The sequence below is a fragment of the Equus przewalskii genome, chromosome 1 (genome assembly GCF_037783145.1).
Source record: "Equus przewalskii isolate Varuska chromosome 1, EquPr2, whole genome shotgun sequence".
In the NCBI taxonomy this organism is placed as follows: Eukaryota; Metazoa; Chordata; class Mammalia; order Perissodactyla; family Equidae; genus Equus; species Equus przewalskii.
This window is the reverse complement of record NC_091831.1, coordinates 56888585-57153229: the sequence shown is the minus strand read 5'-3', so window position 1 is coordinate 57153229 and position 264645 is coordinate 56888585. Positions and strand designations below refer to the sequence as shown.

At 38.0% G+C, this 264645-nt stretch overlaps 3 protein-coding genes, 1 long non-coding RNA gene and 1 other non-coding gene across 10 annotated transcripts; 2 read left to right on the top strand and 3 right to left on the bottom strand.

The window, feature by feature from the left end:
- Positions 1 to 22057: 22057 nt before the first annotated feature.
- Positions 22058 to 146132, bottom strand: TET1 (tet methylcytosine dioxygenase 1). 6 transcript variants are annotated; one of them, XM_070564283.1, is made up of 13 exons: positions 145632 to 146132; positions 136758 to 138787; positions 112647 to 112700; positions 72754 to 75091; positions 66033 to 66123; positions 65409 to 65502; positions 44609 to 44820; positions 40479 to 40629; positions 40057 to 40143; positions 36024 to 36113; positions 34109 to 34246; positions 31189 to 31537; positions 22058 to 25759 (listed from the first exon to the last, which is right to left on the bottom strand). In XM_070564283.1, exons 2-13 carry the CDS (start codon positions 138663 to 138665, stop codon positions 24747 to 24749), a joined length of 6525 nt encoding a protein of 2174 aa, XP_070420384.1. In that variant the 5' UTR covers positions 138666 to 138787; positions 145632 to 146132; the 3' UTR covers positions 22058 to 24746. The 6 variants fall into 6 exon arrangements, with proteins under 6 accessions (XP_070420384.1, XP_070420394.1, XP_070420416.1 ...); XM_070564293.1 differs by lacking the exon at positions 40057 to 40143; XM_070564315.1 differs by lacking the exons at positions 136758 to 138787; positions 145632 to 146132 and adding an exon at positions 113233 to 113497.
- Positions 50762 to 50891, bottom strand: LOC139078515 (small nucleolar RNA SNORA11). The gene has a single exon (XR_011531509.1). It is a non-coding gene; the product is annotated as a small nucleolar RNA SNORA11 (small nucleolar RNA).
- A 14614-nt stretch (positions 146133 to 160746) lies between the features above and the next one.
- Positions 160747 to 200392, top strand: SLC25A16 (solute carrier family 25 member 16). Its single transcript, XM_070564270.1, has 9 exons — positions 160747 to 160980; positions 166466 to 166558; positions 172681 to 172814; positions 174027 to 174090; positions 189263 to 189384; positions 189625 to 189691; positions 194292 to 194454; positions 197580 to 197648; positions 198737 to 200392. The coding sequence occupies exons 1-9, from the start codon at positions 160851 to 160853 to the stop codon at positions 198891 to 198893; spliced, it is 999 nt and encodes a 332-aa protein (XP_070420371.1). The 5' UTR covers positions 160747 to 160850; the 3' UTR covers positions 198894 to 200392.
- On the bottom strand, positions 185257 to 204597 carry LOC139074379 (uncharacterized). Its single transcript, XR_011523939.1, has 3 exons — positions 204420 to 204597; positions 200526 to 200686; positions 185257 to 185375 (listed from the first exon to the last, which is right to left on the bottom strand). It is a non-coding gene; the product is annotated as an uncharacterized lncRNA (long non-coding RNA).
- Positions 204598 to 217545: 12948 nt separating this feature from the next.
- DNA2 (DNA replication helicase/nuclease 2) lies at positions 217546 to 264286 on the top strand. Its single transcript, XM_070563938.1, has 21 exons — positions 217546 to 217740; positions 219458 to 219640; positions 220564 to 220747; positions 222366 to 222511; positions 228796 to 228927; positions 239202 to 239421; positions 241717 to 241834; positions 242369 to 242534; positions 243778 to 243972; positions 245687 to 245917; positions 249435 to 249551; positions 249630 to 249739; positions 250055 to 250164; positions 250816 to 251040; positions 256794 to 256987; positions 257080 to 257169; positions 257254 to 257458; positions 259203 to 259292; positions 259861 to 260043; positions 261822 to 261968; positions 262900 to 264286. Exons 1-21 carry the CDS (start codon positions 217667 to 217669, stop codon positions 262966 to 262968), a joined length of 3189 nt encoding a protein of 1062 aa, XP_070420039.1. The 5' UTR covers positions 217546 to 217666; the 3' UTR covers positions 262969 to 264286.
- The last annotated feature ends 359 nt before the right edge of the window (positions 264287 to 264645 follow it).

The following is a 264645-nucleotide window of genomic DNA, read 5'->3' as shown; positions in this document are numbered from 1 at the left end:
CCCTAATGATTAACAATATTGAGAATCTTATTGCCCATTTGTATATTTTCCTTGGAGAAATGTCTACTTAAGTCTTTTGATCCCCCCTACCCCCTTTTTGGCAATTTTTTCTGTGTAGTAAAATATATATAACATAAAATTTATTATTTTAACCATTTTTAAAAGTGTACGATTCAGTGGCATTAAGTACATTCACAGTGCTGTACAACTATCACCTTGGGCCAGTTTTAGATTTGTTTGTCTTTTTTGTTGTTGAGTTTTAAGAGTTCTAATTCTGCATACTAGATCCATATCAGAGATATGGTTTGCAAACATTTTCTCCCATTTTGTGGGTTATATTTTCACTTTCTTAATAGTGTCTTTTCATGCACAAAACTTACTATTTTTTCTTGAAGTTGAGCTTACCTATTTTTTTCTTTTGTTGCTTGTGCTTTTGTTGTCATACCTAAGAACCTATTGCCAAATCCAAGATCATAAAGATTTACTTCTATGTTTTCTTCTAAGAGTTTTGTAGTTTTGCTTTTACATTTAGGTCATTGATCCATTTTAAATTAATTTTTTCATATGATGTGAGTAAAGACACCAACTTCATTCCTTTGAACATGGACGTTCAGTCATCCCAGAGTCATTTGTTGAAGAATCTATTGTTTCCCCCTTGAATGGTCTCAGCATGTTTGTTGAAAATTGGTTGACCATATATGAATAGATTTATTTCTGGACTCTGAATTCTATTCCATTGATCTATATGTCTGTCCTTATTCCACTACCACACTCTTTTAATTACTCTAGCTTTGAAGAAAGTTTTGGAAAGTGTGAGTCTTCTAACTTTGTTCTTCTTTTTCAAGATTGTTTCGGCTTTTCAGGGTCTCTTGCAATTCCATATGAATTTTAGGATCAAACTGTCCAGTTTTGCAAAAAATTGGTGGTTGAAATTTTGATAGAGATTACATTGAATATATAGATCAATTTGGAGAGTATTGCCATCTTAACAATATTAAATATCCACTCCATGAATGTGAGATATCTTTCCATTTATTTAGGTCTTCTTTAATTTCTTTCAACATGTTTTATAGATTTCAGAGTTCAATTCTTGCACCTCCTTTGTTAAATTTATTCCCCAAGAAAATATTCTTTTTGATGTTATTGTAAATGTACCTGATTTCTTAATTTCATTTCTAGATTGTTTATTACTAGTGTATAGAAATATGGTTGATTTCAGTATGTTGATCTTGTGTTTTGCAACTTTGTTGTATTAGTTTATTAGCTCTCATAGTTTTTTTTGGTGTATGTAGATTCTTTAGAATTTTCTTTTTTTTTTAAAGATTTTATTTTTCCGTTTTCTCCCCAAAGCTCCCCAGTACATAGTTGTGTATTTTTAATTGTGCGTCCTTCTAGTTGTGGCATGTGGGATGCTGCTTCAGCATGGCCTGATGAGTGGTACCATGTCTGCACCCAGGATTCGAACCGGCAAAACCCTGTGCCACCAAAGCAGAGTGCATGAACCTAAACACTCGGCCGTGGGGCCGGCCCCTCTTTAGGATTTTCTATATTTATGATCATGTTTTCTGTGAGTTGGGATCATTTTACTTCTTCCTTCCCAATTTGAATGCTTTTTATTCCTTTGTTTAGCCTAATTGCCCTGGCTAGAACTTCCAGTACAATGTTAAATAGAAGTGATGAGATCAGACATCCTCATCTTGTTCCTGATTTTAGAGAGAAATCTTCAGTCTGTTACCACTAAGTACAAGTTTTTGTTTTTTGAGGAAGATTAGCCCTGAGCTAACATCTGCTGCCAATCCTCCTCTTTTTGCTGAGGAAGACTGGCCCTGACCTAACATCCGTGCCCATCTTCCTCTACTTTATATGTGGGATGCCTACCACAGCATGGCTTGCCAAGCGGTGCCACTTCCACACCCAGGACCCAAACTGGTGCACCCCGGGCCACTGAAGCAGAACCTGAGAACTTAACTGCTGCAGCACTGGGCCAGCCCCACCACTAAGTACAATTTTAGCTGTGGGTTTTTCACAGATTCCCTTTATCAAGTTGAGAAGATTCTCTTCTATTCCTAGTTTATTGACTGTTTTCATCATGAAAGGGCTTGTATGTTATCAAATCATTTTTCTCCATCAACTGAGATGATCATGTGGCTTTTTCCTTCATGGTATTAATATGGTGTATTACATTGATTTTTGTATGTTTATCCATCCTTGCATTCCTGGGATAATCCCACTTGGTTATGGTATATAATCTTTTTAATATGCTGCTGGATTTGGTTTGCTAATATTTTGTTTAGAACTTTTGTATATATATTGATCTGTGGTTTTCTGGTGATGTCTTCGACTGGCTTTGGTATCAGAGTAATACTTGACTCATAGAATGCGTTAGGAACTATTCCCTCTTTCTCTTTTTAGAAGTATTTGAGAAGAATTGGTGTTAATTCTTCTTTAAATGTTTGATAGCATTCACCAGTGCAGCTATCTTGTCCTGGACTTTTTTTTCCTTGGTGGATAGTATTTTGATTACTGATTCAAAATTTTACTTGTTATAGCTGTATTCAGATTGTCTGTTCTTGAGTCAGTTTTGGTAGTTTATGTGTTTTAGGAACTTGACCTTTTCATCTAGGTTATCTCATTGGCAGGGATACAAAGGTCAATAGTATTCTCTTATAATTCTTTTTATTTCTGTAGGGTCAGTAGTAATGCCCCACTTTTGTTTCTGATTTTAGCAATTTGAGTTTTCTACCTTTTTTTCTTTTTGAGTGAGATTAGCCCTGAGCTAACTACTGCCAATCCTCCTCTTTTTGCTGAGGAAGACTGGCCCTGAGCTAACAGCCATGCCCATCTTCCTCCAGTTCATACGGGGGACGCCTACCACAGCATAGCCTGTCAAGCGGTGCCATGTCCGCACCCAGGATCCGAACCGGCGAACCCTGGGCTGCTAAGAAGCAGAACGTGTGAACTTAACCACTGCACCACTGGGCCAGCCCCTGAGTTTTCTATGTTTTTTTTCATGTGCGTTTAGGTAAAGTTTTGTCAAATTTGTTGATCTTTTCATAGAGCCAACTTTTTGTTTTATTGATTCTCTCTATTTTTTTTATCCTGTATTTCATTTATCTCTACTCTAATCTGTATTATTTCCTTTCTTCCCACTTATTGGGTTTATTTTGCTCTTCTTTTTCCAGTTCATTGAAGTGAAATGGTCTCACTATGAGAATGTATCTCACAGTTGATGGTATGATACAAGTGACAGCAATTTTTCCGTTGTGGTATATAAAATACGTCGTAGAGGGGGCTGACCCTGTGGCCGAGTGTTTAAGTTCGCAAGCTCTGCTTCGGCAGCCCAGTGTTTCGTTGGTTTGAAAAAAATGTCTGCACACTCCACTTCAGTGGCCCAGGGTTTCACCAGTTCGAATCCTGGGCACAGACATGGCAGCACTCATCAGGCCATGCTGAGCCGGCATCCCACATGCCACAACCAGAAGGACACACAAGTAAAAATACACAACTATGTACTGAGGGGCTTTGGGGAGAAAAAGGAAAAATAAAAAATCTTTGGAAAAAATACATCTTAGAGTAAAGTGAATATGGTAAATATTCTTTTCTCTCCATTTCTTACACAAATTCTGTATCTTGCATTTTAGATAATATATCTTGAAAATTGTTCCAAATCAGAATATAAAGTGCTTCCCCATTCTTTTTGCCAGCCAGGTAATATTCTTTTGTATGAATTATGATAATGTTTATTCAATCCCCAGTTGTTGAGTATTTAGGCCATTTTTATTTTTTCCGCTGATAAGCAGTGCTGCAATAAACAGGCTCATACTTAGGTCATTTTACTCTTATAAAATTATATCAGTGGAATATGTTCTTAGAAGTAGGATTGCTTGGTCACAGATTTTGTAAATTTAAATTTAAATAGATATTGCCAACTTGACTTCCATAAGAGTTTTACCAATTTACACTCCCACCAGCAGTGTATGAGAGCCCTCTTTTCCCACACTTTCACCAAATAGTATATTTTCACAATTTAGCCTGGTAATAAGTGAATAACACTGTTTGTGTTATCTATTTCTGTATAAAAAACCACTGTAAAATGTAGTGGCTTAAAATAACAACCTCTTAATATCTGTTGGCTCTTTGGGATGACTGAGCTCAGCTGGATAGTTATTGCTCAAGGTCTCTAATTTGCTTGCAGTCAGATGGCAGCTGAGTCTGGAGTCATCTGATTCCAGCGTGTCCGTGTTTTGACTCACATATCTAGCACTAGAGTGCTCCTTTGCTCTCACCCTCTCCAGCAAAGCAGCCAGGCCTTCTTTCATAACAGCACAGGGCTCCAAAGTAAGGAAGACACTGTCAGTTCATATTCAAGGAGGTGGAAAAATAGATGCCACCTCTCAATGGGGGAATGACAAGCACAAATAGGAAAGAAAATGTTGGCTATCTTTGATATCTTAATGTAGTTTTGGTTAGCATTTCTCTTACTACAAATGAGGCTGTCTTTTTATACATGTAGGAGACATTTATATTTTCTTTTCTGTTAACTAATTGTCCATATCCTTTGTTCTTTTTCCATTTGGACAGTAATTCTTTTCTTACTACATTTTGGGAGCTTACTTAGTCCTTTGTCATATGACCTGCAAATATTTTATGTTAATTTTTGTTTTGAGTTTTTTTTACCTTGATTTTGGAGATTTTTGCTGTGCATAAGTTTTTATTTTTATGTGGTAAAATTTATAAATTTTTTCTTTTATGGCCCCTGAATTTTGTGACATGCTTTAAAAAGTCTTTCTTATTCTGAGATTATGAAAAATAATTCTACAATTTTTTCTTCTAGAAGTTTTATGGTTTTTAAGTTGAAGTTGTCAATCCATTTAGAACTTATTCTAGGGTAAGGAGTTAGGTAAGAATCCAGCTTTCTTTATTCTAGATGGCTACCAAATTGTTCTAACTATTCATTGAATAATCCTTTATTTCCCCACTGATTTGAAATGTCACCCTTAAAATATAGGAACTCTCCATATCTATTTAGGTTTACTTTTGGATTTCCTATCTGTTCTGCTGATCTATTATTGATCACACTCTAACCATATTCTTTCAATTATTGTAGCTTTATAAAATATTTTAATTTTAATATTGAGTAAAACTAGTATTCCTTCATCACTCTCTTTCCCTACCCCCTGGACTTTCTTGGCTATTCTTGCTTATTCTATATGAACTTTAAAATAAGCTTGTTTTGTTCCTCCCAAAATATCCTGTAGGTGGTACTTTTATCAGGATTTCTCTAAACACGTAGCTTAAATTAGTAATAATTAATTGTTAGCTATGAATCCAGATAGAAATTTTATCTCATTTTTACTTCAAGCTGGCAAAACGGGACTTAGTGACAATGTTTAAGTTAACATTGTGATGTAGTGTGCTATGAAGGTGAAACGGTACTATAAGAACAATGGGGACACCTTTCTTAGTCAAGAGTGTCCGAATGTGTGGAAGTACCTGAGTAAGAAGCATTTAACTAAAACCTGAAGAATGAGGAGGATTTGGCCAGACTAAGAGCAAGGGGAAATCACTGTGACCTTAGCAAGTACAGTTACTACATTGGAAGTCTCGCCCTATCATGTAAACATTTTTAAATGCACTCTAATTTGTAAAATATACATATAGATGTAAAATGTTTAATATGCACTTTAAAAGGATTTCTATATTTTTGCTTTTGAAATTATTTTGCCACAAGTAACTCTTTTAGTTTATGATTGATTAACATTTCTCTTCAATCTTTATGCATCTCTGGGAATTCTTAAGAAGTGAGAAAAATCCAACCTACACATTGTTTTCAGGGAAACAGAATTTTTATGAATACTAAATGTGAAAATGAATGAAGAAGTTGACATGATTTTTTCACTTTGCTTAGAAAATAATTAAATGCAAGTTTGATTTGTGTAGTTTTCCTTTCGTATTATATTGAGCTAACATCTTTTAACAGGATTTTAATATTTCCATAGATTCTTGGAAAGCTCGTAAATTCTAGGTGCTTAGATATGGTCCCAGACGTAAGAAAATGGAAGGATCTTATATAAGTTACCATTTTACAGAATTGCCATGATTGGAGAAAGAGAAATGGTGGCACCAACAGAGGGATGTGGGGTTGAAGGGCAGTTTCTTGTTTGTTTTATGATGCCAGAGACTGGAATTCTTTAAATACTGATACAGAGGCTCCAGTATTGAGACTGAAGTTACAGGAGGAAGAAGACATGATTCTCTGCTGAAGAAGTGGATTCCCTGAGAAGACTAGACGAGACAGAAGCCAGAGCGCACATGGAGGGATTGGCCTTTGACTGGAGGAAGAACCATTCCTTCATTGTAAGAGGAAGCAGAAGATGGGACAGGTGGAGGGAGATTTATAAGCTATAGAACTGAAAAAGAGAGGATTTTCAGTGTGTGGTTTCTCTGTCTTCTCTGAGGAAAGAGGCTGTCAACATTTGAGAACAAAGGGGGTTCAAAGGTGTACACAGACTGAATGGATTCGAGAAGTAGTGTTACAGGCCCAGTTGACACTGGTAACTGGGACTATGTGACTATGAGAGTTAGGATTCTGCCAGCATGCCAGAGGACCTTTGGATAATCCAGCCTTAGAAGGTAGAAAGGCTTCTAGGCCATACACCATGTGACTGCCCTTTCTTCACCTATGAACATGGAATCAAGAACCTGTCTCTAGGGGCTGTCCCGGTGACACAGTGGTTAAGTGGACATGTTTCGCTTCTGTGGCCCGGGGTTCACCGGTTCAGATACCGAGTGCGGACATGGCACTGTCCCACATATAAAGTAGAGGAAGATGGAGATGGATGTTAGCTCAGGGCCAGTCTTCCTCAGCAAAAAGAGGAGGATTGGCAGAATATGTTAGCTCGGGGCTAATCTTCCTCAAAAAAAAAAAAAAAAAAGAACCTGTCTCCAGGTGAGCAAGGCCTATGCTATTCTATTTTCATAAATTAATTTATATGCAAAAAAACAATGAGAACAAAACATTTTCCTCAGACTTTATATTATGCATTGTCATATTTTGGCATGCTCACTACTTTGTAGTTCTGTGTTAAAGAACAGAGAAATTCCACCCTTCAGTGGTCCAAATAAGAAAGGAAAGTTATGTATTATTATCAGTCCTAGACATAAAAGAGGGACACTATCACAAAATGGAGAGATAGTGACCAAGTCATCTCACAGAGTAGCTCCTTTGCTCTGCAACACTTGAGATGGGGCAGGGATGGGTGGACGGAAGTAGAGGGGAAGAGCATGGACTGCGGAGTAGACTGCCTAGGTCCAAATCCTGCCTCCTCCTCTTCATAGCTATGGTAATGCTGGGCATGCTACTTAACTTTTCTGTGCCTATTTCCTAATTGAGGATTACATGACTATTAAACATGTAATGGTTTACAGGGAGGCACTTAGAACAGTGTTGGCAAATAGTAAGCTATTATAATCTTTATTCCATTTCTGCTCAGCTACATGAAACAGTTCAGGGAGAGCAACTTTGTCACTAGAGGGCTGGGAAACTAGTGTGGATAACGCCTGATTGTTATTTTAGATTACCTTTAGTAGAAAATAAAGAGTCTTAACATGGACAAGTCTCAAAAGCATTATGCTAGATGAATTAAGCTAGCCATTCTAGTTTTATTACAATATTTTTAATGATTGGCACCTGAGCTAACATCTATTGCCAATCTTCCTTTTTTTTCCTTCTTCTTCTTCTCTCCAAAGCCCCTCAGTACATAATTGTATATTCTAGTTGTCACCACCTCTGGTTGTGCTACGTGGGATGCCGCCTCAGCATGGCCTGGATGAGTGGTGGCATGTTCACGTGTGGGATCCGAACCTGTGAAACCCCAGGCCGCCAAAGCAGAGCATGCGGACAACCTCTCAGCCACGGGGCCAGTCCCTCGTTACATTCTGAGAAAGGCGAAAAACTAAACAAAACAGGGACTGGCCCCTCGGCCGAGTGGTTAAGGTCGAGCGCTCTGCTTCGGTGGCCTGGGGTTCACCAATTTGGATCCTGGGTGCGGACATACACACTGCTCATCAAGCCATGCTGTGGCAGCATCCCATATGGAAGAACTAGAGAGACATGCAGCTAGGATATACAACTATGTGCTGGGGTTTTGGGGAGAGGAAAAAAGAAAACTAGACAAAAGTAATGAGATCAGTCATTGCCAGAGGCAGCCATGTGGAGAGGCAATTGACTACAAAAGACACCAGGAAACTTTTAGGGGCTGATGGAAATCTCATGTAACCTGAGCCATCCACTACAGCAGGCACTAACCACATGTGACTGTTGAACACTTGAAACGTGACTAGTGCAACCAAGGAACTGAACTTTTAATTTTATTTAATTTTAATTCATCAAAATTTAAACTTAAACCTGACAATTGATTCAGTTATTGGAAAACTTTTAAGTATGTTTGGAATAACTTGGGTATGTGCATTTACTTTTTCAAGTGTAAATTTGATGAAACAGATCAAGTATTTCATATGAAAGTTTAACATCTGAATTGAAATGTACTGTAAATATAAAATACACACTAAATTTCAAAGATAGTACAAAAAAAGAAAAAGTGTCTCATCAATTCATTACATATTAAAATAATACCATTTTGGATATACTGAGCTAAATAAAATATACTATTAAAATTAATTTCTCTTTGTTTTTTTTACTTTTTAAATGTGGCTATATTAGAAAGTTTTTAATTACAAATGTAACTCTCATGAGATTTCTATAGGACAGTGCTGTTCTATCTCTTGATTGTCATGGTGACTACATGGCTATGTACATTTGTTAAAACTCATACAAATCACGTAAAGGGTGAATTTTACTGTATGCAAATTATGCCTTAGTAAACATGACTATTTTTTTCTTGTCATCATATTTTATTTTTCAATTTGTCTTGAAAAGGTCAAAACTACATATATACATAAGGGAGACAATGTGAAAGAAAAATATGTACTTGGAAAAAGATTAAAAACTCAATCAAATGACACTTTTGCCATAGGAACAAATTTCAGTAAAACTCCTAACTTATATTTCTATCTCGTGTTTTATTTAGAAGCAACATGCCTCTTCTTCCATTGTAAGAAGAGATCTTCACAATGATGTTAAATTTGAAGATTTGGTGATTTTTGTTTTTTTTTAATTGTGATAAGATTGATTTATAACCTTATATAAATTTCAGGTGTACATCATTATATATTTTGTTTTCTGTGTGGATTACATTATGTTCACCACTTAAAGACCAATTACAATCCATCACCCCACACGTGTGCCTAATCATCTCTTTCTCCCTCCTGCATCCCCCTTCCCCTCTGGTAACCACCAATCCAATCTCTGTTTCTCTGTTTGTTTGTCGTTGTTTTTATCTTCTACATATGACTGAGATCAGACGGTATTTGACTTTCTCCCTCTGACTTATTTCACTTAGCATAATACCCTCAAGGTCCATCCATGTTGTCACAAATGGCCGGATTTCATCATTTCTTATGGCTGAGTAATATTCCATTGTGTATATATACCACGTCTTCTTTATCCATTCATCCCTTGCTGGGCATCTAGGATGCTTCCAAGTCTTGGCTGTTGTGAATAATGCTGCGATGAACATAGGAGTGCATGTATCTTTATGAACTTGTGTTTTCATGTTCTTTGGATAAATAACCAGCAGTGGAATAGCCGGATCATACGGTATATCTATTCTTAATTTTTTTGAGAATCTCCATACAGTTTTCCATAGTGGCTGCACCAGTTTGCACTCCCACCAGGAGCGTATGAGGGTTCCCTTCTCTCCACATCCTCTCCAACACTTATTGTTTCCTCTCTTGTTAATTATAGCTGTGCTGACGGGAGTGGGGTGATATCTCATTGTAGTTTTGATTTGCATTTCCCTGATAGTTAATGATGTTGAACATCTTTTCATGTGCCTGTTGGCTATCTGTATATCTTCTTTGGAGAAATGTCTGTTCAGATCTTTTGCCCATTTTTTAATTGAATTATTAATTTTTTTCTTGTTGAGATGTATGATTTCTTTGTCTATTTTGGATATTAACCCCTTATCAGATAGATGGTTTGCAAATATCTTCTCCCAATTGTTAGGTTGTCTTTTCTTTTTGTTGATGGTTTCCTTTGCTCTGCAGAAGCTTTTTAGTTTGATGTCATGCCATTTGTTTATTTTTTCTATTGTTTCCCTTGCCCGGTCAGACACAGTACTTGAAAATATGCTGCTAAGACTGATGTCAAAGAATGTACTGCCTATGTTTTCTTCTAGAAGTTCAATGGTTCCAGGTCTTACATTCAAGTCTTTAGTCCATTTCGAGTTAATTTTTGTGCATGATGTAAGATAATGGTCTACTTTCATTCTTTTGCATGTGGCTGTCCAGGTTTCCCAACACCATTTATTGAAGAGACTCTACTTTCTCCATTGTATCTTCTTGGCTCCCTTGTTGCATATTAGCTGTCCATAGATGTGTGGGTTTATTTCTGGGCTCTCAATTCTGTTCCATTGATCTGTGTGTCTGTTTTTGTGCCAGTACTATGCTGTTTTGGTTACTATAGTTTTGTAGTATATTTTGAAATCAGGGAGTGTGATACCTCCAGCTTTCTTCTTTTTTCTCAGGATTCCTCTGGCTTTTTGGGGTCTTTTGTTGTTGCATATAAATTTTAGGATTCTTTGTTCTATTTCTGTGAAAAATGTCGTTGGGACTTTGATAGGGATTGCATAGAATCTGTAGATTGCATTAGGAAGTATGAACATTTTAACCATGTTATTTCTTCCAATCCAAGAGCACAGAATAGCTTTCCATTTCTGTGTCTCCTTCAATTTCTTTCAACAATTTTTTTTTTTTTTTGAGGAAGATTAGCCCTGAGCTAACATCTGCTGCCAATCCTCCTCTTTTTGCTGAGGAAGACTGGCCCTGAGCTAACATCTGTGCCCTTCTTCCTCTACTTTATATGTAGGACACCTGCCACAGCATGGCTTAGTAAGCGGTGTATAGGTCTGCACCCGGGATCCAAACCGGCAAACCCCGGGCCACCAAAGAGGAATGTGTGAACTTAACTGCTGTACCACCAGGCTAGCCCCTCAACAATGTTTATAGTTTTCAGTGTGCAGATCTTTCACCTCTTTGGTTAAGCTTATTGCTAGATATTTTATTCTTTTTGTTGAAATTGTAAATGGAATTGTATTTGTACTTTCCCCTTTGCTACTTTGCTGTTAGTGTGTAGAAACACAACTGATTTTTGTATGTTGATTTTGTATCCTGCAACTTGACCATTCATTTATTATTTCTAAAAGCTTTTTAGTGGATTCTTTAGGGTTTTCTCTCTATAAAATCATGTCATCTGCAAATAGTGACAGTTTCACTTCTTCCTTTCCAATTTGGATCCCTTTCATTTCATTTTCTTGCCTGATTGCTCTGGGTAAGACTTCCAACACTATGTTAAATAAGAGTGGTGACAGTGGGCATCCTTGTCTAGTTCCTGTTCTTAGAAGGATAGCTTTCAGTTTTTCTCCATTGAGAATGATATTCATTGTGGGTTTGTCATATACAGCCTTCATTATTTTGAGGTAATTTCCTTCTATTCCTATTTCATTTAGAGTTTTTATCATAAATGGATGCTGTGTCTTGTCAAATGATTTCTCTGCATCTATTGAAATGATCATATGATTTTTATTCTTCATTTTGTTAATGTGATGTATCATGTTGATTGATTTGTGGATGTTGAACTATCTCTGCAACCCTGGAATAAATCCCACTTGATCATGGTGTATGATATTTTTAATGTATTGTTGTATTCTAAACATATCTTTAAAAAAGTATTTCTAGGGCTGGCCCCATGGCCTAGTGGTTAAGTTTGCATACTCCGCTTCAGTAGCCCAGACCTGGTTCCCAGGCATGGACCTACACTGTTCATTGGCAACCATGCTGTTGCAGTGACCCATATACAAAATAGAGAAAGACTGGCACAGATGTTAGCTCAAGGTGAATCTTCCTCAGCAAAGAAAAAAAAAGTTTTTAAGAAAATAAAAGGTCTTTGTTGAAAAATGCTTCTGAATAATGTCTGTCTTTTAAAGTTCTGGACTTTTTATTCATGGCTTTATAAAATAACCTAGTAATAAATTTGATGACTGGCAAAGAGAAGGGATTTTCCTTGATCTGTGGCCAAATATTCCTCCTTAAACAGCCAGAAAGCTGATTAGAATGAGAATGTAAATTGTTGAAATAAGGAAAAGCCATATAGAGAGGGAAAGATTGGAATATAGGAAGAAAGGATTAATGGAGGTTCCAATGAGGTAGAAAAAATGTCATGGAGGCATCTGACAGGACAAACAGGACAGATAGGAGGTTGAGGGCATAACGTGAGATGTTTGAAGTAATGCTTTTGGAAGTGATGATATATTCCTTTCCGAGACTGTGGGAGTAGGAGGCTCTGGTAAAGTGGGAGAGAAGGTGACCAGATAAGATCACGGAACTGAGAAGGTGTTGGATAAGATATCCTCTTGTTCAATTAAATTATTCAGAATAATAGCAAGAACTAGGGCAAGGAGGAATAATATGTGCCAAGACTTTGCCCTTTGATGAGTGTTTAGAAAGGTGATAGAGAAGGGGAGGCATGGTAGAGCTAGCTGGTGTGAATTTTAAAGGGAGAGCACATGGGGACAAGGAGAACATCCCCTCCCCGCTCCCCCCAGTCCAGAGCGGGGCTGCAATGTCAGAGATAAGCTTCCCTACTTGTGAGGCTCCAGGCATAACGATACCCTTGGGGGGAAACCAGATTTCATTTTATACAAGGTGATACAGCATATGTTTAAAGAAAAGATCAGGTCAAAGTCACAGGGTGATTGCTGACCACACAGTGGGAATTCCAGAGGACTCCTTGGAAGGATGGGAAGGAGGATGGGAGACTAAATGGTTGGGTCAGCAGAGATAGTACAGAGCAATATGGGGACCATTCAGGAGGTGATGGTTGACCAGAGGGGCTTACACTTTGAGTGATGACCAAAACAAAGTAGAATGTGATGCATGTTGCATTTAGTTCTGAGAGGTACTTGTAGGAGACTTGGCCATCTAGCAGTACAGATTAAACTGTGGTTGGAAGTGATGCCCAGCTGGTGGGGCTGCGATCTGTAGTTTCCTGTGGTTAGTTGGTGTTGAGAGCTGCAGGGAGAGTAGCTGTGAAACGTAGTCAGTCTTGCTTTTTCCGGCATTGGTTGGGGTCTCTTGAGGGAAATGTATATATAGTTTGTGTTTTCATGGGACTATACACCATTTACCATATTTAAAAAACAACTATACTGTCCCACTGCTGATGGGCTAGCCATATAGTACCATCCTTCCAGAGGACAATTTGGCAATTTTTATCATAAACATTTAGAAATATACATTCAAAAGACTGGGAAAACTTAAATGTCCATCAACAAGGAACTGGTTAAATAAGATTCGATATGCCAATACAGGTGTTAAAAATACGAAGGCAGTTCTATATGCATTGATCTGAACTGTTAGATTTAAAAAAGAAAAACACATGTTTGCATGTGCGTATCTTGGTGGATACACAAGAAATAGCTAATTATGGTGGCCTCTGGGAAGAGGAAGCCTGAGGCTAGGCTCCACAGACGGATTTGTTGCTTACCCAGCAGCCATTCACCGCCACATTTTGTTCAGAGTGACCTTAGGAGAAGCAGATCTCTTTAGCTCCAGGAGGTCAGCATTGATTGATGTAAGTCTATCATGGTAATTAACTCTCCTTGGTAGTGATTGGTTTAGGCATAGCTATGTGACAAAATCTTGGCCAATGAAGCATAAGGAGAAATACATTTAAACATATTAAATATATATCTAATCCCTGATTAGAAAGAGACTCGAAGAGAAATTGCTCTTCAGGACTTTTAGGTAAAGCTAGGAAAGGTCACGATTCTTTGAGTGGTGACAGTCATCTTGAGACCATGAGGGAAATCTGAGAGAATTGCAGAGAAACAGATCTGGAACTCTGATACCATTGAATTGCTGAATTTACTAACCAGGAATCCCTTATCTCTGGATCTCTCATTTTGTCAGAAAATGCATTGTTTATTGTTTAAACCCCTTTTAGTTGTAGCCAAGAGCATCCTAAGTACAAACATTGGGCGTCAGAGGTAGGAAGGTCATTACTTGTTTTTCCTGTAACGTCTTTTGTGTTTTTTGAATTTTGTACCAATAGCATGTCTAAACTATTAAAAATTTTTTTAAAGTAAATGTGCATTCCCTTTAATCCAGCATTTTAGCATTTATCTTAGTAAAAAGATTGGAAATAATCAAAATGTTTGATTATAGGAAGTGATACAATTATGGTACATTAATATGCTTGAACACTGTATAGATATTAAAGATGGTATAACATTTGAGCTGATAAAAGAACTACAGGAAGGAGCTATCCATATGAGGATCTGAGGCAGAACCGGGCAGCAGGTACAAAGGCTTTGAATGAGAGAAGAGTTTGGCCTGCTCAGGGAACTACAGGAGCTCAGGGTGGCTGGAGTGTGGTAAAGGAGAGACAGATTAGCAGGAACCAGGCCTCCCAGAGCTTTGCAGACCAGGTAAGGAGTTTGATTTCATGCTAAGTGCAACAGTAAGCCAGGGGAGTGTTTCATGCAGGGGAATGTCATGATTGGAGATCTGTTTTTAAAAGATTACTCAGACTGCTGCCTAGTGAGCATTAAGAAGATAAAGGATCTCGGGGCCGGCCCTGTGGCCAAGTTTGCCCGCTCTGCTTCGGCAGCCCAGGGTTTCGCCGGTTCGGATCCTGGGCGAGGACATGGCACTGCTCCTCAGGCCATGCTGGGGCGGTATCCCACGTGCCACAACTAGAAGGACCCACAACTAACAATACACAACTATGTACCGGCGGGGGGGCGGGGGAGGGGGAGAAAAAGGAAAAATAAAATCTTTGGAAAAAAAAGAAGATAAAGGATATAGAATGCATGTTACCAGAGGAACCTTGAAGGAACTGTATATTTGGCCTGGAGAAGATTTAAAAGACAGAATTGTCTTACGGGGTGGATGCTTAGTTAGGATATTGTTTGAACTATTTAACAGAGAGCAAATTAAGGGGAAAAATACTTATTTTTTTCTCATGTAAAAGATCCAGTTGATAGATGGGTTAGGGGAGTAGGTCATCCAGGGAGCAAGTTCCTTCCATTTTGCTCTTCTGCCATCCCCTAGGGTGTTCCCCATATCTGTATGGTCAGCCTAACTCACATCTCTCCCTTTTAACCAGTCGGGAAGGAAGGAGACGGAAAATGTAGTCTCTAGCAGCTCAGCTCAACCTGGGGAGGAAATTGTGTCGGGGGATGGGGCTGTTCCTTTAACAGAAGGAAGAAGAGGACTACTAGGAGGCTAGAGTAGAGGAGTTAGGTTTCAAACTAGATGAATATGGCCAGCCCAGTGCATAGCAGTTAAGTTCACATGTTCCACTTCAGTGGCCCGAGGTTCGCCAGCTCCCATCCGGGTGTAGACCTACGGCACCACTTGGCACGCCATGCTGTGGCAGGCGTCCCACATATAAAGTAGAGGAAGATGGGCACGGATGTTCGCTCAGGGCCAGTCTTCCTCAGCAAAAAGAGGATTGGCAGATGCTAGCTCAGGGCTAATCTTCCTCAAAAAATAAAATAAAGTCAACTTATTATTCTGGGATAGTTGCTGTAATCACACTAAAAGGCTATTGTCAATATATTTTTTCACTTCAGGTTTTACTAAATACTTTAGGATGTCAACTTTAAAATACTGTTCGCATGCTGTGTTCAGGATTAAGTTTATTAAAATAACGATAAACCCAAGGGAGGGCATGAGTCAGTCTAGACCCAATGTGATTCACACCTTTGCCAATTACTAGGGATGTGAACTTAACCAGTTTAAGCTTCAGAATTCATCTGTAAAATGGGGTTGGTAAGAGTCGGTACATAATAGTATCACTGTGGGAATTAAATAGTTTACATAAAATGCAAGGTTTCTGGCACATAAGGATTCCATAAATGCAGCCATCTTGATTTTGTATTGTACACAATCCATATATTTGGTGATCTCCAAATATTAAATCTTATAATCCTTTCTAGTTAAAATTGTGCGAATGTTATCAGATATTAAATTTAAAAAAATACTATTTTGAAAGGAAAGAAAAATTAAACTATCAGGTGCAAAATATAAGTATAAAATTTATTTAAAACCACCCACAAAGTTCTGTGTAATCAGGAATGATACAATTTGCAATAGTTTTTTTAAAAACTCATGACAAAGATTTAAAATATAATTTCAATTACAGTATTCATTTAGCCTTATTCAGTTAGAACAATTAAAAAAAAGAAACTTTATGCTCTAAATAAATGAGACACACAAAGAAAATATCAGACAATTTCCACGACTATCTTTACATGTATGTTTCAATACTAGTACATTTCAATGCATTTTGCTACATAAACATGAAATCATGTACAACTGCTGTGCACCAAAATTTAGCTTAATTAGGTCTTTCAAGTAACATGCAATTCCAACTCACGAGTCTTCAAGTACTGCTAGTAAGTGTTCCCTTTTTGCAGAGCGCTACATGTTGATCCTGAATTGAAATCATCACAATTAAGATTCTCTCTTTCCCTTCTACATGGTGAAGTGCTTTTTCTTTAAACTTTTCCCCGATATGTTAAGAATCAAAAACGAATATTTGTGGAGTTTTAAAATCTTTTCCTTACTAACTTATTCATTGTATGGGATATTCAATACAGTAGGACGGCATTAGGTAAAAATAAATCTCCTAAAGCAAAAAAATCAAAGGTACAAAATAAATAGTAAATACACTCCAAAGAAAGAAAAAGTCAGCTAGAGACAGGAATATTAACTTGTGAAATTGATATTTCTCTATTGGGAAGTTAGCACTACTCTATTCCACCATGGTAAAGAACTTGTGAATATTTTACTCCCACTAATGATGAGCACTCAGTCTTCTCCTTTGAACACGTATTGATATGCATCATTGTACGTACAGATGGATATGATTGGTTGGTAGGTCACTATATAGCATAAGAGAAAATGAAGAAACTAGAAATTAATGCTTTTCTTTCTGCCAAGCAGTTTTATGGGTTTCTTTTTAGGGAACATTTCATGATTTCGTAGTAACCCAAAGATTACCATCCACCCATTTGTCATAATGCAAAAGCTGCCCTTTATTTTTCACTATAAGACCATTTCTGGAAAAATATTTCTTTTAAAGCACCTATCATAATGTTAAGTTAAAAAAAAAAATGACGGTACATAGTGATAAAAAATATTTAATCTTTGTTTTTTTTAAAAGAGCTGTTTTTGTAAAGTCCTGTCATCAGCCATTTTATGTCACAAACAGGCATTAGTGAGGACAGGCAGTTACTGAACTCAATCACCAAAAGTGGAATTTATTTGACTATTTAGGGCAGTTTGGCCTGGGTTTCTCATTAGTAACCCATAATTTACTGATGGAATAGCCAAAATATTCTAACTCCTTAAATTTACAAAGAGCTTACTAAAAACTTTACAAATACATGTCATTATTTTTCTTAATTCTCTGGGCAAAGGTATGTTCAACCTTTGACTCAGAGATTTTACGTGGCTGGAAACAAAGTGGAACAAAAACAAAACAAAAATTCAAACAAGTGGGAGATAGTACTATCTCTAAAAGATGCCAACAATTTTGTTTTTACCATGAATGCCTGGGAACTAAAATAGTTTACCCATCACATTCCCTTCAAGAAACCTGCATCTCAACATAACAAATACATTGAACTTTGGTTATTAGTTGCTGAACTCAGTCTTTTTAAAAATAATATTTTTTAAGCAAATCTTAATTAGGACATTTTCCTCTCTTTTAGTAGTCCAGAGACATTTTTATAAAAAAATTTTCTTACAGGGGTTAAAAATAAAACTTCACTAGTCTCAGCCCTAATGCAGAAGTCCTGGGAATTAGGGGAGACCCCCCAAAGTATGCACAAGAAAATAGCTGGCTAAATAATAGTGGAAACAAAGAAATTCAGAAGCATGTTTTGCATACAATAAGTAGCTTTTATATTATTCTTAGATCAAATCTGACAGAATTTCTACTTGGTAAAACTCTCTAAGTATAGTATATGGTGCAGAGATGCATCTAGCCGTCTGCAGATGTTAGATGTTCTGGTTTCAGACGGGCTGACTTGCTGTGTGACTTGGAGCAAGCCCTTTGCTGTTCTTGCTAATCTGCAGGTTCTTCCCCAGTAAGATATGTTCTCGGTCCAACCCTCAGTGCTGGGGAGATAAAAACAGCTCAAAGTAAAGCAGCTTGATAACCGAAAACACTATGAAGTACAAGGATTATAATTTTTCTTACTATTGTATTTGCTTTCAAAATGATTCTTCATTTTGAGCTGCTATTTTTCAGATAAAACTGGTATGCAGTGCGGAGAAGAAATATTATAAGTATTTCTCGGTGTTGAGCTGGCAGAGCGAACCTGCAGATTGCTGAGAGGAACACAATTCTCCCTCCTTTCTGCCCTTTAACTTCCCCCTATTGCATTCAAAAGAACTTCTGATGACTGAATTACCCAATCTTTAAGAACGCTTCTAATTACTTTCAGTTAGTTTTTTTAACCTTTCTCATCCAGATTATAAATAGTTCCTATTATTGCCAACAACCCAATTCCAAAAAGGTAAATTTACATTAGAAAATAGATATCACTCACAAAATTGGGCCAGGAGATATGGAGGGAAACATGCAAAAAAATGCTGTCTATTCTATAGATCAGACCCGTTACTAACTCAAAGTCACTGGTCAGATAATTTATAATTAGTATGATGCGTTGTTCAGAAATAGCAAAGTTGTATAGAAATAGTGATAGAATATTTACCTTCTTACATAATGTTTTGTAAAACGTTCAAACACTAGTAAATGAGTTGAGACTCAAACATTGTTGGGATTGGTAGAGAGCACTCGATGTAACCTGCGGTCTTATGACCACTATTGGTTCCTAAAAACTGAATTCGCCTCTAACTGAAAAGGGCTGAATACAAGCTCTTGATTCGTTTTGGTTTCATTCCAAAAAGGATTTGTGAGACATGATTTTAAAAGACAAGAAGACAACTTGACCAAGATCACTGCTATTCTTAAAATGAAGCATGTGTATTTGAGTGGGAGACACAGGGAATGCAGGCAGAACAAGAGAGAGGGGAAACAATAGAGTTTTAATTTAAGCAAAGTCAGAGGAAAGGATAAAAATGGTAAAAAGAATGAAAATATACTTAATGACACTGTAGCTTCAGTAAAATGAGAAAAGAAAAATAATAAGCTGAGTTTCTGGTCAAAGATTCTAAGTTTATAACCACTTAAATGGAGAAGAAACCAAATTACTTTCCAATATTGTTTCTCCAAAAATGAAAATGTTTCTGACAGCTGCAAGATTTTTTTCTGATGAACAAGACAAGAAAGAATGCCTTTCATAACAGCTGCTAGAAAAACTAGCTTTATACTGTTAACCAAGGTTTTTCAAAGTTGCACTCAAACATAAATGGGTTAAATCAGCAAATATGTTTAACATCTGAAAATAACATTCCTAGCTTAGACTAAGTTTTCCTTTAATTTAGAGAACATCTACAGCTGAACAAACTAGAGGAAAATGTGTGACCCAGGCAGGATCATGGACGTCACAGAAGGGATGGGAAAGGAGCACAGCCAACAAAGAAAAGATTAGTAGTGGACTCTTAAAGCTAGAAATATCAAATACCGCATACTGCCCAAGGAGGAACACACTGTGGGGCCCTAAAGAAGTGAAAACTAAGAGTGGCAAAATAAGAAATACCTTTGGGTTACTTGAAGGAATAAAATACATGCCTTTTGAAGCAAACCGTGGTATTTGATTGGATGCCCAGAAGAAACAGGGATTGAAAAAAAGTCACCCAGATACTGGAATGCAGAGAATTAAAGTTTGTAGAGTTCAGTGTGGACAGAGTGATGGCTTCTTCCACTGTCTTCAAAATTAACATAGGAACTTAGTCTCTATCTTACATACAAGTGAAAAGCAAAAAGATGCCAATGAAACGCAATACATTCTACGAAAATACTCAAATTCAGTTTCTGATAAATGATGTAGATTCTTTCTGAATTGCATTCCAGAGCCATGGATGGCATCATTTTCTAACCTTGTTAGAAGGAGGCTCAACATGGAGCACAATTTGATTTGGATAAATTCAGACTCCTTCAGGAATCAGGGCACTGATCATATCTATCACTTGGTTAAGTGTGTCATACTACTGACATCAGAGTTACGAGTTCAATAAACTCAGGGGCAGGTTTAGGAGCTGTGCACAATAAAACAATATTCTAATTCATGTAAACAGCCACATCAAAATAAACTACGCTGGGACTTGACTGTGAGGCCAACTAGGTAGTAGGTGTGAAAAGACTGTACAATCATACCCATGTAGTAATATATACAATGGAAATATACTTTCCCCAATTATTTCAAACATTCAATCTTTTATAACTCCTTATATATGCCTAACCCTTGTTCCAGGGGAAATAAAAGCCTGTACTGTATAAGTACTTGATATTTGTTTATTGGAAAAGTAAAGAAGACTATTGCCACATTTTGTAGGATGAGTTAACAGGACAGTTTCATAGGTAAAAGTCAGTTAGATTTCCCACACAAGGCCCACGAAACTGCAGGCCGGGGAATCTTGATCCAATTTCATTTATCTTCTTTCCCTGAACCTCTCAGGAAAAAACCTAAAGCCATTTTATTTTTGGCTTGTACCAAAAAGGTTATTTCCCATGATAAAATACCATCTGGGTGAGCAAATCAAGTTTGTTTTCCTACAGTCCTCCTAACCACAAAGTGGCCTTCATTCGACTGTTTAAATTCTTCTTACAAACATAATTACACACCTACATTGACATTCTGCTCTCTGGGCCCGTTATTGAACTATATGACTTCTAAGGTGTCTTCCAGTTCTGTGAGAGGCCACTACCATATTACCTTATTTCACAATTCCCATTGTAAATTTCTACAAAAGATCAAAACTCAGTGTTGTACTAACTCTAGACAAAGAAAAAACGATTTCCATGCATCAAGAAGTTGTGAAACAGAAGGTAGATATATATTATTAAAGGTCACATACAGCTACTCACTTACTTGGCACATTTAAAGGAAATGCTGTGCCCAGTATTGGTGGAAGTTGTCATGCAATGTCAAAACTTTGTCCCAGATCAAAGATCTTAATATAATTTGTTTTAAAAAGACTAAACTTAAATAGTTTGGGATTATTTTCATACATGCTATTGTGAAATAAATGATAATCAGTAGGAGTCCACTGAAGTAATAACATTAGAAAGCAGGTTACTTCATATGAATTAAGTCACTATCTCATTTACACAAGGGTATGCATTCAGTTAAGTATGTATTGGGGTTATGTCTTAAGTAAAGCGTGTATGGATCTCCTCTGGTTGAAACATCATATTTAACAAATTAAATTATTTCATCCACATGCAGATTGCATAATAAAGATGTTAGAAGGTTATTTAAGATGCAAAACTTTTGCTAACATGTTGCAAAAATTTACCTACCGCTATACATTTTTGGCTAGCCTCACTTTCCAATTATTATATATTTCAATTAGGCTTGTGACATGACGTATTTGGTACTTTGTGGATACATTGGAAAGAAGATGTAGGTGAGGCTGACAAGCACAAGAAACAAAGTTTTTCAACAATAGCCTAAGAGCCATTAGAAATGAGATTTTGAAGGGCACCATATTTTGTTGGATTCTACAATAGGCAGGAGTTATTCTTTCATTATAGTTGGTAAGTTTGTATTATGAAGAGGTTGGACTAACCTGGGGGTCATATATCAATGAATTCAATTATCATACCATGAACAAAGGCAGAAGATTGAAAACCCAATTTGAGTGCTATAAAAGAGGTAAAACAAAAGGTGATCATTACAGTAAAACATAACAGAGGTGCAGAAATAATGTTAGATGACCAGTCTTCTGAGTGAAAATATCATTTCAAACAAATTTATTTCTTGCTTCATGAGAAAGTGTTCTAAAAGCAGTGTAGCCCGCATACAATCACAATGCTACAGAACATTGAGTAAGCATAAGCTTTTAAAAAAGTCACAGGGCAGACAATGGGATGGTTAACTGGTAAACTTTTGCAACAGAGCCCAACAAAGTAGGAATCCTGTGTGGTTCCAACCATGGGGTTATCAGTTGAGGCAGGCCATTCATGGTGTTAATTATAATAAAGGAATGGAAACATTTTAGTTGAGACTGGATATTTTCATGTACTTGTTTTGGTAAACTAACTTCGCAAATCCCAATGTTCCTCTAAGTCAACATTGGTGCTTCAAGTTTAGATTGTTAAGGAACTTATTTACAGTTAGTGACTGATTTGAATTGCTGCAGATATATCACAATGGATTGTTGTGAAGGAAATTTGCTATTTCTTTGAAAAATATGTGTAAGAGTTTCTTTTAGAACTTTAATTCTTCAAGTTTATTATGTCATGGGTAGCGATTCAAAGAAAAACAAAAACTAATACTTAAATTTTGCAGACATTCAATGAGTATTGAATGGAAGAATGGACAGATGGGTGGATGGATAAAGGGTCTTAAAACTTTTTCCAGTAAATCTGGTGAGGAAATAATTTCTAGTGGGAGCTAAGGCCTAAAATCTAAAACGAAATATCACAAGGGTATATTCCTGATAGTCTAATACTAGTAAATATCTCATTGAAGCAGCTGAAACAATAAACAATCACTTATTTATATACTTATATGTATAAGAAACCTTAGGCTCACAAAAATATACACGTTTTAAAACAGAAATCTAAGGCACACAAAATACTAAAACAAGTCAATGAATTACCCTATTTTACATATTCAAGAAGCAGAAATCTACTTGTACAGAATGATGGTCTACCAACGGGCATTTTGTTATTTACAATCCCTTCATATTCCTTTACTTGGATTAGTCAAAAGCTTGAAACTGATCCTTTGCACCATATATTATTTTAATATAAGTTACAGCGAGATTTTCTTTAGAGAGTTTGTTGGAACTGTTTGCTTTTGCACCAGAATTGTGAGTGTTAGCGGTTGTGGGCTTCCTATGGCATTTCCAAGGGAGAAGCACCATTAGGTTTTCCATACTCCCAAGGAATCTGACACTTTGAATGTTATAGCACCTCTGCATTTTAACAGAATCAAGTATTTCATTGAAATTTCTTCTTGTTCTAAACATTTTGTTTGGGCAATTCCATTTGTTTTGCTATGAGTCAATAAAGTAACGGGAAAAAATAATGGGAGGTTAAAATAAATGGAATGCCTATTTTCCTGTTACCTAGAACATAGGCAATTATCAGAGAAGATGAGTTATTACATTCCCAAAACTAATATGCCTAGATAAACTACTTTGGATTAGCTCTTAATGGACAAAACCAGACTTATAATACCATTCCTACTGTTTTTCTAGGGTGTGGGTGTGTGTGATGATGATAGGGAATTTGTTTTCAAAAGATTTCTACAGGCATTTTATTCTTATTCTGTACCACAATAACTTTCAGAACAAATAAGGCAATTTGGGATGGGTAGGGTTCTTGCTGCTTGATTTTTGTATTTTATAATCCTAAAACTTTAGAAGCATTTGACTCTTCTGAATACTATTACCTATGTCCCATCTCCTCTTGGAAACACCTTTCATGGATCATACTGAGAAAGCTGGAGTGAACGTAAATTGGGGCCACTGTTGCTCAATAAGTCAGAAGATACCACTCTTATTTAGTTCCAAAGAAAACAGTAATCAATTTTGGTGATATACTTCCTAATTCCAATTTTAGAGATAATTAACAATTTTTGCATGATCTAACTATTTTATATAAGTAGCTAATATTTGAAGGAGAAAGGACACATTAAAAAAACACAAACCATATACATGATTAGAATACATATTGCAGCTAACAAGATGGAACCCTACACAGCAAGAATAAATGATTTCTCTTGTATGCAAATATGCACAAACAATAGACAATAGGATTCTTATACTATACTATTTCAAGTTACTTTTAAAAATAGAAAGTGCTTTTAAAATATATATTTACAATTTATGAACAGCCTCCAACCATTACTAACAATAACGAATTATTTTATACAGGAGAGATATTTTAAGAGAGAAAACATTTCATTGGTTTATTTCAAAGGAATATGCCAATTTTCTAGCAATGATTGGAAGATGTTGGAACAATGGCACCATGAAATAATAACTCAGCTTATTCTTTAACTGTGTCGATGTGGTTAAGCACCAGGAGCTGTGTAGAGTTAACACTGTGTGTCTTGATTTTACATCATAGCACAGGAACCTGTTAAAATCCTCTAAAAATGACTCTTGTTTCATAGTAAACAGACTTAATTTAAAGCACCAAACTGAGTGATTCTATCAAGGTTAACACCTAACCAAAACATTTCTTTATGTATTTAAAACTATAAAACTTTTATTTTTGCTTAAAATGTGCACCTTCTACCAATTGTCAAAATATAGTCACAGTTAAGAAATACCCACCCCATTTTTTTTTTTTTTACCTCAGCCTTCAAATGGGTGAGATGAAGATATAGTAAACGACAACATGACTTTCTTTTAACAGCACCTTGAAAAAATACACAGCACTAGCAAAGGCATTAAGAAGGGGAGAAAAGCCTTCAGACCCAATGGTTATAGGGCCCCGCAACATGTGTGAGAGCATAAGGGGACACGGTGACAACGTTGTCATGGGTTAATGTTAATGCTTTATGAGAAGGAATTTGGTTCAATTCATTAACTTCAGGGCACAGTTCAGGACCCTCATTAGCTGCCTGGTCTTTCTGCTCTGAGGCTTTAATTTTCTTATTCTTAGCTTCTTTAGCCTCGAACTTAATCTTGTTTAGTTCAAAACCGTGTTGGGGCTTATTCAGGTTTTTGTGCTGGTAGAAGACGAGGGAGAGGCGTGTTGGATGATTCCGGTTTGGGTTTTCAACGGGAGTCGTAGCATGAAGCTCTCGCCGGGCACACTCAATCAGAACAGAGCCGTGAGCAGGTGCTATTGCCACCCCACCAATGTTGGCATCCAAGAAGATGTGCTCACTGTCTGACCAATACTCATCAATATGGGGCAACTTCTCCTCAGCAGGTGACAGGGCGTCATCTGAGAGGGGGTCATCTGATAGAGGCTCATCTACTTCAGAATGCTGCTCATCTTCTTCCACCAGAGAGGAAGCAAGTTCATGAGGAGAGGTGATGAATGGGGGCTGCTGGTTTGGCTGATTAGAAGTTAGCTGCTCAGATGGACCAGTAGGAGGCTCAGAATAAACCAGGGAATCTGTCACAGGAGTAGACAAGGTGGGAAGAGGAACCACTTCACCAGGCTGTGCACTTCCAGTGCATTCCCCAGCAGCTGCATTAGCACCACTGTGTCTTGCAGAAGGCATTGTGCAGTGGGGATTGCTACCTCTTTCTGAAAACCCGTACGGATCTGATGCGCCGTCCTTAAAAGGAACTGTTGTGGCTGAAGCAGTGTTACAGGACCAGGGGAAGCCTGGAGATAAGTTTGCCTCTTTCACTGGGTGAGGAATGGATGGGGTCAGTGAGTAGGTTTTAGTGTTGTCCAAATCTTTGACGATAAAATGGGGTTCAGTTTCACTTTTTATTTCAGGTTGCAAGGTCTCGGTTTTACTCCCTAAACAGAGAAAAGGACACCAAATTTGAAGATGAGTACAAACTACTTTGGTAGTTGTCTTTAAAAACATTTTTAAGAAGAAGTACAAAGAATAACATAAGAAAACATTGATGATGGCAATGTTGGTCAGTTTTAGTTTATTTACTTTAAGTCAAACACACAGGCATGCATTAAAAAATGTATGTAGTTTGGGATGCTTTTTCAACTGACAATTTTCCTTAAAGAATTCTTCCCTTTGGAAATAATCATAAATAAACGGACAGATCTAGCCAGAAGGATGTCCACTGTTTAAAATAGTAAGATATTTGGGGCTGGCACCACGGCCAGGTGGTTAAGTTCATGCACTCCGCTTCGGCAGCCCAGGGGTTCGCCGGTTCGGATCCTGGGCGTGGACGTGACACCACTCGTCAGGCCATGCTGAGGCGGCATCCCACATAACACAACAAGAAGGACCCACAACTGAAAATACACAACTATGTACTGGGGGGCTTTGGGGAGAACAAGGAAAAATAAAATCTTTAAAATAGTAAGATATTAGAAATAACCTAATTGCCTATGAAGTAAATATTAAAACCATACATTGGAATACAATGCAGCTGATGATATGACGACATGGAGCAATATTTAACTACTCAAAGAGATGTTTAGATACTTCAAGTATTGCATGATCTCATTTTTTGGGAAAAAGTAAAAATGAGTAAGTTTATCAGTATTTCTGGGTAATGAAAGTATCATAACCCGCAAAGTTAAATCTGAGGCAAAGTCACAGAAAAAATTTTAGTTGAAAAAAAGTCACTTGTAACCCTCCAAAACAAGCACATTTAAGTTTTGTTTCTTTCTCACTAAGTAGGTAGATCATTATTATCACATTGGCCAATGCGGGTAATGTGCTCAGACATACCCACATAAATCTCACATCAAATAGAAACATTTTTCTTGAGGACATTCTCCCTGTTTTGAAGCTCTAAAAAAACTTTTGGAAGTGCCAAAGCAGCAGATTTTAGGAACAAGAAACAGAAAAAGTAAAGTGGCCATGTTTTAAAATAATTAACAATGTAATAGCAGACACTGATCCAGTTGAGAAGATCTGCAATTCTTCCCTCAGACAGTATAACCTAGAGACACGATAGTTCTCATCTCTAAAGAGAACTTATACATAGGACCCAAGGAGTGGGACAGTGAGAAACCTGTGCTACTCTCGGTGGCTGCGTCTACTACTGTGGAGTAGAAGTTGTCAACAGAATATAAATCATGGGAAGGAAGGAGTAAAAACAGTGATGAGTCTTTTATTGAGTTGGATAAACCTGTAAAAAAAAAAAGTTCTTATGCAAAAGATTAGAAAAGGACAAGAGGTTAGGGGCCAAATATTGTGCATACAGCTACTAAGGGGCTATTTATTTAAAAAAAAAAAACTGCACGCTAAGATGCTATTAGGGAATGACACAAAGATGAAAATGATAATTGCTGTTTACAAGCAGCATGGAACCAGATATATGAATCCTAAAATAAACATAAATTAAATATCTCTATAATAAAATGGAGCTAAAATAAAAAGGAATGATAATTCTTCCTGCCCTGCCTCTTCAGTATCTCTTTATTGAATCTTTCTCAGCATTATATAAATGCCTACATTGTTATCTCTCATCTTAGAAAAACAAACAAACTCTCTTACAAATATAAAAGCCAAAGCAGTTAAGGAATACCCTGTAAATCTAATTTTGAATATCACTATAAATTCATGGTGTATTTTTTTCTTTAGGATCCTTGGAGAACTGGCTGACTTTAGAGATGGAGCAGGATTATATAAGATGAGCCTGGAACATCTTGTTGGAACAGAGGCTAAGGAAGCTATCAAAGATGACTGGGGTCCTGACGAAAGAATTCAGAAGCCAGCTTGATGGGTTTCTACTGATCAAAGATGGAACGATTGAGGATTTTTAAAGCATTTTCAAATTTAGTTGAAAAAAAAACCTACTCAATATGCATTAAGATATAAGCTATGTTAAAAAAACCGTGAGATGAAAATGAAATTAAATTTTTAAAAACATGACCATGCTGGAAGATACTTGGGAACTAACTTGTATTCTGAAAACTGGTGGAAAAGGGCAAACAGTCAAGCACATATTTATTCTGATTTCCCCACATGAACCATACCTCAGAATTAACAATTTATTGATAAGGACAATATTTCTTTTTTTAAAAAGATCAACAAATGATAGACTTTGTTAATCCTAATGAAATAAAGAATACAGAATAGGATAAGTGTTTCTAAAATCATGAGGTAAAAAGATGAAGCATAATCAGTGAATCGGGTTGACAGCACTTGACTCGTGGATCAGTCTTTTTTCTTTTTTCTGCTTTTTCTCCCCAAGTCCCCCCATTACATAGTTGTATATTTCAGTTGTACGTCCTTCTAGTTGTGGCATGTGGGACCTGCCTCAGCATGGCCTGACGAGTGGTGCCATATCAGCGCCCAGGATCCGAACCAGTGAAACCCTGGGCCACTGAAGCAGAGCAACACAAACTTAACCACCCAGCCATGGGGCCGGCCCCATGGATCAGTCTTAACATCACAAAAAGAGACATCATCATACACTATGTACCTCTTAATGTGAATAAACAGAAGTGTACAAATCACAGATAGTCTTCTTGCTAGACTAATTCTTTCTAAAAACCCTGAAGCTGAATTTGTCTCTACAGCACAATGGTTTGTGCTATAATGAGAAAAGAAAAAAAAGAGAGAAAAAGAGGAAAAGTAATCTTTAAACTAAAAGAAGAATAGGAGACATATCAACTAAACATGTGTGACCTTGTTTGGATACTGATTTAAATCAAATGTAAAAAACAAAAAATCAATTAGGAGAGGGGCTGGCCCCGTGGCCGAGCGGTTAAGTTCGCGTGCTCCGCTGCAGGCGGCCCAGTGCTTCGTTGGTTCGAATCCTGGGCGCGGACATGGCACTGCTCATCAGACCACGCTGAGGCGGCGTCCCACGTGCCACAACTAGAAGGACCCACAACGAAGAATACACAACTATGTACCGGGGGGCTTTGGGGAGAAAAAGGAAATAATAAAAATCTTAAAAAAAAAAAAAATCAATTAGGAGACAAATGGAGTAATCTGAACACTGATGGGTTTTAAGGTATTATTTAATTTTTTTGTTTGTTTTAGGTATTATGATTATAAAGATTCCTTATCTTTTAGTGACGGATACTGATGAATAAATGGATAATGTGACTTCTGCAATTTATTACAAAAAAATGAAAGAGATGAGGCCTGGGTAAGGGTATAGATGAAATAAGAATGGCTATGTATTGAAAATTTTTAAAACTGGGAGCATATGAGGGAAGTGGGATTCATTATATAACTCACACATTTTGTACATTTTTTTTTTTTTTTGAGGAAAATTAGCCCTGAGCTAACATCTGCTGCCAATCCTCCTCTTTTTGCTGAGGAAAACTGGTCCTGAGCTAACATCTGTGCCCATCTTCCTCTACTTTATATGTGGGATGCCTGCCACAGCATGGCTTGCCAAGGATCCGAACTGGCAAAGCCTGGGCCACCGAAGTGGAACATGCAAACTTAACCATTCCTCCACTGGGCCGGCCCCATACACTTTGTACATTTTTAAAAATTTCCATTTAAGAAAAAACCTCCAAACCCTATAACCTTCGCTGTAGTCAAGTAATCCCCTTTATAGCCAACCTCCTATTTCTTTCCCACTTCCCCATAAATCCACTTCATTTGTTCTCACCACCACTCCACTGAATCTGCTCTAGCCTTCAAATTTAATGGTGGAATCTCAGTCTTCATCTCACTTGACAGAGAAGCAGCATTTGACATGTTGATCACTCCATCCTTGAAACACTATACTCTCGTGGTTTCACTCCCACCTCACCAGACTTTCCAACTGTCTTTTGCTGGTTCTTCTTTATCTCTGAAACCTCTACAAATTGGGAATTCCCAGGATTTGTCCTTGATCAAATTTCTATCTCCTTCAGTTTCCCTGTGATTTCATGGCTTTAAATATTACTGCTATGCAGTTGACTTCCTAAATTATATCGCCAGCCTGAACTTGTCTGAACTATACTGATATTCAGCGCTTACCTGACATCTAGACTCAAATGTCTGACAGGTGTCTAAAACTTGACACGTCCAAAAGTGAGCTTCTGATCTCCCTCTATACCCTTGCAAATCTCTTCTTCTCTCCCCGTTCCTCACGACAGTCGGTGGCTTCTCCAGCCTTCCACTTTCTTCAGGCCAATAACATCAAGGTAAACCCTGAAACTCCATTCTGTCCACATTCCAGATTTAATCTATCAGAAATTCTGTTGACTCTACCATCAAAACATATCCAGAATCACACATTTCTTATGTCCTCCTCATTAGCCCTCTGGTCCAAGCTCCATCACCTCTCTCTTGAGTTGTTAGGATAGCCAATTTACGATCACCCTACTTTTCTATTCTCTGCCCCACTTTACTCCAGGTTCAACTCAGCAACCAGAATGTTAGGTTTGAGTCAAATCAGAGCCCTTCTCTTCTGACATCTCCAGTAAGCTTCATCCCACTCACAAGAAAGGCCAAAGTCTTTACAGCAGTCTATAAAGTCTGAGATGAATTGCTCAGACGCCTCCTTACCTCTCTGATCTCGTCTCCTACTATTCCCCATGTTCCACACTCTGCTCCAGCCACACTGGCCTCCTTGCTTGCAACAAAGAGTCAAGGTAAATTCCTGCCTCCTGACCTTTGCACTTGGCCATTTCCTCTGCTTGGAATGCTATTTCTCCAAATAAAAACATTGCTGATTCTTATTTCTTTTAGGTCTTTACTGAAATGCCTCACTCTCAGTGAATCCTTCTTTGACAACCCTATTTAAATGGAATTCTTTCAGAGCACTGTCTCCTCTCTTTTTGACTGCTACATTTCCAATACCTAGAAAGCAGTGCTCGGTAATATTTGTCAACTGGATTACTTAAATTGATGCTAAAGGTGATCTAGGAAGACTTCAAGGAAGTCATTGTCACCTCATGTATGCCAAGAAGAAGGAGTAGAGCTTCAAAATAGATGGGGCACAAATGACAAGAACATTATTTTTTTTTTTTTTGAAAAAAGTATGAGTAGAAAAAAATACCAAGAAATTCTGATGGGTCACTTTTTCATTGCCTTTTAGTTTTGGCAAGCATGTAGAAATACATTCAACGTCTTACTTTGAACTCTAAGCAAACTATATCATAAACAATAAGATTTAGGAACAACTAACTAAGTTAATTGATTAAGTGATGTCTGATCTAAACTTTTTCTTTTCATAATGCCTCATTCCTGACAGAATAGCAAAGATAAAGGAGAAGAAAAATAAGATGCAAAGGAAAGTCCAAACTCTTCTGCCAATGAAAGTTGTGCACAGAAAATTGGTGGTGTCCATTGGCCTCACCTAAAAGTGGCAGCGAGGAAGTCTTACTGCTGTTTGTCATTGAGTTATTCTTCCGCTTGATCCGAGGAATGAATTTCTTCTCCACTGCCCTGATCTTATGAGCAAGAACCTCTGTCATCATTGCTGCTCTCTTCTTTCCCGAACGAGGAACTGGCTGAGTAAAACGTGTTCTTTTTTTGCGGCGGGGTGTGAGCACCTCGATGGCTCCAGATTTGATTTTGGCTTCCATTCCTTCCCTTGAGCCAAACTCATCTGTGTCTGAAAGTTTATACAGGGGCAGCACATGAAGCTGCTCATCTTGAGGAATAACACCCAATGAACGGTTATCTTCTCGAGTTAAAGTACAAACCTAATAGGAAGAAAACATGAGATGGAAAATATAGGTCCTGCATATTGGTCAAGTTATTCCTAGCTTCTTACTGTTGCCATTGTGAAAGGGACCTGCATTTCCATTTTGTTTTCAATTGCTTACTGCTGGTATATTAATTTTGGATAAATATTGTATATATCAAGCCACCCAACACTATTCAATTCTAGTAAGTTAACAATTGTTTGTAAGCAGACCAGTATAATTTTGAGTTGATTTTATAAGTAAATGATATTATACATGTTTATGTATTTTGTAATATTTTAAATATTCTTTTTGTTACATAGCATCTTATTTCATTGCTTAAGTTAAGGAATGGTTAGTGAATTGCTCACTGCCTTCATATTAACTATTAAGAATGGTATTATTTTAGCCTATACATCACCCTACTTCTTAATATTCAAATAATTTCACATTCCTTGGGTAGAGAGGAATTAATTATCATGAATTTTCTAATTTGCTATGTTGTCATCTAGGATTTTTCACTTCTGCCTGTAAGTGGAATTTATCTATAGATTCTTTTTGCCCTTTTTGTCAGGGTGATTTTAATTTTATTCACTAAATAAACTGATGATATTAATGAAGAAAAGAAGAAGCACAAGAGATTTCTCTCTCTAGCAGGACTTATATTCTAATAGTTTAAAAAAATTAACAAAAACATTTTATCTGGATAAATTTTCTCTTTCTCCTCCATTTTGCTTCTATGCTAGTTAGGAGCATATCAATCAGTTTGCCTGTCTTTCTTTTGGATGGGAAATAGGACATCTTAAGAAAATTCTGTCTCGACTATAACCTATCTCAGCCCTTCTCCTTACTTTAACAGTTATTTTTATGCATTGTAGAGAAATGAAAATACAGAAGTATATACAGGAAATTTCTGATCTTTGATACCTAATATTAGTATGCTTCTTCATAAATTAATATTTTAATGATAATTACTTTTCAAATGTCATTAAAGATTCATCAAAAATATATCAGTTTCATTATTTTTTTATTAAACACATTTCTCCTACAGCTAAGAGCTCTTTCTAAGACAGTAGAGATGTTATAAGAGTGAAAATAAATGAAATTGCCAGATTTGACTTTCAAGGTTGATAGAACTTGGTGGATACAGAAGGTCAAAAAACTTAACTAAAAGGTTTTAAATCACACTATTTTCTCAATATCTATGGTCCTGTTTACCAGCAAGGCTTGACATATTGAAATCTCTTGGGTGTTATTTGTTAAGTTTTAAATAATCATGTTAAAAATTAGAATCTTCCACCAATAAATATTTACTTAAATCAATTTATTTGCCCACAAGGAGACTAAGAAGGGGACAAGAACTAGACATAGGAGCACAACTAGAAAGACTGGGGAAACAGACAGGGTGAAAGGAGAGTTGGCAGTGAAATTTCAAGAGCGTGGGTGTTCAGAGACGGGGAAATCTGGAGCTATGCCAAGTTCTAGGTACAAGCCTCCTTGCATAAGGAACAAGAGCAGTGGAGAAGAACGAGTGCTGAATGATACACAAGAGAAGCAGAACTAAAATTTAATTTGACTCTGATCCTAATCCAGCCTGAACATAGATATTCTATAATGAGGCAATTCAGGTCCAATGTACTAGCCAACCAACGATGATGAATTACTCTCTGGCTAAGACTCATCTGGATGGATTTACACAATTTCAACATTTGGAAGTAACGTTGGTCTCAAAGACTACAGTCAACATCAGTGGAGAGGAGTGATATGCAAAAAAGTTATTTTGGCTCCTTAATCTATCACTGATAGACTTCACAAACAAGGAAGAAAGGCTGACTTCTGATGGATCAGACAGTGCACTTCCAATCACACTGTAAGAGCCTATAGCTGTGTCTTATATGGGGCCAACCAAACAAAGTGGTGTAGTACAGAAATAGAGGCAATCACTCGCTATTAATCTCTGTTGTACTAGGTGAGAAGAAGATCATTACATGAAGCAAACTCATTTCCCTTACAAAAGGACTATTGCATGATTTTTCCTGGGGTCTTCTACCTAATTTAAGTATCTTTTGATTGACTCCATGCTAAGGGTATGTGAGTCTTTTCATGGCTATAAACATAGTATACATATCTAAATGCAAATATTTCTGATAATTTTGGAATATTAATGTAACTTTATACATACTGGCATTAAGAAACAATACGAAAAAAAAGGACAATAAATTTGGCACAGTTCCCCTCACAAAAACCCCAAGGAAAAGATGGCAAAAAGAAACATTAAGTTGCTTCACTTGCTACCTACCAATTTGATAGCACAAAATTGTTTCCCTGAATAATCATGGACTCCTAACTCCCAGCAAACATACCATAATTAAATATATAATTTATGACTTTCAACAAAAATATTTGTTTAAGGTTGGTGCTATAAATTTTTGGAAGTACTTCAATAATTACTTAAATAAATACTATTGATACATATACTACGAGGAACAGAACATAAAACATGCTTCGTCACGACAATCATATTTAAGGACCTCAGCCTAAGCATATACTGATCGAGCTTTCAGGATCAAAAGCCAGCCAGGCACATACCACAGTGCTTCCATTATTCATGTTGTGAATGTCCCTGTGGGGATGAGCACAGAAGTCTAGGCAAGCAGTGACCCCAGAGAAAGGACGACCTTCTTTGCTGCCAAGACGACATTCTCGGGCAACATGTTCATATTCCACCTAAGGAAGAAAACATGACACACAGTTTCAAGAGACAGAAAGATCATCTGCACTAAACAGCAACAAATCAATTCCCAACAAAGTTCTTAAATTAATTACACTTTGCAATTTCAGAGACTTCTGACACTACCGTGTATTACTGTAGTGAATACGGAGCTCAGTAACATTTAGGATAAAGAGTTTGAGAATACATGGAGTAAAATGACAATCACTGCCTATGACTTAGGGCAGGGAGAGGACACTAATACCTGCTGGTGGTGGATAAACAAGTCGAGTAGCCTAAATTATTCCATTAGGAAGAAAGACTAATACAGTGTATTAATCACATAGGCAGAGTGTTCAGTGTCTAAAAAAAGTAGATACATAAATACATATTCATGAACCAGTATAGAAGGTGAATTTATGACTCTGCTTAAAATGGAAAGTTGGAATTTAACAAAGAACATGTCATTCATGATAATACAAGTAAGCTAAAGATTTGGAAAATATGGACCTCTGGTTATGTTTAAAATTAAAAAATATTCCCATATTTTCTACTTTGTCTGATATATGATTTGCAAATCTTTTCTCCCATTCTGTGATTGCCTTTTTCTTTTCTTTTTTAAAAAATGTGTCCCCCCACCAGCTTTATTGAGATATTACCGATATATAACATGTAAGTTGAAGGCATGCAATGTGATTAGATACGTGAATGTATTGCAAAATGATTACAACAATAAGGTTAGTTACTATCTCAATCCCTTCACCCAACTACAGTTATTTTGTCTATGTAGTGAAAACATTTAAAACATTTAAAAAACTTTTGAGTATATAACACAGTATTAATTATAGTCACCATCTTGTGTATTAGATCTCCAGAAATTATTTATCTTATAGCTGGGAGTTTGTACTTCTTAACCAATCTCCCTATTTCCCCCAGCCCTCACTTACATTCTTGATGATGTCCTTTGAAAGACAAAATTCTTAATTTTGACAATCTACTTTTTCTTCATTTCATTTTTTGATTGTCTACTGTTAGTGTATAGAAATACAATGATTTTTGCATACTGATCTTGTATCCTGAAACCTTGCTGAACTTGATTAGCTCTAGTAGTTTGTGTGTGTTTGTGTGCGCACACGTGTATGAACTCCTTGCTATTTTCTACATACAGGATCATAACATTGGCTAGCAGAGACAGTTTTATCTCTTATTTTTTAGTCTGGATTTCTTTTACTTGCCTAATTGCCCTGACTAGAACCTCCAGAAAAATATTTAATAGAAGTGGCACGAGTAGACATTCTTTTCTTGTTCCAGAATTAGACAAAAAGCTTGTAGTCTTTTATTATTAATTTTGATGTTAGCCGTGGGTTTTTCACAGATGTCCTTTATCAGGCTGAAGCAATTCCCTTCTATTGCTAGTTTGCTGAGTGTTTTTATCATGAAAGAGTTTTGAATTTTGTCAAATGACTTTCTGCATCTATAGAGATATCACGTGGTTTTTGTCCTTTGTTCTATTAATATGGTATATTACATTGATTCATCATGAGTTGAATCATGTATTTCTGCTTTTATAAGTTGTATTTCTAGAAATAACCATAATTCTGTCACTCTGGAGTTTTAATTCAATTGCCAAAACAGAAGACTTTTTAAAAAAAGACTAGATAATTTTTAAAGCTGTCTAATAAAAATGGAGATACATTAAAGATCAAATTTGAAAGGGTGTCTATTAACAATGATTTTGTTTATATAGAAATTTCAGCCATTTTTAAGAGCATTGTATATGGTCCCAAAACATACCTGGTTTTGATACGCAACTGGAGCATACTGCTTATAAATTGGAGCTAATCGTGTAGCCAAACTCTGCAAATTATCTTCAAGGTTTTTTTCCTACAGGAAAAGACAGTCCATAAAAGTTGTTTCATAATGACATGAGTTTAAAGCATGAAAATGAATCATAAATCATTGCTGATGTGTGGTCGAGGCGTACAATTCATACTTACCCCAATAAAAGAGCTACCATAGAAAATAACATGGAGTTTGTTTTGAGGAAGATTAGCCCTGAGCTAACTGCTGCCAATCCTCCTCTTTTTGCTGAGAAAGCCTAGCCTTGAGCTAACATTCATGATCATTTTCCTCTACTTCATATGTGGGACGCCTACCACAGCATGGCTTGCCAAGTGGTGCCATGTCCGCACCTGGGATCCGAAATGGCGGACCCCAGGCCACCGAAGCAGAACGTGCACACCTAACTGCTGCGCGATCAAGCCAGCCCCCGGATTTTTTTTAAAAATCTAAAGTATTAGTCATTGTTATGCTTTAATTAAGTCTTTTGAAATTAAAACTCTATGTTATCTAATGGTATTAGGGGTAAGTTGTAAAACTGCTTATGTTGTTAAAAATGAGAACCATATTTTATACTTATTCAATAGTACTGAGCACTTGGAAGTAAATCAAGACAAGGTTCCTGCTGGCCAGGAATTTTGACACAGAGCAACAAGCTTCTATAACAGAAATGGGAGGGCAACACACACAAGGCACCTACTATGCACCAAGTCCTGTGCTAAGAGCTTCAGAGGTAATAAGTGGGCAACAGGTTGTTTAAAACCAGTGTTTTCTTTTCTGCAACATAATGGCTACACCTTGAAGAAGACTGGGTAGGACTGTGACAAGGATTAACACCATATTAAGAATCTGGATTGCTACTGATAGTAGTAGAAACATGTAAGACTTCTTCAAAGGATAACTGTCATGATAAGAGTCCCTATTAGAAATGTCACTGATGACAGTACGAAGTATGAAGCAGAGAAGGGAGACTTTTAAACAATAGTTGAAAGACCGCTATGATATTTTAGAGATGATTATGTCATAAATCAACTCACAGAGTTGATAAATGATGAGTCACATCAAAGAAAGACAATTGAAGGGGAACTGAAAGCAAGGATGGAGGGACTTAAGGTTTGAGATTTCTGCCTCATTGAGATTTGGTAGATGCCAAGAACACAGAAAGAAGAGCTTCGTGTGGATCAGTTCACCTCTGGTGTGTATCAGATTACAAAAGCCAAACCCACATAGCAATGCAGACATAAGAAAGTTAATTCTTGAGTGCTTTCAACAAGCCTCAATCTTGGCAACTGTAAAGCATCAGTGATTTTTGGTTTCCTACTGATTTATGTTGATGCTTTCATCGAAAAAGAAATTCACGCATAAAGGGTCTATATCTAGATTACTCTATTCCATTCATCTGTCCACTTAGGTTTCTGTTACTTAATTTAACTTACTAAGTATAGTCAGGAAAGTCAGGACTCTACTTTAAAAACACTTCCTGGCTATACGCACACATTAATTGTTCCATTTATTTCAGGAAAACTTTAGAATTATGATTTAAATACCTGTTTAAATGATTTTTATTATGTTTTCTAACACTTGAAATATTGGGTGGGATGGGTAATTGTGTTTTATTGCTAGTAGAATATTATGAACCATCCAGTGTCACAAGTCAGATTGAGTAATTTGACATCTTATGAAATGTCTCATTCATTGTGTGGAAATGTTGAAATAAAGTAGGCAAATAGAAACAAATAAAATAAAACTTGATTAGCTGACTATTGGTATCATTTTACAAACGTAAGGCTCATATTCACATTGTAAAAATCCTGACTTTCTAATTGTTTCATTAGAATGAATGTGTGTGTCAGATATAGAGGTTTCTTATTATCGGATCTTTACTTACTGGGGCTCAAGCATACATCTCTCTGCTCTTCTCAACCTATTCTTGATCTCTAGGACCATCATATCCACAGGCATGGCTATAATTACCACCTGGACGACAGATCACCCCTTGAGCTTCACATTCTTATTATTGTTGAGTTAACATCACAACTTGGATTTCCTTTAGGAATCTCCAACCCAATGTGTCCAAACTGAATTCATAATCTGCCCTCTACAAACCTGGTCCTATTTCAGTGTACCCTACATCAAGGAATAGCACCAATAATTTTTAAAATCTTCCCAGACCACCCAATGCTCAGCATTTAATCTATCACAACCATAATCCAAGTCACTATTATCCCTTCCCTGAACTATTTTCATAACTAGCTTATCTTGCTAAACCCACTCTTGGCCAACTCCAATTCATTATTCAAAGAGCAGCCAAAGGAATTTATTTTTTTATTAGGCTTGAGCTAACATCTGCTGCCAATCCTCCTCTTTTTGCTGAGGAAGACTGGCCCTGAGCTAACATCTGTGCTCATCTTCCTCTATTTTATATGCGGGACGCCTGCCACAGCATGGCTTGATAAGCAGTGTGTGGGTTGGCGCGTGTGATCCAAACTGGCGAACCCCGGGCTGCCAAAATGGAGTGTGCACACTTAATTGCTGCACCACTGGGCCAGGCCCCAGAAAGATTTCTTTAAAAGGCAAGTGTAATTATATCACTCTCTTCCTTAAAACTCTTAATGATCTTCCAAAATTCTTGACATAGCTTACAAGGCCGCAGCATGTGCCTCACTCTCCCTTGCCTGCTGAGCTTCATACTGGCCTTCTGTCAGTTCCTGGAATGAGCAATGCTTCTCCCTGTATTATAAGCACTATATAAACGTTACTGATTATTAATAATAACCATAAGCAAAAAGTGATTTCACATTCATTAATTATATAATAGTATTATTGTTATAGGATAAGAATTTAACAGTAATGTCAATATTGCTAATATATTTATATAGTGACAGTTTCATCATATAATATTTGGAAAGAAAACTTAACTGGTTAATTTTAAGGAAGAAACTGACACATCATCAAGAGTTCTGATCTTTGAACATGGTACCTTTCCATTTTCAAGTATTTTATATGTCCTTTATTAAATTTTTATGTTTTCCCTAAAGGTCTAATAAACTTCCTGTTAGACTGCTTCAAAGGTACTTTATCTGCAAATCATAGTTCTCTCTCTCAAGTAATTTCTTTGTTTTATTGCAGTATATGGGAACTCTAGAAAATACTAAATAACTTTGATTACCTCTTTCAAGGGACCATTATTAATTCTAAGCTTCTTTGAAAGATGTTATAGTCACTATATTCAGATACAGTTGGATTAATTTCTGCTGTTTCATTTTTTATTTTCTATTTATCCTATACTCTAATGATTTTTTAAATTCCCTTTGTTGACTTATGGATTGTTTTCTTGGTAAAGAGTTTTTCCCACAAGTAGTTCAAAAGCTATAAATTCTATTTGTATTCACCTAAAAAAATTTTAAACATATACCTTCTCAAATATATGTTTTTCTGACAAAATCTAGAGCAGTGTCTTCCAAGCTGTGGGTCATGACTCATTAGTGGGCCATGAAATCAGTTTAGTAGGTCACAATTAGCATTTAAAAAAGAAATGAAATTTTATAAAAAACATTATACTATATCACAGTGATCCTTAGCAATAAGTATATTGCATATTAACTTGTTAATATTTTAATATTATCTTTGTTATGTATAATAAAGCTAAGTATTACTTTCTGATAGTTTTGTTTTAATTAGTTACTTGTATACATCTATCCGTTTAGTGGTTTGTAATATAAAATGTTTCTTACTTTTGGTCACAGTTCAAAGTTTGAAAAACACTGATCTTAGAGATAATCAGTATCTAAATTCTCCCCACTCCAAACAAAGCATAAAACATCACCACACTTAGTTCCTGTAGGTGCCCCACCTCCTCCCATTGCCTACCCACCCCTGAGTTGATAAGAGTAAGGAATTATACTTATAGGTTGTTATTTTAATTAAAAAATGTAAGTACTCAACTTATTTAAACTTAACAGTAAGGTTGACTAATTTCTTTGCTCACCATGGCCTCGTGTCCCGGACAGATTGGTTCCGGTTTCATATATCTTCTTTCTGGATTACGTCCTTTAGTAATTCTTTCATAGTAGTTCTGTGGGTAGTAAACTTTCTGAGTCTTTGAAATGTTGGCAAATTCGTTTATTTATTCTTCCTACTTTGGCTGGGTATAAAATTCTAGTTTCCTTTAACAATGATTCTCTCTGGGGTTAGGGGAGGAGGAGGAAGGAGCCAGGGACAATCGGAATTTGGGTTGATAGTTGAAGACTTTACCTAATTTATTTAGAATTTTAAACTATTTACTTATATATATAGTTTTACTATTTTGTCACTACTTTTTAATATTTAATGTTTTTTACTATTTAAAAAATTTTAAAGGAATGTACTTATATACTTATTGTGTAATTCAAAAGTAAAAAGGACACTTACGTGTAAGGGAGAGCTCGGATCAATTCTAAATCTTCTAGGGCTTGGGCTTCTACCAAATTTGCAGCCATTGAAATACATACTCCATGAACAGCCAAAAGAGAATGAAGCTCCACAAGTCTCTGGATCAATTCCTTGACATGTACAGGTACGACTGTAAGATGGTAATTGCAAGGAATGAACTGATAAAGCAGACAATACCTCAGACAGAACATTTCAGGAACTGATTTTAACATATCTATCTTATTACTTATATTATCTAAAGTAGTGTTATGTTAACACAAGGCTCACTGTACTTGAATATAACTAAATTTTTAACTAAAATGTTTGTTCACAACTGTAAATCCAAATAAATGGCAATAAACTATACAGATCTGAAATCTCCATGACCTTGTTGGATTTGGAGATGTCCAAGGAGGGGAAAAAAAGGGTCTGGATTTTAAATCCTGGATCTGTTCCCTATTAGCAAGAAAAATTAGAGCACCTCATTACCTCTTTGGACTTCAGCTGCTTCATCAGTAAAATGACATTGATACAATCTTCTGAGAATTGATAAAGGATAATATATATTGCATGAGATAGGTCAACTTTTTCGTGACTTTTGTGTGTGTGTGTGAGGAAGACTGGCACTAAGCTAACATCTGTGCCAATCTTCCTCTATTTTTTTTTAATGTGGGATGCTGCCATAGCGTGGCTTGACAAGCAGAGCAGGGTCTGCACCCAGGATCTAAACCTGCAAACCCTGGGCTGCCAAAACAGAGCACATGAACTCAATCACTATGCCACTGGGCCAGTCCCTCACTTTGTCAATTTTAAAGAAAGTCTTTATGAACGTCACAAGAGAAAAAATTGATCAGAAAACCTGTTTCAATCGGTAACTTGATAATTTTATCACTTGGGGGGCATTTCTGAGGCCCTAAATAGACTCTAAGTGAAGATGATGATGATTAGAATATATACACAAAGATATGAAACCAAGGAAATAAGTCTGCTCTTCTGGTGACTACATTAATGCTCAAAATTTCTAATTCTATGTATGAAGTACTTATGTAATGACTTAAAAATATGAATAAAATCTCACATTTTAAAAAAATAGTAAATGAAAAGAACAGAAATTTAGAGATCAAAACTATTAGTTTTTTTTAATTGTGAAAGTCTGGAAAATGCTTGATATGTAAGATAACATTGAATACAAAAGGATCATTCAAGATACTATGAAGGAAGAAAAAGGGAGGAGGGATAGTTCAAATATTCTAACTCCCTATAAATCTTCTGAAAAAGATGGAATATATGTTTTAAAGGGCAAAATATTACAATAAGTTGATGGAGAAGAAAAATGGGATGCAAATGGGATCAAAGGAGTTAAATTTGAAATTGCAGAAGGAAATTAAAGTTGTCAAAGAAATAGAAAAATTAGTAATTTATTTATGTCGTTGAAATAATACATGGGAAAGCGAAAAATGTAGTTTAACTATGGACAGTTATTTAAAAAATTAAACACATAGGAAAGGAGAAAAATTGTGAGAACTAAAAGACCTCCCGCAGAGTATCTTAAACTGTTAATATCACTGATAATGGGACAAATGGACCTAAAACATGTCCTAATGCCATGGACTCAGTGTAGTGTTCCTGCCAATAATTGCTAGAACTGAGTGGAATCAGGAAAAAACAATCAGACAAACCAAAATTGAGTTACAATCTCCAAAATTATCCTGTTCCCTTCAGAAATGTCAATGCCATGAAAGACAAAGATTGAGATAAAAGGATTAGGAGAACAAAAGGACAAAACAACACAACCCATCGAATCCTGGGTGGAGGAAAATTACTATAAAGTATAGTATTAGGAAATAGATGATATCTGAATATGAATTATAGATTAGATAATAGCACTTTATCAAAGTTAAATTTCTTGACTTTGATCATTGTACTGGAGTTATGTAATAGAATGTCCTGATTCTTAGAAAATACCATCTGAAGTAGTATTTAGGGGAAAAAGACAAAGTCTGCAACTATCTCACAAATAATCCAGAAAGAAAAAAATAAAAACGCAATAATATGTAAGTTTGTATGTATGTGTGACTATGTCTAGAAATGCAAACGTAACAGTGTTAACAACTGTGGAATCTAGGTAACGTGTATATAAGAGTTCACTGAAGTATTCTTGCATCTTTTCTGTAGATAGGAACTTTAAAAAAAAGCCTATGCTAGATCTACCTTGATGAAACATTAAAACAAGTTATTAGATTCTTGGGAAGATTAAATAAGATAATATATGGATATCCTGTAATGTCTTCATACAAGAGGTATTATTATTATTGTGCATCCACATAAAATAATTAGCAGACTTTAAAAATGATGTATACACACTTTCTGGCATTGGAAAGATAAGAAAAATACAATGAAATGGTATTCTAAGCATAAAGGAATGCTCTGGAAGGTATACAAATTAATCTTATGTGCAGACTAGAGAGGAGATGAAATATATTTTTGTTATATTTTGTATAACGACATTTCTTGAAAAAAAGAGAAACCTATATGAGGAAAACTACACTTGAACAAATAGAAAAAAGACATGTTATGGGATAGAAAGACCCAATATCTTAAAGACACCAGGTCATTATAAGATAATTTAATGCAATCCCATTAAAAATATCATTAGGTTTATCTTAAAACTAGATAAATTGATTATAAAGTTTATTTGGAAGCATGAACAAAAAAGAATAACAAAGAAAGACTTGGAAAAAAACAAGAATGGCCAGTTAGCCTCACCAAATATTAAAATAAATTATAAAGCCCCTTTAATTGAAAAAATGAGGTTCTAGTGCCTGAAAAGCCAGGAAGATGATACAGAATTCAAATATAAGAGAGGAATCACTTACATATATAATTTTTGTGAACAGTTAAGTAGTATTCCAGATTAAGAGGAAAAGAAGTACTCTTTACCAAGCAGTGTTGGAATAAATGGAAGAAAGGATAGAAATGGATCTCCTCTTCCCACTATTGACCAGCATAAATTCTTTTGGTGTTTTTTTGAGGAAGATTAGCCCTGAACTAACTACTGTCAATCCTCCTCTTTTTGCTGAGGAAGACTGGCCCTGAGCTAACATTCATGCCAATCTTCCTCTACTTTATATGTGGGACGCCTAGCAAAGCATGGCAAAAGCCATGCAGTGCCATGTCCGCACCCAGGATCCGAACCCACAAACCCCAGGCCACCGACAAGTGGAACGTGCGAACTTAACCGATGTGTCACCAGCCGTCACCAGGCCGGCCCCTGACAAGCATAAATTTTAAATACATCAGAGATTTCTGTTTTCAAAAATTTACAATTTCAACAAGTACTAAAAGAAAACACAGGTGAATTACTCTATAACTTGCAGGAGAGAAAATGTTCTTAAATACTACTCAAAACCCAGACACAAATAAGTGGGAAGATAGATATAATTAATTACATTAAAAAAGAAAACTTTTGCAAAGATGACATAGCAAAAGTAAAAAGATAAATATCAAACTGTCAAAAGCATTTAGAAATTATATCACAAAGGGTTAACAGCCCCAATATGTAAGGTAAAAAAAGGTGAACAATCTTTTAAAAATATGGGCTAGAATAATTAACAGATGGCTGACGAAAAACCAAAAAAGAATAGCAAATGGCTCATAAGCATATGAAAAAATACTCTCACTCTTAATATGAAAAATGCAAATCAAAAGTAAAATGATGCCATTTATCGCTAATTAGGCAAAAGCTCAAGTTTGACAACATATTCACTGGCAAAACCACAGAAAAACAGATATTCTCTTACATTGCTAGATGAATGCAAAATGCTACAATTCCCTGTGTAGGAGCTTTTCCCTTACAGAAAAATCCCTTTGCTCTAGACTCTAGGGGTGAGTGGGATCAAGCATCAAACAAGCAAAAAACGAACATCCTAAAGGAAAATATGCTAGGATGGTCCTAACTCACCATGAAGCCAAATCTCTCTTTAAAGAAATGTTCATGCTTTTTAGTTGCACAATACCTAAAATCCTGTTCACCATGTACTATATGTAGTTGTTGGCAGTTAAAAATCAACAATTTAATATTATATAATAGAAGTTGGAACAGCAAAGCAGTACAAAACAGATCTGATTACTTTTCATTGAGAGTGCATCTTCGGTCTGTGGGATGACCATTGTATGACTTTAGATTTTCAGTAAGCTCCGTGTACAATCTGTCAGCCATCGGGAGAGGAATGCCATCCCATACCATGATGAGCACCACCATCACGGCAGTGGGACAGTGGTGACCTGTACGCTGCCGAACCAGACAAAGAACTTTCTCCTCATCACTGCTTCTTCTTAAAACCTGCAAAAGCAGAATGCATTCATTTATGGAAAACAAGAAACCTAAAGTCAAATGCAATGGATATTGCTTTTAAAGCTCTGTATCATTCCATTTTACTTTTTAAAAAATTATTATTTCTCAAAGGGTTGAAGCCTATAGGACCTTCATATGTCAGACTAGCTGCCTTCACACAACTCATCACAGAGTATCCCATTTTACTTGACCAAGAAACAACAGGCTGAACAGAAATCTGTGGTATGTGCTTATTATTTGTAAAAGTAGTCTGTGTTTAATTTCACTGTTGAGACAGCATTGCAAAATAGACAACAGAGGATCTCGTGGAAAAGAGCCTAGCTAACTGCTCTGCCCTTCAACAAATGTCACAATAGGACAAATCCAGCTACATGGAAATAACCAAGGACTCCCAACATTCAAAATAAACTTGAGCACTGAAATTTAGCATCTGAGGAAAGTTATGGATCTTTTCCTTGGGCAAATGGTTTTACTACAGAGAATAATTAATATATAAAGCAATATTCCTGCAATTCCTGTGATTTTTCCATGCTATCACACGATTTCTCATACCCACTTTATCCTAAGATTAAGGTGGTCCAGCTGACATGGTGAATGCAAAACACAACAATTAATTTTGAATATTTATCCATTTATCTTATACTGAATCATACGGATAGAGTGCTAAAAAGTCTTCAAAAGTATTTAAAATATTGCACAGTGGTCCTGGTATTTATTTTAAAAATTACATAAAACCGTTGATACCACATAAAACTATCCAACTCTGTTTAAAACTCCTTCCATGTATCACAAATTTACAAAGCAGAGAGCCTGACCACATTAATCAGTACATAATTAGTAAATTATAAAACTGCCCACCCTGTGACCAAAATGGAGCAACCAATAGCATAATTAATGTTCCATTTTTGATGCTACAATAATTACATAAACTTGAGACGAAACTTCTTAAGATGTTAGTTACCCAATATCACTTTCTTCAGTCACTCCAGATGGTTAACACTCATTGCTACCCAGGCATCCCTTGAGTAGAGTTGGCTTTAGGACCTTCCCCCTAAACACAATTATTTATATTAAAATCTTTTTCTATATTTATATGTCCTTTTACAGCCAAATAAGAATACATTTTGCTTTCAAATAAGCTCAAATACAAAATGATATATATTGTATCAAGTAAAGTTATGCAAGATAATGTCCAAGTTGTCAAACCAACAACAGAGTTGTATTGATCCAGTTTTTGTACGGGAAATGTTAAAATGCTGTTTATTCATAGTATTTGTTTTTCCAGATTTTCCAAATTTCCTTCAGTGAACAATAGAAAATTAAGCATGACGAGTCTCTAAATTCAGTTCCAGGTTCAAAAAGCTGCTTAAGCATTGCTAAGACATGGATATTTGTGTCCACCCAAAATTCATAGATTAAATTCTAAATCCCAATGCGATGGTATTAGCAGGTGGGGCCTTTGGGAGATGATTCGTTCACAATGGGGAAGTACAATTGATTTGGATTAATGTTTTTATAAGAGACCCCATAGAGCTTGCTAGTCTCTTCTACCAAGTGAAGACACAAGAAAACAGGGCCCCCACCTGAGCATGCTGGCACCCTGATCTCAGATTTCCAAACTTCAGAACTGGGAGAAAAAAATTTCTTTTGTTAATAAGTCAGCGAGTCTGGTATTTTCTCACAGCAGTCTAAATGCAGTAAGACAAGTATTAAACCCGTGCAAGACCTCTGAAAACCATAAAAACATTATTGACAGAAATTAAAGAAGACCTAAATAAATGGAGAAAGATATCATGTTCACAGAATAGTCATTATTATAATGATGTCAATTTTCCCAATTGATTTCTAGATTTGATGCAATCCCAATCAAAATCCTAGCAGAGTTTGTGTTCTTTTAGGTGGAAATTGACAGACTTGAACCAAAGTTTATATGGAAACACAAAGGAACAAGAAGAGGCAAGAAAAGGAATAAAGACAGAGAAAGTGATTTACCAGATATCAAGATCTATTGGAAAGCTATAGTGATTAAGAATAGTCTAGTATTGGTGCAATAATAAAGAGATCAATGAGGGGGCTGGCCCGGTGGTGCAGCAGTTAAGGGCGCACGTTTCACTTTGGCGGCCTGGGGTTTGCCGGTTCGGATCCCGGGTACAGACATGGCACTGCTTGGTATGCTATGCTGTGGTAGGCATCCCACGTATAAAGGGGAGGAGGATGGGCACGGATCTTAGCTCAGGGCCAGTCTTCCTCGGAAAAAAAGAGGAGGATTGGCAGCAGTTAGCTCAGGGCTAATCTTTCTCAAAAAACAACAACAACAACAACAAAAAAGAGATCAATGAAATAGAATAGACAGTGCAGATCCATATGAATATGGTCACCTGACTTGTGACAAAGTTGACATTGCAGTGCAATGCAAAAAGTAGTCTTTTCAATAAATGGTACTGTGTAGATATCCATATGGAAAAAAAATGAATCCTGATTCCTACTTCATACAAGTAATTTGAGTTGTATTGTAGATATAAATACGAAAGATAAAATAATAAGTTTTCAGAAGAAAACATCTTCATGACCTCAGAGCTGGTAATACTCTTTAAAGTAGATTACCAAGTTTAATAATTATAAGGGAAAAAGTTAAGTTGGATTATATTAAAATTAAGAACTCTATTCATCAAAAACGTTAACCAGCAAAACATTAAGAAAGTACTTAAAGGCAAGAATACAGTGGGAGAAATATTTGCAATACATAGAATTGGCAAAATATTCTTACCCAAAATATATAAAGAACTTCTGCAAATAAGTAATAAAAACACAACAGAAAGTTGGCCAAAAAAACGTGAATAGGCTCAACACAAGGGAGTATCTAAACAGATGATGAGCATATGAAAATATGCTCAACATTATTAGTCATCTAGCAAAGTAAAAAATAATTTTAAACACTACAAATGTTGGTGGGGTTATAAAATGGTGCAACTGCTATGGAAAATAGTACACAAGTTCCTCAAAACATTAAAAATAGAGCTACCATATGATCCAGCAATCTCAATTCTGAATACATACTTATGCAAAAGAATTGAAAGCAGGATCTTGAACAGATATTTGCAGATCCACATTCACAGCATCACTATTCACAATAGCCAAGATGTGGAAGCAATCCAAATGTCCACTGACATATGAATGGATAAACAAAATGTGACAAATACACACAAGGGAATATTATGCAGCCTTAAAAAGGAAGGAAATCTTGCCATATGCTACAACATGGATGAACCTTGAGGACACATGCTAAGTAAAATAGGCTAATCTCAAAAAGAGAATGATTCCACTTATACAACGTGCCTAAAGTAGTCAAATTCTAGAAACTTAAGTAGAATGCTAGTTACCAGGGGCTGGGGAGATGGGAAAATGAGGAGATATTTAATGGGTATAGAGTTAAAGATGTGCAAGAAAAAAAAGTTCTAGAGATCTGTTTCACAGCAATGTGAAAATACGTAACATTATTGAACTGTACACTTAAAAGGGTTAAGATGGGGGGGCCAGCCCAGTGGCACAGCAGTTAAGTGTGCACGTTCCGCTTCGGTGGCCCATGGTTCGCTGGTTGGGATCTTGGGTACGGACATGTCACCACTTGGCATGCCATGCTGTGGTAGGCATCCCACATAGAAAGTAGAGGAAGATGGGCACAGATGTTAGCTCAGGGCCAGTCTTCCTCAGCGAAAAGAGGGTTGGCAGCAGTTAGCTCAGGGCTAATCTTCCTCAAAAAAAAAAAAAAAAAAGGTTAACACAGTAAACTTTATATTACTGTTATTTTAAAGTGAAAAAAAAAAACAGGAAAAGGTCTTAAAAAAAGCACTACACATCCAGTAGGATGTCTAAAATGAAAAAGAAAATAAAAGAATATATACTGTAAGACTGCATTTATATAAATTTCAAATCAGGCAAGATTAGTCTGTAATGTTACAAGGCAGGAGAGCAGTTACTTTTGGGGGTAGCTAGTGACTGAAAGGGGGTAAGAAGAGTGCGACCGGGCCAGCCTCACAGCACAGTGGTTAGGTCCAGCATGCTCTGCTTTGGCAGCCAGGGTTTGTGGCCCGGATCTGGGGTGTGGACCTATACCACCTTTCAAGGCATGCTGTGGCAGTGACCCACATACGAAATAGAGGAATACTGGCACAGATGTTAGATCAAGGCTAATCCTCCTCACCAAAAAAAAAAAAACAAGGGTGATACTGAGGTGCTACTAATATTGGATGCTGGTTACGAGTGTGTTCCCTATAGAAAAATTTTGCCAGCTTAGGATTTCTGTAGTCTTCTGCACATATGTTATAGTTAAACAAAAAGTACACCTTAATCTATACCAAGAACAAAAAATAGAAATTGGTTAGTCATTTACTGGCTCAGGACATTTTAGCAAGTTTCTTAACCTTTCTATAGTAGCACAGAGCAAGGATCTAAGTTTAGCCACTATATTATGTCTCTTGCTTTATTACTGCAAACTTGGCTCCTGAGCACAGAACTCAGTTCATGGGAGGTTCTCATCAAATATTTGTTGAATGAATGGTTGAAAACCACAAAAACCCAATGTGGTTGCATTTTATGAACATTTCACAAACTACAAGTTACACTATTAATAAGAGGTAAAATCCTATTTCAGAAACAGATTTTAAATGGTACAAATATTCCAAATTTTAAAACTTGTGTCAAGAATCACATTATTTTGTAACTGGAAGGATGCATTAATTTGTAAGCTGTTGAACCTGGGGCCACATGGCAGTCACTTTAGATGGTAAATGGTGTACCCAAACTTGTGTGAGTAATATTCATGACTAATGTCCTGTCGTTTTTAAATATTATTCTAATAATTTATATTACATATTATGAGGTTGTTATATCCTATGAAAAATCATACAGACATTCTTTTAGTATCTGTGCTAAAAACATACCCCAAATTGAATAATGCTGGAATGAAAAACAAATGGTTTTCACAAATACAATGCTTTTGTCTTTTGATATCAGCTTTACTGAAATAGAATTTAAATATCATAAAATTCATTCTTTTAACATACGCAATTCAGTGGTTATTAGCATAGTCACAGATATGGCCTACCATTACCACTGTATGATTTTAAAATATTTTCATTGCCCAAAAGAAAATCCTATTATTAGCCGTCATGCCACATTTCTCCTTCTTCTCAGCTCCCATCACTCACTAACCCACCTTTCTATCTTTTATGTATTTTGTATTTTATATATTTCCACCTCTCATGTATTTTGCTTATTTGGGACATTTCATACAAATGGAATCCTATAACATGCGGCCTTTTGTGTCTGGCTTCTTTTACTCAGCATAATGTTAATTTATATTTGTAGCACTTATCAGTAACTTCATTCCATTTTATTGCCAAATAAAATTCCAGTGCGTGGACATACCACTGTATGTTTAGCCTTTCTTTGGTTGATTACCATTGGGATTGTTTCCACTTTTGCTATGATTGATGCTGCTATGAACATTCATGTAACAAGTTTCTGGTAGACATGTTTTCATTTCTCTTAGGTATATACCTAGGAGTGGAATTGCTTTGTTGTATGATAACTATGTTTATCCTTTTAGGGAACTACCAGACTGTCTTCCAAAGCAGAGGAAACATTTTACATTCCCTCTAGGAATGTACAGGATTCTAATTTCTCTACATCCTTGTCAATACTTGCTATTGTCTATCCTTTTGGTTTTAGCCATCCTAGTGTAAAGTGGTATCTCACTCTGATTTTGATTTGCGTTTTCCTAATGACTAATAATGTTGCACATAATTTCATGTGCTTATTGGTCATCTGTATATCTTGTCTGGAAAAGGTCTATTCAAATACACTGTCAATTTTCAGTTTGGATTGTCCTTTTATTATTAAAATAGAGGAGTTCTTTTTTTTTTTTTCTATGTGTAGGGCATTTGTTCATAGGGAGGCCACAAGATTTGTGACCCTTGTCACAATGAACCCAGATTCCTGTTGGGTGTGTTTTAAACAGAGGAGTCATTTCTTCAGGCCCCCTGCTCTGAGCACACCCCTATGAGTTCTTTTTATATTCCACATATAAGCCCCTTAACAGATATTTGATTAGCAAGTATTTTCTCCCTTTCTTGGCTTTCTCTAATCTTTCTTCTTTAAAGATTTTTTTTTTCCTTTTTCTCCCCAAAGTCCCCCGGTACATAGTTGTATATTCTTAGTTGTGGGTCCATCTAGTTGTGGCATGTTGGATGCTGCCTCAGCGTGGCCTGATGAGCGGTGCCATGTCTGCACCCAGGATCTGAACCGGCAAAACCCTGGGCCACCGCAGTGGAATGCATGAACTTAACCACTCGGCCATGAGGCCAGCCCCTCTCTAACCTTTCTTGATAGAGCCTTTTGAAGCAAAAGTTTTAAATTTTGATGAACTCCAATTTATCTTTTTTTCTTTTGTGCTTGTGTTTTATCTAAGAAAAAAAATGTGTAATCCAAACTCACGAAGATTTACAGCTATGTTTTTGTCTAAAAATTTCATAGTTTTAACTCTGATATTTGGATCAATGATCCATTTTGAATTAATTTTTGTATGTGGTAGGGGTCCAGTTTCACTCTTTTGTATGTTGCTACCCAGTTGTCCCAGCACCTTTTGCTGAATAGACTATTCTTTCCCCAAGGAATAGTCTTAGAATTCTTGTTGAAAATCAATTGACCACACATAAGTGTGAGGGCTTATTTCTTGACACACAGTTCTATTCCAATGATCTGTATATCTAGTCTTATGCAAGAGCTACACTTTCTTGATTACTGTAGCTTTGTAGTACATTTTAATTTAATTTAATTTTTGTAAAGATTGGCACCTGAGCTAACATCTGTTGCAAATCCTTTTTTTTTCTTCTTCTCCCCAAAGACCCCAGTACATAGTTGTATATTCTGGTTGTGAGTGCCTCTGGTTGTGCCATGTGGGATGCCGCCTCAGCATGGCCTGATGAGTGTTGCCATGTCCACGCCCAGGATCTGCACTGGTGAAACCCTGGCCCGCTGAAGCAGAGCGCTTGAACTTAACCACTCGGCCATGGGGCCGGCCCACTGTAATACATTTTAAAATTGAGCAGTGTGAGTCCTCCAACTTTATTCTTTTTTCTCAAGATTGTTTTGGCTATTCCAACATATCCATGTACTGTTAACTGAAGACAGGACACTCATAAATTTAGAGATGATGCTGAGAAACTACTTAATATTTATTCCTGTGTCCACTACACTCTAATACTCCAAATCACAGAGAAAATGAGGCTGGATTTCAACAACAGAAGATAAGTCATTGTCATTAATTAAGGTTTTAGATATAACTGTTCTGATTAAAATCTCTACTCCAAAAAAATTTTTAAGTCCATTGTATCGCTATCATTCTTAATATTTCTACATTTCTTGCAACATTTAAATACTGCTTTCTGCTATTTTCACTCAATCTATCATTAAAATTATTTGAACAGAAGAGTTCTGGGTAGATATTAAGGTGATATCTAGTCATATCTCCCTCCTATAATTTCTAGAGAAATAAACAACAAGCAAATATGAGGGGAAAAAAATACGGCTGCAACCAAATTCAGAGAAATGAAGATCTTATTCTTTCAAGTTTGAAAGTAGCTGATAATTAATGAGCAAAAAGTGTCAAAAGAGCCTGGTTTCAGCACCAATTTGAGGAGAAGCAGCAAATCTGTTTGTAGAAAAGTCTTCTATTTTGTGCAGAAGTAAGACAACACTTCAAAATTCATGGGTAATAATTGTCCCATGGGGATGGAATAAAACAATCAGGTGATGAGTTCCAGTGAAACTTAACATGAGATATTTAACAAATATACGGAAAGCAGAGCCCAAGAACCATCAGCGTTAGCCAATGACACCCTTATTTGTCAAAACTGATCCAACTGTGTACTTGCTAACGGTATATTTCATTCCATGTTAATTATAACTCGCTAATTTAAAAAAAATAAAGGGCGAAAGAAAACATGATTGACTAAAACTTGGCCAAGTTTTGGGACACAATGTATTTTATTCTCAGTGCAAGCTTGGGACTCAAGTGCTCACGGCCCTCAGTAATGGAAGCCTCACTGGATCGGTGGGGTCACAGCTCAGGAGACCAGCTCCAGGCAGATCTCTGGATGGAAAGTACCAACTCCAGAGATTTAAGAAACAGGCCACTGTCAGAAACAATGTAAGAAGAGCAAAGAGTAAGTCCTTGCATAACCTGAGGAATGAACAATGGGGAAATTTTAAAAAGAAAAAGTCTCTCTCTTCAGTTAAACTCAATCTGTAGGACAACAAATATTCAGTGTATATTAAGGCTTAGCTAACATCTGAAATGAATTAATGTACATTAATAAGAATTGAATTTTGATAAAGTAATTAGTAGCCAAGCCCAAAATACTGTCAAGTTGGCAAAGAGACATTTTTTCTAATTATGATATGCCACAAATTGTTTGTAATCCCCTGGGAAGCTGATTAAGTAATACTCTAAGTGAAATGACACAAACACTAAATTGAATGTACAGTAATGGGGAAAATATTAGCAATGCATTTTTCTATTGTAATTTTGTTGGGGGAAATATAAGAAATTTGGGATGGGTTTGTATGAATAAGGGTACAAAGTAGGGCCAGACTCCTTGTTTGGAGAGAGTGGGAAGGCTTCACAGAGGAGACCCTTCTTAAGGGACTGAAACAAGAGTTTGCCACCAGAGAACAGACAGTACAAAGGTAATTCTGAGGTTTTTGGAAAATAAGCTTCATGAAGCAAGGATGCTACTTAAGGAAGAATTTCGGCCAATTGTATGAACAGTTGACAAGATGGCTTCTGTGATTATAAAATTCTATTTCTTTAATTATTATACACAGGTGGTTCTATTTCTGGGATCTCTGACATAAAGATAATGCTTGCTCTGTTTTTAAGATGTAGCTCAAAGGTCAAGATCTCCCCAGAGCCCCTCCCGGATCCTCACATCTCCAAACGTTATTCTTGTTTTCCTCCATGCTCCCTCTGTGTGCCATTCTCAAGCAGGCAAATGGTAGGGTTTCACAGTAGCTAGCACATTGGTGACTGCTCAAGGTGTGACCATGAATAAGCTCACCTAGGAAGGCATATTACAGACAGGCTAACTGAAGAGCTGAGGAGTGATGGGGGAAAGTTGCGTTACAGAAGCCAAGGAAAAAATGGACTTTCCAGAAGAGGTAGCGTAACCAATAATTTCAACTGCTGAGGAAAGGGTATCAGGACCTAAACTTCTCTTTGGCAGTTGCGATATTGGTGACTGTTAGAATAGGACTTTCAGAGAAAAATTGAAGATAGAAGACAGATCAATCTGATGATCATTAGGAAAAGATTTTCTAGCAATTCTGTGACAGTCTCCTTATCCTGGGTTATAAATTATTCTCCTTCAACAGCCTGTTTATGAATAGTTCTGAAAAGTAAATTCTAAACTATTTCTGATAACCTGGTCTGGATGGAATAACCTATTGAAATTCCCCATGGGGAGTTCTTAAGGCAAGTGAGACCAGGATCAAGAGTGATAACTTGGGATATTCCAAATAACCTCTGGCAGTCTAGAGTGCTTTAAGGCCACTCATTACTAAGCATATAAAAACTGGTGGAGAGAGAAGAGAAGATTGTTCTGAGAAACAAAGTTACTAATGCAATTTATAAGGAGGCAACTGTGGGTAATAGTATTTTTATATTCTTAGGGCATGGAAAGAAAAAACTCAAAGACCAAGAGAGGTTTCTACTACATCAGGCAAATTTGGCTTCTAGTTATATTATATTTATGTAGGCAATAGAAAAATGAAGTATTTAAACAGCGTTCGAATACCCCCACTTCCAAAAATCAGAGGAGAATCTTAGATGTATATACATTCTTGTTTTGTTTGTTCAAAACAAACGATTCATAGTGCCAATGAATACTACACTGGCATTTCATTATTTTTCCACTGTAATCACTAATTTCCCCTGCTAGTATATAGACTTTCTAATTGTTCCTTTGGAAACACAGCATTTTGTTTGTTGGATCAGAATTACTACTTTGATGTTTGCTGGTACCTGCAGATATACGAACCATGGAAAGGCTAATCAAACTATTGTTTTTGAATACTAGGAGGAAAGGTGAGAATTTAGATCCAAAAGACAATGTGATTAAAAAATAAACAAGTGGTATTAAAATTGGAAGACACAACTAATTTTTAAAGACATAATAGTTTCTCTAGAAAATTCAAGAGAATCAAAGAAAGATCGACTAAATTTTTAAAGAGAGTAAAACAGGTGGTTCCTTATAAATATCGAAGACTCAACAGCTTTAATATATACCAGCAATAACTAAATAGAAATTTGGTTTAAAGCTTGAATTTAAACATAGCAGTAAGGATTATCTTAAGGAAAGTGCATGTAACTAACATCTCAACAAAGCTGTTAAAAAAAGAAAGATGTAAAACACACAATAAAACTATAAAAAATATGAAAAGAAAGATATAGAAGAAAGCACAGTTGGAGGAACATAATAGTGTTCCTAGATGAAAGGCTAGACATGTTTAAAAGATATTGATTCTAGCCAGCAGCATATACCCCATTCTACATATTTAGCTTGTTTCTGAGGTTCATATTGAAGAGCAAACGAATATCAAATCAAGAAAAAGATTTTTTTCAACAATCTAAAGTAACATATGTACCCCTATGTTCATTGCAGCACTATTCACAATAGTCAAGACATGGAAACAATCCAAGTGCCCATCATGTGATGATTGGATAAAGAAGATGTGGTATATATACACAATGGAATACTAGTCAGCCATAAAAAAAGACAAAATCATCCCATTTGCAACCACATGGATGGAGCTGGAGGGAATTACGCTAAGTAACAATAAGCCAGACTGAGAAAGACAAACACCAGATGATTTCACTCATATGTGGAATATAAACAAACACATGGACAAAGAAAAGAGTTCAGGGGCCGGCCCCATGGCTGAGTGGTTAAGTTCACATCCTCTGCTTCAGCGGCCCAGGGTTTTGCTGGTTCGGATCCTGGGCCTGGACATGGCACCACTCATCAAGCCATGCTGAGGCAGCGTCCCACATGCCACAACTAGAAGGATCCATAATTAAAATATATAACTATGTATTGGGGGGATTTGGGGAGAAAAAGCAGGAAAAGAAAAAAAGGAAGATTGGCAACAGTTGTTAGCTCAGGTGTCAATCTTTAAAAAAAGAAAAGAAAAGAAAAGAGTTCAATGGTTACCAAGGGAAGGGGGGTGGGGCTTGGGCACAGGGGGTGAAGGAGCACTTCTGTGGTGACAGACAAGGAATACGTACAACTGAAATTTCACAATGATGTAGACTATCATGAACTCAATAAAAAAAAAAAGGAAAATATGTTTTAAACAAACAAGAGGGAATTGTCGTTCTAAATTTAAAATTTTTTCCTTAGGGGCCAGCCTGGTGGCGCATCGGTTAAGTGCTCACGTTCTGATTTGGTGGCCCGGGGCTCGTTGGTTCGGATCCCGGGCGCGGACATGGCACCGCTTGACAAAAGCCATGCTGTGGTAGGTGTCCTGCATATAAAGTAGAGGAAGATGGGCATGGATGTTAGCTTAGGGCCAGTCTTCCTCAGCAAAAAGAGGAGGATTGGCAGCAGATGTTAGCTCAGGGCTAGTCTTCCTCAAAAAAATTAATTAATTAATTAATTAATAATAAAATTTTTCTTTAAAGCTACAGCAAAAAAATGTAGTTCTAGCCTAGCAACATTCTACTCTAATGGGTTAATGAACAATTTCAACAAAAATGGACATGTGGAAAATGGAGTGGAATTTTAAATCAATGAAAAATATTTCAAATTAACTACTGGATTTATACCTAAAATTATAAAAACTTGGGGAAACACTATTTTTATAATATTAGGATGGGAAAGCCTTCCTTATTAGGATGAAAAACCTCTGAAGAAATATAGGAAGTGACATAGATTTAACCTGCTAAGAATTTCAAGCTTCTGTACAAAGATAACAGACAAGCACAAAGGTCAAAAGAAAATCCAGTATTAGACAAAGGCAGACTATATGATGGAAGTCTTCTTTACAAAAGTAAAAGCTAACCTAAACAAAAAAATGGTTATGAAGAGTGAATTCATGGAAGAAATACAAATGGTTAATAAATATACAAAGAAAACCAACTTTACTCATTAAAAGGAAGTTCAATCAAGATATCAATTTTTACTTATTAGGTTTACAATAACAAAATAGATTTCACCATAAGATTATTTAAATTTTAGGGGCTGCCTCCGTGGCCGAGTGGTTAAGTTCCCCCGCTCCGCTGCAGCAGCCCAGGGTTCGGATCCTGGGCGCGGACATGGCACTGCTCATCAGGCCACGTTGAGGCAGCGTCCCACATCCCACAACTAGCAGGACCTGCAACTAAGATATACAACTGTGTACAGGGCGGGGTTGGGGAGCTAAAGCAGAAAAGAAAAAAAAAAAAAGATTGCCAACAGTTGTTAGCCCAGGTGTCAATCCTTAAAAAAAAAAAAAGAGGAAGATTGGCAACAGTTGTTAGTCCAGGTGCCAATCTTTAAAAAAAAAATTTTAACAACAATGAAAAGATTTGTTAACCCAAGTATTATAAATTAAGAATTTGCAAGAATTTATCTTTGTTCAGCCTTTTTACATTAAGCAAGTTCTTGGATGCCTTCTGTATACTTTCTAATGTTGGGTCCAAACCACCTACGAAGAATGGCACTATCTATTCCATTTCAGTCTGCCAGGAGGAGCAAACGCTCTTGAGCAGATTCTGCTCCAAAACAGTCGAAAGTTTATTTAATCAAACTTTCTTGAAATTTAGTAATTTGTAGAATAATTAGTTTTTACCACAAAAAATATTGACCTCGTCACTCTTCTACTTAACATGCTTCCGTGGTTGTCCATCACTTTTGATTGAAAGTTCTAACACGCTAACTCTTGGTTTGGGTATACCTAAAACTGCTAAACATCATTACCTCAGAGGGTAAAATTAAGATAGATTTTGTAAATTTGAAAGTAACAGGTATTTAACATTTAATTTTGATTTAATATAGGGCTTTAACTTTCAGCTTGGATACTTCAGTTTGATTTAATTTTTAATTTAATTTTAACTCAAGTTAAATTAAAATTTAGATTTAATAATTATATAAACATTACAGAACTATATTATTAAAAAAAAAAAAGTCCTTGTAATACAACCTTAGTTGTAATGATGCCATAGTTACCAGGGTCCTATATCAGCTCCACAAGATGTGGACCAGACAGAATCACAACCAGAAGCAACATTCAGACCAAGTGTGCGGCATATAACCAAAGAGAGATTACTTTTGAGTTTATCAATCATCATGGGAGAGACAAAGCAGAGTTAAATTTTCAACAGAAAATGATGGTGGCCAACCAAAACAAAAAGTCACCCATCAATTAAGATCATTTAAAGCTACCTATGTATTATAACAAAACGAATTTCCACCTTTGGAGGGAGGTAAAGACTTGGTACATAAGTGGCGGGGGATGTTCTGGAGTGTTGGTAAGAATTTATTTTTTGATCTGGGTGGTGGTTACATGGGTGTGTTCACTTTCTAAGACCTCACTGGGCTGTCCACTTATGACTTGCCTACTTTTCTTTGTGTATATTATAGTTGAATAAAAAATTCCCGTAAAAAATGAACTCTTTAAGTGCATAAACGAACAAAAACTAATTTTGATCCCTGAAGCATAGAATGGTTTCTCACATTAGCAAGATACTGCAGACACCAGTCAAGCTGCCCAGGGCCCCACCCACTCCCATTAGTAGGTGGACATGGTAATATACAAGAGGTGCCTAACTTAGGCACAGAAATAACCAGCACCAGGACACAGCCCAAAGACAACCAAGGCAAATATTAGGCAGAACTGTGGAACAAAGGAACCAAAAAAGTAAAGTTTTTGAAGATTATATAAATCCAGGCGAGATGGTTTGAAAACTTTTGGATACTTCAGCTTAGTTGACACCTCATTCCAAAATTCTGGTCACATCAGACCATAGGAGGCAATAAAACATTCACTTGTATCTATTCACTGCCACACCTATCCTACTGATTAATAAACTGTCCTACAGAGAGGAACCCAGGAACTGGTGTCTGGTATGAATTGGTCAGGCACTGGAGCTATCCAGGCAACCTGGTTTTTCTCTTTTTCTAGTGAGGAAGACTGGCCCTGAAGTAACATCTGTTGCCAATCTTCCTCATTGTGCTTGAGGAAGATTGTCACTGAGCTAATATCTGTGCCAATCTCCCTCTGTTTTGTATGTGGGACGCAGCCAAAGCACGGCTTGATGAACGGTGTGTAGGTCCATGCCCAGGATCTGAAAACGCCAACCCCCAGCCGCTGAAGCAGAGCACATGAACTTAACCACTATGTCACCAGGCCAGCCCCTCCGCAGCCTGTTGTTTAAATCCTTCTCCCTCCTCCCACCATCACGCCAAAGACATAATGGGGCACGGGGAGGGCAGTAGTATAGGGGGTTACTAGAGCCTAGCGCATCTGAGAAACTCCATCCCCCTTTCCACCAAAATTGACGGAAGAACAAGACAACCAGTCCCTGACAGGATCCAAAGTGACAGCAGAGAAGAGTCAGAAACACCTGCCAAAGGCTAACAATTATTGGGGGGGGGGGGTGCTAATGACCACCTGGCCAAGAAACATTTCAAGACAATAATAGAACGGCTCAGAAAGTGGTGCTGCCCAGTCAGAATTTGCTGTTAAGCTTTTTTGTGTGTGACCATTAAAAACAGCAGCAATAAACTTCTCGTTCAAGAAAAGGAGGCCAGTGCAGCACAATGAAAATAGGATAGAATTCAACCACTATTAACAAACATAAGACTGCACACAGAGAGAAAAAATGTACATAAAATCACACAATGTTTGATCTAGATTTATGTTTAATATTAAATACATGACAAATTTTCACCATGCAAGATGAAAAGTAAATTTGGAGCAATGCACTCCACTGGCTGAATGTTTATTAGATTCCTTGGTTAAAATGAATGGTCTCCATTTCCTCCCCCGCCCTTCTTTTACTTCATTCCTGCATAAAGCATCCATATATAAGACTTAATTGCCCTAGTGTCATTCAAAATAATCTGCTTGTGAGGTCCTAAAAACTATGTAGACTATAGACAGACCTAATCCTTTCACTCTTCATTTAATCTCTATCGAAAGTTCAAGTTTGGGTTGGACAACTTTAGCAGACTATTAGTTCTAATACTCAAAGTTTCCCATGTCTGAGAAAAGAGCGAACAATGAATACCACAGCAATACTTTTGCAAGACACCAGTTCAAACTCAAAATATTCACTATTCTAAAATAGTCTTATTTAAGCTCCATGTGCATTCACTCAAGAAAAATTTATTGAGTGCTGACTATATGCTGGGCATTGCTCCAGGCACTAATGAACAACATTACTATTTTAAATAAGGTAACTTGGAAAGTTTGCAAGAATAAACTTTAGCATGATTTTTTAAATATATATAATCATTTATGAGACTGATATCTTTTTTACAGATATAAAGGATCAATTCTTGGTTTTGTTATTGAGATTACACTTTCTTTTTTTTTTAATTCTTCTCCCCAAAGCTCCCCAGTACATAGTTGTAGATTCTAGTTATGAGTGTCTCTGGTTGTGACATGTGGGACGCCACCTCAGTGTGGCCTGACGAGCGGTGCCATGTCCGCGCCCAGGATCCAAACCGGCAAAACCCTGGGCGGCCGAAGCACAGCGTGTGAACTTAACCACTCAGCCCAGGGGTCCGGCCCCTAGATTACGCTTCTTAATTGTCATTAGTAGATATCAAAATTTTTGTTAAGTTGCTTAGCAACTGTGCTTTATTTCATTCCTTATCTCTGGATTGTTTTTGTATTTGTGAAAAATGTCAGCTATATATCACTATATATTGAAATGTTCTATTTATTCTGAAAGAAATATTGCAAAAGGGAAAATAAAAAAGTAATTTTGCTACAGCTGCTTCATGGAAAATGTTAAATACTCTTCTTTGTATCTAAGAACACTTAAAGAAGACTTAAACCAATAATAGGACTTTAACAGAAAGTTGCTACTGAAATCCTTAAGTTGCAGACTTCATATTTGTCTTCATAAAAAAATAGAAGTATATACCAAAATTTTATCAGTGTAATTATTATTATTACGTGAGGGAAAGTTTGAAAGGCAGGAAGGAAGAATTATCAAAAATCCCACCATTTAACCCAGCAACCTTGCTCTTTTTTGGATCACCCACTCTAGGGAAGCCAGCGGCCATGTTCATGCCCCCTCCTACAATGAATAGGGCTCACTTGTAGCAACTTCCAAGGTTAATATATCATAAAAGACATTGTAGCTTCCTCCTGGTTTTCTTTTGATTGACTCACTCTGGGGGAAACCAACGTACCATGACATGAGAAAACACTTAAGAATTCCTATGACAAGGAAGCGAGGCCTCCAGCAAACAGCCATGGAGGAACTAAAACCTCCTACATATGCCCTGCGAAGTGGACCCTCCAGCCCCACCCTACTGTTCCCAGTCAAGTCTTCAGATGACTGCAACCTCATGAGAGACCCTCTTCCAGAAGCACCCTACGAAGCAACTGTCAGATTCCAGACCCACGAAAACTCTATGAGATAATAAATGTTTGTTTTTCAAAGCTACTAAATTTTGGAGTAACTTTTTAAGTAACAACAGGTAACTAATACAGATTTTATCATTTAATTCCTCAGAATGCTCTTTATAAAACATAAACAAGATAGATAACACATCCCTAATTAAAATACTTCAAAGGCTTCATGTTGTTCATGGAGTAAACCCAAACTCCTCACCATGGCCTACAAAGACACACACGCTCTGGTTTCTGCCTACCTTTTTACACGGTTCCACCCTCTACTTCCTCAACTTCACTGGACTCCTCTATGTTTTCTTTTGAGGAAGATTAGCCCTCAGCTAACTGCCAGTCCTCCTCTTTTTTGCTGAGGAAGACTGGCCCTGAGCGAATTTCCGTGCCCATCTTCCTCTACTTTATATGTGGGCCGCCTACCACAGCATGGCTTGCCAAGTGGTGCCATGTCCCCACCCGCGATCCGAACCGGTGAACCCCGGGCCGCCGAGAAGCGGAACATGCGAACTTAACTGTTGTGCCACAGGGCCGGCCCCTGAACTCCTCTTAGATCATTAAAGTATATACTCTCTTCCTTGAACTTTGTACTTGCTGTTTTCTCTGCTTAGGAAGGCTCTTCCCTGCATTCTTGGGGCTATTCTTGGCATACTCGGCTCCTTTTGGTCACCCTGTTGTTAGCCTAAATGTTCCCTTTCCAGAGAGGCCTTCCCTGATGACCCATTCATAATGAGAAAACCCTGGAAGGTTCTCACTAAAGAGAAACAAGATAAGGTGGCCATACTGAAAGCAGTATAAAATTGGGGTTTGTCTGTTAGACTAACTGTAGTAAATGAAAGGAAGGAATTAATAGCATAAAATTTGGAAAAGAGAATATGAATTCATCACTACAGATTACATGACTGTACATCTGATATATACAAGAAAACTATACTGGAAAACAAGAAACATGTAAACTCCATGGGAAGAAAATTTTAAGCACCCCTGTGGGACAAAAGAAGTCTTAGCAAACAGAAAGGTATAGAAAGCAGGATAGGAAGACTAACATCAAAAATACATAAATTCTCCAAATTCTCTGTGTAATATGATTCCAATAAAAATACCAACAGGACTTTATTCTTCAATTAGACAAGGTGATCATAAACTCATATGGAAACATAAACAAGGCAAGAGTAGTCAGGAAATTTCTGAAAAACTAAAAGGAGGAGGAATTAGCTCTATCAGATATTAAAACATATTATAAAACCTAAATAGAGTAATTTGATGCTGATAGAGGAGAGATGTAACACTGACATAACAGATTAGAAAATCTACTAGTATGAACTAACATAAATCAGTAGGGAAAAGATGAACAATTAAGTAAGTGGTATTGGATCACTTGGTCGTCATCTGGAGAAATATGTTGTCACTAAGATTTTACACACAAAATGGTCAAACTCAGGAAAAATGAAATCATTAAAATGCTACCAAAAGAAAAATGGGAAAATTACTTATAAGGTGAAGCTGTAAATATTTTTCTAATTAAGATACAATACACTAAAGCCATAAAAGATGAAGACATTTTCCATATTTTCAATTTTTTAAGAAATTTAAAATTTCATTTAAAAACTATGAACATCACAAATAATGACAAACTGAGGAAATATATTTGCAACTTTTATCACAAATGGTCAATTTTCTAAAGGAGCTCCTACAAGATCAATAGAAGACTAATAATCTAATAGAAAAATGGGTGGTCCTTATATAATTTCCTACTTGAAAAAGTTTTGAATCAACTATTACTTTTTCAAAAGAGTAAATAAAATATTAATATAAATATAAAGATCACTCTGGCTACTGTTTAAAACGTATCTTCACCAAAACTCTTACACATGGAGATTGACTTGTACAAGTGAGTGTTTTGCGGCAATGGAGGAAAGTATGCAACTTTCACAGCTGAGTTGGCAGTGTGAAAATCAGCGCATAGCAGGACAAGAAGGTGATCCAGGAAGTGACAAAACAACCGTTCACAACCACCATGCCCCAACTGCCCCAATAATTCACACAATAGAAATTTTAGGGAAAGTTTTAGAGGTCTATGGGAGCATTTTAGGAAGTTTTCTTTAGTTCTTGGGAGGCAAGGTGACCCCAGCAAACGTTAGCGATACTAGAGGACGAAGTGAACTGTAGCCAGGAAGCCTAGTCTCAAATGTGTCTGAGATGGCTAATGTGACTCTGGGCCTGTTTCTTCCCATTCACAAAATGAAATGATTGGCGATCGTAATCCATGTTTGTATCCTCAGGATGCAGCCCAGGGCCTGGCACTGGAAAGTACCTCAATAAGCATGAGTTCCTTCACTTACCTTTCTCATTCTGAAATAGTTTGTTTTCCATCCCAAATTCACCCACATCGTAAAAAAGTGAAGACAGGTATCTTAGTTGGGACTTGATTCTACTACACATAACAGAAAACCCCAGTAATAGGTTTTAAACAAATAAAAAAAGAATTGTCTCTCATGTTAAAAAATTCCAGATCTGGGCCAGCCTTGGTGACCTAGTGGTCAAGTTTGGCACACTCTGCTGTGGCGGCCTGGGTTCAGTTCCCAGGTGTGGACCTATCCCACTCATCAGCAGCCATGCTGTGGCAGAGGCTCACACACCAAAAGAGGAAGATCGGCAACAGATGTTAGCTCAGGGGGAGTCTTCCTCAGCAAAACCAAAACCAAACAAAAAAACCCAGATTGTGATCCTTCCCTACCCTTCAGCTCTCCCTCTCAATCTAAAAAATAAAAAAATAAAAAAAAGAGATCCAGATATAAGAAGACCTGGGTTGGCATGACAACTCCATTGGAATAATCAGGACTCAGGTTCCTATCTTTCTTCCCACCAACCTAGTACACATCTTCCACTATCAAGTCAATTTGTGGTTCCAGATGGTTGTTGGCACTTCAGCCATTAAATCCATGTTCTATAAATGCAGGGCAAAAGGAGATAGGTGGAAAAGTAACCAAGACATCTAGTCTACTACAGTAGCCAAGGGTCTGGCAATTGTCTTACTTTAGGAGTACCTGTGTTCAAGCCCTATCTCCATTTTGCATTTAATGCTTTTAATTTCTTGGAAAGGGGTATGAAAATAATGACTTTTACCTTTTCCAGAATCATAATAGAGTCCTTCTGTGAGGATTTATGAGCCAATGTATGTCAAGTTCTTAACATAGTGCTTGATATATAACAGAAGGCAATTGTTATTCTTATTATTTTATTATTATTATGACCATCATAATTATTAATAAATAATATCACAGGGATCTCAAGAATTCCAAATAAACTGTGGGTGTGAATATCCTAGTGAAAATATACATTTGGCTATTAATCTGTTTTTCAGTTGAGAACTTCCTGAGGAAGCCAAATCCAGTTCTCTCTTCTTATACCTCTGCATTTTTAGAAAATTCAAAGTAGTTACAGGAACAATTTTGGGAATATGTGGTAAAAAATTTGGTTTTGCTTTCAATATTACTTGATCCTCATTAAGCCAGACCTACGCATACTAAATTAGAAAGAACTTCAAAATACAGTAACTGATAAAAGTAAGATATCAAAGCTGTATGTTAGTACCATTTATTTATGCTATCTAACTATAAAATGTATCGAATGATCTCTAAAAGTACCCAAGAAACTGGTAAAAGAGATGACCTTGGGAAGACGAAGAAGATGACTGGGTAACAACTGGAAAGGGCTATACCCTTTTGTTCATTTAACATAGAAAGCCCAGGCTAAGACAGATAGCTTCCTTATTATTCCCCTGGGATAATAAGAGTGGGTATTTTTTTAGTTCACATTTTCATGGGAAAAAAATTTATTTATTTTATAGGTAGAATAAATCCCTTTTGAAAAATGTATAAATACGAAATACTTACCCACTTAGCAATTGGACACCCATGAGAGCTCTTTCCTTCTTTTCCAGTATACACTACTATTTCTATCCTTACTGCGTTTCCTTTTTGACCATACCTGAGTAGAAAACACAGTGAATGGAAAATAATTGCAACATACACTTTTAACATCTTAATGTGCATATGACATAGATTTATAGAAGTACAAAAATCAAATACTCCTCATAATTTACTTTTGTTAAAAATTTATTTTGCGTGGCAGTTATTTTTATTTGTTATCCAGTTCTGTTTACTTATCTTTAAGATCACTGTTAAAAAAATGGCCTGGCTCCAAAACAAGCAAAAGGAATGTGAATGCGGTGTTGACAAAGATAATTCGAACTATTCTACTACATACAACAATATTAAAATAAGTATTTCTGAATTTAACAAAGACAGCCTTACTTTGTGTCTTGTTGAGTGCCCAATGGCTCACGTGATGGGTGACTCAGCAGGGGCACCAGGACACTAAGCTTTTCCTGGGCCCTAAGAAACATCCAACTCATACTCCTGAAGGCCATTCATCTCATGTTTGTTCCAGAGACAATTCTCTGCATTGAGTCAGATCCGCAATCATGAATGATTTAACAGGGAAGCACATCTCCTCACCTATTCTCCATGATTTCCCTGACAGCAGCAACACTTGGTCCTGCCCCAAGGTGTGTATAATATGGGCCTTTGTCTTTTTGTATAACTCGATCTGTGGAAGGAATAAGATTATTAGACCCAAAGCCTTACAGAATTGCAGAGGGGCAAGGAGGAGCTATTTTTAATAATTTGATTTTTTTTTTTCAATTCAGAACAATGAATCTTGACAAGGTTTTGGTAAGCTTTAATGATTAAAGTCTAGGACAATAGGCCCTGGAATTTAATTTGTTCCTTTCTTTCTGATCCTAACTAATTCATTCTTCCTCTAAGAATCAGAGGAGGAAAAAGATATTTTAAGATGTGGGTCATATTTATTCTCCTATCTCCTGCTTTAAAAAAAAAAACCATAATAATTGAGGTGCAAAATTAGAATTTATCCAAGAGCAATACATCTTAAAAGCTTGGCCTCAGAATCGTATAAAAATTGAGCCCAGCAACTGCACTGCTAAGAATTTATTCTACTATACACTCGCACAATTACGTATTTATAATGCAAATACACAGAAAAATGTTCCTTGTTACATTTATTTGTAATATCAAAAGAAAAAAGAGAGAGAGAAACACCCTTAATATCTGCCAAGAAGTAGTAAGTTTAATTAGGGGATGTTTATATAGTGGAATACAATAAAGGTATAAAAACAATGATATTTACAAACACTGGGAAAAATCTAAGATTTCACCCATTAAGTTAAAAAAGCAAGTTGCAAAAATAGTATGTTTTAAAAGACCTAAACTTTGTAAATTGGAAAGAAAATTACAATCAGCAATAATGTCAATTCATATAGAAAAACTGTAACAGAGGTTTAAATTTAGAGAAGGGGACTGTAAGAAGAGGTTTGCATCATATTTCTGTACCATTTGAATTTTTTGAGTGTGAATTCTATATTTCTTAGAAAACAGTATTTTTAACTTGGCCTATTAGAATCATGTCTATGCAGCAAAAGCAGTCCTAAGAGGGAAATTCATCGTAATACAGGCTCACCTCACTAAACAAGAAAAAGCTCACGTAAGCAACCTCAAACGACACCTAACAGAACTAGAAAAAGAAGAACAAACAAAGCCCAGAGTCAGTAGAAGGAGGGAAATAATAAAAATAAGAGCAGAAATAAACGATATTGAAACAAAAAAGACAATAGAAAGGATCAATGAAACAAAGAGTTGGTTCTTCGAAAGAATTAACAAAATTGACAAACCCCTAGCCAGACTCACCAAGAAAAGAAGAGAGAAATCGCAAATTAATAAAATCAGGAATGACAGAGGAGAAATCACAACAGATACCAATGAAATACAAGAGATCATAAGAGAATACTATGAAAAACTATATGCCAACAAATTGAACAACCTGGAAGAAATGGACAAATTCCTAGACTCCTACAATCTCCCCAAACTGAATCAGGAAGAAATGGAGAATCCAAATAGACCAATCACAAGTAAGGAAATAGAAACGGTAATCAAAAACCTCCCCAAAAACAAGAGTCCAGGACCAGACGGCTTCTCTGGAGAATTCTACCAAACATTCAAAGAAGACTTAATACCTATTCTCCTCAAACTGTTCCAGAAAATTGAGAAAGATGGAGAACTCCCTAACACATTCTATGAAGCCAACATCACTCTGATCCCCAAACCTGACAAGGACAACACAAAGAAGGAGAACTACAGGCCGATATCACTGATGAACATAGATGCAAAAATCCTCAACAAAATTTTGGCAAACCAATTACAGCAATACATCAAAAAGATTATACACCATGATCAAGTGGGATTTATACCAGGGACACAGGGATGGTTCAACATCCGCAAGTCAATCAATGTGATACACTACATCAACAAAATGAAAAACAAAAACCACATGATCATCTCAATAGATGCAGAGAAAGCATTTGACAAGATCCAACACCCATTTATGATAAAAACCCTCAGTAAAATGGGTATAGAAGGAAAGTACCTCAACATAATAAAGGCCATATATGACAGACCCACAGCCAACATCATACTCAATGGGCAAAAACTGAAAGCCATCCCTCTGAGGACAGGAACAAGACAAGGGTGCCCACTTTCACCACTCCTATTCAACATAGTACTGGAGGTGCTGGCCAGAGCAATTCGGCAGGAAAAAGAAATAAAAGGAATCCAAATAGGTAACGAAGAAGTAAAACTCTCGTTGTTTGCAGACGACATGATCTTATACATAGAAAACCCCAAAGAATCCACAGAAAAACTATTAGAAATAATCAACAACTACAGCAAAGTAGCAGGGTATAAAATTAACGTGCATAAATCAGTAGCATTTCTATACACTAACAATAAACTAACAGAAAAAGAACTCAAGAACTCTATCCCATTCACAATCGCAACGAAAAGAATAAAATACCTTGGGATAAACTTAACCAAGGAAGTGAAGGATCTATACAATGAAAACTACAAGACTTTCTTGAAAGAAATAGGTGATGACATAAAGAGATGGAAAAACATTCCTTGTACATGGATTGGAAGAATAAACATAGTTAAAATGTCCATACTACCTAAAGCAATATACAGATTCAATGCTATCCCAATCAGAATCCCAAGAACATTCTTCACAGAAATTGAACAAACAATCCTAAAATTCATATGGGGGAACAAAAGACCGCGAATTGCTAAAGCAATCCTGAGCAAGAAAAACAAAGCCGGCGGAATCACAATCCCCGATTTCAAAACATACTACAAAGCTACAGTGATCAAAACAGCATGGTACTGGTACAAAAACAGGTCCACAGATCAATGGAACAGAATTGAAAGCCCAGAGATAAAACCACACATCTATGGACAGCTAATCTTCGACAAAGGAGCAGAGGGCCTACAATGGAGAAAAGAAAGTCTCTTCAACAAATGGTGCTGGGAAAACTGGACAGCCACATGCAAAAGATTGAAAATTGACCATTCTTTTTCACCACACACCAAAATAAACTCAAAATGGATCAAAGACCTAAAGATTAGGCCTGAGACAATAAGTCTTTTGGAAGAGAATATAGGCAGTACACTCTTTGACATCAGTTTCAAAAGAATCTTTTCGGACACTGTAACTCCTCAGTTGAGGGAAACAATAGAAAGAATAAACAAATGGGACTTCATCAGACTAAAGAGCTTCTTCAAGGTAAGGGAAAACAGAATTGAAACAAAAAAACAGCTCACTAATTGGGAAAAAATATTTACAAGCCACTTATCCGACAAAGGGTTAATCTCCATAATATACAAAGAACTCACACTGCTTAACAACAAAAAAACAAACAACCCGATCAAAAAATGGGCAGAGGACATGAACAGACATTTCTCAAAAGAAGATATGAATATGGCCAATAGACACATGAAAAGATGTTCATCATCGCTAATCATCAGGGAAATGCAAATCAAAACTACACTAAGATATCACCTTACCCCCGTTAGATTGGCAAAAACATCCAAAACCAAGAACGACAAATGTTGGAGAGGTTGTGGAGAAAGAGGAACCCTCATACACTGTTGGTGGGAATGCAAACTGGTACAGCCACTATGGAAAACAGTATGGAGATTTCTCAAAAAGTTAAAAATAGAAATACCCTATGACCCAGCCATCCCATTACTGGGTCTCTATCCTAAGAACCTGATAACAGATATCTCAAGAGTCCGTTGCACCCCTATGTTCATCGCAGCATTATTTACAATAGCCAAGACGTGGAACCAGCCTACATGCCCAGAAACTGATGATTGGATAAAGAAGATGTGGTATATATACACAATGGAATACTACTCAGCCATAAAAAAAGACAAAATTGGCCCATTCACAACAACGTGGATGGACCTCGAGGGCATTATGTTAAGCGAAATAAGTCAGTCAGAGAAAGACGAACTCTATATGACTCCACTCATAGGTGGAAATTAGTATATTGAGAAGGAGATCTGATCGGTGGTTACCAGGGAAAAGGGGGGGTGGGGGGAGGGTACGGAGGGGGAAGTGGTGTACCCACAACATGACTAACAAAAATGTACAACTGAAATCTCACAAGCTTGTAATCTATCATAACATTAGTAAAAATAAATAAATAAATAAATAAATAAATAAAAAGCAATAAAAAAAAAAAAAGAATCATGTCTAACTGGAATCACTGGGGAATGCATTTCTGGCCATTGTATATCTTACACCAAAAGGTCATTATTTAAGTATTATGATTGGACATCAAATATAACACAGGATTACTTCTGTGGCTTCTTAAGCAAGACATATTTTAACTTATTTTTGATCATCTAGAGCAGTGGTTCTTAACCAGGGGCAATTATTCCTAAGGGGACATTTGGCAACATTTTTGGTTGTAACAACTAGGCAGACGGTGTGTGTGTGTGTGTGTGTGTGTGTGTTACTGATATCTAGTGGGTAGAGGCCAGGGATGCCACTAAACAGCCTACAATGCATAAGACAATCCCCCTACAACAATTATTCCACCTAAAATGCCAATAGTGCTAAATTTGAGGAACCCTGATCTAGAAGTTAATTACTCTTCTTTTGCTAGAACATAATAACCTCCGTGGAAATCCTTTACCCTTAGATATGATGCTCCCACTTGGGATGATTTCTGAGTGAAATCTGCTTTTTTGTTTCTCTTCTTTATGTTCCCACTTCTACAAAATGAGCACAATAACCTCACACGTAATGATCATAGGAAAACACGTAAGTGACAGTATATAAAGGAGCTCCAGGTCCACTGCAGATATTCAATAAACTTTGAAAGCATGACTGTCTCAACTCCTATGCTGTGACTAGTTAGTATGTACAAAGAAAGGGTCTTAAAACTAGACCATCATCCCCTTGAAACTATGCACGCAGGGAAATTAGGCTAGCTCAGGTGCATACATTTTAATGGTATTTTTAATTAGAGATATTTTTTCCACTTGTAATGACATTCAGAAAAATACTGTCCCTTTTTTACTTAAGATGTTTAAAGCAACAGAGGATGGAAGTTATAAACATAGGCTCTGATGTTAAGTCTCCCAGTCTCTGAATTCCAGTTTAGTCACTTACTAGCTGTGTACTTCTGTGACTCAGTTTCCCCAGTTGTAAAATAGGGATAATAAGCCTCCCCTTTGTAGGCTTGTTGTGAATATAGCAACTCAAGAGCATGGCAGAGTATCAGGTTTGCAGTAAAAGATCTGGAATAGGAGACATTATCATTATTATACTCTTCTGTCTGGGGCCCAAGAACCTCTCATTCTCCCAATTCAACCCCATTCAGACAGCATTGTCACCCTTTCCAGATGTGAGATCCTTCTCAGAAAAGCCCATCCTTGTGCCTGGCACATGGTTGGCTGTCAAAATTGTGTGTTGAATGGTGAGTGGAGAAATGGAAGAATTCATTTCAGAATTTCAAATGTACTTTGGATAATCAAGAACTAAGTCATTGCTATATTTCACTAATTTTTCTACTGTGGTTAAAAAAATCAGAATATACTTCATCCTTCTGAACAATCCTTAAACTGCCCATTCTGGAAGAATCACCTGCTTTTAGTAAAAGGATTGCCTTTGCTCAACGTAAATCTGGAGTCTTTGTGATTTGGGGCCATATTTTAAGTAAGACTGTTTTAATAACTAAACTTATCTGGAGTCAAAACAGGTTATTTCACAAATTCTGTCCTGTCCTAAGTTATATGAAAGCTGAAATATGGGGCTTCAAGAAGCTTCACAGACTTTAATGACACAATCTATTTAATCTCTCTACTTTTCACAGCTATATTAGAGAAACAAATATCTTCTTATATTTGAGAACTTAGGTGAAATTTGACCACAGACAGTGACTAATCAGTACAGGATTCAAATTAAACTTCCACAAGTTTCAAATATTGAGCAAATTTCAGATAAGGCCTGCCTGAGAATCTTTACTCCAGCAAGATTTTCTCAGGGCTTTTGACATACTATAAAACTTCTAATTGTTAGTTTCTGAATGTTCTCTTTCAATGACTCCTAAGCACAAAATACATAAATACATGAGTAAGAAACCAGTCCATGACTCAGCTATTTGCACAAACCTAGTGGGTTTTTTTTTTGAAAGAGGAAATCAATATTTATTCAATATCTTAAAACTCCAAATAATTTGCAAATTCTTCAAGTGGCCAAGATTAAGGAATTTTTGCATGTATGAGCACACCGTTTATATGAGAGCATGGAAGCACCAGGACTAAGAAATAAACCAACTGCAGTTCTTCACTGGGGTAGCAATTATACGATCCCTTTAGTTATTGGTTAAGTTGTACGTATATCTTACATTCTCTGTATGCATGCTATACCTCACAAGAAAAAAAAATTTTTTTAAACAAAATGCTGACAAGTTGACATTCTTTTGAATATAGGAAGAATAAAGTGTAATAAAGTATTAAGGGAACTCATTCTTATGATATGCACAATAAACAACTTGACAGACTTTTGGCCCTGAGAGAAATCAGCAACTTTCCCAATTGAGAAAATTTCCAAATTATGACCTGAACTTTCCATTTATCTGAGCAAAATCAATACAAGTCCCACAGAAAAAAAGAGTATAGAATTATTTACTCAATCCAAGCTCAAATACGAATGGGGCAAAAATGCCAGATATATAAGACACACCATAACTTGACTTGATCATGACTTGAGGCAATTAATGCAAATAAATGAAGAAGAAATGCACACGCAGACACTTACCAAGACAGTTGCAGGTTGGCAATTCGGAATCTTTCGTTGTGGACACCAGGTTTTTTGTAGAATTAGTAAAGAAGGTCATGGCGTAATCATTAAAACTTTTCTGTGCACTGTCTACTGGGGAAAATTCTGATACTCCAACACTAGATGAACAGACATCCTCTTCACTTTTGGTAGAAACCACTGTAATTCCACCTGAACATACCACATTTACATTCCTGAGAATTTGTGCTGGGTCCGGTAATGGGGGCTCATGAGAGATACCAGGCAATGTTGGCAGTCTCTGATGCATCAGTTGGTCTTTAACATCCTGCTGGAACTGTGTTTGGTCATCGCCAGCCATCGCATTAGCACACTGGTTAGCTGGAGAGGAGGGCTGGAGTACAGGGTAAGCTTTCTGATCGACATTCACTGTTGGCTGTACCTGAGAATTATAAACTTTTTCTGTAAACGCCTGCCCATTGGATTCTGTTTTTAACTGGGATATGGGGAGAGAATCCAATGGTTCAACCTTCATTATTTTTTCCTGTGCTAATTCAGGATATCGCTCAAATTTTATCTGAGCAAGTGGAGGAAATAATTTTTTGTGTTCTAATGCTGAACTCGTTTGGGTCAGTGGTTTCCATACTTTGGTTAGGGGAGGAATTTTTCCCAAGAGAATAGGAAAATCATGTGGACCAAATTGACCAAATCTTTGAAATTTAGAGGCTATCCAAATGTCATGTAACTTGCTATACTGATATGACAACTGTTCCTGCTTTTTCTGGTCATTTTCTTGACAGCTTATAACTGCAGGCTTCTTTTTCCGCCGATCTCTTGATGGGGTAGATTTTGTCTTTTTCTGGGTTGTGTTCTTTTGCTTTGTTAGTGATAAGCCATGATTATTTTGTATACTGGACGGTGGTTTCTGTTGTATTGTGCCCTTCTCCTGACTATACTTTTGCTGTACATGCTGGACATTATATGCAACATGGCTTGTTGGTGTACTTTCAACTTTTTTGTCCTCTGGTTTTCTATAATTGAATTTAATTATTGATGCAAGCTGTGTTAACTGTGTTGCAACATCTTCCTCTATTTTACTGTGAACTGTATCTTGACATGATGGATCATCCTTTGAGTCCAATTTTTTACTGCTGTCCAGTGACTGGTTACAATACCCCAATTTATTACTTGTTGGTGGCAACTGATGCAAATTCTTGGAACAATTGTCAGGAGTAATTTTATCACAAGCAACATTCTTATTGGTGTCAATTTTAGATGAATTTGAATTTGGTATAAAAAGAGATATTGAATTTGTGATTTTTGAACATTCCGGTGACTTTGTGGATGCTTGGTTAGGAGACAAGCTATTGTGTGACTTTGAAATGATGTTTTGGCCATTGAACACCACTGTGTTGCATGAACTTTGCTTTTCCAAAGATGGACAATGATGAAGGCTTTGTGGCTCCCCTTGTAAGTTTGTATCTTGGAGGTCTTTTCTTACAGAATAGAGGATAGCTTTACAACTGTTAAGCAAACTAGCTGTTCTCTGCTCTGTTTCTTCATCCTTTTCTGACTTCGATGGTGAGGAATTTTCTGAAGGGGCTTCTGATAGTTGAGTCAGAGCTTCTATGGCTACCACTTGTTCCAGAGTTAATCTCCTGTCTTTCATTAGGGATAGAAGACTTGGTTGAACTGGAGATCCATCTTTTGGTTCTTTACTTGGTATATTTTCTAGAGATTTTGGTTGCTCACTTCCGTTAGTTGTACTGGCATGACTATTTAAGTTGAAGTTTGCAGAATCTGAAAAAGACTTGCAGTTAAAGCCAGGCTTCTGGAAGACTAAAACATTACTTCTCCCTTTAAGATGATCACAGCTCGCACTAGTAGCAATGGAGCTCATGGCATTGTTATGATTTGCAGTGTCTTTCAGGAATTTATAGGAATTGTTTTCAAATGCCTTGCCAAATTCTTCAATATTGAATTTTTTAAAAGACACATTTGTTTCAGTTGATAAATAGTGTACATTTTTAATGCCATTTCTTACAGTTTGTGCAAACAATTTTTGAGGTTCAAGGAGGTCAGTAAGTAGGACTTTTTTCCTGTCACCATCAGAGTTTTTCAGTTTTTCAGCTTCTGTCACAATTGCCTTAAACTCTCCTTTTACATGATCAGTTAAATGTGATTTCTTGTTTTGCGTCCACTTCTCCACTTCAACACCTGTCATGCTTTCTTCATTTTTAGTTACATTTTCAAGGGGATGTGGGTTCAACTCCAATCTTTGTTCTTCCCCATGACCACATCTGCTGTATTCCATGGATTCTGACTTGGGGCCATTTACTGGTTTGTTGTCAAAATCTGCCTGTAAAATAAACAATGAAAGTATTCATATTATCTACTTAAATAGCTGAATAAGAGCTCTAGGAATTTTAAAATTTAACAGCATCTATAAAGAAATCCCTGAAAAAATACTTCTACTTTTCACATGTTCAGAGAAGTCACATAATACCAATAAGTAGTGTATAGGAAGAAAACAAAAAAGAGAAGTAGAAACCACCATAATCCCATGCCTGCTAATTTTTTTTTTTTTTTTTTTGAGGAAGATTAGCCCGGAGCTAACATCTGCTGCCAATCCTCCTCTTTTTGCTGAGGAAGACTGGCCCTGAGCTAACATCCATGCCCATCTTCCTCTACTTTCTATGTGGGACGCCTGCCACAGAATGGCTTGCTAAGCGGTGCCATGTCCGCACCCAGGATCCGGACCAGTGAACCTCGGGCTGCCAAAGGGGAACGTGTGAATTTAACCATTGTGCCGGCCCCATGCCTGTTAATATTCTGATATATTCATTTGTTTTTACAAATAAATTTTACAAGCATTTTTACAATGGTACCATTCAATGGGCAATATCGATTATTGTAATGCAAACTACTGAAGTAGAACATAAACACAGAAAAACGTACAAATCATAAGTATCTAGCTTGTTGAATTTTCACAAAATGAACACTTGTGTACTCAGATCCTATCCAAGAAACTCCTGTTTAGTGATCACTTCACCAAACGGTAACCATTGCTCTGACGTCTATCATAGATGTCTTTTGCTTATTTGCAAACTTTACATAACTCACTTCCTTTTCTCAGAATTATATTTGTGAGATTCATCCATGTTGCTAAGTATACTTGTAATCTATTGATTGAATATATTACAATGTATTTATCTATTTTACTATAGATGGACATTTGAGTTATTTTTAGTTTTTGGCTATTACAAGTACACTGCTATAACCTATTAACTGTTCTCTTTTGGTGAACATATAAACACATTGGGTGGAGTGGAAGTGCTGGGTCAAAGGAAGTGTGTGTATCCATATATACCTTCAGCTTTAGTAGACAGGCCAAAGAATTTTCTAAAGTGATTATCAATATACACTCCCACCCGTAATTATTTGAGCTCCAATTGTTCTTATTATTAACCTTCTTATTAACAGTGAGTATTTTCTGCCTTTTCACTTTACCCATTCTAGTGAGTGGGGAATGATAGAATCTTTTAAAAAATTTTTGAGATGAAATTCCCATAAAACAAAACTAACCATTTTACCATTTAAAATTGTACAATTCAGTGGCTTTTAGTATACTCACGATGGTGTGCAACAACCACCTCTATCTAAGTCCCGAACATTTTCATCACCCCTAAGAGAAACTGTGTACCCCTTAAGCAATCACACCCTATTCTGCCCCTAATCTCTATTTTTCAAAACCTTGAAACAGCTCACCCAAAATTCTATCACAGGAATTGAGACAGTAGGGGCATTTCCACTGATGTCAGGAGCAAAGAGAAAGATAATACTGTACTACTAATATTTAACATGGCTCCAGAGGCTCTAGTCAGCATCTCAAGGAGAGAGAAACATAGATACCAAAAACTAGGAGACTTCTTGCTGAATGAAGATGATACAACTGTTGTTGAATTTTCTCAAAAATTTTCCATAGAAAAATCAGGAGTATTGTCTAAAAAAGTGAGTCAGAGTTCAGGAGGGCAATAGTTACATTCAGAATATAAAATATGTAAACATCACCCAACTGTATAATTAAACAATTTTAGTCGAAATAAACTATATCTAATTTCTTGATCAGGATACAGGTTACACAGTTTATGTTCAATTTGTTAAAATTCATCAAAATATACAATTATTGTATATATGTTTTTTCTGTACATTATATTTCAGCAATAACTTTTAAAAAGCAAATCTGAAATAATAGCCAATATTTTTAAAAAAGCAATAGTATAAAAAAATTGTAATATTAAAAAGCAAAATTTTTTAACATACAGGGTAAATAAATGAATTAGACTGAACTCAAGAATATTTAATAATTTATTATTAAAGTGTTGGCATTTCTAAGCAGCGGAGAAAGTATCAATTTCTTAATGACACAAGAGGGAAATTTGATCATAACATGCAACAAAAATTCTAGATATATTAATAATTTAAATACAAAAAAGATGTAAGAATAAGAAAATTTAGAGGGGCTGGCCCCATGGCCGAGTGGTTAAGTTTGCGCTCCGCTGCAAGCAGCCCAGTGTTTCGCTGGTTCGGGTCCTGGGTGCGGACATGGCACTGCTCATTGAGCCACGCTGAGGCAGCGTCCCACATGCCACAACTAGAAGGACCCACAACGAAGAATACACAACTATGTACCGCGGGGCTTTGGGGAGGAAAAAAAAAGGGAAAAAAAATAAAATCTTTAAAAACAAAAAAGAAAAGAAAAGAAAATTTAGAAAGTAGGAATCTTCCAAAGCAAAAGTAAAAGGTGAGGCCTCATAAAGGACAAGATAGACTTCTCTGATTACATATAATATTAAAAATTTTAAAAGCAAAAACACCATAATATAGTGCTTTTCAAATTGCTGATCATAATCCATGAGTCCCAATACCAGTTTAGTGCTTTGCGACAAGTGGGTTTTTTTAATGGAATAGTAAAGAAAAATAAGAGTACACTACATTTAGTAAAGATAAGTATTACTGTGTAAATTTTTCTTTTCTTTTCTTTTTTTGAGGAAGATTGGCTCTCAACTAACATCTGTGCCCATCTTCCTCTACTCTATATGTGGGATGCCAGCCACAGCATGGTTTGATAAGCGATGCTAGGTCTGTGCCTGGGATCTGAGCCCACACACTCTGGACCGCCAAAGCGGAGAGCAAGAACTTAACCGCAGCGCCACTAGGTCGGCCTCACGATGCAAATCTTCTATGTATGCGTTTGTATGTGTCTGTCACCGAATCACAACAGAAAATGTATTTATTTCTTGATATGTGTAGCTGTCAAAAAGGTAGAAGAAATAATGCCATAAATAAATTCAAAAGTCAAATGATAGACTGGGAAAATATTTGCAATACATGTAAAGAGTTACTACTCAATGTAAAGAACTCCCACAGGAAAGGAAAAGGAAAATGACTCAATAGAATAGTCAGGAAAGGACAGGAATACGCAATATCAATTAAGTGGAAACCAAAAGTTGTTACCAGAAGACAAACAAATGAAAATAAATGTAACTTTTTCATCCATCCAAATGGCAAAAATAAAAAAGCAGAAATGTATGTAAGTGAATTATAATAGAACATAACATTTATACTAGAGAAGTATGAATTAAACTCCCATATGTGCTTACTGTGAAATAACATGAAGCCATTACTCTATGTATCAATCGAGTGATTGTATGCCAAGATATCCATAATCTATCATTAACCCAAATAAGCTGTAGATGAGATGTTATCCCTTTTCATTTAAAACACAGAAGCGGGCGGCCCAGAGGTGCAGCGGTTAAGTGCACACATTTCCCTTCGGCGGCCCGGGGTTCACTAGTTCGGATCCCTGGTGCAGACATGGCACCGCTTGGCACGCCATGCTGTAGTAGGCATCCCACATATAAACTAGAGGAAGATGGGCACGGATGTTAGCTCAGGGCCAGTCTTCCTCAGCAAAAAGAGGAGGATTGGCGGCAGATGTTAGCACAGGGTTAATCTTCCTCAAAAAAAAAAAAACCAAAAATACTAAAAAAATAAAACAGAAGCATTTGTTTAGCACACACAAAAAGCTGGTAGCATAAACACAAAATGTGAATAGCAGTTGCCGACGGAAAATAGAAGTGAGGAAAACGGGAGTCTTTTTTTTTTTTTTACTTGATGCTTTAAATTTTATAGGTGTGCATATCCGATACACTGGGACCTCAGTGTCTACATTCCTCTACAGAGAAGATCTTGAGATCCTTTAAAGATTTATGTGTCAAAAGCATAAGACATTCTCATTAACTAACGAGCTTGATTAAAAATTGACCTTTATTATTCAGTTATATCTCATCTGGCTTTTTTAAAAACACTAGGTATCACAAGTCTATAAATACACAAAAACATGCTCTACACACTGCCAACTACTAAATCTAGACTTTAAGAAAACAATTTAATGGATGAGATCTCAGCAGGGGATAGTAAGATTTTTTTTTCTGTTCTGTAACCTCAGAAATGACTCCTGAACTCTTGCAAACACATTCTACTAAATGTAATATTGGGTGTGGGTGTACATGCACATCCGCTAATGGTTACTCTTGTTCAGCTACTTGTTGCTCTTGGTGAAATTGAGAGTGGGCAGAGCAAACAGATTTACCACTACTGGGCAAAAAAAAACAAGTGCAGGCCTTGTCAAAAGTCAATCAGCAAAACAGATGAATTGTATGGTACATGAACTGTATCTTAATAAAGCTGTCACACACACACACACACACACGCACAAAGTGAAACAGCATGGATTAGAGAAAAAGCAATTTTAAAAATATACAGCATTGTCTTATTTTTAAAAAGATACATCTAAATAATGTACAAAACTAATTGTTTTTAAATAGAGGTGTTGAAAAGAAACCAATCTAATTGCCATTAGTGGTTAATCTTGAACACTAAGACGGAGGGAAAGAGAGCAATCCTTGGTAATCGTGTGACCCAAGAGATGCCACCTAGCCTGAACTTCAGGTCAGAGATAATATGACTGAAGTCATTAGCACCATCTATCACAAAGAGAGAGCACTAACAATTTCATTATAATATAATTCATATATAATTCAATATAATACATTATAATTTAAAGAATGTTAGTTGTGTAATACATTCCTTACTTGCAATTACTCATTTAATCCTCACTACAGTGTTGAGGTAGACACTGAGAAAAGGTATTCAACTTTAAGACAAATGCAAACCAAAATGACATAGATAACATTTTTCATATATCAGAATAGCAAACATCAAAAAGTTTGACCACCTAGGCCCTTGGGGAAGCCTGTGGGGATATACACTCTCACATAATGCTGACGGGAGTGCAAAATGGTGCAACCCCTCTGGAGGGCAATTTGGTAATAATTATCAAAATTACAAATGAAACATCCTTTGATACAGCAATTTCACTTTTGGGAATTTATCCTAGTTATACCTGTACATAATTACATATGTTTTAACAGCTTTGTACATTTTAAGAAATAACTGAAAATACTCAAACGTCCATCTGAAGCAGACTAACTCGATTGTGGTATCTACATAACATCTAGGAGCTATAAAAAAGAATAAAAAAAATTCCATTGCTAACAGGCAAAGATGTCCAGGTTATATTATGTCTAAAAAAAAAAAAGAGGATATAGAATCTGTATATGGAATATTTCTTTTTGTATAAAAAGTATGGGGAAATAATATATATATTCATATTTGCATAAAGAAATTCTGGAAGAATACAAAAGAAAGTAATACAAGTGGCAAGTAGGAAGAGGTTAGGAGCAACACTTAACAATGAGAAAACAGAAGGGGCTTGTGAACTATTAGACCTAGATTTGATTAAGTACTGTTTTGATTTTTAATATATTTCCTTTCAAATTAAACCAAAATTCATGAAGGTCTCTAACAGAAAGATTTCTAGGAAACAGTAAGTGAGAAAAGCTAAATGCAGACTAGTTTACATAGTATCAAATTACAAACAAATGAGAGCATGAGGAGAAGGGGAAGAGTATGTATGCATTTGTTGATACTCGTTTAAAACATTTCAGGAAGGTTACCCACAACTGCCAATATTTGTCTGCTAAAAACCGCACCCAGTAGTATGCTGATGAACATTTAACGATCAGCTTGGACAGTAAAAGGGAGGAAGCCCTGTTTTGTAGCATAGGCCAATTTTTGTGGTATAAATACATCCACCATGGTGGATTGGAAACTATTGATGTGACCACCTGAACAAGATTTGGGAAGAAACGTCCACAAGCAGCGAGCTGGAAGGAGCTGACTGCATCGGATCACTGAGGGCACTACTCCAAACTACTGCTTGAAATAGGCTCCACTAGCTACATTATGAATTTTTCTTTTTTAATGAAGATTTTCTTGGCATTCAATCTGCTCAGCTATAGTATACAGAGAACATCCATCTTGAATGCCAAAATATTTGTTAACATCATCTCTAAAGAGAAGCCGATACTCTGAAGGAAGTAAGGTGTTTCAAGAAATTTGGAATGTAACTTCAAGTTACATGCGCAACCTGGGGACACTAAACTCATGTCACCTGTCCACCTGAGTCTGTTCTCCTGCACCAGCCCCAACTTCTTCCCACTCCCTTCCTCTACTACTCTAAAAGGGCCCAAGGGTATCGTTTAAAAGACAGGAAGAGATTCAAAGTCCCCTAGTTCTTCGCCTTCCACTGTAAAGTCATCCCAAGACTATAGGTTGCTCTGGGCCATGCTCCTACCTACTCTGAACCAACAAGAATGCTGAACTCCTTAGATCAGATCTGGGTCCAACAGCTCCCAAGCCCCGTCCATTTCCTCATTTCTCCACATTCCAATCTTCACGATATTCTTACATCCACTCTTGCAGGAGCTCAAATGACATTGAGCAAAGTGATATTTTATTCTGAAATAACTACGCCCCTTGGACAGAATTTGATTGTAGCCCCTCCCAATACACACTTGCATTCCATACATGTTGGATTTCCTGTGTCAAGAAACAGGTGCTCTGATCACACAGGAAAAATAAAGCCTTTCGAAACCTGTTCAGACACATGGACCAACAAGAATATGACCTTCACTACAGATAGATCAGTGTTTCTCAACGCACTCTTCAGTGTTTGTTCACCCCCTACCCCAGGAGTCTTTTTAAACAGTTTTTCCCTAATAGCCCTAACCATGAAATTTTAATACCACAGATATAGTTGTGTATCTGTTATGTACTGTGGCCCCATTGTAACATCTAAGGTCTCCTCCCGCCCCCAAACCAATTTTCACCCCCTTGGAGGAAAAAGCAATGTAAAACACTAACAGGGAGAACGCGAGGAGCGGTCCACAAAGTACACCTAATCAGGAGTGACACTCTCAGGACCTATGCTGTCAACCTGAAAATGGAGTGTTTGGAGAAAAAATTCAGGGAGAACTACCGGTGCCTCCCTTAATGTTGACTTTAAGATGATGCAATCGTGCCCAATACCGCATTTTACCACCCACATTTCCTAAGAAGCAGCATGGAGATCAGCCCCTGCTCACAGGCACCACCGCACAATGCTCACACGTGTGCTTGCTAACAAAACCAAAGATCCACCAACGGAGACTCTGCAATAAACATTTAGCACACATACACACAAAAATCCTGCTTCAAAGGGGCCCTGCAAATCAGCTACCTTATTTTCCTAAAGCAGTGAAATTGTTTACTCCAGAATTCCAGCCATTAAGTTCTTTTTCCTTTTCTAGGCATAAAAAGAGAACGCCTACCCTACCAAACTCTGTAGCCCTAACATTCTTTGAGCTCTGCCTCTGATCTCTGTGTCTGCAGTTTGCCTACAGCCACCCAGTGAGGCCACTGAGGCAGGGCCGGGTCAGACAGCAGAGGCGGGGGCTAGGGGACTGGGGCTGCACTGTCCCACACCTGCCCTACCTTGATGCCGTAAGGCTTGATGGCTCTTCCACATCTGGGCCTTTCAGGAACCATTGCAGAGACTTCAGAAGTTTCCCAATTCTCTCCACCGGGTCCAGATCACTTTTCTATTCTAATTTTTTTTACTACTATCCCCAACAAAAACTCCACCTTCCTTTGGCCACAGGGTCTTAGAATCTTAAAGTAAATTCTTTCACTTGAGGGTGGGGAAAAGGAGGAGGGGAACTGGAGGGAGGGACAACTTCTATTTAATCAAAATACAGGTAAATTGAAGCCTGGTTCCAAATGCATACTACAAAACATGATTGACCTAAGAGTTAAACCTCCCTAGTCACAGGTGTCCTTGTCCTTGACCTCTTCTTCTGAAGCTGTGAGCCAGCAGAATTTATTCCCAGTCCAAAAACCTTTCAGATCCCAAATCTGCCTCAAACTATCCTACCAAAACCCCTCCACACTCAAATATCTTAAGTGGCTACCCTCAAGGTTGTAAGTGAGTTCTTAACCGTCAAATTCAATACCATAGACTTACCCTGCTCTTTGTAGACCTCCAAGGAAATTCTCAACAAAACTGGAAAATCAAGTCTCCCCTAGAGGGTCACTCTCACAGGTCTCTGTCCCTCAGCTGCAAGCATATCCCCCTGAGCCTGCTCCTTAGAGGATTCTAAAGCAAAACCCACTTAATTTTCATTCTTCACGCTTTCCATGAACAATCCTATCCACGCATAAAGTTAATAACCAACTCTAGTGTTCAGTGTTTTATTCTTTCTATTTTTTGTGTACTTTGTTTCACATAGTTTTAAGAATATGGGCTTTACTGGAATCAGACAAACTGGCTACTCTCCCAGCTCCACTGCTTGCCAACCATGCAGCCGAGAGGGAGTCCTTGATCCGTGAAGCCTCTTGGAATTCAGTTTCCTTAGGATAAATCAGGCCCAGGTTTATTGTGAGGATTAAAGGAAACAATGTATTTATATATATTGTTGGACCTTAATATGTGTGGAAATGAACTGACTGTTTAAGGGAAAAATACATATTAGGTAGTTTTTCCTACATGTCCTTAAACAAAAAAACCTGATAATTCCAGTCTCATGTCCACAATTAAGCAAATAATATTTATTAATAGCTGTTATTTATGTATTGAGCATTTATTACTTGCCAGGCATCATCATGAGCACTTTATAGGAATTATCTCACTTGAATTTCCTACTAAGTGTATTAATATGTCTATTCTTTTGATTAGGAAGTCTCTGAGAAGGTTCAGAAAGGTTAAGTAACTAACCAAAGTCAGATCAATACTCAGAGCCAGGACTCAAACCAGAGGTCTCTCTAACAAGGTCCTGGTGTCTAACGCCAAGACACTGTTGTACGAGTAATAATTTCAGCAGCAAGTGAGGATTAGCATTTATAATGAATTCCTTCAGTTACCAATATTTACCAGTGTTTACTGAACTAAGATTACCATAGATGCTTAGAACTTCAAAGAAAAACTATTCCCATGGTAATTTCTTTTCTTAGATTACGGGAATTATTATTTTTCTGTATCGACTGGCCAACTTTTATTCATCTGTTTGTGAGTTATCGCAGTGTAATATTCGGAATATTATCACTTATGTCCAAATTCAGTATGTGCACACTGGGTTCACTCCAAGTTATTAAGGAAAGTGGGTGAAATTAGAATCCAGTTTGTTTCTGAGGACGTGGTCAGAGGTCACTGTCTTTTCCCTCCAAATGTTCCTCGGCCTATAACCTTCCTTATTTCTGGATAACCTTAACATGGTTTACCTTTTTGCCTAGCTTTTTCCTCAAAATTTTCAGTTTCATATAGTTAGGAGAGTAAGATTCAGTGAAAACTTATTGGTATTAAATAATACCCTAATATGAATTGCCAAATTAATACAAAAAAAATTAAAAGAACACACAAATTGCAGGTTATTTAATCCAATCAAACAAGATTCAATCACACCAGCTTTACAAAAGCAGTTTATACTCACTCATACAGTCAAGGCTCATAATAGAAGGTAGGTTCCAAATCCCTTGCTTTTTTTTAAATGGCACTTAAATGCTCGTTAAGATGTCAGGAGATCTGTCCTATGGCAAATCCTGTTTCCCACCAGGGTTAGAGGCTAAACCTCTGTCAAGTCACCCTGCTTGGAATGCTCCCTCATGATCAAAGATAATACTCAAGGACCTTGCGTCACCTAACTCCATCCAGGAGGCCATCAGATATCTACTTGACTCATGATCCTTCAAGGCATCACTAAAGGTTTCAACTTTAAGTTCTTTCCACATTGCCCATGTGGCCTTGAGTCTCTAGTTTGTTCCTCCAATGTTTCTCCTTGAAGAAAAAAATAATGTCTATTTCTGTCTAGGCTTTCTAAGAACATAAGCTCCAAGAATACTGAGTATTTATTTAGCACTTAGCTGGTAATGATATGCACACATTCCTAACAGAAAAATGAGAGAGCATTCTGGAGCCAAAGTTTCAAGATCAGTAAATCTTTCCCTTCTAGGTCCTTCCCCACAGGCTATAATAAACTCAAGTCTTTTCTATTTTAAGAAAACGAAAGCTTCCACAAGTATTTAGCTCCCACCCTATCTCACTGCACCATTTTACAAAGAATGTCCAAATAATTGTCTGCAATCACCGTCTGTTACATACTCTTCCACCCATTATATTTAGGCTCCTACTCCTACCACCTCACTGAAACTGCCCATGATTCACCGATGTAGGCCAATAGCCAAATTCAGTGGACTTCCAGAATCTTTTGATACTACTGCTCACTTGTTTAAGATCCTCCCTTCAATTCTCCGCCCACCATTTCAGTCTCCCTTGCTGGCTTCTCTGCCCACTTATAAATGAGAAAGTCCCCGTTGCCTTCTCTCCAGTCTCCCCATATATCCACACACTTGCCTTCAGCCTACACTTATTTGCTGATGACTCCCGCACCAAGACAAGCTCTCTCCCCTGAACTTCAAATTTAGTCATCCACCAAGTGGACATCATCATTGGCAATTAAAACTCAACCATGTCTAAAAGTTAATGAGTTATCTCTCCTCCAAGCCTGCTTCAACCCCCAAACCCACTTAATAACTTACGAGTTTTCTCAAAAGTCTCCTATGTTCAAGATCCAAATTCAACCAAGTTCAGCAGAGTCTGTCTACTTAAAACCCCTTCCATTCATCCTGTGTTCTCTGTTCTTACTGTTTTGCCTCAGTGCAACCATTCAACAAATATTTATATAGAGTACCCATGACATGCTCTGGGCATGGTAACAGGAGACAAAAGGTACCAGCTTTTATGGAGTTCACATTCTAATGGTTGTCAGGCAACAAACATTTTAGGACCTAATCTTTCATCTCATACGCTTAGTAGATCAACCTCAGAATTGGGATTGGCTTCTAGTACACAGCACTCCCAAACCTTCATATAGTTATCAGGGAGCACTGTCCAATGAAAATACAACGTGGGCTACCGAAATAATTTTAAGGTTTTTTAGGAGGTATATATATATTTCAAAGTAGAAAGAAGCAGGTGGAATAAATTTTAATATATTTCTATTTAAGCCACCATATCAAAAATATTATTTCAACACGTAATTAGTATAAAAAATTATCAGAGTTTTTATATAAAGTCTACGCAATTCAGTGTATATTTTACACATAATGAGTGTCAATTCAATGCTAAATGTTCAATAGTTAAAGTAAAATGCAGTGTTACCAAAATAAAGTTGTATTTATTGGAAAAAATATTTCATTTTGCTTCAGTGTTAAAATTTAAGTGAATTAAAATCATAGAGTCAGTTTCTTAGTTGCAGTACCCAAATTTCAAGTGTTAGACAATGCAGTTATTTAAGGGGTTCATTTTAAATGCAAATCCCTTTGCTTTAGGCTGTATTCCACACTGCACCTGGCTAAACATCAACTTCCCCCTAGGGGTTTTAGAAAACCACAGAGTCTAAACTAGCCCCTGCATGGTTCCCTTAGGTCTGAAGGTAAAAACCCTATATAGATTCAAAGAGCAGCTCAGTAAGGGAAGCTGGGACCCACTAATCCCCAGAGCAAAATTCACATTTTTCACTCCAGCAAGCTAGGCCTCTAGTTCCTAGCCTTGGCCAAATTTTACTGAATGTCTCTTGCAACAACAGTCTCTCCCCCCCTCCCACCCGCAGCCTTGCTTCCTCTTGGCTATTTTAAGCGGCCCTGTCTTTTCTCAAGTAGCAACTTCAATGTAGAATGCCCCTTGGTCATTCAACCCTCCCCCATCCAATTTGCCCAAAAAACATCTATTCATCTCTGTGAAGTAGAAGAAAGGTGATCTGCAGAATCAAGTATTTAACAATCAGTCCCTCAGCTGGTGGAATCAAGTATTTCTTATCCTCCAGGCTCACAGATAAGATTGAACCCTCCTTCTTTTACTATCTCTGCACAGCTATTTATCATATCAATTGATTATGCTTTCTTACTTATTTGCAATGTCTCCTCATGCCGGACTTTAGTTCTCAGAGGACTAATCTTGGTGGTTGTCCTCTAGGCTCAAAAATGTGTGGTTTTATTCAGGGGACAAATGGGGAAATATAAGTATAGACTAGATATTAAATAATATTAGGGAATTGTAATAATGGTATGATGGCGTAGAATGCTCTTATTAAGAGATTAACCTTAAAGATGATACCTACAACTTTCCAATGGTTCAGACACATTCAAAAAGACAATTATTGAATTGAGATAATGGGTATTGCGGTGTTCATTGCATTATTCTCTGAACTTATTTTATGCCCCAAATTTTTCATTAAAAAATCTGGATATTTGGGGCCAAGCAAGTGGTATAGTGGTTAAGTTCATGTGCTCCGCTTCAGCGTGCCGGGGTTCACAGGTTCGGATCCCAGGCGCAGACCGAGCGCCACTCGTCAAGCCATAGTGGCAGCATCCCACATAAAATAGAGGAAGACTGGTACAGATGTTAGCTCGGCGGCAAGTTTATCTTACAGAATAAAAAAATGAATAAACATACAAAAGAATTTAAAAGAAAAAAGAAACACAGGTCTTGTATGTTGGCTTAATCTAGGGAGATTTTTCAACTCTGCTTGTATTCATTTGTAAATATTATTTTAAGAATAAAGGAATAGGGGCTGGCCCCGTGGCCAAGTGGTTAAGTTCTTGCGCTCCGATGCAGGCGGCCCAGTGTTTCGTTGGTTCAAATCCTGGGTGCGGACATGGCACTGCTCGTCAAACCACGCTGAGGCGGCTTCCCACATGCCACAACTAGAAGGACCCACAACTAAGAATATACAACTATGTACCAGGGGACTTTGGGGAGAAAAAGGAAAAAATTAAATCTTAAAACAAAAAAAGAATAAAGGAATAGACTCCTCTCCTTTCTAAATCCAATTTTTACAATACTTATTTTCAGAATGTGGCTCTTCTGGAACCAGATACTTTAAATGGCAAGTGTCCTTTTTGGTTAGGAAATTTTAGATGTACTTGTTGTTCTAGTCTTTTCTTGCCTCTTGAAAAAACAGTCTCCAGGACCTAACATCACTAGACTGACTCCTTTGTCACACACCACCCCTCAGTCTGTATACAACACTTCCCCCCTTAACCAGAGCTCTGGTCTTTTTCTGTCTAACTCCTCTTTTAATGCATGACTCAGTCTTAGCAAGTCAGGAAGAGAAACCAAGATAAGCAATTACAGGCAAAGTCATGAGGCTAAGAGGTACTACAAACCAATACAAATTCCCAAATTCCCATGGGTTTATTCTTTTTTTCCTCTTTTATTTCCAAAGATAACTACAGTGATGGAAATTTTTCCTTATCCTTCCTTGTTTATTAAAAGTAATAATTTTAAAATATTTCTGGATTTAGATTATTATTTAATGAGAAATTCACAAAAATGTTTATGGAAGGCTTGTTTGTACTGCATTGCAACAGCAAATATTTCAAAACAATACAGGACCGGGTGAATATAGGATGGTATGACATGTCTGTACAGTAGCATTCTAGGTACCCATTAAAATATCATGTATTGAAATGGCAAAAGATCCAAAACGTATGAAAAGAGCAATTAAAAAAGAACAAATGATACAGTCTTCTGTGTGTGTATGTAGGGAGGGTTGAGGAGAGGTATCTGTCTAAGCGTAGCTTTAAAATATCTGAAAAGATACACAACAACCTAACCCTGAGGTTAAACAAAACAAAACAAATCTAAATGCACAAGAAATTGAAATAAAATTCAGAAAACTACACCCACCAAATTCTAGTATTAATAAACTTTTTATGAAAAGATGTTTCATCCCACTAATAATAAAGAAATAAAAATTAAGGACCTAAATAGACATTCTCCCAAAGAAGACAAACAATACAAATGGCCAATGGGTACATGAAAAGATGCTAATCAATGTTAATCATGAGAAAAATGCAAATCCAAACCACAATAAGGGATCCTCTCAATGAGGTAGCAGCATTATTCACAATAGCAAAGGTAAGGAAACAACCTAAGTGGCTATCCATTGATCAATAGGTAATGGGTAAACAAAATATGATATGTACGTGTGTGCACAATGGACTATTCTACAGCCTTAAAAAGAAAAAAACCACTGTCATTTGTAACAACATGGATGAATCTGCAGGGCATTATGGTAAGTGAATGTTGTGTATTGGTTTGATGTGATTTCAAATCCACTTGTTTATGACTTAAGTAAAGTTGTTTTTATCTACCTGTTTATAACAAAGGCAAAAAAAAAGTTGTTTTCATATAAGAATAAAGTAAGTTGTGTCAGGATGTCATCACCTCGTCTGTTGTTGTTGATAAGAACTCAGTTGCCCAGCTGCTGAGGGGCCCTGATGGATGCTGATCCATAAGAACACATGAAGAGGAAACTATGACAAGGCAACATTTAGACCATAAATACTGAGAGTTTGTGAGAATTGTTTGAGTTTCAGTCTGGGCAGGGCAAATTAGGCTGATCTAAATAACTCTCCAAAGACCTGGGGCATTCATTAGCTCCTACTGTGGTCAGGGCAACGCCCTTATCAGTAGTGCTGACAAACCATACAATGCAGCCCTATGAAGGATGTCAGCCAGCCTCCCAACACCTGTGCCATCGTTCTCTAGCAACAGGGCACTTTCCACTTTCGTTTTGTGGTTTATGCTGACAGCTGGATGTCAGCTCTTGGTTGGTCTAGTCATCTCTCCTGAGTGTCTCCTCATACAAAAAGGTACACCTCGAACTAAATTTGGACTTTATTCCCTTCATCTCCCCTTGCCAAGAACATTAGTACATTTAATTCATCATTGTTTTGGAGTATGTTATATTATTTCTTTATCGACTTCTTAACAGATATCATCCTGTATATTATTGGCTTGTGAAACCAGTCAATAGCTTACAAATTTATTTGTCAATTATACCTCAACAAATCTTTTCAGCTTTTCAGGTATTAAGCTCAGTAATAATTTAAAAATTAAAATAACAGAATCACTTAAAAAAAATGTCAGATTGACACAGAACAATGACTAATAACATCTAGAGGTGATAAACTTGTTGCTCTTGGTTCAAGATTATTTTATTTTTTATTATTTATTTATTTTTTGAGGAAGATTAGCCCTGAGCTAACATCTGCTGCCAATCCTCCTCTTTTTGCTGAGGAAGACAGGCCCTGAGCTAACATCCATGCCCATCTTCCTCTACTTTATATGTGGGACGTCTACCACAGCATGGCTTGCCAAGCGGTGCCATGTCCACACCCGGAATCCGAACTGGTGAACCCCCAGCTGCCGAGAAGTGGAACGTGCGCACTTAAACGCTGAGCCACCAGGCCAGCCCCTTGGTTCAAGTTTAAATTTACAGAGGGCAATAACTATCAAAATGTAAAATGTATACCTAGAAGTACATTTCATTTTTGTTTACATTTCTCTGGAATGTTTTTGCCCATCTTTCAAGTTTCAATTCCTTCGCTGTAGGAGCGTCTTGTGGACAATATGTTATTTAATTTAGATTTTGTTTTATTTATACAATCTGAGGCATTTCTTTTAGATGGTGACCATATTTCATAGATACATATCCTAATAATAAATGTTTGATGCTGGCAGGTTTTTTGCTAAATGGGTTCTTTCTCTTTTTTATTCTCTTTTCCTCTATTAATTTAAAAGACATACACACTATTTTAGTTTTACTACTGATTCCCTTTGTCTTTAAATAGTAATCTTAAATCCATATTTCTCAATTTATTGAAATCACAATGGAGATCTACTTACACTGACCCAAAAAGGAGTACATAATTAATTAATATGAAAAGAACCAAGCTGCAAAGAAGTAATACATCATAATCTAATTTTTATAAAATAACAGATGTTAGTATATGTAGTTATAGGAACATAAACCAAATGAATGTTATTTGGTATGGGGTTAGCTACCAGGGATTTTCATTTTCTACATCATACATTTCTGTGATGTCTTACTTAATTGGTATAAACCCCCAAATAATTTTACAATAAACATTATTTTTGTAATCAGAAAAAAAAGATAAAGTTTTTATGACAAAAAAAATTGTTAACTACATGCTCATCACTGGGAATCTCCCGTCAAGGAAATTATCTTGTAGAAATTTATCCTTAAGAACTATATCATCAAGGAAGCATACAGAAATGGTAAACCTTTATATAGAAGAGCAAGGAAATGGTTATCCTAAGGGTGGGAAAGAAATTTCCTCTTGGGAGTTGGGAGGACACTGAGATGGTAGAGGGACATACACAGATAGTTACAGAACTGGCAACGTTCAATTTCTTAACCATTTGACTGGTGATTGAGTGTTCTCAGGGCCAGCCCCATGCCCGAGTGGTTAAGTTTGCGCACTCCGCTTTGGCGGCCCAAGGTTTCCCCAGTTCACATCCTGGGTGCCGACATGGCACCGCTCATCAGGCCATGCTGAGGCGGCGTCCCACATAGCACAACCAGAGGCTCTCACAACTAGAATATACAACTACGTACTGGGGGGCTTTGGGCAGAAGAAGGGGGAAAAGAAAGAAGATTGGCAACACATGTTAGTTCAGGTGCCAATCTTAAAAAAAAAAAAAAAGAAAAGCAATATACTTAAAGGGAAAAAAGTGCTCTCCTTGTAAAAATTCTGAACTATACAAACATCTCATCTCCTATACACTCTTGTATGTATATTTCAGAATTTAAAAAATTTTTAAAAGCATATGGCGAAACAGTATTATAGAATGATACCATTTTGTCTATGTACTTATATATACAACAAAAAAGGTCTGAAAGAATATAAAATAACTGTTAATACTAGATCCATTTGGCTGAGTTGGGGGAGGTGAATTGTCCACAATAAATAAATTTACAATTTTCAAAAAAGAAAATAAATAACTTCTAGAATGTCATCTGCTTGGACTCGTACTATTTGAAATAAAACACCAGCATGTGTGTTGCCATTGTATTTCATGTATTTTGTAGTGCAAACAAAATGTCACAGATAAAAGTGAAGGCATTACAAAAAAATTATTAAAGTAATAAGTCATTACAAACATACAGAAGACGGCACTGCCTTTCCCTCGTTCCTCTTAAGTATTTCTTTGACAGTTATAAAAGGACAAACTCCAATCTAGGACTATATTACTTTTTAATTCCTCATAAACATCATGGAATAAAATCCAATAGTGAAAAAGGAAGACAAGAATAAAAACATAAATCAGAAAGAAAGGACAAGATTCTGAATTCCACAGTTCCCCAAAAATTGGTGTTATACATTAAAATAGAAAATCACCTAATTTTACTATCATACAACTAAGGATGGTTGTAAAAAATGACATAGCTCAGTGTAAGGCTTTTAGTAAAAATAAACAAAAATAACACCACAAAATGGTTTCCTAGTCTGTGAACAGGGAAGGCTTTCTGTTGCTGCTGGATTTCTCTCATCTCTCTTTTATGAATTACAAAGTTACAACCTGATTCTAAAATACCCCTGTTCGGCACCTCTCTGGAAAGCTGCCAGGCAGACTTTTGTGGTCTGTTCATAAACCATTTTGATGCTTGCTAACAAATGAGATGACAGCCGACGAAACTAACAAGCGTTTTGAGAACACAAGGCTCCAGGCATGAAGGAGCCTGAGCAGATGTTATACATTTGGACCTTAATAATAAAGCAATTCCTACAAGGCGTCTTGCTATTTTACTTGCAAAACGGATTCAAACAAATCAGCTTGAGAAAGAGCACTCAGAGGGACTAAAAGCTGGATTAAATATGGTAAACAAAGGACCCTTGCCAGGGGTGATCAGTACTTGCCTAGTAGAGATTCAAACAGCATCGAAGACGCTCTAACTCTAACAATTAATTGAAAAACACAGAAAAGAGCAAATTTGGGGCCTGTAATAAATGAGACCAACACTACAAGCTACTAAAAGGGAAGGAAATTTCAGTGACATTCTAAGAGAACATAAAAATGTGGTAATTGTTTCACAGTGTATACATAACAAGACTGTGTTGTACACCTTAAACTTACAGTGTTATATCCCAATTATATCTTAATAAAGCTGGGGGAAAATAAATTCAAAAAAGTTCATAAATAAAAATAAAGTTTTATATTTCCTGTACAGCAAAATAAATAAATAAATAAAAGAACATGAAATAAGAAAAAATGTTTGTCAAAATTATTATATTAGCTTCATGGAAATATTTCAGAAATCATGGAAATAAAGACAAGTATAGATTTCATTTAAAAAATTGGAAATGTCTAGGGGGAAGTAAATCAAGGCTGAAATTCTAAAGAAGTGCCGAAAAAGAATGTGAAGTAGCAGGAGGCAGGCAACAAGTCAAAGCAATGGACTTGGTACTAGATAACATGACAGTCATTCCAGCAAACGCAATAATCTCCTTTATACATCCCAAGAAAAAGTCACCTTGAGCTAAACTTACACATCATTATGTTCAGTTCTAAGAAATGAGAATCCAGCCACATGAAAGTGGTAGAATCTGTCAGGTCTGGCATTTTTAGATTATTTACTTCGAAGTTCCATACACCTCACCCTTTGCCTGGGGTGCCGGCTGGGTTTTGCTAATTATGTGACAGATACATCAGAGGCTAGACATGCACTGATATAAAACTCTTACTACACAAGCTTAGTAGCTAAGTAAGTTATGAAGTGGCCATCTGTGTTTTCTGCTTAAGCTGCTGAGAGGATCTCGAGGTTAGGAGAGACCTTCAAGGGCATGGAGTCCACCTACTGACGCCAAGCATGAACTATCTCTGCATCACCTCTATGAAGGGACTCATGAAACTGCTTAAATACCCAAAGTACCAAGAAACTGTCCAGTATGCTGGTTCTTCCTACCCCGTCACCCATCCACTTCTACCCTTGGAACCCAACATGGAAGTCTTCCTTAACCCTTCAACGATCTATCAGTGATGGATTATAATCCATAGAATAAAATGAATAGCTGTGAGTCCATACTGATATAATAAATAATTGAGTGAATAAATAAGCAGGAGCAGAGGGACAGTACTCCCTTCCAGTAGAACTCCCATTAATAGATGAAGAGGAATGGTAGGAATAGGAAATGACTACTTGGTAAACACCATATTAATAAGCATTGGAGATAAGAACTATCTATGGATCCTAAAATTAGTGGGTAAAAACGTGATGGAAAGCAGGGTATCTGTCCAAGTATCTCCCCACAAGACACTTGCTAATTACAAAGGGAAACAGTAATTTTACAAAGAAGAATCCTGGCAGACACTTAAGCCAAGTGATCAAAGGTAACTCAGATACGATACACTGAGAAGGGCAGATGGCTCTGTGGATTCTTGCCAAAATGCATATCCTAAATTCAATCATGAGGGAGCACCAAACAAACCCAACTTGAGGGACATTCTACAAAATAACTGACCAGGATTCTTCAAAAGGGCCAATGTCACGAAAGATTTCAAAGCACTGAGGAACGACTGCAGTTTAGAGAAAAAGGAGACATGACAACTAAGTGTGATGAGGGGTCCCAGATTGAAGCCTGCACCAAAAAAGCAAATTAGTGGGAAAATGGGCCAAATTTGAATCAGGTCTTTAGAATATTAAATGGTACTGAGTCAATGTTAATGTCCTCGGGGGGCTCTGTGTGTGAGAGAGGAAGATTGGCCCTGAGCTAACATCTGTTGTCAATCTTCTTTTTTTTATTTCCCAAAAGCCCCCCAGTTCATAGTTGTATATCCTGGTTATAGGTTCTCCTAGGTCCACTATGTGGGAGGCTGCCCCAGCATGGCTTGATGAGCGGTGCTAGGTCCACGCCCAGAATCCCAACCAGTGAACCCCAGGCCGCTAAAGCGGAGTACGTGAGCTTAACCACTCGGCCAGGGGGCTGGTACCCTAATGTCCTGGTTTTGATCATGGTACTATGGTTATGTAAGATGTTAACATTTGGGGATGCTGGGTAAAAAGTATAAGGAAATTCTTTGTACTATTTTTGCAATATTTTTGTAAATTAAAAATCATATCCAAATACAAAGTCAAAAAACACATACCTATCATAGCCTGGAGCCCATCTCCTTTCCCCAAGGCCCTTTACCTGCTGTAAGGGTTCACTGGAACTTTCACACAGAGCGAACGCTTTCCACAACGTTCAGTGTGCTGATCACTCTGCTCTTTAATCATAATGTTAGTTCGTGTTTTTTTCTTTAATCAGAAATTTCTTTAATTTTATTATACTCTTATTACAGGCGGAAAAAAACCCCAGCAGATAGAGATAAGGAAAACCAGAGGAAAGACTCTAAATCATCTAATCAGGGAAAACTAGTACATAGTCTGCCAGATTCCTTTTTGTGTATAACAATATATTATATTTGATGCACTGTATTTTTAAAACAAAAATGAGATCTGTACCATGTCATTTTGTAACAGTTTTTTTCCCTTTAAAAATAAAACGTTAAATCTCTCTTCCTTTCTTTAGACTGAAGCAGGCACCTATACTTTCAAAACTCCACCCAAACTGCTCTCCAGAAAGATAGATCCGATTTCCTTTCTCAGTGCCAAGATTGTCCTATTTTTAACTCAAATTTCCCATATTTACTAACATTGTTCTTTAACTTTCCCAAATTCATATGGCAAAAAAAAGAGGGGGACTTTAATAATGTATGTTTTTCAAATTATTATGCAGGCTGACCATTTATTTATTTTATTTATTTATTTTTTTGAGGAAGATTAGCCCTGAGCTAACGTCTGCTGCCAATCTCCTCTTTTTGCTGAGGAAGACTGGCCCTGAGCTCACATCCATGCCCATCTTCCTCTGCTTTATATGTGGGATGCCTACCACAGCATGGGTTGCCAAGCAGCGCCATGTCCGCACCTGGGATCTGAACCGGCAAACCCCAGGCCACCAAAGCAGAACGTGCACACTTAACCGCTGTGCCACTGGGCCAGCCCTGAGGCCGACCATTTAAAAATTATTTCTTGGACATTTACATTTCTTCTTCTGTGAAGTTGACCACTTAGTAAGTTTTTTACTTTATATTAAACTTCCAGGCACCTCTTTCATTCTCCATGTCTTCATAAACATCACTGATGGTATTTAGGTGCTCTTATTTCCAAGTACTGTCAAAATTATGGGATGTCATTTATCTGAATTGGAAAGTTGAACTCTTTTCAGACCAACTACGTGCTTTTGTACACTATCATTAAACATTCTGAACTTCAAGTCTTCTTCTCCATGTTCTATCTATTCTTTAATCTTTAGATCAAATGGCAAAACTCAGATAGGTCCTGTTTCCTCTATACAATTACCAAAATTCACCACCAACCCTTAGAAGAATAATTAAAAAAACTCACCTCACCTCACTTAACTTTATTGTTCTTCGTGCTGTTGTTACTTCTCAATATGATAGGACATGTGCATAGATTATATAATATCTTTTAAAAATCTGAGTTCAGTCAAGTATGTTTACTTTAATAATAATTATAATAATGAAAAACTAGAAGCCAATTAATTCTTCTGGACAAGAGCTTTTCCAAAAATGTTACTGTAACTTAGTAACGTTATTATTTTTAGTTAGTAAATAGAGTATTATTCAAAAATAAAACAGTTATTACAGAGCTATATGATGGGTAACTATTAATAAGAATGTGGCTATCACTAGAATGACTAAATGAAAAAATTGTCAAACCCAATGTTGGAGAAGATGTGGAGCAACTGAAATTCTTATAATTGTAGTGGAAGTCTAAAAGGGTACAATCACTTTAGCAAATTGTTTAGCAGATTCTTTTTTTAGGAGTTTTTATTTTTTTTTCCTTTTTCTCCCCAAAGCCCCTCCGGAACATAGTTGTATATTCTTCGCTGTGGGTCCCTCTAGTGGCATGTGAGACGCTGCCTCAGTGTGGTTTGGTGAGCAGTGCCATGTTCGCGCCCAGGATTTGAACCAACAAAACACTGGGCCACCTGCAGCAGAACATGGGAACTTAACCACTCGGCCACGGGGCCAGCCCCTAGCAGATTCTTAAACTATTAAACGTACACCTATCCTATGACTCAGCAATTCAACTCCTATTTATCCAACAGAAATGAAAACATATGTCCACACACAAAAACCCTTGTATAAAAATGTTCACAGCAGCTTTATTCATAATAGCCAGAAACTAGAAACAATCCAAACGTCCATCAGTGAGAGAATGGATAAACAAAATGGTATAGTCTTACAAAGGAATACCACTCAGCAACAAAAAGGAACAAATGACTGATAGACACAACACGAATGAAACTCAAAACTGTGATGAGTTCCAAGACAATTCAATAGGGAAGGAATAGTCTTTTGAGCCAATGGTGTTAGGCCAACTGGATATCCACATGCAAAAGAATGAAGTTGGATTCTTCATCACACCATATATAAAAATTAACTTAAAATAGATCAAGACTTTAATGTAAAAGCTAAATCCTAAGTCTCTTTGAAGAAAATACAGGTGTAAATCTTTGTAAACAAGGATTAGGAAATCGTTTCTTAGATATAAAAAACCAAAAGCACAAGCAATCAAAGAAAAAAATAGATAAACTGAACATCATCAAAATTTAAAAATTTTGTCTTTCAAAAGACCCATCAGGAAAGTGACAAGATAATCCACAGAATGAGAGAAACTATTTTCAAATCATACAACTAATAAGAGACTTGTATGTAGAATACATAAAGTACCATTTACAAGTCAATAATAAAATGTCAACTAACCCAATTAGAAAATAAATAGACAGTTTTCTAAAGGTATACAAATGGTCAACAGGCACATAAAGAGATTCTTACTATATTGTTAACCATCTGAGATACCACTTCACCCACCCACTAGGAGGGCTAAAATAAAAAAGATAGACAATAACAGGTATTGAATAGAATGTAGAAAAATTGGATCTGTCATGTACTGCTAGTAAGAATGTAAAATAGTGCAGCTGCTTTAGAAAAGTTTGGCAATTCTTCTAAACGTTAAACACAGAGTTAACATATGATCTAGCAATTCCACTTCTAGGTACGTACCTAAGAGAAATGAAAACATATGTCATATATGAATGACCATAGCAGAGTTATTCATAATAGCCAAAAAGTGGAAACAACCCAAATGGCCAACAAATGGCGACTGGACAAATAAAATGTGCTATATACATACAATGGAATATTCAGGAAGGAAGGTAAAAAGGAATTAAGTACTGATACATGCTACAACATGGACGAACCTTGAAAACATTATGCCAAATGAAAGAAACCAGTCACAAAGTACCATGTATTATATGACTGTACGATTGTATTTATATGAAATGTCTAAAATAGGGAAACACACAGGGATAGAAAGTAAATTATTAGTTGCCTAGGGCTGGAGTGGATGGAGGGGTTGAGGGGTGACAGCTAAGGAGAATGGGGTTCCTTTTGGGGTAATGGAAATTTTCCAAAATTGACTGTGGTGATCCATGTACAACTGTGAGAATACTAAAGGCCATTGAATTGTACATTGTTAATAAGTGAATTGTGTAGTATATGAATTATATCTCAATAAAATTTTTGTTTAAAACTAAGGACGTTCAGATGTATCTATTTATCTTTCTAGTCCTGATTGAAAGAAGCCAGATACACACAAAATATATTCTATATAATTCCATACATAAAAATTTATAGAAAAGGCAAAACTAACCTATGGTGATATAGATCAGATTAATAGTTGCTTGGAGGGGGAGCAGATTGACTAGGAAGAGGCACAAGGAAGCTTGCTGGGGTGACAGAAATGATTAGTGTTTTTCTATGCATTCACCAAAACTGGTTGAATAATATATTTAACATTTGAGTATTTCACGATATATAAAAAGTATTTCAAAAAATAATGCCACTATTAAAAAAGAATGAGTTGAGGGGCTGGCCCCGTGGCCGAGTGGTTAAGTTCTCGCGCTCCGCTGCAGGCGGACCAGTGTTTCGTCAGTTCGAATCCTGGGCGCGGACATGGCACTGCTCATCAAACCACGCTGAGGCAGCGTCCCACATACCACAACTAGAAGGACCCACAACGAAGAATGTACAACTATGTGCCGAGGGGCTTTGGGGAGAAAAAGGAAAAAAATAAAATGTAAAAAAAAAAAAAAAAAAAAAGAATGAGTTGATACATCTGTATATATACAAAACATATATATAACTATGGATATACTTGTATGTATATAGACTATATCTGGAAGAACACCCATAAAACTATTAAGAGTATGTACCTTTCAGATGTGAGAGAGTAAGGAGTTTGAACAAAACGAGGGACAATGAGTATATAGAACTTTGACCTTTCCTTCATATATTTCTGTTTGAATTTCTTTCAAGATAGTTCTCTTTTTTTTTTGTAATTATAGCTATTTCTAAAATGAGTTCATTGGATTTCCTTTTAAATCATACTGATGTTTTCATTTTCTTCCTTAATAAAATTAATTTTGACTGCACGTGATGTTCCCCTTGGGGCATTAGCTGTACATAGGACTGAAGTCTACTTTTGCTGCTATTATAACCTATGAACTTCACCCAGACGTAATTTTGAGAGTTCTGTTTCTTGATTATATCCTGGAGGAAGTTTAACGTAATTTGTTTCCTATCTGGTTCATAAACAAATCTTTTTTCTTTCCTTCAAAGCTACTTGGTCCTAAATTGGGGGAGTGCGGTTGTTACTGATTGACTGGTTATCTTCATTTTACTGTATTTGTCTCCATTGAGTTTCTCTGAGTTGGAATTCTTTCTTTTGTATTAAGTTCATGGCAAGATAGGGTAGTGTGGAAGATAAGAGAGGAAAGAAAAAGATAAAGACGGAATGAAGTCTATGTCACATTCCTTTGGAATTCAATGCCTGGTTCACCTTGTCATCCTAATATCTGCTTTTTTTCAACATCTCAGATACTACACCCTCATTTTACCTTATAGTAACCTGAGTCCTACTTTCTCAACCAAAATTAACCATTTGGCTACAGTACAATAGGACATTAAATAGAGCCACAGGTATTTTTTGTTATTACTTAAAAGTTTTATTAATTTAATCTTTCAAACTTAAGACATCCCATTTCTATGCCCCCCCAAAAGTTAAGACGCCTTAAAGGTAACAAAATACAAAATAGAATGTTTAGGTTAAAATAGAGTCCATCATAATTAATATTTCATTCAGGCAAGAATCCTGAATGAATGCTAAAAACCAATGAGAAGCAACAGGATACTTACGTAGTCTTAAAGTAGCTCCACAGAAAAATACTTCAGTACAAAAGGAAAGAGAGTTACAGTACTGGAGAAACCTGGAAGATACCGCCTTAACCAAGAGGTCAATGTTATGATCATAGTACATAATAGAACAAATTGACATCATGTGCCTCCAGATATGATTCACTGAGAACACAAACTCACTTCTTCGGCATTCTTGTTAAAAAAGCATAAACCTGAATCTAATCATGAGCAAATGTCGAATAAACCCAAACTAAGGGACATTCTACAAAAATAACTGACCTGTACTCTTTGAAAATATCAAATTGACAAGACTAGAGACAGAACAACTGAATGCAACGCATGATCTGAGATTATCTTTTGATACACAATACATTTTTAAGGACAATTGGTGAAATCTGATCAATAGATTAAATAATAGTATTGTATCTATGTTAATTCCCTGATTTTGATCATTGTACTACAGTTATGTAAGAAGAGGTCCTTGTTTGTAAGAAATGCATACTTTAGTATTTAGGGGTAAAGAGGCATCATGTCTGAAACTTACTCTCAAAGAATTCTCTCTATCTATGTATGTAGACAGAGAAAGCAAATGAGATAAAATGCTAACATTTGGGTAAACTGGGTGAGGGGTATATGGAAATACTTTATACTACTCTTACAGCTTTTTTGTTGTTTGAAATTATGTCCAAAAAAATATTTAATTTTAATGAAGTCCACAAGAAAGAAGTGCTTTCCTATTTCACAGTTGAGCACATTACAATGCTTGCCCAATGAATCTGACCAGCTTTTCTGACTGAAAAGTCAAAACAGGAAAACACATTTTTTATATTGTCTTTTTTTCTGACCATGGGCAGCACATAAACTATTCTTCACAGACAATTTTTAACTAGAAGTTACATTGAGCGGAAGTTAGCCTGTCAGGCCATCTATTACTGTATCATGTATCATAACGCATACTATCTTAGGAAATGCGGTCCAGGTAACTCAGCTTTCTGATGGTCTTAACTTGTTTTAGTGAAGTGATCAAATATCAGAGGCTTTAAATAAACCCTGGACAGCTGGATTAAATTTCTGATGGAATGTTCTAACCTGCAGTGCAGCTATTTCACACATCCACTAAGTGAGGGCATAAACTAGATTTCATGGATAGAGTGATGAAATTAACATTTTGAAATAGCTTCTACTTATTTTAATCAGCAAACAACCTTCAGATTTTCATATGGGTCATCAAATCCTTACTTCAAGCCAATAATACCTTTGCAAGTGCTTCACCATGGCCCTATAAATACCACTACTTCATTTTCTTTCATTTCTTTTTCCAGTGAGTCAATAATTAAGGCATTCCTTTCCTTCCATTCTCTGATACCACCTGGTATAGATGCGGCAGATCAATTTAATCTCTGAGTTTACCCAACTACATTTATTTTTTTCAATCTGCTAATCTCCTCCAATTAGGAATTCAGGATCCAATCCAGGAAGCACTGGACAATCCAACAAAGAGCTCAATGGCTAAATGTGGACTGGGCAACCTATCTGAAACCTGAAATTTACTGTCAGTTACCCATATTTCTTGATCTTCAAATCAAAAGATTTTATAAAACGGTAATAGGGGCTGGCCCCGTCCCAAGGTGGTTAAAGTTCCACATGCTTCACTTCGGCAGCCCCAGTTTGTGGGTTTCAGATCCCGGGTATGTACCTGCTCTGTTCATCAGCCATGCTGTGGAGGTTTCCCACATACAAAGTAGAGGAAGACTGGAACAGATATTAGCTTAGGGCTGATGTTCTGCAAGCAAAAAAAGAGGCGGGGCCAGCCCCATGGCTGAGTGAATAAGTTCGTGCACTCCGCTGCGGGGGTCCAGGGTTTCACCAGTTTGAATCCTGGGTAGGGACATGGCACCACTCATCAGGCCATGCTGAGGTGGCACCCCACATGCCACAACTAGAAAGACCCACAACTAAGAATATATAACTATGTACTGGGGCGCTTTGGGGAGAAAAAGGAAAACAATAAAATCTTTAAAAAAAAGGAGGATTGGCAACAAACGTTAGCTCAAGGTGAATCTTTCTCACACACGTGAAAAAAGCACTAAGTGTTCAAAATCATCAGTCAAGAAAGACACACACACACACATACACACAATGGTGGGAAGACGAGATAAAAGGAGACCAAAGAGACATGACAATCAAATGCAACACATGATGTAAGATTGGATGCTAGATCAGGATGAAAACAGCTAGAAAGGATTTTTCTGAAAGGGGATAACAACTGAAAAGGTTTTTAAACTGATAGTACCTTGTGTTAGACTGAACCAATATCACACGTCCTCAGTGTAATAATCGTACTGTGGTTGTGTAGAAGAATATTCTTAGGTGAGGCATCTTGAAGTATTTACATAAAATAAATTTACATAAAATATCACATGGTCCAGCAAAAAAAAAAAAAATATATATATATATATATAAAGAATACAGATGTTTAATGCATTATTCTTTCAACTTTTTTGTAGGTTTGGTTTTTTCAAGTAAAAGTTTGAGAAAAAATAATAAAATTAAAATAAATGCATTAGATACGTATCCTGATTTCCGTATCAATTCACTATGGAAAATTATTCAAGGCTGGCCTGATGATATGAAAATGTACAGTTTCTCTTATATACCCAGATGTCATTATAGTAATTTATATAGTTTAGATCTAGCTGACTAAAGTTAGGCCATGATATACATTAATTCAATCATTCGTTAAACTGATATTTATTGAGTTGTAGTCACAAGATGTTACGTTAAGACACTATGCAGAACAAAAAGTTGAATGCTGCTCTAAACTTAAAAGCTTACAATCTGCTTTAAAGAATAATGAAAGCAATTCAAAATCTAAACACATTAATATTTTACAAAGGATTTTATTTTATAGTAATAATCACAACAAAAGTAATGATGATAGCTATCATTTATTGAATACCCACTATGGATGGAATAAATTCAGTAAATTAAAAATTCTGTAATCTACTAAACAACCTGTGGGTTAGATATTGTTCTCTTTTAACAATAGGTCTCAGACAGTTCAGTTAAATTTCCCTGGGCCACACAGTTAGCAAATAGAAGAAGCAGAGCTTAAACCAAGGACTGTGTGACATTAAAGGTCATGCACCTTCCTTTGGGTACTGCTGATACCACAAGGAGATATACAGTTAAATTTTAAAAATGAAATGTAATCAAGAGCACTAAATACCTGTGACATTGAAATTTAAAATGCTCAGAAAATTTCAGGTATATTTTTCCTATTTTTTTTTTTTTTTTTGAGAGGGGAAATTATGTCTAAAATAATTTTAAACTTATTTCAAGAATTGGAGCATACAGTTATTAGCTGAGTTTTTTTCCTTTTCTAAAGTAAAATGAATACACAAGATATTAAGTGAAAACATTTCTTTCTAAGATAGAAAAAAATACCTCCAGATATTTAAGATAAATTTTTTGATAATTTAGTAGAAACTTCTTATGTGATTCTTTTCTGGATGAAATCATGTTTAAGGTACATAACTTGTAAACATCTCTGTAACTTGTATCCTGTTTCAAATGTGTTCTTCTCAGTCTACCCTTATCTTTGTAACTGAATTCTGTAATTGAAACTAACCATCAACTGTGAGATTATTTTTCATATCGATGATATTCTAGTCTTTATTATAGAATCCTTGATTCTATAGGAAATATAAATAAAAGGGGAAAGAGAGAAATTTAGTATTTTCAAAGTTTAAACTCTTATTTCTGATATTCCTTATTACAAAAAGCAGAAGGGATATTTTTTAAAAGAAAGAAAAGCCTGTCTGGAATATAGGTTTACATTTCCTAAATAAGGCAATTAAGTGAATATACTGCTAAGAAAACACACATTTTCTGAAAAGTGCACTTGATATTTTTAAAGTGTATGGGGCCAGCCCCATGGCCTAGTCATTAAGTTTGGTGTGCTCCACTTCAGCAGGCTGCGTTCAGTTGCTGGGCATGGACCTACACCACTCATTTGTGGCCATGCTGTCGCAATGACCCACATACAAAATGGAGGAAGATCGGCAACAGATGTTAGCTCAGGGTGAATCTTCCTCAGCAAAAAAAAGAAATATATATATATATATACATATATACACATATATATATATATATATATATATATAAAAATTTAAGTGTGGGAGTGGATGTGGATAAAAGGGGACCCACATACACTGTTTGTGGAAAAGCAAGCCAGTGCAGCCACTATGGAAAACAGCATGAAGCTTTCTCAAAAAATTGAAAATAAAAATACCGTATGATCCAGCTATTCCCACTACCAAGTATTTATCCAAAAAACATGAAATCAAAAACACAAAGAGATCTATGTACCCCTATGTTCACTGCAGCATTATTCACAATAGCCAAGATGTGGAAGCAACCAAAGTACCCATCAACTGATGAATGGATAAAGAAGATGTGGTATATATAGATAATAGAATACCAGCCAGCCATTCAAAAGAAATAAATAAATAAATAAGACAAAATCATCCCATTTGCAACAACATGGATGGACATTGAGGGTATTATGTTAAGTGAAATAAGCCAAACAGAGAAAGACAAACAAACACCATATGATTTCATTCATATGTGGAAGAAAAACAAACACATGGATAAAGAGAACAGATTAGTGGTTACCAGAGGGGAAAGGCATTGGGGCGTGGGTGAAAGGTGTAAAGGGGCATATATGCATGATAACGTATAAAAATTAGACTATTGGGAAACAGTATGGAGATTTCTCAAAAAGTTAAAAATAGAAATACCTTATGACCCAGCCATCCCACTACTGCGTATCTATCCTAAGAACCTGAAATCAGCAATTCCAAAAGTCCCATGCACCCCTATGTTCATCAAAGCATTATTTACAATAGCCAGGACGTGGAACCAACCTAAGTGCCCAGCAACTGATGATTGGATAAACAAGATACGGTATATATATATACACACATACACAATGGAATACTACTCAGCCATAAAAAAGGACAAAATCATCCCATTCACAACAACATGGACGGACCTTGAGGGTATTATGTTAAGTGAAATAAGCCAGACAGAGAAAGACAAACTCTGTATGACTCCACTCACAGGTGGAAGTTAACATATAGACAAAAAGAACTGATCGGTGGTCACCAGGGGAAAGGGGGGGTATGGGGTGGGCACAAAGGGTGCAGTGGTGTACCTACAACATGACTAACAATAATGTACAACTGAAATTTCACAAGGTTGTAAACTACCATAATCTTAATTAAAAAAAAATTAGACTGTTTGGGGACTGGTTAAGTTCATGTGCTCTGCTGCAGGTGGCCCAGTGTTTCGTAGATTTGAATCCTGGGCGCGGACATGGCACTGCTCATCAAGCCACACTGAGGCAGCATCCCACCGTCCCACATGCCACAACTAGAAGGACCCACAACTAAGAATATACAACTATGTACCGGGGGGCTTTGGGGAGAAAAAGGGAAAAAATAAAATCTTAAAAAAAAAAGATGAGACTATTGGGGCTGGCCCGGTGGCCAAGTGGTTAAGTTCGCACACTCTGCTTTGGTGGCCCAGGGTTTCACTGGTTCAGATCCTAGGAGTGGACATGGCATCGCTCATCAGGCCATGCTGAGGCAACATTCCACATAACACAACCAGAAGAACCTACAACTACAATAGACAATTATGTACTGGGGGACTTCAGGGAGAAGAAGGAGAAGAAGAAGACGGGGAAGAAAAAATTGGCAACAGAAGTCAGCTCAGGTGCCAATCTTTAAAACTAAGAAAAAAAAAAACTATTGGTGGTGAGCAGATGCAGTCTATACAGAAACTGATAGATAATAATGTACACCTGAAATTATATACTGTTATAAAACAATATGACCTCAACAAAATAAAAAAAGAAAAGAAATAAATTCATAGGGACTAATAAAAGTTATATTTGTAGTAACATATATTACATCTTTAGATATAATAATGATATCAATAATTCAGAAATTACTATATGCCAATCTGTCCTACGCACTTTACATATATTAAATAATTGATTTAACTCCACAACAATCCTATGATCTTATATGGAAGTGTATCTGTATATGCTATATTTAAAATTACACACAGGTGGTGTAGTGGTTAAGTTCACATACTCTGCTTTGGTGGCCTAGGGTTTGCTAGTTTCCATCCCGGGTGCGGACCTACACACCACTTATCAAGCCATGCTGTGCCAGGCGTCCCACATGTAAAATAGAGGAGGATGGGCACAGATGTTAGCTCAGGGTCAATCTTCCTCACCGAAAAGAGGAGAATTGGTGGTGGATGTTAGCTCAGAGCTAATCTTCCTCAAAAAAAAAGTTAATTGAAAAAATAAAATAATAAAGTAAAACTATACACAATTTAAGACAAATTATTTATTTATTTAAAATAACTTTCTAAAATAAGTTTACTGTTTAACATCTGCTTCCTTAGAACCATGAAAACAATCTATATTTAATAAAATTTATGTGACATAACTAAATTTTAAACATAGATGTTAAAACTGTAACATCTTTTCCCTAAAATTTATCACATGCAGAAAGTTCTATTTTTAGTTCAAAAAGAACTTAAAGAGTTAGTCAATATTTAAAACTATGAAGCATCAGAACAGGTTAAAAAAGATACTGTAATCTTCATTTTCTTGCATAGGCCAGTGTGGTGGGTAAATCTTCCTATCAAGTCTTTAGAAATGTTATTTTTATGACATATTTTGGATGCTGAAAGCATTTCATTATTAAATTAATTATAAGTTGAAAATGAATTAGGATACTCATAAGGTTTTAACAAAAAATTAATTAGAAGTTCTTATTTGGCTCTTTTCACTGACTCTTAAGAATATATTCTAGTTAGTATATAGAAAATTTTACAGTAAGGAAGGTAGACTTCAGAAAACAGTATGAATCCAGCACTATCCAAACACAAACAGTATCAGACGAGCATACGTATTCAAGACACAAGGCATATGTTCTTTTCTGAGCTAGGAAGAATTCAACAATTTTTTTTGTAGCCTGAATGAAATTTTCCTCAAACCCATTCACCCCACTTGGCTTTTATTCACTCTGATTCTATTTGGGATCATTCCTAGAAATTACAGAATGGACATGGGTCTTGAGTCACTGGAAACGTACATGCTCCAATGATAAATGAATGCTTTGATTGTGTGTGAGCTGGCTTAAGTGAAAACCCAGCCCTGAAATCAGTTTGATCATCTCTGGGCAAAATGCTATATTACAATTTCTGGGTATGCAAACCAGAAGCCCCATGTGTGCCTTTGATCGTGTGAATAAACACTGATGGATGAGCACACGTTTTTGACAGTTTCTGCCAACTTATGACATAATGAGGAAAATAAGGACCATGTGTTGAATCATAAAACTAAATTATTAAATTTATATGACCGTCCTGTATTCTGAGATTATCATCCTTCAATTTACATGGCTTTTTAAAAAAATTGGTATTCCTTTGTAGATACTCTCACCACCCACTCTGAATTTCTTCCCCCACTGGTTTGTTATATTCACAAGTCTGGGATTCATTGCCTGAGACTATGAAGGACCCAATCAAAATGGCATGTTTTTTTCCTGAACAATGGTCAAGCTCAGTATTTGATCTATCTCTAAAATTTGCAACATGTTGCTACATGTCATGGAATGTTACATTATAACCAGAGTTAAGACATTTACCAATGATTTCTTTTAAAAACTGAAACAAAGTTGTAGATAAATATGTAGAGAGAAATCTTTAGTAACTGTTATCTTCCATTTCTTGTAACTTAATGGGTTTTAAAAACAAACAAGGTAACTCGGTTGTATGTAACTTGATACTTTTAAATCAGCGGGAGTACATATAACAATTTACAAATGAAGGGAATAGTTCTCAAAGATATGAAGTAAATTTCCCTAGATGATGTTTTCCTTTTCTTACACTTTTTTTGTTTCCTTCAAAGAATGCACCGCAATTTGTAATTTATTCACTTTTATTTTTTTGCCTGCCTTTCCTCAGCAACATTTAATCTCCTTGAGGGTGGAAATCATTTTGGTCTTGTACACTTTTGCAGCCCCAGCATTTAGTATGTGCTAAAAAAATATTTATTGGATGTTAATAATAATGCTGTTCAGGGAAAGAACACTTATTGAGCATTTACTATGTGCCAGGCAATGATGATACTAAATATTTTGAATGTCACTATGTCATGCAAATCAAGACAATCTATGAATGTGATTCATTTATGATTTTGATTCTCCTTTTAAAACATATGTCAAAAAGACATACTCTCCCAGTAAAATACATGTCTTTTGTCCCCCACCCCCCATCACCCCCACCACCACTTGTTCTCATTTATCAGCATCATCAAGGAAGGAAGGAAACAGTGGAGAGCACGGCTGCCAGTGTAAAAGCTAGCAGGAAGATCACTTAGTTTTCATTTTTTTCTTTTATAAATTATCTGTAGATGGTTTCCTAGTTTAATATCCACTGACATTTCTTTATATTTGCTCACCCAGTTCTTCCAAATACTACTTCGATGATATTTTACAACCAAATAGCTAGAAAATGTCCCTTACCAACCTAGAAAGAGTATCTAATTACAGAATGCATAAAAGCAGTCCCCTAGCAGGGATGCCCACACTTTTCATTGTGAAACGATTTTAGATTTACAGAGAAGTTGCAAAAATAACAGAGTTCTTACATACACTTCACCCAGCTTTACCTTCTTACGTAATCAAGGTTCTGTTACTATTTCTGACCCTATCATACTGCCCCTGCGGTCACTAGGGATGCCGAATATGTTCTGTTTGCCCCTCCAGGTCCACACTCCATCTTCTACACCCTCTTACATGCTGCAGGAAGCTGGCCAGGATATATTTCATCAGTGGGCTCCCTTTTCTTTTAGCCTCTGATTGGGATCAACCAATGAAAGCAGCAGGAAACTGGAAGGCAGGATATTTATTTCCATACCTCCCTCCCTCCTCATGACTTTCTCTTTGCAGAAAGATCCCATAACCAAAGGCCACAACAAAAGCCTCCACTCCCTCTTTTCAACTCCAACTATTCTCCCTGGGTTCCTGCTCCCTTGCCCCTTTACACCAAGGAGTGGCAATAGCTCTCTGCTATCATTAGCCCTGGGATGCTTTGCCATCCATAGTTTTTTCTGTAACCCTGTCCACACCTTTTAAACAATCCCTCCACTAAATTCTCCTCAATACCCCCAACTGACTGTGCAATTTGATTTTCTCCAGGGACAATGACTGACAACCTAACCAAAGTGAAATTACCTAAAATTGACTTTTTCTAAGGGAACGTATCCTCCTACCCTGCCAAACAAAGTGGAGATTACTTACATAAATGTTTTTACCAAGAGGAGTTCCAAACCATACCACTCACAAGTCCAATTTCATGAATCAAGGCCTGAAATGATTGCATCCCTTTACCTTACTCAAGAGTCAAGGAAACAATTATAACAAAGCTAGCAAACTGCCATCTACCTATGAAAATAGCTCTAGTGATCATCAACAGGGCCTGAGCAAGAACCTGGTCCTCCAGCACTAGTGGGGGCAGGAGTTTGTGCTGAGCCCCCTCCTCCATCATTTGATATCCATTCTGGCCATTAAAGTGCTTTGGACAGAAACTGTCATTTCGGCTAGAGGAAAATGCTCTCTCTAGTCAGGAATTTGAGATCATTATTTATAGTTTTAAATTTTGAATTACAATGGCATAAATATAGGTTATCAATATAAATAATAGGTTGTTTAAAGACGAGAGATGTGAGACATGCCAGGCAATTTCAGCTCCACAACTGGATTCAGTATTGAGTTAGCAGGTTCAGAGTAGGATGGGACAAGCTCAATTCTACACCCGATTTCCTTAATCAGACTCTTCATCTGTCCAACTACTTCCTAATAGATGATGAAGATGAAAATCAGTCAGGATATCTCTACCATCCACCTGACAAAGAGGAAGGGACTCAGGAGATTTGAAAATCTAAGAGGCCAAATTAAAGGAAGCAGACTAGACCTGTGGTACAATGCCAAAAGCAAAGAAGTGTCTTATGAAAAGAGACCAAGCTGTAGCCTGAGATTCTTATCACTGATCCTGGGTGGCAGCCAGCTGGAATAAATCCTCACCCATAACACCTTACATTGAAGGTTGTACTCCTCCCCCACCCTCCACCCCAAAAGGTGGATTTCATTTCTTAATATCTCCTTCAGGGTTATATAATATTCTACATTTGCTCTAACTGTATTTTACACATATCAAGGTAAAATCTGAAAGTATTTTAGCATTTCTATTGTGGAGCAGAGAAACAAAGCTTTCTTTAGAGAAGAACAAAAAATATTATGCCCAATAGAAAACTGAAGAAAACATCTTAAAATGCCAACATCAGAAAAAAATTTTTTTTTCCTTTTAGAGCATTTCCTTACTCTTATACAATAATCGATAGCGATAGAGGAAAGTAAGCAACAATTTGGTTCTGCTTGCTGTGGCACGTAAAATTCAGCCACCCACAGGCCTTACTTTTTAAAAAGTCAGTCTGTTGCCATGATTCAAAAAAGCAACACACAGTATATTTACTTCTGAAATTTATTTCAAGTGACAAGACACCCAGAGACTGACAAAATAAATGTAGAATTAAATAGCACTTCCAAAGTTCAATTCTACGTCCTAGCAAAGGTGGCTGATGATTTAGCTACCAAGCTTACTTAGTCTATATTAGTTTGTCCACGCAGCCTAGCCCTTTCTCCTATGCCCCATCCCCCCCCTCGCAAAGTGAGACACATTTATAACAGCAGGACTAAAACTATTTCTCACTTGAAGAATGTAAGACAAAACTCCTGAGATGAGTACACCCAACACAGAAAGTATAAAAAGAGATTTAAAAATATAAGTAGGGCTTTGCATGGTATCCTTCTACAGTTGAGGGAAAGGAAGGGAGTAAAGGGGGGTGAGTGGATCAATATGCAGAAGAAAAACAGAGAAGGATTTCATCTACCTTGAAAATAACTAGTATTCTATTTGTCCAGGCCCAGTGAGAATTTATGACAAGCAATTTCATTCATTTCAATGATCATAGTGCCTAGCTCACTGATGACTATGTGGTAAATATTAAATAAATTACTCATTGGTTGATGAAAACTGTACATGGCAATGTTATGAATGCACAGGAAACAGAAACTGAGGTGGTCAGACAATTAAAAAGCAATTTAGTTTTGGTTCTCCATGTCAATAACAATTTCAAGGTACACAACTGGGGAAACAAATGAGACAAGAATTTGCCACATCCATAGTTCAACATGTTGTTCTTCTTTGAGTGCTAAAACTTTATTTGTAAAAGAAAAGCTAAGATTAGGTTAAAATATTTTTAATTATATGTATACAATATAATCTTAAAGACTAGCAGTTTCATTGCTTAATGTCTTCTTGAATTAAAAGGGTTGCTTGCTCAGTTTGTTTGCATTTATAATAGCAATATACCACTTGAAACCTTTAAGACATAAGCATCTATTTGCTACACTAAAGCAAGCCTTGAACTTTTAGTAATGCCATATGCTTTTAAATCAACCCTTCTAAATACTGTACAAAACTCATAACAGATTGCTAGCTTATAAACTGAATTAGGTTACTACTAAACACCTATTAGGCAAACTATTTTGAAAATAAAGAAAATATGCATATTCCTACAGCTCTATGAATGGCAAAATTAAAGATGATAGAATTTGAGATTAAGCAATTGTAATTTGACTGTAAGATCTCAAAGGCTTACATATTTTAAGCTGAACTAAAACCTATAAGGACCTTTCCCTTTAGAATGAAAAACTGCACATTTTAAAACAGTATCTAATGAAAGGTCTATTAAAATCACAATGGATCATAGCTGTCAACTTCAAATAGTGTCTTTCTCCTTAAGAGCTTAAGTTTACACACTGGTGCAACACCACAAATGCAGATGCTACAAAGGGAGCTACAAAGAAAAACAAATTTTATTCACAGCACTTTGCATATAAACTTTTCCTTTTGCAGACTTGTGTGAAGTTAAAAATAAAGGATGCTAATATGCACATTATGCAGCACATCAAAAAAAAAGAAAGAAAACACTTTAGTTGAGTGAAAATTCATTTTTCTACTAAAAATCTGGGAGAATTCACATCCTCTGTACTCCAAATTTACCCCTAAGTGACAGAAAAATACTGTAGGAAATGGAAAAAAATTAAATATGATTGAATCAATAGCTGATTACCTTTAAAACTTTGGGCTTCTTTTCCCTCTGGGGCCTCTTGTTTTCCTTTATAACCTAAAAAAAATCAAATTGCAAAATGAGCCTCCGTTTAAGAAAAAAAAATTAGCTCCCACCCCCCCAAAATTTTTGGCTATTTCTCTATAAAACTACTTAGACCATTTAAAATCATCAACATGTTTGCTAGGCAGAACCTAAAGAGCTTATGTAAAATGTATACTTTAAAAGTCACTGAAAAAAAGCCTTGCATAAAGATGAAATAGGGAAATACCCTTTTTTCCCCTTAAAGTCTGTCTTAATTAGCCTCTGCATTCTTCACAGCGAAGCCCACGAGGTAGCCATCTTGCTTGCTTCTGCAGAGGAAGCCTCTACAGTGGAACAGTTCTGCAAACTGCTTTTTGGTATTATTATCATGGTGTTTAAAGGCAGCCCTGGCCTGCCAGCACTGTAGACGTGCTGGGCATGCCTTTTGCAAAAACAGCCCCACAAAGAGTGCAGCCAATGGCAATGCAGAGCTTAGCAACTCCAAAGTGATCTTCTCTGCCTAGCCTTCCTAGACAAAGGATCTCCTGTGCGGCTCCGCTCTCACCACAGGACACAGGCAGCCACAAGCTGCGACATGGAGTTCGATGCAGAGGATCTGGTCGCGCCGAAATCACAGGAGGCTTCAGCAAAAACAATGCACACAAATCCCCCAGGTCTCCGCCATCGGATCGATGGCGGAGACTCCCTGATTAGTAACCTCTTGGCGGCTCCGAGGGCAGGTCTGCGCGGGGGGAGGGGTGAGCGCCCTGCCTTCAACGTACAGGAGATATAACTGAGCCGAGGGGGGCATTTGGGCTTGCTGAAACTCTGGAAGGTATTGTGCATTTTTACTTTATAAGGCAAGGCTAAATATTGGCGATATTTAAGGCAGGGAGGTTATGTGAGGACAGTGTAGGCTCAGCTGTTGGGCTGCGTGTCTCATTCCTCGGGAACCACACCTCTTTGCAGCAGGCGCCTTGCCCAGAAACACAGCAATTTGATTTCTGTCAATAAATGTCCAATGACAAAGGCGGATTAAAAAAAATAATAAAGCCACTTAAAAGGAAAAGGACAGGATGAGGACAAGGAGAGGGGGAGGAGTTTTCAAATTACACTTGCCATTCTGAATAGCTGGAGAGAAAAGATTTCTCTCTCTTGCTCTGGACATTTCTGGTGACCTTCATTTCCCAAAGAAATCTCTCCCTTCCAGAGGCAGACTTATACCTCTGGACAAGAGGGGCACCTCTGGCTTCTCCATCCCCCAAGATCACCAACTGTCTCTGAGCATCTGCCTGCAGAGCTGCCAAGCAGGTCCCCACGTGGAGCCTGTCTGCACACCAGTCTGGTCAGACAGAGTCACTCACTTCCCAGGGATTAGGACCTGAGCCAGAGGTGGAACAAGCAGCCATCCACACTCACACACCTGGACTGCCCTGATGCCCAGTGGGTGGTAGGTGCTGGGAGAGCAGGGCACCATAGTTAGAACTTAAAAGACCCTGGGAATGGCAGAGCCAGAGGAGTTTAGCTCCCTCCCTTTAGCCCCCTGGCCATGCAACAGTGGCACTGGAGCAAGAACCAGGACAGCTGCTGTGAGCTGGCAGGTCTCAAGGTCACGGCCAAAATGCTGTACAGAGGCCGGTCACAGTCCCATCGCAGCCACCTTGACAGCTGCATAGATCTTAGGAGACAGCCTCAGCTCCATCCTCACAGGGCCAAAGTTTCAGCAGCACATTTAGGGGATTGGCAGGAGGGCCTCCCTGGCCACTCAGCCAAAGATGGGTTTTCCACTTGCAGTTGGATTCAGAACAGATTCCCACAACCAGAAATCGGGAACAGAGTGAGGGCCGGAAGGCCTGTATTTCATCACCCTTGATTCTTAGCCTTTTGGTTTGCCACAAAAGCACGCTTTCCTTGTTGGAATGGGAAGTCCAACATGCATTGTTTTTCCACTTTAAACTACCTCTGGGTCACCCACCCACCATCATAATTTTTAACAAATGTAAGAAGTAAAACCAGTGGATTTTGACCTAACCACACCCACCAGGGAAACTTCAAGCACACTGAGCCCACACTGAGAAGCTCTCTGTGGGGAATGAAGCAACCATGAAATGGGTAGAAAAACAAGAGCAAATACAACGAGGTTTGAAAACAGGTGCAAGACCCTACACCCCTACATTTCTTTTTCTTTGGAGATTTTTTTTTATTGTGGTAAAACATACATAACATAAAATTTGCCATTTTAACCATTTTTAACTGCACAATGTAGTAGCATTAAGTACATTCACAATGTTGTTTAACTATCACCACTCTGCATCTCCAGAAACTTTTCGTCATCCCAAATAGAAACTGTACCCATTAAACAATAATTGCTCATTTACCTTCTCCCAGCCCTTGCCAACTTCTATTCTACTTTCCGTCTCTGTAAAATTGCCTATTCTAGGTACCTCATATAAGTGGGATCACCCACTATTTGTGCTTTTGTGTCTAGCTTATTTCACTTAGCATAAAGTTTTCCAGGTTCATCCACGTTGTAAAATGTATCAGAATTTCATTCCTTTTTAAGGCTAAATAATATTTCATTGTGTGTATATATACCACATTCTGTTTATCCATTCTCCTGTTGATGTACATTTGGGTTGTTTCTACCTTTTAGCTATTGTGAATAATACTGCTATGAACGTCGGTATATGAGTATCTGAGTCCCTGCTTTCAGTTCTTTTGAGTATATACCTAGTAGTGGAATCGCTGGATCAGATGATAATTCTGTTTAATTTTTTGAGGAACCGCCAAACCATTTTCTACAGCAGCTATACCATTTTACATTACCATCTGCAACGCACACAAGGGTAGCCCTACATGTCTTAAAGGGCCTTGCATTTCAATTACAGATCATGCCTTGCCCCTTGAATACTTCAATATAATTTTTAAAAAGCATCAACATTTTCCTAGGTTGATTGCTCAATATTTAGTAAAGTGGCCATGATATATTAAAATATAATTATATATTTAAACTCAATCTATTTCCTGTGTGATCCATGTTTGCCTCAATAAAACAAAATAAAATCAGGCTCAGAGTGTGGGGTGTACTTAATATCCACATTGGTGAGAAGCCCACTTTTTAAAGCCCCACGGACAGGCATTTTCACTGCACTGGATACTCATGAAGCCACACAACATCGCAGTTGGCAACCTAAGCAAACATCGAAGGTCTGTGTGCAGTGTGCTGTAAAATGAGTTAATAGATAAAGCCAAAGCTCATCCCAGCTAAATATGAGGGTTAATGAAAGTGAACAGAGTTAACATTAACTCCAAATGTCTAACTGATACTACACCATGAAGATCTGCACTTGTTTGGATACAGAATAGATTGGTGATCTCTATTGGTTGTGACCATCTGTTCTAAATCCTATACTTAGCGATTTGATGGTCTCAGCTCAGGGCTTAGGTGGCAGTGAACCTTGATGGGAGAATAATCAGAAATTACTAGTAGAGAAATTGGAGGTCAAGAGAGCCATTCCCATTCTCTTATTATTTAGGGCAAAGTGCATACAACTAGACCCTGTTGAAAGAATGACAGATCAGAAACTAAGAAATCTTGTGTTGTAGTCCTACTTATTCAGAACTTATTTTTGTCACTTAAATCTATTTGTTTTTCCCACAAGGAATCATGATTATTAAATTGCATGAGTTGATATTTAGTTCTGTAATAAATCAAGTGTATTAGTTTCTTTCAAATATTACAAAACGAGGTCCTTCTTTTTTCTCTTAAGAATCACCTGATTAGGGGCTGGCCCAGTGACGCAGTGGTTAAGTGCATACATTCCGCTTCAGCAGCCTGGGGTTCACCGGTTCAGATCCCGGGTGCAGACATGGCACCGCTTGGCATGCCATGCTGTGGTAAGCATCCCACATATAAAGTAGAGGAAATGTGTATGAATGTTAGCTCAGGGCCAGTCTTCCTCAGCAAAAAGAGGAAGATTGGCAGCAGTTAGCTCAGGGCTAATCTTCCTCAAAAAAAAAAAAAAATCACCTGATTATAAAACTAAAAAAGAACACTAAAGAATGGGGCTGGCCCCATAGCCTGGTGGTTAAGTTTGGTGTACTCTGCTTTGGCGGCCCAGGTTTGGTTCCTGGGTGCAGACCTACACCACTCCTCAGCAGCCATGCTGTGAAGGTGACCCACATACAAAATAGAGGAAGACTGGCAATAGATGTTAGCTCAGAGCAAATCTTCCTCAGAAAACAAAAAAAAGGAACACTAACAAAAATTTAATCTAATTACTTCATTTCATAGATAAACTGAGACCCAAAGAGGTAAAATTACTTGGGTTACCACAGCAAATTAGAATTCTACTTGAGCCTAGTTCTAACCATCTACACTACTCTCTACAACTCTTCATTTTCAATACCCAACAATAGACACCTGTAAATATCCCAAAATAACCTTAAAAGAAACGTCTTCAAAACCACATGCTTCCTTTTTAGAAGAGAGGAATAGCAGCTCAGATTTCTAAAAGACTAGTACTTTAAATCAACATTATATTAGCTGTTTTTTTTTTTTTTAAGGATTGTGGGGGCTAACATCTGTTGCCAATCTTTTTCTTTCTCTTCTTCTCCCCAAAGCCCCAGTACATAGTTGTATATTCTAGTTGTAGGTCCTTCTGGTTGTGCCATGTAGGATGCCACCTCAGCCTGGCTCAATGAGCAGCGCTAGGTCCACACCCAGGATCTGAACTGGTGAAACCCTGGGCCGCCAAAGCAAAGCATGCGAATTTAATCGTGGTGCCATGGGGCTGGCCCCTAGGTGTGCTTTTTAAAAAATATATTTTGTGCCCTCAGAGATAAATCTGTGAATAATTTCAAAATTCTACACTTTCTAAGCATAAGTAGTTCTGCACCCACAAGAAACTAGATATACAAATACTGTCTAGGAGTCTCCTCCTAAATTAATCTCAGGAGTAATTCATTCTTTCTCAAAATTGACACTTCTGCAGCACAAAATCTTTCCCATACTAGCCACCTTCTCTTCTCCCATGAAATCCTTCTATATTTCTCTTTTTACATATTGTTGGGGGGATCAAAGCTTTGACAGTGATGCCTGGGGAAAGACATTCCAAGTACCATCGTTTATAAACTTCCAACCAGTAGAAAGGATGGCTCATACGTTTCACAGTTCTAACGGTGATCTTAAAGATGGTTTGGTTTTATTCTGGTGAGAAATAGGAACCTGAAAGACTAACACCGGAGATGTTCCTGGGTGATTGGGCCAGCAATAATAGTCTGGGTAGAGGCAGCTGATCCCTTGCACAGCCTTTCCCTGGCTTCCCTCCCCCACTTCCTTCCCTGAGGCTTATCTACACTAGCCCTTTTCCCTTCCAAGGGGCCACGTCTACCTAGTATCCACCCCGTTCCCTCTGCTGGTAAAAATATCTGCTCTTCAATAGCAAGAATTAAGGAACAAATGAGCAATGATCTTCAACAGTTGCCAAGCAAGAACTGTTGACAATGAGGTGAACCATAGATAATGCCAGAGACTGATGAGGCTGAAATATCACCTCTCCCTAATTTCTCAACAATTCTTAGTACAAACTTGAAATTGACAAGCCTACTCCCTCTGTTAGAGTCTAGATTCGTAATTTGGACAGAGAAATCCCATAACAGCATCTATGTGTTTTTGTCAAAAACAAAAACATTCACAGGACGCTGCTATTTCGAAAATTTTCCCTCGGGGCCTGCCCAGTGGCGCGGCGGTTAAGTGTATGAGTTCCACTTTGGCGGCCTGGGGTTGGCCAGTTGGGATCCCGGGTGCGGACACGACACCACTTGGCAAGCCATGCTGTGGTAGGCATCTCACATATAAAATATAGGAAGATGGGCACAGATGTTAGCTCAGGGCCAGTCTTCCTCGGCAAAAAGAGGAGGATTGGTGGCTGATGTTAGCTCAGGGCTAATCTTCCTCAAAAAAAAAAAAACTTTCCCCTTTTGTGAATGATATATGGTAAAGTTTGCTTCTTATTATTACTAGTTTGTCCTGTGTATTTTATAATCAGTAATATTCTCTTTTTTTTAAAGGAAGTTCTGTACCTTCGCACTCCTTCTCTATGTCATTCATGCTAGAGAGCTGACTCCAGATAGCATTCTACCCAAAGTTTTTGGATAATCTAATTGTCTCATCAAATCTAACAGCAAAATCATAACAATTTATTGTTTCACTGAGAAACTCAAAGCATTTTACATGCACGCGTGCACACACACACACAACTTCTTTCTGAGAAAGTTAGATCTAGGTATCACCTAAGTTTAGCAAAATCAAACTTAAAAATATCAAACAACCTTAAAAGACTCCATATCCAAAAATGTTTTCTTTAAAATTTGTTAATTCTTTTTTTTACAATGAACTTCCCCATTCAATAACCAAAAACCGTTAAAATAACTTAATAAATGTTGGGCACCTCCAATATTCAGACCTGGTGCTGGGCCTGCCCCTAGGAACCTACTCTTAAAACAGACGCAGACAATCACGATGCAGTACAGAATGAGGATGAGCCCAGAAAGCCATGCAAGACAGAGAAGGCTTCCCAGAGGAAGTGACATTTCCACTGAAACCCAAGAATGGGTACTAAGTAGGAGCTGGCAAAGTATAGAGGGAGAGAAGAAAGGTATGTGCCCCAGATGGAAGTAACTACATGTGCAAGGACATTGTAGCTACTGAAAGTCACACTCCAGTATGGCTGTGAAGGGGCAATGGGGAGATATGCACATAAATAAAGCTTCCACTTGGGTAATAAGGCTGGTCATTGAGCATGCATATGAAGAGATGCAACCAGCCTTTAATTCTCTACCATTCCAGTTGGAATGTCACATTTTTGTTCCATACTCCAATTTTCCATAACCAGTCCTTTTAAAAGCCAACAGCGATGCTCCTGTTAAGTTGGTCATCACAAAGATAAGCTACCTTTTCAAGGGAAGAACTAAGGAGAGGTGATTGGCTTGTCCTCGACCCAAAAACCCATGTTTTTAAGCTAGAAAACACCCTTGCATAACTAAGTCTCCTTAGAAAAAAAGAGAAAAGTGATATTTTGAGAATGAGTGCATGTAAGATGTTTTTGTGGAGATGAGATCAGTTATTCAGAAAGAGTTGACTTCTTCAGTTTTTTAACTCTAGTATTTACTAGAGTCTCAAACAATCTGTGGAGAAGCAAGGATTTGGCTGCCTAGAAATAAATCAATTTTTCAGCAGAGTAAATCTGTACTGGACAGATGCTTCTGATTTTTGGAGTAAGGGATGCTCTTCCTTTGTTCCTTCCAGGAATAGAATAGAGAATACCAAGCATATGAGAGGCCCTGCTTAACACCTGTGGGGTCTCAGACTTAATGAATAATTCTTTTCCACGGAGCTTAACTCAGGTAGAGGAAAGAGAGGAATTATGGTTTTCCAGGGGAACCAAAAAAAGAACAAACTTTCCATTGAGCCTGTAATATTGATAATAATAGAAGGTCTAAAATTCAATTTTTTCCAAAGTCTGTTTGATTTTCCTGATATCCAAATATTTATCCAATGAGCACATTAACTCTGTTTAAAATAAAATAAATGGTCCTCAGTTTCCTACTGCAGACATTTCTTCTAACTTGCTACCATTTCTGTGTCTGAAGGGGTCGTTTTGAGCTTTTATAATGTATAGCCCTTTACGAATACCTGTTGGAGGAGAAGATATATTTGCCATAACAAGAAAACAAAAAGGTTATTTTCACCACAGTCCACCTTAGAAATCAATAGGTAAGGAGCTTAAGCTTATAACTGTGTTAATTGTGCAGATTTAAATAAAGAACTTACCTATCTTTATTAGGAATGTTTTAGCATAAATGATTATAATGGTGTTTCCATAGATACTCACTTTTAATGACTAGTTAAGAAAACACAATTTTCCCCCAAATTGGTTTGATTTACCTAACTTCCAAATACTTATTGAACAAGCACATTAGCTCTTGTTGTTTAAAAATAAACTAAATAAATGATTCCTGATGTTTTTACTAGATATTTATAAAATGTGAATTGATATTTTTCTTGCCCATAAACATCCGTTCTTTCAAGCACATCATTTGAGAATAAGTCAAACTGCATTCACCGAGGCTGTGATTAAGTTTCTAACTTTATGAACATATACCCATATTTTCATAGGGCTATTTTGCAAGTCACAATAAATTGTTAGTGGGTTTGGGCAGGGATGAAAGTTCACTATACCCAACAATTCTCTTCATCACTAACTATGCGTGTGATGAGAGAAAATTACTTTAGATGTTTTGAAAAGAAAGTATTTCCTCCTGACCTGTCCACCTTAAAGTATTATATTATACAATATCAAAATATTATCTTATACAAGATCAGTATGTCCCTGGTGAGATAAAAATCTCAATGCTGCTATTACCTGCAGGACCTTGAGCAAGTCAACCTCCCATAGACTCAGTGAGGGACAATGCTGACATTGGGGTTGAATGCTCAGATGGCCATGAAAAGTATGCGGTATGATGCTTGACTTTTGGGTGGTCCCATCACAGCAGTGGAGAACCATGGCTTTCACTAATTAAGAAAATTATGTTCAAATAATGTAATGAGCAATTAAAACTCAATATAAAAATTGGAGATATTCAAGTACACAATATTTTGGGACACTGGAACCTCTCCCAGATAAATCTAGTATTAACAAGGTTTCTGCTGGAGTTGGGGCATGCCAATTCCACCACACTGTCAAAATACAATCTTACTTTTATTAGTTAAAAAGAATACAAAACTTTCACTTCTAGTGATAATAAAATTGATAATTTGGAACAGCTCTCTTGCTGAAGACAGTTAGAAAAGCTACAGAAAATATAAAAACACCTGCTTGGGGCCAGCTCAGTGGCATGACACTTAAGTTCCCATGCTCTACTTCGGTGGCCAGGGGTTTGCAGGTTCAGATCCCAGGGGTGGACCTACACACCACTCATCAAGCCATGCTGTCGCAGGCATCCCACATACAAAATAGGGGAAGACTGGCACAGATGTTAGCTCAGCAACAATCTTCCTCAAGTAAAAGGAGGAAGATTGGCAACAGATGTTAGCTCAGGGCCAATCTTCCTCACAAAAACAAAAAAAAAGAAAAGAGAAGAAAAGAAAAGAAAGAAAGAACATTATTTAAAAACAAAACAAAACAAAAAAAATCTGCTTGGAGACATAGGGGAGTGAAAAATTATCATGAAAATGTAGAATTATCAGACCAGGATTTAGAGGGAAATGAGTCTAAGGAGGGCAAAAATATTTTAAGTAAAAATCAAAAGTGGAGGGAAAGAGCTAAAAGAATGCTTAAAGAGAAATGTAATCTTGAAATTAAAATATAGAAGCAGTGGAACTGACAAACTCAAAGAGTTTGATATTTGATTCATGTCAAAAAAATTACATTTTTGCAAATGAACTTGTAGGATTCTTACACAACATCTGTTTCAAAGTTGCACAAGTCTAAAAGACAGCAGCAATAAACTTAGCATGACGATCTTCAACCAGTCCACCTCTTGTCCCACTCTTCTCCATCCTCTGAGTTCTTCACATATTCTTTGTTGCCCTAGCTCACAGACCTGGTGGTTACAATGAGCACATACCATCTAAGCCAAAGGCTCTAATCCCAGACCAACTATGTGGTCTCTGATAAGTTACCTGGCTTATCTAAGCCTCAGTGTCTTCCTTTATAGACTGGGGGCAGAATGTGACTTTCATAGGATTGTTGTAAGGATTAAATGAGACAATGAGAATGTCAGTGCTTAATACAGTACTGGGTACTTAGTAAGTACTCAGTACATGATAGTTGTTATTAATCCCTTCAGATATCAATGTTTACTACATACCTATTCCACATCTATGATCAGTATCATTCAATTCAACTAACATTTGTTTGGTGGCTACCAAACGCCAGGCACTACATAGGGAGGAAAACGAAGGGCAAGAAAAAAATCCTAGTCTCTTTAATTAAGCCAGTGAAGTATCTTCATAGCAAAAAGTAAAGTTCACTTATAACTTTGACAAAATAAAAAGAAGAGATTAAGCACAGCAACCAAAGAAAAAAATATATAAAATAGAAGACATCAAAAGTGAAAACTTTTGTGTTTCAAAAGACTCATCAAAAGAGTGAAAAGACAACTCTCAGAAAATATTTGTAAATCATAAATCTGATAGGAGTCTGGTATCTAGAACATATAAAACAAACTTGCAACTCAACAAAAAGATCCCTTTTTATTTTTGGAGGAAGATTAGCCCTGAGCTAACATCCACCTCCAATCCTCCTCTTTTTGCTGAGGAAGACTGGCCCTGAGCTAACATCTGTGCCCATCTTCCTTCACTTTATATGTGGGACATGTGCCACAACATGGCTTAATAAACAGTGCATAGGTCTGTGCCCAGGATCCAAATTGGCAAACCCCAGGCTGCCGAAGCAGAGTGTGCAAACTTAGCTGCTGCACCACTAGGCCAGCCCCCCAAAAAGACCCCATTTTATTTATTTATTTATTTATTTTTAAAGATTTTATTTTTTTCTTTTTCTCCCCAAAGCCCCCCGGTATATAGTTGCATATTCTTCATTGTGGGTCCTTCTAGTTGTGGTATGTGGGATGCTGCCTCAGCGTGGTTTGATGAGCAGTGCCATGTCCGCGCCCAGGATTCGAACCAACGAAACACTGGGCCGCCTGCAGTGGAGCGGGCGAACTTAACCACTCGGCCACGGGTCCAGCCCCAAGATCCCATTTTAAAATAGGCAAAAGACTTTGCTATGGTCTGAATGTTAGTGTCACCCCCAAATTCACATGTTGAAATCCTAATGCCCAATGTGATGATATAGAAGGTGGGGCCTTTGCGAGGTGCTTAAGGCATGACGGTGGAATCCTCAGGAATGGGTTTAGTGCCTTATAAAGGAAGCTTCAGAGAGATTCATAGCCTCTTCTGTCATTTGAGGGCACAGTGAGAAGGTGCCAGCTATGAAGCAGAAAGAGAGTCTTCACCAGAATTCAACCATGCTGGCACTTTGATCTTGGACTTCCCAGCCTCCAGGACTATGAGCAATAAATTTCTGTTGTTTATAATACCCAGTCTGTAGTATTTTGTTATAGCAACCTGAACGGATTAAGACAGACTGAATAGACATTTCTAAAAAAATATATATACAAATGGTCATAAGCACATGAAAAGACGCTTGCCATCATCAATCATTAAAGCAATGCAAAGCAAATCCAGCATGAGACACCACTTCACACTCACTAGGAAGGCAATAATCAAGAAGTCAGATAATAACAAGTGTTGGTGAGGATACGGAAAAATTAGAACTCTTGTACATTGCTGGTTGGAATCTAAAATAGTACAGCTGGTTTGGAAAAGTTCGACAATTCTTTCGAGTTAAACAAAGAGTTACCATATGAGCCAGCAATTCCACTTCTAGGAATATATCCAAAATAACTGAAAACACATGTCCACACAAAAACCCGTACACAAATGTTCATAACAGCATTATTCATAATAGCCAAAAAGTGGAAACAACCCAAAAGTCTATCAACTGATGAATGTTTATACAAAATGTGGTTTATTCATACAATGAAATATTATTCAGCCATAAAACAGAACGAAGTACTGATACATGTTATGACATGGATGAACCTTGAAAACATTACGCTAAGTGAAAGAAGCCAGATGCAAAAGGCCAAATATTGTATGATTCCATTTATATGAAATGCCCAGAATAGGCAAATCCATAGAGATAAAAAGCAGATTAGTGGTTGCCAGGAGCTGGGGAGGGAAGAATGGAGAGTGACTGCTTATTTGTACTGGGTTTCTGTTGGGGTGATGAAAACATTCTACAATTAGATGGCAGGGATGTTTGCACAACCTTGTAAAGACCACTGAATTGTAGTTTTAAAAGAGTTCATTTATGATACATGAGTTATATCTCAATTTAAAAAGGCGAAGAGATTGTTTAACTCTCCTTCATCATAAGGGAAAGAGTGCCGCTACCACTTGCTAGCCACAGGGAATTAAAGGCACTTTTTAAAAGTGTGTTTCTATTTCCTAGTCTGCAAACTGAGAGCCCTAATCCTCACACTTCATGAGTCACTGTTAGGATCGAATATGGTGGCATTAAGCCTTTTAGCACAGCGTCTGGCCCATCGCAGACCCTCAGTAAATGTTAATTTCTTTCCTTCTTCCTTTCCTTTGCCAGCTTCTTGTGTTTCAATTCAAACAAGTTTAAATTTTGTTAAAATCTTCTGTATCTAATTATCAATGAAGACATTGTTCCCTGGTTGTTGGTTCTTTAAAAAGAGAAAAGTAACACTATTTTGTTTTGTTTTCCTTGTTTTATTGATTTTTGTTTGTTTTACTATCTCATAGTGCACTAGAAGGGTCTTTAGTAAACGGAACTAGGTGAATAAAGAAGGCAATTTAATGTCTATGTTGCCTAGTAGACAAACCTCTTTGCAATTCTGTATTAACTCCTAAACAAGTTTTTTACTCCTCCACGTGTAGAAGAAACTAACACACACACACGCTTTTCTCTCCAAATCTAAACTATATTGACTCCATCCAAAATTCCATGGCTTGGATCAACAGCAGGCTTCCACTGTCTTGTCCTCCCACTTCCTCCTGCCTTGATCCTACTTTTGCTCTTTAACAGAAAACTCACCACAAAATGGTGTTGCATATGAAATATGATATGAAAATAAGCTGTAGAGTGTAAATGTCTAGAATACAGCAGAAACACCAAAACCCTCTCATTATACAAGGACAAGAAAATAACTGTGGCATCGTCGTCTCACTGGAAACCACAACTATAATTCTCTATTACATGGGAACGGTGAAACCAATTCATTCATAATGCATCTTAATCCTCCAGCAGAAAAAATACTTTTGCATTTTTGAAATGGCATGTACTGGCTACTTCTGAGGACTTCAGCTACTTTCCTCTAAATAACCTGAATCAAGTGGCAAGAGGGAAACAGTGAAAGTAATGAAATGAATATGCAAATCTCTTCAAGGATATAACAATAACCACCATGTTTAAGCACCTATTATGTAGCAGGCAGCCTGCTAGATCCTTTATGGATATCACTTCTACTCTTCATGGCACCCCTGCTTCACAGGTCTGACTATCACAATGTTACAAACAGGTCCATTCTCACACTGATGACCACATGGGAGAATATTCAAACTCTTAGTATAACTGTTCATTCCTTAATCGTAGGAACACTTGTCTATTTCATTCTTTCAAAGTCTTAAATAGAGTGGTTTGATTCTCTTACTTGTTTTTCTTTTGGGGAGTGGGAGATATGACTTACATTTCTGTGAAATCTAATAAAAGCTATGGACCATCTCTCCAGAGAAATGCATATAAAAACAATATGTTACATATAATTCTGATGGGATAGGATCAACAGAGCACTGAAGCCCATCAAGATTAAAACCTCTGATGTGGAAGTTCTATTTTTATGATTTCTGAAACATCAAATGGAAGACGAATGTTGGAATCATTTAAACTGGGATCAAATTAGTCTTAGGAATTCTTGACTAGCAACCAAAAAGCATGTGGAAAGTTTAGCGAGACTAAAGCGCTAATATCATAATAGTAATTTTTAAATTCTGTTTTTTTCCATAGTAGCTAAAAATACACCAAGTACCTAATCTGATCTGGCTAGTATCCAGTCATTAGTTAGGAGATATGCTGAAATGCTGGCTCAATCATCATCTTTGAGATGGCATTAAGATGTGTTTACCAAAAAGAATGTAACAGAAGCTTTATTTTTTAATTTAATTTAATTTTTTTTGAGGAAGATTAGCCCTGAGCTAACATCTGTCAATTCTCCTCGTTTTGCTGAGGAAGACTGGCCCTGAGCTAACATCCATGCCCAGCTTCCTCTACTTTTTATATGTGGGACGCCTGCCACAGCATGGCTTGCCAAGCGGTACCATGTCCACACCTGGGATCCGAACTGGCAAACCCCAGGCCGCCAAAGCAGAACGTGGGAACTTAACTGCTGCGACAACTGGCCGGCCCCATGTAATAGAAACTTTAGTTTCTAATTTTGGGAGAAGGAAATGGCTCTGACTTTCAAAAGAATACCTGCACCACAAACTTCAGGTTTCCAAAAGTGGTAAAGATTTAGAAATCATTAGGCAATAACTCATTAGCAAAATACTTTGGTTATGCAAATACTTTTAGCTTGAAATAAAGGACTGATTCTTTCAAGGAAATAATCTAAAATGGGAACCAACATTTATACAGAAGAGTTCACTACCATATGAAAAACTGTAAGAAGCAAAAATTTATTTATTTATTTATTTATTTAAATTTTTTTTTTTGCTGAGGAAGATTGGCCCTGAGCTAACGTTTGTGCCAGGCTTCCTCTATTTTGTATGTGGGTCGCCCCACAGCGTGGCCACTGACAAGTGGCAGAGTCTGCACCTGGGGAACCAAACCTAGGCCACCAAAGCAAAAAGCCCCAAACTTGACCACTAGGCCACAGAGCCAGCCCCTAAGTGTGCTATTTTTTAAATACAGAAAAAAAACTGGAAGCATGTATGCCAATTTTGCTGGTGGTTGCCTCTAGCTAGTAGGATTACAGTTTATTTTTTTTTCCTGCTTCTAAACTTTCTAAATGCAAATTACATTACTTTGATTTAGTATGTTTTATTACTTTTTAAAATAACACAAGCTCATTATGTAAATATTCAAACCACATAAAAAAATTCAAGAAAAAGTTAAAGTCACATATTTTCTAGTATACCCCTCGTCCACTCAAAAAATCCAATCCTCAGAGGTAAGTACTTTCAACAGTTTGGTTTGGTAGGTATTCGTCTAGAATTGTTTCTCTAAATTCCATTTACAATTAGAAAAGTACATGATTTTTGAGCTTTCATGCTCCTTTTGCCTTTAGCATTTTGAGTTGTCCAAACTTTGAATCTTGGTATAACTCATAATCACAAATGCATATGGCAGTAATTTTAAAGAACATAGGCAGCAGCTTTTTAACACATATTTTTAAAGCACTCTGCACCATCCTAAAATCCTTTTTCTCAAGTCTTCTATTTGATTTTTGTTACAGATGTCCCATGACCCTAATATCTTTGGTACCTGAAAATGACCTGTATAGAACAAACCCCAAAATGTTTTATTTTGTAAACATTTGTAAAATGTAAACCCCAGCTGCTAAGATGATATATTAAGTACATATGGATATAATGAATGGTTTACAATGTACTTTTTTAAAGGCATTGGTATGTTGGAAATAGGCTGAATCTTACATTTTTGATAAGATTTCATTCTTTCATTCATTCATTGAATCATTTGTTCAGCAAACATTTGTTGAGCATCAATTATGTGCTAGCACCTCCTAAATCCTGGGCTTGGGCTCTAGAAGTTATTTAAACATCTCACTTCTAATCACTGCTCTCTCTGCAGAACACCATGCCCTTCTTTTAAAAACAGTGACTCAGTATTAATGGGACATAATTAAATCAGAAAAGAGCAAGATTTCTCTTTTGTTGCTTTCATAGTAGACTTGAAGAGCTGATGATAATTAGTCAAGACTTCCTGGATACTCATGACTTGAGCACTGAGTCTCATTAGCAAGGTAATGACCTGAATTGCATAGATTAGTTTGATTTATTTGCTGGTTGTATCTCATTTGAGTATGATAATAATGCAAAAAGATAAAGAACCCGCCCTCTCCCCTTCAGGGTAACACTTGTGCCACATCCATCATAAGTGCCACAATGACCAGCTACTTTATAAGGAGAATGACTTTTGCAGCTTTGAAACCACTGACCCTTGAAATACTTCTCTGAAATAAAAAACCAAGAGGTTGACCAACAAAAAGAGATGTGGAGTTAAGCTCCGCAGCAAAATAAACATTTTCCATATGACAGTGCTCACTATTATATAATAGTATAACTTGAATTATGCTGACACTAGATAAAGGTTTAGCCAGTTTCACACATTTTTCTTCCTGGAGAAGATGATATACACAAAATGGCTGGGTAAGAGTTGAACCACAGTGACAAGATTCCAGAAATTAACACCCGTGGGTCAGAATCAATCAAGATCAGCATGGTTTTGTTGACATACTTGGAGTTTACACATGCAAGGGTCCTAGATGCCAAAGGTTTTTTTTCTATGGTCAGCTCTGTGGTGAGGTATGCTACTGAAGTCTCAGTAGTGATCCAAAGAGATTCCTTTAAGGCATATTTAAGGACATATAACATCTGCCCTCAATTGAAGGAGTTGGTAGCAAAAATTTGTTCCATATGTCATACACAACATATGCCAAAATGAGATTCGGCTGTTTGAAAACAGTAAGAAAAGCAGTAGCCAGGAGAGGCCAGTCCCATCACTACTGCCACCGAAATGAACAGGATAAAACAAGCACGTCAACCAATTCTGAAATGACACCCCTGAAACTACACCGTCACCACAGTACCATAGGATAGTGGACAGTGATTCAATTTGTATCATTTACGACTACTTAACTTTTAGCTTTTCAAGCACAACCTATGTAGGTATTAGTATTTTTCCAGGTGCAATTTGCATCAACTAAGAAGACAGCACAGTAATAAGCAGCACAGTTTACAGCGTTATCTAGTACACTGCTATTTAATCTAACCAAACATATAATAACCCTTTAATATTTGGGGAAAAAAATCAAACCTAACTAGAGTAAATATAAGAGAGATTATTTCACTTTGGCAACCAACTCACAAACCGCTTGTTTAGTTATTCAATTAACATTAATTAAATATGTGATAGTATACCAAAATTACCAAGCTAGAGGTACGTAATTCAATACTCAGCCTTCAGAAGCATTTCTACAAACAACTGTTTTGTTTTCCTTTGTTATCATACACACTAAAAATTATTTGTGAAAGTGTAGCCTGGCCAAAGCACCTATTCCCTCTTCTCTCTAAAAAGCTTCCCCTCACTTTTTTTTTACTTCAATCACTATCCAATAAATAGGGTAATGCGTAAGTCTCAAAATGCTAAGTTACAAATAACATGAGGAATATCTAGCCGTGAGCAAAGTCCTAGATGACTACAAGTTACAAAATTAGTGATTTTAATTATCTGTCTTTCCGAATATGGAGAACAGTAAGCTGAACTGAGTTTGGAAGAAAAATAACATTTTATCTGTTGGCCAAAAGATATCTCTGGGAAGACTATCTAACCACCTCACTGTACAATTAAAAGAAATTAATCAGGCTGGCCCAGTGGCACAGAGGTTAAGTTTGCACGTTCCACTTTGGCGGCCCAGGGTTCATTGGTTTGGATCCCAGGTGTGGACATGGCACCATTTGTCAAGCCATGCTGTGGTAGGCGGAAGATGGGCATGGATGTTAGCTCAGGGCCAGTCTTCCTCAGCAAAAAGAGGAGGATTGGCAGCAAATGTTAGCCCAGGGCTAATCTTCCTCAAAAAAAAAAAAAAAAAAAAAGACATAAAAGCTGTCATAAAGGAGAGGATTGGTAAATTGGACTACATTAAAGTTAAGAATATCCATTAAAAAGCATGATTAAGTGAGTGAAAAGTTAAATCAGAGACTACATCAAGATATCTGTAATCATATATTTAACAAAAGATTTATATCAGGGGCCAGCCACGTGGCGGAGTGGGTTGGGTTCATGCACTCGCTCGGCAGCCTGGGGTTTTGCTAGTTCAGATCCCAGTGCGGACATGGCACTGCTCATCAGGCCATGGTGAGGCTATGTCCCACATAGCACAATCAGGACCTATAACTAGAATATACAACTATGTGCTGGGGGGCTTTGGGGAAGAAGAAGGAAAAAGAAGACAGGCAACAGATGTTAGCACAGATGCCAATCTTCAAAAAAAAAAGATTTATATCAAAACATAATGAAATCACATTGCAGCAGTATTTACAATAGCCAAGACATGAAAGAATCCAAGTGCCCATAGACCAATGATTGGATAAAGAAGATGTGGTGTATATATATACGATGGAATACCACTCAGCCATAAAAAAGACAGTCATCCCACTTGCAACAACATGGAAGGACCTGGAGAGAATTATGCTAAGCGAAATAAGCCAGACTGAGAAAGACAAACACCAGATGATTTCACTCATATGCAGAATACAAACAAACACGTGGACAAAGAAAACAGTTCAGTGGTTATCAGGGGAAGGGGGGTGAGGGGTGGGCACAGAGGGTGAAGGGGAGCACTTATGTGGTGGCAGACGAGAAATAATGTACAACTGAAATTTCACAATTTCACAACTATTATGAACTCAATTAAAAAAAATTGAACTCAGATACACCAATAATGAAAAGGCAGAAAAAACAATTTAAAAATGGACAATAGACTTGACAGGCACTTCAAAGACAATATCTAAATGGCTAACAAGCATATAAGAAGTAGTTCAATTTCATCAGTCTTCAAGAAAATGCAACAACGTAGTGATGCCACTACACACTCAACAAAATTATTAAAATAAAATAAGACAGGGGCTGGCCCGGTGGCGCAGCAGTTAAGTTCGCGCGTTGTGCTTCCGCAGCCTGGGGTTGGCTGGTTTGGATCCCCAGTGAAGACCTATGCACTGCTTGTCAAGCCATGCTGCAGCAGGTGTCCCACAGAAAATAGAGGAAGATGGGCACAAATGTTACTAGCTCAGGGCCAGTCTTCCTCAGCAAGAGGAGGACTGGCGGCAGATGTTAGCTCAGGGCTAATCTTCCTCAAAATAAAGAAAGAAAGAGGGGCCAGCCCGTGGCTGAGTGGTCGGGTTCACGTGCTCCGCTTTGGTGGCCCAGGGTTTCACTGGTTTGAATCCTGGGTGCAGACATGGCACCGCTCATCAAGCCATGCTGAGGTGGCATCCCACATGCCACAACTAGAGGGACCCACAACTAAAATACACAACTATGTACTGGGGGGATTTGGGAGAAAAAGGAAGAAATAAAATCTTTAACAGAAAGAAAGAAAGACAGAAAATGAGTGTTGCCAAGGATGTGGAGCAAGCAGAACTCTCATAAACGCCTCTGATTAATTGGAACCACCACAGCTGTTCGGTAATATCTACAAAACCTAAACAAATGCGCATTCCATGACCCAGCAATCCTACTCCCAGGAATACACTATAGAATGGAATACTCAATATTCACCAATGACGTTTATGATAATGGTCATAGTAGTACTACTGTTCATTAGCAGTAGAATGGACAAATGTACTGTGGTATATACATATAATGGAATACTATGCCACAATGATAATGAATTATCTATAACTAGAAGCAACATTATGGATGAATCTCATAAACATAATATTAAGCAAAAGATACCAGAAAGAAAAGAGGATACAACTGTTCCTTGCTCTCTCAGAGTGAGGTTCCCTCAGAGAGCCTGTGTCCTCTGCCTCTCTATGCACTGTTGGATAGGTAGGTCTATCATTGCCAGAGTTCAGTACAAGGACAACCTAACACATTCTTCAGAATCAGCTTTGTCTGTGATAAAGGCGATCTTTTGGGGCAGGGAGACAACAAGAGAGAGCGAGTGAATATGAAGATTGTCAAGTACAGGGGAACCTTGAAAAAGAATATAAAGAAGTAAATTAATTAAAACTATTTCAAATGAACAACATAAGCACATTGAAAGGTTAAGGGTGGGGTGTGTGTGTGTGTGTGTGTGTGTGTGTGTGTGTTTGAGAAAGAGAGGCAGAGACTGAGACACAGAGAGACAAAATTAATTCAAGTAACTTTTGAACAAAGCGCTGACATTACAGTAACAATGATCACGTCTACCACCAAGATCTTGCTTTCTAAGTCTCATTCTCCACTAAAAGAAACCAAGTTTCCTTGGATAAATAAGTGACTTCAGGTCTGGGGCAGAACAGAAAGTAGTAAAGCCTAGAACACTTATGCCAGACAAATAAAGAAATACTTAAAGCATGGTTGAAGGTGCTCCCTGGCCAAATTTGAGACAATTTGAGCACCAAAATAAATAATGATAATAAAGGATTATAACCTATTGAATATAATAAAAATCTATAAATTCATACTGAAATAAATAAATAAAATAGGTAACTAAGAAGCAAAAGCTCTTCCTTAGAGTTTACAGCTAACTTATACATTTAGAAGAAATGATGGACATAGAGAATCACCATTTAACAACCATCAGGCAAAAAGATGTGTAAACTAGGGAGTGAAAGTCTCAGGGGGCAAAATAAGTGATCTGCATTTTGCAAAAGTAGCAAAGTCATAAAAGACAAAAACTGAGGAACTGTTCTAGCCCTCCCCCCACAAAAAAGTACATATTGTATGATTCTATTTATATCAAACTCTAGAAAATGCAAACTGATCTATAGTGGCAGAAAGATAGTGTTTGCTGAGGAGACGGTACAGGGAGAGGGGTAGGCACAAAGAAACTTGTGGGAGTGATGGATTTTGATTGTGGCAATGGTTATACAGTGTATACATATATCACACTTATCAAATTGTATACTTTAAATATGTACAGTTTATTGTATGTCAATTATACCTCAATAAAGTTGTTTTGAAAATTTGAGGAACTGTTCCAGATTAAAGGAAGCCAAAAGGACATTTTCTTATAGGTGATAAGGTCTGCGGGTTAGATCATAATAATAGTTGAATTCTAATTTCCTAATCTTGATAATGATAAGAGAATATCCTTGCTTATTGAAAACACACTCTCTAGTATGTAGGGATAAAGGAATATCATGTCTGTGGCTTACTCTCAATTGGTACAGAAAAAAATAGAGAAGAGACAGAGAGAGGGGGAGATAAAAAGAAAGATAAAGTAATATGACAAAATATTATCACTTAGTTGAAAGATATACCAAATTCTCTGTAGTACTCTTGCAACTTTTCTATAAATCTGAATTACATCAAAATGAAAGTGTTGGATTTTTTCTTTGCTTTTTTTTTTGGTTTGTTTTTAATAAAGAACGTGGTGCTTAAGAGATCATGACCAACAGCCAAGGTATTCATCCATCCATTAGCCAATATTGGTTTTTCCCACACTGATGGAGCTTGAGAACAGTGGGCACACTTGCTCACCAGAGCAAGTTTAAACCACATGCCAACATCTAAATTTATAACCCTGATTATTTGAGTTACAAATATATTCTCTTTTCATTTAACTAACACATATGTGTTGAGTACTTACAATTGTATCAAGCCTAGACAGGCTCTAGAAAAACAAAGTGCCCTGGTATGGAAGCTGGGGAACACACACATGTATAATTGTGACACGTGACGGGTGAGTGACTGGGCGGAGTCTGGTCAGAAGGGGAAAGGAAGAACATGTACCATGAACATGGACACCGAGTGGGAACATGCATGGTGAGCTTGGGGAAATATAAGTAGCCAGATACTGCTGAAACTTCAGTGTAATATGAGAAGCGACAGCAAATAAGACGGAGGAGGTCGGTTGTGCCAAAATCTTGACAGTCTTGTACTCCACACTAATGACTCTAGGTTTCATCTATAATTGGAAGGCACTGAAAGTTTTGCTCTATTTTCGTTTGTCTTGAGTGAGATATGTCACACATGCAGAAGAGACTACACGTGGTTAAGTAGGAGAATCAGGGTTTCGGAAAGAAACTTGAACTCCACTAAGGGGAGCTTGTCGTTCCACACCCTGACTTCCCTGCTAGCTGATATGCTCACAACTATAGCCCCAGTGCACAACCCAGAGGAGAAGTGCAATAAATACTTGGTGATCATAAAGAAGATACTGAAATTGTCCCGATAAGAGATCAAAGCCTCAACTATAGGTGCAGCCAAGAAAGTGGAGAGGTAGGAACACTCAGATCTTATAAAACAAGAGAATCTAGAGGAAGGGGAGGAAAGCATCACAAATCACTGAATTTTCCATTTTGGGTGATCATGTAGATAGTAAGCCATTGAACCAAATACGTAATGCAAGAGGAGGAGCAGATTTAGGAAAGAAACGAAGAAATTTGCTTACACACATTACAGATAGAGTATCTTTGGCAATGATGTCACTTGGCAATACTACAAATCAGGAGCTTACGAGGAGGTCTCTCTGCTAAAGACATTGCTACTAAGTGTTTTAGATGTGTGTTTGTAAACCATTACGTTACTGGCCACATTGTGATCTACTCTCATGTGTGAAGTCACTCGAGTAAAGGAAGAATATTCATTGCAGCAAGGTTTGTAAGAAAATATTTTAGGAATACCTTAAACGCCCATCAATACATGACTGGTTAAATGTCTGATCTCGTTTGCAATGGCTCAGTCAAATAGGAAGCCAGTATTCTTGGAAAAATAATTTAAGTCAAGAATGAAACAGTAAAGGTTGACTGAACTTAAGTTTACAATACTTTTTAAAATTAATCTATTCTACTATATCTGTATTCACAGTAGACACAAAATAAATATAACTTCAGGTGAGTGATCTAAAAATCATAAAATACCATAGTTGACAGGTTTTTGGGTTTTTTTTTTTAAAGATTTTATTTTTCCTTTTTCTCCCAAAGCCCCTAGGTACATAGTTGTGTATTTCTTTTAGTTGTGGGTCCTTCTAGTTGCGGCATGTGGGACGCCACCTCAGTACGGCTTGATGAGCGGTGCCGTGTCCACGCCAGGATTTGAACTGGTGAAACCCTGGGCCACTGAAGCGGAGCGCGCGAACTTAACCACTTGGCCACGGGGCCAGCCCCTGACAGGTGTTTTAAAGGTCTGTAAAAGTAAGTTTGAGTTTTAATTAAGCTCCACAAAATCCTTTAAAGCCTAAGTTAACCAATACTTTTACTACCTTAGGTTCATAAACTGTAACAATGAGAACTAGTGTTCATATAACACTTGGAGTTTACAAACCATTTTCAACTTTAAAAAAAACTTTTATATTTATTTAGGAGACACAGTGAATACTAGGACATACGGGATTTCCTATATTGGGTTGGGGGGTGGGGTGGGCAAAAGTGACAGGGTCTCACTATGTTGCCAAGGCTGGAGTGCAGTGGCTCTTCACAAGCGAGATCCCACTGCCGATCAGCAAGGGAGTTGACCTGCTTGGTTTCAACCAGGGATGGTTCACCCTTCCTCAGGCAACCTCGTGGTCCGCTGCTGCCAGGAAGTCACCAGATTAATGCCAATCTAGTGGGGACACCTGATGGGCATAGTGCACTACAGCCCAGAACTCCTGGGCTCAAGCGATCCTTCTGCCTCAGCCTCTCAAGTAGCTGGACTACAGGCAAGCACCACCTCACCAGGCTCAACTTGTGATTACCATTTAATCCCAACAACACTGAGAGATATGAAGAGTAGGCAGAAACCACCCGCCAAAAGCTGAGACGAAAGCTCTATTATTGTTATACCCCCAAGGCAAAGTTTCAAGATTAAGAATGCAGACAGTTTTATTCTTTCAAAAGAAAAGAAGTTTAATTCCTCTGCTTTCTCAGGCTGCAAGGGAGTTAATGAATTTGTTCCAGTCTTAGTTTTTAAATTTGTAACTTCCAAAAAAGACACACAACTAGCCAAAATGAGGCATAGGGGAAATCTTTGCAAAACCACATCATACAATTTCCCTGTGTCTCCATCAAAACCTATAACGGAAAAACTGTATGTTCTAGTTTTCTGAGACAAATTCTAAAAATAAGCTAATGTATCACAGCACAAGACATACTTCGGGTAGTCCTGAATTCCACAAATTCTTTTTTTTTGGTGAGGAAGATTGGCCCTAAGCTAACATCTGTTGTCAATCTTCTTCTTTTTGCTTGAGGAAGACTGTCACTGAGTTAACATCTGTGGCAACCTTCCTCTATTTTGTATGTGGGATGCTGCCACAGCATGGCTTGATGGGCTGTGTGTAGGTCTGTGCCCAGGATCTGAACCTGGCAAACCCCAGGCAGCCAAAGTGGAGTGTGTGAACTTAACCACTACGCCACCCGGCCAGCCCCTACAAATTCTTACAGACAACTTAAAGCAACATTTTAGCAAAGTAAAAGGATGTAATACAGAAACAAAGTGTCTCCACACAGATCACAGATCACACTACCAACTCTCATGGTGTCTCCCAGCCCCTTGGGTATTTACTTACCTCCAAAGACACAATGACGGATGGTTTCTTTTTCAGTTCCTCACATTTCCTCCTCTTACAGATCTGATGGCTGTTCTTTCTGTTCTTGCAGTAAGTACATTCACCACAGTTGGTCTTCTGTTGGCAGGGCTCACAGACCCCACATCGCTTTCGTTTCTTCTTTTCCAAAGTAGGTAGCAAAGTTGTATAGGAAAGAGAAGAGGAGGTACTGGCAAGTGACACTGGCCTAGACACCACTGTGGTGTTGATGTCAACCATGCTGGTCTTGCTGATCTGGGAGCTCTCTTCTTCCCATTTGCTGGGACCAGCCTGGGAGAGTTGGGCAATGCCCTGTGAAGCACGGTGGAGTCCTCTCTCAGGGGCTAACGTGAACCCCTGAGTGTTAGCTGGCAGAAAGCTTATATGAACCTGCTTCTCATTTTCTATATTGCTTATAGCCATTACTGGAGGTATCGAACTTATCTCTGAGTTTGACGATGGTAGAGGAGTGTGACCTGAGCCCAAAGGCAAAATCTGCATAGTGCCCTGAACCTCAAGCCCATATGAAACAGTGCCCTGGGGCTCAGGCCATTCTGGGAGAGCATTATAGGTAGCAATTGGGTTTAGAGGAGCAGGAAGGAAGATTGGTGGGTCTGAGGCAGTACCACCACCCATACCAGGGATTTGTTGATTTAAGATAGCACCAAAAACCTTTCCTTGAACTGGAACAGCACCCGGAATCTCTGGTGGGTCTGGGGTCTCACCCAGAGCCTCTCCAAGAACTAGGTTAGCACCAGGAACTTCCCATTGATGTGGGACAGTATTAAAGACCTGTCTTACGACAGGGGTGGTATCAGGAACTTCCCGGTGATCTGGGGTAGCTTTGAGTACCTCTTGATGACCTGGTTTAGCACCAAGGGTTTCTTGTTCTGAGCCTGCCAAAAGCAGTTTTATTAATGAGGTAGGATATATTGACCCACCAATAGACAAACAGTTTTTAAGGTCCAATTCAGGTATAACCTTATTAAAGCTGGAGGTGGGGCAGAAATCATGTTCACTTTTGATGGGATCCAGGTAAGAATCAGATAGCTTAAGAGATTCTACTCGTGAACCCAAATCTTCTAACTGAATGCTGGCATTTCCTTCAGAGGTAACCTTGAGGGCTGCTCTTTGGAGCAAAGGAGCACACAGAGTGCCCCGAGCAAACATTTTAGGGGAATCACTGATATCACTTGATGTCTCTTGAGAGAACAGTCCTTCGCCACCAGGTGTCCCTTCCAGTGACCCAGAAAGGATCTCTGCTGCAGGGCCACTGTGAGTGGAGATATTTATTTTGGAATCCTCGACCCTTTGGGACCAAGACTGAGTTGTCTCTTGGCTCTCACCTTTAATTAAAGATGCATTTTGTAAGCTGATTAGATTCTCTAGATCAGGAGGGATTAGGGGGTCTTGTATTGGGACAAAATCATTTTCTGAGTGCTTTACTCCCATGTCCGTAAGTACCTTATAATCACACTCATGTTGCTTTTCCAAACTTTTAGGAGGTGGAACTTTCTTGGGTTTGGCTATGACCACTGGGGGTTGGGAGAGTCGCCTGCTAAGAGAGGTGCTTCGGAGAGCCATTGTAAACCCATTGCAAGTTAAGGACTCTGGGTTCTGAAAAAGAACCTCAGTTCTATCCAAATTCATTCGCGCTGCTCCAGCTCTTGTCAGAAGGCTTCTAACTGGCACAGGTGGTTTGGGTTCTGGTTTTTTCTTAACATCTCTTTCTTGAATCAATTGTTTTAATTTTCCAGGGCTCACAGTCTTGACTGATGCCCCGTTTTTGTTGGCTGGCTTGGATGTCTTCTTCAGTTGGCTGTTTTTCTTTTTGTTTAGATCCTCCCTCCTGACTAATCTGGAAGGCCTTGCATGGCGGGATCGAGACATAGCTACGGAGTGGGAAAAAATGAAAGGGCACAGGGAACAGAGTCATTGGTCCTTTGGAAAGTCTCACTTCTGAGGAGAATCTTGATGCACCATGGTTGAGCTCAGTCACACAAGATTTTGGTCTGAAATAATAACAAAAAAGCACGGGAAGTGAGTCTTTTTCCTATGCATTCTCCCATTTGAAATAGAATATTTACTAGCAATTATTAATTAAAATTAGGGAACTGAGAATGTTTACTGCAAAGGGAAAATATAATAGACACAAAAAGTACTAAAGTATCCTTTAAAACCTGGATCCACAATAAAGCTCCTTTAATTACGGTGACAACTGATTAAGTTGATGAAGTACTTTGAAAAGGTAAGCATGGGGTTTATTTTTACATTAGAAACCACAACTCTTGTAGTCATATGTAGTTTAAACCTCAACTCCCAATCTTTACAAATTTGAATGCTTAAAAAATTATCCCTTAATCTCTCTCCTTAGCACATCACCACACAGGCAGAGGTATCGTCTGTCCAACAGTAAAGCTGGAAGAGCCAGAGAAGAGGCTTATGGAATCCAAGCAGCTCCACTCCCTGGAGATCCAACAATATTAATACCACATTCCAATTAACAATCCACAAAGTTTGAGCCTTTCACACGCACACAAAAATAGCATAAAATCTTGGGAGTGAGTACTGACAGATTAGGTTACAAACGAGACTCACTGGTCCAACAAATGCCTGTTGCGTGCCTACTATGTACAAGGAAGGCACTGTGGTGGGCACTGCCCACACCCAGAAATGATGTCCCTCTTTTCTCTTTCACCTGACTTAATCCAAAGACTGCTGGTCCTAAAATCCCTTCTACCAAGGGTCCCCAAAGTCTCACAACGAATGCCTAGGCAAGGAAACAGGACATAAAGAGAACAAGAGATAATTAGAGTAGTAAAGCACACAAGGCAAGCAACTATTACTTGAAAGATGAGCAAGAAAAGAGGAGAGAAAGAAAGGGTGCTGACCAAGAGCCCTCATCAACTGCTTTTTCACCTCCTCAGACTGCCTATGCTGACTCAAAATAAGACCAAGTTATGAACAAGAATGACACTCACCATACAAAATATATCAATAGACTCGCTAAAGACCACAGATTCAAGAGTGTGACAACAGACTGGGGGAGGATACTTTAACAGTTGACAGGCTGTTGGATTTGTGAGAGAGCAGGGTGTAGGAGAATGGTCACCAAAAACTGGTCTGCAGCCAAGTAATCAACAGTCTGTGGCAAAATGAGAAAAAAATGAGGCAAGATAAAGTTTTTCAAAAAGTTGAATTTATTCATTTTAAACAACTCTCCTTTATTCTGAAATTACACCTTCCCATTTTCTCTCATAAAAATGTCCTTTCTAAAAAAGTAATAAAAGTCCTTTCTTTTATGAAAAGGTGGGGATAGACTGATTTTTTTTTTTTAATGTTATTACTTGGCAAAGTAAAAACTTGACAGCCTTCTATCATTCTCAAACTTTGCTTTTGTTCCTGTTGTACTGATCTGATCCAGATAATCCTGGGACTAGTGGCTAGAGATCGTGTCACATCAGAAAGCCCTGAGTTTGAATCTGTGATCACCAGCTTTGTCCTTCAGCAAACTACTTAACTGAGTCAAGGTTTCTGCATCGGAAATGAGGTTGTTTTGAGGTATCAATGGGCTCCTGCAGGGAAAGCAGTGTTTTCATCCTTGTGATATCTGAGGTTGAAGGGGGAGCGGGGGAAGGCAGGGTAAGAAGGACTTTGAAAGTGGGTAGACCTGGGTTCAGTCTACAGCTCAGAAACATTACTAGCCTTTTGATTCTGACAAATTCCTTGGTCTCTCTAAACTTCAGTTTCCTTATGTGTAATAGAATAGGAAGCATAACAGTACTGACTTCATTGGATTATGAGAATAAAATAAGATGATATGTGTAAAGACTTAGTACAGGGCTGGCAAATAATAGGTGTTTAATAAATGAGAGCTAAAAAAGTAAAGGCTATTTATAACTCCAAAATGCAAATAATCAGAGAAAATAAGCTAAATAGTAATCACTATCATAGAACCAGTTTAACCCACAGTCTGCATATCCTGCAAAGCAAGATCTAGTTCTTTTGTTTCTTTTCACAGCTAACACACTGTAGCCCACACACTGTAATAAAGGATCCCAGAGCACAATATTTAGAGTCAAAGCATTGTACCTTTAACAAAGATTTTTTTAAATAGACATTGGTGATAACATTAACCACAAGAAAAGTAACATTTTGAGTAAATCTGTGCTAAATACAAACACTAAGCCAGAGAATATTTCACTTGAGTTTTTGGCATCTAAGCTTACTGCTGCTTTCTCCTTTTTCTTAAAAAAAAAAAAAAAAAAAAAAGTTTTGGCTTGCACTAACCCTTTGGCTGTGAAAAACTGTAGGATATTTTCTCCAAAGACCACTGCTTCTTGTACCAACATTTTTAGAAAACAAAAGACATTCCAATCTCAACCTCCAGAAAGTCTGAAATCTTTATAAGGGTGTTTTTTTCAGATAACAAAAAGCAATCCATTCCATTCTCTAGAAATTCAACAATATTGGGATAAGCATGCTTTATCTCTTGTATCAAGATTACACTGCTAAAAAATTACTAGAAGTATATAATCTAAGAATTGCAATCAGCCATGAAAATTAAAATTCATATATGTAGGCAAGTAATCTGGATATGCCAGAAGGTGTCATGGGATCTGCTTTTGAAAGTAGTTTATAAATTGATCTCAGTCTCTTATATATTCTTTTATATTTTTAAATTGAAGTGCTTTAGAAATTCAGACTTGTAATTAAGATAATGTTTACCATTCAAACCTTATCTCCGGAAAAAAAGCTTGCCAAGGAAATGGAAAAGGTATGAGGCAACATGGATTGGGAAGATGTGGCCTCTTTAAATGGTAACAGTCTTTTTTATGAGATCCTGAAAGAGGCCAATGACCCCTGAAAAACCCAACTGCAGGGGAGAAACCACTGCGTACCACCCAGCCAAAGAAATAGACAATCAGAAACAAAATAAGGGTTCCCAAAGATCCTAATTTTATCACCCTTGGCTCCACTGATGAAATATAACCTTCTTTCGGCGATGGGAGGAGGGGCAGCAAGTTTTTTTGAAATTTGTGGGGGAAAAAATAATGTGGTCTATTCTATTAAATAGGTTCATAATTAAATAAGAGATTATCCCCACAGAGCTCAAGAAATTTATTTCCTTTATTAATTTGTAAACATTAAATTCTCCATTTTCTTTTTGGTGTTTTTATTTATTAAAGAGTAAGGTATATCTACAACTGAATACTAATTTCACTTCCATTTTTCATTTGTGATGAAAACTGACATTTCAATATTCCTCAAAATCAGTTTTATTCTACCCTAGAATATATTAAAGAGTTTGAGAGCTACAGAGATAGCTACAGGATAACCCGATCAGAGCAGAAAGTAAGAAAATGATGTCCTCCATATATAGTAGGCCCAGGAGGGGGAACCATACGCAATTAATTGACACTATTCTGTGAGTTCTTATTTTCCTGGAAGAGAAACAACAAAACAACCCCAACAATTGTGGGATGGAAAACATTAGTACTTAGTTAACAAGTCTTTTCACCAGAGGGCACCAAGACTCCTAACCTGCAATAAAATTTTGCTTCCCTAAAATGTCCTTGTGACACAGGACACAGGAGTGTATGAGATCCAAACATTATAGGCCAGCAGATAACAGGCCAAGTCATAATTTGAAACACGAAAAGATACGATGCTAGTACAAGGTAGAGAATATAAGGTTACGGACAGAGAAGAGAAATGGCAAGAGCAGGCCCCAGGATGAATATGACAAACATGACCCCTGTAAGGGTCTGCTAGTTATTCTAATTTAAACTGACCTAACCAAACTGGTCAACAAATAAGATCAGATTTTTGCCTCAATATTGTTTGAGCTCACTAAGTAACTGGAGTTTTCCCTTAAGAAGAGATTTTATTTTTTTTTTACAATTATTGCCCAGAAAGTGAAAAGCTGACCACCTAAACCCTATCAGTTGTCTGTAAAGGATAATTTTGACAGCACCATGTCCGAAAATCCTCTCACACCTACATCCCTCCTCCTTCTGGATCTCCCAAAGTCCCCTGGGCAGGAAGTGGCTGAACTGATGTAACCACCCAGCCCGCATGTCAAATTAAAATTATATTGCAATCCTTCCCACCACCAGCAGTGGCCAAAAAAGTGGTGAGTATTTGCATATATAGAGCTACTTGCAAAAGAAACTCTGATCTCATAGTCACTCCATTCAGCTTCTTAGAATTTAAAGGCTACAGCACTTCGCTGAGAAATACAAGACTCAAAACATTTCTTTTTAAAAGGCACCACCTGGCTTAGTTTCCTCCAGCAACTGAGTTCTACATCTAAAGGAAGAGGAGGTGGGCGGTCGGCTTGCTGTTCCTAGATAGTTTTCTACCACAGGAAGTGGGAGAGCCCTCGCACAGGGAAAGGCCGTTCAGGGACGCTCACGAGAAGGGCAGCAGATTTAGTCAAAGCCTCCTTCCATATGTAAAACGACCCTGCTGCCCTGCGGAGAGCAAGAAGAAAAGGCCAAAAAGGGCCACAGAAAGGAGAAGGGAGAAGTTAAAAATGGAGATAGAATGACCCTTCTAAAAACAAGGAGAGTACAAAACACATTGGAAAGAAGAGGAAAAAGCATAAAAAGAAAGAAAATTTGTAAACAGTAAAAAAACAAAGGCCAAAAGACAGAGGAAGGGGAAGAAATTTATAGCAATGAAGCTAGAATATAAAAAGACAACTGAGATCAAAACACTCAAGACTAAAGGTAGAAAGACAGAAGAGGAAAAAGAGAAATTTAAGTGTGCGGGGAAAGAAAGATACAGACGCAGAGGAGGGTGGGGGAGGGGAGAGACAAACCAGATAAAGAAGATTGGAGAAGGAAGAGAAACAAAGGGCAGGGACAGTGGTGATCCAAACCTTCGACCCATTAATTCTGGTAGACCAGAGCTGAGCGCGACAGTTAACTCTCATGAAAACGGTAAATGGTGTTCCCAGAGTTCTAAGCCCGAGCTACTAATTTTTGCAAAGAAAAAGGGACACTGCATGCTAACTCCCATATATCTTGATCCTGAAGTGTAATTGAAATCATAACATGGCTTTAAACGCAGTTAAAGGTTGACAACCGACCTAATTAAGATCCCTTAATTAGAGAGTGAAGGAACTTGTTTTTAACCTGTGCAACCAGTACCGACCAAATCAAGAAACACCCAAAATCATACTACCTGAGTCTTTAGTTCTTGGAAATAATACGGACTAATCTCCAAACATCTCATTTACGTTTCTCTCTGGGTGTACTGCCCTTGTTCAATTGTATGTAGTCATAAATTCCTAATATACCCTAAATAACTCTAAGGTTAACAAGAGCCTTTTCCATATTCTTTTTGGCATCCTGAGGCCTGAGGAAGCCAACGTTTCTATTTTACTTTATATTGTTGAGAGGGGGAGGGGAAAGGATCCGCACATTTCGGTTCAGGGCCGACCCGAGGTTGCTGCCCTACAGCGCCGCCCGTCAACCCACCGCGGCGCAGTGCGTAGCGCACCCCGCCGACATCAGGCTGTGCACCTCATCTTTTTCTCGCTCAAGGTATTGAAGTCCATTTCGAATATTTCTTCATAAATTGATCATTACTATGATGTATTATGCAGCTCATTTTGTGCCAAGAATGGAACGGGGAGGAGGGGAAGAGGCACATGAGTGACCTATGCAAGATGGTTAATTTGGGAGGAGGATGAGTTGGGGGTGAAAGGAAGACTCGGAGTTCAAGCAATATCTGTTCTCTTGTATCAATAAATTAATTTTTATTGAGTTAGAAATGACCAATTTGGGTTCCCCGTTCACGTGGGATGGTTGCTGGGGCCGGCCAGCAACTTCCTGACCATTTTTTGCAGAAATACATGGACTGCACACAGCTCTTCTAGAATCTAAATCGGTTGGGGGGTGGGGGGTGAGAAGGAGGTAAGGGAGGGGAGGGAGAGAGGGAGGGAGAGAGGAATCCGGCCCGGTCCCTTCCCCAGCACGTGAGGCTGCTGCGGCCCTCGCCGGCCCCTCACGTGCCGCACGGCGGGTCCCCGGCACCAGCTCCGCGCGCCTCCCAGCCCCGGGCCCGCTCCGGGATTCTGCCCGAGTGGGACCGATGCGAAGGCAACGCCACTGCGTTCGGCGACCGGGTGGCGCTCAGAAGAGTTTTTTAAAAGCCATTTTGGCGGAACACTGATTCTATCCCCTAATCCCTTCTTCCCCGATCTGTATAACTGCAGGTCAACCTCTGGCAAGACTCCCCTACTACCTCCACTCCAAAAGTTTCGTCCCTGAAGCCTCCTCCCCGAAACGCTGAGGGAGGCAAGCGCCAAAATGTTTCCCCAACGAAGCTGCTCCTATCTAAGCTCGGAGGAGGGAGGAAACTTGTTTGGGGGTGTGCTCGAGCACGGGACAGCCCGGGCTGCCCGCCCGCGGCTCGCGCTAATTCCTCCCTCTCTGCCCCCGGGCGCCCCGACATCCGACTCTCCTAAGAGGCGCGTCAATCGCCGGCACATTCAGGATCCCCCCGAGGCCACACTTGCCCTCCCCCAGCCGGGTTTCCCGCTGAGCCCTGAGTGCGAGCCCAAGGCCCCCCGCTCCCCCTACCCTGCGCCGCAGCCCGGCCGCGGGGGCAAGGGCCGGGTCCTCGGGCCGGGGGCATTGTCTACCACCCGCCACGAAAGTTCCCCCGGCGGCCCGGGGTGGGGGGTCGCTGCGGGGAGGGTCCCACCCCTGCGGCCCGGGAGGACCCGCGGACGCCGAGCCCCGGCCCACTTCTAGCCGGAGCGCAGCGCCGCCCCTCGCACCCCCTTCCGCCCTCGGCGCGCGGGTCCCCGCACCCCTACCCTCTGCTCCGGCCCCAACTCACCGCTGGCTCGCTCGGGCTCCGAGGGCAGCGCGCGTCCCGCCAGCTCCAAGCCTGCACCAGCCCTCGGGCAAACTTTCCAACTCGTGCTGGTCCCCACAACTTCGGAGCCCGGGGCCCCGGCGGGCGCGAGGGGCGCGGGCCGGCCCCGGGCCGACACCTACCGACTCCCAGCACGGTCAGGGCCCGAGCCCCCGGGGTGGGCGGCTGCTTCCCAAAGGTTCACAGTGGAGAGGCAGGTAGAGTTGCATGACTGGGGCGGGACAGGGGGGCGTCCCGGGGGGCAGACCCAGGAGCAGAGGGGCCAGCGGCTGCGCGCACAAAGCGGCGCCGGAGCGGACTGCGCTGCCACTCCCCGCCAGGTCAGCCCCCCGGAGCAGCAGTGTCTCCCCAGGACAGACCTCAGGGAGTGAAGCTGGGGCTCTGCCTCCGCTGGACCCTGCACCGCCGAGCGAGAGGCAAGACGCGAGCTGGATTTCCCCAAACTGGAGCCGGATTCCCCTCTCGACCCTTCCTTCTCCCTCCCCTTCCCCCTCCTCCTCCCTCCCAACACCTATTTTTTTTTTTTTTTTTTTTAAGAAAGGAGAGTATTGGAAAGGGAGAGGGGTCTTGGGGGTTTTTTATCTTTTTTTCAAAAGGGCTGAGAGAAAAATTTTAGGATCTCTAAATGGAATGTTTATAGAGACATTAAAGGGGTGACTTAAGATGCCAGAGATGACACCATTGAGCAGTATCTGGGTCGCCAGCAATGGACAAGGGCCCTCAACACCAAAGAGAGAAGCCAGAGGAGGGTTGTGTTCCCTTGACTCAGCGCTTGATGTCTGCAAAGGTCATCATCATATTTTTGTTAGTTATTTGGCCCTGTACCTTGCTGGTGGTCGTGTTCACTTTATGGATGGAGAAATGAAGGCGCAGGAAGAAGTAAGTTTTCAGCATTAGGAGGAATAACCTGTGGCATTACTCCAAAACTAAAACTGTGGCAACTGAATTTCTCCCTAACTGTTTGGTGGCTGTTGCTTCTTCCAGCAGTCAGGCAAGGGAATCCAGATCTTTAATGGGGTCACAGTGGTAAGGAAAATGCTGGTCATGGGACGATCATTCTTCCCAGGTCCAGCTTCAAATGAAGAAACTCCTATCATTGCCTTCCGCATCATTCTACCCCCATTTGGCACATAATTTTTATTTTTTGTTATACTTGCTTTAATAAGCGTAACCAGATTGGTCTTTTGAGAAAGAGTCCTAAACTTTTGACCTTTCTCACTGATTGATTGATTCACATTTATTCTTGAGGTAGGATCTAGGCATACAGAGATGAATAAAATTTGCTTCCTGCCCAGGAGGAACACACATTCCAAGTTTGCAAGCAGAACAAATGAGTGTCTTCACTACAGTGTTTTCAGTGCTACAGTCAGACAAATACCTTAGTTGGAGAACGTCAGAAATGTGGCATCTGAAATACATCTTAACTGCAAAAATAAATTCTGCTCAATCAATGTTTCCAAAAGCCTAATTGTTAATACCTTGTCAGAAAAAATCTCCTAGGACCTAGATGAAAAGAATATTGGGAGAGTTTGACTCAAAACTTGATTTTCATAAAGAACAAAAGGAAAAAGACTATCATGAAATAGAATACCCTGGCTTTTGTCAATTAATTTAAATAATTAACTTTCAAAAGTATTGAAATGGGTAAGTCAAAGACTCAGAAAAATGTCCATGGTAACACTCATTTTCTTCATTCTACAAATATTAGTAGAGAGTCCATACTATGTGCCAGGCAGAGTTCTAAACTCTGAGAAACAGCAGTGAGCAAAAAGAAACCTCTGCCCTTGTGGAGCTTGCATTCAATCATGGGGCTTGGGGGACAGAAAATGAAGAAGGCAAAGAAGCAGAATATATAAAGTGTGTCAGATGGCGATGGTCAGAGGGAGTGGGGAAAGAAGGGAAGGGGACAGAGGGTGGGGGAAGGCTGCCACTTTAAATACAGCAGTCAGCGCCCGAGTAGATCTGAAAGAGACAGGGAGAGAGCTGGGGGAGATTCCATGGTGGGAAAGAGCAAGCACAAAGGCCCTGAAGGTGGGATTGCATCGGTGGCAACACAACAATTTCCCTGTGTTTTGCTACAGTAAAAAATTAGAAACTGTCTAAATGCCTATTTAAAAAAAGATAGATGGTTCCCACTGGCCAAGTCTGGGACAGTTTTGTGTTTGGAAAAGAGATTCAGCTTGGAAAAACAAATTTGGGAGTCATCAACATGTAGATGATATTTAAAGCCCCCTTGGGATCTGAGTCTTAAACATAGCACCTAACAACATCAGGTCCATCTGAACCTGTCAGAAAAGAGGTCTGATATTTGTAACAGAAACTAAAAGGTTGAACGAGCCATGGGAAAATAAACAATAACATGAGGTGTCTTTCCAAGGAGAAGAAAAGAAGTGCAATTCTTTCCAGCCTCGGTACCAAAGAATAACCGTTTAAGCAATTTCCCACTATCCTCACAACTACCTTACCCCATTCTTTCTTAAAAACAAAGCAAGAATTCCTGTCTTATTTCCAATTACTTCTCCAGAAGAGATGTGAAAATGCATATAATGTGGGTCTTGGAACTGTGCTTGTCTAACTTTCTAAAGACCTAGCTCTAATTTCATCTTAGCTGCCTTGTTTACTAATTACCTGATTTACTAATTGCCCTAGGAAAAATATATATATATACTCCCCTGAAGCACACTCATACACTCATACACGTGTGCATACACATACACATACACCATTTCTTTCCTAAAGAATGTCAGTTTGCCATTGGCAAAAATTTAAAAATTTGGCAATACTAAGTGTTGATGAGGAACTCTTTTCTTTTTTTTTTTGAGGAAGATTAGCCCTGAGGTAACATCCACCGCCAATCCTCCTCTTTTTGCTGAGGAAGACTGGCCCTGACCTAACATCCATGGCCATCTTCCTCTACTTTACATGTGGGATGCCTACCACAGCATGGCTTGCCAAGCAGTGCCATGTCCACACCCAGGATCTGAACCAGCAGACCCCGAGCTGCCAAAGCTGAACATGGGCACTTAACTGCTACACCACCAGGCCAGCCCCTAGCGAGGAATTCTTATTCATTCCTTGTAGTATAAATGGTAGAACAACTAAGGAAGACAGACTCAGTATTCTCTACAAGGAGATCAGGGATGGATGGATGGATGGATGGATGGATAGATGATATAACAGTAGGTAGGAAAGAATTAATTGTCCCTTGGTGATCTGGGAAAGTACAATCTGCATGGTCCTGGGAGATAGCAGGGGAGGCTGGGCAAGATAAATCTGCAGTATTAGTTTACCGTTAGAAAAGAACTAATGCTGTCAATTCTGCTAGGAGTCCAAGAGGGGAAGAAAAATTTAAAACACAAAAGATCCAAGGTGGGGCCAGCCCGTGGCCAAGTGATTGGGTTCACATGCTCTGCTTCTGTGGCCCAGGGTTTTGCCAGTTTGGGTCCTGGGCTCGGACATGGTACTGCTCATCAAGCCACACTGAGGCAGTGTCCCACATGCCACAACTGGAAGGACCCACAACTAAGAATATACAACTGTGTACTGGGGGCTTTGGGAGAAAAAGGAAAAATAAAATCTTTAAAGAAACAAAAAAGCTCCAAGGGAATTACCAGAGCATTTGCACTGAGCGAATTTTCAGAAATTGGCATTTACCAGTCAATTTACTGGCAGACACAGACCTAAATCCTTTTTCTCATTCAAGTTTCTAAATTGAATCTGAAGGTTGTCAAGAATACACAGGGTACATACAACACATGGTAGGTACCAACCAAAAGACACCTCAGTGGAGAAGGTGGAAGAAAGAGGAAATCAAATTGATATTCTAAAGGAGAAAAAATTAGGATAGCCAGAATTGGTTTTAGAAGGAAGTGGAATCACAGCATATCTTCACAGTGACTGTAGAGCATGAAAATATATTCTAGCTATGATGATGAAACAAAATCTTTTATATTACAGTCAGCTTCCAAAAGGACCAGATCCCAAATCAACAATTATCTGAGTGCAGTCAAAGTGAGTCTGTTTTGGTGTGAACTCCTTCCCTAATTCCCATGAGAAGATTAGGCCATTTTCTCCATTTATGCCTTGTCCAGTAACTTCAATGGTAACCTTTCCACCCACTAATTCAATGGTTCTCTTTATTTTTGGAGGAAGATTAGCCCTGAGCTAACTTCTGCTGTCAATCCTCCTCTTTTTGCTGAGGAAGACTGGCCCTGAGCTAACAGCCGTGCCCATCTTCCTCTACCTTATATGTGGGACGCCTGCCACAGCATGGCTTGCCAAGTAGTGCTGGGTCTGCACCTGGCATCTGAACCGGTGAACCCCGGGCTGCTGAAGCAGAACATGAGAACTTTGCTGTGCCACCGGACCAGCCCCTCAATTGTCCTCTGAACCTCTCCCACACTCAACCTGGAAACGCCCCCCTCTTGACCTCTACATCCCTATCATCCATTTTCTCTATTGCTTGCAAGCAGCAGAATTCTGTTGTAACCTTAGCCAGCTTCAAAATCTTAAGAATTAAATCTGCCTGAGGTCTTAATTGTTCCTCAGCATTGTCTGTTTGGGGAGCTTTTTAGCCTCTTCCTGACAGAAGACCTATTCTAAACCTTCAGTTTTCTCACCTCCAAAGCTGCCCATAGCCCAGGCTGTCAAGAGAGGCCTTCAGGCAATAGATTTCATGTTTATCTTTCCCTCTCTTTCTCAACAGTACAACTTCCTTCCTTACCGTATGTTTCTGCCTGTTACATGGCTGCCTGTTAACTTGTGCCCTTGAGCCCATAGTCTCCATGCTACTTTAAGCACCTTTTACCACATTCATGAGACCTTCTTTCTAGCATCTTCAGTCTCTTCTTCATTAGCTCCTTCTCTGATGTCTAGGGTTTTTCATGTTTATCATGCCCAGGTCATCCCTTTGCTTGACGTTGCTCTCTCATCTAACTTTTAGCCCTATATCTTTCCATGACAAATTGCATTTCTTGCTGTTTCTTGTTCCTATAACATCTATTCATTCCTGAGTCCACTGACCCATTCTCCTGATGTTACATTCACAACACAGCTTCGTTCTCCTTTTTTCCCCCTTCATCTGAAAATGTCTTCTCCTGGGCCGACCCGGTGGCACAGCGGTTAAGTTCCCACGTTCTGGTTCTCGGTGGCCCAGGGTTCCCCGGTTCGCATCCCGGGTGCAGACATGGCACCACTTGGCAAGCCATGCTGTGGGAGGCATCCCACATATAAAGTAGAGGAAGATGGGCATGGATGTTAGCTCAGGGCCAGTCTTCCTCAGCAAAAAGAGGAGGATTGGTAGCAGATGTTAGCTCAGGGCCAATCTTCCTCAAAAAAAAAATAAATAAATAAAAGAAAATGTCTCCTCCCTGGAATTCTGTGATACCGATAGGCCTTCCTGGTTCTCCTCCTATCTGTCTAACCAAAATGCCTTCACTATCTTCTCGTGTTGGCTGCTCTCCTCTTCAGAGCCTTCTTGGTACTGCAAGCAATTCAGGACTCCCGATCCAGCATTAGACTTGCAAAGCTGCATCTCCAGCCCTGAATGTTTTGCTCTGCAACTGCAGCCCATTCTCTCTCACCTCGGAAGCCATGTGCTGTGTTCCTGATCTATTTTCCCTTCCTTTTCACCTGAGACATGCAGGGGCCACTCTGATGCTTTTCTTTATGTCACACGGGGTGACCTCCACATAGTAGGCACTTTAAAAACAACTGGCTGAATTATTTTAAGAAAACAACTGGATGTTTTCTTCCTCGCCACTGAGAATTCATTTAAAGCTACCTGGTGAGTCTCTCCCAACAAACATATTTTCTCCAGCTTTGTGAATAGAGGGGATGGAAATGTTGGGACGGATACAGGTCTGCCCGGAATTTCCTTCACCCTCCTGTTCTGTCCTCTCCTTCCTCTCTATTACCCTCATTCCTGTTGACCTGGCAAACTTATCCCTATCCCTCAAAACGCGGCTCACAGAGCTCCTTGTCCCTGAAGCCTCATAATTACCCAGGCAGAATTAGGAGCTTCATAGCTCTCTCAACACAGCTTCTGTGTAGCACTTCTCACTCACTCTATTCCAGGTACCAAAGTGTATGCCCCTCAAATGGCTTACCTTTCATTTTTATATTCCCAGTGCCTGGCTCAGGACTTGGCACATGGCAGATACCTGATAGCTCAAGAAATTTTTGTTAAATGCGTCTCTGAAGTCCTACCTAAATTCCATGTCTGCAATTATGCAATTCTATATGTTTACACAAATGAGGCTAATTTCTTAGTAAATGTCACAGTGTCACAATACCTTAAACATGACAGTAAATGTAAAGTTCCTACTATGGGACCACACAAAACAGGGGCTCTGTGAGTTCCTTTACCATCCACTTCTCTTATACATAAGAAGCATTTCAAAAATATTTATCATTGCTTTGAAGATTTCTAAGGTCTTTACTATCTCTAGAATTCTATTATTTAAAATCCACTGACAACTTGGTTCTTCTAGGAATTTTTTTTTTTTTGCTGAGGAAGATTAGCTCTGAGCTAACATCTGTTGCCAATCCTCCTCCTTTTTTTGCTTGAGGAAGATTAGCTCTGAACTAGCAGCTGTATGAGTCTTCCCCCACTTTACATGTGGGTTGCCGCCAAAGCATGGCTGACAAGTGGTGTAGGTCCATGCCCAGATCCCAACCCTCAAACCCAGGCCGCTGAAGCAGAGCAAGTTAAACCATGGGCCAGCCCTGAGGAAATTACTCTTGAACATCCCCACCAAACATAACCTCTGAATTATCATCCCTCCTCTGCACTCATGAAGAATAGTGTTGAACTTCATTAATTTGTACTCACTGGTATGTAATTTTGACACTGTTCATTAGTATTATATATGTCAATGTTCTATTTCCCCAACTACCTGAAAGCTACAGGGTAAGACTCATGTCTTTTATTTTTTGTTTATTTTTTTTTAAAGATTGGCGCCTGAGCTAACATCTGTTACCAATCTTCTTTTTTCCTCTCCTTCTTCTTCTCCCCAAAGCTCCCCAGTATATAGTTGTATATTCTAGTTGTGAGTGCCTGTGGTTGTGCCATGTGGGACGCTGCCTCACCATGGCTTGATGAGCAGTGCTAGGTCCATGCCCAGGATCGGAACTGCCTAAACCCTGGGCTGCTGAAGTGGGGCATGCGAACTTAACCACTCGGCCACGAGGTTGGCCCCTTATTTATTTTATTTTTTTTTAAAGATTTTATTTTTTTCCCTTTTTTCTCCCCAAAGCCCCCTGGTACATTGTTGTATATTCTTCATTGTGGATCCTTCTAGTTGTGGCATGTGGGACGCTGCCTCAGCGTGGCCTGACGAGCAGTTCCATGTCGGCGCCCAGGATTCGAACCAACGAAACACTGGGCCGCCTGCAGCGGAGCACGCCAACCCAACCACTCGGCCACAGGGTCAGCCCCCTATAGTCAACTCTTTAATATCTCCTCTTGGATGTCTACAAGACCTCTGCATGCTCAATATGTCCCACCCTAGCAACTCATCTTCTCCCCTGTCCTTTCACTTTGCCCTAAACCAAAACCAAACTGATCCTCTTCCAGTGATACCTGCCTCAGTTAATCTATCCAGTTATGTTAACCAGGAGCTTAGGAATTATCATTGACATCTCCATCTCCCTAGTCCCTTTATTGAATCAATCACCAAGTCCTATCCATTTTTTTTGTCTGGTTTTTAAAGATTGTCTCCTGAGCTAACATCTGTTGCCAATCTTCTTTTTTTCTTCTTCTTCTTCTCCCCAAAGCCCCTCAGTACATAGTTGTATATTCTAGTTGTAGGTCCTTCTGGTTGTGCTATGTGGGACACCACCTCAGCATGGTCTGATGAATAGTGCCATGTCCGCGCCCAGGATCAGAACTGGTGAAACTTTGGGCCACCGAAGCGGAGCGTGTGAACTTAACCATTCGGCCACAGGGCCAGCCCCCTCATCCATTTTATTATTTCAACTTCTCTCAAATCCATCCACTTCCCACCATTCCCATGGCCTTTATTGTAGACCAAGTGCCACATCCTGCAAGAGTCTACTCATGTCCACTTTTGTCCCTGTTCCACAATCCAAGTCATGGGCAGAATGAGTTTTTTGAAGCATATACCTGACCATGTTGACCACAGCTTAACACCTTGGTTTGATGTTGCTTTAAGGATAATGAGAAGACTCCCACAGGGGCTACAAGGCTGCCAGTGGCTGTAAGACTTGACCTATTTCTGCCTCTCATCTTATGTCACAAATCTCCTAGTTCTCCCCGCACGAGTCACAATGGCTTTCTTCTGTACTAGCAAATCAATCATTCTGCTCTTGTAACCCAGTAAATTTTATTTGCAGACAAGTTTCACTGTAGGCAGGGCAAGCGCTTTTATAGTTCTCTAGTCTAGCAGCTCCCTCTATTGTCTTACACATTTGTCAATGTAACTGACCTGCCTGGTCCCTGGAAGGCATCTCAATTCTTGATCCTTTAAGGACATAGGGTTGTAACGCATTTGAGGTTGTGATCAGACTTGAAGACACTCCCGTTGTAGGCCCTATTTCCTTTTCCTGGAATGCTCTTTCTTTCTCCTTTCCTCAGTTAAGCCTTAGTCATGCTTCACTTCTGGGGTCAAGCATCACTTCCTCAAGGAAACGATCTCTAAACTTCTCGTTTAGGTCAAATCTCTGTTTTATGGTCTTATATCATCATGCACTAAGCCTCCTCTCGGAAGTACTATCCCAATTTCAATTTTACATGAATTTCTGAGATTATTTGATTAAGATCTATCTTTCTCACTAGAAAATAAGCTCCCTGAATGGCAGGAAGCACATTTTTATTTACTATTGTATCTCTGATGCCTAGCATCTGTGCAAGAAATACCTACTGAACAAATGAAAGAATGAATTAGGTCAGTGCTCCAAATAATTTCTAGCTCATTGTTGTATCTAATTGTAACTCCACTGAGATGATGCAGTTCCTCTTCTGAAATATTCGTTCTCCTACAACTTCCTGGAAAATTCTGACTCATTTCTCAAGGCTCAGCTCAAGTTTCTTGCTTTTCCTAATCTTCTTGCCCCTCTCATAGAACTTGTCTCTCACCTCTTTGTACCTTACAGTACACCATGCATACCCCTAATAGAGGATAGATAACTGAAAAATTGTACTTACATTTTTGTAGCTGCTTCCTCTCTCACAAGTTTTTTTGGAATTTTTTTTTTATTGAGCAAGATTATCCCTGAGCTAACATCTGCCACCGATCCTCCTCTTTTTGCTGAGGAAGACTGGCCCTGAGCTAACATCCATGCCCATCTTCCTCTACTTTATATGTGGGACGCCTGCCACAGCATGGCTTGCCAAGCAGTGTGTAGGTCCACACCTGGGATCCAAACCTGCGAACCCTGGGCCACCGAAGCGGAAAGTGTGAAATTAACTGCTGCGCCACCCGGCAGCCCACTCTTGGAATTTTATCTTATTCTTTTTTTTTTTTTTGAGGAAGATTAGCCCTGAGCTAACATCTGCTGTCAATCCTCCTCTTTTTGCTGAGGAAGACTGGCCCTGAGCTAACATCCATGCCCATCTTCTTCCACTTTGTATGTGGGAAGCCTGCCACAGCATGGCTTGCCACATGGTGCCATGTCCACACCAGGGATCCAAACCGGTGAACCCCAGGCATCCTAAGTGGAATGTGCAAACTTAACTGCTGTGCCACCGGGCTGGCCCCTATCTTATTCATTTTTATATCTTGACTATCTAGCACAGTGCCTAGCACACAGTAGGTAGACAGTAAATGTGTGTTGACTGACTGAATGAATAATGTTCTGCAGGCCTAGGGTGCACATACTAAGGAAGTGAGAGGAATATAGCACCTGCTATGTGCTGAGCACTGTGGTAGGTCCTACGTCTAAATGATCTTATTTGATATTCACATCATATTTGAGGAGAGGAATCACCCACACTTTATGGATTAGAAACTGAAGATCAGATATTTAGTAAGTCTTTAAGACTGCTTGTTTTCTAAGCAGAGAAGTAGACATTCAAAGCTTCTGTTCTTTATCACTATACTGTCTTGTTAGAAACAACGTACAGATTTAGTGGGCTGTAGAAAAAGACTGGAATATTTCAGTTTTCATTTTTTACATATCAGATTTCTAAAGGCAAAAATAAGAGGGAAATCTGAAGTGATTTCCCAAAATTCCTGCTTTCCTGATTACCCTTTACCTCAGATTCACAAACCTTTCCCAACTGCCTACTGCACATTAGCCATGGAAATCTGATGTTGCAATTTAAGAATATCTAATATTATTTCTAGAGTTAAAAATAGTAAGAATTATGTTCATCTCATGCAATTTCTTAAGATTTAATTACCTAAGGTAAAAAATATAACCAAAGTATGCTTTAAAAAAAGCAAACCACATAAAAGAGTGTACAATGAAAGGTGAAAGGTGCAGCTCCCTCCTCCCCCACCCTCCCCCATTCCCCAGAGGTAATTGCTGTGTCAGTTTCCTATGTGTTCTTTCAGAAATTGTTACGGTATTCCTTCTAATATCCTATAATGCCATATTTTATATGTGTATAAAAGAAAATGAACATGTCCAATTTCACGTAAAGTTGCATAGCATCTAAAATATTTTAAATTTTGTCAATGGATAAATTCTATCCTAAAGGAGCAAAGATCACATGTTCTATATGGGGTAAATTAAAAATGACTCTAAGTCATTGAAATTAATAAGGCATCTGTGATATATGATGCTTATCCCTGATAAATATAAGTAAGTAAATGTTAATGATCTGTCATCTAAAAGAGACTACCTAGGGAATGGCCCAGCGGCACAGTGGTTAAGTTTGCGTGTTCCACCTCAGCAGCCCAGGGTTTGCTGGTTTGGATCCGAGGTTTGGGCCCACGCAACACTTGGCAAGCCATGCTGTGGCAGGTGTCCCACATATAAAGTAGAGGAAGATGGGCACAGATGTTAGCTCAGGGCCAGTCTTCCTCAGCAAAAAGAGGAGGATTGGCATCAGATGTTAGCTCAGGGTTGATCTTCCTCAAAAAAGAAAAAAAAAGAGACTATCTAATAGAAGAGCTGAATTTAGCTAAGTCCCATGACAATGTTTGTTAAAATGGCACACCATTCCTCTGTTTCACAAAATGTCGGCCTATGTGTGGGATAGCGGGAAGATTTCAGAGAAGACTTTTTAGGTGGTTACTGTTATATATGATCTATATGGTATCCATAGATTGTCTATATTAAAAGAAACCTTTGCCAAACCTTTGTCTTTTGGTACTTTTGTATGTTTTCACCATCTTTACAGTTTGTGCCAAGATCCCTCACCCGCTTCTTGCCGCAAATCAGTTCCTCTTTTCTCTCTTCCCTGTTCTGTTAATGTTACCATCAAGTCTCTTAACAATCCTAGCAAAAAGCTTTGCAGCAGCTTTGACTTTTCCTATGCTTTGCCCTCCACATCTAATTCCTTAGCAAGCCCAGCAGCTGCTATCTCCTTCACCCATTTCCCTTCTGATCACTATGTTTTCTTGCTCCCACCAGCCTTTTGCCTGGATTGTTGCAAAGCCTCCTAACGGGCTTCCTTACTGTCAGATCTGTCAGTGTCTGCCTTCCCAATCATCCTATTCATCTCTTCCAGATTAATTTTTCTAGAACGTAGCTGTCACCAGCTTCTTATTATCCACTGAAATAAGTCTAAACTCTTTAGCCCAAGATTAAAACTGTTCATGATATAACCTTGACCTACTTCTCTAATATTATTGGTCAGCGGTCTGCTACACAAGTGTTGGGGAGTCACACACAAGGGGTCAAGGATCTTAAGACGGGCAAGCTGCACTATTCTTTGTTCTTCGAACAGGCTGAGTTTCCTTATTTGTGTGCGAGTGCATATATATGTATGTGTGTTTGCCTTGGCCCATGCTTACCATGTCAAAGCACAGTTCAGTTACTTCCTTCCCTGATGACTGCTGACAAATATGATCTGTCTTTCCTCTGCAGCCCCACACTTTTTTTGTGTATTATATTTATTTTACTCTTAGGTTCATTTTTCATCCCATGAAATAGTACATTCTTTGAGGGAGGGGATTGGTTTTTCTCCACTTCTTTAGCCTCTGGCTACTAGTTGCTAGAGATTCTGACAGTGAAAGACAGAGATAGAAAGGATTGGTCTTTAAGTAGATCCACCATCATTTATCATCTGTTCAGTGTCAAATGACATATCCAATGAACACAACAGATAATCTATACCTTCACGGAGCTTACATTCTAGTAGGGGAAACTGATAATAAAAACATTCTATATATAATATAAATCTTATATATACATGTAATGCTGATAAGTGCTATGGAAAAAACTAAAATTAAAGCAGAGAAAAGAGATAGTGACTTTTGGTAGGAATGAGGGTGGAGTGGGTGTAATTTTAAATATTACAGCCATGAAGGTCTCCCTGAGAAGGTCGCATTTGTCTAAAGACCTGAAGGAGAGGGAGAAAGAGGAAGTTACATGGAATATCTAGGGGAAAAGCAGGACAGGTAGAAAGAAGAGCAACGTGCAAAGGCCCTGAGGGGAGAGTGCCTGGTGTATATAAGGAACGAAAGAGACAGTGTGACTGGAGGGAGTCCTAGGAGCTGAGGCCAGAGATATAATAGGAAACCAGCAGACCATTGTAAGAATTTCTCTAAGTTATGAGAAGCCATTGAAAGGTTTAGGGATAAGGAGTGACAAGATTATTTTAGGTTTTAAAGGATTGCTTTGGCTGCCATTTTGAGAATAGACAGTAGGGGGCAAGAGAAAGCAGGGAGACTAATTAGGAAATTACTCAAGGTGTTTGGACTGAGGATGGAGTTGCTATTTAATGAAATGAGGGAAGGCTGCAGCAGCAGCATGCTTGTGAAGGAAGATGAGGAATTTAGCTTTGGATATGATAAATAGATGCCAATTAGATATGCAGGTGGGAGGATGTTGGGAATATAAATCAACAGAGTTGGGGAGTGGGTGGCAAGCACTGGAGACTGGGAGTCATCAGCATACAGAGGGTATTTAAACCTATGAGGTTGGGTGAGATCTCCAAGAGTAACTGTAATTATCGAAAAGAGCCACGGACTGAGCCCTGGGACATTATGATGTCTGTGGGTTGGATGGTTTAGTAGTAACCAGCTGAGTGAATGGAGTAGAATTAATTGGATGTTTAAATAACTAGACCTACCAGTTATCATTTATATCAACTTTCCATCCTTGCTCTGGATTGAGTTTTGGAGTAGGAGGTCATTAAGTGATAAATTAAACCTGTAAGCTGCATCTCATTGGGCATGGAAATAGAGATGTACTAGTACAGCCTATAGGACGGGGAAAAATACACATTAGCACTAGGAACTGGGGCAGTTTTGCTAGTTATGTAATATGAAATTATAGATGTTTCTCTTTTCTGGTTACATAAAAAATCTTAGGGAGCGAGCATTTCTTTTTGGTTATTTTTTTTTTTGAGGACTATTAGCCCTGAGCTAACATCTGCTGCCAATCCTCCTCTTTTTGCTGAGGAAGACTGGCCCTGAGCTAACATCTGTGCCCATCTTCCTCTACTTTATATGTAGGATGCCTGCCACAGCATGGCTTGCCAAGTGGTGCCATGTCCACACCCGGGATCCGAACCAGCAAACCCCAGGCCAGCGAAGCAGAACATGCACACTTAACCACTGAGCCACTGGGCTGGCCCCTCTTTTTGGTATTTTTATTGTGATAAATTATACTTCATATAGGGTCTAGGCTGGTGGTGTAGTGGTTAAGTTCATGCACTCTGCTTTGGTGGCCCAGGGTTCACTGGTTTGGATCCCAGGTGTGGACCTAGCACCGCTCCTCAAGCCATGCTCTCGCAGCAACCCACATAAAGTGGAGGAAGCTTGGCACAGATGTTAGCTCAGGGACAATCTTTCTCACACTCACACAAAATATATATATATATGTACTTCTTATAAAATTTACCATCTTTGTCATTTTTAAGTGTATAATTTAGTAGCATTAATTACATTTACAGTGTTGTGCAACTATCCCCACTTTGGGAGCTTTCGATCGTTCACATTAGATATGTAAAATACAAATAATGATTTTATTATATGGGTCTGTATTTTCTGGTAGAAATCGAAACTTGGGAACATGGGGAAAAAATAAACCTGAAATCTGGACTCATCATTAGTGACTAAACGTGGCTAAAAACACCTGCAGAGGCATCTCCATGGAAAGAGGAGACCAGTGTCAGAAAATGGGAAGGCTGGAGTAAGTATTGAGGGAAATTATAATAATTTCTGAGAGGACAAAAGTTCAGAACAACTTCGGTTACAAAGAAAGGAATGAATTTTGCCTGGGTTGGAATTGATGAAGGGCTCACAGTAAGAGAATGGTGCCTGCAAGGGGTAGGTAAGAGAGATTCTTCGAACACAGTGGGGTCAGGGAAGCTCCTAAACTGGGAAGTTCCTAAGGGTTTAGGGCAGAGAGTGGGGGTTGGTGGGGAGTAGAGCTCGGTGGAATTTGAGAGCTAAGCAGAAGACACAGATTCAGAAAGGCCTGACAAGGCAGAAGTATTTGCGCAATTCATAGGGCACCAAAGAAAGAAGAATCAGCTTTAGCAATATTTCTTCGGCGGAGGTGGTAGGGGTGCAGTGGAAGCTCAGTAGGGGGTTCGCGAGGGCCGAAACAGGTTCAGCGAGAAGCTCTGAGAAGGCAGAGCTCATTTGGGGGGAGACGGTGCAATTTCAGAGGTTCCTGGGAAAAGTGAGGAACCAAAGGTTGGTTGTGGAAAGCGTTCCTCTTCGGGAGGTCAGAAGATAGCCCGTGGGCGATTGCAGGTCAAGGGTCAAGACAAGTCAATGGACCGGGGGAGCTTTCTGAGGCGGCGGGTCTCGGGGGACCTTCCCGCCGGCCACGCTTTCCTCCCTCCGTCTGAACAGCGAAGCCGGGAGTAGGGACGTCGCGGGGAGGCCGAGTAGGGGAGGCGACGAGTCCGGGCGACTCCTCGCTCGGCTGGGACCCAGGCCCCGCCCCAGCGTACGCCATCAGCCCGCGCCGCGCCGCCCGAGTCGTTCCGCCCCGCCCGCGCGGCGGTCGGTGCACTGTCACCGCCCGCTCCGGCCATGGCCATGGCCCCGGCCCGTGGTTTGTAAGTTGGTGACCGAAGCTCCCGACGCGGCCATGGTGGCGATGGCGGCGGCGGCGGCCCTGGCGGCGGCCGACCCACCTCCCGCGATGCCGCCGGCGGCAGGAGCCGGAGGGCCCGCCGCCCGCCGAGACTTCTACTGGCTGCGCTCCTTCCTGGCCGGAGGTGGGTGTCCGCCGAGGGGACCCGGCCGCGCTCGGGCTGGCGGGGCGGGGCGGGGCGGCTGCGTGCGGCCGCGGTGACGTTCTTGGACTCCCGCTGCTTCAGTGTCCTGCCAGGTGTTTGCCCTGAGTTGCTCTCACCTCTTTCTAAGAATCACTTGACTGGTGACAGCAGGATCCGGGGAGGAAGGGCCTCGAGCTGTTGGGGAGCGGCTGGGGAGGTGGAGGGGCCCAACCGCACGCCCATTCTTCAGGGCTGGATAGCAGGGAAAAGAGGGGAGTTCCTTACAAAGACCCCAGGGCTTCATGCTGGGCATCCGTTTCTTTTATAAAGACCGTAGGTGACCAAGTGTAGAATTGGATTTGGCTGTTTGCCTCAAAGAAAACAAATACCGGAGGTCAGCTTTTTGAAGATGACTGGGAAATTGTGCAGAATTGTACAAACAAAACTGGTTCCGATGAATCTAGCAAACTGTGCCATAGCTACTTGCCAGGTAGCTGGTGCAGCTCTGCTATTGGTGACTCTAGAGCCAGAAGGTTCACACTGTCTCTCAGAAATTTTTTCTGCCTTCCTGTAAAGAGGTGTTTCAGTCTCTAACCTTTCTTAATTGGTTGTTGTCGGGGTTGTCATCACTTAATTACTTGTTAAGGCTAGGAACTTTTAAAATTCCACATTATGAGGACTTGTAGAAAGATAGTATCTGTAGGCTGCAGTAGTATTAAGAATTTAATTATTTTGTTCTTCTGCTGATAAAAAGGACATTCATTCATTTATACAAGGAATATTTGAGTACTTGAGTGATGCTCAGTGCACGTCGGGGAACAAAACAAAGATCCTGGAGTTTACATTGGTTGGGGAGTTGTGGGCAGAAAGACAATAAACAAAATGAAAAAGTAAGTTAATATAGTATGTTAAAAGGTGATGAATGCAATGGAAGAAGTAAAAAGGAGAATGGGGCAAGGAAATGGAGAGGCTAAGTGGGTCAGGATTAAATAGGGTAATTGTGGTGTCTCATTGAGAGGATGACACTTGAGCAGCCTGGAAGAAGTGAGGGAGTTTAGCAAGTTGATGTTGAAGCAGGAGCAGCTCAGATGGGGAGAAAACCTAAAGCAAAGGCTTCCAAGCAGGAGAGGGCTTCACCTCTCAAAGAATAACAGTGAGACCTATGTGGCTGGAGCCAAGCAGTGTTATGGAGGAAGGAGGTTAGAGAGGTAAAGAGCAGGGCAGAAAATGAAGGGCCTTGCAAGCCATTGTAAAGATACTGACTTTCACTTGGAGTGAAGAGGGGAGCTGTTGCAGGTCTTGAGCAGAAAAGTGACATGATGCGGTGTGTTTCAAAAGGAGCACTTTGGCTGCTCTGTTAAGAATAACTGTAAGAGTGTAAATGTGGAAGCAAAGAGACCAGTTTGGAGGTTTTTGCAGTAATTCAGATGATAGATAATTGTGGCTTGGATCAGGGTAGTAGCAAGAGAGGTGGTGAAAAATTGTGATAATCTGGATATAGATAGAATAAATAGGATTTTCTGACAGATTAGAGATGGAGTAAGGAAGAGAAGTCAAAAGTGATTTTTGTCTGAGCAGCTGAAAGCGTGAAGCTCTCATTGATTGAAATGAGAAGGCTGTAGTTGGAGCAACTTTCATCATGTTTGTAGGGGGAGATCAGGAATTCAGTTTTGGACATGTTACATTTTGTAATGTTGTCTAGACATTGAAGTAGAGTCTTGGTAATGTGTAGGTGAGGATAGCAACCAGGACTTTCATGTGCTGCTGGTAGTAATGTAAACTGGTACAACCAGTTTGGAGAACTGGCTGGGCAATTACCTGTGAAGTCGACCTTTTGTATGTCATATGATTCAGGAGTTTTCACTCCTAGATATATGCCAATATATATATTTCTGTTCTTCTCTGTGATATTCACAATAGCCCCAAACCAGAAGCAACCCAAATACCCATCAATGCTAGAACATACAACTGAGATATAGTATAATCATACAGTGAAATACTATACAGCACTGAAAATGAATAAATTTCGGCCACACACAACAATGTGGATGAATCTCATGAGCATAATATTGCACAGAGGAAGCCAGACACAAAACAATGCATACTGTGTGGTTTTGTTTGTGTAAAGTTCAAAACCAGTTGAAACTAAATTCATGTTGTTAGAAGTCAGAAGGCTGATTGGTTGTCTCTGAGAAGGAGAGGCAAATAGTGATTTTGGAAGTATAGGAGAAGGACGTCTGGAAGTCTGGTAATGTTTCATTTCTTTTTTAAAGATTGGCACCTGAGCAAACATCCGTTGCCAATCTTTTTTTTTAACTTCTCCCCAAAGCCCTCCAGTACATAGTTGTATACTGTAGTTGTGAGTGCCTCTGGTTGTGCTGTGTGGGATGTGGCCCCAGCATGGCTTGATGAGCAGTCCCATGTCCTCACCCAGGATCCGAATCAGCAAAACCCTGGGCCATGGAAGTGGAGCGCGCAAACCCAACCACTCAGCCTACAGGGCCAGCCGCTAATGTTCCATTTCTTGATTTGGGTGGTCCTTATGTGGGCGTATTCACCTTGCAGTAATTCATTAAGGGGTATACTTAACAATTTGTGCACTTTTCTTTATATATCTTAGATTTTACCAAACAAAATCTATTAAAAGGAGGAAAGGAATTGGAGACAGGAAGTATAGGAAACTCTACAAAGGAATCTTGATTAAGTTGTTTTCCTTAGAAGCTTGCATAGCTTTTTTGTTTTAAAATCAGGTATATTAAGGTATAATTTGTATACAGCAAAATTCACCCTTTTTAGATGTACAGTTAAATGAGTTTTGACAAATATGTTGTCACTACAGTGACACCATATGATCACTACTGTCAAGATATAGAACAGTGTCATCACCCCAAAATATTTCCACTTCCCTTTTTAGTGATTCCTTTTCTCTCATCTCCAGCCCTGGCAACCAATGATCTGTTTTCTCTTTCTATAATCTTGCCTTTTCCAGAATGTTATATAAATGTAATCATACAGTATGTAGTCTTTTGAGTCTGGTTTCCTTTACTTAGCAAAATGCGTTTTAGATTCATCCATGTTGCATGTATCAGTAGTGTTGCTTTTTGTTACTGAGTGGTATTCCATTGTATAGATTTACCACAGTTTCATCTGTTGGTGAAAATTTGCTTTGTTTTCTAGATTTTGGCCATTTGAATAAAATGGTTATTAAGTTGCATACGGGACTTTATGTGGGTATATGTTCTCTTTTTTCGTCGGTAAATACCTAGGAAGGGACTGCTGGATCTTAAGAGTATCATATGTTTAACTTTATTTTATAAGAAACTGCCAAACTGTTTTCTAAAGTGTCTGTTCCATTTTGTATCCCCACTACCTTGTCAGCACTTGGTATCGTCAGGGTTTGTGTGCGTGTGCATCTCTTTGTGTGTGTTGTTTTCCATTTAAATAGTGTTTAAGGGTATCTAATTGTAGTTTTATTTTGCATTTCCCTGATGACTAATGATGCTGAGCATCTTTTCATATTATTGGCCATCTGTGTCTCTCTTTTGGTGGAGTGCTGCTTCAGATTTTGGGGAATTATGTGTGACTTTGAAGACTGTGTAGGAGTTCCTGGTCCAAGTGGTCTGAGAAAATACCATTGGGCAGGTTACTTAATCTCCCTGTGCCTTAGCTTCTCCATCCTTTAAAGAGTACCTACCTCAGAAAGTTGTAACGATTAAATCAGATAGGACCTGTAAAAGCCTTGGCACAGTGCCTGCAGTTTAATCTCTTAGCCTAGCACCTGGTACGAAATAGACATTCAGTACTTGTTAACTATTATTATTGATTAGCAGTGGCCTTGGGCAAATATCTTAACTTCAGTTGCTCAAGAGGAAGAAAAAAGCTGCTTGACCTTACTCAATGGAATGTTGTGATGATTATTTGAGCTGTAAAGTAATGTGATAAGCAAGTTAAGATACTATTAAAGGAAACTACATATTGAATACATTCTAAATAATTTCAGTATATGGTTAATTCATATGACTGAGAAGATAATAATATAACAAAATATTCTGAAACCAAACATACCCAAATGCAAATTATTTTTAGTTTATCCTCAATTTTGGGTAGCTATGACTGTTATTTCCATTAGTTCAAAGAAGAGAGGTTTGATATAGAAACTTATACGAGGATTCAATATTTGAGTACAAATAGATATTTTATTTATGGATATCTCAGAATATGGATTTAACATCAGTTACATGATCATCTATTAAGTAAATGTGTGTGGACTTTGAGTGATTTTGTCTTACATTTTAAAAAGTTGTAAAGTAAGACTCTACAGTCATTCATTCAACATTTATTGAGTGCCTATTATGTGCCAGGCCCTGTACTGGTCTCTGGGGATGAAGTAGAGGAGGAGACCCACAAAATTCCTCGTCCTCTTGTACCTTGTGGATTGAATATGCAATGGTGAAGAGCTTAATGTGAGCATAAAAAAGATAGCAAAGGCTTTTTATCTACCTTTTTATAATAGTAACAACTCATTTTATGAAGTGCTTACTACATGTAAGGTACTTTACAAAAGTGTCAGTCTGTTCACGCTGCTATAACAAGAATAGCATAATCTGGTGGCTTATAAACAATAAACATTTATTTCTCTTAGTTTTGGAAACTGGGAAGTCCAAGATCATGGTGCCAGCAGATTCGGTGTCTGGTGAGGACTTACTTCCTCATACACAACACCTTCTGACTGTGTTTTCACATGGTGGAAGGGGTCAGGGGTCTTTCTGGGGCCTCATTTATGAGGGCACTAGTCCCATTCATGAGGACTGTGTCCTCATGACCTAATCACCTTCTAAAGGCCCTCCTCTAAATACCATCACATTGGGAATTAATTTTCAACATATGAATTTTTGGCAGGACACAAACAACATAGCAAAAAGTCTTTACATATTATCGCCTTAGAAGCATGCTAGGCTAGTAGAGCTGGCCTGAGTTCTGCCCTGTGCCAAAGCCTATGTGTGCACTTTAGTCATCCACGTGTCTGCACGTGGCGTACGGTATCCGCACATGGTGTATGTGTTTGTGTCTGCACAAATACATAACTGCTGAATGTATAAATGAATGACTGAATTTTATGGGTAAAAGTTGGTTGTTTCAATGAAAAAGGCTTCCAGAAGAAGAGGAGGTTACTGTAAACAGAGCCTTACAGTTGAGTAAATACCTTCAAGTTTCTGTCTCTGTAACCACATTTAGCAAGATTCCCAGAGTTCGTCAGGTGTTAGATGGCAGATTTACATTCTTCAAACTCATTTTTAAGTCAGACATGCTCAGTTATTAAGTTACAGGGAATGGGGGCCAGTCTTCTGTATCTCCCTGTTACTGGGCAGTTCGACCCATGGAGACCAGATTAGAGATCATAGTGTGTACTGGCTGAACAAATAATCGTTTCCATCTGGAAAGGAATGGTATGCAATTTCTTCCTGACTTTTAAAAAATTTTTTAGGTATTGCCGGATGCTGTGCCAAAACAACAGTTGCTCCTTTGGATCGAGTAAAGGTTTTACTGCAAGCTCACAATCACCATTACAAACATTTAGGTGAGTTAATAGATACTAAAGATAAAAATGAATGAAAACATTATCCGTCTGCTGGCTTGATTTCCAGTTATGAATTATAGTGGAAAAAAGACACAACAGGGAGTTCAACTTTAGGAGCAAATTTTGCAAGGGATCTCTTAATCAAGTTTAATCTTTTCATTTGCAATAGTGATTGTATATTATCATTTTAGGGTTCTGATATCCTCTAAACGAAAATCTTTGAATCATTAAAGTAAGTACTGTTTGTTTATTGGGATTAACCAGTCACATCCTTTACAGGCACACCTAACAGCTCAGCCTGATTGTTTTTTTGAGATTGACACCTGAGCTAACATCTGTTGCCAATCTTATTTTTATTTTATTTTTTCTTCTTCTCCCAAAAGCATCCCCAGTATATAGTTATATATTCTAGTTGTAGGTCTTTCTGGCTGTGATATGTGGGATGCCACCTTAGCATGGCTTGATGAGCGGTGCTAGGTCTGTGCCCAGGATCTGAACTGGTGAAACCCTGGGCCGCCAAAGCAGAGCACATGAACCTAACCACTCAGCTACGGGGCTGGCCTCAGCTCAGCCTGATTTAAAAAAAAAAAAAATCTAACTAGTGATGGAGATAAGGTTTACTCCTTTAAACGTTAGTTAAACATGCCTTCTATTTGTGCAAGCAGAATTCAAAGCACTTAGTATATATGGTTAAGTTTGCATTGTTAAAAAATATCATGCCCTTAGTTGTTCCTTACAAACATATAAATCAGCTATTTAATTAACATGGACTCTCTACTGTATATCATTGGTGGGAGTAGGAATTTTGTATAGCCTTTTTGGAAGGCATTTTGGTAATATGCATCAAAGTCTTGAAAAGATACATAGTCTTTGGCCATGAAATTCTGGTTCTAGGAGGTTATTTTAAGGAAGTAATTAGAAATGTGCTTAAAAAAAAACCAACCAAAATGTTCAGTCATAGGGAACTGGCTAAGGTAAGTAATAAGTATTTAAATTAATAAGTCTATTAAAGACTATTGTGCAAATATAAAAAAGTTATAAAAGAATATTAATTGAGGGGCTGGCCCCGTGGCCGAGTGGTTAAGTTCGCGCGCTCCGCTGCAGGCGGCCCAAATCCTGGGCGCGGACATGGCACTGCTCGTCAGACCACGCTGAGGCAGCGTCCCACATGCCACAACTAGAGGAACCCACAACGAAGAATACACAACTATGTACCAGGGGGCTTTGGGGAGAAAAAGGAAAAAATAAAATCTTAAAAAAAAAAAAAAAAAAAAAAAAGAATATTAATTGACTAGGAACGAAGTTCAGTGTTGGACTAGGAACAATGAACAATGCTCATAATGTATTAGTTAAATGAAAAAATATTACAAAATGGTTTAATCATATTGCATTTTACATAAACAAAGATGTCCTTAGACAAAAGGCTGGAAGGACAAACATTGTGGTTGATTTTCAGTGGTGAGATTATAGGAAACTTTTTTCCTCTAAGCTAATTTGTAATACGTGTTGAACATATATTACTTTTTCTATTAGAGGGAAAAAAGATTTAAAAGAAAAAAAATTAATGTAGACAGAGACCAAGAAAGAAATTAGGTTGCGGCAACTAACTCATCCCACTCCGGGCTTTACGGTCTCCTGCTTCAGTAGACAGCAGTGATGTGTGCTCCGCGCCCTGCGTCGCAGCAGTGCATGAGAAGGATGTGTAACGGAATGAGTAAGAATCAGTTAGTTTTACCACTGAGTTTTTAAAATGTGATTTTTCTCAAAAAGTGGAATGGATATTTATGTTATATATTAATTATAACTCTTTGTCTTGTCAATATTTTTAATAGTAAGTCTGTACTTAAAATTGAAAGAAAAGAATTGCCACCATCTCTGTGTCCAGCAATGAATTCTGTCTTCACAGTGTACTGCTCATGTATAGAAAGAATCAGACCTTTGAACTTATTGAAAGATTATATAAAACTGGAAAGAAAGGAAATTATTTTCTTTTGTTGTCTAAATTGAGGGTGAAAAGGAGATGAATTATATCACCCAATATCTTGGAGTGTTTTACAATGACCCAACATATGAATGTCTGAGCAGGATTGTTTTATTCCTTTAACCTCCTCACCATGCTGATGTCTGTTGTTTTGTTCCTGATTTGTAATCATTAGATTACATATTCACATTAGATTTCACGCTCTACAGGGCTGCATGCCACGGGTTACAGTGTACCCTACAAGGCATGCAAAATTTGAAATGGAAATCCTGGAGTGCAACAATGAACTATTGGTATAGTATGTGGAGTTTATGTATCTTTAAAATTTACGGTCCAAAATAAAAGGTATTGGTGGCTTTTTATTTTTTTTTAAAATGTCTTTGGGTATTTTTTTCTGGGTACTTCCCTTTTTATATGCATGAATAAGATAGTTTTTAAAATTTTGCTTTTTTGTTGTTGTTGATGAAGAAGATTGACCCTGAGCTAACATCAGCTGTCAAGCTTCCTCTGTTTCTTTTTGGAAGATTAGCCCTGAACTAACATCTGTCACCAATCCTCCTCTTTTTGCTGAGGAAGACTGGCCCTGAGCTAACATCTGTAGCCATTTTCCTCTACTTTATATGTAGGACACCTGCCACAGCATGGCTTGACAAGCGGTGCATAGATCCGCACCCGGGATCCAAACAGGGGAAACCTGGGCTGCCAAAGCAGAAGGTGTGAACTTAACTGCTGCACCACCAGGCTGGCCCCACAATCTTCCTGTTTTTACTTGAGGAAGATTGGCCCTGAGTTAACATCTGTGCTAATCTTCCTCTATTTTGCATGTGGGACACCACCACAGCATGGCTTGAGGAGTGGTATATAGGTCTGCACCTGGGATCCGAACCTGTGACCCTAGGCCACTGAAGCAGAGTGTGCAAACTTAACCACTACTTAACCACCAGGCTGGCCCCCCAAATTTTGCTTTTTTAAGTATGAATTTTCGCATTCAAATTAAAGATAAAATGTGCTATTGAATAAAACTCCTACTTTAGCTTCTTTTAAAAAGTGTGTGACATTACGTCCAAGGCATCAAAAATGACATTTTATTTTGAATAATTGTTGTGGCCGAATGAAAAGAAGGAGTGTAACTGGAATTTCTCCTTCCCCAATTCACAATGTTAGTGTAAGGAATTTTTTCCTGTACTTTATTGAAAATCTTTGACCTCCATTTAGCTTTTTACGGTCAAATGTGATATAAAAATAAGTAGATGAATCATAATAGGATTCTTTTAAAATCTTTACTTTTGGGGCCGGCCTGGTGGTCTAGCAGTTAAGTTTGTGTGCTCTGCTTAAGTGGCCAAGGGTTTGCCAGTTCAGATCCTGGGTGCAGACCTACACACTGCTCATCAAGCCATGCTGTGGTGGCATCCTGCATAGAAGAACTAGAAGGACTCACAACTAGGATATACAACTATGTGCTGCAGCTTTGGGGAAGAAAGAAAAGAAAAAAAAAGAGGAAGATTGGCAACAGATGTTAGCTCAGGGCCAATCTTCTTCACCAAAAAGCATATCTTAAAAAAAAAAATCTTGGGGCTGGCCTGGTGGTGCGGCCGTTAAGTTTGCACATTCTCCTTCAGGGGCCCGGGGTTCGCTGGTTTGGATCCCGGGTGCGGACATGGCACCACTTGGCAAGCCATGCTGTGGCAGGCATCGCACATATAAAGTAGAGGAAGATGGGCACAGATGTTAGCTCAGGGCCAGTCTTCCTCAGCAAAAAGTGGAGGATTGGCAGCAGATGTTAGCTCAGGGCTAATCTTCCTCAAAAAAAAAAAAACTTTAAATTTTGTTGCTTTACATTTTATTTATTTTTATTTTTTGAATGTGTAATATTTTCGAAAGTTCATAATTCCAAAAGTACAAAAGCAAACGTTTTCTTCTTCTCTTATTCCCTCTTTGGAATCAAGAATTTTCACACTTTTTTTCCATTTCCTTTTAGAGCTAATGTATATATACACATGCATATGCTTATATTTTTCCAAATGTTAGTTCCTTCTAATCCTAGCTTGATAAAATAAGTAAAGATACAGAGAAGGATTTAAATAACACACAAGTTTGACATAACAGATACACAGAGGACTTTGCAACTATAGAGAATACATGTTCTTTTCAAACATGCTTGTAACATTTGCAAAAATTGGTCCAGTGTTATGTCATAAAGAAAATCTCAGTTCATTTCCCAAAGTAAAAATGGTACGGACCACAGATTGAAGGAGAAAAATAATGTAATTATCTCAATGGATATTTAAAAGCCGTTTGAAAACAGCCAACATCCATTCTTCATCTGTTTGTCTTTCTCTGTTATTTTGTTTTAGATGAAATTTTTGTAAAAAGCATATGGTTAGATTTGGCCTTTTAACAAAATTTGAGAATCTTTGGCTTTTAATAGAAGAATTTATGTAATTCAAATTTTTTTTTTTTTGCTATCGTTGATTTATTCACTTAACATCTTACCTCATGTTTTCTGTTTGTTGTGTTTTCTTGTATCCTGTTCTCTCCAGGCCCCTCCCCTGCTCTGTGTTTCCTGGATTTCTTTTTTTTTGAAAGTACTATATCTATTTCACTTCTACTTATGGTTTCTCTTAAAATGTTTGTGATAAAGAGTTTTAAAGAATAGTATAATAAACATATGTGGACCCACACAGAGCTGCAGAAACAAACATTATCAGTACAGTTGAAACCTCCCCTACACGTCTTCCTCATCAGCAGCCTTCCTGTCCCTACTAGGTAGCCATTGTTCTAAATCCAATTACCCCTAATTGTCACAGACACATTTGAATCAAATTAAACAGGGCTTAACCTTTGTCCCCTCTTCCAGCAAGAGGACATCTTTAATAGAAATTTTTTGGGGAGTAGTGAATATATTTAGTTTTATCATTCATGTATTTTGGGAGAATTTTACATGTTATACACATAGCTATATATATATATATATATATATATATATATATATATATATATTAGAATAGTTTTTAATAGACGGTTCATTTAGATATCTTATTAAAAATGCTTTTAGGATATATCTTTTCTTGGATGTTAATAAGTACCTACAATTTTAATTTCTGTGATGGGATCAAAAGATTAGCTGCATCCTAAAATTTGAAATGAGCCTAGTGATTTACTTTCATATTTGATCAAATTTTTGCTTGAAACCTTTCACAAGGAACCTGAATTTAAATAGTTTAATAATGGAAGTAGTGATATGTTTATGAGAAGTCTGTACTGCAAATAGATTAGTGATTAAGATTAATAGAATAATAAACATGTCAATATATAGGATCAGAACTCAGGCCTTTATCAGTATTCCTAATTAAGGTGTCCTTATAATGAAAATTTGCCCCTAAATTTAAATACTTTTATTTATTTATTTATTTTATTTGTTTATTTTTTCTAAATCTTTTTTTCTTTTTTTTAAGATTTTATTTTTTTTTCCCTTTTTCTCCCCAAAGCCCCCCGGTACATAGTTGTATATTCTTCGTTGTGGGTCCTTCTAGTTGTGGCATGTGGGATGCTGCCTCAGCATGGTTTGATGAGCAGTGCCATGTCCGTGCCCAGGATTCGAACCAACGAAACACTGGGCCGCCTGCAGTGGAGCGCGCGAACTTAACTACTCGGCCACGGGGCCAGCCCCTTAAATACTTTTAATAGCTAGTTTTATATTTGTTTCTTTTATTTAGCAGTTTCCTTATGTAAACAAACCACACATGTATCTGGGTCAGTCTGGGAAACTTTCCTTCATCCTTCCGGATAGAATTGATCATCTGCAATGCAATATCTGGACCTCGGATATATTTCTGTTGTTAATATTTTTTAATTGCTATAGTTTAATATAATTTATGATAATTATAAATATAGTTTACCATAATTTGTAGCTGTTTTTGCTATATTTTATATTTTTACACAACATATGTCTATATAATTTGGACATATGATGTATTTTAAGTAGGTTTAATTTCTGTTATACAGGAATTACTATTCATGTAATTCTCCAAGCAAAATTATATCATGAATGATAGCATAATCATCTTTATCTGTGATTGTCATGAAAATTTGGATTTAGATAGTTTTCTCTGTCTTAATAGTATTTTTCTTCTGAAAATAGGAGTATTTTCTGCATTGCGTGCTGTTCCTCAAAAGGAGGGATATCTGGGATTGTATAAAGGGAATGGTGCAATGATGATTCGGATCTTTCCCTATGGTGCAATCCAGTTTATGGCGTTTGAGCATTATAAAACGGTACTTGAACTTTTATCTTGTTGTCTATCTTTTATCTTTTGGGTCCTTGAATAACATACTTAGTTGACAAGGCATTTGCTTTGGCCTTCAAAGTTGCTTTGGATGAATGGATAAAGTAATGTTCTTTTGAAGGACTAAGACTTGTGATAGTTTCAACTTTTAAATATAACTTGGTTTTGAAGTTATCCCAGAATTGCTGGTCATTTTTGAGTAAATTGTTTATGTTCACACTTATGAAGAAGAGCGAAAGTATCCTTCAGGTAGATGATGATAAATCCATAAAATATGAATAGCTTTTTAATGTACTTTTTGTTCCTCAATTGTAGGAAGGAACATTGTGGCTTTGGATTTTCTTATTAAATAAAATAATGAAATCATATTGTGAAAGTCTGGGTTTTTTTTGTTTCTTGTTTTTTTTTTGGTGAGGAAGATTCTGCCCTGAGCTAACATCCATTGCCAATCTTCCCCTTTTTTTTGCTTGAGCAAGACTGGCCCTGAGCTAACACCTGTGCCACTCTTCCTCTGTTTTGTATGTGGGATGCCTCCACAGCATGCCTGATGAGTGGGATAGGTCTGTGCCTGGGATATGAACCCACGAACCTAGGCCGCTGAAGCAGAGCACTCAGAACCTTAACCACTTGGTGACAGGGCCATGCCCCTGAAAGTCTGTTCTTGAGTAATGCTATAAGTGAAACAGCTTTTCCCATCGTACTCATTGATTAATTTTCTCTTCTCTGGCTGACCGAAACATCTTAAGATAGAAAGAGCTTAAGTATGTCAAATTTCATAGTGTATCTTAAAATGAAAAGTAAGCAGCAGAGATAGGAACAGCATTCCAAGCTAGTCAGTCAGATGGAATTGATGCCATCAGTATATCAAGACTTCATTGTCTATAGTGGCATTTTATTCCTACTACTCCCTTTCACACTGTAAGTATTTGTGGTCATCAATGTGTAGTATAGTATATTTGACAATTCTAAGCTAGATTGCTTCTATAAAAGTACAAAATTAGAGCAGAAGCTACAGAGGAAATACTTGACCTCCTTATGATGTGATATCATAATTTTATATAATTGTATTCATTTCACTTACGTTTAATACTGCTTTTATTTTTACTAGTTCTGTCCTCTTTTGAAATAAATCCATTATTAAACAGTGAAATGGACAGCATTTTACAAATATCTCATTTAATTTGATGTTTTTGGTTTCTAGTTAATTACTACAAAGCTGGGAGTTTCCGGTCATGTGCACAGATTAATGGCTGGATCCATGGCAGGTAAGGGGAATGGGTATATTTTATTTCTGACAAATTAATTTTCTATTAAAATACTTAATTTGTTTAAGATAATATGTGTGACATTGATTAAGTAGCATACATTTATTATCTTTCTGTGCTCAGTAATACAAGAGATCATTAATATCCCAACTCAAAAAGAATATTTTACAGTGAGAGATGCTAAGGAATAGCTTAAACTTATGACTGTGAAAAACATACATTCTCCGTGACTTCTGGAATTCTGTTTTTTACTTCTGGAATTTTGTTTTGTTTTACTTCTGGAATTGTGTTTTTTTCCTTTCAAAAATGCATACTACTATATAATGAAAATAGTTTCACTCCCTAGAAGCAATCACTATTAGCAGTTTCTTATGTATATTTTTTTCAGATACAATTCTTTGGATTAGAACTTTGCTTGTACAGTTATCTCAAGATTCTTTTCTATATCACTACATAGATCTTTCTTGTTTTTTTAAAGAAATGTATTATATTCTAAGGTATGGGTGTACCATGATTTATTTAATCAATCCCCTGTTGATTGACATTTGGGATATTTTCAGTTTTTGTTTCACAAATAACATATTGTACTTGTGTAACTCTAACTGTAGAATAAATTTTGAGAAAGGAAATTACTTTATCTGTCAAAGACTATGTGTATTTAAATTTTGGTAGACATTGCCAAACTGATCTCCATAATGTTTTCAATGACCTTTTCCCCTATGTACTATACCAACACTGGGTTTATCAAATTTTTAATATTTGGCAATTATGAGTAACGTTGATCAGCTTTTCAAATGTATATCGACCCATTTGCATTTCTCTTAATTTTCACCCTGAGTTGTTTCTATTTCTTAAATATTCATTTTTATGAGTTTGGAAATTAGGACATAACTTTTTTCCTGTCGTATATTGCTAATATTTTATTTCTCAGTTTTAGATTTGTCTTTTAACCTTATTTTTTAGAACGTGATATAGCAGTTTTACATAGCCAAGTGGGTTAGTCTTTTCTTCTGTGGCTTCAAAATTTTGTGTTGTGTTTAGAAATGCCTTCCCTGTTCTATGATAAAAACATTTAATCATTTTTTCTACTAAAACTTTTTTTATATTGATTTTTTTATGTTGGTCTTTTTTATATTTATTTATTTACTTTTTAAAGATTTCATTTTTACTCTTTCTCCCCAAAGCCCCCTGGTACATAGTTGTATATTCTTAGTTGTGGGTCCTTCTAGTTGTGGCATGTGGGACGCTGCGTCAGCATGGCTTGATGAGCAGTGCCATGTCCGCACCCAGGATCCGAACCAGCGAAACCCTGGGCCACTGAAGCAGAGCATGCGAACCTAACCACTGGCCATGGGGCCGGCCCCTATATTTATTTTTATATAAGGAATGAAATGGGGATTGAATGAAATTTTTCTCCAAATGACTAGTTAGCTGTGCTAACATTTTTTACTCAATAATTTATCCTTTCCCTGATTTTAATCACCACCTCTATCATATACTAAATCTAGTGAATTTATTTAAGAAAAGAAGGATGTATACAGTGATATTTAGCAACAAACATGTTCATTTCACTTTTGTCTGTTATACCAAAAGATGATTTAAGTATGTAGCAATAGAAGAGTGGTAAAAAATAAAAATCCACGTATCAGAATTCTACACACCTATTAATATATTTTTTGTAGAATTGTATTTACTGACAAAGAATGATGTTTATATCATGAGTAGAAAGAAAGCAAGTTACAAAAGAGAATATTAAATATCATATTTTGGTTTTTAAAAAGTGAATGTATATGTAAATATTCATAGCAAAAAACATCTGCAAGGTTATAAACCAAAATGTTAACAGTGTTTATTTTTGCTAATGAAAATAAGACCATTGGAAGGTAATCTATCAAAATCTTAGTTGTTGGGGTTATCACAGGGTTTGTAGGATTTCAGTTGATTTTTTTGGCTCTTGGTTTAGCCATGGTATGACATAACCCATGGTAATGTCAGGTTTCTGTAACTAGGATTTTGTATCATCCCTTGGTAGGTACTAGCAGTGGCAAAAAGAGAGGTATCGTGTCCAGAGCATCTAGATTATTTGGCCTTTCTGAGCGAATGGGCCTCTGCTATTCAGTATGCACAATTAAGCATTCTAATAGTTCTAAAGCCTTTGAGGTCTACGTGTGTGGTATGGTGGGGAGAGGAATAGGGACAGACGTTGAGCAAGTAGGCCCCAAAAGGCAACAAAAGCCTTTCAATAGATGTTGGAGACACTATGGCCATAGATAATCATCTTCCTGGTTGTTGAGACAACAGCATTGGTCTTGGATGACAATTCTCAGGGACCTTCCTGATACTACCTCAGACTCTGAGACCAATGACTCTTCAAGCCTTAGCTTGCCACCTAGATTTGTAATGTCTAATCTGACCTACCTTACCCATGGTTTTGCCTTATCCAATGTTTATTTAGCTCTTCTTGACTTCTGGCTGGCTGACCCACATTCAATAAGTAGTCAAAATAACCAGGAATAATATTCAAAACGTTTAGTAACCCAACTGTAGAGGTACTAACAAATAGCACAGATTCTTAAAGCGTCCAATTAACTCTTTGATGGCTGGATCAGGAGATGGTATGTGGTGGTGATGGGGTAGAACTTCTGGTGTGGGGAGAGGCCACCAGAGCCATGGTGGGAGAGATCTTGGGAAGTTGGGGCAACAGCTATTGCCAACTGATATAGAAATATTTCAGTGTTTTACACTGGCATGATGGTGCTGATGAGTAACAGCTAACGTGTGTTTGCTTGCTGTGTGCCATTCACAGACCTGAACACTTGACATGTAATCTTTGGGTACTTGACGTGTAGTCCACAGAACAGTACTGTGAGGAAAGTGCTATAATTTTCTTCATTTTACAGAAGAGAAATGTTAGTAAGTTTCCAAATCTTGAAATTTATGATTTCTGACATCACTTTTTAATTTTCTGTCTCTTAAATTTAGCTTTACCAGTGACTGTCAAAATTCTACAAGATGCAATAGGATCATGAGTATGAATTAAATCCTGAGGACTTTGTATTATTTCTTTTTCATGGCACTTGATTATTGAATAGCATGTTCATTCAATGGTATTTCTAGTTTTATTTTTCTGAAATGAAAGACACGTTAATATCAAAGTTTCGGTATGTATTAGAAAACAGTAGTAAACAAGAGGAATTTCAAGGATACATTTTAATTTTTAAAGAAAAAGGTTTTTTTTAAAGTCTAGCTATCATAGATAAGACTAGTGCTTCCATTATCCAATATTTTTATTTTTATTACCGTGTTTAATTACAACTTGCATTTTGTTTCTGTGATTTTAAACAGTTGAAATGAATGTTCTGGTTAATTTTATTTATATCTGTTATCTTTGCTCCTGTACCTTTGGTGGCCTTTGAATGTAAATTTGGAAATTTTATATTTGCCAAAATAAAAAATGGTATGTTTCTCATGATCATTTCAACAGCACTTATTTTAAAGCTTTTTGAGCTTCAACCTTTTTCCTTATCCTGCAGCTACAATCCAGTACATGTTGAATCTCAGCCAGAAAAAAGAAAAGCTAGACTGAGAATCAAGGTTTTTATATTTAAGGAAGGTCTTCGCCTTCTTTCCTTCTGAACATTTCAGTTGTTTGAAATCAGTCTTGCTCTGCCAGTTCCTATGGAACTACGAGTGACAGGATGAAGAGAAGAGAAAAAAGAAGGAAGTTGTTAGAAACTAGAAATGATGAGCTGAGTTCTGCCTGCTGCCCTCTTTGGTCTACTTCAGTTTGGTGTTTTGGCTCAAAGCTGGGAGGTCAAATGGACAGAATGTTTCCTGGGATCCTGGCTGGCCTCCATTATATACTTGTCCTTTAACCATGGGCAGATCATCCAAGCTCTCCATAATTCATTTATCCATTTGTTAAAGTGGAGCTTATGGTTGCCCAACTCCCTCTTTCTCTGAGTTGTTCTGAGGGTCTGAGTAAAGAATTGCTATGAAAACATTCTGAAAGATCTGAGGCCCTCCATAAATACAAGGGAATGTTATTAAACCTTCCATGCCATTGACTTGTTACATGCTCTTGAGCCAGCCACCTAAATTCCTTATTCTTTTTTTGGTCTCATTTGTAACACAGGGAAAATTTTAGATGTAAATAGAGGTGATATTCAAAATATTTAACAACCAGTATAGCATGGGCAGCAACCAATCAGAGCAGAGGCTGGACATCAGCAGCTAGAATGACAGTGATTATTAGAACAGGTTGCATACTGTTGTTTTGAGAATCTCAAAGAGACTTGGAGGTACCTTTCCCAGAAACTTTTATATTTAAAAGGGAATCCTATCCCTCTTGAACCCTCATCCAGAAGTCAGAAGCAACAAGCTTCCTATATTTTTGGAGAAATTGCTCTTCTGAGCTGGTAGACCAACTCTTGAATTTTTTTTATTGGAACTTCCTTTAGTTAATAGATTTGAGGCCTGATTTGTGTGTGCATCAGGTAGGGGGTGGGCGTGGTGTTCAGACCTCTGCTCTCTAGCCCTTTGGCCCTGACTTACATCATGTAGTATCTGAGACCTCTGATTTCCACATGAGACTACTGTACAAAAGGCATCCACAGTCACACAGAGTTATTCGTTTGGGTAATAATGAGTGCAAATGTGGCTCCTGAATGTCATCATTGAGTTCTCCCTCCCTAGAATATTCTCTAAGAGCATAATTTTAGTTACTGTACTCATCAGAGGTTGCACACAGTTATAGACAGGTGAATTTTAGTTATTTATGACTGATATTTAATCATCAGGCTTTAAGTGGTGATATGCTCCTGAAGGATCGGATGTAGTAGAATTGAACTCCCTTGGACATCTACTCTAGATCAATTTTCTTAGCTTTGTGGCTTAGCTTTTATATCTGTGATGCATGGAGCCCTTCCTTTGTCTAAAGTGTGTACTTAGAATCCATGTATTTTTGGTTGAACTTCAATCTCTTTGGATGTATTCATAAATTCTGGATGCTGCTCCCGCTGTGGTAGCCTCAGATAGGGGAGGGTGGTGGTAAGTTGGGAGGGAAGTAATCTCTGAAAACTCAAATCTACCTCCATATTCATTGAGAAGTTGAAGAGGAAGGAGATTGATTAAGGTTGAGATCCTCCTCTACTCCAACCCTGTATTACACAATTTCTGTTCACTCCTCTCTTCCCTCTATTGCCTCTTCCTTGTGATGTTAGTTCCTTTGTTAAGAAGTTCTTTATGTGGTCCGGCCCGGTGGCGCAGCGGTTAAGTTCGCACATTCTGCTTCAACAGCCCGGGGTTCGCTAGTTTGGATCCCGGGTATGGACACGGCACTGCTTGACAAGCCGTGCTGTGGTAGGCATCCCACATATAAAGTAGAGGAAGATGGGCATGGATGTTGGCTCAGGGTCAGTCTTCCTCAGCAAAAAGAGGAGGATTGGCGGCAGATGTTAGCTCAGGGCTAATCTTCCTCAAAAAAAAAGAAAAGTTCTTTATGCTTCTTGCTGTAGCAGAATTAAAAAACTGTATTTACCATATTTTCAGAATATGATCTTCAAAGTTTTAATGACCAAGGATTATCTGTCTTTCGTATCATGGTTAGAAATATGATTTGCAACCAGAGGTTTTTTTTGCTTGTTTGTTTTTTGTTTAAGTAGACAGTGATTATGGAAAGTAATGTTGAGTGCTTCTAAGCTTTCCAAATCAGCAAAATCTAATTGCTGATCAACGTATGTTCTTGGGTTACCACAATTCCTGGAATTCTATGCTATAGAGATAAGAAAAGCATGAGAATTTAGGGGAAAAGCAGTCTCAGTCAGTTTGGATTCATCATTAAGTCCTCAGTTTCTTGACTGAAGAGAGGAAAAGAGAAGTTTGCACGTACACAGAAATTGCATGCACATCTCAGCTTGATTGAGTCTTGTTGCTTCCTGGGAGGTGAAAGCATTCTGATCTTTGTATTGGATTGTAGTTGTAAAATGAGGGAAGAGGAAAACTATCACCACCACTATTTGAGGTAAGTAGTTTCGGATTTTCCTTATTTGGACTTGGAGGGCTTTTTTTGGCCTTCCTGTAAAGCCATGCTAGGTAGAATAGTAAGGAGGAGATGTGTGAGTATAGAAAAAGGACTGAAATGGGAAACACTAGCTTTACGAATTGAAAATTCCAGTCACCCTCTACATGACTGATATATATGTCAGTCTGATTACTAGCAGTCAAACTGAGTTTTCACTTTCCTCTGATTGTGCTTCTCTTTTTATTTGAATTCTTGAGGATTGATGTGCAGGGAAAAAGAGATTGGGAGTGGAGGAATTTTGGTGAAAAGAGGAGACAAATGATTTGGGTCTTAAAGGAAAGGGTCAAAAAATGAAAAAAATAGACTAGGAGAATAATAATAGCTGACACTTGGATATAATATTTATTATGTGTCAGAGATTATTCTCAGCATTTGCTTATATATTAACTCACTTAAACTTCATAAAACCCTAATTTGAGTAGCTACTTATTATGACATCCATTTTATAGATAGTGAAACTAAAAGCCAGGTTAAGTCATTTGCTCAAGGTCACACAGCTAGTTAGTGGTAGAGCCTGATTTGAATTCAAACAGGCTCACTCTAGAGTCCATACTCTTAACCTCTTTTGACCATTTGACCAATTTTGACCATAAGTCAGAAGTAAATAGCTGAAAAACAAAAAATAAATTAGCTGAAATGAGAAAACCAAGAAAATAATGCTAGTGCTGGATTTCTTGGCAGGTAGACTATGCACATGCTTAGGTCCCCAGCAAAGTAGGGACATTTGGTATTTTTAAAAAGCATTGACATAGTCATTGTGAGGAAAATCAGAACGTAGTTAGATATCCTCAAACTTACTTTATAGTGTAGTATTGTTTTTAGCTTGAACAATGCAAGACATTATAAACTTTTCTGCATTTAGAGTTTCTACAAGTTTAAATCCAGCCCTGTAGAGGGCTTCATAATTTTATACTTAGAGTGAAGGGTAAAATATGATTATCAGAAAAATATTTCTTACTTCTCCCTCTTTCCAAAGATAAATAAACATTTAAAATCATTAAGTAGTTTTCAAGATTTATCAGAGGGCAAAATTATTAAGAATCCTCTCCTTACATTCCAATGTTTAAAATTACATTTAAATCATTAAGTTGCTTTTAGGAATATTGAATAACAACCGAAAAACAACAACTTGGTAATTTTTTTTTTTTTTTAAAGATTTTATTTTTTCCTTTTTCTCCCCAAAGCCCCCCGGTACATAGTTGTATATTCTTTGTTGTGGGTCCTTCTAGTTGTGGCATGTGGGACGCTGCCTCAGCGTGGTCTGATGAGCAGTGCCATGTCCACGCCCAGGATTCGAACCAATGAAACACTGGGCTGCCTGCAGCGGAGTGCGCAAACTTAACCGCTCGGCCACGGGGCCAGCCCCAGCACCTTGGTAATTTTTACATCCTTGTTAAAAGATTTTGTTTTTATTTAGGAAGATTTGGTTGATTGCTCAAATTTAAAAGAAATATACCGTGAGGCTGGCCTGGTGGTGTAGTGGTTAAGTCTGCATGCTCTGCTTTGGTGGCCCAGGGTTCATGGGTTCAGATCCTGGGCTCAGACCTACACACCACTTGTCAAGCCACGTTCTGGTGGTGTCCCACCTACAAAAGAGAGGAAGATTGGCACAGATGTTAGCTCAGGGACGATTTTCCTCAAGCAAAAAGGGGAAGACTGGCAACATATGTTAGCTCTGGGCCAATCTTCCTCACCAAAACAAAACAAACAAACAAAAAAGAAATATACTATATAAAAATATGCTAAAATGAACTGGCTTAAAATTTGCAAAAGTAGATCATGAGTTTAGCATTCCAGTAATCATTGGCGTTATTTTTACCATTCTCTGATGTACAATTAGATTATTCCAATTCCTCAGCCTGACTCATGGTCTTGCAACTTTTAAGTTATGCCTCTTTTACCTTATACAAATTTCTGGATGTACTCACTTTCCACCAATGTATCATTTTGACCTCTGTTAATTCACGGTTATTTCATGTTAAGCCACTTGAAGCCAGTAAGAAGACAATGAGAAGGATAGGAGCGTGTGAGAAGGAGAGAAGAAATAAATGGGATCAGAGAGAGCAAATAGGAGAGGCAAAACCAAATTGATTAAGATTAGAGAATAGAAAAAAAATATAGGAGTTGTAAAAATTTACAGATGTTTTAAAAATAAGATGGATAATGATGACTTGGGAAAATCCTAGCAAAATCTGATGTTAAACAAAATTGTGTTGGCATGATCCAGCCTTAAAATGGTCAGCCTTTGGATTCTCTTTTATATTTGTTAAACTTTTTAATATGAAGCATTCCAATAAAGATGGAACTTACTTATAGGTAGTCTCTCCTAATTGTATTTTCTAAAATTTTCCCTTGCAAAATCTTCAGCTGCTGCAAAAAATTAAGCCAACCTATAAAATATGTAGTTTTATAAATATCTGGATAATAAGGTATTTGCTATGATTTAAATGTAATGTTATTGCCAAACCTTGTTTCAGGAATACCACGTTTGTACTACATTAGTTTAGATTCAGCTTAAAATAAGCCATTTAGAAAAGTCACTGCCTTGACTTCCAGACATGGCTGGTTTGAATACCAACAGGTAGAAAATAAATATGTTAGGGCCGGCCCCGTGGCCGAGTGGTTAAGTTCGCACACTCTTGCTTCAGCAGCCCAGGGTTTTGCCAGTTCGGATCCTGGGCGTGGACATGGCACCACTCATCAAGCCATGCTGAGGTGGCATCCCACGTGCCACAGCTAGAAGGACTCACAACTAAAAATATACAACTATGTACTGGGGGGCTTTGGGGAGACAAAGGAAAAGTAAAATCTTTAACGAAAATAAATATATTAAATAGTCTGAAAATGAATAGATTGAAAACAAATAGCTCAGATGAACAGCTCACAATCAAATTGGCTGAAATGGGGAATTGACACTTCCAGTCACTGGACTGATGGAATTTCTGAACTAAAAATTTAAGTTTAGAAAGTACTAAGCAAATATTTATCAAGGAAGCAAAATTACAGGAAAGGCAATGTATGTCATGATATGAGCCAGAACACAGATTCAAATCCTACTCTAAGATACAGAAACTATATGAGTTTGGTCAAGTTACTTAACTCCTTTAAGCCTAATTTTCTAATTTGGGAAACAGGACTAATAATGTCCACCTTGTGGGATTGGTGGTGGTGTTTGGCATGTGAGGATCAGAGGTCATGTTTGTAAAGTGCCTGGTTTGGTGTGTTTGGCATATAGTAGATAGTCTTTATTGCTGTATGCAAACTGAAAAAAAGAAAGTTTAAAATATCACTTACAGCTAAACCACAGGTAAGCCAATCATATATCAGTCTTTCTTCCATGAGTCTAACCTGTTCTGACCACCATTAGACTAATCTAGTTCCAAATTATTGCTTGTATTTAAAATTAAATTACATTACTTAACATATCATTCAAACAGACTTTCTGCTCATTGTCTGAAGGAACTGAGTTTTTGTCACTCAAGAGAGAACTAAGAGTGGCATGTTTTGCATATATTAGCTGTGTAGGTTTTTAGCTTAGAGATAATGTCATAATCACCCAGTTAGAGATGCCATGAAAGATACCTAGACCATATAGAAAGAACATTCTTTTGTAATTCATGTATAAGGAATGGCAAACTGATTTAGATCTTTTAGGAGAGCAGCAGGAACTCAGAGTTAGTATAGATTTAGGTCTGGGCTGATAAAAATGAAGGTAAAATTACAGTAGCATTTGCTGAGTAAATGTGGTAAGATATCTCAGGTCTATTAAATAAAATTAAACAAATACTTAAAAAATTTAAAACTAAAAAGTTAAATTAGGTCAAGAATATGGAAATCACTTTATTATTATTTTTTTGCTGAGGAAGATTCACCATGAGCTAATATCCATTGTCAATCTTCCTCTTTTTTCTTGACAAAGGTTCTTTCTGAGCTCACATCTGTGCCAATCTTCCTCTATTTTGTATGTGGGTCACCACCACAGCATGGCCACTGACAAACAGTGTAGGTCCTGTCCTAGGAAATGAACCCAGGCCGCCAAAGCAGAGTTTGCCAAACCTAACCAGTAGGCCGTGGGGATGGCCCCAAAGAAATCACTTTAAATTGCTGCTTTTACATGACTAGTTTGCTATTCTGAGTAAAAGTTGTGGCAAAAAAATTATATTTTCGTTTGGTAAGATGAATAAAAAGATGAAATTATCATGCTAAAAATATACTATTAAAAGTCCACAGGGGGCTGGCCCGATGGCGCCGTGGTTAAGTTCGTACATTCTGCTTCTTGGTGGCTCAGGGTTCAGCGGTTCAGATCCTGGGTATGGACATGGCACTCTTTGGCCCACCATGCTGTGGTAGGCGTCCCACGTATAAACTAGAGGAAGATGGGCACAATGTTAGCTCAGGGCCAGGCTTCCTCAGCACAAAAAAGAGGAGGACTGGCAGTAGTTAGCTCAGGGCTAATCTTCCTCAAAATAAATAAATAAATAAAAGTCCACATAGAGAAAGAAAGTCATGACAATACCTCAGGCTCTTCCTTTTCAACCTGAGCCCAGCAGAATTGTTCCTGTAAAGAATGGTGGCAGGACGAAAAGCTGTTCAGCCAGCCATAATGTAGAGACTAGAGAATATTCCATCAACATTCAAAAGTGTATTCATGGAGTGGGCTTCAGGAAGCGTGCCCCTCAGGTACTCAGAGAGATCCAGAAATCTGCCATGCAGGAGATGGGAGCTCCAAATATGCACATTGATACCAGGTTCAAAAAAACTATCTGGGCCAAAGGAATAAGGAATGTTTCATACTGCGTCTGTGTGGTGGTGTCCAGGAAACGTAATGAGGATTCACCTAATGTACCAGATATGTAACCACTTTCAAAACTACAGAATGTGGATGAGAACTGACCACTGATTGTCAGGTTATAAAACTGCCAAAAAACAAAAAAGAAAGAAAGAAAGAAAGAAAAAAGTCACGTGAGAAGCAAGCCACAATAATACAGAGAAAATGCTTTTTCCCCATCAAATGATCAAATGTTGGGAAAATTGTCTAATTGAATATTCTAATTGCCTAATAAGTATCTAATACATCTGAGAAGTCAGAGAAATTGGACTTTTATTCTAATGGATGACATTATAAATGGGCACAGTCCTCTGGAGAGCAATTTCTGTTGAAAACCTTATCCTTTGACCTAATGATTCTGTTTTCGGAATTTATCTGTAACAGAAATGATAAACAAAAATATTTAGTTATAAGGACATTCACCAAAGCACTATTTGCTATTACAATATCATATAATAAATAATGGAGACAACCTAAATGTCTAAGAAGATTGTTTTAAGTTACGATACATCCAGGTAATATTTTTCTCACATGGAAAGATGTTCACAGTATAATGAGGTATAAAAATTAACTATGAAATAGAATTACATTATAAAAAGTTTTAAATGTGTGTGTTTATATTTGTGTAAATGCACATGTATAAAGAGTTTGGAATGTATATTTAAGTGGTGATTACTGAAGGATGAATATATATATATTTAATTTTTTTGATTGTCTATATTTTCTAATGTTTCTACACTGAAGATACATTTCCTTGGTACTTTATAAAAATAGAATTTTTTTTTATTGAGTTAATGATAGGTTACAATCTTGTGAAATTTCAGTTGTACATTATTGTTTGTCAGTCGTGTTGCAGGTGTACCACTTCACCCTTTGTGCCTACCCTCCACCCCACCTTTCCCCTGGTAGCCACTAATCTGTTCTCTTTGTCTACATTTTTAAATTCCTCATATGAGTGGATTCATACAGAGATTGTCCTTCTCTGCCTGGCTTATTTCACTTAATATAATTCCCTCAAGGTCCACCCATGTTGTTGCAAATGGGACAATTTTGTTCTGTTTTACAGCTGAGTAGTATTCCATTGTATATATATACCACATCTTCTTTATCCAATCATCTGTTGATGGGCACTTAGGTTGCTTCCATGTCTTGGCTATTGTAAATAATGCTGCAATAAACATTGGGGTGCATAGGACTTATGGAATCGCTGACTTCAAGCTCTTTGGGTAGATACCCAGTAGTGGGATAGCTGGGTCGTATGGTAGTTTTATTTTTAATTTTTTGAGGAATCTCCATACTGTTTTCCACAGTGGCTGCGCCAGTTTGCATTCCCACCAACAGTGTATGAGGGTTCCTTTTTCTCGACAGCCTCTCCAACATTTGTCACTCTTGGTTTTGGATATTTTTGCCATTCTAACAGGTGTAAGGTGATATCTTAGTGTAGTTTTGATTTGCATTTCCCTGATGATTAGTGATGATGAGCATCTTTTCATGTGTCTATTGGCCATCTGTATATCTTCTTTGGAGAAATGTCTGTTCATGTCCCCTGCCCATTTTGTGATTGGGTTGTTTGATTTTTTATTGTTGAGTTGTGTGAGTTCTTTATATATTATGGAGATTAACCCTTTGTTGGATAAATAACTTGTAAATATTTTTTCCCAATTAGTGAGCTTTTTTTTTGTTTCAATCCTGTTTTCCCTTGCCTTGAAGAAGCTCTTTAGTCTGATAAAGTCCCATTTGTTTATTCTTTCTATTGTTTCCCTCATGTGAGGGGTTGTGGTGTCCAAAAAGATTCTTTTGAAGCTGATGTCAAAGAGTGTACTGCCGATATTCTCTTCTAGAAGACTTGTTGTTTCAGGCCTAATCTTTAGGTCTTTGATCCATTTTGAGTTTATTTTAGTAAATGGTGAAAAAGAATGGTTGATTTTCATTCTTTTACATGTGGCTGTCCAGTTTTCCCAGCACTATTTGTTGAAGAGACTTTCTTTCCTCCATTGTAGGCCCTCAGCTCCTTTGTCAAAGATTAGTTGTCCATAGATGTGTGGTTTTATTTCTGGGCTTTCAATTCTGTTCCATTAATCTGTGCATCTGTTTTTGTACCAGTACTGTGCTGTTTTGATCACTGTAGCTTTGTAGTATGTTTTGAAGTCAGGGATTGTGATTTCTCCAGCTTTGTTCTTCTTTCTCAGGATTGCTTTAGCAATTCAGGGTCTTTTGTTGCCCCATATGAATTTTAGGATTCTTTGTTCAATTTCTGTAAAGAATGTCATTGGGATTCTGATTGGGATAGCATTGAATCTGTAGATTGCTTTAGGTAGTATGGACATTTTAACTATGTTTATTCTTCCAATCCATGTGCATGGAATGTCTTTCCATCTCTTTATGTCGTCGTCAATTTCTTTCACGAAGGTCTTGTAGTTTTCGTTGTATAGGTCTTTGACTTCCTTGGTTAAATTTATCCCAAGGTATTTTATTCTTTTTGTTGCGATCGTGAATGGGATTGAGTTCTTGAAATCTTTTTCTGTTAGTTCATTGTTAGCGTATAGAAATGCTACTGATTTATGTATGTTGATTTTATACCCTGCAACTTTGCTGTAGCTGTTGATTGTTTCTAATAGTTTTTCTATGGATTCTTTGGGGTTTTCTATATATAAGATCATGTCGTCTGCAAACAGCGAGAGTTTTACTTCTTCGTTGCCTATGTGGATTTCTTTTATTTCTTTTTCCTGCCGAATTGCTCTGGCCAACACCTCCAGTACTATGTTGAATAAGAGTGGCGAAAGTGGGCACCCTTGTCTTGTTCCTGTTCTGAGAGGGATGGGTTTCAGTTTTTGTCTGTTGAGTATGAAGTTGGCTGTGGGTTTGTCATATATGGCCTTTATTATGTTGAGGTGCTTTCCTTCTATACCTATTTTATTGAGGGTTTTTATAATAAATGGATGTTGGATCTTGTCGAATGCTTTCTCTGCATCTATTGAGATGATCATGTGGTTTTTGTTTCTCATTTTGTTGATGTAGTGAATCACGTTGATTGACTTGCAGATGTTGAACCATCCCTGTGTCCCTGGTATAAATCCCACTTGATCATGATGTATGATCCTTTTGATGAATTGCTGAATTCTGGTTGCCAAAAGTTTGTTAAGAATTTTTGCATCTATGTTCATCAGCGATATTGGCCTGTAGTTCTCTTTTTTTGTGGTGTCCTTGTCAGGCTTTGGTATCAGCGTGATGTTGGCCTCGTAGAATGTGTTAGGAAGTGTTCCATCCTCCCTAATTTTTTGGAATAGCTTGAAAAGGATAGGTATTAAATCTTCTCTGAAAGTTTGGTAGAATTCCCCAGGAAAGCCATCTGGTCCTGGGGTTTTATTCTTTGGGATGTCTTTGATGGCTGTTTCAATCTCTTTCCTTGTGATTGGTCTGTTCAAATTGTTTGCTTCTTCTTGAGTGAGCTTTGGGAGATTGTAGGAGTCCAAGAATTTATCCATTTCCTCTAGGTTATACATTTTGTTGGCATATAATTTTTCGTAGTATTCTCTTATAATCCATTTTATTTCTGCGGAGTCTGTTGTTATTTCTCCTCTTTCATTAACTTAGAAAATAACTCAGCTGGATACTTTATGAAATTTGAAAACATATATTGGTGAAAAATCTAGAACTTAATTCTAAATTTACCTATCAGGAGATTTTTATCCCTAAATAATGAATTGTTTCTATGACTTTGAACATTTATATTTTTATTATGTTTAGTCAATAACAAATTCACCTTAATTCTGAAAAGAAAATAATGATTGCTTTGAAGTTTTTTAAAAAAATACCTTTATTTTTATAAGAATTCCTTAGGTAGATAAAGCATCTGTCCATTTCAGGACTAGAGAAAATAAGTAAAAAGTCAGATAGCTTGCCTAGTGCTATCGGGATAGTCCGTTTTCCCTTTCTGATATCTTACCTGGGAATAGACAGGTAATAGAATAGACAAAATACTCATGATCCACTTACACTGTACTAATTTGGTGCTAACAATAAAACTTCACAGTGGGAAGAACTTGAAAAGATTTTACAAACTGACCCTTTACTCACACTGTTATTTTTCAGCTGGTGATATTATATATAATTCTATCAGTAGTATTGCCTTTATTTCATTGGTTTTTCATCATTGCTATAATTTGAGAGCACTATTAATGATAGGATATATATATATATATATATATATATATATATGTCAAAAAACTTCTTGCACATTTAAGTTTCTCCTTTCTTTTCAGGTATGACAGCAGTTATCTGCACTTACCCTCTTGACATGGTTAGAGTACGCCTAGCATTCCAGGTGAAAGGGGAACACACTTATACGGGAATTATCCATGCGTTCAAAACAATTTATGCAAAGGTATTTCATATTTACTGTTCTCATCTAACATGTCCTTTTATATTTAGGCAAATATTTTGAATATTATCTAAATAATTATTCTTTTATTTAAATTATTGATAATAATAATAATGAAAATATATCTGTGTTTCAGGGTGGGTCCCAGAATAATTTTTCCATTATAATGTATGTTTTTGTTCTTTGATATTTATCATAATGAGCACCATGCAGTCTCACTTCTAACTTTTCTTCACTCAAAAGGAAGGCGGTTTCCTTGGATTCTACAGAGGCCTGATGCCTACTATATTAGGAATGGCTCCATATGCAGGTATGTTTCAAATGTGGCAGAACCTGACTTTTTTATTTTCGTCTAAGAATCAGTTTTCAAGTTTAGCATTTTACAATTAGCCCCTAATCCGTCTAGAATTACTTTTTTCCTCCTCAAGGACAACCGTTTGACCCAGAGCCACTTATGAAGCAGTCCTGACTTTCCCGGTGGTCTGCAGTGCTGCTTCTTAGAAAGCAGTGGAGTGTAGTTTTACAGTAAGTCCTTATATTTGGTAGGACAAGTCCCTGGACTTTATGCTTCTTTTTTTCAAGAATGTAAGGTCTATAGATATTTTGCTATCCCATGTACATTTTAGAATCAGCTTTTGATATTGTACAAAAATCTTTTTTGGGATTTTGAATGAAATTTCATACAGTTCTTGGACATGTTTGTTAGATATATTCATGTACACCTTATAAACTTTGCTGTGTCTTTTAGAAAATTAGATTTTCAGTTTATTGCTTGATTCAATTTTTATATGATCTTACAGTTAACTGTTATCCTACTTGTTGATTTTATAGCCAGCTATCGTGTTACTTATAGATGCTTTGGGTTTTCTGTGTAGGCAGTCACATCCTGTGCAAATAATATCATTTTTCTTACTTCCATTCTAATCCTTATTTCTTCATTTATTTGTGTTTATCTTGTCTTACTGTACTAGCTAAGGACCTCCATTGCAAAAGCGAATAGAAGTGATGATACCAGACATTTTGGCTCATTACTGATTTTAAAGGGAGTGTTTCTAATACTTCTTCATTTAGCATAATGTTTACTGTAATATATACCATTTATCAGGTTGAGGAAGTTTTGGTAAGAATTTTTTCTGAATTGGTGTTGAATTTTATCAACACTTTTTCCTGCATTTACAGGAGTAATCACATAGTTTTCTCCATTAATCTGTTAATTTAATGAATGACATTAATAAACGTTCTAATTTCAACCCAAATTGGTTATGATATAATGAATTCTTTTTTAACTGTTGCCAATCATTTTTTTTTTTTCCCTGCTTTTTCTTCCCAAATCCCCCCAGGATATAGTTGTATATTTTAGTTGTGGGTCCTTCTAGTTGTGGCATGTGGGATGCTGCTTCAACATAGCCTGATGAGTGGTGCCATGTCTGCGCCCAGGATCCGAACTGGGGAAACCCTGGGCCTCCGAAGCGGAGCTCAAGAACTTAACCACTCGGCCGCGGGCTGGCTCCCTAATGATCTTTTTATATCCTATTGGATTCAATTTACGAATTACTTTTAGAAGTTTTACATCTATATTCATATGAAATTAGCTTGTACTTTTCTTTTCTTGTAATATCCTTGTGTAGTTTGGGTATCATGGTTATATAGATCTCATGGAATGAGTTGAAGAGTATGTCCTCATTTTCCATCCTCAGGAAGAACCTGTATAAGATGATAAGAATAATCTGTTTCTTGAAAGTTTTCATTGTGGGATGAATTTTAAATACTGGTTTAATTTCTTGAATGGTTGTAGGACCATTTAGTGTTTCTATCTTTTGAGTCATTTTTGGTAATTCATACCTTTCTTTACCATTTTGAGCTTGATTGTTTTGTGTTAGTTTTCAATTTTTTTGGCAAAAGGTTTTCCTTATTTCTTCACTTTTCTTTTTTACATCTGCTCATCTATAGTCATATTCCCTTTTTCATTTTTATTTGTTTTATCAGTTATCAGATTTTGCAAAGAATTAATTTTTGCTTTCTTCCTCTTATCTAATCTACCTTTATTTCCCATTTCATTGATCTTTTTTCGTGTCTTACTTATCGCCTTCCTTCTCTGGGTTTATTCTTCAATTGGTTGCTTACCTCAGTAGTTTTCAACCTTTGGGTTTTTTTTTTCCCTAATAAAAGCATTTTTTTCTAAATACTGCCTTAACTGCATCCCTTGAGTTTATTCATTTGTTTGTTTTTCCTTAAAATTTGGAAATTTTCAAATATATCCAAAAGTAGACAATAGTATAATGAACCAGCATGTATCTATCACCTAGCTTCAACAGTGGTCCACTCATGACCAATCTCGTTTCATTTATACCCCTAATTACTCCCTCCACCCTCATCTCAAATTGTTTTAAAGCAAATCTACTTTATTATTTCATCTATAATATTTCAATATTCAGCTCTCTATGCTTATTTTTTAAAGCATAACCAATATCATTATGAAACTTTCTTAATATCATCTGGTATGTTGTCATTGTTCAGATTCCTTCCCATTCATAATTATGTTTTGGCCAGATTCCAGTTAATATTTGACTAGTATGTCTTTTTTTTAATTTTACTTTTCCATGTCTTTATGTTTTTTCTGTTGTAATCATCATATAGTTGGATATTTTTTAATCCAGTCTGTAAAATCTTTTAATTGCCAATTAGCCCACTTAGTGGTTATTGTGATTATTGATTTATTTGGAGTTGTTTGTGTACCTTGCTATTTGATTTCCACTTGTTGCTTTTTTTTTAGTATTTCTTTGTATTCCTTTCTTATCTTGTTTGCGTATTCTGAATCCTTACTGCCCCCTCTTTTATAAATAGATAAATTTATTTGCCTCCTCCTATGCTTGGTAGTCTTTAATTATGAGTTTATTACTTGATCTTAATCTCTGAGTTTCAGACCCAGTGATTCCATTTTCTGTAGGTCCAGTAGTCAGATCCATCTCAATGGCTCTGCTGCTATTGGCATCAATATGTAGAGTCACTCCTCCTCTCTCATGGGCCCAAACTCCCGTGGGGACTCCAGCTATATTTTTGGGAGGTGGTAGTGTTGGGGATTCTTGGAGACCTTCTCATCTTTTTGCAAGCCCAGCAATGGATATAGTTGTTCTGCAGTGACAGAGTCCCTCAGAATACCTAGACTGTCGTTATGCTAGAAGCAGAACTCTTTAATCTTTTGCTATATCTTCATCTCTTTCTAATGTTTTTGGTTTTAGTTTTCAGTTTTTAAAATATATTTTTACATAGTTACAGTATATATATAATTTTTTCTTAATTTTTCCCCATTTCCCAAATATTTTTCATATTTTTGAATACTCTTCACAAACATCGTTTTTAAAAATTGTGTCATATTTCACTGAAGATCATTCCACCTCATTTAGGTATTTCTGTTTTTTTCCCTACTTATGTTTAATTTGCTATGAATTTTCTTGTCATGAGCATTTTCTGTATTTAAGATGAAGTCTTCGGAATAGATTTCCCAAATATAAAAGTATATGAATAGTCTAAAATTGTGTATCATCATTTCAAAATACTATAAATTATAAAAATTTTGCGTAAAGAATAAATGCATACATTAAGGTATTATCATAGACTGAATTTTTGTTAGTGCTTATTTGCTCTTAAGCATCAAGTATCTTTTTAAATATGTTTTTAAAATTTAGTGGAGGGGCCAGCCCGGTGGCACAGTGGTTAAGTTTACACGTTCCACCTTGGTGGCCCAGGGTTCACTGGTTCGGATCCTGAGTGCGGACATGGCACCACTTGACAAGCCATGCTGTGGCAGGCGTCCCACGTATAAAGTAGAGGAAGATGGGCATGGATGTTAGCTTAGGACCAGTCTTCCTCAGCAAACAGAGGAAGATTCGCAGTAGATGTTAGCTCAAGGCTAATCTTCCTCAAAAGAAAAAAAAATTTAGTGGATATCAAGATATCTTGAGTAATGCTTTGTTGATAGGAATGCTCGAATTCTATTCTTTTTTTTTAAAGATTGGCACCTGAGCTAACATCTGTTGCCAATTTTCCTTTTTTTTTTCTTTTTAAATTCTTCTTCTCCCCAAAGCCCCCCAGTACATAGTTGTATATTCTAGTTGTAGATCCTTCTAGTTCTGCTATGTGGGACACCACCTCAGCATGGCTTGAAGAGCGGTGCCATGTCTGTGCCCAGGATCTGAACTGGCAAAACCCTGCGCCACCGAATCAGAGCACACGAACTTAACCACTTGGCCATGGGGCCGGCCCCCTTGAATTCTATTCTTGATTTTACTAATGTATGACTTTAACGAGTCTGTTATAAAATCATGTAAATGTTCAGCAAGCACCAACTGAATATTATCAATAACTTAATATAATATTTATTAGATTCCATTTGTCTTATGAGCTAATATGAACACTTTCCTCATGGACATAACTCTTCCTTGAGGAAAAATTAGACACTAAGTTAAAATAACAATGCTTTGTCACATCTGAATTTTTTGCTCCTATCTTACATTATTGCCATCATCATTATTGTAAATATAAGTTATCATATTTACTTATAATTATTAATCATGAATTTAGCTTTTACTCATGTGAAACCTTGCAAAACCATTTAATTCTATTCGTATATAATGTGACATTATACTCAACTACTGCCTTTATTCAGTGAACTGATGTATATATTAGTGTGTGAAAACCAATGCTATAATTTTTATAGGTGGTAATTTTGTCATCTTTGTGTTACTTATAAACATTAATTAAATCTTTTTATTTTAGATTAAGACAAGCATCAGAAGTTAGGAAATGCATAGTTAGTTCCTTGAGTTAATTGGTTCTTAGGTAAGAAATGGTGTCTTTTCACAGCTTGTGTTCCTTTAAGCATGGTGGTGAATTTATATTTTGTTTTTCAGGTGTTTCATTTTTTACTTTTGGTACCTTAAAGAGTGTTGGGCTTTCCTATGCTCCTACCCTCCTTGGCAGACCTTCATCAGACAATCCTAATGTCTTAGTTTTGAAAACTCACATAAACTTACTTTGTGGTGGTGTTGCTGGAGCAATAGCACAGACAATATCGTAAGTTTCTTCATCAACTTAATTCAATCAAATTACATTTACCCAATCCTGGTTTTCAGCATTGGTTACTTATTTTATTTTTTCTAATAGATTATTAAAATACGGGATCCCTTGCAAGATATAAGTATTAATTTAATATATTTTTTCAGATGTACCTGCACTTTAAGCATATAATAAATAATTACATACCAAATTGACCAAATTAGTTTGAACTTACCCAATTTCCTGTGGATTCATTTAAAAGAAAGGAAAAAAGAAAGCTAGAAAGGAACACTAAGTATAGTCTTCATATTTTCTCATGAGTTTGCCTGTATGAAGTTTCTGAAATTGGAGCCATTTATCTTATGTGTGTGTGTGTGTAGGTACAGCTTCTCTTGCTCTAAATCTTGGAGGCCTACTTTGTGCCAGACAGTCTATTAGACATTGGGAGGTTCACTGAAGGAAAAGCAAAGTTATTGCCTCAAGAAGCCTATACTAAGACTAATTAAGACAGTTAGCAATACAATGGAGTTTTATATTAATATAAACTGTAGTGGGAACACAGATAAAGATATTACTATATTGTAATTAGGAAGGCAGCTTAGGGAATTTCTCTAGACCAAGAGAGATTGAGTAGATGAGATGAAAAGAGGCTGGAATACTAAGAAGCAGGAACTTTTCAGGAACAGGAAGAAGAAAAGCTTTCTGTGACTGAAAAGTATCCTGAAAAACAGGAAGATAACAGGGAGTAGTAGTGTCACAAAGACTCAACAAAGAGTATCCAATGGAAAAAGAAAAGTCAAAGTAAGATAAGTACTGAAAATAATAAGTACTGAAAAATAAGGTGTTCACTGGATTTTACAATTAATAGTTACCTTTGTGAAAGCAGATTCAGTGTACTTGCGTGTGGGAGCAGATCATACTAGGTTGAAGGTAAAGAAGAAAAGGTGTGTGATGGACTTTGGAAACCTGGCTGTGGAAACTTGTTCATTTGCAGAGACATGATCACCTCTAGCTATTCTGATTCTCTTCTTGGTTTTATTGCCCCTTTTCTTTATTATTCCTTTCCAACTTAGATCCCTAGAATCTGTCTTCTCTTTCCCACTTCTCTTCTTAAACTGTATTCTACACCTACTGACTCTTAACAGATCCAGTGGCTCCTTCTCACTTCTTTTACCCTCCTTCCAATTGTTCTAATTCCTTGGTTTTTGTAATAGTGCCCTTTCTTGGTGATCATCCTCCCCAGTATCAGTATCTCGCTGATTCATGTCCTCCTCCTACCTATCTGTGCTGATTTTTAAGGCCTAGCTAGACTTCAGTGCTCTGCTCTTCCCATAAATGTCTAGAATAACTCATTTATCTTTATGGTTTCAACGGTCACCTTTGTACAGATAACCAATTCTATTTAAATCTCCATTACTGACGCCATTACTTCTCTAGCAAGCTCTTGGATCTTTCTACTTGGACTTCTGCCATTAATGTAAACTCCATAATTTATATATTACTTGCTTGTCTTCCTCTTCATGACAATCCTCAGTTCCCAACTTTCCTATTTGTTATTGATAACTGTTAATTTTCTAGTCTTGATAATGCCTTGAAATCACTTTTCAGATTGTACATATTCAAACAGTCACTAAGTCTTGTCATTTTTTACTTGAGAACTTTGCCTAGAATGCTATTTTATTTCTTTTCTATTGTTATTTCCCTGGTTCTAATCCTTGTACCTTGTCTTCTTACATTCTCTCTATTAATCAATTCCTTCTATTCACATAGATCTTTTCCAGCTTGGAAGCTGAATCCTTCAAGTTGAGGTTTTGGTCCCTTTATCTCCATAAAGTTTTTTCTTCTCTCTACTCCTTGTTAAAAAATAATTCCTAGAGATGCTATTGAGATGCGTAGGGGGCTTCATCTATTGGTAATGTTATTTCTTACACTGTCTGGTTGTATATGGGTATTTTTTTATTATAACTATTTCATAGTAAATTTAAATCAATATAAAAGTACATAATTATTTTTGTCATATATCACTTATTTATATATTATGTACCATGGAGAGCTTTGAATACGAAAGCAGAAAGCAGCTTTTTGACACTGGAGAATGTCTCTAAGACTCAGTTTTCTTATCTTAATGTTGGGATAACAGTACCTACTTCATGCAATTTTTGTAAAGATGGAATGAGATAATATACATAAATTGTTTAGCACAGCACCTGACATAAGTAGTCAATATTAGCAAATAAAACTAATTTTAAAAAATCACCTGGGATCTCACTCCCAAAAGAGATTACTTTTGTATATTTCATTTCAGGCAATCTTCTTTTGCTTTTTTAAAAGTTTTATTGGGGTGTAATTGACATACAACATATTTCTTGTTTCTGGTGTTCAACATAATGATTTGATATTTGTATATATTGCGAAATGATCACCACATTAAGTCCAGCTAACATCCATTGCCATACATAGTTAGAGAATCAGGCAATCTTTTTACGTAGAATGTTCTCTGTCCTCTAAGTGCAGTTTTCTGTATTGTTAATTTTAGCCCTTAAAGAAAAGTTTTTGTTGGTCTACTGTGTACAGGGGGACTTGCTGAATATCACTCTTAGGGTAGTGGTTCTTCAATGGGTTAATTGTGCCTCCAGTGGACATTTATTAATGTCTGGAGACATTTTTGGTTATCCCAACTCGGGGTATGTTACTGGTATCTAGTGGATGGAGACCAGGGCTGCACCTAAATATCCTACAATGCACAGGACATCCCCTCACAACTAAGAATTATCCAACCCAAAATGTCAATAGTGCCAAAGTTGAGAAACCCTGTAGGGTTACAACAATGAAAAGCACTCAGTTTATTTCTTCAGGAAGTGCCATTTAATTTGGCCTTGAGGAGTGACTAGAACTTGATATTGCACCCAATGGGAGAGAAGAATCATCTAATTTGAGGGAACTACATAAGCAAAGGCAAAGAGATCACTGTATTTTTATTTGATTGTATTCATGTGCCTATATCCTGAACTCCCAGATTAGACAAAACAATAAGAGAATAGGAACACATTATTTCCTAGCATATATAGGGCTTTGTATTCAATAATTGTTGAGTTGAAAACTAAAAATCATTTTTAAGTCCTCTTGCCTTTTTCATCTTTTAGCTACCCATTTGATGTAACTCGTCGGCGAATGCAATTAGGAACTGTTCTTCCAGAATTTGAAAAGTGCCTGTAAGTTCTCCATTTGTTACTGTTCATTTTCTTTAGAAATGTAATATTTAAGTAGGGAGATAGGACTGTGGTCTCACTAGTAGTCAAGATCTTCCATTTTTTCTCCTATAGTATATTTTGGTAACTTTATAAGATTTTAATCATGTCCCAATCCTATTAAAAACTTCACTTTAGAGCAGCTCTGTTAAATATAAATATAATATGAGCCACATATGTAATTTAAAACTTTCTGGTGGCCACATTTAAAAAAGTATAAAAAGAAACAGATGAAATTGTTTAAAAATATTTTTGTTTAACCTAACGTATCTAAAATATTATCATTTCAGTATTTTGCATCCTTCTTTTTATATTAAGCGTTTGAAATCCAGGGTGTATCTTACACTTCCAGCACATCTCAATTTGGACTAGCCACATTTCAAGTGCTCAGTAGCTACCCATCGTTACACAGTACAACTCTAGAGTTTTCTAATCTAAAGAGATTTAGAATCATTCTGTTTGATTGGTGATGTGTTGTCCCTCAAGGGAAGAGCAGAACATTTGTTCAGGACCTTGAATTGCCTTTGTTTACCCAAAAGAGTTTTTGAAGATTTCAGTCCGGATTGCCTAATAAAAGGGAAAAGCACAGCCCAAAATATTGATTTGAGAGGAAAGAACACTCTTTGAAATAGGAAAGTATTACTGAAATCTGAAAGATAGTCCTTTAGGTGTCAGTTCTATAATCATTTGCTAGTTGCGTGTAGTATAGAACTTGAGCTGAAATGAAAAGTTAAAGAGCAACTGCTCATGCATCCTTTCAAAAGGTTACGTCGATAGTTGAACTATTATGAAATAGTATTGCCAATAAATGTCAGAGGCATAGTACAAACAAAATATCTTGTATTAATGAGCCCCACAAATCTGTGCATAATGCTTGTACTTGTTTGGAATGAATTGCTCTTTCATTGAATTTTTAGCGTGTTTTAATACTTGCCTTCCAAAAGCTATTAAAGATAGCATTTTGGTTTCTTTTAAAAATTCTGCTATCGATCTTGAAATTGTCTCTTCACGAGTGGGCATAAGGGTGTCATCATTTAACCGTTGTCTTTCAGTACTATGCGGGAGACTATGAAGTATGTCTATGGACACCATGGAATTCGAAAAGGATTATATCGTGGTTTATCTCTTAATTACATTCGCTGCATTCCCTCTCAAGCAGTGGCTTTCACAACGTATGAACTTATGAAGCAGTTTTTTCACCTCAACTAAAACAAATCATGATTTCGTTTCTTTAATAAACTCTCAGAGGAAGAAATAAAATGTTACTTTAATTTTGAGGAGAACTTTACTTGAAGGGGGATATTTACCCTGTCACAGGAACCACTGGTATTTTAGTACTTGATTTTTTTATTCATCACAAATCAAAAGTGCTTACTATCCTTTTTGATGCCAAAAGTTATACCTTAGAACATTGAAAGAAATTCCTAAGCTGATGCTGGCTAATCAGTTAGGTTATTTGAAACCATTTTAAAGAGTTATTTGGAAGTAGAACTGACTTAAAATGGGATTCAGGAGGTTTCCATTAGCTTTATCATGCTGTTCCAAGCTTTTAATTGTAATCATTATTTTCAAAGACTCTAGCATTGTTTATTATTATTGTTGTTATAAACAAGTTTGGTTATATTGCAGCAGAATGATGAGAACTGAATTTTTAAGATATATCAAACGTAGCTTAGAAGCCAGCAATGAAGTATTGTTTTTATCTCTTTTCTTGTAATTCTGCTCCACTGGATAAAAGGACAAACACTTTTTCTCTTCATTTGTTAATAAAATAAATGTTGTATTTAAAAAGTAGCCACGTAGAGACTCAACAATAAATGGAGAATTTTCGGGTATTGCTCAAATGTTATTACCAGGTACTATAAGTGATTTAAATATGTTTTTAAAAGTCAATGTATTTCCCAAAGTCAGTAATAATAAATACTGAATATCTTTGCTCTTAAAACATATTAGCATTATAGACTTGTTTTTGTTAGATGATTTGGTGTATACTAGAAGATTTATTTAAGTGGACCATCGAATATCCATTAATATAGATGTGAATGTTACAGGATGTTTCTAAGGTATTATGATACATCAACTAGTTCTTCCATGTAAAATAATTTTAGTGCAATATAAACTTAAGTAGAAATGTAAAACATGGTTTGAATTGCTCTCCTTTATATTAAAATGGTTTAAAATATAAGAATTCCATTTATTGTGTTTAGAGTACTTTTTATGTTTTATTTTAAGCATGACAGAAATGAGAGAACAGTTATAGTTCTGTCCTCAGTAATAGTGATTTGTAGAATTGATATTATTTTTAAGACATTAGAAAACTAAGTTTAAAGTGTTATTTCTGCTTCAATTTTTATTTTTTTGCATAAAAGATTTCTTGTCATACCTTGGTAAAAATGAGATGAACTGGTTTCATTTTCAAAGTCTTTATTTTAAAATAAATATGTATCTTTGTATGATTTATAAGTGTACCTTCAGGTAGAAATACATGTGTTCCTAAAACTATTTTGTATATTTTTATTTCTGGGCTATACTGTAGCTAATTATTGTTATCAAATCTCAAGATAATTTAAATGTATAAAATAAGTATCTCAGTTATGTTATCAATAAAAGAGGATTGTGAATATTTTTTTAAATAAAAATTTGCATTCTATGTCTGCTATAGAATACATAGGATATTAAAAATAAATTTTATTTATATTTCAACAATTTTTTCTCTTTTAACTATTTATTTTATTGAAGCACAAATGCTAAACATAAGTGGTCAGAATGGAAGAATATTTAAAACAATGACTGGATTTATATCTGATTTATTTCAGATTGATAACCCAAAGTGCATCTTACCAGTTTGTCTTCCATTTGAAGACTGACTATTGCTGTTTTGATCTCCATTGTTCCTCCTTTCTTGCCTTTCCGTGGGGGCAGTCCTCTGATCTATAAAATGGGACAGTGGTCTGGTCTAGGGATTGATAAGTGAGATATCACTCCGAGCTCTCAATGGTTGCCTGTTGGAGGTGGAAAGGTTAGTGGGTATATATAGTAATATCTTACTCCATTCTCCCCCAGAGTACTCAACATCCATTTATTCAGTGCCCACTGTGTGCCAGGTATTGTATCAACATTATGGGGGGTTACCTTGGGAGGTCTGTTAGCTGTACTTACAGTCTGATTTGGATGCCCAGTTGTATCTAACACCAGATATTTCTCTAATAGAGTATGCACCACACTTTATGGTAACTGTCTGTTTATCTATGTCCCCTAATTGGTTCTCTCAAGGGCAGAGCCATGCCTTCATCCCCTATAAGGAGCACAGAATGTGACACCACAATAGGTGCTCAGTGATGTTTACTAAGGGGAAGAAGGAATATTCTCGTAGGGAGAAATGAGGCACAAACAATCCATGGAAAGAGCAATTTAGAAGTAAAGTCATTTGGTTTGTTTCACAGAAATTTCTGGTTGCTAATTTGAGCCAGGATAAATGGCATATAATAAAATCTATATTATATGAGTAGTGCAGAGTTGCACTATATGAGTGCCTTGCAGAGTTGGGCCAATGATATCTGACACACTTGTGTAGCAACCGTATACTCTACACAGTTCCTCACATCCATTCGATGAACAGCAGACACCATGTTAGGCACTAGAAATCAATGACAAATAATAAGTCATGTATATTTCCTGAGGGCTTACTATGTTCCATGTCTTGCTTCTTTTTTGTGAGGAAGATTGGCCCTGACCTAACGTCTGTTGCCAATCTTCTTCTTTTTGCTTGAGGAAGATTGTCGCTGAGCTAACATCTTTGCCAATCTTCCTCTATTTTATGTGGGATGCTGCCACAGTATGGCCTGATGAGTGGTGCCAGGTCCACACCCTGGATCTGAACCTACGAACCCCAGGCGGCCAAAGTGAAGGGTGCAAACTCAACCACTATGCCACTGGGCTGGCCCCTCCATGCCTTGTTTTAAGCACTTTTGATGCCTTTAACTCTCTCTCTACAACAATACTATAAGATAGGTACTATTTTACGGTCCTTTTTCTTTCTTTTAGTGAGGAGGACTGAGCCTGAGCCAACAGCTGTTGCCAGTCTTCCTCTTTTTGCTGGAGGAATATTGTTGCTGGCGCTGGCCCAGGGGCGTAGTGCTTAAGTTCACGCACTCTACTTTGGCGGCCTGGGGTTTGCAGCTTCAGATCCTGGGTGCAGACCTAAACACCACCTCATCAAGCCATGCTTTGGTGGTGTCCCACATATAAAATAGAGGAAGATTGGCCAGATGTTAGCTCAAGGACAATCTTCCTCACCCCTCCCCCCAAAAAAACCCCACCAAAAAAAAGCCAATAAAACCTAAGCAAAAATCAATTAAATTGAAAAAAAGAAAAGATTGTAACTTGTATCCTATTCAAATGAAACTTTTTTGTTTTGCTGAGGAAGATTGGCCCTGAGCTAACATCTGTTGCCGATTGTCCTCTTTTTGCTTGAGGAAGATTCACCCTGAGCTAACATCTGTGATAATCTTCCTCTATTTAGTATGTGGGTCACTGCGACAGCATGGCCACCGCCAAGTGGTGTAGGTCCACGCCAAGAACTGAACCCAGGCTTCCAAAGCAGAGCACAGAGCACACTGAACTTAACCACTAGGCCATGGGGCTGGCCCCATGAAACTCTTAACGTGTCAATAAATTTGAACATGTCAATAAACATAAACCAATCAATAAAATGATTACAGTTTGTGGAAAGTACTTATTAAGAAAGTAAATAGGCTGCCTGATAGAGATAAGTGTAGGGTGTAAGGATCAGAGAGCTACTTTAGAATGGTCAAGGAAGGGGCTGGCCTGGTGGCGCAGTGGTTAAGTTCACACGTTCCGCTTCTTGGTGGCCCGGGGTTTGCCAGTTCGGATCCCAGGTGTGGACATGGCACCGCTTGGCAAAAGCCATGCTGTGGTAGGCATCGCACGTATAAAGCAGAGGAAGATAGGCACGGATGTTAGCTCAGGGCCAGTCTTCCTCAGCAAAAAGAGGAGGTTTGGCAGTAGTTAGCTCAGGGCTAATCTTCCTCAAAAAAAAAAAGTCAAGGAAAAGTTTCTTTGATGTGCTAAACTTTAAGCTGACACATGGAGGATAAAAAGGAAACAGCCATGCAAAGAGTTGTGGGGGAAGAATGGCCCAGGTGAAGAGAACAGCACATACAAAAACCCTGAAACAGGAAAAAGTTTGGCTTGACATAGGAATTGTCAGAAGGCCAGCATGAATGAAGTATCATGAGTGAAGAAGTAGTAACAAGTGGGGTTGGAGAAGTAGACAAAGGCCAGATCAGGTAGGTCTCTCTAGGACATGGTAATGATTTTGTCTTTTATTCTAAACGCAATGGGAAGCCCTTGAAAGTTTCAGCAGGGGAATAAAATTGTCTGATTATGTTTTTGCAAAAATCACTCTGCTTTGTCAACAGTGGTTTGCAGTTAAAACAGAAATCAACAAAATAAAGAACAGACAACAGAGAAAATGACAAACTCCTTGGACCAGCCCCGTGGCTGAGTGGTTAAGTTCGCACACTCTGCTGTGGCGGCCCAGGGTTTTGCCGGTTCAGATCCTGGGTGCGGACATGGCACAGCTCATCCAGCCATGCTGAGGCGGCATCCCACATGCCACAACTAGAAGGACTCACAACTAAAAATATACAACTATGTACTAGGGGGCTTTGGGGAGAAAAAGGAAAAATAAAATCTTAAAAAAAAAACCTCCTAAGTTGATTCTTTGAAAAGATCGACAAAATTGGTAAGCCCCTAGCTGAATTAATAACTAAAAAAGAAAACAAAAATTACCAATATCAAGAATGATAAAGAGGACATTACTGTGGATCCTATGGATATTAAAAAGATAATAAGAGATTTCTAAATAACTCTGTGCCAAGGAATTTGACAACTTAGATGTAAGGCATAGATGCCTCAAAAATCACAACCAAGGGGCCAGCCCCATGGCCAAGTGGTTAAGTTCGCATGCTCCACTTCAGCGGCCCAGCGTTTCACTGGTTTGGATCCTGGGCACGAACCTAGCACCACTCATCAAGCCATGCTGAGGCAGCGTCCCACATAACAGAGCCAAAAGGATCAGAATATACAAGTATGTCCTGGGGGGTTGGGGGAAAAGAAGGAAAAAAAAGAAGATTGGCAACAGATGTTAGCTCAGGTGCCAATCTTTTTTTTTTTTTGAGAAAAATTAGCCCTGAGCTAACATCTGCTGCCAATCCTCCTCTTTTTGCTAGGAAGACTGGCCCTGAGCTAACATCCGTGCCCATCTTCCTCTACTTTATATGTGGGACGCCTGCCACAGATATAATATATATAATTCTATTGAACATTTAAGAAAGAGATAATCTTATACAGACTTCCAGAAATTAGAAGACAGCACTTTGCAATTCATTTTATGATGCTAGTATAACCTTGATACCCAAACTTGACAAAGTTGTCGCAAAAAAAGAAAATTACAGACCAGTATCCTTCAAAAACGAAGATGGAAAAGTCCTTAACAACATACTAGCAAGTCAAATCTAGCAATACATAAAAAGTTTATATCATGACCAAGTTGGGTTTATCCTAGGAATGCCAAATTGTTTAACAATCTGAAGTCAATAGTGTAATTTCCCATAATAACAGAATAAAGGAGAAGAACCGCATGATCCTTCAATAGATGCAGAGAAAGGATTTGGCAAAATTCAACATTGATTAATTATAAAAATTAATCACCTTAAAAATAGAAGAGACCTTCCTCAATCTGATAAAGAGCATTTTGTCAGATTGTCTTTTCCAACAATACATCCCAACTCACTTGCTCTTCTCATGTGTCATTTACACTCATCCCATCAACAGATTCTGTTCCTTTCCCTTGAATCTGGCTGAGTGGGCCTGTAACTACAGAGGAAGTGATGCTGTGTGACTTCTGAAGTTATGTCATAATGCTGCAATAGCTTTCATCTGGTCTTTTGGAAAGCTTGTTCTTGGAATCCAGCCACCATGCTGTGGGGGAGCCAATCAGTCCCTGTAGAGGAACTGATAGCCAGCCTCAACTTGGCAGCCATTTGGATAAGCCATCTTCAAAGTGGATCCTCCAGTTCCCAGCTGATGCTTTATGGAACAGAGACAAGTTTTCCCTGTGGAGCCCTGCCCAAATTGAAAATTCATAAGCTAAAAAAATTATTTTTTTTATTGAGTTCATAATAGTTTACATCATTGTGAAATTTCAGTTGTACATTATTTCTTGTCTGTCACCACATAAGTGCTCCCCTTCACCCCCTGTGCCCACCTCCTACTCCCCTTCCCCTGGTAACCACTGAACTATTTTCTTTGTCCACGTGTTTGTTTATATTCCACATATGAGTGAAATCATACAGTGTTTGTCTTTCTCAGTCTGGCTTATTTCGCTTAGCATAATTCCCTCCAGGTCCATCCATGTGGTTGCAAATGGGATGATTTTGTCTTTTTTATGGCTGTGTAGTATTCCATTATATATATATATACCACATCTTCTTTATCCAATCCTCAGTCAATGGGCACTTGGATGGTTTCCATGTCTTGGCTATTGTGAATAGTGCTGCAATGAACATAGGGGTGCATATATTACTTTGGATTGTTGATTTCAAGTTGTTTGGGTAGATACCCAGTAGTGGGATAGCTGGGTCATATGGTAGTTCTGTTTTTAATTTTTTGAGGCATCTCCATACTGTTGTCCATGGTGGCTGCACCAGTTTGCATTCCCACCAGCAGTGTATGAGGGTTTGCTTTTCTCCACACTCTCTCCAACATTTGTTATTTTCAGTCTTAGTGTTTACAGCCATTTTAACAGGTAGAAGGTGGTATGTTAGTGTAGTTTTGATTTGCATTTCCTTGATGATTAGTGATGCTGAACATCTTTTCATGTGTTTATTGGCCATCTTTCTATCTTTGGAAAAATGTCTGTTCATATCCTCTGCCCATTTTTTGATCAAGCTGTTTGTTTTTTATTGTTCAGTTGTGTGAGTTCCTTACACATTATGGGGTGTCATATATATGACACTCCTTGTCATATATATGATTTGCAAATATTTTCTCCCAATTGGTGGGTTGTCTTTTTGTTTTGATCCTAGATTCTTTTGCCTTCAGAAGCTCTTTAGTCTGATGAAGTCTCACTGTTTATTTTTTCTTTTGTTTCCCTTATCTGAGAAGATGTGGTATTTGAAAAGATACTTTTAAGTTCGATGTCAAAGAGTGTACTACCTCTAGTATATGTGCTGCCGAAGCGAGCACAGTGTGTACTACCTATATTACCTTTCAGGATTTTTATGGTTTGAGGACTTACCTTCAATCTTTGATCCATTTTGAGTTTATTTTTGTGTATGGCATGAGATAATGGTCTACTTTCATTCTTTTGCATGTAGCTGTCCAGTTTTCCTAACACCATTTATTGAAGAGACTTATCTTTTCTCCATTGTATGTTCTTGGCATCTTTGTTGAAGATTAGCTATCTCTATATGTTTGGTTTTATTTCTGGGCTTTCAGTTCTGTTCCATTGATCTGGGTGCCTGTTTTTGTACCAGTACCATGCTGTTTTAATCCCTATGGCTTTGTAGTACATTTTGAAATCAGGGATTGTGATGCCTCCAGCTTTGTTCTTTTTTCTCAGGATTGCTTTAGCAATTCGGGGTCTTTGGTTGCCCCGCATGAATTTTAGGATTCTTTGCTCTATTTCTGTGAAGAATGTCATTAGGATTCTGATTGGGATTGCAGTGAATCTGTAGATTGCTTTAGGTAGTATGGACATTTTAACTATGTTTATTCTTCCAATCCATGTACATGGAATCTCTTTCCATCTCTTTATGTCATCATCTGTTTCTTTCAATAATGTCTTACAGTTTTCATTGTATAAGTCCTTCACCTCTTTGGTTAAATTTATTCCCAGATACTTTATTCTTTTTGTTGTGATTGCAAATGGAATTGTATTCTTGAGTTCTCTTTCTGTAAGTTCGTTATTAGAGTATAGAAATGCAATTGATTTTTGTAAGTTGATTTTGTACCCTGCAACTTCACTGTAGTTGTTAATCATTTCTAATAGTTTTCCGATGGATTCTTTAGGGTTTTCTATGTATAAGATCATGTTGTCTGCAAACAGCGAGTTTCACTTCTTCACTCCCTGTTTGGATTCCTTTTATTCCTTTCTCTTGTTTAATTGCTCTGGCCAAAAGCTCCAGCACTATGTTGAATAAGAGTCGTGATAGTGGGCATTCTTGTCCTGTTCCTGTTCTCAGGGGGATGGCGCTCAATTTTTGCCCATTGAGTATGATATTGTCTGTGGGTTTGTCATATATGGCCTTTATTATGTTGAGGTACTCTCTTTCTATACCCATTTTGTTAAGAATTTTTAGCATAAATGGCTGTTGGATCTTGTCAAATGCTTTCTCTGCATCTGTTGAGATGATCTTGTGGTTTTTATTCCTCATTTTGTTGATGTGGTGTATCACAATGATTGATTTGCAGATGTTGAAATGTCCCTGTGTCCCTAGTATAAATCCCACTTATCATCATGTATGATCTTTTTGATGTATTGCTGAATTCGGGTTGCCAAAATTTTGTTGAGAATTTTTGCATTTATGTTCATCAGTGATATTGGCCTGTAATTTTCCTTTTTTGCGCTGTCCTTGTTAGGCTTTGGTATCAGAGTGATGTTGGTCGTGTAGAATGTGTTAGGAGGTATTTCATCTTCCCTAATTTTTTGGAATAGCTTGAGAAGGATAGGTATTAAATCCTCTCTGAAAGTTAGGTAGAATTCTCCAGGGAAGCCATCTGGTCCTGGGCTTTTATTTTTTGGGAGGCTTTTGATTACTGTTTCAATCTCTTTCCTTGTGATTGGTCTATTCAGATTATCTATTTCTTCTTGATTCAGCTTTGGGAAATCGTAAGAGTCTAAGAATTTATCCATTTCCTCTACATTCTCCATTTTGTTGGCATATAGTTTTTCGTTGTCTTCTCTTGTAATCCATTGTATTTCTGTATTGTTCTGTATTGTTATTTCTCCTCTTTCATGTCTAATTTTACTTATCTGAACTTTCTCTCTTTTTTTCTTTCTAAGTCTGTCTAGGGGTTTGTCAATTTTATTTGTCTTCTCACAGAACCAGTTCTTTGTTTCATTGATGCTTTCTATTGCCTTTTTTGTTTCAATAGCATTTATTTCTGCTCTGATTTTTATCATTTCTCTCCTTCTGCTGACTTTGGGCTTTGTTTGTTCCTCTTTTTCTGATTCCATTAGGTGTAGTTTGAGATTGTTTATTTGGGATTTTTCTTGTTTTTTAAGGTGAGCCTGTATTGTGATGAATTTTCCTCTTAATATGGCTTTTGCTGCATCACATATGTGTTGGTGTGGTATGTTTTCATTTTCGTTTGTCTCCAGATATATTTTTATTTCTCCTTTAATTTCTTCAGTGATTCATTGGTTGTTCAATAGCATGTTGTTTAGTCTCCACATCTTTGTCCTTTTCTCAGCTTTTTTCTTGTAATTAATTTCTAGCTTCATAGCATTGTGATTGGAAAAGATGCTCATTATTATTTCAATCTTCTTAAATTTATTGAGGCTTGTCTTGTTTCCCAACATATGCTCTATCCTTGAGAATGTTCCATGTGCACTTGAGAAGAATGTGTATTCTGCTGTTTTTGGATGGAGTGTTGTATATATGTCTGTTAAGTCCAGCTGTTCTAGCTTTTTATTTAATTCCATTGGTTCCTTGTTGATTTTCTGTCTGGCTGATCTACCGATGTGAGTGGAATGTTGAGGTCCCCTACTATTATTGTATTATTGTTAATATCTTCATTTAGGTTTCTTAATAGTTGCTTTATGTACTTTGGTGCTCCTGTGTTGGGTGCATAGATATTTATGTTATGTCTTCTTGGTGGAGTGTCCCTTTAATCATTATATATTGCCCCTCTTTGTCTCTCTTTACCTGTCTTATCTTGAAGTTGACTTTGTCTGATTTAAGTATTGTGACACCTGCTTTCTTTTGTTTGCCATTAGCTTGGAGTATTGTCTTCCATCCCTTCACTCTGAGCCTGTGTTTGCCATTGGAGCTGAGATGTGTTCTTGGAGGCAGTATATTGTTGGGCCTTGTTCTTTAATCCATCTCGCCACTCTGTGTCTTTTCATTGGAGAATTTAATACATTTTCATTCAGGGTGGTTATCAATATATGAGGGCTAAATGCTGTCATTTTTTCACTCATTTTCTGGTTCTCCTGCATTTCCAGTGTTTCTTGTCCTGTGTTTTTTGGTCTACCAATTGAGTTATGTAGTTTTTTATGTTGTGTTTCTTTTTTTCTCCTTATTTATTATTTGTGTCTCTTTTCTGCTTTTTTCTTTAGTGGTTATCATGAGCTTTGTATTCAAAATGTCGTAAATACAATAGTCCATTTTCTGATGGCCTTTTATTTCCTCAGACTAAACTGATTCAGTCCCATTCCTCTTCCCCTCCTAAGTTGTTTTTCTTACATCTTATTCCAGCTTGTGTTGTCAGTTTGTGGTTAAAATGACAAGATTATCTTTGATTTTGGTGTTTTCCTTCCTTTATTTTTAATGCTATCCTTGAGTATTTGCTAACCTGTTCTGATGTATAGCTACAATTTTCTGATTTTGTCTACCTATTTATCTCCTTACTCCATGCTTAGTAACCCCTTTCTCCCCTTTTCTTTTCAGGTATGAGGGCCTTCTTGAGAATTTCTTGTGTGTGTGTGGGGGGGTGGGGCGGGGGGCGGGTCTCATGGCTATGAACTCCCTTAGCTTTTGTTTATCTGGGAAAGTTTTTATTTCTCCATCATATCTGAAGGATATTTTTGCTGGATAGAGTATTCTTGGCTGAAAGTTTTTGTCCTTCAAAGATTTGAATATGCCATTCTAGTCTCTCCTAGCCTGCAAGGTTTCTGCAGAGAAATCCGCTGAAAGCCTGATAGGGGTTCCTTTGTAGGTTATTTTCTTCTGCCTTGCTTCCCTTAGTATTTTTTCTTTGTTATTTACTTTTGCCAGTTTCACTATTATATGCCTTGCAGGAGGTCTTTTTACATTGACATATTTGGGATTTCTGGTAACCTCTTCCACACGGATTTCCATCTCTTTGCCTAGATTTTGGAAGTTCTCTGCTATTATTTCTTTGAATAAGCTCTCTGCTCCATTCTCTTTCTCTTCTCCCTTTTGAATACCTATAATTCTTATGTTGCACTTCCTAATTGAGTCGGATATTTCTTGGAGACTTTCTTCATTTCTTTTTAGTTTTAATTGTCTCTCTTCCTCTATCTGGAGCATTTCACCATGTCTATCCTCGATTATGCTGATTCGCTCCTCTATGATGTCCACTCAAACATTCAGACAATCTATATTTTGTTTTGTCTCTTCCATTGTGTCTTTCATCTCCAATATTTCTGATTGATTCTTCTCTATAGTTTCAATCTCTTTTGTGAAGTAGCTTCTAAACTCTTTGAATTGTTTCTCTACATTCTCTTTTAACTCATTGAGTTATTTGATGATAGCTATTTTGAATTCTCTGTCATTTAGATTACATATTTCTGTGTCCTCAGTACGGATTTCTGGGTAATTGTCATTTTCTCTCTGGTCTGGAGAATTTAATATAATTTTTGATACTGCTAGAGGGTGTGCTTCTGTTTCTGTGCATTTTGGTATTCTTTGGTCACAATTACCACCTATCACAACTGAGTGGGGGCTAAGAGCTGCATATTCTGAGCCCTCTGCGTTCCACCAAGATCCCAGGCACTGGAGCCAGTGCTGGGCAGGTTGAGGGGAGAGGCGCTTTCTTCTGCATGGTCTCTGGGTTTTCTCACTCTGCCCTTGCTATCTGCTATCCTGGGGTCTTGGGCTGATAAGGTCACCCCACCATTAGCTTTCACCTCAGTAGGGGCTTTCCCCTAGGCTGTGATGGCCCTCAGAGATCTTTTATGCTCCCGCAAATGAAAGTCCCCTCCCCTGTTCCTTCCCTCTTGGAGGCCACCTGTGGCCCCTGATCCCAGTCTTTTGGGAAGGGAGTAAAGTTTTCTTTTACCCCATTCCACCTCCTCCAAGGAGGGCTCCAGCCTCTCTGCCCTCTGTTGTATGGCTGCGTGGGTCTCTCAGAGGTCTTTTGTGTTGTGTTTGGATGTCCTCTGTTGGAGTGTGAATGTCTTTTTGGTTTTATGGTGGAGGGAAGAGATTACTGGGAAAGCTCACTCTACCATGATGCTGACATCCAAGTCATTTCTTTTATGTCTTCTTTTTTTCCTCACCTAGAGCCAAAAGGTGCAGAAATCCCTTGCCTATAGTCTGGTTGTCGAGGCTCAGTACCTCCAAAATCTGCAGGGTAGGCTGCCAGGCCAGAGACCCAGGGAAGAGTTGCAATTGTAGTCCAAAGGCAGTCTGCTAGCAGAGTTCCTTTTTTCTTGTTGTTGTTTTAAGCCATTAAATTTTGGAGGTTTGTTTTTGTTTTTTATGTACCATTACATAACAATAACAGGTATCTGTGAAAAACCTACAGATACCATCATATTTAATGGTGAGATATTGACTGCTTTCCCTCTAAGATCAGTTGAAGGCAAGGATGCCCAGTGTCACAACTTCTATTTAACCCATGCACTTAGGTAAGAAAATAAAATAAAAAGCGTAAAAATCAGAAAGGAAGAAGTAAAAGTGCCTCAATTCTTAGATGACATGATTAATTATGTAGAAAGTCTTAATGAATCTATAAAACAACTGCTTGAAATTATAGGTGCATGTAGCAAGGTCTCAGAATATTAGGTAAATATAATAAAATACATATTTTTATTTACTAGCAGGAAATAACTGGAAGACAATTTAAAAACAATTTCATTTATAATAGCATCAAAAAATATAAAATACTTAAATTTAACAAAAGATGTGCAGGATCTCTACACTGAGAATTACAAAATGTTGCTGAGAGATATCAAAGGTGGTTTATATAAAGGGAGAGATAAACCATGATTATGAATTATAAGTCTCTATATTATAAAGAAATCAATTCTCTCCAAATTTATTTACAGATCCAATGCAATCTCATTCCTACAGGTTCTTTAGTAGAAATTTACAACCTGATTCTAAAATTTACACAGAAATGCATAAATCCATTGATTTGGAATATCCAAAGCAAATCTTAAAAAAAGAACAAAGACGTACACTGCCTGACTGTGACTTACTGTAAAGCTGTAGTAACCATGACAGTGTGGTATTGGCATAAGGACTGACAGACATCAAAAGAACAGAGCAGAGAGCCCAGAAACTGACCTATACTTATACGGTCATTTGATTTGTTAACAAAGGTGCCAAAGCAACCCAACGGGGAAAGAAAGTCTTTTCAACAAGTGCTGCTGGGAAAATGGGATATACACATGGAAGGAGGGGGTGAAGAACTCAATCTCTACCTCATACCACACACAAAAATTAATTTAAGATGGATCATAGAACTAAATGAAAAATAAAACAATAAAACTTCGTGAAGGAAACATAGGGGAACATTTTCAAACTTAGGGGTTGGAAAAGATTCCTTACATCACAGAAAGTAAAAAGCATAGAAGAAAAATGGATAATTTAGACTTCATAAAGATTAAAACTTCTGCATATCTAAAGATCTTGTTAAGAAGGTGAATAGACAAGCCATAGACTGGGAGAAAATATTTGCAAAACCTATCTGACAAAGGTGTTGTATCCATAATTATATAAAGAATTCTTGTAACTCAATAGTAAAAGAATAATACAATTTTTAAAAATGGGCAGAGGATTTGAACTGACATTTTACAAAGGATGACATAGAAATGACCAAGCACGTGATAAACTACTGAATAACATTAGTGATGGGGAAATGCAAATTGAGACTAAAAAGACTAGGGCTGGCCCAGTGGTGCAGCAGTTAAGTTCACTTGTTCCGATCCAGCGGCCTGGGGTTCATTGGTTCGGATCCCGGGTGCAGACATGGCACCACTTGGCAAGCCATGCTGTGGTCGGCATCCCACATATAAAGTAGAGGACTATGGGCATGGATGTTAGCTCAGGGCCAGTCTTCTTCAGCAAAAAAAGAGAAGGATTGGCAGCACATGTTAGCTCAGGGCTAATCTTCCTCAAAAAAAAAAAAGAAAGACTAAAAAGACTGACAGCATCAAATGTTGTCAAGGATATGCAGAAACTGGAATTCTCATACATTGTGGGTCGTAGTGTAAAATGTTACAACCACTTGGTTAATCATCTGGCAGTTTCTTAAAAAACTAAACATAAACTACTTATGGCCCAGAAATTTCACTCCAAGGTATTTACCTATGAAAAATAAAAGCATATGTCTATAAAAAGACTTGTACAAGCATATTTGTAGCAGCTTTATTCAAAATAGGGAAATACTGTAAATTGTCTAGGTGTCCAACAACAGGAGACTGGCCAAATAGACTACCATCCAGCAATAAAAAGGAATAAACTACTGATTCATGTAACAAAATAGATGAATCTAAAAAACTTTATACTGAGTGAAAGAAGCCAGACAGAAAATAGTATATACCATATGATTCCATATATGAAGCTGTAGAATAGACAAATCTAATCTCTGGTGAAAAAAATCAGACTAATGGTGCCTCTCCATTAGGGATGGATGTGGGAATTGCCTGGGAAGGGCATTAGAGAACTTTTGGGGGTGATGATAACACTATCTTAGTAGGGGTTTGGGTTAAACACATTTGTAAGAATTTATCAAATGGTACACGTAAGATTTGTGCATTTCACTTTATGTAAATTTAAAAATTTATACATAAAATTTACATAAAAGTTTTAAAAGTACCTAAACAAATATCAAACTCTAGCTAATGATATCCATGCTAAAGTGTTTAGAGGTGAAATGCACTGATGCCTGCTATTTTGAAATGCATTAAAAAAAAAAACCCTTGAGGGGCTGGCCCCATGGCCAAGTGGTTAAGTTCGCACACTCAGCTTTGGCAGCTCAGGGTTTTTCTGGTTCGGATCCTGGGCCCAGACATGGCACCATTCATTAGGCCATGCTGAGGTGGCATCCCACATGCCACAACCAGAGGCACTCAGAACTAGAATATACAACTATATACTTTGGGGGAGGCTTTGTGGAGAAGAAGGAGGAGGAGGAGGAGGGGGAGGGGGCGGGGCCGGGGAAGGGAGAGGGGCAGGGGGAGGAGGAGAAGGAGAAGAAGAAAGAGGAGAAGAAGAAAAGATTGCCAACAGATGTCAGTTCAGGTGCCAATCTTAAAAAAAACCCTTGAATTTATGGGTGGACAGATAGATATACATGTGACAAATCAAAGATAGAAAAATGTTAATTATAAAATTTAGGTGATAAGTCTATAAGTCTTCATTACATAATTCTTTTAACTTTTCTGTACAGTTGAAAATTTTCCTGATTAACGTATTGGGAAAAAGGACTGAGTTGCAGGGAGACAAGAATGGAAGCACAGGTCTGAATCTATTGCAGTTTTCCAGGTGAGAGATGATGATCAAGCAGTGATCATGGAGATGGAAAGGAATGGAGAGATTTAAGATAGTTTTAGAGGCAGAATCGATGGGTCCGCCTATGTCTTGGATGTGGGTAATAATAGAAAGGAATCAAGAATAATTTCTGGGTTTCTGGCTTTATCCTCTGGGTGGATAGTGCTATTACTGAGAAGAATAATAGGTTCATGGGGGAATACAAAAATTTCCATTTTTGGCCATGTTATAACTGAGGCGTCCCAACTGCACCCCCCAAATAATATTTCTAAATGTAGACGTTAAGTAGGCCGTTGGAATCTTGAATTCGGAGGAAAAGCCATGCCTGTGAATATGATTTTGAGAGTTGGTAGGATAGAGATGGTATTTAAAGCCATGAGAACAGATGAAATAACGTGGGAAACTAGTCCATAGAGAAATTTGTCCAGAACCGAACTCTGAGAACTTGCAACATTTACAGATAGAAAATGAAGAGACAGTAAAAGACATTGATGAGGGCCTGTGAAGTTGGAGGAAAACCAGGTGAGTGAGGAAAACCAGTCAGGTACAAAATCTCTATCTATTACAGGCAAGACTTTTCCATTTTTTCCCAAAAAGTTGCTCATAATTTATCCATGAATAAACATGAATGTGAAAGACAACTGCTGATCAAGATTATTTTTAAGTTGAGTGATAGGCTTATGAGATCATTTTATTATTTTTTACACCTTTCCGTATGTTTTATTTTGTTGATTGGTTTCTTTTTTTGCTGAGGAAAATTAGCCCTGAGCTAACATTTGTGTCAATCTCCCCCTATTTTGTATGTGGGTCACTGCCACATGATGGCTGACAAGTGGTGTAGGTCTGTGCCCTGGATCCGAACCTGCAAACTCAGGCCGCTGAAGTGGAGTGCACTGAACTTAACCACCATGCCACAGGGCTAGTCCCTTCTGTATATTTTAAGTATTCTGTAGTATATTATTTATTTTTACTTTTTACTTTTTGCTGGGAAAGATTCACCCTGAGGTAACATCTGTTGTCAGTCTTCCTCTTTTTCTCCCCCTCCCCAAAGCTCCAGTACATAATTATATATTCTAGTTGTAATCCTTCTAGTTCTTCTATATGTGCTGCCACCACAGCATGATCTGAACCCACAAACTCAGGATGCTGAAATGGAGTGCACTGACCTTAACCACTATGCCATGGGGCCGGCCCCCAGTAGTATATTATTTTTAAAGGTGGTTTTTAGTATTCTATGTATGTAAAATAAATTGCTTCTTAATTTTAAAAATTAAAAACACAAGGAAAGTGAATATGAGTTGAAATTGAACATAGCCTTAAAGAAAATTCTTCTTTTTGAAGTATAATTGATGTGCAATATTATATTAGTTTCAAGTGTACAACAGAGTGCTTGATGTTTATGTACATTATATGATCACCACAATAAGTCTAAGTACTATCTGTCACCATACAAGGTTATTACACTATTATTGACTATATTCCCCATGCTATACATTACATCCCCATGACTCATTTATTTTATAACTGGAAGTTCATACCTCTTGAGCCTTTTCATCCATTTCTTCTACCCCTCAACCTCCCTGCTCTGGCAACCACCAGTTTGTTCTCTATATCTATGAGGCTGTTTCTTTTTTGTTTTGTTTGCTCTGTTTTTTAGATTCCACATATAAAGTGAAATCATACAATATTTGTGTTTTTCTGTCTGATGTATTTCACTTAGCTTAATACCCTCAAGGTCCATCCATGTTGTTGGAAATGGCAAATTTCCTTCTTTTTTATGGCTGAGTAATATTCCTTTGTATATATATGCCCATCTTCTTTATCCATTCATCCATTGATGGACACTTTTGCTTCCATATCTTGGCTATTGTAAATAATGCTGCAATGAACATAGGAGTGCATATATCTTTCTGAATTAGTGTTTTTGCTTTTTTCAGCTATATACCCAGAAGCAGAATTGCTGAATCATATCATAATTCTATGTTTTTTTAAAGATTTTCTTTTTCTTTTTCTCCCCAAAGCCCCGTGGTACATAGTTGTATATTTTTAGTTGTGGGAACTTCTAGTTGTGTCATGTGGGATGCCACCTCAACACGGCCTGATGAGCAGTGCCATGTCCACACCCAGGATCCCAACAGGCGAAACCCTGGGCCACCCAAGCCGAGCGTGCAAACTTAATCACTCGGCCACAGGCTGGCCCCTGGTAATTCTATTTTTTAATTTCTTAGGGAACCTTCACACTGTTTTCCATAGTAGCTGCACCAACTTACATTCCCACCAATGGTACGGAGGCTTCCCTTTTTTCTACGTTATTTCTTGTCTTTTTGATAAAAGCCATTCCAACAGGTGTCAGGTGATGTCTCATTGTGGTTTTGATTTTCATTTCCCTTATGATTAGCGATTTTGAGCATCTTTTCACGTGCCTGTTGGCCATCTGCATGTTGAAGAAAATTCTTTCAAGAAGTTTTGCTCTGGAGAGTGCCTAAGAGAGGGATGGAGTAAGTTCTATCAAGGTAATACCTTTTTTTTGAGAAAGATCAGCCCTGAGCTAACATCTGCCCCCAATCCTCCTCTTTTTTCTTAGGAAGCTTGGCCCTGAGCTAACATCCGTGCCCATCTTCCACTACTTCATGTGTGGGACGTCTACCACAGCATGGCGTGCCAAGCAGTGCCGTGTCCGCCCCCAGGACCGGCCGGGCCGGCCGGGAACCCGGCCAGCCAGGCTGAAAGGGCGCACTTAACAGCTGCGCCACCCGGCGGCCCCAAGTTAATATCTTTTAAAGGTGGAGATACCGGCCTCATTACAAACCTAGGAGCATTCCAATAGTGAGGGCCAGGTTGACGACACAAGAGAAAGAGGAAATAATTGCAGAAGCAGCGCCCTTGAGAAGGGTAGGGGCCTTGATTTCCCGAGTACAAGCAGGGGGATTGTCCACTGACAGGAAGAACGCTTTGCCCACTGTGAAAAGAGGTTATAAGATAGGAGCCGATATTGGTAGTTTCATAGATTTAATGGTAGCATGATGAGGAAGTTCCTATCTGACAGCTTCTGTTTTCTCAATGAATTTTCCAGAAAAAAAATGGAGGAGGAGAGGTTGTTTTCCAGAGAAAGCAAAATTCCGAAGGCTAACGGAACGCTGGGCTTTGGGCAACTGCACATGGTTCTATTCAAACTAAGGGCGTGTGTTGGGCATGGGTTGGTGTGTCTGGACAGAAGGCGGGAGCATTTAGCCTGGGCCACACTATGAAGACCGTTTCCCAAACCCTAAGGCAAACGAACAGAGGCTCCCCGGCGTCCCCGGCAGCCCCGGCGGTGCGCTCCACGGAGGCGCGCGGGCCGCGGGAGGGCCCGCCCGCGCAGGGCTCTTGGTAGCGGGCAGGTCGGCGCATGCGCGCGGTGCCTCGTGGCCTCGCGCTCCTTTTCGTCTTCAGTGTTGCTCCGGGTTTCTCCGACTTACCTGTTAGTGGTTTGCGGTCTTCGCTCCCGCGATGGAGGCCCTGGAGGAGCTGGGGCTGCTGATAGAGAAGAGTTTCGGGGAGGAGGCTGCGCCGGCGGCGGAGCGGTGAGCGGAGCGCGGGGAGGGCCTGGGGGCCAAGCGGGAGATTTGAAAGAGAGGAGCGGGAGAGGCCGCACCCAGCCGCGGCGGGCCGGGCCTGGGCGCCGGGCGCCCGACGAACCTCCAGACCTGGGGGTCTGTTTCGCAGGGTCTTCTTTGGGACCACACTCAGGCCGGAGCCTGAAAATTTTTCCTCACCCAGCAATTTATTCTTTCCCTTGATTTCATCTTTTTCCCGAATTTGAGGGGTTCCAGCCACCTTAACTATTTTCATAAGAGGAAATTGCAACTACTAAATGTTTTTCTCCATGTTTAGTTGGAGAACTTATCCCAGGGTGAACTCTGCGCCCTCAGCTCGGCGTAAATGGTCGGAGAAACTTGACCCACAATCATGGTATGGGGTTATTCTTGATAAGAATGATGATGCTAGCCAGCTATTGTTGACGGATCTTTGCATTTTGGATTTTGATCAGCAGTGCTTTTTGGAAGATGTCAGCTGACCTTGGGAAATTCGTGGCCTGAAGCTGGGTAGGATAGGTGAATGAGGCGGTTACAAAATAATAGCACCCAGGGTTAGGTGACGAAGATAATTTTAGGGTAATGTGAAAGGCATTTGGTGTAATAATTGGAGAGAGAATGACTTCGGACCCTCTGATAAAGGGGAGCCATCATTGTTGGACCATCACTGATAAAGACTTCCTGCGGTCACACAGAGAAGATTTAAGAAGGACTCAGTGTTTTTTAGAGGAGAGATTATTTTGCAAAGTTTTCAGGCGGCTGGGATCAATAGATAAAAGTATTATGAAATTGACTTGCTCATTATAAATAAGAAATTTCTGAGTTACTCTATGAGCTAATGTGACAGGCGTTAAGCTTGCTTTCTCTACAAGGCAGAGGCTGGTTGATCCTCAATGAGATTTTATTTATTTATTAAAAAAAATTTTTTTGTTAAAGATTGGCACCTGAGCTAACATCTGTTACCAATCTTCTTTTTTTTTTCCTTCTTCTTCTCCCCAAAGTCCCCCAGTACATAGTTGTATATTCTAGCTGTAGGTTCTTCTGCTTGTGCTATGTGGGACGCCTCCTCAGCATGGCCTGATGAGTGGTGCCATGTCCACTCCCAGGATCTGAACCAGCAAAACCCTGGGTCTCCAAAGCGAGTGTGGGAACTTGATCACTTGGCCATGGGGCTGGCCCCTCAATGAGATTTTATAGGACTGTCTGCATTAAATAGTAGGTTGGAATACATGATTTCTAAGTATGCTCCTAATTTAAAGATCAATATAATTCTGTGCCTCACAGTAGGACTTCTAGTGAACTGCCCACACTGTGCTTTTCCATAACAAACATCTCTTTTATTTCCTTTTACTTGTACTTTGGAAAGATTTGCACCAGTGGCAGGAATTTGTTGGTTTAATATTTTTCGGTTTATCCTTAATCTTCACAATCACGGATGTTCCACAGAGCTCCCCATAGAGCTTATATTTGGAAAAATCCATATCATAAGCATGTTTTAAATGGCATTGCTTCTGGGAAGTTTTTATAATAGGAACTCTGCTATGCCTTTGCTTTCTTAATTTTTGCCTATTTTAGCTAAAGGTCGTTAGTATAAACTTTCCAGAAGAAACAAAGCTAGATAACTGGAAGGTTTGTAGATAAAGGAGTTTGGATGGCTTCTTATTTCATGCTTGTGCTACATTAGTTTTGTATGTGTTTGCTTTAGATTTCAGAAGAAGGTGGAAGCTTCCTTTTCTAAAACAGTTCTGAGCCGAGGAGTGGATAACCGGTACCTGGTGTTAGAAGTCAATGTTGTACAGAATGAAGAAAGAAACCATGAAAAACACCTTATCATCACTGCTTCTCAGTCGCTAGAATATAAAGAACTGTGCATCCTTAGGAATGACTGGTAATTTTATGTATGCTCAAAAGCACTGGTCTGGCCGTCTTAAGGGTACCATCTTAAAACCCGTCACATGGCCTTCTGTGAATGTTGCTATAATTTAATTTAATGTTGTGTGAATGTTCTTGTTAATAAAGGGAGTAGATCTGAACCTGAATTAATTCTGCATAAAAATTCTGCCTATTACCCCAGCATCTCAAGTCCATTATTCCCAAACTTGATTTTTATTGTCACTTGAAAATCAAGTTCAAAGGAACCTATTGAATGACTGCTTCCTTTTTCCCAGTACTTTGTTTTAAGGTTGCAGCTTGAAATTCATGTTAGTTCTCACTAAGAGCAAAATTAATTACAGCATAAGAACATTCTTAAACCTTGGATTTCTCTACTCAAGCAAAGTATGGGATGTGAGGGGTGAAGGGGAGATGTGGGGAAGGTGGAGGTCTAACTTTGTCTAGGCTCTTTGTCTAGGCTGCTAGTTAAATGGTTTGAACTAGATAAATATGATTTTATTCTTGCTGCGTCGGGTGTGGCTTCATGCCTCAAGACTTACAGAGGCTGTAGATATCGCTGTAAGTCTTAAGAATGAGATAATTAATTATTAAAACAACCTAATTCATAATTGGAGCTATATATTGCACCTTTAAAGATTTGGTAGCTTTTGCAGTAAGCGATACTATAACACTAAACAGTTTTCTTTTTTGGGATTTAAGGAAAACCCACGATCATTCAGGTGTGTTTCAGAGGAGGACAGGAATAGAGTGACTAAGGAATTGATTCAGAAGACTGCATCCTGGCATTTAATTTTTTTAAAAGATCCAGAAATTTGGAAATACGTATTTCTTCAGATAAAATAGTTATTTTTTGAAGCCTCCTTAATATGTTTAAATGTAGGAACATAAACTCTGTATTTAACTTTGCTCTATTTTTAGGTGCTCTGTACCAGTTGAGCCAGGGGACATCATTCATTTGGAGGGAGACTGCATATCTGATACTTGGATAATAGATGAAGATTTTGGGTATTTGATTCTATATCCAGACATGCTGATTTCTGGCACAAGCATAGCCAGTAGTATTCGATGTATGAGAAGAGCTGTCCTGAGTGAAACTTTTAGGGTGAATAATATTAATAGCTAATGTTTCTGCAGGGTTTTAGAGTTTGCAGAGCTCTTTGACGCTTTCTTTAATCTCCCAGCAATCCTGTGAGGTAGATGGTGTTAATCAGCTGCCCTTTGCAGATGAGGAAGATCAGGCTGGAGGGCTGAAGTGACTTGCTCAAAGTCATGTAGCTAGGAAGTGGCAGTGCTGGGACTTAAGGCCAGGTGCCTGAATCCTTTGAATCTTCTTCAATACTTAATAAAATAATTAATCCTAATGATTAAAAAAATTAAATGATAAAATCTTTTGTTTAATATATCTAGGCATTTCCAGACTTGGCTTCATGTATTCTCAATGAACTAAAAATAAATGTGACCGTTTCTTTTCAAAAAATTGTTATGGAAAATTTCAAACATACACAGAGATGATTATAAGAAATCCCCATGTACCCATTCTGCTGTTCCCAAACATTGTATTATTTTGCAAGTAAATGAAAGCCAAGGATTTTTTAAAAATATGAGTACAATATCTTTATCGTGTACAATAAAACTAATTTCTTAAATTAATCTAATACCAGTTTATCTCACATCTTTTATCAAAAATATCATTTTATTTTGTTGGTTTTGTAGCATCAGTAACCAAACAAGGTCTGTGTATTATGTTTGGTTAATGTATCTCTTAAGTTTCTTTTAATCTATATTAGTTCTGCCTTCCACCTTCTGCCCTTTGTTTCAGTCCCATTTGTTTGTTGAAGAACCTGAGTTTTTCTTCAAGTTTCCTCTTCCTCACAGAGTATGGTTTTAATTATACACTTGATCTATGTGTATATAGAACACCAAAAATACAGCTGAGCAAGAAGAGAAAAAGAAGGAGAAGTACCTTAATGGATTGTCTGATAATCTTAGTTGTCACTTGTTTGTAGTTTATCAGCTTTTTCCCTTCAGTTCTGGTGGAATACCAACTTCTCTTTTAACCACATAATTATAAGGCAGACCTGAATATTTTAAGAACTTTTAGTTTTGAAATAATTTTAGACTCACGTAGAACTTGCAAAAATAGTACAGAGAGTTCCTCTGTGAATTCTTCAAATTCGTGATGGATGGTTTGGTGAACTTTATCTAGTTTTTTGATAGCCACAAAGGAGAGATGTAGGCTATAAAAGAGTTCATTGATAAGTACTGTTTCTTTTTAAGTTGAGAGAAGTTTCTTGCCAAAAATCTCTGCTGTAAGTTTAAATTTAATTTTTGAATAATGTCTTTTACTATAGCTCATAGTTTATGAGCTATGCCTTTATTGACTTTTCTATGTAGGTAGTTTATAAAGTGAAATTAGAGATGACTATGTTAAATATTTGAGAATATGTTGAATTTTTTCATATTGGTTATTTTAATTTTTTTTGAAATGAGAATATATTGATCTTAAACATAATTCATACCTGTAAAATAAGTCAGGTAGTTCTGAACAGAAGAAAGTGAAAGTCACCTGTAATTCCACCCACCAGAAAAAAACAGTCTTTAGTATCTTGGCATTTTCTTACTGGTGCACTTTGGCTATTGGTTTAATGGGTTCGGTGATAAATATATGGTCATGTTTGTTAATATATTGTAAAATAAAATTTTTGTGTTTTTTTTGGTAGAGCTCTGATTCAGTCACACGCCAGATGCTGATTGGTACGGTTCTCCACGAAGTATTTCAAAAAGCAATAAGTGACAGCTTTGCCCCAGAAAAGCTACAAGAACTTGCTTTTCAAACAGTTCAAGAAATAAGGCATCTGAAGGAAATGTGAGTAGTTACAAGGGGAACTACAGGTGCCAATTTGTTTAAAGAGCATCTTTCCTAGAATCTGTAAGGTATTTGGCTATTAGACTATTCAATATAAATTAGGGCAATACTAGAATGAAGATTCCATGGTTGCGGTACCCCGTTGCAATTCTGTAAAGAGCTTCTGAAATTGTGCAGTGGAAGCTCTTCAGCCAAAAATATCTATAAATATTCTGTACATGTGCACAACAGACTCTTAGCTACTTTCAGTGAGTGTGAAAACCTTTTTGCCTTATTTCTGGAAACAGTATGACATACTGAAAATTGTATGTGTCTGGGAGTCAGATGGACCTAATTTCAAATTCTGGCTTTGTCAGTTTTATGACTAAAGAAGTTACTTAAATATTCTGAAAAAGGTGATAATCCCTATTTTGCAGACTTTTTGTGACAATGGAGATGATGTATGTAAGCCCACAAATGGCTAATCATTGGGATTTTATGAGTGACTGCCTGCAGAGGGATGGGCATGCTCTCTTCTCTCTGTTTCTTTCTTGACTCCTGTTGCAGTCCATCGTTTTCCCACCGAAATGTTTTTATTAGTGGTGATTTTGATTTCCATACTGGTTGACATAACCCTGTTTTTCCAGATGTAATTTTGTGTTTCACTGTTTCTATGAGAAAGATGTGTTCCAAAATTCCACACAACTGATTTACTATTGATGGACAATCTGTTGTCCTCAAAACATTTTAGAACCTTGCCATACACCAGGCGCTGTGGTAAGTGCTTTTAGACATCTTACATAATCTGATAGCAGCCTCACAGTCTGTGGAGGTCAGGAATCTGGAAGAGGCTTGGTTGGGTGGCTCTGGCTCAGGGTCTCCCATTTTGGGCTGCAGTTGTCTGAGGGCTCGACCAGGGAGTTAGGGTCTGCTTCCAAGATGACATACTCACGTGGTTGTGGTGACGAGGCCTCAGTTCCTGGCTGGCTGTTGGCAGGAGGCTCCAGTCCTTGACATTTGGGGCCTCTTCATAGGGCTGCCTGACGTGTCATCACAACATGCCAGCTGCTTTTTCCAGACTGAATGGTCCAAGAAAGAGAGCTAACAGGAAGCCACAGTGCCTTTTACAACCTAGTCTCTCAACTCATCCATTGTCACTTCTGGTTTTTCTTTTATTTGTTAGGTACAAGTCACTAAGTCCACCTCTCTCTCAGGGGTAGAGAATTGGGTGCCATCTTTTGAAGGGAGTGTCAAAGAATTTGTGGGCATATTTTAAACCACCACAGATATTCAGATATCAGGCACCCTGATTAGTCTAAAACCCAACTTGAATACAGGGATGAAGGAAAACAAGGTTTCTGAGAGCAGCCTTGCTCAGGATTCATGAGGTTGATGTGTTAAACCTTGTGCACCTTACATAATGGAACGTCTTTCGTACTCTCAGCATCTGTTACTATTTTTCACTAATATCTAAAAGTCTTAGTTATCTGATTTCCAAGATGCAGCAGAGAGGCACCTTCCTAGTCACGTAACGTGAGAGTTGATGGTTTCATTACGATGTAGGAAAGAGGAAACTATTTTAAAAAATATAAGACTGGGGGGCGCTGGCCCAGTGTCGTAGTGGTTAAGTTTGCACGTTCTGCTTCTGTGGCCTGGGGTTTGCTGGTACGGATCTGGGGTGTGGACCTATGCACCACTTGTCAAGCCATGCTGTGGCAGGTGTCCCCCATATAAGGTAGAGGGGGGCATAAAGATGGGCATGGATGTTAGCTCAGGGCCAGTCTTCCTCAGCAAAAAGAGAAGGATTGGCAGCAGATGTTAGCTCAGGGCTAATCTTCCTCTAAATAAATAGATAGATAAATAAATAAATAAAAGACTGAAGGTCAGAATTTTGGAGAGAATGCATTCTTAGCAGATCCTTGGGTATCACTGAATAATGTTATTTATCATGATATTCTAAGTTAATAAGGAAAAATATGTTTCATTTCATAATTATGAAAATAGTAATTCCCTCATAATTATTGCCCATCCATAGTAATATCAATCCTGTTCAAGAGAATGCTTTTTTTTTTTAAGATTGGCACCTGAGCTAATACCTGTTGCCAGTCTTTTTTCTTTTTTTCTTTCTCCTTCTCCCCAAAGTTCCCTAGTACGTATTTGTATATTCCAGTTGCAAGTCCCTCCAGTTGTGCCATGCAGGATGCCACCCCAGCATGGGCTAACAAGCAGCACCATGACCACACCCAGGATCTGAACCAGCGAAACCCCAGGCCACTGAAGTGGAGCTCACGAACCCAACCACTTGGCCGTAGGGCTGGCCCCAAGAGAATGCTTTTTTAAATTCCCAAATACTAAAATAATAGGTTCAGAGTTCTTTTCTTTTCTTTTTTTATTTTTTGTGAGGAAGAGTGGCCCCAAGCTGACATCTGTTGCCAATCTTCCTCTTTTTGTTTGAGGAAGATTGTTGCTGAGCTCACTTCTGTGCCAATCTTCCTCTGTTTTACGTGGGATGCTGCCACAGTGTGACTTGATGAGCTGTGCTACATCTGTGCCTGGGATCTGAACTCGCAAACCCAGGGCTGCTGAAGCAGAGTGCGTGAACTTAACCACTATGCCACCAGGCTGGCCTCCAGAATTCTTTTCTACCCTCTTTCATAGACCCTTCTCCCTTAGAACGGAGAAAGATCTGTTCAACTCTACCCTCTCATTATGTCAGTAAAAGTCTAGACCTGAAGATCATACCTTAATAATTATTAAATACCTTGATAATCTCAGGAAAGACCAGGGTGTTACATGTCAATTTGCTGTCACTTGACTAAAATTAAAAAGGGAGAATTTAAATGCCGAAGACATTAAATAACCAGTATAGGCTGGTTTGGAAACTTTAAAAAGAGTCCTGGTCTGTAAAAGTAAAATGCTTGGAAGAATCCACCTAAGGAGATCATAACAATGAAGAATGATTCCAGGATGGTTGTAGAAATTTATTGAGGAAAAAGATTACCCAATTGTCCAGGTTCTTTTTTTCCAATAATAAATTATTTCTAAGTAGGTTATAAATTAATGCACACCATACGTTATTGTAATAGTACAAGAGGACACACAATAAAAAATAAGTCCTTTTTACCTGTGTTCTCCTAGTTCCCACTTCCTTCCCCAGAGGCAGCCACTGTTACCAGTCTCTTGTATGTCCTTCCAAGAGGATTTCAAACATTTCTATGTGATAGTATGCATATATGTATATTTATATCTTGTTTGTTATGTAGCATACCATACACATTATTGTGTAGGAAGATGAAATCTTGGTGATTATTCCATATCTGCACTCATTGAGCTATCTTATTTTTAATTAATAGTGGTATAATGTTTTATTGTATGGGTGTACTGTAATTTATTTAAGTATCCCCTTGGCAGTTCAGTCTTTGCTTTTATTAGCAATGCTATGATAAATACCTTTGTGTATCTTTTATTTCATACCTGTGCAGGCATATATCTGGGCTCAGTACTTAGAAATGGAATTCTTAGGCCACAGGATATGTGCTTTAAAAATTCTTCTTATTTGGAAATAATTTCAAATTTAGAGAAAAGTTGCAAGATTAGTACAGAGAACATCCGTATGCTCTTTTCTCAGATTGACCTGTTATATATGTATGTTTGTGCAGATTCTCTTTCAAAGATTAAGTAGTATACATCACGGTATACATGAGAGGCTGTATGTCACGAAGGCACAGGTCACAGTGCAGGCTGAGCAGAGCCCTGGACATCCTAGGGTGCCCTGTGGGCTCAGGGGCTCCTACTGCAGGGGGCAGAGCTGGCTCTACTCACCCTCACCCTCTCTGTGGTCTTCTTCTGCCCAGACCACTCTGATGGCTGGGGCCAGGCACGTGGTGACCTTCGTTAGGCCAGGTGTGGCCTCAGTGCCTGGCGCGTCAGCCTGCTGCTGGCCAAGGACTTTGCTCATGACACGTTCTCGCTGACACTGAGCCAAGTGGGCTCAGGGCTCATGTCCATGGGGTAAAAAACCATAATGCATACTTAACTGTGTATTTCCTAAGAGTAAGGATTTTCTTTCTTTCTTTCGTTCTTTTTTTTTTTGAGGAAGCTTAGTCCTGAGCTAACTGCTGCCAATCCTCCTCTTTTTTCTGAGGAAGACTGACCCTGAGCTAATATCCATGCCCATCTTCCTCTACTTTATAAATGGGACGCCTACCACAGCATGGCTTTTGCCAGGCAGTGCCATGTCCTCACCTAGGATCTGAACTGGCAAACCCTGGGCCGCCAAGAAGCGGAACATGCGCACTTAACCGCTGCGCCACCGGGCCAGCCCAAGATTTTCTTTTATGTAAACACAGTACAGTTATCCACTTCAGGAAATTTAATATTGGTAGAATACTTTTGTCTGACCTGTTCACATTTCAGTTTTGTCCAGTAATGTTCTTTGTAGCATTTTTGCCCCTCTAGGACAGGATCCAGTCTGGGTACATTTAAAATTTTGGTCTATACTGCCAAATTGCTCTGGATAGGCATTGTTCCGGTTTACATTTCTGCCGGCAGTATATGAGTCCTCGTTTCCCTCTCCTCATCATCGCTTACCTCATGTTTATCCACTGGAAGTTCCTAGTTTTCAAATACCTTTTTGGAAGGATATCCTTTGGCTCTGGTAGTCTGAGTGTGTGATTGTATGGGGCACTTTGGCATCAGCAGTTGCTCCCTGGCTTGAGAAATTTCACCTCTTTGTTTAAAATTCTTAATTTTTTTTTTAAAGATTGGCACCTGAGCTAACAACTGTTGCCAATCTTCTTTTTCTTTTCTCTTACTGCTTTTTCTCCCCAAATTCCCCTGGTACATAGTTGTATATTGTAGTTGTGGGTCCTTCTAGTTGTGGCATGTGGGATGCCACCTCAGCATGGCCTGATGAGTGGTGCTATGTCCGCGGCCAGGATCTGAACCGGCGAAACCCTGGGCCGTGGAAGTGGAGTGCATGAACTTAACCACTCGGCCACGGGGTCGGCCCTAATTATTCATTTTTATTGAAGTATAATTGACAGACAATATTATATTAGTTTCAGGTGTACAATGTAATGCTTTGATATTTTTATACATTACAAAATGATCACCATAATATGTCTAGTTACCATTTGTCACCATGCAAAGTTATTACACTATTACTGACTGTATTCCTCATGCTGTACATTATATCCCTGTGACCTATTTATTTTATTTCTAGAAGTTTGTACCTTTTTTTCCTTCTTCCTTTTGGTGAGGAAGATTGTTGCTGAGGTAACATCTGTGCCAGTCTTCCTCTATTTTGCATATGGGATGCTGCCACAGCATGGCTTGATGAACGGTGTGTAGGTCTGCACCTGGGATCTGAATCCATGAACCCCGGGCTGACGAAGCAGAGCGCGTGAACTTAACCACTGTCACCGGGCCAGCCCCTTGAAGTTTGTACCTGTGAATCCCCTTCACGTATTTCACTCATCCGCCTACCTCTCCCCTCTGGCAACCAACAGTTTGTTCTTTGTCTGTATGAGTCTGTTTCTGTTTTGTTTTTTTAGCTTCCACATATAAGTGAAATCATATGGTATTTGTCTTTCTTTATCTAACTTATTAGCATAATACCCTCTAGGTCCAATGATGTTTGTGCAAATGGCAAGATTTCATTCTTTTTTATGGCTGATTAATATTCCATTGTATATATACACCACATCTTCCTTATCCATTCATCTATCAATGAACACTTAGGTTGCTTCCATATTTTGGCTATTGTAGATGATGCTGCAGTGAACATAGGGGTGCACATATCTTTTTGAATTTTTGTTTTCTTTGGATACATACCCTGAAGTGGAATTGCTGGATTGTATGGTAGTTCTATTTTCAATTTTTTGAGGAACTTCCATACTGTTTTCCATAGTGGCTGCACAAATTTACATTCTCACCAACAGTGTATTAGGGTTCTCTGTTCTCCACATCCTCACCAACTTGTAATTTGTAGTCTTTTTGATAATAGCCATTCTGACAGGTGTGAGATTTCTGTTTCTACTTGAGGCTGCTGTTGTGCTCAGGAGAAGCAATCTTGGCAGAGCCAGGGCTGCTAAGTTTGTCTTCCCTGCTGAACCAGCTCTTTTAGAGGATCCATAGGGCTCTGCTGTCTTCCTTTTAGGGCTGAATAATATTCCATTGTACGTATATATCATTGTTTATCCATTAATTAGTTAATGGGTTCTTGGGTTGCTTATTTGGGTATTTTTGTCCTTATTTACTTTTTTCATATTTATTCTTCCGTATTTAATCTCTTACTTTTGCAGGTACCGTTTAAATCTGAATCAAGATGAAATAAAACAAGAAGTAGAGGACTACCTGCCTTCATTTTCTAAATGGGCTGGAGATTTCATGCATAAATACACTTCAGCTGACCTCCCTCAGATGCAGTTCTCTCTGTAAGAAACTCGTTTTGTTTATATGCTGTTTATATGTTCAGACCAGGCTTCTATTCCGTATGTTGCATTAAAGCCTTGTAAAAGTCAAGTTACTACAACTAAGCTTTTTGTTTACTTATTTTATAAATTATAGTCCTGAGTGTCTTTCAAGGACAAAACATAATCTGATGAATAGAAAATTCTGCTTTCATTATAATAAAACCTTATAATTTTTTTATGTAGGTATTTCTTTTGGAGCTATGTTTTTTTAATAAAATAATCAATTTGTAGATATTTTGGGGGTCCTAATTTCATTTGTATTTCTCTGTTACTGTCATATATAGACTCTGTTACATCTGTTTGGCATTGGGTTTGTTTTTTACTTTTTTCCCCCTTAAAGTAGCATTGATATACATTTATAGGTAATACTTTTTTTCTTTTCCATTATTTACCCATTCAGCAAATATTTATTGAGTGCCTAATATGTGCCAAGTAATATTCTAGGTGCTGGGATTATAGTAGTGGGGGAAAAAAAGCCACTGACTTCACTGCGCTGCTATACGACTGAACAAGTGACAGGGTGCCAGATTGTGGTCAGTGCTGTGTGGAATCGTGGGGAGGGTAAGAAGGAAAGGAGAGTCGGCGATGCGGTGGGACATATTATTTCTGTAGAATGGTCATGAAAGGCCTCTCTGTTAAGGTGACATTGAGCAGAAGCCTGAAAGAAATGAAGGAGGGAGCTAGGCAGCTCTCTCCAGGAAGAGTATTTCAGGCAAAAGCCTTGTAGGTGATGTGTACCTGCTATTGTGGCTGGAGCAGAGTGAGGTGGGAAAGAGAGCAGAAGTAGCTCTCTTGGGGCCTCGTCAGCAGTGTCAGGACTTTGACTGCTGTTCTCATTAGGTGAGAAGTCACTGGAGAGTTTGTGCAGAGGGTTTTGGTCTTATTTCTTGGGTTTTTTGGTAAGAAAGGTTGACCCTAAGCTAACATCTGTTGCCAATCTTCCTCATTTTGCTTGAGGAAGATTGTCACTGAGCTAACTAACATCTGTGCCCATCTCCGTTTCGTATGTGGGATGCCGCCACAGCGTGGCTTGATGAGCAATATGTAGGTCTGCGCCTGGGATCTGAACCTGAGAACCCTGGGCTGCCAAAGTGGAGCATGTGAACTCAACCAGTACACCACTGGGCTGGCCCTGTGATTTCCTTTTTTTAAAAATAGGCAACATTTTATTTTTCTTTAAATAGGCACAACTTCCATTTATATTAATATTCTTAACCTTTTCTTTTTTTTTATTAAGGTTATGAAAGTTAACATCCCTGTGAAATTACAGTTGTACATCATTATTAGTCATGTTGTAGGTACACCACTTCACCCCTAGTGCCCTCCCCCCACCCCCCTTTCCCCTGGCAACCACCGAGCAGTTCTCTTTGTCCATATGCTAACTACCACCTATGAGTGGAGTCATACAGAGTTCGTCTTTCTCTGTCTGGCTTATTTCACTCAACATAATACCCTCAAGGTCTATCCATGTTGTTGTGAATGGGATGACTTTGTCCTTTTTTATGGCTGGGTAGTATTCCATTGTATATATATACCACATCTTCTTTATCCAATCATCAGTTGCTGGGCACTTAGGTTGGTTCCATGACTTGGCTATTGTGAATAATGCTGCAGTGAACATAGGGGCGCATGGAACTTTTGGAATTGCTGATTTCAGGTTCTTAGGATAGATACCCAGTAGTGGGATGGCTGGGTCACAAGGTATTTGTATTCTTAAATTTTTGAGGAATCTCCATACTGTTTTCCACAGTGGCTGCAGCAGTTTGCATTCCCACCAACAGTGTATGAGTAATCCCTTTTCTCCACAGCCTCTCCAACATTTGTCACTCTTGGTTTTGGATATTTTTGCCATTCTAACAGGTGTAAGGTGATATCTTAGTGTAGTTTTGATTTGCATTTTCCTGATGATTAGTGATGATGAGCATCTTTTCATGTGTCTATTGGCCATCCGTATATCTTCTTTGCAGAAATGTCTGTTCATGTCCCCTGCGCATTTTGTGATTGGGTTGTTTGATTTTTTATTGTTGAGCTGTGTGAGTTCTTTATATATTATGGAGATTAACCCTTTGTTGGATAAATAACTTGTAAATATTTTTTCCCAATTAGTGGGCTTTTTTTTTGTTTCAATCCTCTTTTCCCTTGCCTTGAAGAGGCTCTTTAGTCTGATGAAGTCCTGTTTGTTTATTCTTTCTATTGTTTCCCTCATGTGAGGGGTTATGGTGTCCAAAAAGATTCTTTTGAAGCTGATGTCAAAGAGTGTACTGCCGATGTTCTCTTCTAGAAGACTTGTTGTTTCAGGCCTAATCTTTAGGTCTTTGATCCATTTTGAGTTTATTTTAGTAAATGGTGAAAAAGAATGGTTGATTTTCATTCTTTTACATGTGGCTGTCCAGTTTTCCCAGCACCATTTGTTGAAAAGACTTTCTTTCCTCCATTGTAGGCCCTCAGCTCCTTTGTCAAAGATTAGCTATCCATAGATGTGTGGTTTTATTTCTGGGCTTTCAATTCTGTTCCGTTGATCTGTGTATCTGTTTTTGTACCAGTACCGTGCTGTTTTGATCACTGTAGCTTTGTAGTATGTTTTGAAGTCAGGGATTGTGATGCCTCCAGCTTTGTTCTTCTTTCTCAGGATTGCTTTAGCAATTCAGGGTCTTTTGTTGCCCCATATGAATTTTAGGATTCTTTGTTCAATTTCTGTAAAGAATGACATTGGAATTCTGATTGGGATAGCATTGAATCTGTAGATTGCTTTAGGTAGTATGGACATTTTAACTATGTTTATTCTTCCAATCCATGTGCATGGAATGTCTTTCCATCTCTTTATGTCATCGTCAATTTCTTTCACGAAGGTCTTGTAGTTTTCGTTGTATAGGTCTTTGACTTCCTTGGTTAAATTTATCCCAAGGTATTTTATTCTTTTTGTTGCGATCGTGAATGGGATTGAGTTCTTGAAATCTTTTTCTGTTAGTTCATTGTTAGCGTATAGAAATGCTACTGATTTATGTATGTTGATTTTATACCCTGCAACTTTGCTGTAGCTGTTGATTGTTTCTAATAGTTTTTCTATGGATTCTTTGGGGTTTTCTATATATAAGATCATGTCGTCTGCAAACAGCGAGAGTTTTACTTCTTCGTTGCCTATTTGGATTCCTTTTATTTCTTTTTCCTGCCGAATTGCTCTGGCCAACACCTCCAGTACTATGTTGAATAAGAGTGGCGAAAGTGGGCTTGTTCCTGTTCTGAGAGGGATGGGTTTCAGTTTTTGTCTGTTGAGTATGAAGTTGGCTGTGGGTTTGTCATATATGGCCTTTATTATGTTGAGGTGCTTTCCTTCTATACCTATTTTATTGAGGGTTTTTATTATAAATGGATGTTGGATCTTGTTGAATGCTTTCTCTGCATCTATTGAGATGATCATGTGGTTTTTGTTTCTCATTTTGTTGATGTAGTGAATCACGTTGATTGACTTGCAGATGTTGAACCATCCCTGTGTCCCTGGTATAAATCCCTCTTGATCATGGTGTATAATGTTTTTGATATATTGCTGTATTTGGTTTGCCAAAATTTTGTTGAGGATTTTTGCATCTATGTTCATCAGTGATATTGGCCTGTAGTTTTCCTTCTTTGTGTTGTCCTTGTCAGGTTTGGGGATCAGGGTGATGTTGGCTTCATAGAATGTATTAGGGAGTGCTCCATCTTCCTCTATTATCTGAAACAGTTTGAGAAGGATAGGTATTAAATCTTCTTTGAATGTTTGGTAGAATTCTCCAGAGAGGCCGTCTGGTCCTGGACTCTTATTTTGGGGGAAGTTTTTGATTACTGTTTCTATTTCTTTATTTGTGATTGGTCTATTCAGATTCTCTATTTCTTCCTGATTCAGTTTGGGTACGTTGTATGAGTCTAGGAATTTATCCATTTCTTCTAGGGTGTTCAGTTTGTTGGCATATAGTTTTTCATAGTATTCTCTTATGATCCTTTGTATTTCTTCAGTATCTGTTGTGATTTCTCCTCTCTTGTTTCTAATTTTATTTATTTTAGACTTCTCTCTCTTTTTTCAGTGAGTCTGGCTAAGGGTTTGTCGATTTTGTTAATTTTTTCGAAGAACCAACTCTTTGTTTCATTGATCCTTTCTACTGTCTTTTTTGTTTCAATATCATTTATTTCTGCTCTAATTCTTATTATTTCCTTCCTTCTACTGACTTTGGGCTTTGTTCTTCTTTTTCTAATTCCGTTAGGTGTCGTTTGAGGTTGTTTATGTAAGATTTTTCTTGCTTATTGAGGTGAGCCTGTATTGCAATGAATTTCCCTCTTAGGACTGCCTTTGCTGCGTCCCAAATCATTTGGTACAGTGTATTTTCATTTTCATTTGTCTCCAGATAATGTTTGATTTCTTCTTTAATTTCTTCAATAATCCATTGTTTGTTCAGTAGCATGTTGTTTAGTCTCCACATTTTTGGCCCTTTCCCAGCTTTATTCTTGTAGTTGATTTCTAGTTTCATAGCATTATGATCAGAAAAGATGCTTGATATTATTTCAACCCTCTTGAACTTATTGATGCTTGCTTTGTTTCCCAAGATACGGTCTATCCTTGAGAATGTTCCATGCACGCTTGAGAAGAATGTGTAACCTGCTGTTTTTGGATAAAGTGTCCTATATATATCTATTAGGTCCATCTGATCTAATTTTTCATTTAATTCTATAATTTCCTTGTTGATTTTCTGTCTGGATGATCTGTCCATTGGTGTTAATGGGGTGTTGAGGTCCCCTACTATTACTGTATTGCTGTTGATGTCTCCTTTTAGTTTTGTTAATAGTTTCTTCATGAATTTTGGTGCTCCTGTGTTAGGTGCGTATGTATTTATAAGTGTTATGTCATCTTGGTGGAGCATCCCTTTTATCATTATATACTGCCCCCTTTGTCTCTCTTAATCTGTTTTGCTTTGAAGTCTACTTTGTCTGATATAAGTATGGCAACACCTGCTTTCTTTTGTTCATTATTAGCTTGGAGTATTGTCTTCCATCCCTTCACTTTGGGTCTGTGTTTGTCTTTGGGGCTGAGGTGTGTTTCCTGGAGGCAGCATATTGTTGGATCTTGTTGTTTGATCCATCCTGCCACTCTGTGCCTTTTGATTGGAGAGTTCAATCCATTCATGTTTAGAGTGATTATTGAAACGTGGGGGACTACTGTTGCCATTTTATCACTTGTTTTCTGGTTCTTTTGCATTTTGTCCTGATGGAGAGCTGTTACTTTGTGTTATTGTCCTTCTGCTTCTCTCCTTTGTTCTGGATTTTGTAACCCCTTTCCTTTTTTTGATTTCTCAGGAATGAGGTTCTTCCTGAGCATTTCTTGAAGAGGAGGTTTTGTGGCGATGAACTCCCCTAACTTTTGTTTATCTGGGAAAGTTTTTATTTCTCCATCGTATTTGAAGGATATTTTCACTGGGTAGAGTATTCTTGGCTGCAGGTTTTTGTCCTTCAGAGTTTTGAGTATTTCATTCTCTTCTAGCCTGTAAGGCCTCTCCTGAGAAATCTGCTGATAGCCTTATGGGGTTTCCTTTGTAAGTTATTTTCTTCTGCCTGGCTGCCCTTAGTATTTTCTCTTTGTCGTTGACTTTTGGTAGTTTCACTACTATATGCCTTGGGGTTGGTCTTCTTGCGTTAATAAAGTTTGGAGATTTATTGGCTTCTGTCACATGAAGTTCCATCTCTCTTCCCAAGTTTGGAAAGTTCTCAGCTATTATTTCGTTGAACAGGCCTTCTGCCCCCTTCTTCTTCTCTTCTCCCTCTGGTATACCTATAATCCTTATGTTGCATCTCCTAATTGAGTTGGATAATTCTTGGAGAGTTTCTTTGTTTCTTTTTAGTCTTAGTTCTCTCTCCTCCTCTGTCTGCAGCATTTCTCTATTCCTACCCTCCAAATTGCTAATTCTGTCCTCCATATTATCGACCCTACTATTCAGAGAGTCCAGATTTTTCTTAATCTCCTCCATTGTGTTCTTCATCTCCAGTATTTCTAATTGGTTCTTCTTTATAGTGTCAAGCTCTTTTGTGACATAGCTCCTGAACTCATTGAGTTGTCTATCTGAATTCTCTTTTAACTCGTTGAGTTTTTTAATAACGGCAGTTTAGAAATCATCATCATTTAGGTTATAGATTTCATTGTCTTTGGAATTGTTTTCTGGGTGCTTATCATTTTCCTTCTGTTCTGGAGATTTAATATATTATTTCATACTGCTTGATGGTGTGGATTTGTGCCTCTGCATAGAGATAGAGTTTAGTCGCTGCTTCCATTTGTTGTGACTGCTGTGTGTGGGGGCAGCTGTTTAGACTGCACCAACCAGGAACCCTGTCAGCTGCTACTGACTGGGCCTGGACCCCTCCTTGTAGTCACAGTGGTCCTGTGGGGTCCCTCGTCGGTTGTGGGGTCAATCGCAAGGGGGCCTCAGGCTGCTGGTGCCTACTGTTGCAGCCCACTTAGACGCGCTCCCTCCTTGTGGTCTGCAGTGGTGTTGTGGGCTTTCCTAGCAGCCAGGAGCAGGATCACCTGTAATTGCTGCTTTGTCCCTAACAGAGCCCACAAGATCACACTTGTCCACTATAGGTCCCAGCAGAGCTATGGGTATGTTCTGCAGTCTGTCGTTAGCTCACTTAGCTGTGCTACTTTTGCCCCAGGGCCTTCCCGCCTTGCGATTGCCAGTTGGGACCTCTCCACTACTGCTGTGCAGAGGCTTTCGCTGAGGCTGCTGTAGGAACCTGGAGTTCCCCTCTGGGCTATGTAGCCATTTCACTGGAGCTCCACTATGCCCCACTCCACTCTCACGGGATCTCTGGGATCTCATGGGATCTCTGGGCCCCTTGCCTCATCTGGGACACGGCCAGAGTCCGTGGGCCTGGTGGTGGCTTGTAAGCTGCTGCCTTGTGGGGAATTCTGCTCTAGGGAGCTTCCTGGTGTTCCGAATGCTGGGTGGGGCCTCCCTGCCAATGGCTAGCAGAGGCCCCCCCTACTGGGGGGGTGCAGGATCCTGGAGTGTCCCCCCAGGCCACAGAGCCGGGTGTTGGAGCTCCACCCAGTCCCCAAGCACGTCCACGGGAAGTCTGGGCGCCCCCTGCACCGACTCGTGCGCCGGAGACCGTGGGCCCAGCAGCAGCTTGTGATCTGGTGCTGTGTCAGGGAATCCACCCGCTGGGAGCTTCCCCTTGTTCTGGATTCTGGGCGGGGCCTCCCTGCTAATGGCAAGCGGAGGCCTTCCCTGCCGGTGGGTGCAGGACCCTGGGGATTCTCCCTGGCCTTAGGTGTAATCGTGGGAAGCTTGAGTAGGGCTGTTGTCACCTGTTTCCACTGTCGCTCCGCTGGTGAGTGCACACTCCCACCCTTGGTGTGTGGCGATGCTATGGGGGAGTCTGCTGGAAGAGAGCCTCCTGCAGGAACTAGGCTGTCCAGGGGTCGGGGGTCGGAGAGTTTTCACCTATTTCTACCTCCTCCCAGGGGGAAGTCCGTCCGCCTTCCGATGTATAGTAGCACGAGACTCTTAGGCATCTTGAGATGCTATCTGGATATCCTTTGTTAATTGGTGAATGTCCAATTAGTTGTAGATTCGATGGGGGAGAGACAAAGAAGACCACTCACTCTGCCATCTTGGTCCCTCCTATTAGCACACTCTTATTGCAATTGTCCTCTTAATTGGGTTGGTACCCAGTGTAGCTGGTTGCTAGGCTCAGGGGCGTACAGTTGTGATAGGCCTGAGGCCAACAAGGCTGTTGTCAGTTCTCTTAGGAGTGCAGCTGAGTAGGGCTAGCCCTTGGCATGGAGGCACTCAGTTGTTTCAGGCTTTGGAAGGTGGGGCTGATCCTTTTTATGGCTATTTGTGAAACACAAGTCTGCTGCTGCTGCTAAGCCTCACCCCCCTCTGGACCACATACACTGTCAACACAGTCCTGGTCCATGCACACTTCTCAACCCCCTGGAGCATACCCCACTGCCACACTGCAGAGGCCCCCACCTCTGCCCCAGTGCCCCCCACAGTCCACCTGGTCCTCACACAAGCCCTGCCCCACAGAGGCAGACACCTTTGCCTGCCTGTAGAGGATCAAGGCACTCAGTCAATGCAGGCTGAAAAGTAGCCTGAGGGCTTGCTGTTAGATGGGGCCAGTCCCTAGGGCGGGTTGCCAGCCCTGGCTGAACTGGATTAAATCTGTGCTCTAGTGGGCGTGGCAGACCCCTGGGCTAACAGCCCAAGAGACGCACCTCAATGGCCCCCACCTGTGTCCGTATCAGCATGCCTGGAGGAGCTCAGAACAACAGCCCCTACCAATGTCTCAGTCTCCGGAGAGGATCCTCCTCTCACCAAGATGCCCCCAGAGCCCACCAGGTGAGTCTCGTTTCACCAAAGGACAGTCAGCCTTCTCTCTGGTGATTTTAGGTTGCTGCAAAGAGTGAGTTTGTGCGTGGGCCCTTTAAGACCCGGATCTTTTCGGCTTTCGGCCGATAGCTTTTCTGGGGTGTCCGCGCTGCAGTTAATAGCTAGCGAAGCCAGACAGTAAGACCCCCCTCTCAGTTGGGCTGAGTCCAAAGGATGGTTATAGCAGTATTGCCCCCGCTCCGGACCTCACTCCTACAGTGAGGGCTGCGTACCTTAGGTTGGCTCCCGCCTGGCCAGCTGAGAAGCTCCGCTGCTCCCAAAGGTGGCTTTTTTCCTCTCTGGCCAGAGTTACTGCCTCTTCTGCTTTCGTCAGGACTGTCCCTTGTTGTGGGGGTTCTTTTTATCCAGTTTTCAGTTTTCAATCCAGGGTGATTCTTCCTAAAATTGTTGTAACCTGGTTGTGTTTGTGGGAGGAGGTGAGTTCAACATCTGCTCACAGCGCCATCTTGACAAGAACTCTTCTTAACCTTTTCTTAATAGTCTCAACATTTTATCTCATGACATTTTGTTATCTGAATAACTTGGTTTTTTTTTTTTTTGAGGCAGATTAGCCCTGAGCTAACATCTGCTGCCAATCCTTCTCTTTTTGCTGAGGAAGACTGGCCCTGAGCTAACATCCGTGCCCATCTTCCTATACTTTATCTGTGGGACACCTACCACAGCATGGCCTCCCAAGCAATGCCATGTCCGCACCCAGGATTCAAACCAGTGACCCCCAGGCAACTGAATCTTGATTTTTATATGACATAAAATATGTTTTATTACTAGAAAATTTATCCTTTTCATGTGATTTCCATTAGATTTAGTATTTTATATGGCTTTGAGTCTAAAATAGGATTAATAAAAGCTCTTGTCCAACTTCTGCAGAATAACTTCTCTGAAAATGAGTAAGTCTTAGATAAGAGAAGTATAAGAGGCTTTAAAAGTTATTTTCGTCTCTTCTAATGGCTTCAACATTTATATGTTTCTTTTTTTCTTCTTTGCTGTGCTCTTGGCTTATTTAGCAGTTAAGACATTAAAATCAGAACCTCTTTTGTAATATAAAATACAATGTTGAGTACTTAGTTTTAAATATTGCTGGTGACAGAGATGGATCCATTTAATGATTAAGTAAGGAAAATAATGAGGAAGTCTAGGAGCACATGAGCTCCTCCAAAGATTGTTGCAAGAGAAGGGTGGGGATGAAGTGTTGGATGACCAAGCCCCACACTGCATAGATAATGGAGAAAGACAGCTCATTCTTAGGCAGTTTAATATGGTGTTACATGAAGGAGCACATCTCCTGCTTAACCAGGGTGCAACCACATGCAAGCCATTCCATATTAATCTGTGTAATAATTGCAAATCAGAATACTCAGATTGGTATTTTGGCTCCAGCACTCCAAGTTGTGATACTTGTAGTAATCTAGGCCTGAGAAAACAAAGGCCTGAGTTGGGAAGATTGTAGTAAGAATGAACTGAAAGAGATAGGTGATAAATATTAAGAAAATTTAAATTACGTGAGTTAGAGGACAGTGGTTCTCAAACCTGAGCATGCATCAGAATCACTTGGAGGGTTTGTTAAATTGCTAGGCCTTACAGAGAATTTCTGATTGAGCAGGTCTGACGTAGGGGCCTGAGAATTTGCATTTATAGCAAGATCCCAGGTGATGCTGATGCTCCTTGTCCTGGAACCACACTTTGAGAATCACTGTTATAAAGATATGTAGACTCTTTCCCATGCCCACATTTTCTATGTGCAATTGAGAGTCAATGCCAACAGATGAGAAATGAGCTAAGTGTTCTAATTGCTTTTTGTTTTTGTTTTTGTTTTAGGCCAAGTGATGGTAGTAACAATAATTCAACATGTAGTATTGAGGTCATAAACTCATTGGATATTGAAGAAAGCATTTGGTCCCCTAGGTTTGGATTGAAGGGCAAAATAGATGTTACAGTTGGGGTGAAAATACATCGAGGATGTAAAACGAAATACAAGATAATGCCATTGGAGCTTAAAACTGGGAAAGAATCAAATTCTATTGAACATCGTAGTCAGGTAAATCTTAGTAAGAAAATTTTCTGAATGTTCAGTACATTTAAAAACATGGTCTGCTTTATGTATTTTGCTTTAATTCAGGTAATTTTTATTTGAGTTGCGTATAGTACTTTTCAATTTGCGATATATCCAGAGTACTCAGTTTGTCTTATAGATGTATACATGGCTGCAGCAGAAAGCTTTCTCCAGCAAAGAAATACAACAGCTGAACCAGTGTTGCCAAATTTATGCTGCCAAACTATCAGTCTAAACAGATGCTCCTAAAAAAGGAATTCCTTGGCTATGTAAGCTGGGGAGAAGGGGAAGCCAAGTACATTTGGAGATTTTTATGATGCACATTACCCTATTAAAGTTTCTGAAAAATATAGTAATACAATTTGTTTTAGCTATGTTTAACCTAATGTTTCCAAAAGCTAATTTACCATGGAGCTATTTTTTTTTCAGGTAACATCTACATAGGATACTCGTTAGGAAACATCAGTGTGAATTTATTCTTGTATGTCCAGCCTTTAATCTGATTTTATTGATGTTTATCTAAAATGGAATAAGGTCCATATCTTACCATTATATTAAATTCAAGTTTTTTATCATCTTTTCTTCTCTTTGATAAATAAAATAATCTTTTGTTGTCCTTCAAAATAATCTGAAATTTATATTAATTATAGCGACTTAACAAATCAATGTATCTAACATAAAGTTCTATTTTGTTTTCTGATTATTTTCATTCCTTCTGCACATTTCCACATTGGCAGTCTTAGGTATGTTCTAGATACTTTTAAATCAGCAAAGATAAGACTAAAAGATAGTAATATTATTGTGTTTTTATGGTATAATATCTACTAAGGGAATAAATAATATAATAAATAACATAGCATTTGTAATTTAACTTAAATTTCATTTGGCCCTTGGAATTTCACATGTCATTGCAGCAGATTTTATATAAAAGATTCAGATTCAGAATACTGAATTGTATAATCAGGGATGAAGGAGTCTTTCTCTTATGAAATCTTTCTTGCCATTCTTAATTGCGTACCAGATACCAAAGGTTTTCAGGAGAGCTTTTCAGTTTGGAAATGAGCAGTAAGGTCACCTTGTTGTTTCACCTGTTAGTGAGTTTCACAGACATTGGAGGTGGAGGAAAAAATAGGTTTCCACTCTTAGAAGACTTGAGCTTTTCACTTTGGTAATACAGAAATGGCTGAGATTGTCAGCTAAAGACTTGGCTACACTAAAGCCTTCTTGAGCAAGGAGAATCATTGCAAGATCCACAGAAGAAAAGCTATTTTTGAAATCAGAGATGTGAAGAAATGTGTTCTCTGTACATTTGACTGAAAATTTTTTTACTTTTTTTTAGGACATGTTTGAAATCACTTTAGAATGCTAAAAGGAAGAGAAATATAAAAGCATTTCAGCATCTAAAGTGGTCTAGATTAAAAGATTTTTCCTCGTTAAGGTTGCTGCTCTAAGTTGTAGTGCCTTCAAGGCAAAGAATATTATATATTTAATTTTGTTCAGTTGGAACTTTCATCTTTGCAAGAAGAGAAGCTGCACGAAGAACTTTAGGAATAAAATAATATTTCTTGTATTTAAAAAATGAGGAAATTTATTAGAGCAAAGCTTGAACAAAAATATTGGAGTTTATTTTGCATATTCATTGTGCAGGAAACAAGGAGACATTGAAGAATTAATTATAGTAATTCGTTGAGTTATATAGATATTGGAGATGAGGAGAGAAATAGATTTCCCCTCTGAGAAGATTTGATTTTTTTCACTTTGGTAGTACAGAAAAAGCTTAAGTTATAAACTACCTTCAGTAAAATGGATTGTATTCCAAAAGTTCATTTGTAAGTTAGTAATTTGGCATTTGAAACATATTTTCTTTTTTTTATTATTTATTTATTTATTTTTTTGAGGATTATTAGCCCTGAGCTAACATCTGCTGCCAATCCTCCTATTTTTGCTGAGGAAGACTGGCCCTGAGCTAACATCCATGCCCATCTTCCTCTACTTGATATGTGGGACGCCTGCCACAGCATGGCTTGCCAAGTGGTGCTATGTCCCCACCCGGGATCCGAACTGGTGAACCCTGGGCCGCTGAAGTGAAATGTACAAACTTAACTGCTACACCACCCGTCCAGCCCCTGTGTTGCCTTTTTTGGCTCTTGTTATTTTCAAAAGGGAAATAGCCTAATTGACCTTTTGGTTTTAAAATTAGAACATATGTTGATTGCAAAACGTATATAGAGATACAGAAAGTTAAAGTTTTGTTTGACAAAATGTACAATGTTTTCACAGCTTGTTCTGTACACACTGCTAAGCCAAGAGAGAAGAGCTGACCCGGAGGCCGGCCTGCTGCTCTACCTCAAGACTGGGCAGATGTACCCCGTGCCTGCCAACCATCTCGATAAAAGAGGTCCAGCTGCTTTCCCTCAGTTTTACTTCTCTGGGTTTTGTTTGTTTGTTTGTTCTTTCTTCAACTTTTGGTGATACGTATTTATACCTGACAATCGCTCACTGCACTTGCTAGGCCTAATACAAGTTGTAATTTGTAGTTGTATTTTTTAAAAAGAATTTTAACAATACGCTGAGTAGTTGAAAATATTAACCTTTTAAAATTTTATGTTACAGAACTTTTTTTTAAACTTTCTATCTTATAGTCAAGACACTCTAGATAGCTATATTTATCCTTAGCATTCAGCTTATAAAACACAGTATTTACTAGTTATGAGACATATAATTATTTAAAGAACTTATCAAGTGAACAAAAATTGAAGTAAATATACCAAATTGTTAACAGTAGTTATTCTAGTGTAGTGGGAAATATGAATGTCTTTCTTTACTTTTTTTATGTTTTTGAATCTAAAGTGTTACTTATATAATAGAAGACAGATGTAGTAAATATTACTTAATTCTTTAAATACACTCACCCTTTTTCCCCCCCCCACAGAATTATTAAGGCTAAGAAACCAGATGGCATTCTCTTTGTTTCACCGAATTAGCAAATCTGCTACTGGGAAGGAGAAGACAAAGCTTGCTCCTTTGCCAGAAATAATTGAGGAACAGCAAACCTGTAAATATTGTTCGCAAATAGGCAACTGTACTCTTTATAGCAGGTAAACACATGGTCTTCCCAAAATATTAATTCCAGTTAAGTATGCACTCAACTCAAGATGATTTAACATTGTTGGCTGGTCTGGCACTGATGATTTCATTTTAGTTATTTTTCTTTGTATGTAGTACTTCTAAAATGAAAGGAATAGAGAAAAAACAAAGCACAGTTATTTCATATTTTATAACAAACCTGTTTCCTTGGAGAATAATAGAACTATTGTTTTTCAAACTTTTTCCAAAAGTGGATATTTTAATCTTGTTCGTATAGGTTCTGGGGAAATGAAATAATTTTAGGACTTATGGAGTCTGGCTAAGAAAGATGCAGTATAGGCATTTTGAATACAGTACAACTTTTTAAAAATGATATTTCAAGAAGTCTTCCATTTCTTAGTTGCTGTTTTAATTTCAGGCCTTTGTAGTTAAAAACAGGGAAATTGGTTCTTCCAGACAGTTTGATATGATCCAGTGAACTTGTCTTGCTTATATATGTCTATTTTTCTATATTTGGCAGGTTTATTAGCTGTCTTATGAACAGTCATATGTTTTTATACCTTCATAGGCCAGTGAAAGTTGTGAAGAACACAAAAAAGTAGTTGGATATAAATACAGACTAGGAAACAAGATCAAATCAAAACTAAAGTTCTAATTCAGCCTGATAATTCACATAAAGGACTTTTAAATGTAGTGTATCAAAGGATCTCTTAATGGCAGAGGACTGTGAATTGTGGGGAGTCTGGGCCTGTAGTACAAGCATATTTTTTTGAAATCTTGTTTTATTCTCAATGTTTTATATGCTATTCTATAGTATATTTGTGTCTATATAAAAATTTAAAAGTTAGTATAAGCAAAATTGATACTCAACACAATTTTCCATGTTTTTATGTTGACTTTCTTATGGCACAGAGCTGGATGTACAAATAGTGTGATTTTGAAAAATGTAGTCATACAGAAAGCCAAAACTTGCAACCTATAGGAGTAAAGACTAGAGAATACCAAACTTAAGTAGTTGTTCGTGGGGTAGTTATTGATGACAAAATAATGCAGTTTTGAATTTCTTATGTATTTTATTTTGTAAAAAGCCATTTGGCTTATAAAATGTTGAAATGACTTACAAAGAAAATTGGGAGCTGTGGTTATAAGTTATGATGATCATCATGTATGTGTACTTATTTTAGAAATACCTCATTTCATAGCCAGCCAGATAAATGCTTTATACATGTCTCTGACTTGGAGCTTTCTCTTTAGAGCAGTTGAACAACAGATGGATGACAGTTCAGTACCAATTGGCATGCTGCCCAAAATAGAAGAAGAAACTCAGCATCTGAAGCCTACACACCTAGAGTATTTCAGCCTTTGGTGTCTAATGTTGACCCTGGAGTCACAATCAAAGGATAAGAAAAAGAATTACCAAAATATATGGTTAATGCCTGCTTCAGAAATGTAAGTGGTCCACTTAGTACATAGTAAAACTTCAGTAATTTGGATTAGCTAGTGGGATGGCATTAGGAATTCATGACAAATACAGGTAACGTAGCATGTTAAAGACATGCAACTTCATATATTCACGCCAACTCCAGATGGCTGTCAGTGAGTTGTTTCTAAGTAGAGCACCATTGTTAGTTATTTTCAGTATGTTAAATATCCCTCAAGAAATCTTATTTTAAAAATTATTAGTAGGGGCGGCTGGCCCGGTGGTGCAGCACTTCCACTTACATGGCCCTGGGTTCGCCGGTTTGGATCCCAGGTGCGGACATGGCATGCTTGGCAAGCATGCTGTGGTAGGCGTCCCACGTAGAAAGTAGAGGAAGGTGGGCATGGATGTTAGCTCAGGGCCAGTCTTCCTCAGCAAAAAGAGGAGGATTGGCAGTAGTTTGCTCAGGGCTAATCTTCCTCAAAAAAAAAAATTATTAGTTGAGGGGCTGGCCTGGTGGTGCAGTGGTTAAGTGCCCACGTTCCACTTTGGCGGCCTGGGGTCCGCTGGTTCAGATCCCGGGTACAGACATGGCATCGCTTGGCAAGCCATTCTGTGGCAGGCGTCCCACATGGAAAGTAGAGGAAGATGGGCATGGATGTTGGCTCAGGGACAGTCTTCCTCAGCAAAAAGAGGAGGATTGACAGCAGACGTTAGCTCAGGGCTAATAGTCCTCAAAAAAAAAAGAAAAAAAATTATTAGTAAATCTTTTTTCGCCAGTCAAAGGAGTATAAACTTGAGTATATCATAAGGTGAATTTTAGCATATTGGTAGAGTGCAAATTAATGAAGTTTTACCTAATATTTTAAATATTAATATTTAAAATTTCATATTTTTAGTAAGGTTTGATACAGATTCAAATTTTCTAAAGTTGGTCAATCTTGTGTTTTGTGAGATCCGTTTTTTACAAGTTACTTGTAAAGTTGTAGTTTTATATATCTTTGCATAGTATTTTTCTTTATGTAACGTTTAGTTGCTTTTGATCCATTTCTTTCTTTCCAGGATGCATATTGATATAATGTGACTTTAGAAATAATTGGATCATTATCTCCTTAATACTAGATTTTTAACACAAGAACACGTTACAGTGGAGAAAGTTTCAGTAATTTTCGCTAGACTACATGAGTACAGTGAATACGTCAAGTGTACATGGCAACAAGCTTCTGAAGCTGTGTGCTAGTTAATAGTAGTGTCTGAGAGATTGTAAATGCTTAATACTTCTTTCTTAGAAGCAGTGGAATTATCAGTTTGCTTGCCATTATTTTAATAACAATAATTATAAATTCTCTTGTAAACACTAAAGAAATAGGTTACTTTTTTCTTCACGTCAGGTTCAGGAACAGGTTATTACAGTTTGTCTTCCGTAATGTTATGTGTATCAGCACAGGAGGTGGGGGTGTCGTTCAAGGATCAAAGTGCTGATGCTTACGTTGTTCAGAGATCCCAGCCCGTGGGTGCAACATGGGAGGTGCTCCCTAGCACTCAACTAGAGGTCTACAGGTGAGAGATTATTTTTTAGAACTAATAGAGAGTTGTGGAAAATGTAGAAATGACAGTCTAAGTATTTGCATTAGAGTTTCCAGGGGTCAGATAAACAAGTAAATTGTGGAAAAATGCAAATACAGTATTTGTATATGTGGTGTAAATGTAAGCTCGCTCTCTCTGCCTGTCTGTCTTTCACAGAGAGGAGAGTGGCAGCTGCATTGGAAACCTGATCAGAACAGAACACGTAAAGACAGTTTGTGATGGACAATATTTACATAATTTCCAGCGTAAAAATGGTGCCATGCCTATCACAAATCTAATGGCAGGTGACAGAATTATTTTAAGTGGAGAAGAGAGAACGCTGTTTGCTTTGTCTCGGGGATATGTGAAGGAGATTAACATGACAACAGTAACCTGTTTATTGGATAGGTAATGAAACGTTCCTTTTTTGTGGGGTGGAGTAGGTAATAGCTTTATTGATATATGAATTACATATGTATATTTCATGCATTTAAAGTGTACAATTCAGTGGTTTTTAGTACATGCACAGAGTTATGCAACCATCACTAAAATCAATTTTAGAACATTTTCAGCACCTCAGAAAGAAACCCTGTACCCTTCAGCAATCATTCCCCCAGCCCTTGGTAACCACCAGTTTCCTTTCTGTCTCTATAGATTTGCCTGTTCTGAACATTTCATATAAATAGGATCATATAATATGTGGTCTTTTACTGGCTTTTTTCACTTAGCATACTGTTTTTGAGGTTCATCTTCATGTGGTAGCATGTATCAGTACTTCATGCCTTTTTTGAAAAAGTGGAGGTAAAATTCATATAACATAAAATTGACTATTAACCATTTCCTTTCTTTTTTTTTCTTTTTGAGGAAGATTAGCCCTGAACTAACATCTGCTGCCAGTCCTCCTCTTTTTGCTGAGGAAGACTGGCCCTGAGCTAGCATCTGTGCCCATCTTCCTCCGCTTTATATGTGGGACGCCTACTACAGCATGGCTTACCAAGCGATGCCATGTCTGCACCCAGGATCCGAACTGGTGAACCCTGGGCTGCTGAAGCAGAACATGCGAGCTTAACTGCTGTGCCACCGGGCTGACCCCTATTTATTTATTTTTTTAAAGATTGGCACCTGAGCTAACAAGTGTTGCCAATCTTCTGTTTTTTTTTCTTTCTGCTTTTTCTCCCCAAATCCCTCCCAGTACATAGTTGTATATTTTAGTTGTGGGTCGTTCTAGTTGTGGAATGTGGAACGCCACCTCAACATGGCCTGACCAGTGGTGCCATGTCCCCGCCCAGGATCCGAACCGGCGAAACCCTGGGCTGCCGAAGTGGAGTGCGCAAACTTAACCACTCGGCCATGGGGCTGGCCCAACCATGAACCATTTTAAAACATACAATTCAGTGGCATTTAGTACATTCACAGTATTGTGCAACCATCACTTCTATCTAATTCCAAGACCTTTTCATCACCCTGAAAGGAAGTGTTGTACCCATTAAGTAATCATTCCCTACTCCCCTCTCCAGCTCCTGGCAGTAGCTAACCTGCCGTCTGTCTCTCTGGATTTATCTATTCTGGATATTTCATATAAATAGAACTATACAATATGTGACGTTTTTGTCTGACTTCTTTGACTTATCGTAATATTTAAGAGGTTTATCCCCACATCAGCGTTTATCAGTACCTCATTTCTTTTTATGGCTGAATGTTCCATTTTGTGGATAGACAACATTCCATTCATACATTCACCAGCTGATGGACATTTGAGTTGTTTCCACTTTTTGGATGTTATGGTTAGTGTTGCTATAAATATTCACATACAAATTTTTATATGAATGTATTTTTATTTCCCTTGTAGGTATCTAGTATTGGAATTGTGGGTCATGTGCTAATTTTGTGTTTAACATTTTGAGGAAGTACCAAACTGCTAACCTTTTTTTTAGTACTTTATGTTCCATAGTGCTTTTGTGGACATAGTCTTATCTAATTCTCACAACCTCCTGGACAGCAGGCAGGATAAGACACCTGGTGTTAGCTATAAAGCTTGTTTCTCCTTCTTAGCACTTTGAGCACTCACCATTTCATTCTCTCTCTTTTATTTTAGAAAATGGTTGTTCCTTTATTATAGTGATGTAAAGTATGTTTGTCTCAGTAAAAACAAAGTACGTTCATTTAAAGAAAAATATCAAGGAAATAGAATAGTTGGTGTGAAAATTTGTGGTAGAGACTAATATCCATGTTCAGCAGTCCATGTTCCCCTCTTTCTGCACTCCCAGCCTTCCTTGCGTTTAAGTGCAGGCGTGTGCCACCATTTCTTAATGGGCGGAGATCAGCAGTTGGGATGCAGTGATTTCTGGGTAATCGCAGTGGAAATATCCAGGCTTGTTCTCTGCCAGTCAGTAATCCCACTTAAACCATAGCCAACCCTAGTCTGAGTTTCATGATATGGGAGTATGAGCCACAATATTTCTGTCGTCTGTTAGGATTCCTTGCAGTCTCTTGCAGTGTTTATTTAGTGCCTACCATGTATTAGGTGCTTTGCAAATCCTCAGGGAATTTATAGTCTTGTGGGTAGACAAATAGATACATTTTCAGACTAATAAAACAAGTGTTCGAATTGATGGGAACACAGAGGAGAGGCATTTAACCCAATTTTAGGAGGCTCAGGGAAGGCTTTTTGAAAGAGATCATTCTGGATCTTCATCCTGTGGATTAATAAGTTAGCCTGGTGAAGCAGTGTGAAAAGAGTATACCAGACAGAGAAAACATGATGCCTGTTCCCTGAACTGAGGCATGCTGGGGTGATATAGTATGAAGTGGAGTATTCAGGAAGGTGCAGGCAATTATTTCTGGAATGTAAAAGATAAAGAAGGGAGTGCTTGGAGAGATCAGGTCATAGAAGGTCTTATATAACCATGTCAAGAAGTTTTTAGTTTAATTATTCAGCTGTATTAAAGAATTTTAAGCAGAAGAATGGTAATAATCAGATTTGCATTTTTCTGTGGATGCATTGTGGAGAATAGAGTTAGTTAATAGAAGCCAAACTGAAAGCAGAGAAACCAGGAAACTGTTGTACTGGCCTAGGCTAGAGGTGACTGAGGGCTGGGTAGTTTTGGCAGAGAGGATGGAATGACTTTGAGAAGTATTAGAAAGTAAAAGTGGCTGGCATTTGGATACAGATTGCATATGTGGGTAGGGAAGAGGATTAAGGAGAGGGAAGGCTCGAGGCAGCAGTGTAGATGCAAGTGCCATTAATTGGGATCAGGACCACAGAAGGAGGGTCAGGTTCGGTAGGGACGAAGAGTTTTTCACTTTTGAATATATTGAGCTTTCATAGCCTGGGTTTTAACCAAGTGGGAAGATCTTGCTGTCTGCTGGATATCCGAACCTGAAGCTTGGATGAGGAACCAGAGGGGAGAGGAATGTGACGTCAGGCCTTAAAATGTAGATTTGACATTTAAAGCCATATGAGGGCATGGGACCCAAGGAGAAATGACAAGAAAGAGCAGTACAGAGGACCAGGGAGAGGACACTAGGGAACACCAGGGTCTTAGGTGCTGATAGAGGAGTGGGAGAAGGTGTCAGGAAAGAGACGTGTACTCCAGGCTGGAGGTGGGAGGAGCCATGTGCAAGGATCCTTCTGGGGGTGGTGATCACAAGGTCAGATTGCAAGACCAAGTGAATTGTCAGCAGATGTTGTAGGTTCATGATTATTAACTACTTTGACCTTGGTGCCTTGTGCGCTCCCCTACTCCCTTTTCCCACCAATCCAGGGCTTTGTGCTGTCTTGGGCAAGTATGAATTAGGGGCTGGTAACCATTTTAATAGCTATTCTGGCCCGTTTACTCTTAGTAGACAGCAACATATTTCTTACACAGACAACCTGACTATATTAAATGAAAAACGTTCACGTACATCTGTTTTGCTGTTGTAGGAACTTGTCAGTACTCCCAAAATCAACTTTGTTCAGATTGGACCAGGAAGAAAAAAGTTGTGATATAGATACTCCGTTAGGAAATCTTTCTAAATTGATGGAAAATACTCACACCAGGTTTGTAACAGTGAATGAATCTGAATTTTACCTCACTTCCCTAAAGAATATTACTTAAACCGTTTTTTTTCTTTTCAGCCAAAAACTTCGAGATTTAATCATTGACTTTCGCGAACCTCAGTTTATATCCTACCTCAGTTCTGTTCTTCCACATGATGCAAAGGATACAGTGGCCAGCATTCTAAAAGGTCTGCTATCATCAGCATGTCTGCTTCCATTAAGTTTTCTTGGTTCTATTTGTAATTTAATCTCCATTAATGAAAATTAATGTAGTTTTTAAAATTCAAAAGTTTTAATAATTTATTAAACTTGGAATTATATTTTTTAAGTGAAGTCTCTTTGGAAGTAGTTTACATATATTCTTTCATGTCACCATTACATTTTCTTACTTTGAAAAGATATGTTGAAGAGACTTGAGTAGAGGCTGCTTTTCTTATAAAATAGTTAATTTTCTCATTGAAATTCAACACTCTTTTTCCTGTTATTTTTAAATTTAAATATAGGTTTGAATAAGCCTCAGAGGCAAGCAATGAAAAAGGTACTTCTTTCAAAAGACTACACACTCATCGTGGGTATGCCCGGAACAGGAAAAACAACTACAATATGTACTCTCGTAAGTTTATTATTCTTTTGCTTAGAAACTAAATATTTAAATCAGCTTCTCCTCAGTTCAGGGAATTGATCTGTGATATCAAAAGGGCTAAATTTTAAATCCAAATGGCTTTATTTCAAATTAACTTTTTAGAATGACATGCGAAACGGAAGAGCTTGCATAGTTGTGATCATGCTTGTAGATTTCTTGCATTTAGGATTGTCTAAGATCTCTTTCTGTTGGTGATATATGTACCATTGTATGTTTTCCTTCCCTTTAAAAAATAGCAAATTATACAGAGGCAGTTGAAATAGATTTTTCTTGGACTTTTTTTCATGTCAGTAAATTTCTGAGCAGTCTTAGAATAATCATAATGATGGCAGCAAATATTTATTGATTGATACTGTGTGCCAGGCACTATTCAGAGTTTATATGTATTCAATTTTATAATTATTAATAATATATTATTAACATATCATTAGTAACGTGATGATAATGACATGTTATTTTCATAAAACATTTTGGGCTTTATAATTTTAAAAAAGTTGCTTGGCTCAGCTCTTAGATATGCTTTCTATTGAGTTTCCTAATTCTATCTGAAAAATGTAAGCATGTTTAAAATTATCTGGAATCAAAAGTAATGCTGTTTTCCTTTCTCTTATTCGTTATTAGGTAAGAATTCTTTATGCCTGTGGTTTTAGTGTTTTGTTGACCAGCTATACACACTCTGCTGTTGATAATATTCTTTTGAAGTTAGCAAAGTTTAAAATAGGATTTTTGCGCTTGGGTCAGACTCAGAAGGTACATCCAGATATCCAGAAATTTACAGAGGAGGAAATTTGTAGATCAAAGTCCATTAAATCCTTAGCTCTTCTGGAAGAACTCTACAGCAGTCAAGTAAGTACAATTATTGAATAACACTGACAGTAATTTCTGTAGCCAGAATGGGGGGAGAAATGGCGCTTTGGGAAATTCAGTTGCATTGACCAAATTTGCATGTGATTGATTTATGTAAACCACAGGGCCAGTTTATTAATTTATAGTTTGCTGTTTGCTTCTGAGCTGAGGTTTCTGGTTTACTATTCAGGGCTCCCATCTTCTAGTTTAAAATATCCTAGTAAAGGAAAACTGTTTCTCTCTTATCCCAGCACTTCTGACATTAGCTAATGGAGTTAGTGCAAACCCCACAGGTCAAGGGCTTGGTCCCACAAGACTGCCCGCACTTCAGTTCTCATTTGCAAGTCCAGGCCTGCTGTGCTGCTGAGTAGCCGGCTATAAAATGGGTTTCCATGACCCCCTCCTTGGGTTCAATACTTTGCTAGAATGGCTCACGGAACTCAAGAAAGTGCTTTACTTACTATTACTGGATATATTATATAGGGTACAGTTCAGCACAGCCCAATGGAAGAGATGCATAGTGTAAGGTATGTGGAAAGGGGATGGAGCTTCTGTGCCCTCTCCAGGTAAGCCACCGTCCCAGCACCATGTGTTCACCAGCCCAGAAGCTCTTTGAACCCCTTTGTTTAGGGTTTTTATGGAGATCCCATCACATAGGCATGGTTGATTAAATCATTGTTCATTGATGATATGCATTATCCCCAGCCCCTTTCACCTTCCTGGAGGTGGAAGGCGGGGTGTGGACTGAAAGTTCTAACCTTCTAATCACATGGTTGCTTCCTCTGGCAACCAGCTCCCAGCTTCCCTCATTTGTGTAAACTCTGGTTTGGTTGAAAGAGGCTTATTATGGGTAGCAAGAGATGTTCTTCTCACCCTTATCACTCAGGAAATTTCCAGAGTTTTTGGAGCTCTGTGCCAAGAACTAAGAGGAAGACCAAATATATATTTCTTATTGTATTACAGTATTACACCCAGAAAACTACTAATACATAATCAAGATTTTTTTAGTGAGTTTGAATTAGAAGCAATGGTACGTGAACAGTCTTGTGATAGGTTTGATATAGAACCTAATTTTTATTGTATTATTTAATGTCTGTATGTATTTTTACTGGAAAGTCTTAACTAATATTTCTGTCTATTTAAAATATCATCTAAAATAAATTAGATTTAATAGGCAGTTCCTTCAACTCCTTTGTCTAATATCTACACCAATTATTGAAAAATTTTGAAGTGACTAAGATGTATGTCTGATTGGCTTTTTCTTAAATTGAACTTTTTATTTTGAGATAATTATAGATTTACATACAGAGTTGTAAGAAATAATAGATTATGTTTACCCTTTGACCAGTGGTAACATTTTGCAAAATTGTAGTAAAATATCCCCACCAGGATGTTGACATTGATATTGATACAGTCTAGATACAGAATAGTCTCATTGCCGCAAGGATCGTTCATGTTGCACTTTTATAACTGCATCTGCTTCTTTCCTGCCCCATCCCCTCCTTAACTCCTAGGAACCCCTTATCTGTTGTCCATTTCTACAATTTTGTCATTTCAAGAATGTTATGATAAATGGAATCATGCAGTATATAACCTTTTGAGGTTGCTGTTTTTCACTTAGCCTAATGCTCTGGAGATTCAGATTGTTGCATGTATCAATAGTTTGTTCCTTTTTATTGGTGAGTATTGTTCCATTATATGAATGTACCACAGTGTTTTTGGGATAAATAAATGCTCAGAGGCGCAGTTTCTGGGTCATTTGGTAGTTGCCTGTTTAGTTTTTAAAAAATTTATCAGGGCCAGCCCTGATGGCCTAGTGGTTAAGTTCAGTGCACTCTGCTTCAGCAGCCCAGGTTCAGTTCCCAGGCACAGACCTATGCTGCTCTGTTAGCAGCCATGCTGTGCTGGCGGCCCACATACTAAAAAATAGAGGAAGATTGGCACAGATGTTAGCTCAGGCTGAATCTTCCTCAGGAAAAAAAAAATTTACCAAACTGTTTTCCAAAAAGCATTTGTAACCAGCAGTGTGTGAGTGATACTTGTCAGCATTTGGTGGTGTTACAATTTTTCACTTTGGACATTCTGATAGGTATTTAGTGATATCTCACTGTGATTTTAATTTATTTCCCTAATGGGGAATGGTGTTTCATGTGCTTGTTTGCCCTCTATATATCCTCTCCTTTAAATTGTCTCTTCATATCTGTTGCCTATTTGGATTTTTTATTTTATTTTTTATTGTTGAGTTGTGAGAGTTCTTTACATATTCTAGGTATTAGTCCTTTATTGGATATGTAATTTTTGGATTTTTCCCCCACTCTGTAGCTTGTTTTATCATCCTATTCACGGGGTCTTTTGCAGCAAAAAAGTTTTTAATTTTGGCGAAGTCTAAATATAACTTTTTTACTTTCATGCATTTTGCTTCTGGTGTCAAGTCTAAGAACTCTGTCTAACTCTAGATGCTGAAACTGTCTCCTATTTTTTTCCTAAAAGTTTTACTCTTTTACATTTAAGTCTGACCATTTTGGGTTTATTTTTGTATATAGTGTGAGATTTAGGTCAAAGTTAAGTTTTTTCACCTTTTGATGTCCAATTGCTACAGCACCACTTGAAAAATCTTTCATTTCTCCATTGAATTGCTTTTGCACCTGTGTTAAGAAAATCCATTGGGTATATGTGAGTGATGTAAAATTCTCAACAATATGCTCACAAACTGAATTCAGCAGCATTTAAAAAGGTTTATACGCCATGAGCAAGTGGGATTTATTCCTGTGATGCAAGAATCATTCAACAAATGAAAATCAATCAGTATGATACTCCATTCTTTCACTTTTACCATGCCTATATCATTAAATTTGAAGTGACTTCCTTGTAGGAAGCATACAGCTGGGTTATCTTTTTTATCTACTCTGCCAGTCTCTGTCTTTTAATTGGCGTGTTTTAATCCTGGACTTTTAAAGCATACATAGTATATAGACGATTTACATTTATCATAATTACTGATACATGTTAGGGCTTAAGTCTGCTATTTTATTTTTTGTTTTCTCTTTTTTTTGTTGCTCTTGTTTCTTTTTCCTGCCTTATGGAATTTTAGAATTCCGTTTTCATTTATCGATTGTGGTTTTGGAATGTATCACTTTAAGTAGCTTTTTTAGTGGTTGCTCTGTTGCTCTAGGTATTACATTATATGTACATAACTTATAGTCTATTGATGTCATTTTACTAGTGCAAGTGACGTTAGAAAGCTTACTTCCATTTGTGTTCCTTTATCTTTCCCTGTTTATAATAGTCTTAAATATTTTTTCTACATACATTTAGAACTACATCAGACTGTGTTATAATTTTTGCTTCAACCATCAAACATAATTTGGAGGAGATAGAAAGCTTATTGTATTTATGCATATTTTTTGCTTACTGTGTTCTTTCTTCCCTCCTGAGGCTCCTCCTGGAACTTCTCTCCTTGGAAAGTTGGAGTTTCTGTCTTTTATCATTTCCTTTCTGTTTACAGAACTTCCTTTATCCATTCTTTTCGGGTGGTAGGTCAGCTGACAACAGATTCTCTTAGATTTCCTTCAACGTGAGGATGTGTCGATTTCTTCCTTCATTCCTGAAGAATAGTTTCCTTAGTTACAGGATCCTGGGTAAATAATTCCTTTAGAACTGGGAAAATATCCCACCTCTTCCTTCTGACTTCCATGGTTTCTGATGAGAAATTTGGTGACATGTGAAATAGAATCTTTTTCCCTTATTGCTCATTGATGTTTTCTTGGACTGCTTTCCAGATTTTTTTCTTTTCTTTAGTTTTTAGAATTTTAATTATGATATGTTTTGTAGTGGATTTTAAAAAATTTATCATGTTTGGCATTTTCTCAGCTTATTGAATCTATAAATTGAGTGTCTCTTGCCAAACTTGGGACATTTTTAGCCTGTGATTTCTTCTAGTACTTTTTCAACCCCTCCCTGTTTCTTTTCTCCTTCTAGGACAGTGAAGACACAAATGTTAGATCTTTTGTTATGCTCCACGGGTCCATGAAGCCCTGTTCACTTTTTTTCCAATCTATTTTCTCTCTGTTATTCAGACTGTATAATTTCTATTTTTCTATGTCTCTGTTCACCGGTTCTCTCCTCTGTCCCCTGCTATTGAGCCTTTTTTTATGACTTTTTTGATTTTGGTTATTGTATTTTCAGTTCTAAAATTTCCATTTGGTTCCTCTTATCTTTTGTTTCTTTGCCAAAACTTTCTATTTTGTTGAGACTTTCTGTTTTTTCATTTGATTTCAGTGTGTTCATAATTGCTCACTGAAACATTTTTATCATGGCATCTTTCAGTCTATGTCATATAATTCTTTTTTTTTTTTAAATACTTAATCTTTTTTTTTTTTAAAGGTTTTATTTTTTTCCTTTTTCTCCCCAAAGCTCCCCAGTACATAGTTGCATATTCTTCATTGTGGGTTCTTCTAGTTGTGGTATGTGGGACGCTGCCTCAGCGTGGTTTGATGAGCAGTGCCATGTCCGCACCCAGGATTCTAACCAATGAAACACTGGGCTGCCTGCAGTGGAGCGAGCGAATTTAACCACTCGGCCACAGGGCCAGCCCCTGTCATATAATTCTAACATCACTGTCCTCTTGGTGTTGGCATCTACTGATTGTCTCTTTCGTTCAGTTTGAGATTTCCCTGGTTCTGTGTATGACAAGTGATTTTTGATGAAATCCGAACATTTCTGTATTGTTATTTAAAATTTCTGTTTTAACTGGCTTCCTCTGACACTACTCTGGTAGGGCAAGAGGGTACACCACCTCATTACTGCCAGGTAGGAGTCGAAGTCCACGTTCCCCACTCACCCTGTTTTAACACAAGGTGGGGGGCTCCTCGTTACTCCTAGATAGGAGTGGAAGTCTAGGCTCCCCACGTGCTCTCTGCTGACATCGCGGGGTGGGGCTTATTACCAGCCAGCAGGGATGAGAGTCTTGGTTCCCTACTTGGCCTTCGCTGACACCACCTCTGCAGGGTATTGGAGTCTGTATTACAGCCTTGGGAAGGTGGAAGTCTAGGCTCCCCACTGGGCTTTTGCTGGCATCAGTGGGGGGTGAAGTCACAGTTTTTTCTGTAGTGTTTGGCTAGAGTAGAGTGGTTATTGTCTAAAAGTTCTGTCTACGAGGCTTTCCCTTTCCTCTTCCTTTGGCTTTTGTTCGACCTTTTTTGGTCCGCACCCATTGGCGTTTCTGGGTGCAGGAACTTCTTCAGTTTCAAATCTGGGATATGTGAGGCAAAAAGGAAACCCAGAGAACAAACGACTGTGTTCTTCCCCGGGTCCCAAGATCCCTAGCTGGTCGACCTTTTCTCCACCTTTCAGTGTCCTTATGTTTGTTTCATGTATAATGTCCAGGGTTTTTAGTTATACTTTGTGAGAGAAGTAAGGAAAAGTACTCTGTCTTCTCAGAGGGGAAGTTCTGGTTGACATTTAAAAAGAAAATTTATTGACTTACTGCCTCTTGAATGTTTTGGATTTCCATTTGCAAACATGCAAATTTGAGCATTGTTACAGTGTCTGGAAAATTTACTTGATTTTTTTCAATTTGTAGTAAAAACTTAAAAACTTTTTGCATGCAATAAATATTTCAGAATTAAATAATATTGGAGGTTTCTGTTGTTGGGGACAAAAAACTTTTTTGATCTTTTAATTTCAAAAATGGGAAAAACAAGTTTTATTTCTTGGACATATTAAATAAGTGGTCTGTTTTCTTTGTTTTTTAGCTTATAGTTGCAACAACATGTATGGGAGTAAACCATCCAATATTTTCTCGTAAAATTTTTGATTTTTGTATTGTGGACGAAGCCTCTCAAATTAGCCAACCAATTTGCCTCGGACCACTTTTTTTTTCACGGAGATTTGTGTTGGTGGGGGACCACCAGCAGCTTCCTCCCCTGGTGCTAAACTGTGAAGCAAGGTAAGCGGACGTTGAAGTTTTAATTTTAAACAAGATTCTTTTTAAGGGACAGTTTCCTTACACTGATAAGCCCGAATTTCATTTGTTGACAGAGCTCTTGGCATGAGTGAAAGCTTATTTAAGAGGCTGGAGCAGAATAAGAATGCTGTCGTACAGTTAACCGTGCAGTACAGAATGAACAGGTACTCATAACAGTGTTATCTACAAGTGATTTTCATGTTCGTTTTCATCTGCCAAAACTAAAATTATTTTTGCAATTCCCTTAGTAAAATTATGTCCTTAAGTAATAAACTGACATATGAAGGAAAGCTGGAGTGTGGATCAGAAAAAGTAGCCAATGCAGTGATAAACCTGCCTAACTTTAAGGATGTAAAGCTGGAACTGGAATTTTATGCTGATTATTCTGAAAATCCTTGGCTGGTTGGAGTATTTGAGCCAAACAATCCTGTTTGTTTTCTTAATACGGACAAGGTAAAAAAAAAAAAAAAAGTTTTTTTTCTCCCTTTGTCCTATCATTTATGTTCCTCAGCTTCAATAGTGAACACTTCATTAGAGCTTATCAGTTAAACCTAGTGTATTTCTTGTACTTCAACACAAAAAGAATCTTTCCTTTCTATAGCCCCAGAACATTTGGGAGGAGTTTAATTCTGGGGATTGATAGATGGCAAAATTGACTTTTGCTGACCCTGTGGCCGAGTGGTTAAGTTCATTCACTCCGCTTCAGCGGGCCAGGGTTTCTCCAGTTCAGATCCTGGGCATCGTCATGGCACCGCTCGTCAGGTCATGGTGAGGCTGCGTTCCACATATCAGAGCCAGAAGGACCTACAACTGGAGTATACAACTATGGAGTGGGGCCTTCGGGGAGGAGGAGGCGAATAAGAAGGAAAAGAAAGGGAGATTGGCAACAGATGTTAGCTCAGGTGCCAATCTTTAAAAAAAAAAATTGACGTTTGAAGTAGGAAAGCTAGAAAGTGAACTCAAGTTTTCCCAGAAAAGAAATTTAGCATTGATACTATCAAAGGGCTGGATTTACAAGTGGACAGAAGATAACGATAAGTTGATGTCCTTTTAAAGACTTTTTTAAAAAAGATAGACTTTATTTTCTAGAGCAGTTGTAGGTTCACAGCCAAATTGAGCTGAAAGTACAGAGATTTCCTGTATCCTCCTGCCCCCGCATAGTCACATAAAGACCTCTTTCCAAACTTGTCATTAAACAGAAATCTTCCAAGGAATTTAAATGACTTGATTCTTATTTCTGGAAAGTAAGAACATAGTTTTGACCCTGTATTCCTACAGTTTGTTTTATATAGTGCTTCTCAGCATTGATTTGGAAGTCTTTACCTAAGTTAAAATAAAAATATAGTGAAAAAATAATTACTCTAAAATATCTTTTATTATTAAGATAGGGAGAATCAGCTGTTTGTTAAAAACAAGGCCTCTCCATGTGTACCCTGATGGGATTTTTACTCTCTTGGATATTGCCCTTAGCGTTTCAGGTTCAAGAATTAACACCTAGGGGCAGTGGGCTCTGGGAAATTTATTTAGATAAACTGATCTCACAAATGAATGCTTTTATAAACCGCAATTCCAATTTGCTAGTTATAATGTATAATTATTTACCTCACCAATGATCGCTCAGATTCTTTATTTTTGCTACTCAGGTTTCCTCTTTCTTATCATCAGGATTCTAAATTAGTTGTGTTAAAAATAATCAAGGTCACTTTGGGATGATGTAGGAGCAAAATAGTCCTTGGGGAGTTTTACCAGCTGTGGCAGCACCTGAGGAACTTTATCTGCTCCATTATTTGTGTAAAAGGAAACAAGAAAATGAAAAGAGCACAGATACTAGAGCCACATCTGAGTTTGAATGCTAGTGCCATGATTTATTGTCAGGGCTTGGGCAGGTTGCTTATTTTTTCTGACCTTTAATTCCTGTAAAATGGGAGATAAGGTATGTGCAGCTCAGTGTGTGCTTGGCTTTCTTGGAGAGTTTAGTCTGCATGGTAGCATATGTAAGATGGGTAGCCTCTGGGTGGCTTTCTGAAAGTGACTAATACTCATTTTTGTCAATTCTTTTACCTTCAACTTTTACGATGAAGATCTTTTTCATCTGTCTCCACAGCTGGTAGTCTGGTTTCTGTGGCTGTCTGTGTACAGACAGTGCTCTTAACTTTACAGATGGGTTTACAAGCAGGATGCATGTTTTTCTGTTTAGGTTCCAGCACCAGAACAAGTTGAAAAGGCTGGTGTGAGCAATATAACAGAAGCCAAACTCATAGTTTCCCTGACCTCAATCTTTATTAAGGTAATTTAGATTTAATTTTGAGGGCTAATTAATATTTAAGTGCAGAGCAATGGAACGTTAGAATAAAGGAACTTAGATCTAGCATTAACCCTTGTTTATTAAGATAAGAAGACTGAAGCCTGATTGTTTTTGTTTTATTTTGAGAAAATTTGTCCAAGACATGTAATTTTTTATAATGGCATTTTGGGTTTCCACCGAGGATTGCTTTTTGTAACATCAGATAATCCCGATTGTATGGAAATATTGTTGTAGTCGGTATGATTGGGGATTGGAAACCTCAGTGTAAGGGATAGCAGAAAGTGAAATGTATTTCTTTGTACTTTTTTTTGTATAGCAGCACTGTTCTAGTGGCATGCAAACCATACTGCTATGAGCCTCTAAAAATCAAGAGAGCAATGTTTGAGGAAGTTATTTCATCTCAGGAAATATGGATGTAGATTTAGAGCAAATGAGAACATCTATTATAAACATCAATCAGGCACATTATGTAAACATTTAATAAATTTAGTTGCGGTTAAATAACAAAAATCAGCATGTTTCATTTTCAATTGTGTCCTTTTCTGTTTAGGCTGGATGTAATCCCTCTGCTGTTGGTATCATTGCACCATACAGGCAGCAGTTAAAGATCATCAATGATTTGTTGGCGCGTTCTTCTGTCGGGCCCGTCGAAGTTAATACGGTAGACAAATACCAAGGAAGAGACAAAAGTATCATTCTAGTATCTTTTGTTAGAAGTAATAAAGATGGAACTGTGAGTTAATTGTATTTTCTGCTGATTTGTTTGAGACTTTTTTCCCCTCTTTTAAAAAAAATTGTAGTAAAAACATAATATTTACTATCTTAACTATTTTTAAGTGTACAGTTCAGTAGTGTTAAGTATATTCACAATATTGTGCAACAGATCTCCAGAACTATTTCACTTCCCAAAGTTGAAACTCTGTGCCCGTGAATGACAGTTCTCCAATTCCCTCTCCCTCCAGCCCCTGGCAGCCACCATTCTGCTTTGTCTCTCTCAGTGTGACTCCTCTACGTAGCTCATACAAGTGCAATCATACCGTATTTGTCTTTGGTGACTGGCTTATTTCCCTTAGCATAATCTCCTCAAGGTTCATTCATGTTGTGACATGTGACAGGATTTCCTTCCTTTTAAAGGCTGAATAATATTCCTTTGCATGTCTATACCATATTTTGTTTATCCATTCATCTGCCATTGGACATTTGGGTTGCTTCTACCTTTTGACTGTTGTGTTTGGGGTATTTTAAAGATTTAATTTTTCCTTTTTCTCCCCAAAGCCCCCTGTATGTAGTTGTATATTTTTGGTTGTGGGTCCTTCTAGTTGTGGCATGTGGGACGCTGCCTCAGTGTGGCTTGATGAGCAGTACCATGTCCGTGCCCAGGATCCGAACTGGCGAAGCCTGGGCTGCCGAAGTGGAGCGCATGAACTTAACCACTCTGCCATGGGGCCGGCCCCTGGGGCATTTTATTTTATTTTTTCTGTTTGTGTTTTTGTGTGTTTTTTGAGGAAGATTAGCCCTGAGCTAACTACTGCCAGTCCTCCTCTTTTTTTTGCTCAGGAAGCCTGGCCCTGAGCTAACATCCGTGTCCATCTTCCTCTACTTTATATGTGAGATGCCTACCACAGCATGGCTTGCCAAGTGGTGCCATGTCCGCACCCGGGATCTGAACAGGTGAACCCCGGGGCCGCCGAGAAGCAGAATGTTCGAACTTAACCGCTGTGCCACCGGGCCGGCCCAGGGGCATTTTAAATATAAAGGCTTTCTTAGATATACTTTCAGATTTATAGATAATTCCAGGTTTTGGGGTTTTGTTTTTTTGCATTTTTTACCTTAATTAATTTTTCTTCACTGTGTGATAATCTTCATATGGTTTTGAAAATATACGTAGTAAAAAGTCTCTCTTCTACCCTGTTCCTCTTCTACTCAGTTCTTACTTCACAGATAATTACATTTTTGGCCTTTTTTGGGTAACCTTCTAGAATTTCTTTATGCATGTACAAGCATTTATGAATCAGTATTCATACTTCCCTCCTTTTTACACAAAAGGTAATATATACAGTCTGGGCTTTGCTTTTTCCACTTAATAAAATAGCTTTGAGATCTTTCCATGTCAGTACACAAAAAGAGATTTCATTCTGTTCTTACAGTTGCATAGTTTTCCATTTGTATATATGCGTTGTGGTATATTTAGCCACGCCCCTGAGTCTTCGTTACAAAGTTTTCAGTACTGTTGCAAACAGCGCTACAATGAGTGGGAATAGCTCCAACTGTTTATATGTATTTAATAATTTTAAAGTATGGCTAGGATATCACCCCCAAGGTAAAGTATTTAAAGTTGGCATTGTGGGCAAGTTTTTCCAACTGTTTAGAATTTTAAATGTGTTGATGAATCTTTTTTGCAATCTATGTTTTTAAAAGTACGAAAATAGTTCAAGATAACCTGTGTTCTTTGCCAGAACAAACTCAAATATATAAGAAAACTCAAATAATTGAAAATTATACTTCTTTCAGGTTGGTGAGCTCTTGAAAGATTGGCGACGTCTTAATGTTGCTATAACCAGAGCCAAACATAAACTGATTCTCCTGGGATGTGTGCCCTCACTAAACCGCTATCCTCCTTTGGAGAAGCTGCTTTGTCATCTAAACTCAGAAAAGTTAATATCCTTTTTGTTTTGTATATGGTCACATTTGATTGTGCTGTTGTGAGTAGTTTATTTATATATTTGTATAAATTAAAACTCAGTGTCTTGTGTTTTCCATGGGTATATTTCAAATATCTGATTGTACAAAAGAAGGAGAGAAAACAATTCACAGGAAGTAATTTTAAGCAAAAAGTGAAATAGTGAAGGTGATGGAGGAGGATAGTTTTTGAAGTGAGAAAGGGGGGAAAAAAGGGACTTGATCTGTTGCCCTAGGAACAAGGTGCATGTTTGCTAGAACGCATCTAGGAAAATTGGTTATCCCTCTGGTTCTTCTCACCCCAATTTATAACCTTATTTTTTATCTTGGACAAAGCATTATATTAAAAAATGGAGAATTATTCCTTGTCATATTGTAGATTATTTTTTATTTTTATTTATTTTTTTAAGATTGGCACCTGAGCTAACGACTGTTGCCAGTCCTTTTTTTTTTTAATTCTTCTCCCCAAATCCCCCCCAGTATATAGTTGTGTATTCTAGTTGTGAGTGCCTCTGGTTGTGCCATGTGGGATGCTGCCTCAGCATGGCTTGATGAGCAGTACCATGTCTGTGCCCAGGATCTGAACTGGCGAAATCCTGGGCTGCTGAAGCAGAGCGCACGAACTTAACCACTTGGCCACAGGGCCGCCCCCTAGCTTATTTTTTAAATCATCTTTTTAAAAAATTATATGAAGGTCTTAGGCTAAGATATGTAAACTTTATTGCTTAAGTACATTATTATCCATAGAATGCTATATTAAGTACATTATTATCCATAGAATGCTATAAAAAATCTTTATTATTTTTTAGCCGTCCTTTAAACCACTTTACAAAGTGTTAAATAAAAGTCATAAATGTTTTTATGTAATTAAATATTGTGTTAAATACGTATCTTCCTTAATTTATTTTACATCATCGATCTTCCATCAGCAGAACATGAAAGTCTTTGTCACATATTGGGTGATTTTCAAAGAAGATAAAGCACTGTTTTCCTTGCTTTTTTCATACTAGCATAGTGATCTCCTCTATTGCCTGTTATTTGTAATTTGGATATGCTGTAAAATCAGTGCCTGGTTAGACTGTGAAGATAACTTTTATCCCAAGGGTATGAAATGATGTACTCTGTTCAGAGTTCTAGTTTTTTGTTTTATTTTTTTGGGTATAATTTTGTTAAATATAAAGTTCTATCACATACGAAATTTAACACAATATTTTTTCAGTACAGGTATACCCCAAACTGTGAAAAGTCTAAATTTATAGTTACTATAAATGTTTTTGTGTGACCTAGAAAGAGTTTGATAAATTTTACCAGCTTTAAAGATGGATTAACTTTTGGATCTGAGGTTTAAACTTCTAAGTGTAAAATTTCAAGACTAATTTGATTTTGTAGACTTTTACCACATTTTATTTGAAAGATTAGGTAAAGAAAATGATTTATTTTTATCATTTAAGCACATTCTTGTGATGAGAACAAAGGTGTGATTCTTTTCTGTATTTTGAGGTCCCTGATCCAAAGGCCATTTTGCTGTTTTTTTCCTTTGACTTTTGCTTTCTGATATCAGCTATGTTTTCACTTTGAACCTAGTCATTTAAATTATTACTTATAAATTGATTATTTCCAATTAATTTATGATTCCCCTTAACTTCCCACTTGTTACTTTCCGTTTTCAATATTCTAGAGTAGATTTGATATAAAAGAAAATAATTCTTACTCTTTTTTTGAGAAGAAATTTTGTTTGCTGAATTGACAAATTTAAAAGGTATATCCCTGTTTTCACCTTTTCGCTTTCATATGTCCCTTTGTTTTGAGGGGCATTACTCACTTTTCCGTTTTTATGTAAGGATGTTTTGTAAAACAAAATTACCTCAAAGTGCTTAATGATGTATATGGTGACTGATTTTAACCTCAGTGTATCCATCTTCTGGGAGGATATCTCATTTCTCTCAGAGTTTTGTTTTTTGTTAATGAATGTTAAATATGCTAAAATTGTTGCTTCTACCTCACCTTTTTTTGAAAATTATTACTTGAAGTTTTAAAAAAAATTTACTTATATTTTTATTTTATTTTTTGTGTGTGGAAGATTGGCCCTGACTTAATATCTATGCCCGTCTCCCTCTATTTTATATGTGGGACACCTGCCACAGCATGGCTTGATAAGCAGTGTGTAGGTCTGTGCCCAGGATCTGAACTGGCGAACCCCGGGCAGCTGAAGTGGAGCACGCAAACTTCACTGCTGCACTACTGGGCCACCCCCTGTTACTTGAAGTTTTTAGTAAATAAATTGTTTTCTACTGTTAGAGCTTACTGTGTCAATTATTTCTATATAATAATTAAGTTCAGGGTTGACCAGCATTTTTTCCAGTAGTTACAAGTGAAATATTGATAATGCTCTAAATCTGAAACCAAGGAGTGTTGACATTATAAAGAGATTTGAAGGACACACAGGATGGAGGTGATCATGGAGAGACTATGGATCAAACAGGAAAAACTAGAAAGTTGCTGAGATAGGGCTTAAATATTGGTTAGATATCAGGAGGTTACATAACAGGAAGGAATCGAAGATAATTTTAGTTCCTGGGAGTGAGATGAATAAGAAAATTCTTTTGGTTTAGACAGTGGTTGCTTCTGAATTAGAGGTTTGTATGGCCTGTAAAGT

Excerpts from the sequence above, each read along its gene's own strand:
- TET1 (XM_070564283.1), bottom strand. The coding sequence starts at position 138,665 with ATGTCTCGATCCCGCCATGCAAGGCCTTCCAGATTAGTCAGGAGGGAG. Across the intron at positions 31,538-34,108 it reads TGAATAATGGAAGCACTGTG|GTTTGTACTTTAACTCGAGA; the intron begins GTATGTGCCTGG and ends TCTTCCTATTAG. Across the intron at positions 25,760-31,188 it reads TTCCTCGCTGCCACTTTTAG|GGAGTAAAACCGAGACCTTG; the intron begins GTGAGGCCAATG and ends TTCTCTGTTTAG.
- SLC25A16 (XM_070564270.1), top strand. The coding sequence starts at position 160,851 with ATGGTGGCGATGGCGGCGGCGGCGGCCCTGGCGGCGGCCGACCCACCT. Across the intron at positions 174,091-189,262 it reads AATGGCTGGATCCATGGCAG|GTATGACAGCAGTTATCTGC; the intron begins GTAAGGGGAATG and ends CTTTCTTTTCAG. Across the intron at positions 194,455-197,579 it reads GCAATAGCACAGACAATATC|CTACCCATTTGATGTAACTC; the intron begins GTAAGTTTCTTC and ends TTCATCTTTTAG.
- DNA2 (XM_070563938.1), top strand. The coding sequence starts at position 217,667 with ATGGAGGCCCTGGAGGAGCTGGGGCTGCTGATAGAGAAGAGTTTCGGG. Across the intron at positions 250,165-250,815 it reads CAACTACAATATGTACTCTC|GTAAGAATTCTTTATGCCTG; the intron begins GTAAGTTTATTA and ends ATTCGTTATTAG. Across the intron at positions 261,969-262,899 it reads ATCTAAACTCAGAAAAGTTA|ATCATCGATCTTCCATCAGC; the intron begins ATATCCTTTTTG and ends AATTTATTTTAC.